General features: G+C 37.9%; 2 protein-coding genes across 2 annotated transcripts; both read right to left on the reverse strand.

Moving 5' to 3' along the window:
- Positions 1 to 14358: 14358 nt before the first annotated feature.
- On the reverse strand, positions 14359 to 177548 carry ITGA1 (integrin subunit alpha 1; the record flags this gene model as incomplete). The annotated part of the gene is made up of 29 exons (XM_079702706.1): positions 14359 to 14514; positions 19675 to 19791; positions 21926 to 22018; positions 23243 to 23347; positions 23509 to 23613; positions 25425 to 25538; positions 28612 to 28714; positions 30059 to 30148; positions 32830 to 32906; positions 37815 to 37895; positions 40274 to 40483; positions 42538 to 42648; positions 44641 to 44777; positions 46196 to 46362; positions 50307 to 50437; positions 53083 to 53340; positions 54530 to 54673; positions 59110 to 59252; positions 71553 to 71697; positions 72400 to 72473; positions 75319 to 75484; positions 83994 to 84144; positions 88117 to 88265; positions 103667 to 103794; positions 104406 to 104517; positions 104625 to 104713; positions 107288 to 107400; positions 119270 to 119387; positions 177488 to 177548. The coding sequence occupies 29 exons, from the start codon at positions 177546 to 177548 to the stop codon at positions 14470 to 14472; spliced, it is 3537 nt and encodes a 1178-aa protein (XP_079558832.1). The 3' UTR covers positions 14359 to 14469.
- PELO (pelota mRNA surveillance and ribosome rescue factor) lies at positions 166135 to 167769 on the reverse strand (the record flags this gene model as incomplete). The annotated part of the gene is made up of 2 exons (XM_079702708.1): positions 166135 to 166755; positions 167044 to 167769. 2 exons carry the CDS (start codon positions 167767 to 167769, stop codon positions 166324 to 166326), a joined length of 1158 nt encoding a protein of 385 aa, XP_079558834.1. The 3' UTR covers positions 166135 to 166323.
- Positions 177549 to 288358: the final 110810 nt, after the last annotated feature.

Consider the following 288358-nt stretch of genomic DNA (forward strand, 5'->3'; position numbering starts at 1 on the left):
AAACCCCAAGTTCTAACCACCCCTCCTGTTGGAGAAGGTCATCTAGCAGATGTGACCAGTGGTTGACCCTCAAGCTGGACAGGCAACTGGAGGCTCCTCACTTCATCCCCTGTCCTGGGAATGTGTGTTCCACCCACTTATCCCACACTAGGAGCCCCTTCAGGGATACAGCCTTGAGAGACTAATGTGCTGTTGAGACCAACTAGACTGTGTATGTGACTGAACCTCTTTAAGGCCTCTATATAAACTTTGATGATTCTGGCAGGTGAGTGTGGATTTTTACTCATCTTGCAGGGGCCCAAGACAAGCCTTGAATGGAAGTTCCCTTGCTTTTTAAATCTGCCACCTACCAATCTGAAGTGGCCTGCCTCTTTCTTTGGTCTCCCCTTGCCTTACTAAATGGCAAGGGACCAGTTTGCGAACCAACACCTTTGAATTACTATCACTGAGTTTCCCATATATATGCTCCATGCACACGTTAATAAACTTCGGCTTTTTCTCTTCTTGTTATTCTATCTTTTGACAGTCAAATTCACAGGGGCCCAGGCTGTGAACCCTAAGAGGGTAGAGGGGAAAAGCACCCTCCTCCCTGCTAACACCACCAAGCATATCCAAATGATCAATATCAAAAGCTGAAGAAGCCAACTATGACCCGGGCACCATACTATGCAGTCTGGACCATCTTCATAGTAAGAGGAGCAAAGGAAAATGAGGACAGTCTTGCTGCTGATTGATATCTGTGAGATCTACATTCTAGTGACCCACAGAAGATCAGAGGAAAGATTTAAATCTGGGGGTCCTACACATCTCTAAACAGGACGTGATTCAGAGAAATCTTATTGTAAAACTCCAATCCATTTACTGTATGGCTCTATAACTGCTCTCATGCCTGAGAACCCAAGGGTTACACACAAATGCTGGGTATATTTACTGCACTTCACAGGTTTGCGTTTTTTGCACATTGAAGGTTTGTGGCAGCCCTGTGCCAAGTGAGTCTATCAACGCTATTTTTCCAACAGCATTTGCTCACTTCATGTCTCTGTGTCACATCTTGGTAATTCCCACAATATTTCAAACTTTTCATTATTATTATGTTTGTTGTGATCTGTGATCAGTGATCTTTGATGTTACTACTATGACTTGCTGAAGGCTCAGATGATGGGTAGCATTATTTAGCAATAAAGTATTTTTTAATTAAGGTATGTACATGAGGGGTTTTGAGACAATTGCATTACACACTTCATAAACTATAGTATAGTGTAAACATGCCTTGTATATGTACTGGGAAACCAAAAAATTTGTGTGACTTGCTTTCTTGCATTATTGCTTTATCGTGGTGGTCTGGAACTGAGCCCGCAGTATCTCTGATGTACACCTGTATGCACTGTTGCATGTAAGTTGCCTTTTGTTTTTGTTTATAGTCTATTTCCACCCCCAGCCCCAAAGTAGGATTTCCTTATATACTCCTTTTACTGGCTCTCAGTAATTGCAGCAAATCAACAGAACTTCCTGCATTTCTCTTTGAGTTGTAGGCTGCGGAGATGAACATGTGGATGGAGGGGAAGGTCTGTGACAAGCATCAGTGCTGATTAGAAAAGATTAGATCAACCGGTTGCTGAATCACTTTCTACCCATTGACACACAGGTTAATTTGAACCAAAGCCAAAACTAACTGTTGCCATTTCTATATGCTTAAAATTATAGATGTATGTTCTATAAACTGTGGCAAAAAGAAAATGTGTCTATTTTTGACTAAAAAAAATTTGTTAATGTCAACTACAGTGGGAATTACATTTGAAATAGTTTTAAAAAGTTACTTGGAATCTAAAGGAAAAACAATTTTCTTGTTGTCCTAAGTTATTACAGAAATTTAAAATCTATATATCTCACTAAGAAGAGGGCAGTGAGATAATTATTTGACTGTCTACCATGTGCTGAGAATGTATGACATGCCACATGTATTATTATTTTAAGTTTATTTTCTTTTGGCTTCTCATAACAACTTTATGAGCTATTGTTATGATGTCCATTGTGTGAGTGAAGAAGCTTATTCTTAGAGGGCCAAGGTCAGGAAACAGGGCCCAAGAATGCACAGCTAGTAAACAGCAGAACGGAGATGTGGACCCAAGCCCCCCAGACTCCAAAATCCATTCTCTTTCCAGTATACTGCAGGACCAAATTACACTTTGAGATACAAAATCCCAGCTTACACTCTTCAAAACTGCATTATAGGGAAAAGAATCACATAAATGTATTGGGTCATTTTTGCAGCATTTAGGATCTGAGCATTTCAGCCTGGTCAGTACAAGTAAATATGTAAGAGAAATATCCATTCTGTTTCATCAGTTTCTAGTCAAGGAAGCCATATGGGCCTAGATTGAAAATACCTTTTAAAGATGTGATTAAATATGAATAATTAGTCTCTCTTCTTTCCTTTCCTAGACATTGTGGCATTAATATTGGCATTTAGTTTCCTTAAATTGCATCTTAAAGTCCACATCCACCACAGCTCCTTCCCCAGATGTCATTTCTGGAGCCTAGAATTTAACCCCCCACACACACCCCTGCAATCTCCTTTTCTATAGACTTTTCTTTTCTTTTATGTGTTTTAAAAAAAATATCTATTGGAGTATAATTGCTTTACAATGTTGTGTTAGTTTCTGCTGTACAACAAAGTGAATCAGCTGTATGTATACATATATCCTCATATCCCCTCCCTCTTGAGCCTCCCTCCCACCCCTCATCCTCATTTCAGAAGTAAAGACAACACAGCACCTTTGAGGATGCCAGTGGCAGGACATGCCAGGAGCAAGAACTAGAGGAAGAAAATGGCAGATGTCCCTTGATAACAAAGAAGCTGTATTCTTGAGTATGAGACAGCCTTTTGGGGAATTCCAGAAAGAGCTGGAGATGGGCTATTCGTACCTAATGTCTTCGTCTCTTGAGAACCTTATACGATTTTCTCTTCAGATCATATTTAAGGTTGTGCCTTTTTAAAACAATCTTGACTGGAACTTGGTGAGCCTCTTTCATTTGAAAATTCTAAATTTTTTTCAGTTCAGGGAAATTTCCTTCTGTTATTTCCTTGATTATTGCATCTACTTTCGTCTCTACCTTTCCATCTCTCTAAACATTATATGCATAGTGGGTCTTTTCCTTTTCAGTAGTTTTGTTGTTGTTGTTCCCAAGAACCCTATCTGCTTCTGTCACCCAGTTTCACCATCATTTGAGTTACTGACTTTCCATCAGTCTAGATATTTATAATTTCCATTTAAAAATCTTTTCTTCTTATTTTTCTTACCTTTGTTGTGATATAATGTCCTTACAATAAAATGTACTAATTTTAAGTGTGCAGTTTGAAGAGTTAGGACAAATTTATATAGTCATGTAACCATCAACACAAACACAATGGGGAACTCTTCCTTCGCTCTAAAGAATTTCTCTCATGGCCCTTTGCTGTCAATCTCCACTTAGTATTATTGATAGAATTAAAAACCATAATGTTGACAAATTCCTTAGCCCAATGCCTGGCATGTGAGATACAGGCAATAAATGTCAGTGTCCTCCCTTTTTCCCCTTTCCTCTTAGTAAATTGGGAAGCTTCACCAAGCCTCATCAGCTTCATGCAAAACTACCTGCTTCACATCCGGCAGTTCCACTCCTGGGTATACATCTGGGAAAAAAGAAAACATTAATTTGAAAAGATACATGGACCTCAATGTCCATAGCAGCACTATTTACAATAGCCAACCCAAATGCCCATCAACAGAAGAATGGATAAGGAAGATGTGATATATATATCACATCAAAAAAAAAAAAAAAGAAGAAGAAGAAGAAGAAATTCTGCCATTTGCAGCAAAGTGGATAGACGTCAAGAATATTATGCTTAGTGGAATAAGTCAGACAGAGAAAGACAAATACTGTATAATTTATATGTGAAATCTAAAAGATAATACAAATGAATGTATACGTAAAACAGAAACAGACTCACAGATATAGAAAACAAACTACTGGTTACCAATAGGGATAGGGAAGAGAGGAGGGGCAAATTAAGGGTATGGGATTTAGAGATACACACTATTATGTATAAAATAGATAAGCAACAAGGGTATATTGTATATCACAGGGAATTATAGCCATTACCTTGTAAAAACCTATAATGAACTATAATCTGTAAAAATACTGAATCACTATGCTCTACACTTGAAACTAACATAATATTGTAAATCAACAATACTTCAACAAAAAAATTACTAGGAAACAAAACAAAATAGAACTACCGATTGCATGTCCCGACTGTAAACCTCTTGCAGAATACAAATGACTCCATTTAAATATACAGTCTTCATTCATGATGATGTGGTCCATCTTAGATGGTAGAACACTGAGGTGCTGTCAAACAATACACTAATTGGAATCTTTGCACAATTACCCACCTTATAATGGTGAGGTATGCAGAATGGGCACGAGTGAAAGAAAGGTTTGAAAAGTGTGTGAAAAGGAACAACAGATGGTACTTGGGTGCAAATAGAATAGAAAAGTCTGAGAGTAAAGGAAGAAAATAGAAAATGAGAGACTCAGCATGTAAAACTAAAAAGCCCTGGGCCTTTCATCAAGGACGGTTAGAATCTTTGGCATGGCTAATTTCCAGCTCCACTAATTACCATCTAATGGTCAATTCTGGATGATATTCTTTATTTTCCAGGTTGGGGCATTTCCACGCTTGCCTTTGGAATGCCATTTGAGATTCTGATATCTAAATGAATTCATGCCACACATACTCAGTTGAAAGATACTACAAAAACAACAACAACAACAAAATTATCTGGGTGAAATGGCAGCTAAGGACCAAACCTGCAGATGTGTCAATGCTGCTTTTATTAATTCAGGCCAGTACTTGCCAGTGAAGTACTAACTAGAACTCTGGCACATGACCAAACAGCATTCATCTGTGAAGTGGCTGGCAGCCTGGGTGCTTGCCCTATTATTTCTGAAATCAGGAAGGAATTGGACCATTGTAACTAAACTCTGTGCAGGTCAGGGATGCTACAAACTTTTAAGACTCTAGTCTCAGAGAGAGATGACTCTATGATTCGGCTCTAATCCACACAGAAGTTTAATTTCAGGCACCAATGAGTCCTTGAAAACCTGCAAGACAACAAAGTCAACTCGAGTATAAATCTAGGATTTCTGTATACTTAGAGGAATTCCAGGGGTCTCCTTCTCCCTCATAAGGATAGAATCTTCCCAAGTTTGGAATTGTGCTCATCTTAAAGTTCATTTTGTTTGATATTAAGATAGCCACCTCCAGCTTTTTTATGGTTACTCTTTGCATGGTATATCTTTCCCCCATAATTTTCCTTTCAATTTATTTGTGCCTTTGAATCTTTCTCTTTTAGAGGACATGTAGATGGACCTTATTCTTTTAACAGTCTGACAATCTCTGACTTTTGATTTGAGTGTTCAGACCATTTACCTTTAATGTAATTATTGATATGTTCAGAGTTACATTTGCCATAGTACTATTTGTTTTCTGTCTGTCTCCTAGCTCATTTGTTCCTCTGTTTCCCCTTCACTGACTTCTTTTTGTTAAGCTTGTAAGATACTGATGCCAGGCCTTGTTTTTGGCAAAAATTCTTTCTTTTTCTAGGCTTGTTTAAAAAATAACCCAGTTGGTTTTGCATGACAAATGGGGTCACATCTGCTATTATTCTTAGTGAGATTACCTTTCCCATCTTTCCCTATCTACTCCTTGTTCTCTATCCTGTCCCACTGCGGCTTGAAGAAGTAGTTAAAGAAGTAATTATTTGACACTTGGACTATGGAGAATTCTAGTATGGCATGTGTATATGTGTATAATGGTTATTAACTTGAGAGAATGTGGGAGTAATTTTCCTCCCTGTTGTCAACTCCAGAATGAGGGAAAGAATTTGATGGTTATCAACCACCCTTTTAATGTGAAAGAAAAATTAAGAAATGTAATGCTAAAATTTTTTTAAGTTCAGGGAACCATATTCTCTGTGATTTCAAGTATGTCAAAATAGAAATATGGAAAAAATAAACATGTTTGCTCAGAAACAAGACAACTTAATGTTAGTAATTTCTGGTGCTGGTGTAATGACTGTTTTACAATCATTTTTCTGAATTTCAAACTTTTTACAATGTGAATATATTCCCTTTAACCCTAAATGATTTTTTTCTGACCTAAAATTTGATATTTATTTAAAAACAATTCAAATAATCTAGCTATTCTAAAGAAGAAAACAGAAATCACCTCCATCCCTTTTAATGTTCACTTGTATTTGGTGAACATTTTTACTGAAATCTGCTTATGATTATCACATTAATTTTATAATCAGACATCACAAAGGGAAAGAAAAGCAAATGTTGTGTCTATGCTCCAGACTTATAAGTAATAAATTTCTATATATGTCGTTTATTTTACAGAGAATATATCCAGATTCTTTCTAGTACCTGCACTGCATTTTCCTCCTGGGCAAATGGTGAAATGGGAGAAGAATTACTTACCTCACAGTAAGAGAGAAAAGACAGCACACTGGGGCCATGTACTGACACAAATTTGGTACAGGACCTCACAAATAACCTCTTCAAAACTCAGTCTTTGTCTTCCATAAAAATACCTCCCTCACTCACCATATTGCATAGTTTGAGGATAAAACCTTTTATAAGATGAACATGCCGGGACTTCCCTGGTGGTCCAGCGGTTAAGAATCCGCCTTCCAATGCAGGAGATGCAGGTTCGATCCCTGGTCGGGGAACTAAGATCCCACATGCTGCAGGGCAACTAAGCCCGTGTGCTGCAACTAGAGTCTGTGTGCCACAACTACAGAGCCCACACACTCTGGAGCCCACGCCACAACTAGAGTGAAGCCCACATGCCTCAACTAAGATCCGACGCAGCCAAAAACAATAAAATAAATAAATAAATAAATATTAAAAAAACCAAGATGAACGTGGTATTACTACTCAAACTTCTTCCTGCATTTTCTTCTAGCCCTTATATATGAAATAACTTTATTTCTTTAAACTATAAACTGAATAGAGAAAATACTTTTTTTTTTTACTTCTTAGTATTTTTTTGTTTTATACTATGTGTTTCAATCTATTATTATATAGCAGACAATTTATTAATAAAACATCTTATTAGAAGAAGATATATAGTAATAATGGATTCTGTGGTTTTTGTCTCAAGTTTGCAAAAGACTAATCACATTGCTATATTGTATACAGGAAACACCACAGACAGACTTAATTTGCTTTCTGTTTTTTCCCTTTAGAACATCAAAGTGAAAGCCTACCAAGGAGCTAAAAAAAAAAAAAAAGTTGGTGCATTGGAAGAAATATTAATCTTGGATAAAATTTGTGTATTTAAAATCACAGCAGTCACATTCTTCTTTTAAAGAGTCATCTTTTCAAATTTAACATATAAAACAGGATGCTCATTTACCTTGACGTAAAATACACAGCTGATGCACAAGATAAGGCAGAATTATACAAAAATACCAAACCTCTGACCTCAAATCAGTATACAGGATGCACCATACATAGGACATTCAAAACACTCTTTTACTCTCTCAGCTATTTCTAATTATATCAACTTAAATCATTGTAATCTGATAACCCATTTCTTTTTTTTTAATGGGTTGAAATTAGGCACTTAATAGATTACTAGAATCAACAAAGTTCGTGATTCTTTGTTCTTGAATGCAATCAAAATATTTTCTTCTAACGAGTTGGTCCAATAAAAGTCTTGTAGAAGGGGCTTCCCTGGTGGCGCAGTGGTTGAGAGTCCGCTTGCCGATGCAGGGGACACGGGTTTGTGTCCCGGTCCGGGAAGATTACACATGCCGCGGAACGGCTGGGCCCGTGAGCCATGGCCGCTGAGCCTGAGCGTCCGGAGCCTGTGCTCCGCAGCGGGAGAGGCAAAAGACTTGTAGAAATGCACACACCCTTAAGCTATTCATTTTAATGAGTTTTTCCTGAGGTAAATAATAATTTAAAAAAAGGCAATGAATATACTTTATGTTAGACCATGCAGAAAAGTTTATTGGAGTGAGTATGATACATGCTTCAGGGCAGTAGTTATTATATGCAGTGTTTTACTTTTTAATAAAATGGACACAATTTTTTACACTGTCTCTTAACAATTTTACAACCTAATAGTAGTAACACACAGTACACCAATCTCCTTTCAGGCTGGTGCTCCTGATAAGGAACGCACAGGGTGGCTCTTGTAACCTGAATAAAGGCAGTGGTGTCTCTCAATTAAACACTAAGTATCGGGATGTACTGTGTGAAATGCTTCTGGAACGAAGAAGATCTGAGCTGTTGTTACTTCAAATGATTGCTTTTACTTGAGCCAAAGCACGTTAAACTTCAGGAAATTAGCCCTAGTTAATAGACAGGTAAGAATATACTTTTACTCTTATTTAATCAACAATTTACTTGTGTGAAGTACATGTGTTAGTATTGTAGCCAGGTATGATGTGGGCTAAGGAAGCTTACAGTATTTTTGAGGAGTAATGGTGTGTACATAAAAGATGAATAGCTTCATCCCCTCCCTCTCCCTCTCCCCACATTTCTTTTTTCGTCTTTCAAAATGCAAGGTGCCTCGGGGGCATGGCAGGAAGACTGTCACCTGTCATTGGACCTATGATGCTAAGATCTCTCAGACAGCCACAATTAGTGTGCCGTGTGGTGACTTCCTTCTGCTTGGCAATATGTAGCAGAAAGAAACAATGACGATACTCACTTTTCCCCATCCAATCCTCTTTCCGCTTCTTGAAAAACAGGACTGGGGACAGGGACTGTCAGTAGGAGATTGTTGAATCCTGCCTTTCATTCTGTCATTTGGAAGATTTCTTTTAAAAGTTTTGTCCCCAATCGCTATGCATAGATCAAACTGAAATAAAAGGTTAAGCACTGAGTCTCAGTCTCTTGCAGGAAAGCTCCTGAAATTCCAGACTTAGTCTTTTTTCATCAAGATGTGATTTCAAATATGGTAAGATCAAACATAATCATAGTTATGAGTGTCACTGGTATCTGCCTAGTATAGTGCCATGATTTCCATGGTGTGTCAGATAATTAAAGGATTTCCAAGCCTCAACTCACCAGTAAAGGACATCTAGATCTCAAGACCCTGCAAGGAGTACCAGGCTTAGAATGGCCTTGCCAAGAAGACCCAAATTAAGACCAAACATCCCCACTGTACAGTTGAGAAGAGAAGCAGCCAACTGGAAGGCAGAAAGCTGAGAGATCCTGCAAATGGGCCCTGGGTCCTACTGCCCAGTCTTCATGGTATTGAAATTCTCTAGCCTGTAATGGGAGGAAAATGCAAGGAAGTCTTGTGTAAAGTTCTGAACTCATTAGCTATGGGAGAAAGCCTTTAATATATTTTAAAAGGAAAAAAAAAAAGCTGATCTCAAAGCAAGGAGTCCAACATTAGAAGTGAGAACGTATCCTTGTATATTTTTCAGCATGGTAAAATTTCAGCACGTGCTTATGTGTGTGTCTGATGTGGGAGGGCTGATCCTGGGATGTAGTGGATTTGGGAGCTTAGGCCATTTATAGCAGCAGAGGATCCATTCTCATCAGTTAAGAACTGGACCTCCTGGGCACCACATGCTGTAGGGGACAATGCACCTGGGGCTGAAGAGCCGGCACATGCTCCTTTACTTTTCCTCAAGGTTGATGGTTAAAGGCTGTTACTTGGAATTGCTAAATTCAAGGTTACATTTTAATATGAGGATCAAAAATACTCATTCACCAGATTACAATGTTAGATTTTAACTCTCTTTTTATTGTTCTACTTAAGATGTTGCACAACAGCGCTCCCATTGAAACGGCAGCCTTTAGCCTTTAGTAATGCACTGCAAAATTCACTTCCAGTGGTGGTTTCAGAATTTCTGGATAGGAGGTATTTAGAGACAGCAGTCTGATTGGAAGGGCTGTCTAGTTGATTCACCTGGAAGTTGTGTTTGCCTTAAAATGTCTGCTGTTTACAGTTAAATTGGAAATTTTAGTTAGAAAGTAGCATCATTTCCAGGATTTTAAAGCTCTTCTTTTCGTTTTTTAGATTATCATTTCCATGGGCGAGGATGGGGATTAGGGGTGTGCTGATGGAGACCCACCAAAGGGCTACATCCTGCCAGCTTCCCACTGGAGTAGCTGCTGATAGTGTCCCAATAACAGTTTGTAAATTTCTTCAAGCTGTTTCATCTCTTCAAGCCTTTCATTTTGTCCCTATTACATTTACCATACCAACCCTTTAGATTGCCACAGAATGGAGGACTGACATCCTGTGTAAATGATCAAATCACAGAAGGTGGTATTTGTAGCAAACAGAGCACACGTTTTAAACAGATTTTTCTCTAGTAGTCTTCTTGAAAAATCTCTCTTGGGTGAGAAGACTAATCTAACGGAGGGAGACTTGAGAAGTGTTGAAAATCAATGAAGGATACATAGGATACTATTTTTAAAAGGCTGACTTGCTAGAAGCCTCTTTATTTGAACAATGCTGTGACTGTACTGGGCACACGGACCATGCTCTGAGCCTGGGTCTTTCTTAGTTTTCTCACTGTTGTGCAAAACAAGACAGTTAATTCACACGGAGCAGATTACAACATGTCTGACAGAGAGGATATCCTGTAGGAAAGCGCAGTGCATAGACGCTGGTGGGCAGCCTTCACACAGTGCAAGCCGTGGCCCTTTGGGGGGCCGCCTGGAGAGAACATGCCAGCCCTTCTCTCAGCTTCTTCTTCCACCCAGGTTTACACAAGCACTGTACAACCACCTTTTGCTTTGGTGCAAATATTTGTTTTCTAATTGAGCCTAGATATTGGTTTTATAAGAGGTAAAATTATAAATTACTGTGGTTGAGTAAACATCAAATTTTGTAAAATATGTCCTCCCACAAGCCTCATTTCAAGCACAGTTATGACATAAAAAATATTCAGAGATTAAATTGCCCATGAATCTAGTGCTCAGAGAAAATAATTGAACAAATCGGATCACTGAAGTTCAAACTGGGTCATAGAAATTACAAATATTTACAAAGGATGACCTTTCACAGTATGGCTGCAGGGCTCTGGATTCCGAGAGAAAGTGAAACAGCTTCTTTGTGGTTGTGTAGTTCTGATTTTCATTGTGTCACCCTATATATATATATATATATATATATATATATATATATATATATATATATATATATATATATATATTGCTTTCAACTCCTTTTCCTGCAAGTTCATAGCATTTTATTAACATTAAAGGAAGACTCTAATTTTAGAAATTGAAATTGAAGAATGGGAAACTATGTAGCACTTTACTGGGTTTGAGATCAACGTTTTAAGACTAATTTGAAATATGATTGTATTGTGCATGTTTGTGTGTGTGTATATATATATATGTTACATTTCTATTTATCTATCATCTATATCTATCTATCTATCTATCATCTATATCTATCTATCCATCTATCATCTATATCTATCTATCTATCATCTGTCATCTATCTTCTATCTATCATTGTCATCTAATCTATCTCATTGGTGCACTGAAGTTAGTTCATACTGGTTCTTGAGAACTGACAAATACATTTTCAGGAATTCTGCAAGCTGGTTAGGGCTATGTTGGTAGCTTGAAAATGGCCGTGACAAAACTATTTAGACCATGAAAACTGGTAAATGGCACAAATCAGAGATTTTTTTTTCCTCCTGGAGAGCCAGTTGTTCAATAATTTACCAATAGACCATTGTAGGCTTGGTATAGAAAGGGACTTCATACATAGTTCAGTCCACAGTGGAAGAAATAATTAATTTAAAAAAATACCAAAGTTAAAAAAAGAAACTATTTTGTAATTTAATTTAATGAATAAGCTCATAAATTGTCTTAAATATCACTTTTCTTATTAAATGTTTTAAAATAAAATAATAGAGTTTAGTATATTTCTTAATCATTGTCTCTGTTTTAGGACATCTGTACAAAGCTAATTTGGGACATCTGTTGACTTATTAATTTAGTCAAAATAATAATTCTACATTTATGACTTTTAGATAGTTGCATAAATGTATGCTAAAGTTAAATATTAATGAAAGTGAAAACTGTATGCAAAGTGGATGAATCAAACTTTTCTTGTGGTGTAGCTTTTGTGTGTTTATTTCTCGTAAACTCTGTTTTTGGTGTTGAGGTATTTTTTCTCCAATTTGTGTCCATGCATGCATGCGTGCATGTGTGCATGTGTGTTTATACACACACACGCACAGATGCACAGACACATACATACATAAACCTCAACAAATCGCAATATTAAGGAAATAGGATATCTGGCTCAGTTAATATTCTACTTACAAACCAGGAATGAATTATGTTAAAAACTGTGCTGAGCTTATAAGTAGCTATTTGATTTGGCTAAACAGCTCTTCCTTTCTTTTCTAAAATGTTAAATATGCCATCTTTTCTATTTTTCCCCTTTACGTTAACAACATTTAGTTGAAATGTGCATACTCCTGGTTCAGTAAATACTTTGCCTAGGAGTCAGAGGACAAGTGTGAATTTAAAAAAATTTTATCTATTAGATTTATTTCTAAGAATGTGCTGAGCTTGGATCAGAGCTGCTGAGCAGGTTGTGCACTGGAGTTGTGCACCATGGTGACTGAATATGAGAGACCTGAGTTTTGTTGGGCAAAGAAAGGACAGGTGGAAAGAATGATTTTGGAACCTGGAGATAGATAGCAGGAATGAAGAAAATTCTAAAACTGTACACTTCTGAGCAATCACAGGCCAGGAAGAGGATACCAAATCTCTGGAAAAACTTAGTCTTTCTTCTAGCTACTGAGGACCTCAGCACTCCCCAGGTGCATGTCTTTGACCATCAGGATCTCGGATGTAGATGTAGAGAGCCATGAGGTAGGCTGCCTCTGAGTCCACAGATAATTCCCTGGAAATTAGTTTTTAAAAATTAAATGTATGGCATTTAATTTCTCCATTGATATGCTGCTTTTTGAGAAAAGTAGAGCCCAGGACTTTCCAGATGGGTACAGGTTCTGATCTTGTGATGGTCAATCGGGTGGGGAGATGGAGTTGTTGCAGAAGTATCAGAAAATTTTACAGCAGTAGTTCACAGGTACATTCATTCATTGTTTTTTCCCTAAGAAATGGAGCAACCTAGGAGCTTATGCTACAGTAGAGTCCGATGCACCACGGTGATTACTTCAAGAACAAAGAAGCTCATACAAAGGTGTGATGTCTTTCTGTTGGTGCAAGGTTTCAAACTTGAAATTCTTTAAAATACATTTCCGGAGATCTATTTAAACATTGATATGCCACACTCAAAAAGCAGTGGCTTGTTGGTAAAATGCAATACTGAAATGGAATACTGCTTTTTCGTAAAAAGAAGAACCGTGTTTGGAAAATTAAATATCTTTTAAAATATTAAAAAATAAACATACTCTCACAGCTTGAGGGTTTGAATGAACCATGTACCAAGGAGTTGAGACGATTCCTACTTTGGGTTACATCCTGGGACCCCCCTCATGTTCAAAAGATGACCAGCATTTCTGCGGCATCCATCTACATTGTCAGTTCCATTCAGAAAGCATTTTAGCATATCCCACACACAGCGTGACTTTTCATGACAAATCACTGTTATGCCACATAAAACTGCTGTGCTTTTTCAGTATAAAAGAGTTTTGAGTTTAGAGTTCAATACCAAAACTAGGCGTGTTCTGTAAAAGCTTAAATTAATCCATTCAGTGCACTTGCTTTTAAACAAGTCTATCTTGATTTTCTATCCTAGATAGAATTTCAGCTCAATTGTACTATTTTTCAAACACTTTGGAAAGAAAACTTTCCCAGTATAGAACCCAACACAAAGATGCTGAATATATTCTCTGTGATTTAATTCTATTTTCAGTCCATATTGTATATAGACTCCACCTGGGAAATTTTTCTCATTTAAATGGGGGGAAGTGATCTTTTTCAGGTAAAATTCCTTTCTTGGCATTTACAAATATTGACCATCATGCTGAATGTGGATATCCATCAGGAATCAATGGAAAAAGCTTAATTTATATTATTTTGAAAGTAAATGTTTCAATGATCATAAAAATCTTTTTATGTATTCCTTAAATACTTGGAATGGTGATTTAATATATAAACATATTTGTACAGGTTATTTTTCATCTTCAAAACACTTTGTAATTTTGCTTAAATACTCAACAAAAATGAGTAATTATTTAAAAATATTTTTCAACATTTTATAAAATAAATCTTTAATGTATTGTTTTTGGATCTTGCTTGATCTGTCATTTTCTAAGTGATTAATCCCTGATGGATTACATAGAGTTATGTGACTATGTCTTTAAATGTATTTATAAATTTCTTGTCACATATTTGAGGCAAACCTGAGGATAGATCATTGAATAATTATTTCTTCTCTTCTAAAATATTTCATTTCTCCATTTTCTTCTTTAGTGGTCTTTTGAAGAATCCAATCTGTTGAGAAAATACCAAACATAATACAATTAATTATTTGAATTTAGGTAATAAATACTAATCTCAGATAAAATTTAGTTTAGTAAAATGTTAGCAATTGTGGGCATACAAAAAATATAATCAAGAGGTATTTTTTTTCATTTATCTATTAAGTAATACTGACTCTCAAGAAATGTCATTTATCAAATTGCTATTTCATTTTTACTTTTTTTTAAAATTAAATATATAATGTCTCCTAGTAAAAACTAGTATATGTAGCAAACTAACTTAAAGGGTTTTGGAAAAATATTTTGGGAGACATACAAACTGCAGTTAGCTGGCACTATCTCTACTTTGCCATCACCTTTCTTTTTCAGGAACGTGGCAGAGAAATTTCCATCAAATAACTGATGGTCATAAATTGAGGTAATTATTGCTGATGGTGAATCTCATAGGTGCACTATGGCTAAGGGGTTGGGGAGGATTTCTGAGTTGTCTGGATTAACTTTAAATGTGTTAGCACATCTGTCTATACAGGCTTGACATAAAGAGTCTCTTGAAAACACCCTGTATCATTTGGATATGAAAATAAAGTCACTGAACATATGAAAAATTTCATGTAGTGGTGAATGTGGGTCCCTTTTCATTATGCTTTGTGATATGCGGCATCATAAAATTACAAGTGCTTTATTATTTCCAATTAAAGAGTTTAATAAAAATAAGGATAGGAGATAGAAGGTACCTTTGCAATATTCTAATCTAAAATGGATATTTTTAAAAAAGAAGTTTAAAAAAGGGTGCTAGAGAAGTGTTTTTTTTTTGTTGTTGTTGTTGTTGTTTTGGCGGTACACAGGCCTCTCACTGTTGCGGCCTCTCCCGTTGCGGAGCACAGGCTCCGGACGCGCAGGCTTAGCGGCCATGGCTCACGGGCCCAGCCGCTCCGCGGCATGTGGGATCTTCCCGGACCAGGGCACAAACCCGTGTCCCCTGCATTGGCAGGCGGACTCTCAACCACCGAGCCACCAAGGAAGCCCCGAGAAGTGTTTTTTTTAAATCTGTTTTTTTTTTTTTTTTTAATTTGAGAGTGGATTATAATAGTTCAAGCAAAGACAATGAGTTAATTCTTTGAAAGTGTGGTACTTTCATGTCATTTTAATCATGAAGTTCGGGTAAATTATGGAAGGGAATTATATATTAAAAAAATAATTATTGAACAATTGAGGGCTTCGAGGGCATAAATGGTCAAACATATGCAGTTTTAAATTAGAGAAAGTTTACTCAGGGCTTTATGTCTTTCTCCACGCCAGAATCTAGTTGGTGGTAGACGTCACAGAAAAGGTGACAACAGAACAAATGAACATGAAGAAACAATAAATGTGTCTTCCTTAGAATGCCAGTTCTCCTGAATGTATCAGGCCTTTTCCTTCGAGCCAACTATAAAAGTTCTGGATTCACAAACCATTAAGCCCTTTAACTTGTACCTGCATGTTCTGAAAATAAATCAGACAAGCCTTTTACAAAAGCAAGTGGTGAATCATGACTTTTCTCTTTCCTGCCTCGCCCAGTTCCTGATCTTTTCTTCTTCTTTCTCAAGTCTTTTTGCTTCTTTTCAACCTTCCTTTGCTTTCACATGTTAAATGCTTTATTTTAAAGCTTAACTTCTGTTATCTAAACTTTTCCACCCAACTGATTCTATTAACATTGGGTTTTCAGTGGAAGTTGGGTGATTAGAGTAGAGATTAGGAAAATACAGTTTAGAGCTTCAAACTGAACAGGGCCAATACTAGCCAACATTTGCAACAAGTTAAGTTTGTTTTGAGCACCCAGACTTTCTTGCTAGCTTTCTCTTTCCTTCTTTTTCTTTTTGTATTTACTTAATGATCTTATTTGTGTACCCCTAGTTCAAAACCCTGTGGCAAAGTCTGATTAAACAGTCCTTGGCAGAAATACACGCTCAATGACTTTAATATAGAATAAATGTTGAACGAAACATTTATATTAACATATAAAAGACTAATAGATGGCCGTGCTATTCCCCACCCACACTCCCTAAGGATATGCATATTGGATGAGGAACAAAGCTTTGGGATTAGTAAATAAATCAAGGGTGGATCAGACATCAGTATGAGATCAAGTTAAGAGAGGAACGATCTGATCTCGGGATACTCTGTGGACCGAGTCTCATTCTATCCTATTGGTTATATTGACTTGACTGGGCATCTCCCTTAGTGTGTGGTACCATATTTCAGGACATGTTTCCCAACCTATTTAAACCTGTGTCCTCTACAAGCCTTCTCCCTTCAACATCAAGTATATTAAGCACCTACTAAGATTTTGTCAAGCTTTAATCTCTGCTATGCATGCTACGAAGGTAAAGCTATAAAGACTGTGCCTTTTGAAATGGCATTCCAGCTCTAGGAGGAACCTTTAGCCTGTTCCCTGCACAAAGTCTCAGACTAAGAATTTTGATGAACTTCCAGACTGGTGGGATTTGGAAGAAGAAGGAAGAAAGGATAGTCCTGAGGTTTCTGCTCCATATCTAGTTAGTCTAAAAAGATGCCTGGGGGGCTTCCCTGGTGGCGCAGTGGTTGAGAGTCCGCCTGCCAATGCAGGGGACACGGGTTCGTGCCCTGGTCCGCGAAGATCCCACATGCCGCAGAGCGGCTGGGCCCGTGAGCCATGGCCGCTGAGCCTGCGCATCCGGAGCCTGTGCTCCGCAACGGGAGAGGCCACAACAGTGAGAGGCCCGCGTACCGCAAAAAAAAAAAAAAAAAAAAAAAAAAAAAAGATGCCTGGGGATGAGAGTAGCTCTTCTGAGCCTACCACAGACCAAATTCTTCAGGGAGGTTCGAGCAGGAGGAGGGCCAATTAATCTTTTCAGTATAATGGAGCTGCTGAAAGTCTGAATCCAACCGGGGGTTTTCACTCCAGTACCAAATATTTTTAGACATTTCAGAGAGTTTATGACCCTCTTAAACAAAACCCAATTCCTGGAGCTCCAGAGTGAAGAGCCTTGCCTCATAGCCTGCAGCGGTGGGACATATTGGATAAGGGGTGGGCTTTGCAGATAGAGCATTGCTTGAACCCAGTCCCTTATTAGCTGCTAACTCTTGGGAGAGTTATTCTCTGTTTGCTTCAGTGTCCCCAAGGGTAAAATGTAGTTAAAATACTTAGTTGAAAAGGTTGTAAGGAAAACAGAGTGACTAGAAGCAAGAGAGAACATAGAGCGGGAGGGGTGGTGGGGGGTGGTGGGGGTGGTGGTGCTAATAGTGTTGACACAAAAGTGAAATGCCCAGATTCAGATCTTTACTTTGAAACTGACAAACCATGTGGCCTTGGGAAACATATTTAACTTTTCTATGCCTCAGCTTCCTGGCTTACAAAATTAGGTCCATAATAGTGTCTTCCTTATAGGGTTGATGTTAGTATCTAAGTGGAAAAGCTTAAAACAGTTCCTGGTATATAGTAAACACTCAGTAAGTGCTAGTTCCCCTCCCTTCTATTGTGGAATCACCGTTCTCATTGCTGGAGCTCCCATTGATGTGGCTGCTGAACTAACTATACCTACTGGTCAGGACAGGCCAAAGGCTGTTAAGTGGTCTTTCTTTGGGCTTAAAAAGAAGATCTAAGAAGCAATCAGAATGTGTCAACAAAACATCTCCTGGATGGAAGAATGTGTTTGTTTTTATACTTATGCTTTTTCAGACTGATGACCAAAAAACAGGTGGCTGAAACTTATTTGTTAGTTTTAAAAAGAGGTATACAACTAGAGAGTCTATCCATATAGTCAGCTCTGGCTTTCCTCTTCTCTTGGCAGCGGTGTCCTAAAACTATACGAGCAAGTGCTGTGCTTAGAAGACCATACTGAAAGAAACCAACAGTAAAATCTTCTATTACAGGTGCATATGAACAAAGAAACCACATTCTACATTTCAAGCACAACCCTGACACCACTAAGCCGGGCCTTGGGTACCGCAGTGTGGCAAAGCCAGGTATTACAGACAGAGCACGGATACCCTGTAAAGTAGGGGGAAGAGCTGGAGGTTTGAGATGGTGGAGAATTCTGTCCTGGAGACTTTGCTGGAGAAAAGCAATGGATTCTATTGACTGAACTAAATGCTCCTGATATACATGGCTTTGTTCATCTCCTCTGAGAGTAAACCCCCAAAGAGGAAGTTAAGTCATTATAACTAATGTTAGTCAGAATGGATAGGAACAGTTGGTAATTTGGTGGGAGAGAAATTTGTTATTTAAACTATTTGATTAAAAGATAATTCCGTTGCTCAGGCATCAGAAAAACGAATATGTAACCACAATCTGTAGCTTTAACATAGTTTAGCTTTTAAACAAAACGATAAGTAAAATATAGGGTGATATATGGTAGAATAAATGCCAATTTGATATTTAACTAGAAAAATATTAAATTCAACTTTTTATGAGATTTTCTGCTCTATTAAATTTATACTAAAAGTTATCATTTCAGTTCTGCTTAATTTGAAAAAGATACAGCTAAGTGTTTGAAAAATTTTGCATATCTCAATTTAAGCAAAACATCTATGTAAATATAGAGATTGACCCAACAGAAAGTAGATGGTTACTCAGTTTTACAGGAGGATTTGAAACAGGAGTCTATGCAACTATAAGATTTCCGTTTCATCGACTAATTGAATAAATCTCTCATTTCTCACTCAGGCATGCAACTATTGCATAAAATGTGTTATTTTTACATAGTAAAGAAGCATTTACTTTTTAAGATACATAGAGATATGTGATTAGGATAGGGCTTATCTTAACCATAATTCTGTTGCTATATATTCTTAAATTGACATAGGAATTCATTATTTTTTTCTATAAAAGAGAGTTTTCATTCTTCTGTTTATAAAAGTAATGCATACTTAATTTAAAATTTCCAGTGTTATAGACAAATGAAGATCCCCTATAATCCTAACCTCTAGAGAGATCTTCCATAATTTTTGGATATGTCTATTTTTTTCTTGTACAAAAATGGGATCAAGTTGTGCACAATGTATGAGATATACATTTTTCTTTTTAATTTTGCCTTGGTTATCATTTCAATTGCTGTGTGATACTATACTTCACAGCATGGATAAATCACAATTTGTTTCACCAATATGCTGTTGACAATTGAAGTAGAAAAGTCAAAGGAACTTTGGTTCTTACCTTCCACAGTGCTAATATGAGCAGCATTAATAGCAATAATCCAGCAAAAGCACTCAACAGGATAACCCATAACGGCACTCTGCCTGGTAGCCCATCTTTGGATATTTGAATAGCAAGCTGAAAATTATTAAACAAGATTGTTAATACTTATAAACACCTATTAGAACTCCCAGTACACTGAGTTCTTTCAGGCTATAATTTTCTACCAAACAGTGTACTTAATCTCATTACTACATACAGAGAAAACAATGAGTTCATACTTTAAAATGCCCTTCATCTAGTCTAAATCTCTAACCATGTCATATTCATTATTACCAAAACAATTTTATAATTTTATCCTTCAGAAATTTATACATGAAGAGTAAACTATCTGTGAATCAGAATTCTCAATGGTAGAGGTGAATTTAACTCAGGGAGAACAAACAGTATTATATGTTTTAAAGATTGATTAGTAGCCTTCAGTGCATCATCACAATAGCATAAGTTGGTGCTGGAACGTTGTCACAGGTTATTGACATATAAACCTGAGTAGGTCTTCTAATTCTAACTGTAACTTTAATTCTAATTCTAATGTGCTTTATTTTTTGTTTGCAAATTGAGGTATAATTTTCATATAGTAAGATGCACAAATCTCAAATGTACAGAAAAATGAATTCATGCATACATCGCCCCAGTGTGTTTTTTAATTTTACCACACTGTCTATTCCAGTTGACATACTCTTAGCATCTTTAAATTAGGTCTTAACTGAAGTAAATCTTGAAGGAGACAGCTTTTAGAGTTCCAGCTACTCAAGCTCTCTCAGTGTGGCAACCAAACCTCAATGAAACTTGTCTTCCCTACATTCCATCCCTTAGGTTTCTGAGAAAAAAAACTAATTCAGGGTAGCTATCAATGACCAATAATGGCTCAAGGTTCTGCATCTCCGTTTAATGGGGAACATCCTTAACCTAGAGGGGAAGAGTAGGGGTTAAAAAAAAAGAAACTAACAGGGGAGATATTTGTATACAGTGGATATTGATCCAAACCCCTCAAATGGCTCCGGGTAGGTCACTGCTCATGCATCCAGAAGACAGAGCTGGCAGTAGTATAGATGTACAGAGAATCAGACCTTTGAAGATAGACTTTAAACACATCTAAAACATTTCCTTGAACTTAGAGGTGCAGAAAGGGAAGCCTGGATGCGATCAGTGACTTCCCCAAGATCATAGAACTACAAAATGATCATTTTTAGTGATTTTAACAATTTAAGTATAATTTGTCTTTAGGATGAAATGTAAAATAAAGAACTCCATGCGGAATTTTAAACTAACATTTAGGGGAAATAAAGCTAACTGTAATATTTTAACAATGCATATTTAGGAATCAAATATACTCTTTTCCAGTATAATATATACTCATATTTTTTGATGCTTACTGGCGAAATTTTAGCTTCTCTAAGTGCTCTTTATAAAGTAAGTAAACATTATATCCAGATATTCTATGTATATATTCTTTAAAGGTAAATATTTATCAGAGGTCACTGGAATTATTTAAAATAGGTACTAATTTGAAATAAAAAAAATAAAACATCAGTGTTAGGCAGCTTCCAAATAGAATTTTATGACTCACGATATCCACATGAAATATTTAAACTCTCACAATAAAAGGGGGAATTATGCAGAAGTGCTCACATCTATAACAGGTATTCTGGCCTTACTTTATAACAGGATGAGAAAAAAAAAATGCACACCATTTTATTTTTACCCAGGTCTCCAGCGTGAATTTGTATTGGGGAATAGTACTTCATTTTTGTTTCAAATTTCCCAATGACTAAATGAAGAAAACTTTAAAAATTTTACATGCATTCCTATACAGTATAAAGACACTTTCTGTAAAGAAATTGTTTTTTCTAGTCTGTTCTTCAGATGTCAACTACATTTTATAATATTGGTTTTTAAGGAGGAGAATTACTAATGCATCATTTGTTATCAAGGTGAGAGTAAAAACATCAATTTACTGTGATAATTATAAGTAATCAAGTTAAACACGGCATGTTAATTGTAAATATCATGGTTTTTCCCAGTTTCTTACAAAGAAGAATGAGACTGAAATCACACTTGAAGCTAATCAAGTGTAATTTGAAGCAGAAAGTGTCTGTCACTGATTTAGAGCAGTGCTAGTCACTGCTTTAGGGACTATAAGCAAATATAAAACATATGTTACAAACAGAGTGAAATGTATAATGTTTTCAAAACCTGGAGTCGCACTTACCTCTCTTTTTTGATTACCAGCACTTAAAACTAGTGATGTATTTTCACTCTGAAGTTCTGCACCTACAGTAAGATTTAAGCTGGAAAAGTGTGCCTGAAAAGCAAACAGGATTTACTACTTTCAATATATTGAGCTAATCACATTGAGAGCTAGTCATGTTTTAGTGCAATTTTTCAAACTAAAATTTTTCTGACAGACTGAAACACTGGTTTAACATCCAGATGGAACTGATAGTGTGAAATGATGACTGTGTATCCACCATTCCTCTCTGCACTCAAATTCTCACTTAGATCCTTGTTATAGAATGGGGAATTTTTCTGAATAACACAGTTTCTGTTCAGATTTATCCTTCGCAAAACAAACTCCAAACCCTGCCCTCCTTTCATGTAGCTGGATATGGAATAGCTACTCTCTGGTAATGAGGTTTACATAGGAGCTTGTTTAGGATTAAGCATGAAATTACCAATATCCAACAGTTTGTGACTTATGAAAATAGCAACTTAATATGATTAAATCTAAAAATAGAAATTTCATATAATTAACAAAATACTTCTAATAGAGAAACAAATAATATAAAATACAATGGGGCTTCCCTGGTGGCGCAGTGGTTGGGGGTCCGCCTGCCGGTGCGGGGGACACGGGTTCGTGCCCCGGTCTGGGAAGATCCCACGTGCGGCGGAGCGGCTGGGCCCGTGGTCCGTGGCCACTGAGCCTGCGCGTCCGGAGCCTGTGCTCCGCGGTGGGAGAGGCCACAGCGGTGAGAGGCTCGCGTACCGCAAAAAAAAAAAAAAAAAAAAAATACAATGGATTAAGTTTTAAAGATCTAGTTGTCAGATGGATTTGACTTTATTAGGGGTTAAAAATGTCCTCCAAAATAGATAGATAGATAGGTAGATAGATAGATAGATAGTCTGATCTAATACAATGAGTCTATATGTTAGCTCTACTCTTTGGTAACGCTGTCAAGGATTGTCTCTATAATTCTTTGTCTCTTAACTGAGTTCTAAGGTATTAAGATACGTGCATACTTTGCTATTGTATAGCAATAGCAAAGGAAAGAAGTGTAAAGGAAAGAAAAAGAGAGACTAAAAAGAAGGATATACATGAGAGGGGACCTTGGAGATAACTTAGTTACTAACAGACAAGGAAAATGACACCCAAATAGCTGGTTGAGTAGAGTTGGGCTTGGACCACATTTTTCCAGACTTCCAGTCTTGTGTTCTTTCTAGAAAAGCACTCTGCTTTGCTTTTATTAAGTGTTGAACAAATATTTGTTTATATTATTCAATTATTGCAGAGAACTATACAATCACTTACTTTTATAAAAGTTGGTTTCCATAAGATAAGTGAAACATTCACTTGGCTCATGTCAGAAGGAATCAGATTACATGTGATGGTGGCAAATTTACATGCACTGCAGTCCTGTTTAAATGCCCAGAGGTATAAATTAGTATTCTTGCCTTTTGATAAAAGATAGTATATTAAAATATTCTACAACATAGTTATTTTTAGGTTGGTATTGAATTTATTCACTTGGAAAGCATGAGGTAAAATTAGTACTTGTCTTGGTAATTTGAATTTACCAGAATGGCGCCTCGTTTGATATCTTCAGATTTGGATATTATCATTTTCTTCCCAGAGTTGATACCAAAAGGATCCTGGAGGCTACTGGGTCTGCAGTTGACATTCTAAGAAATAAAAATATGTCTTTTATCAGACAACGTCTGATGTCAGAGGGAAAAATGACTTGGTGCAATAATGTGAAGAACCTGTGAATGATAGCCATTGCCATACCTGAAAGATCCATCTTCGTAAGTGTGCAATATGGAAGAAGCTATTCTGTACCAGCCATATACATATACTACCCCCCCCGATAATAATTATTGTTACCATGCCATTTTCAATTGTAATAGATAGCAGTGAGGTTGTTATGGAAAAGGAAGGATGCTAGTACAACTTACTATTACATAAGTAATACATTCATTAATTTATTTTCATCAAACATTAGTTTGTAGAGTCCCATAAAATAGAGAGAGAAAAAAATTTAACTCTACTGAGGAAAAAAAAAAGGTTAGCATCTGTTAGTCAATACGTTGGCTCATATAATGGTTTATAAAATAAACAAACCAAAAAATCCAGAGAGGGACTTTTGTCTGTATTTATGTATTCATCCAATAATATTTTTGGAGTCCCTATACACCAGGGTAAGACACAGTGTGTGTGGGAGGGAGATGTAAGAAAGCGGCCCTATAGATGTTAAAATGCCATGTTTGTAAGTTAGCTGATTCTTGGATGGTTTTTCTAGACTTAATCTAGTAAACCTTTTGCTTCCCTAGGACTCTCTACATCCTTGATAAAAGGTGATAAGGATGAAGGTTCATAAGTAGTAGGACAAGTCTAATTTTATTCTTTCTAGGTTCCCACAAACCTGCTTTTTTGGATTAGAGGTAAATGCTAACGGTTTATGTTTTCCTTGCCTTTAGGAAAACATTTAAATATTACAAGTCAACCACCACTGTTGCTATTTCTTGATTTCTGAGAATACCTTAACTTAAAATCTCTGCAAAGAAGAGACTGTCAAATGCTGAAATAATGCATGCATTAATTCAATACTTATTGTGATTTTCTATGTTTTAGATACCTAAACCATAAAAATAAACTACTGACTATTGACTCATTCAATGCTATAGGTACAAAGGGGGCATGATATTGCTAACTCTTGGGATGAGTAAGTAGTATTGTACTGTTTTGGGTGCAGCTGTGTGTGCTTAGGAGCAGTGAAGAAGTCTTTTTATAGGGTGGTTTGATCACTTCAAGCAAATTAAAGGTGCAACAAACTCTCCAGGCATAAGTCAACAATTAGTTATCTAAAATTTGCTCCAGTGGGTTGAATAGTGAGCCCCAAAAGATATGCCCAAGTCCTAATACCTGAAACCTGTGAATATTACCTTATTGGAAAATAGGGCCCTTTGCCGATGTAACTAAATTAAGAATTTCCGGATGAGATCATTCTAAATTTAGGGCAGGCTCTATATCCACTGAAGGGTGTGCTTTAAGAGACAGAAAAGGAGAAGACACTGAAACACAGGGAAGATGGCCCTGTGAAGACAGAGATTGGAGTCATGCTGCCACAAGCCACCAGACGTTAGGAGAGAGGCATGGAACAAAGGGTCCCTCAGAGCCTCCAGAGGGAACCAACATTGTTGACACCTTAGTTTTAGACTCTGGCCTTCAGAACTGTGAGAGACTAAATTTCTGTTGTTTTCAGCCACCCTGTTTTGGGTAATTTGTTACCACAGCAGCGGTAAGGAACTAATGCCTCTACTAAATAACTAGTGGAAGTCACTATTATTATTACTAGTAGTAGTAGTAGTATAATTTTCTAAATGCCTCTCCATGTTACTTTGATAAAATCTATTTATCCCAGAGAATAAAAGGCTTTAGATACAAATTGAAGAAGATAACATAATGACATAACTCCGAGGCACACATGACTTACCTCAGAAGATGACCACCCACTTGAGTACAGTACAGGAAAACCATCTGATGTCATGTTGGGGAATGAAATTGACAGCTTAAGTTCTGGCATTGGAAAATGCCCACTTTTTCTAATCTACAGGGGAAAAAAAGAAATGTAATCCTTTCTTCCTCTTTCAACAGCAGTTTTTCTGTCTTACATAGGATTTTGGTTCTTAATTGATGAATTAAGGTATGAAATATTTTGAACGCCCCAATGAATGCAGAGGGTTTATGGCACTGTACAGAGAGAATTGGCATAATTAAACAAGCAAAAAATAAAGATGTTTCATGGTCAGTGGTCATATGCATCAGCTAAAATCATATATTGGTCCTTCATCTTCCCAAAATGAGTTAATTTTTTTGTGTCAATTTACCATGCTCATTGTACTTTTCAACACACCAGTCTTTTTGGAGGTGGAAAGGAGGGAGAACACTTACCTGATTCACTCAGAACAGGTGAGCATATTTTTGTTTGCCTCACCCCAGCTTGCTGTAATTCTCTGAGCCCACAGAGTCATTTCTCACCCCAGCTAGATGGTATCTTCCAGTACGGTACAGGCAAACCAGACAGCCATCTCCTTCCCTTCACAATCCTGTCCCCAGCTAGGGTTGTTGTGTCCCTGGCTGTTGGTAATCCAGTCCGATGAGAGTCATACTGACTCTCATTTCAATCCCCATCTCTTTTATCCATTAACCTAAAATTATCACTTCACATCACATCCTGCCACCAATGGCGATGAAGTGCATAGGGGAGGAAGTCTGGGCAGGATGAAGTTCAGCAGGAAGCTGGACTCACTGTCCAGAAGTCCTCGCCTGCTTAGGAGAGGTGCATTGAACTGGGCCAACCAGGTGCAATCCCCACCCTCTCTACTCCAGGCCCTCAGCCGTCTCCTTGGCCTTTCTGCGCTGAATTCTTAGGCGAGCAGGGTGCTCCTTAATCTACAGAGACAGATGCCAGGAAGTCCAACTGACCTCCCTACCTGAGCCTTCTAGACTGAGAGCTATTCAGATCTGGAGCTGTTTTCTGTGGTTGCTGAAGATTAAATGCAACCCTTAACCCTGGAATTCTGGAGATTCCTGACCACCTGTGCCTGGTCTCTTAACCATGCTCCCTGACTCTTATCTTCTTAATGTAATATGCCCTGGGCTTGCCTCGCATGGCTTCCCAGTGTAATTCCAATTGTTTTTTGATATTTAGTCAGAAATTGGGTATTCTGTAATGCACACTTATTCTTTCTGATTAAAAACAATGTTCCTTATAGATACATTGGAAAATACTGAAAAACAGTAAGTTTCCTAAAATTCTATATTGGTAACATTTTAGTGCACAAATTCCTTTTATATTTGCATATTATGTATCTTATAAAATTTGTATCATATAAAATATGAAATTTGGTGTCCCATTTGTAAAATTTATTATGTCATGGCATCTTCCCATAAATTTAGAGATTCTTTGAGTATATGATGTTTATTAGCTGCTTAATGACAACCACAACATCAATATTTATTGTTGACTGTTCCAGACACTGTGCTAATTTTCTCACTTGCATTATTCCCTTTAATCCTGTTAACAACCCTACGAGGTAGATTCTCTTATTATCCCTGTTTTATCTATGAGGAAATAAGGTTAGAATGAGAATAAAGACTTCCAAGGTCACTGAGCTGGTAAAGAGCAGAATTAGGTTTTTCTTTTTCAACTCCAAAAGGTGCCCTCTCAACCATTATAATAGCTGTCTCGCCATGCCCAGGTTTTAATTTTTAAACTAATATAAATAACATTGTTAAGAGTATCTCCGGGTATAAATCTGTTTGTACCACCAATAATTTCCTATGGGAAATTTCTAGCAGTAGAGTTACTGGGTCTCACCTAAAAAATGTTCTTTTTTTTTTTTTTTTTTTAAATTTCATTACTCCAATTTTAGATTTTACCCTGGCAAAATAATCAGAGATAAAAAAGATTTACGCTCAGGGATATTCTTAACAATATTATTTATATCAAAATTATTTATAATAGTTTGAGAGTACCTGTTTCAAGTCTGGACCCTAAAAAGTGACAATTCATGAGGATCTACAACATTCAAAGTCTTTCCCTCCCTTCCTTCTTTCCTTCCTGCCTTCCTTTTTTTCTTTCCTTCCTTTCTCCCTTGTTGTTTGCTGAATTCTCTAATCCAGGAAAAGCAAATGGGACTTGAAAAACTGGGTAGCCTACATTTAAAAAATTTACCCCAGTAGTAGAGTGATTGGCATTCATACTAACTTCCTGGGTATACGTTGTCATAGGCATTTCAGCAAAGGGCACAAATAAAAACAATGAAATGTTCTTGAGGGTATTCATTTATTTCCACTTTGTAAGAGAATTCCCTTTTTTCATCGTTGCCAGTTCCCAAAGAGATTGAGACCATCTTCACTTCTAATAATGTTGCATTATTTCATACTTTTGAATACAGTTTTAAATCCTCCATCATTGAATTGGATGCTCTTTTACTTGCATAATATTAACTTGAGTCTGTGTCTGTAAGTAGGCAGTACCTAAAATGACAGCCTGGCTCAGCTCCATAATTACTTATTATAATGGTTAGGAAAAGTCTGTTATGAAGAGTTCAAAAATAGAAATATCATTTCTATTTAGAAATGATAGAAATATCATTAATAGAAATATCAAAAATAGAAAATATCATTTAAGGAGGCGATAGTAGGAACACCAGTAAGTTATGGTATAATATATATGAAAGGTAGCAAGGAGCAGAATAAGATACAAATTTATTTGTTGAGTAGGGAAATTATTACCAAGACAATGTGAAATAATCAATTTCTGAAATTGTCGTGTTATTTTTTAAAAAGTGCTTTTCTCAGTTATACTAAAAAATGCAAATAAAGTCTACATGTTTATAGGTAGCGTCTACTTGGTCCCCTATTTTTTCTAGGAATTTATTATAATTAATTATGTCATAAGGAAATTAGGGACTTGAGCCTTTAAAGTAGCTTAAAAGTATAATTATCATCAATTTAAATAAAATTATTTTAAATTAGTGAAATATAAAGAAAAATATACTGAAACATAGAGATTAACTGTTGAACAAACATGTCTGTGTCTGTTAATACTTTTATTTAACTTATAAACTTACAAATAACTCTTTTACAACACTAATTTAGAGGTAATTTCTTACCAAGTAGAAGATATTAATTTCATTTCCAATGTCCTCAGTAGAATTAATAACTTCAGGGACTGTCTCGTTGGCCGCAATTGAAATATGGTATTCACTTGCAGAGCTTAAAAGAATTAATTGGAAGAAGAAAAGTAAAACACAACAAAGTTTAACTTTTACTTCACCTCACTCTTTTTCTTTCCTTATACCAGGTAATCCCACAAAAAGTACTTATAGAGATTTCAAATCAAAGGCAAATTCTTTTACCCTGAAATCTAAAGTTAAATCTTTGAGGAGAGTGAGAAAGATTATAATTTAATTCCATACTTACTGATGCTAAAATATGTCCAGTTTTTAAAGTAAAAGTTTCATTGTTACCAAGTGAAAAGTTTTCATTAATTTGCTAATATCATATACATTTAGTGAATAATCAGGCTAAAACTTGGTATTTTTAATAGTGCTCAATTTAAATAGATTTTTAAAATGTGTTACCTTTTCACAACTTAAAGTTCTATATTTACTGCTAAATTTAAAAGTTCAGTCTTTCTCATACAACTTCTCCATGTTCTTTGGATGAACTTGGTAGAATGAAATGTAATATAAACATATTTAAAAGCAGTACTTCAGTTTAGAGAAGACAAATAAGAAATATTTATTTGTTTAAATAAATGAAAAATTCTTGGGAAAAGTCAGTGTACCAAGAGAAGTGGAAGCAGAAAAATAGAAAACAGCCAATAGAATTAAAGGCTAAGAAATAGAAGCAAAATTTACATGTATATCATACAATCCTTTCATTTTTGTTATCTGTTATCAGTAAAAGGAAAGTGCCATAGAAAATAAATTAATAATATGACAAGACTCTTAGACTAAACTTGCCACAGATTCTTGTACTTTTTGTACACTGTGCACATTTATCTAGCAAAAGTCTTGAGTCCTGCTTATAGAAATTTGCCAACATGAGTGGTGTTTGGATAGATCAGAAGTTCTTAGGAAAAAGGGTGGTTTATGAATAATGGGAGAAATAAATAGCTCTTGTCAATGAGCAATAGTTTAATCTTGAATGTCCAGAATGGGCAGGCTAATCAGATCCCATACAATGAGAACAAGAGCCAAGAAATATGTTGGTGACCTCTAAGAACATCGCCTTTTGTGAAGGATTTCTGAGTCTTCACCTTGCATTTAGCAGTTAAGATGGGATTGCTAATGCAATCCGGTATCATTAGCACCTTACATTTTAGATTATTTGGGATGCTGATTCTCAATTTTTAGAGTGCACCAGAATCACCTGGAGTGTTTAACACAGATTTCTGCCCCCCCCCCAAGAATTTCTGATTCAGTAGGTCTGGGGTGGGGCAGAGAATCTGCCTAATAAGCTCCCAGGTGATTCTGATGCACTTGGCCAGGGACCACAAGCTGAGATCCACCGGGCTATAGGAAGCATCAACATGAAAGTGCGGTGTTCTCCTACCTGTAAAACTGTAGTCCAACTTCATATTTTACAGGGATAGAAACGTTTACTTCATTATCAAAAAGGGCTTCAGGTGGTTCTTCACTGTCACTAGAAAACATACAGCACAGTTGGACAAATCATTAAACCATTGACTACAGACCTTTCTAAGCATTTGAATGAGAAGCTTAGTTTGGCAACTAAATAAAGCACACACACAACATGTGTGGGATCCTTGATTTTTAAAAAAATTTCAGTGTGGAGAGGGAGATCAGAGATGTGTATTGTTAAAAGTTGTCGAGGTGATTCTGAAGTGCAGCGAGGGTTGAAAACAACACTGATTTAGTATGAGGTTTCTCAAACTTCTATGAGAATAATGATAAGTATCCTTGGGTCAATGGTTAAATACACAGATTTTGGGGCTTCTCTCCTAGAAAAATACGGATTTAGTAGGTCCGAGTTAGGACTCATAAATTTGTGTTTTTTAATACAAATCACACAGGTGATTCTTATTTATCACAGATGAGGCCCTTGTGAAGAGACATGCCTAGGATCACACAGCTGAGAGTAAATCTGAAATTTTTTGTCCTTTAATAGTCTTTCTATACCTTGTACTTGATGATTGTATTATTTGTTGAGTACTTATTCCCCTGATTTTAGCTATCATTTCAATTATATATTATGTAAATGCACACATATATTTTATACGTACATATACACACACGTATCTCATACTCTTCTGTCTTAAAAAAGAGTATGTTGAGGGCCTCCCTGGTGGCGCAGTGGTTGAGAGTCCGCCTGCCGATGCAGGGGATACGGGTTCGTGCCCCGGTCTGGGAGGATCCCATATGCCGCGGAGCGGCTGGGCCCGTGAGCCATGGCTGCTGAGCCTGCGCGTCCGGAGCCTGTGCTCCGCAACGGGAGAGGCCACAGCGGTGAGAGGCCCGCATACCACAAAAAAAAAAAAAAAAAAAAAAAAAAAAAAAAAAAAAAAAAAAAAAGAGTATGTTGAAATAATATAATAGTAACCAACACCGGCTCTGGGGCCAGAGTGCATGAAATTGCTCTTGGACATAGACCCACTTTGGGAAAGTTATTTAACCTCTCTGTGCCTTGGTTTCTTCATCTATAAAATGGGGGTTTTACCATTAAATTCTTAATAAATGGTGAGTACCAAGTGTAAAATACTTAACATTGTGCCTAGGACATAGGAAATACTCAATAAATATTAGATTTCATTATTATTATGACACATGCCTCTCTACCAAGTGACTAAGCACCTAGCATTTTGTCTCACAGAATGGGAATAGAGTACCCATTAATGGCTCTGCTTATTCCCAAGTGTATCAGCGGCTTGGTATGTGTGATGGGGCAGTGAAGGCAGCTCCCTGCCCTGGGTTATAGATGTATGTGTGATTGGGCTTTTGCTGTGAACGGTCCCGTTCCACACTGCAGCTAAGTTAATATTCCAAAGAAACAGCTCTGTATTTATGACTTCACCCCTCAAAAACTTCTCTGGCTCCTCATGGCCTGTTCAACTAAGAAAAGATGCCCCATTTTGAAATTCAATACTTACTGTAAAATGGTAAGATGTACACTCACTGTAACATGGTAAGATGTACACTCCATGTTTATCTTCCATTATTCCTTTATGTATTCTCTATATTTGCACTAAAATGGATCAGCCAACATTCCCCCAAATAGATCTAGTGGTCTGCCTTTGAGTTTTTGCTCAAGCTGTAAATTTTGCCTGAAATGTTCCATTTAACTACCGACCAACCTCTCTGAATTGTTACCCACTCTTTAAGGTCCTTCTCAATTATAACCTCCTTGATAAAGCTTTCTTGGATTCTCATTGCCAAGCAGATGTAATTTCACCCTCCATTAAGTCTCTGACACATGGCTTATATTTCTCTAATGAACGTTCCTTGTTTTATCTGGTATTATAATAATTTAAATACTAGTCTCAGTCCCCTACTGTAATATTCACGCCATGAAGAGGTTCATGCCCTTATTTAATTTTATATTCCCTAAGTGACAAATTCAATATTTTGTCCATAATAGATCTCAAATAAATATTTGTTGAACTGAATTGAGCATACAGAATTAACGCATCTATTAATTCATTTTCTCACTTATTCACTACTCACTAATTCATTCATTCTCACTCTACATTTATTTAGTGATTATTAGATTTTTTTTTTACTGGGGAATAAAATAACAAATGATAAAAGTTTACCTCAAGTTGCTTATGGTCCAGTGGATAGTTATACTTAGAAGAAAGGTAAGCGCTATTTCAATTTCCTTATTAGACTTTTGTTATTTTTAGTTTGTGTATTCTATGCCATTTCAGAAGCTTTGACTGATTTGAATAAAATTTATTAAACTACAAAAGGGTATCATAAAACTTTAAGTCCCTCTAATGATTCAGTTGACCTTGATGGGCAGTCAGTAAAAGTTTTTAAATTAGAAAAGCCTGTAAAATTTTAAACGGATTTAAATGCAATTTGGCAGATATAAGTGACATGTGATTACAACATGTTTTATAGTTCATAGAACCAATGATTTAATCCAGTTAGGTGTATTATGTCTATTAAATGAAAATTTCTTTATTTTGCTGATTATTCATAAGGATGTTTTTGTGAAGCAAAGGGGTTCACTGCCTTCTACTTCTACTGATCCCATAAAAGCTGTAAGAAGTTCTAGTCAGTCTATAAAACAAAATATTTTAAATACACGAAAGAAATTATATGCATGCACACACATACACTCATGCACACATAGGAACCAACCTTGTTGTACTTAAATGAATGATCACATTTTCCATGAGATAAGATGAGTTAAACTGAAATAATATTTTGAATGTTACCTATAAAATAAAAATATCTTTAGTAACAGATAAAGAAGTAGAATGTTTGCTTTGATTAAAACATTAAATTATATAAATGATATTTTATCATATTACCACGTCTACCAGATCACAATCATAAACAATGTTATTATGAAATGGTCATAATTAAAGCCTCTTTAAAATGGAAACTTCAAGTACCAGCAACCATCTATATCTATCCATTATAAAACAGGGGAACACATTGAATTCCATTGATTTGATAGTATAAAAAAGTTGTGGACCTTTAAGGAATAACAAAAACAATACAAAACAAAATATAAGTCTTGGCTATTTAAAGTAAACTATAAGAATCATAACTTTAAAAAGCAGTGAGTTTTGTTTATAAATTGCAGAATTAAAACAATATCCAAGAAAAGCTGGAAAATGTTTTTGTTTTACTGACACTCAAATACAGGAAGTAACTTACTTTTGAGAAACTATGCCTGAGCCATGAATTATGTAATTCATGGCTCTTTATAAATACCAACAGGCAGAACAAAAACTAGATTACTCGTTAAAGAAATATGTCATCAGCAGAATTCTAGTCCAAGAGGCCTCATAATAATGCTTACACACCCAATAATGTGCTGAGGTATTTTGGAATTTGGGCCAGCAAAATTGATAGTTCAAAACGTACAATTAATAAATGCTACCTAAAATTTTATCTTTGTGACTAGACAAGATTTGATACTTAAAGCTCTTTTATTCAATTTAGGCACCATTTATAGAAGGGGTGACTAGAATTCAGGGATCTTGAGATTTGCATGGTCGTACACTCTAATGTGTAGAATTTCCTTCTCCCACTTATTTTTTTGAGTTAGTTTTTTAAAAAATAGTTCTTCTAAGAATCTGAAGCTCTATAGTTTTCTTCTTGCTTTGAAATAGTAATCACAATTCCAGTAGAAGCTTTATTGGGTGGGTCAAATTGCCAGAGTCTCTCAGTGAGCTCCTTTTTCCCTGATTGTTCTTAGCCCTCTGACTGGCCTGGACATTTGTCCTAGCATTCCTGATGAGTCTTCAGATGGAGGGAAGAGACTAGCCGAGAAGCGGGGCTGAAGAAGCTGCCTAAGCATATTGACCTGATTCTGAAATGCTTACACATCAAATCTAAAAATATATTCTAAGTGTAAAGCCCATGCAAAAATTACTTGCACGTTATCTTTCCATCTCTCTACTGATGACAATGAAACACTTTGAGTAAAGCTTTTGCCCTAAGCACCAAAGAATTGCTAAAGAAAGGAAGAGATGGTTAAGAAATTATTAAGATTTCAATTAATGTCTCCAATGATTGGGATATAACAGAGGGTATATCATTATTCTTTAGGAAATAGAGATAATTCCAAGGTTAACTGAAGTGGTCAAAGGAAGGAGTAGATATGAGTTGACATTCCTTATTTCCATGTCAAATTAGAGGAATTAGGAGTGTTTTTTTTTTTCAGAAGTGATGTGTATCTTATAGATTTGTAGGGAAGGAATGCAAATTCACAGTATATTTCATTTGAGATAGTCAAGAAACAGAGTTTATGATGGGGTTCAAAAGTAAATTGGTACATCTAGTTAGTTCTATAAGCTAAAATGGACATAGAAAATATTTATTGAATTTAATGATAATTATTATGATTCGTGGTTGGTATCCTAAATCACTAGTAACCATGCCACATGTGTTAAGGGGAAAGGCCTTTCTGAATTCTCATTTGCAAAAAGAAGAGCTAAAAGATTTCATTATCAATAATTTGTCATTAAGGATTTCACTATAGATAGACATCTGCCATTTCCAGATGTCCAAACCAGTGTTTGTCAACTTTTTAGGATGTGTGTTAAAGATGTCAGGGATCTATTTTGAAGTCTTATAAAAATATTATAATCTAAGAAAGTTGAAATAAATATTGCGATAGTATTTCTCTTTTTTTGTTTAAGTCTATGTCAAGTAAATAAAATACCTTCTTATTTTAATCATTTTGATTAATTAAAGATTTCCCTCCTTAACTCAATAGTGAATAAGGAGCAAATATTCATACTGAAAAGCAACCTTCACTGAAAATACATGCAAATACCATGTTTATCATTAAATGAGATAATTATTCTCTGCTGTTCATGGAAACAAATATTTCTTTATTTTTTATTTTATTTTATTTTTTGATTTATTTATTTAATTAATTTATTTTTGACTGTGTTGGGTCTTCGTTGCTGTGCATGGGCTTTCTCTAGTTGCGGTGAGCGGGGGCTACTCTTCATTGCAGTGTGCAGGCTTCTCATTGTGGTGGCTTCTCTTGTTGCGGAGCACGGGCTCTAGGTGCATGGGCTTCAGTAGTTGTGGCACGTGGGTTCAGTAGCTGTGGCTCACAGGCTCTACAGCATAGGCTCAGTAGTTGTGGCACACAGGCTTAGTTGCTCCTCAGCATGTGGGATCTTCCCAGACCAGTGATGGAACCCGTGTCCCCTGCACTGGCAGGTGGATTCTCAACCACTGTGCCACCAGGGAAGCCCACAAATATTTCTTTAAAAAGAGATGAAAGAACTCTTCTCTCTTCTATTCAATTAGTATGGTTCTAGGCAGGGCAATTAGGTAAGAAAAAGGAATAGAAGGCATTGGATTGGAAAGGATGCCTCTATTTGCAGATGACATGATCTTATATATAGAATATCCTAAGGAATCCTCTAAAAAAACTATTAGAACTAATAAATAATTCCAGCAAGATTGCAGGGTAAAAGATCAGTATGAAAAAAAAAACCTGTATCTCTATGCATTAGCAATAAACAATCTGAAAATGAATTAAAAGATTTCCATTAAAACAGCATCAAAAGGAATAAAATGTTTAGAAATATATTTAACAAAGGAGATGCAAACTTGTATTCTGAAAACTACAAAACAGTTTTGAAGGTAATTAAAGGAGATCTAAATAAATGGAAAGACATCCCATGCTCATGGGTCAGAAAACTTAATATTTTTAAGATGGTAACACTCCCCAAATAGATCTACAGATTCAATGTAATACCCACTGAACTCCCAGCTGGCTTTTTATTTTTTTTGCAGAAACTGACAAGCTGATTCTAAAATACAAATGGAAATGCAAGGGACGTGGAATAGCTAAACAATTTTGAAAAAAGAAGCATAGTCAGAAGACTTACAATTCCTGATTTCAAAACTTACAACAAAGCTACGGTAATCAAAACAACATGGTACTGTCATGAAGACAGACATATAGATCAATGAAATACAACAAAGATACAAGAAATAAACCCATGTGTTTATGGTCCACTGATTTTCAACAAGAGCGCCAAGACACTTCAATGGGGGAATGAATAGTCTTTTCAATAAATGGTGTGGGAATATCCACAAAGAATGAAGTTGGACTCTCTACTTACACCACATACAAAAGTCCATCAAAATGGATCATAGATCTAAATATAAGGGCTAAAACTGTAAAGCTCTTGGAAAAAACAGGAGTAACTGTGCCTTTGTTAGGCAAAGTCTTCCTAGATATGCTACCAAAAGCATGAATGACAAAAGAATAAATAAATAAATTGGACTTCATCAAAGTAAACACTTTTGCGCTCCAAAGAACACCATCAAGAAAATGAAAAGATAACTTACAGAATGGAAGAAAATATTTGCAAATCATTTCTGATAAGAGACTTGCATGTAGAATATACAAAGATCTCTTACAACCGAATAATCAAAAAGACATCCCAATTAAAAAATAGGTAAACAATCTGAATAGACATTACTCAAACAAAAAATACACATGGCCAATAAGCACATGAAAAGATGTAACTTCATTAGCCATTAGGGAAATGCAAATCAAAACATCAATGAGGTACTACTTCACACCCACCAGGATGGCTATACTAAAAAGACAGGTAGCAACAATGCAGAGAAATTGGAATCCTCATACATTGTCAGCGGGAATGTAAAATGGTACAGTCACTTTGGAAAACAGTTTTGCAGTTCCCCAAAATGTTACATTAGTTACCATATAACTCAGCAATTCCACCCCTAGGTTTATATCCAAGAGAATTGAAAACATGTGTCCATACCAAACCTATACACAAATATCCATAGAAATATTATTTATAGCAGCAAAAAAGTGGAAACAACCCAAATGCCCATCAACTGATAAATGAATAAATAAAATTTGATATATTCATACAATGGAATATTGTTTGGAAATTTTTTAAAAATGAATTACTAATAGATGAACCTTGAAAACATTACGCTAAGTGAAAGAAGCCAGTCAGCCCGTCACAAAAGACCACATATCGTATGATTCCATTTATATGAAATGTCAGAATAGGCAAATCCATAGAGAAAGAAAGTAGATTAGTGGTTGCCTGGGATTGATGGAGGGGTTATCGAGGAAAAAAACAGCAGTAACTAGTGATGCATACAGGGTATCTTTGTTGGGTGTGAAAATATTATAGGATCCATTGTGGTGATGGTACACAATTCACAATTTGGTGAATATACTAAAACCCACTGAACTTTAAATGAGTGAATTTTGTGGTATGTGAATTATATCTCAGTGAGGTTATTATTTTTAAAAAAGAGAAATGGAAGTAGAGTTTCTATACAAAATTCTAAACCAACTGGTTTGAAAGATTCTTCTTCCTACAGTAGAAAAGCATACTACATAGGCGACACTAATACCAGAATTTCCCAGCTCCATTTATCATATAAGCTGTAGAGTAAAATTTCTTAACTTTGTCCTGGTGTTTGAGTTTGACCCATGCCACAATTGCCTTTTGATTTCAAGATCTCACAATTTTGAATTCAATCTTGTTCATCTATGTCATCCTAAACTACCACTAGAAGGATTTATATATTTGGCTTTGAGCAGATTATTTTTCATATCCAATTGCCACCTGTATTTTCTATAATCTGCTTACCATTTCTCCTCTTCTTAGGAAAGGATATCCAACTTTACATGTGATATTATGATTGGATTCACAACTGTCTTTTTGGATAGCCTAGGAAGAGAAAGTAAACAGAATTAGAGCAGACACGCAGGTGAAATACTTGACCTTGATGGTCTAGAATTTTCCCAGCTGAGCCTTAGACTGCTTTGCTAGGATTTGTTTCTCAGTATAGTTGTGAGAGTCACAGCATTCTGGGATTACTTGTCCTACAGCCCATGGAAATGTGAAAACATCACTTCGGTTAAGGATGGCTGTAGGATGAAGTGCATCACACCAGCCTGTCTAGATCTTCCACTGAAAAATGGGAGTACTAACAGCATCTACCTCACAGGGTGAATAGGTGGCTGCACAAAATAACCCACACATACTGGACTGACACATGGAAGCCCACAGTGAATGGTCGTCACTGGAGGAGTGGGTAAGAGCTTGATTTCTGACCTGGAAACACCAGGATTTAAACTCTGACTACCACTGTTAGCTTTATCCTTGTCAGGACTCCTCACTTCTCTGGGCCTGATTTTCTGTCAAGTGGGGTTAGTCGAACTCTATCTCATCAAAGTGAAAATGACCTTGAATATGAGGCTTACCAGTATTTTACATACCAATAAGAAGGAAACAATAATGCTGCCTGTTAAATTAACATAGCAATTGTAAAATGCAATTACAGAAATGTTAAATTGTGAAAAAAGGGATTTATCTTAGAATCTCTGTAGTATAATAATACCTATGTACAAAGGAATTAATGAGAGTTAAATAACTATGAATAAGTAGAACTTGTAGAACAGTTTCTGACACATAATATGACTCAAGAAAAGACTGCCATTATTATTATTACTATTGTTGTCATTAATAGGAGGAGAAGAGAGGCCTTGTTGATTTCATAGCTCTGCCTCTCTGCCAAGGCCATGAAGTCATTTGAAGAAGATACAATGATATTTAATATAGTCCTCTTTTCTGAGAAGAATTCAGTGGTAATATGTTCCCAGCATCAATTTGCACATTTGGATTTTTAATTAACATTCTTTCCTGAATCTAAAATAGGTGGTAGTATAGGATGGATAAACAAGGTCCGACTGTATAGCACAGGGTATTCAATATCCTGTGAGAAACCATAATGGAAAAGAATATGAAAAAGAATATGTATATATATGTGTATAACTGAGTCACTTTGCTGTACAGAAGAAATTAACACAATATTGTAAATCAACAATACTTCAATAGAATAAAAAAACTATAAAAAACTTAGAATAGTACATATCAGTAATAAATGTTTATTATTATAAAATAAAATAGGTGGTAGTAATATAGGACATTTTTAAAGCCTATCTTAATATCATGTCCCTAAGTGATATCCTAATAAATGGAGAGAAATGTCAGTGAAAATCTGAATTTATAGAAACTAGACAATTAAAGTGTTTAATATTGTATATAATAAGTGTATTTGCTTTTAATATGAATTATATATATTACTAACTCATATATACTGAATTTTAATTCAGGGGAATTCATTCAGAGATCAGAATTAAAAGCAAAGTTCAAATTTGGAAGTATTAATTAATCCTGATAGAGCATCTTATGCAGCTGTATGTTATTGCCAAAATAATAAAAAACTTCTGGGGAATTCCCTGGTGGTCCAGTGGTTAGGACCCAGCACTTTCACTGCCAGGGGCCTGGGTTCGATCACTGGTTAGGGAAGTAAGATCCTGCAAGCTGCGTGGCATGGCCAAAAGAAACAAAACAAAACAAAAACTAAAACAACCTTCTTCATGACAATGAGACATAATCATTTAATAAAACTCTCTTGCCAGTTTAAGGATTGTGCATAGAAAAAGTAGGGAATGGTATCGATTTTTTTGCATGTAAATTTTTTGTTATTGTTCAGCACGTGTATTACTCCTTCCTGCTCTTCTGTTAAACTGTTTTGACTTTGAGTGTTGTGTTTATTTTTTTTCTTGACTCAAGTCTCAATTTCAGTGGTGTAAGGCTTCTTACACCACTGCATAAAGCATAAAGTTTCCCGCTGCGGAGCACAGGCTCTGGACACACAGGCTCAGCGGCCATGTCTCATGGGCCCAGCCACTCCGTGGCATGTGGGATCTTCCCGGACCGGGGCACGAACCCGTGTCCCCTGCCTCGGCAGGCGGACTCTCAACCATTGTGCCACCAGGGAAGCCCATGCATAAAGTTTTGGTATATCAGAGATCCTTTCCTCATACTGAATCCAAGAAGAGTTGTAGAGCTCTAAAGAAATATATGCAAAAAAAGCTTTTAAAAAAATCTTGGTCCTTTCACCATCAGTGAGTTCTAATTTTGTACAAAATGCTTTCTATTCTAAAATCAATGTAATAAAAATTTACTTCAGTAGTATGAAAAGTAGGTTCAACATGTGAGTATTACAAGAATAAATAAATGTAAAACTAAAAGTTTACCTCAATTCCTGAAAAAATTAGATTTGGAGAATAATTTACTATGGTTCTGGTGTTATAGGCACTGTCCTCTTTATTTTTGACTGTGAGGCTAACATTGAACTTGTCATTCTGGGACCTGACAATAAGCAGGCCCTTTTCTGTGGTGGAGACATCCAGGGTGAGGTCCGAGATACATTTTTCCTTGTTTCCACAATCTTTGGCAAAGGGAATCTGAAATATTCACAGAAAAACATTTTTCAAACTTTAGCTGGGCATTATTGAAAATTACCTATGAACTTGCATAAAAGAAATGACATACAGCCGAAAGAAGAAAATCATAAAGAGAATAGATTTCACTGCAGAAATCATAAGGAATTTTTACAGTTGTTCCTATAATTGATAGGGGAAAATCATAACCTTTACTTTTGGTTATAAATTTTTCCATTCCTTTAAGGAATGCACAGTTTTCACAGATGTTTTTCAATGGCTTTCGTCTGCCAGAGTAGAACAGTTTCAAAGAAATAAGTCAAGTACTCTACGATCCAAAGTTATGAGAGAACACTGTAACACTCACCTCTGATTATGAGATTTTCTATTTAAAAGAATCAAATACCTAGGATCATAATAGCCTCTGTCAACAGGGTAGAAAGTGAGCAAGCCACATAACTGGGAGCTTCCCTTGACTCCTTTTCTTCATTAAGCCCTTCCCCTTATCTAATCCATCACCAAGAACAGTCCATTCTACCGCTGTTCTAAATATTTCCCACAGCTCTCCTTGCCTCTCCATTTCCACCACCACCTCTAGTCCAACCCATCTTATTTCCTCCCTAGACTAAAGTAACAGCTTCCTGACTGGTCTCCCACACCCACTCTTGATTCCCTCCAATCATTCACCACTGCGCAGCTGAAGTAATCCTTAAAAAAAAAAATCCAGTGCTATCAGTGAACCAATTAAAACCAACAATGGCATTCCATGGCTCCTCAAAAACATTTAAAATCTGTGCAGTGGCACAAAGTCCTGGTGATCTGGCTCCTGCCTGTGCCTCCTGCCTCATCCCACATGACCTTCCACACTTGCTCTTCAGCTTCAGCCATGCTAGTGATTTTAGTTTAGTTCCTTTTATGCCTCAGAACCTTTGCACATATCCCTCTGCTTGGACCACTGCTCTTCCACTTCCTAGGCTTCAGGTCTCAAATGCAGTGTCATAGGTTCCAGGGAGCACCCCTGAAACACTTCAGTCTAGCAAAAGTTCCCATTGAGCTCTGGAAGTTCTCCAGAGCATGTGCTTTAATTACTACCTAATACCTATTTCCTAGGTTAGACTGTAAGCTCTGATGTCTGGTACATATAAGACGCTCAATAAATATATTTGGAAGGGAGAAGGGAAAGCAGAAGATAGGTGCAGGGGAAAGCTAATTCTCCACCACCAGTGATTCCTCCATTGGTGCCACACTTGTGACCCCATCCTTTTACCCACTCACTCACTCTTTCTCAGGGGTGGGACAGTAGACTCTGTGAATTTGGAAGCAAAAACTAGGTGAACACAGCTCAGTCCCTTCCTGTCTCTTCTGCTCTTGGGGCGGTGGTGAGCTTGTGGGAAGCATACATCTACATTTCCATTCTGCAAGTTTTACAAGGTGGGCCCCCGGGAAGGCCCGAGATTGCTGGCCTGAGATTGCTGAGCACTGCTAATGACCTATTTGGTTACCTGTGGTCTATGCCTGGCTCCGTGGGAGGACACCCATTATACCCAAACCATGCCCTGCAACCCAGTGTTCATTAGTAATAAAGGGGAGTTCCAATTGGCCAACCCATGTCTTTCTTTCAATTGGTCCTAAATTTAGGAGCGATAAAAATAGGTGTCATTTACAAGTTCCCTTAAACTCCAACAGTAGAAAGTTAGAAGAATTGGGAAAAGTCTACAAGAGTCTAATTCTTTTTTTTTTTTTTTTTTTTTTGTGGTACGTGGGCCTCTCACTGTTGGGGCCTCTCCCGTTGCGGAGCACAGGCTCCGGACATGCAGGCTCAGCAGCCATGGCTCACGGGCCCAGCCGCTCTGCGGCATGTGGGATCTTCCCGGACCGGGGCACGAACCCGTGTCCCCTGCATGGGCAGGCGGACACTCAACCACTGTGCCACCAGGGAAGCCCTAATTCTTTTTTTTTATATATATATATAATATAATTGATTTAGGCTTCTGTGTATACATCTGTTTATGTGTTTCAGTTGTTTTCCCCAATATATCCACAAATAAGTATTCAGATTTAAAAAAACTCTGACTTACATATTCATGTACTGAATTTGGTAAAGAATCATCAAGAACGGGCCCATTTTCTGGATCGGTAAGATTAAAATCCAAAGTTATTCTCACAGAGTCCCGAAAGTCATGCTTGTCCTAGAGGTGAAAACATAAAATATGTTATCGGCATCATATTTATTGGATGTTCTGACCTTGTCATGGCTTCCTTCTTCTGCCCCGTGGGCCAGGCTCACTGGACATTCTTGTGTACCTGATCTGACATATGACCTGATCAGGCTTTTGCTTCACTGGAGAGAGACCGCCCTTCTGCCTTGACAAGGGACGCTGCTAGAACAAACGCAGAGGCTTCCTACTGCGACCAGTTTACTCACGTCCAGCTTCTCAGATGGGCCTGCTGGAATGACGGATAGGTCGTACTTGGTCGTGTCAGGATGTACCCCTCAAAGCTACTTACATAATAATATCCTTTCTCTTGAGACCTTGAGCTAAAAATCACTGTGTAATACTTATAGGAAAGTCTTTCAACTTCAAGAGAGCAACCCTTCTTTAAACTGAGTTGCATTTCATTAATATAATATATACCTTGAGTTGTAAGAATTTTATATGTGAAATGATATGAAAATAATAAGGATGTGATGAACATTGCTTATACTATCATCAGTGACAGCCATCACTCATGACATGTCCAGAATTATGAGCTTTATACACGTTATTGAGAATTATTTCAACAATCCTCCAAGATGCATACTAATTACAGTCTTTATTTTACAGATAGAAAACTGAGCCTCTAAGAGACTAAACCACTTTGTCAAAATTACTCAGAAAGTGAGGAAGCTGGGATACAAATTCCATCCTGGCTGACTCCAGAACAAATGTTAAAGTATCCATCAAAATCCAGGAGAATTTTCGAAATTTTGAAACTAGTTCATTCCTTTTAATCCCAGTGCCTAGATATAGCTAGATACTAAATTTTTGGAGAAACATATACTACAGTGATTTTTTTAGCAGGTTGGAGGCACTGCCAAATCTGGTTTCATGACTTTTCAAATCTTATCCAAGTTCTAACTCCTAAATGTTCAATTCTGATGAAACAAGTTTAAAAAAACCCTCCATTTTTATTTTTCTAATCATAAATTGACTTCAATGTTGACCAAATAAGCTTATTTTGACATATGTCATGGGGAATATTGACTTGAAAATCACTGAGGAAGAGTAAACATGGCACACCAGCATGCATGTCTTCTGTCACTTTCCTGCCCCTGACTACAATATTTTCAAAATATGGAAGATGAGTACATCAAGAATACAGAAATAAGTCAGAGGTGGGGCAAATAGGCCTATTTCATTTAAAATTCCAAGATCATGTTCAAGTCTGTAAGTCTCAATCTCCATTAACAAAATCAGTGTTTTCTCAGTACATCCATTCTGCTTTTCTTCTTTTTTAGTGTCATGTACATTTTAAGAAAATGTTTTAAGAAACTCCTGTCCCACATACACAGTGACCCAATAAAATACATTTAAAATGGTTCAAACTGGCTTATCAGCCATCTCTAGAGGTTAATCATTTGCTTTCCAAGGCTCCCTCATCCATCAAAACAGGGACAGGTAGCACAAAGTCTACAGATGATAGAAAATACCAGATCTTTTTCCTTTAATCTAAAGTCAAAGAGTGAAACACATAGTTCAGTGGACAAGAACAGACCCCGGAATGCATATGGCCCAATAGTTTCCCCTCAGGGCATTTAAGCACTTTTGATGGACAAGGCCCACAGAAGTTCAACGAGTTAGATTCTCACTTGTTGTTAAAGTTCAAGTTGAAAGAATGAATGAATGAATAAAATGAATAAATGAATGAAATACAAGGTCTCTATCAACTGGTGTACTGTGCCTTTTAATGTTTCATAATATATGGATATTTGATAGCATACACAGGGAAGATGAAAGATAGTTTTATGAAATGTATTTGTAAATTAGAAAATCAGACCTGTGATTTTCTGATAAAAGTGAACAAAGTTTAATTCATGATTTGCACTTTGAAATAAAAGTAAGATTGACTGACTTGAAATAAGACATCTATATTTTATTTTTGATTTGGAACAAGGCAGCTATTATATATGATTTACTTGCCAACATGTAGAAGGAATGCTTAGTGCATTCTGATTCTCGAACTGTGATGTTTCTTTGAATCTTCCTCTCTTGAGTTCCAGAGAAAAAACTCCGTGATATCTGTCTTAGAGAATCTAGTGTGATACGGTACTGCATATCTATAAAAATAAAAAAAGAATAATTGAAAGACATGTTCATTTCAGGTGATTTTCATATGATCCAGTTTATTAAATTAACATTACAGAAAAATCTCTTGGGCAATCAGTCGACAAAAGTTCTCTGTTTTTCAGCATATCCATACTACTGTAATACAGTGTATTTGCAGTCATGAAGATAACCTTGAGGAACTCTATAGAACTGCTTTCTGAGTTCACAAGGCTTTTAATGTTTAATTACACTTATTTTAAAATGTATATGTATGTTTATACACGCACACACATGTGCGCGCACACACACACCCCCCCCCCCCTACATACCACCTAATTTCTTGTCCATGCCTATGTTTACTGGGTTTTCACTTAAATTTTTTTTTTTTAGTGTAGAAATGTTGGAGTCCTGATTAGAATATTCGTTATGTTGTATTTCAATAGAGAAAAAAATACATTAGTGACATTTTAACCTATTTTATAAAAAATGTCATTTTAGACTATGTTCAAAGGATATAATAATATAAGCTTAATAAATAAGTTTAACAAAATAAGCATACCACAATGAGCAAAACAAGTTAAACCTTATACTTTCTATGAAGGCAACAATCTTTCTTATTTGATTGCTTAATTACTATACAAAAATAAGACAAATAATGTTGCATATGAAAATGTTAATCATTATTTTACATTCCTATACCTCATTTATCTTCCAGTCAGAGGTCCACTGCAGATCATAAATATGCACATGTAAAAAAAATTTAGAAAAATAGATTTTAAGGATTAGGGGGTTTTCTCATTCTACTTGTATTTGGTTTGCAGAGTAAATTACTCTTCGGCAGCCAATGGCCTTCATAGTTTTGACTCCAACATGTTTCAATATCATTAAAAACCGCTTTAGAAATTGTAGAGTGCAGGAAAAAGGGGGATACCCAGGCTGACGTGATGTGCCTGAGAACACACACGGAATCTGTCTGACACTCAAGAACCAGGGTCACCTCCTGACTGGAGCAAAGGAATCTCAGGAAGGTAGGGTGGCTGGGCAGTCAGGTCCTCTGCAGTACCAGTCTTACTGGAGAGAGCCCAGTTTCCAACTCTGCCTCTCAACTGGTGTCTCTGGCTTTCTCTCTCTCTTTAGCCCTCGACTGTTCACAGTCAATAGGAGAGCCAGAGGGGAAACATGGAATCCAGCTGTGGAAGGTCACCAAATATAAGCATGTAGTTTCTGCTGCAGAATTTACTGGGTTCCATAACCTATTCCTTCTGCAACAGAATTTTTTTCAAGGTTCAACATGTTTGCAGGGGCAAAGGTGACGTGCAGATTCCTATCATCGAGGGAAATAAAAAAAAAAACCTGACTGGATTTCATCATGTGGGAGCAAATACATTGTCCTCCTACCCCAAAGTGCTTCTGTATATACGACACTTACCAGCTTCGTAAACCCTGTCTTCTTTGGACTTCAATTTCACATCAAAACACACTGTGGCATTTATGCATACTGTTTCCTTTCCCTCCATGCGGCAGTTTTTCTTTTGAATATTCACTTTATTGGGTTCAAAATTCATGGTCACTTTAACTACAGCCACATCTCGGGACCTGCAAACACATAAGCCATGGTGATGACCCACACATTTTTACATTTAATGCATGCCATCATTTTGGGAGTGCAAAGTGAGTGCATCCAAGAGGATTCTTCTTTGTATACAGTATGGGCTCTCAGGACTCCTTTCTCTCTTGAATCTTTGATATAGAAGAAATTGTAATTGATGTTCTGAAGGCACCCAGGTCATTCTGGAACCATGTTAGGCTTTGGTTTCTGAAGGGTAGCAGAATATGCGACCCTAAAATATGGCTATCGGAGTTTAGGACAGGCCACCCCCAAACATGCTGCTTTGGTATATTGATTTTGAGCTTCAGGCACTTAAAACACAAAAAATGCAGGGAGAGGCTTTCTCTGAACTCTACTTACCTGCTTAAAGACAGATCCTCCAAAAGAAACTCAGTTGTCATAAATCTCTACCCAGGAGTTTCATCAACCAGGGAAAATTGACGCATTACAAGACAGGAGGTTGCAGTGGACACCACACCCAGACAAGCTTTGTTGCAAACCGTCGTACCTCCCATCTGTTCTCCTGAGGGCCTATTCATCTTTCCTAAAAAAAATCATTTACTCTCCCCTGAGGCCTACAGCCCCTTCCCCTTTCCCTATTAAGATGATGTTTAAGTGTGAATGCTAAGCTACCTGGGGAAGCTATTCATTTTTCCCTGGGATCTCCCATGTATACATGAGGTATATGTGTTAACAAACTTCTGGGTTGTTTTCTTTTTCTTATTTGTCTTCTTTTACTACAGTCATCTCAGCCAAGAACTCAGAAGGGTAAAGGCAAAATTATTTTTCATCCCCTACAATTTATAGGCCAAAGACCCATATTGCCCATGAGAGAAAAGAGATAAAACCAAGCAACCAGGTGCAACCTTAGAACCAAAACCATATTTTCGGCACTTTTGAGTTTGTTCCCAGTCTGGAAAGAGTCCAGAGGCCCCTGGACATCGTTTCTGCACTATAATACTTGTCTGTTCTTCTTGTAGGTTCAGCCTTGTCCCTGTTTCTGAGAAGGAGAAACAGAATAGCATCTGAAGCGCTGTGCTAGGCACACATGCTATTTATTATTCATTTAAATTTTAAATTAACTTTCATAACAAGACATGTTATTATCTCTCTTTCATATGTGAGATAACTGAGGCTCTGAGAGATCAAGTATATTTTATCCAAGGTCAAAAGCTGTTCAGAGGGCAAAACTGGGATTTTAAACCCAGTCTTTTTAATTTCAAAGCCCAGTGATTTCCAGTAATCTGAAGTGAGAGCAAGAGTAATACAAAATTAGGCAGAGTATATGGAGCTTGACGCTAATGCCTTAGAATAAAGCCAGCATAATTGTTGAACACCGTTATCTGGTTTCTGCCTTGTAACCAGACTGGCTCTTTAGAGCTAGGTATCTTGTGAATACATAGGTCCCTGCTTATGCTTTTGTGTTTTAAAAGAAAAATTATAGTTATTTTTCTTTTAAAACAATTTATGCATAGAAAATATGAAAATATAGTAAAGGGAACAAAGAAAATACAAATCAGTTGTAATTCTATCATTCAACAATAATCACCATTCATATACATATATATGTATGTCTGTATAGAGAGAGACGCATACACACGCATACATGCATAAGTACACACACACACACACACACACACACACACACTGGCCCATATACATATACAAGCATAAGTACTTTAAAAACATAATATAATAAACAACCTTCCAATATTTCTATTTTTCTGAGAACATTATTGTTAATGGCAGTATATGATTCCAACACATGTATGAACCATAATCTAGTTACTAAACCTCTCTTACTGGATATTTATCTTACCTTCTTTAAAAAAATATCTATAACCTACAGCACTGTGATTACTCTGAAGACCATACATCTTTAACTATAGACTATATCTTTAAAAAATTATTAGGAGGTAAAATTAAAAAGTATGAACATTTTAAGGCTTTTTAACACTTCAGTGACAAATGCCTGCTAATGCGTTTTAACCAGTTTACTGTTTCACCAGCAACGAATGAGTGAATGAGCCTGTCTAGTTTCCTGCTTGGAAGTTTGGATCCTCTGGGCATGAGGCTGCCTTGACCACTCCCCAACCCACATCTCCTCTCTGCCCCACGCAGATCTTTACAGCGTCTGTGGCTCAGTCTACCCACAATATGGGGTTCTCCCATCTCCTCCTGGATGTCCCTGACTGCTGGGTGGGCCTATGTTTATCACCTGTCATCCATATCCATTCTCAATCCCTCCTTCAGCACTGAAAATCTTTGTCTTCTCGCTGCAGTATACTGGATTAGTTCATTTTGCTGGGCGACGACAGGGACCCAAGTCTGTCATTCTGGCCTCTCGATGATAAAGCCTTGACTGGGGACAGGAGAGGCCAGAAACAAGTTTTCAGGGCTTTGTAAGAAGCCCTTGAGACAAAACTGGAGAATAAAAATCGTCCTTAAAACATATGTATATTTTTTGGGCTTCCCTGGTGGCGCAGTGGTTGAGAGTCCGCCTGCCGATGCAGGGGACACAGGTTCGTGCCCCGGTCCGGGAAGATCCCACATGCTGCGGAGCGGCTGGGCCCGTGAGCCATGGCCGCTGAGCCTGCGCGTCCGGAGCCTGTGCTCCGCAACGGGAGGGGCCACAGCAGTGAGAGGCCCGCGTACCGCAAAAAAAAAAAAGTATGTATATTTTTTAATATACAAGGGTGAATACAATAAATATTTCTGGGTAAAGATTTTCTTAATGAATTAATCCAGGATTAACAGTTCAAACAAAAACTAAATGTTCTCTTTGTTCCCGAAACTGGTGACTTCTGGTCTGGAGCCTTGGTTTCGAGTGGGCTCTCCCGAAAGTCACAGCCATTGCTGCCCAGCATTCTCCCCTCCTAGGCGTCACCTTTCAGTTTTCCTTTCCCTCTACTGTACAGTTAAAAATATTTTTTAAAAAACATAATGGTTACTCTGTATAGTTTAGTGTACAACTTTTATTTGACCATTAGTTCTTAAGGATTATCTTAAATTATGACAAAGTCATATTTTCCAGTCTCTATCTTCACCTCTTTCACAATTTTCTTTACTATCCTTCTACATAAAGTTTGGCAAAAGACAATCTGAATGGCACTAAACTAATGATTAATTTGAAAGAATCAACATGTGAACTTTCCATTGAGGGACATGGCATAAATTTTTTTTTATTTATTAAATCCTTCCTTTATATGTCTTAACAAAGTTTGCAACATTTTTCAAAATTATCACACGAATTTCTCGTTAAGGTTATTGACATTTTTTAGTCACTTTTTTTCAAATAGAACCCTTTTGAAATCGTGTCTTATTAACTAAAGCTAGTTATTAATGCTATTAATTAATAAATTATTTTTATTAATAAGTTAATTAATTAATAAAATGGTATTAATGAATATATCTGACGATTGATGAGGATTTTACAGTTAACTGAAATTAATTTGGGGATGCAGGCATTTTAAAGGCTGAGAAAAGATATTACTGTAGATGCTTCTATGCTTGACCAACAATGTAAACATAATCAGACAATGGTGCACAAATGTCTAGTTCTATGTGTTAGGTAAATGAATGAAGAGGTAAAAGCTTGTAAGTAACTTAAATTTAGGGAAAGTTTCTTGTTTATATACATCCTGTATGAGGCTCACTTTTCCCCTATGCTTCCCTCCAAGCAGAATACTTATCTTAGTGACAATTACATAATAGATACCCCAATTAAGAGTTGATTCTATTTGTTCCTTTAATATGGTTTCTCTATTTTTAAGATTTATCAACTTCTCAGATTCCAAAACTGCATAATTTTTATCTGAATAATGGAGCACAAAAAGAAACAGACATTTGGTATATAAATTCTAATCATACTCTGAGCTCTGGAACTGTTTGGAAAATATTCTTATTAATTGGATGTTATTCAAATACGTACCAGAAGAGGGCAGCACCACCAAGGCCCCCAATAGTGACATCAGTCAGACCGTCACCATTTAAATCCATTTCTCCGTGGATAGACTGGCCAAAAAATTTCAGTGTCTCGCCATCTCCCCCTGATGGAATACGCTGTGAAAATCCCAACAGAGAGTTTTTAATGTCAGAAGAGTATCTTCAAAAACAGTTTCAAATAAATCTGGGAACTTGGATTGGTTAACAAAAAATTAAAATTAGAGATCTTTTGGAAACCTGCCCAAGAGGCCCCTCATGTGGAGACAAGAGGAATTACTCAGATATTCCCAAAGGATATTCTTTTTATAGTGCAGACAAAATCATTTCAGGGTTATTGACACCAGAGAGAGGGGAAAATATTATATAACGTCATCTTGTCCAATCCTCAAGGAAAACATTATGAGTAATTGGCTCTACTTTCTAGTTCCTGTTCAATTCCATTACACAGAGATATTTAAAGGTGCTGTAAACACAACATACAAGCAAGAGGGGGAGTACAAAATTATCCTAGGGTCAGTTTGGGGTTCACTGAACCTTGAGGCTGGGTATAAATAATACATGCTCTCAAATACATTTTTCAATATGCAATCTTTACTGTCTGTCAAAAGTGGCTCTGAAAGTCAAGAGCATAATAGACTCAATTTCATTCATATGTATCCACAATGCTGGGAAGGCACAATGAATATGGAGTTCTCGAAGACTGATCTGTGCACATTACCATACATAATATGTTTGACATCTGTACTTCCTGACTTAGCTTGGGTTCAAGCTGATAATATTTTAATAGAACCTGATGGCAGGGAAACCCGACTGACAGACACTCCCTAAACTCGGGATCTCCTTATCCTCCTGTTTTTCCACTTAAATATCATAAAATAAGAAGCAAAATAAGGCAAACCAGATGGAAACATTTTTCATTTTTGCTTAAATGTTTGTGGCTCAGTGGAAATTATTTCCTTATTTTTTCAGCAAAAAAATCAGGAGTTATCAGCCCCACTGTTTCTGCAGGACTTGATTCAGTTTGATTCTGGATCATTCCATACACAAGCAGCACCTCTAGTTACCATGGAAATGAATGAGCACATCCTCACTTATCCTTGGGAAAGCATTTTGCCAATAATTAAACAAACTCAACTCTAATATTCTTTATTGTTTTTGTTGCTTAAAGCTTCACCTTGATTTACCACCATTTTACAAAATTAATTGCTTATGGCAATCTAGTCTACTTACTAATGATTTAAAAAGCCTTCTTTTTCTACTGCAAATGCCACTCCATTAAATGTGAGGGATTGAAACTGAATGAATAAAGGGGTAGAATACAAGAAACTCCTTCCTTCAGTTCCCGATTCCATCATGCCCCCATAGTTAATACAGCCTATTTCCAGTTACAAAATACCATGAAGATTTTTAACAGAAGCAAATCCCTTATTAAATGGATAGGAGTGTCATTACGGAAATATGCCCTTTCTTTTGTTGTTTCACTATTAAGGTGATTATGACTTTATGAAAAATTAAGCACAACTTCGCAAGACATGAATATATTTGACTACAGAACCGAAGAACAATCAACTGTAAAGAGAAATAATTGATGTTCTGATTTTCTTTTCATGTTATGTAAGCTAGAAAAGTAGTGAATTCTATTTTATTTACAAGTAGTTGTTCAATGCCTAATTAACTATGGTTACTTAAAAACAGACAACTACATTAGAAGAATTCCTTTAAACTCTTTTACTTTTATAATGCACGAAACACTTCTGTAAATGGACATTTTTTTCATGTAGGAAAAAGTTACATTTATGTATTAGAGCCATTAACTGACAATAAATTTAAAACAAGAACAAAAGAAATCCCCTGCAGGTTAAGTTTAATTATTCAGATTTTTTTTTTCCAAGAGGGATTACTTGGGAGAAAATTATAAACCTTCAGAAGCCCAAATTTATTTGATGAAAATAAACCAATTTAATTCATAAATATAAACTTAATGTGATTTTATTATAAAAACATGGGTATTGAATATAAAAACAATTTCATCTCCTTTATTGGCTAAATCATGTAATTATTGTTCTCTTACTCAGAAAGTGGTATCCTCTGTTTAGGATCAGGCACACTGTAGCTGTTAAATAGCATTGTTAAAAAGTGTTCTTTTGGGGGGCTTCCCTGGCGGTGCAGTGGTTGAGTCTGCCTGCCAATGCAGGGGACACGGGTTCGTGCCCCGGTCCGGGAAGATCCCACATGCCGCGGAGCGGCTGGGCCCGTGAGCCATGGCTGCTGAGCCTGTGCTCTGCAACGGGAGAGGCCACAACAGGGAGAGGCCTGCGTACCGCAAAAAAAAAAAAAAAATGTTCTTTTGTTTTGCTTTTTTTACCATTTCAAAAGATCAGGTCATGGAGACAAGGCAAATAACAACAGAAAAAAAAAACTAGATAAAAGAATAAAATTACAAGTAATTCTTCTATAAAGAAAACTTAGAATTAGAAATCTAGTTTCCCAAGAGCCAGAAGAAAAAAATTAAATAACTCGTGAAGCAAGACAGGTGATACCTGTTATTGAACCCACTTATCACTTAAGGCCAAGAATCACAGAATCAGAAATATATGTGTAATATAATAAACCAATGTTATCTCAATGAATAATAAAGCTAAAAAAACCCATATATTGCTACTGATCGTATGACAATACACCACTGTTGTATTGCAGTAACATCCACTCCTGCTACACTAAACTATAATTAAATAAAAGAATCTGTAGGTTTAACTTCTTACTTGTGCATACTCTTCCTTTATAGTCTTGCCACTTCCATGATAAATGTACACGGCTCCCCCATGATCATCTTCCAGGGGTGCTCCTATCACGATGTCATTAAATCCATCAAGATTTAGGTCTTTCACAGCAGAAATGGCTGTGCCAAAACGAGCCCCACATGGTTCATTTTTGTTTTCCTTTGTGCATGAATTGTGCTTCAGAGACGAACAGCAAGTCTGCTTCACGGGTTCCAGGCTCATTTGATATTCAAACCTTGTCTGGAAGAAAGATAAACAGGATACTTATGGATTTCTGTCATTACTACAGCAGAGCAAAGTGTCTAAGTACGTACTAAATCAGCGCTACTAAAAACCATTTGTACCTCAATGGTAAAGTTTGTAAAATTTCTTAAAAAGTGTGTCTATCTGAGAGCAAAGTTAGAGATTTCAAAGAACAGACTGTAGAAGTGTGGGAAAGACGATGTACTGAGGATTTTAATGGATTCTCCTTTTAATGTAATCAAGTGAGTACCTAACTCACAGCAGCTTTTTAAAGCCGAAGAGCTGAATTTTAAAATCCTCATTTCGTGTCACTATCCTTTCTTCACCCATTATTGTGCTTTTTGGAAAAGTCTCTCTCTGTGCTCCCCTATAAAGGACGGAAAGTGCTAGCAATGATGAACAGGAACACATTTTCTTGGGAAAAAAGGGAAAAACAGCACAGGACCAAAAAACGTTGACAGGAGGAATCAAAAAGATGATAGGAAAAAAGATATGTAATTTATGATTTAAAATAATTAATATGGGAAAGACTAATAATTTAACAAGCTAAATAGATACATCCCAACTTTGCTGTAAACAGCAAAAAATTCTTCTAATGAAGAAATCAAGAATTATTTCATTTAGCAAATGATGCCTAAAGTTAGGATCAGAAAGACAAAATCTCACTGTAGCAGAGTGAAGTATTCCAAAGACCATAGCAGTTTGCTCAGTCTTTGGTGTCACTGCCTTAAAATTCACTGCTTCTCCACAGTCTCTCCCCCTTCCCCCCTTGACACACACACACACACACACACACACGTGTGCGCACGCACGCACGCACACACACACACACACACACACACATAGAGCTTGAACTGTTCATGTGACCCACCTCTAGATCAGAGCTCATGAATGGTTGCCCTGTGAATTTAGCAATTTAGTGAGATTTATTTATCTTTATTCTATACACTCTTTAAAAAGTTCACATTTACAAGCAGAAAATATCTAACGGTTTGAACTACTTTGTCAGAATTCTAAATGTTCGTTTAGAGACTGAGGAGTTAGTGAGGTAGGCTGGCCCTGAAAGATTCTTTGCTCCTTTTGCCGAAGTGAGTGCAAAATTAGAACAACATTATTAATTGAAATTTTAAGAAAGAAACAGTCTCCCAGATTTCTACCAAAGTTATCAGGTTACGGTTACCATTACCTGATTCAGAGCATAGATGTACACTTTTCCTTGCTCCTCCTTCTCTGTTCCCATGAACATGGGAGCCCCGACTAGAAGAACGTCAGTATTAGAATCTTTATCAATGTCAATTGTCGTCAAAACACTTCCAAAGTAGGAACCGATCTAGGACACAAGACAAAACAGAACAAAACAGTCTGATGAACACCAGAAATTCTCAAGGAAACTAAAAACCTGCATTTCTCTTACTTATACCAATTGAGAAGAGCATTTGGGAGTCAGATGACAAAGGAAATGAAATATAGAAACCGATGCTACCTGAGAGCTCTTTACGGGCTCTTGCATGAAGCTAATGAATATTAGGTCCATCCTGGGGGATGAGCAGTTGTCATAGATTCTGTAGCTTGAGAATAAGAGAAAGGATTTCCTTTGTATTTCACCCTAACCTCTCTTCTCCAAAATTCAGAAAAGATCAGTAATAATACAACATTTTTTTTAGGAAATAAATGAAGTAAACAATAGAAGGCATTCCTGAATGGCTTCAGTGTATGTTTAAATACACCATGAGGAACTGAATTATCTCAGAACACTGGGGCAACATATTTCACCTTAGAGTCTTAGAAGACTGTCTACTCAACAAAATCGCTAAGTCTTGTCCCAGCAGCTATGAGAGATAGAGAAATATAAAAGGATTGCTGGGGGACCATCCTCTAGCAGGACTGTATTTTCTCTTTAATGATAGGGATGAATTTTAGGGAAATCCAGGATACTTGTGCTTCATTATCCAAGTGCAATAACTTTCTCAAATGTTGACCTGTGTTTGATATTTGATGTGCTGTATAATTTTCTCCTTGAAATTTCCTGTCATCTTCCATGACTTTACTTTTGCTCTTCTGATTCTGCCACTGTATCACAGACCATTCTTTCTTTCCATTTTGCTGGCTCCTTTCTCTCCTTCCATTCCGTAGATTTTGGCCTCCCCTGAGTTCAGACCTGCAACTATTCCCTTCCCTTAGATGACCAATCCTTCCCTACCAATTCCCACTATCTCAAATGGCAAATTCACTCCATCCTCCTTCTCAAGACTCCTAGTACATTTCTACACATTGCCAGACAGCTGCTAGACATTGTTTTTTTGTTTGGGTTTTTTTTTGCGGTACGCGGGCCTCTCACTGTTGTGGCCTCTCCCGCTGCGGAGCACAGGCTCCAGACACACAGGCTCAGCGGCCATGGCCCACGGGCCCAGCCACTCCATGGCACGTGGGATCCTCCTGGACCTGGGCACGAACCCGTGTCCCCTGCATCGGCAGGCGGACTCCCAACCACTGCGCCACCAGGGAAGCCCTAGACATTGATTTTTTGAATGTCCTTTTCTCACAGGCTTATGAAAGGTTTAAAAGGTCTTTGCTTTTAGGTTGAATTAATTACAAATGTTAAATAACATGTTGTAAGATCTGGCAATATTGGGTCTTCATTCCCACATGGCAATAGCCGTCTGAAGCTGAGCAGGGGCTAAGCCCGTAGATGGTTCACAAGCTGCCCAGCCCATGGCTCCCACTTCCTATTGTCTTCTGTCCAGCAGCTTTTTTATTTGCTTACCTCCCTGCCACCTGCAACCATTTGGATTTGTGCTCACTGTTACAGAAAACATGTCTAAAACCAAATACCATTTTAAAAATATCTAAACTGCTTGAGTTGCTGACATTCTTTTTTTTTTTGAATTTTATTTCATTTATTTTTTTATACAGCAGGTTCTTATTTATTTTTTTATTTTTTTTAATTTTTTATTAGTTTCTGCTTTATAACAAAGTGAATCAGTCATACATACACATCTGTTCCCACATCCCTTCCCTATTGCATCTCCCTCCCTCCCACCCTCCCTATCCCACCCCTCCAGGCGGTCACAAAGCACCGAGCTGATCTCCCTGTGCTCTGCGGCTGCTTCCCACTATCTATCTACCTTACGTTTGGTAGTTATACAGCAGGTTCTTATTAGTCATCCATTTTATACACATCAGTGTATATATGTCAATCCCAATAGCCCAATTCAGCACACCCCCACCCCCACCACCCTCCACTTTCCCCCCTTGGTGTCCATACCTTTGTTCTCTACATCCGTGTCTCAATTTCTGCCCTGCAAACTGGTTCATCTGTACCATTTTTTCTAGGTTTCACATATATGTGTTAATATACGATATTTGTTTTTCTCTTTCTGACTTACTTCACTCTGTATGACAGTCTCTAGATCCATCCATGTCTCTACAAATGACCCAATTTTGTTCCTTATTATGGCTGAGTAATATTCCATTGTATATATGTACCACATCTTCTTTATCCATTCGTCTATTGATGGGCATTTAGGTTGTTCCATGACATGCCTATTATAAATAGTGCTGCAATGAACATTGGGGTGCATGTGTCTTTTTGAATTATGGTTTTCTCTGGGTATATGCCCAGTAGTGGGATTGCTGCGCCATATGGTAATTCTATTTTTAGTTTTTTAAGGAACCTCCATACTGTTCTCCATAGTGGCTGTATCAATTTATATTCCCACCAACAGTGCAAGAGGGTTCCCTTTTCTCCACACCCTCTCCAGCATTTGTTGTTTGTAGATTTTCTGATGATGCCCATTCTAACTGGTGTGAGGTGTTACCTCATTGTAGTTTGGATTTGCATGTCTCTAATAATTAGTGATGTTGAGAAGCTTTTCCTGTGCTTCTTGGCCATCTGTATGTCTTCTTTGGAGAAATGTTTATTTAGGTCTTCTGCCCATTTTTTGATTGGGTTGTTTGTTTTTTAATGTTGAGCTGCATGCTTATATATTTTGGAGATTAATCCTTTGTCCGTTGATTTGTTTGCAAATATTTTTTCCCATTCTGAGGGTTGTCTTTTCATCTTGATTTTAGTTTCCTTTGCTTTGCAAAAGCTTTTAAGTTTCATTAGGTCCCATTTGTTTATTTTTGTTTTTATGAGTTGCTGACATTCTAATCATGGCGCCATCTTTCTCCCAGACTCCCAGGCTTGAAACTCAAATCGCTCATGATTTACATTATCTGTGATACTCTCCTCAAGCGTTCATAAGCAATTTTTTTCACAAAATTTTACACTTCCTGTCTTAGAGACAATCAATAGAGTGATAATGGGCCTAAGATGTCATCCAAATGGTTTCTTTTACAATCTTGTCAATTCTTCCTTATTTATGTCTGACACATCCCCTGCTTTTCTATTTTTATTGTTGATCCATCATTTCAGGTTCTTCTCGCCTCATCCTTCAGCTCCAACAAAAGCCTTGTTTTTTTATTGTTTATGCATTTTCTGATTATAAATGTTGTCAAAGGGCTAATAACACCCTCTCAGTTGGTAAAAGAGAATCTGACCTTTGGCTTATTCTAACTCTGTCCCCCTGGAAATATGATCATCATATTCAGCTGTAACACTTAGCAACATTGAGTGTGGTGAAAAAAACCTCTGATTGGAACACTGCATTTAGGCTGGGTGGAACAATAAACACCCGATGGAGATAATATATTTTGGGCTTCTTAGATTGCAGTGACTCTTCTAACTGTGTGCCTTTAGCAGGACCCGGGGAAGCTATGTCTATAGTGCTGTTATAAAAGATGTTGGCTCCTGTAGGGCTTTAAAGTCAGGGCAGCTCCTGTACCTGCTTTAAGCGTCTGTCTCTTGGCACCTCAGCTGTGTTGTTGTGCTAGGCTGCTTCCAGGGCTCTTACAGGGGAGGGAGGCTGGTGCTGCCCTGCCCTTCTGAGTAGTTTGTGTGAGTGTGTGTGGGGGGGGGTAGTCTAGTGAGTTGGAATGTTTAGTGAAGCCCAAGAATGCCCCCATCCTCTGAGGAATGTAGAATAAAATCTCATTCTAGAATACCTGAAAAATGCAGAAAACTATGAAGAAAGGAATAAAAATTATCCAAATTATCACCATTTAATAATAACCAACAACAGCACAGATGTTTCTTTCCGTTTAAAAAAGACTTATATATACTTATGTTTGCATATTGCATATATAATTTCTTAAACGACTTTTAATGTTCAATATTATCTAATGAGAATTCTTTGACTTTACACATTACAAATTATTTCCCATCACCTCCAGGGGAAAATCCAAATTCCTTAGTCTACCATTCAAAACCTCACACAGCTGGGCCCCCCTGGCTCTTTCACTGCGCTTTCTACCTATCTACATTCTGTCTTTCTTCTAGACCAGCCCACATTTTATCTCTTATTAAGACTTTCTGTACCATCCTAGCTTAAAAGAATCTTTCTATGTTCTGAATTTACTGTCTGTGGTCCTGGCACTTTCATGCTTATTAATGTTTTAGATTTCTTTGCTTGTGTATATGTTTGTACATCTGTATCTACATCATTATCTACACATCCTACACCTACCTCCATCCAGCTGAAATATTACTGATGCCAAAGACACAGACACTTTAGATTCCTCCGAGGAACTTAACATGGGGCCCTGTTCACACTGCATGTTGAATATGGGGGTACTGTTTTTTAAAAAGTTTAGGACAACAGACAGTGCAATTTACATAGATAGAGTGTGAATGGATTAATTTAAAACAAAGATTTTGAAGTTTACCTGTTCTCCGTGGAGTGTCTGGAGAATCCTGATGTCTCCATCCTCCATCCTGTAGATGACCACCTGGCCTGTATGATTGTACCGTGGCTGTCCGGCAATGTAGAGCACATCTCCAGAAACAGTGGCGGAGTTTACTGTGTAACCTAATGAAAGACAGACACTGGATATACTCACTGGCCCCTTGGAGTTTGCATGGAATAAATTAAGATCCATTTTAAACGGTTGGGAGAATCATTGTTATATGTTTATATGGACTTCTCTTTTTTTGAAAATAAATATATATACTTTAATGCAGGTAAGTTTGTTTAGGTAGAAGCTTTTAGTGTGCTCCCTAATTATCTACCACAACTGCTTCATTCTGAAAAGGTATTTTTCCCCAAACCTCAGTTTTTCATTGTTTAAAAGCACAAATGATGTAACATTGACAGAAAAAGAAAACACACACACACACACACACACACACACAAAACTCTCGCAGTCTCAATTTACCCCTTTGAAATAATTCAATTGTATTTCATTTGGATGCATGTGTCTGTGCTATAGAAATTGATAACTTTATACAGTTGTAATCATAGGAAATGTAAACCTTTTCTGTATTGCTGCCTAGGTTTTTAATTGTAATTTTAAACGGTTCAAGCTTCCTTCTCAGTTAAGGTATAAATGCCTTGTGTTTATACCATGGGACCATTCCCTCTTGGAATGGTGGAATTTAGGTGTTTTTTTAATTTTTTGGCATTACACTTAAGCCTGCAAAGACATCTTTGAGTATTTAATTTTTTTCTTTCTTTTGGATTTTTTTGATGACAAATTTCAAGGAATAGATTACTGGAGCAAATTTTTAATGGTTCTTATAATGTCTGACAAATTGTTTCCAGAATATTTGTACTAATTCATTCCATGAACAGCCACTGGAGAGAGTAGTTTAACTAAATTCTTACAAACATTAGGTACATTACTAGTATTTAAAATTGTGGATGTTCTAATAAATGTTAAACAATATCACCTTGCTGTGATTTAAATTTTCATTTGTTTGATTAAAAGTGAGCTTGAACAGTTTTTCACAATTATTCCTCTTTTTTTTTTTTTTTTTTTTTTTTTTTTTGCGGTACACGGGCCTCTCACTGTTGTGGCCTCTCCCGTTGCGGAGCACAGGCTCCGGATGCTCAGGCTCAGCGGCCATGGCTCACGGGCCCAGCCGCTCCGTGGCATGTGGGATCTTCACGGACCGGGGCACGAACCCGTGTCCCCTGCATCAGCAGGCGGACTCTCAACCACTGCGCCACCAGCGAAGCCCATATTCCTCTTTTTAATTGGGCCTTCATGACCTTTAAAATTTTAAACTGTGTCTTTAAAGCAGATTATTATTAATTTTTGAGTGAAGAATTAGATTTATTCTTTGTATCTCTAGAGAACAGAGCTAAATCAATAGATAAAAATTACCACGTGGAGATTTCAATTCTACAGAAGGAAGAAATGTTCTAATAACCAGAACTGTCCATCACTGGAGTAGAAGGCAGATTATTTTTCCAAATGCCACAAAATAGCATTTTTTACTGAGAAAAAGATTATATTGATAATTTACTTACCAAGTATTTTACCATAAGATAATAGTTCCACTCTCTTCCAAAAGTTTAAAAGAGGAACAGAAGTTTTGTACTGAAATATGTTTATTCTTACAAGTCCTAAAGGAACACAATTCCTCAGCCATATTCCCCTTCATGAATATTTTTCTCACATTTTCATTTCTTCACCTTAGAGCTTTTTAAAAAATTTACTATATATAATAGACTGTAAAATATTCTTTTTCTAATGTGTAATGTGTTATATTTTTATGTTACTAACCACAGTATTGCTTAAAAAACCAAAACTTTAGGGTCATGTTTATACATAAATAAAATGGAAAAGAAGACTGCAAAACAAAGGTTGTTGTATTTCATGCAGCTCTAGTAGAAATATTAAGAAGAGAGTGGGGTGAGTGGGGTGAGAGTACACAGTGATTTTTTTTTTTGCAATTTTCAGAGCTATGAATGCAAACTGATAAAAGAACCTTTAAAAAGTAAGTTGAAAATTATGTTTGAGGCTTGGAGTTGTGTGATTATCTAGTTGACTTTGATGATGCACAATTGATTACTAAACTGTTAGCTGAAATCTTCACAGGGACAATAACAACCAGTCAGGTAGTCCTGGTTGAAGCTCAGGCATCTAAAGACAATAAAGAGAAAGTGAGAACAAGGGCCCAGTAAAGTCTAGTCGTAATAGAAGGATAATCATTATAAAGATTTAAAAGCTTAATATCACTTTCTGAAAAGGAAAGGCACACGACTGAAGAGAAAGGAAAAATGATGGCATAGTTCTGTGTGTAGATTTATAAAGAGTAAATCCTGTCAGCTCTCACGATTCACTTCTTGGGAAAAGTGCTAGGATCTGGTGAGGTAATGGGAAACAGGTAGGATCTGACTTGATGTCATGCATGGGCCTCACATCTTTACTTTTCCTCGTGAATCAGTCTAGCGTGATTAGAAATCAGCAAACTGTGGGTGGGGGAGGTAGGGAACAGGATCTCGACTGTATTCTCACCAGCAAACCCACTTGCCGAGTGCATGTTGGCAAAAGGCAGTTACTGGGCTATAGAAAGACAGGTGGATGATTCCATCCTGAGGGAGGTTGCACAGCTTCAGTTCCTGCTTCTTTCTGATTATTATTGGTTACTATGGGATTTTTTTAATAAACTGTCTACCTCTCACTTTTCTTCTTCAGTAAGAATTTCCATAGTCTAACAACTTTCAATCCACATGGATTGGGAGAACACATTCAAACTCTTCTTAATGTGTAACCCATACAAGGAAACATTTTGAAAGCTTAATTTTAGATTTAGAATAATATTGGGGAGAAAAAAGCTATTTTTCTCCCCTGACCTCCTTCTGAGTGCTTTTCTATTTTGAAAGAAATCTTACATATAATAGACTTTATGTTGGCAAAATGTCTAAAGCACCAACCTGTGACTAAGATAATGAAAGGATTTCTGAAACAAACCAAAAAAACACATCATCTGAGCAGACTGTAGACAACATACCCCCAAATTTCCTTTTCTGGGCAGACAGGAGTCATGTATTATAAATACTGTGGTCAGAAATGAAGGTTCTCTTAATTTTTTTTGCTTACAGCAGTATCTTTCAGTCTTGAATTCTCTAAGTCTGCTCTAAGCAAATCATTAACCCAAGGTTTTTGAGAATAATAGATTTAGGGTTCTTTAAGTTTATTTGTTTTTAAGGAATTCAATGACAATCACTCAGAATACCAAAATTACTGTAGTGTTATTTATAAAATAACATTATTATTAATATATTATTAAATATCATGTTAAAGTGTGTGAACTTCCTTAGAGAAGTGACAATGTCACTCACACCTTTGTGGACTTCAATGTCTTTGTGGACAATGTCTTTAATGTTGTAACTATTCAATACTAATTAGTAGTAGTATTAATGTCAGCTACTCTTAGTAGGTATATAATACACCTGTATTAGTTTTCTATTGCTGTTGTAACAAATTACCATAAACTTGATGGTAACACATCACAAATATATAATCTTTTAAAGTTAGAAATCAGACCTAGGTCACCCTGGGCTAAAATCATGGTGTTGGCAGGGCTGGGTTCCTTCTGGATGCTGTAGGGCAGAATCCATTTCCTAGCCCACTGTGGCTTCTAGATACCACCCACATTCCTTGGCTGTGGCCCCCCTTCTCCATCTTAAAAGCCAATACTGCATATCTATGACCATTTTTCTATGGTTCTATCATCCCTGTCCACATCCAGGAAAGCTTCTCTGATTTTAAAAACCCATGTGATGAGATTGGGCCCAGCCAGGTATCTCAGGATAATCTCCTCATGTCAAGATCTTTAACTTAATCACATCTGCAATGTCCCTTTTGCCATATAAGATCTGGATCTGGGGATTAGGACATGGACATCTTTAGGGCATTGTTCTGCCTATCATAATACTAATAATAAGAGGAATGTTTTCTATATAATATTACATAATATACAACAATAGACAATACCTATTGAGGGTCAGCTGTCTGTTAAGCACAACACTAAGCACCTTACAGGTATTATTTAATCTCATTTTCATAACAACCCAAATTTTATATATATATTTTTAATAAATAAGCAAATTGAGGCTTTGAGGAATAAGGCAATTTGTCTAAAGTCATAACTAGGGGCAGAGTCAGAAAACAAACTCAAGATTCTATGACCTAAGAGTATCTCTGTACTGTCTGACTGTATACACAGTGCCATAACCACTTCAAGTCACTTCAAGTATGATGGGATCAGCAGCTTTATAATTTTTATATTTATGGGTGCATGATGTTCCATTAAGTGGATTTACTATTTACCATTTACTTAACTATTCCCATATTTTTGAACATTAAGGATATGCCATTTACCTCAATAAAATATTATGAAAACAATTGTTCCCTTGGTATTCTTAAATAATTGGATTTTTTCTTTAGGTTAGATCCTCAGAAATGAAATTTTGAGGTCAAGGTGGTGTAAACATTTTTATGGCTCTGGATACACATTGTCAAACGACTTTCCCAAAAAGTTATATTACTTTATATGCCACTGTTACATATGAGGACAAATGTTCTCAGATTCTTCTATCTAGGATGGAAAGAAACCGCAGGTTAAACTGGTTCTTGATTTCAAGGTATTTCACATAGAACAGTCTCATAGAATCTTAGAACATGAAGAACCTTTAGAAATTATCTAACCTGAGATTGGTTCAAGATGGAGGAGTAGAAGGATGTGCTCTAACTCCCTCTTATGAGAGCACTGGAATCACATCTAACTGCTGAACAATCATCGATAGGAAGACACTGGAATTCATCAAAAAAGATACCCCACATCCAAAGACAAAGGAGAAGCCACAGTGAGATGGTGGGAGGGGTGCAGTCACAATAAAATCAAATCCCATAACTGCTGGGTGGGTGATTCACAAACTGGAGAGCACTTATACCACAGAAGTCCACCTACTGGAGTGAAGGCTCTGAGCCCCATGTCAGGCTTCCCAACTTGGGGGTCCAGCAATGGGAAGAGGAATTCCTAGAGAATCAGACTTTGAAGGCTAGCAGGATTTGACTGCAGGACTTCGACAGGACTGGGGAAAACAGAGACTCCACACTTGGAGGGCACACACAAAGAAGTGTGTGCATAGGGACCCAGGGGAAGGAGCAGTAACACCATAGGAGACTGAATCAGACCTGCCTACTAGTGTTGGAGGGTCTCCTGCAGAGGTGGGGGGTGGCTGTGTCTCACCATGAGCACAAGGACACTGGCAGCAGAAGTTCTGGGAAGTACTCCTTGGCGTGAGCCCTTCCAGAGTCCACCATTAACCCCACCAAAGAGCCCAGGTAGGCTCAAGTGTTGGGTCACTTCAGGCCAAACAACCAACGGGGAGGGAACCCAGCCTCACCCATAAGCAGACAAGCAGATTAAAGTTTTACTGAGCTCTGCCCATGAGTGCAAAAGCCAGCTCTACCCACCACCAGTCCCTCCCATCAGGAAACCTGCACAAGCCTCTTAGATAGCCTCATCCACCAGAGGGCACACAGCAGAAGCAAGAAGAACTACAATCCTGCAGCTTGTGGGAAAAAAACCATATTCACAGAAAGATAGACAAGATGAAAAGGCAGAGGGCTATGTACCAAATGAAGGAACAAGGTAAAACCCCAGGAAAACAACTAAATGTAGTGGAGATAGGCAACCTTCCAGAAAAAGAATTCAGATTAACGATAGTGAAGATGATCCAGGACCTCAGAAAAAGAATGGAGGCAAAGATCAAGAAGATGCAAGAAATGGTTAACAAAGACCTAGAAGAATTAAAAAACAAAAAAACAGAGATGAACAATACAATAACTGAAATGAAAAATACACTAGAAGGAATCAATAGCAGAATAACTGAGGCAGAAGAACAGATAAGTAACCTGGAAGACAGAATGGTGGAATTCACTGCTGTGGAACAGAATAAAGAAAAAAGAATGAAGAGAAATGAAGACAGCCTAAGAGACTTCTGGGACAACATTAGATGCAACAACATTCGCATCATAGGGGTCTCAGAAGGAGAAGAGAGAGAGAAAGGACCTGGGAAAATATTTCAAGAGAATATAGTTGAAAACTTCCCTAACATGGGAAAGGAAATAGCCACCCAAGTCCAGGAAGTGCAGAGAGTCCCAGGAAGGATAAACCCAAGGAGAAACACGCCGAGACACATAGTAATCAAGTTGGCAAAAATTAAAGACAAAGAAAAATTATTGAAAGCAAAAAGGGAAAAACGACAATTAACATACAAGGGAACTCCCATAAGGTTAACAGCTGATTTCTCAGCAGAAACTCTACAAGCCAGAAGGGAGTGGCAGGACATATTTAAAGTGATGAAAGGGAAGAACCTACAACCAAGATTACTCTACCCGGCAAGGATATCATTCAGATTCGATGGAGAAATCAAAAGCTTTGCAGACAAGCAAAAGCTAAGAGAATTCAGCACCGCTAAACCTGCTCTACAACAAATGCTAAAGGAACTTCTCTAAGTGGGAAACACAAGAGAAGAAAAGGACCTACAAAAACAAACCCATAACAACTAAGAAAATGGTAATAGGAACATACATATCGATAATTACCTTCAATGTAAATGGGTTAAATGCTCCAACCAAAAGACACAGGCTCGCTGAATGGATACAAAATCAAGACCCATATATATGCTGTCTATAAGAGATCTATGTCAGACCTAGGGACACATATAGATTGAAAGTGAGGAGATGGAGAAAGATATTCCATTCAAATGGAAATCAAAAGAAAGCTGGAGTAGCAATACTCATATCAAATAAAATAGACTTTAAAATAAAGAATGTTACAAGAGACAAGGAAGACCACTACATAATGATCAAGGGACCAATCCAAGAAGAAGATAGAACAATTATAAATATATATGCACCCAACATAGGAGCACCTCAATACATAAGGCAACTGCTAACAGCTATAAAAGAGGAAATCGACAGTAACACAATAATAGTGGGGGACTTCAACACCTCACTTACACCAATGGACAGATCACCCAAAATGAAAATAAATAAGGAAACAGAAGCTTTAAATGACACAAAAGACCCCATAGTTTTAATTGAATTTATAGGACATTCCATCTAAAAACAGCAGATCACACTTTCTTCTCAAGTGCGCACAGAACATTCTCCAGGGTAGATCATATCTTGGGTCACAAATTAAGCCTCAGTATATTTAAGAAAATTGAAATCATATCAAGCATCTTTTCTGACCACAATGCTATGAGATTAGAAATCAATTACAGGGAAAAATACGTAAAAAATACAAACACATGGAGGCGAAACAATACATTACTAAATAACCAAGAGATCACTGAAGAAATCAAAGAGGAAATCAGAAAATACCTAGAGACAAATGACAATGAAAACACGATGATCCAAAACCTATGAGATGCAGCAAAAGCAGTTCTAAGAGGAAAGTTTATAGCAATACAAGCCTACCTCAAGAAACAAGAAAAATCTCAAATAAACAATCTAAACTTACACCTAAAGGAACTAGAGAAAGAAGTACAAACAAAACCTAAAGTTAGTAGAAGGAAAGAAATCATAAAGATCAGAGCAGAAATAAATGAAATAGAAACAAAGAAAACAATAGCAAAGATCAATAAAACTGAAAACTTATTCTTTGAGAAGATAAACAAAATTGATAAACCATTAGCCAGACTCATCAGGAAAAAGAGGGAGAGGACTCAAATCAATGAAATTAGAAATGAAAAAGAAGAAGTTACAACAGACACCACAGAAATAAAGCATCCTAAGAGACTACTACAAGCAGCTCTATGCCAATAAAATGGACAACCTGGAAGAAATGGACAAATTCTTAGAAAGGTATAACCTTCCAAGACTGAACCAGGAAGAAATAGAAAATATGAACAGACCAATCACAAGTAATGAAACTGAAACTGTGATTAAAAATCTTCCAACAGACAAAAGTCCAGGACCAGATGGCTTCACAGGTGAATTCTATGAAACATTTAGAGAAGAGCTAACAGCCATCCTTCTCAAACTCTTCCAAAAAATTGCAGAGGAAGGAACACTTCCAAACTCATTCTATGAGGCCACCATCACCCTGATAGCAAAACCAGACAAAGATACTACAAAAAAAGAAAATTACAGGCCAATATCACTGATAAATACAGATGCAAAAATCCTCAACAAGATACTAGCAAACAGAACCCAACAACACATTAAAAGGATCATACAACATGATCAAGTCGGATTCATCCCAGGAATGCAAGGATTCTTCAATATATGCAAATCAATCAATGTGACACACCATATTAACAAATTGAAGAAGGAAAACCATATGATCATCTCAATAGATGCAGAAAAAGCTTTTGACAAAATTCAACACCGATTTATGATAAAAAACTCTCCAGAAAGTAGGCATAGAGGGAACCTACCTCAACATAATAAAGGCCATATATGACTAACCTACAGCAAACATCATTCTCAATGGTGAAAAACTGAAAGCATTTCCTCTAATATCAGGAACAAGACAAGGATGTCCACTCTCACCACTATTATTCAACATAGTTTTGGAAGTCCTAGCCACAGCAATCAGAGAAGAAAAAGAAATAAAAGGAATACAAACTGGAAAAGAAGAAGTAAAACAGTCACTATTTGCAGATGACATGATACTATACATAGAGAATGCTAAAGATGCCACCAGAAAACTCTGAGAACTAATCAATGAATGTGGTACAGCTGCAGAATACAAAATGCACAGAATTGTCTTGCATTCCTATACACTAATGATGAAAAATCTGGAAGAGAAATTAAGGAACTACTACCATTTACCACTGCAACAAAAAGAATAAAGTACCTAGGAATAAACCTACCTAGGGAGGCAAAAGACATGTATGCAGAAAACTATAAGACACTGATGAAAGAAATTAAAGATAATACAAACAGATGGAGAGATGTACCATGTTCTTGGATTGGAAGAATCAATATTGTGAAAATGACTCTACTACCCAAAGCAATCTACAGATTCAATGCAATCCCTATTAAAATACCAACAGCATTTTTTACAGAACTAGAACAAAAACCCTTAAAATTTGTATGGAGATACAAAAGACCCCGAATAGCCCAAGCAATCTTGAGGGCAAAAAACTGAGCTGGAGGAATCAGACTCCTGGACTTCAGACTATACTACAAAGCTACAGTAATCAAGACAATATGGTACTGGCACAAAAACAGAAATATATATCAATGGAACAGGATACGAAGCCCAGAGATAAGCCCACGCACCTTTGTCAACTAATCTATGACAAAGGAGGCAAGGATATACAATGGAGAAAAGACAGTGTCTTCAATAAGTGGTGCTGGGAAAACTGGACAGCTACATGTAAAAGAATGAAATTAGAACACTCGCTAACACCACACACAAAAATAAACTCAAAATGGATTAGAGGCCTAAATGTAAGACTGGACACTATAAAACTCTTAGAGGAAAACATAGGAAGAACACTGTTTGACATAAATCACAGCAAGATTTGTTTTGATCCACCTCTTAGAGTAATGGAAATAAAAACAAAAAACAACAAAAAAAAATGGGACCTAATGAAAGTTAAAAGCTTTTGCACAGCAAAGGAAACTACAATCAAGATGAAAAGACAACCCTCAGAATGGGAGAAAATATTTGCAAATGAATCAATGGACTAAGGATTAATCTCCAAAATATATAAACAGCTCATGCAGCTCAATATTAAAAAAACAAACAACACAATCCAAAAATGGGCAGAAGACCTAAATAGACATTTCTCCAAAGAAGACATACAGATGGCCAAGAAGCACAGGAAAAGCTGCTCAACATCACTAATTATTAGAGACATGCAAATCAAAACTACAATGAGGTATCACCTCATACCAGTTAGAATGAGCATCATCAGAAAATCTACAAACAACAAATGCTGGAGAGGGTGTGGAGAAAAGGGAACCCTCTTGCACTGTTGGTGGGAATATAAATTGATACAGCCACTATGGAGAACAGTATGGATGTTCCTTAAAAAACTAAAAATAGAATTACCATATGACCCAGCAAATCCCACTACTGGGCATATACCCAGAGAAAACCATAATTCAAAAAGACACATGCACCCCAATGTTCATTGCAGCACTATTTACAATAGCCATGTCATGGAAGCAACCTAAATGCCCATCGACAGACAAATGGATAAAGAAGATGTGGTACATATATACAATGGAATATTACTCAGCTATAAAAAGGAACGAAATTGGGTCATTTGTAGAGATATGGATGGATCTAGAGACAGTCATATAGAGTGAAGTAAGGCAGAAAGAGAAAAACAAATATTGTATATTAACGCATATATGTGGAACCTAGAAAAATGGTACAGATGAACTGGTTTGCAGGGCAGAAATGGAGACAGAGATGTAGAGAACAAATGTATGGACACCAATGGGGGAAAGTGGCTGGCGGGGGAGGGAGGTGGTGTGATGAATTGGGATATTGGGACTGACATATATACACTAATATGTATAAAATGGATAACTAATAAGAACCTGCTGTATATATATATAAAAAATTATCTAACCTAACCTCCTGTCCTCTTTTTTAGGTATCCTATGTCACAGCTCATATCATACTGACAGGATTTGGTTGGTTCTGTTATCATCTCTTATCCAGAAAGGTAAGCTTCATCAATGCAGGGATAAATATCCCTTATTTATCTTGTTATCCTCAATTTATAACTGAATGTTTGGCACACTGCAGGTACTCATTATTTATAAGTGCTTTCTTGATCAACCCAGAATCAGGCATTTTAGTATGGCGAAATGAACACTGGAATAAGAATCAAAAAACCTAGATTTTACTTTCAGATTTGCCACAGTTAGCTGTGACATAATATTTCTACTCCTCAATTTCTTAATTTGGCAAATTAGATGTGTACCATTCACTTTCTAAGATGTCTTTTAATTGTAAAACTCAATATGAATTTTAATGCCAACCCCTTTATTTTATATCACAATCCTCCAAATATTTAAAAGACATGCAGTGTATACTTTGTTTTCTAACCACCAGTTTTTTCAGGTTTGGTGGGGAGAGGGATGGGTAGATGGGGATTGTTTTTAGATCTGTGTCCTTCAGATAGTTTTTTACTGGCAATTCTAGTTTGGCATTTTCTTTTGTAATGTGTGATGCTTAGGACAATGCTTAGAATACTTTAGCTGCTCTCAGACTAGGGCAGAATAAATAGGACTTTTCTGAGAAATAGACTAGACTTCCATTAGGGCCGTTTAACATGTCTTATGGGGGTTTAGCACTCCCATTATACCTGCTGCTTACCACTATATTTTTAATTATCGAAACTGCTTAGACTCTTTATTTTTCTTAAATCCTGTTGCCTCTACAGCTTTAATACGTGCCCTTGAATAAGATGTATGGCTGTGCCAGTAAAGACCTGCCACCTTCCTATAAAATAGAAAGAAACTGGGATAGAGAGAGAAAAAACTTCCAGGACATAAAGATCCCAGACAGGACTGCTAACATGCTAAAATATGAACACAGCACGTATTTGTTTTCTTTACCACTGTATCCCCAGCACCGAGAACAATGCCTGGGGCAAGAAAGGTGCTCCCAAAATATTTGTTGAGTGAAGAGAGAGAGCTGAGAAACCATACCCTGAGGGTCCCTTCCATTCTAGTCCCTCCCAAGTGTTTACTGAGCTCAACCAGTGACAGAAGAGTCCCCAGCTATCCCCCAGGCAACTCCCAGCCTGACACAGATTCAGAATAAAGTGACACCAGACACACACCTCCTCATTCTAGGCAAGTCTTTGGAAAATCGTTACATTACTGGGTTTCACTTCAATATGTATCTGATTGTGAACAGAGGTATTAAAGAAGTCATATGACAAAACAAGTTAAAAGTTTACTTTCCAAAATTAGGACCCATAGAGAGAAACTATTGATAGAGGATATTTAAGAGAATATGGGAGTCTGATCTTCAGAATAGGCCGAGTCAAGTTTTCTTTTTCTACCTTTGTTTCCTGTCCACTGGGTCTGAAGCACTTCTTGACATTAATACGAATACCAGACACAGAGAGACGTCAAAAAATGTGCGTTTCAGCCCAAATCACTTCCCGTGTAGGTAGACCTTCTGAGAAAGGATCCTCCACGTTCTGTTATTTTTGCTAAGGCTACTCAGAGGCCATCATGGGTCTCTAACATCTAAAATATCTAACTCTTAGATGTGATCTCTCTTACAAAATACGCCTATATAAATATAAGCAAATAATACTAAAAATAAAAAAAAATTTTTTTAAAACCAAAACTTTTTCTCAATTACATACAAACTTTACCTAAATAAGAAGCAAGAGGTTCATTCTTTTTGGTAGACTCAACATTAAAGGTCGTGTTTTGGGGAATTAGGATTTGATTAGCCTTCCGCATGACGACTGTTCCATTCCAATCATAGGCTCCTACTGCTCCAAGCATGACCCAGTCCTTATATCCAAATAGAGAAAACAATGATATTTAACAAAAATGGTAAGAGCAAACACTTACATAGCATTAACCATATGTTAAGTACTGTTCAAAGTGCTTTACATATATTAAATCATAAAATCGTCACAATAATCCATTGGGCTAGATGCCATTATTACCACATCTTTTACAGAAGAAACTGAGGCAGAATAAGAAAATTTCCCTAGGTCATACAGTACAATTACACACTGAAATGTCAATATTCTTGTGCAGGGACCATGGTACCATTTCTTCCATCAACTACAAAGGATATATTTTCTAATCTTGCCTTTCTGCTTTATGGCTGCTAAGAAGTCTGGGTCTTGAACATGGAATTCTAGCAAGACCCTTGAATACCTTGACACCAAGAAAAAGATACATTCCATATCTTTAGTAAATATGTTAAATATTTTATTTAGCTAGATGTATAATTATAGAAGGCAGACCTCCAACCATCTGATTCACAATTATTAGTACAATGTAGTGAGCTGTGTATGATAACATGCTTTCTTAATAAGAAGCCTGTGAAATGCTGTTTCCTATTTGGATTAGAAACAACATGGTCTGAATAACTGCTCATGCCATGAGCTGCAAGTTGCACCTGTAATGCTGATGTCTGGGTGTTGGCTTTGGGAAAGGAAACCTCAAAAAAAAAAAAAGTTTTCTACCAAGTGGTCAATGTACCTGTGAATAATGAGCACTGAAGCCGGTCTGAGACATTTCCATCTCAAAAGAAGCTGCTGACTGGTCAGCTGTAGCTGTAACAGAGGAGAATTGCCTTTAGCACACTGCTGATTTGCAGAAGACAGAGACCTAGTACAGTCTGTGGTCTTGACCAACCAGAACGTCTAGCATCTTTAGGGCATTTTCAGCCTCACATTTCTCAAACTCAAAATTCCTAGGTAGGGCTGGGTGGAGGATGGAGAGGGTTAGCAGAAGGTCTGTGTCTCACATTCCTGACTGTTAGTTTCCCCACCCTGGCTGGAGGAGTTGAATTCATCCTTCTGTTCTTATACTCTAGCACTCTTACAGATCCTATGGAGCTTTGGATCAACGTGGCTGAAAGCTCTGTGTCTTACCCTCATGCCCTGGGAATCCTCCTGGGATTAGGCTAAACTTACCTGATATGTCACAGGGATAATAACATTTGATCCACATATTTAAAGAGGTTTCTTGATTCTACCAGCCTCACCTGCATTTCCTGCCCTATATCATCTCAGAATTTCATTGTGTGATAAAGGGGTTAGGGATTCTGGGTTGGTATTTGCTCTAATTTCTGGCTGTGGGTGTCACTCACAGATCAGGAGGGGACTTTCTGACAGGGCTCCAGGCCACATGCCTGTTCAATCACACTTTTTTTTTTTTTTTAAAGATCCTGTGCCCATTTTGAAGCTCTTTACTGAAACACAGAAATAATCCAGAGCATTCTATGGGAGTGTGCTGCTCTCAGAATATTCACCAAGCCAAAGCCACAGCCTCCTAAGGGGATTAAGGGAATGTTGATTAATTTGCTTTCAGGAGGGAGTTACTGATTTATTTGGCTTTGCTGATAAGTTAAAAATAGCACATACTTTTTAAAAAGTCAAACTACTCTTTCACTGAGGCATGAGAACAATCAAATTTGTGAAACCGAACTTATTTACTAGTTATTTACCTGCATAAATTTGTTAACAAATACATCAGTAATTGCCTTTTTATAGGACTAGATTAAATGGGGAAATCAATCAAGAATTCAACTATATCATTTTAATCTCAGTACAAATTGCCCTCTAATTTAAATGACTGAGATGCACTTTAACTTTAATCTGAACCTTTATTTTAGGCCCACAATGGTGTAAGGTGCTTTCTCATTTATCTCTGCAAGATCAATTATAAGAATGCAGTAGTGGAGACCTACATAGTTCCAGCACCTTCCCCTGCCGCTGTTCTGAGAACAGAGAGAACAACTGCGAACAGAGAGAACAACTGCGAACAGAGAGAAGGAAGCTCTGTGAAATTCTACCTGCTGAATTGGCATCCTGGCAAAGCACACCGTACATGCCGGCACTTCTTAATGTCAGCTCCTCCCTGGACTTGTTCATGGGTGTTGCGATATCTAATCTGACCACTGGGCAGCTTCTGGTTAGGAATTTCAGCATTTTCCCCAGTGCTTGATGGGAACAGGAGACAGTAGTTTCCTGATTTTATGGGCAAATAGCTGGTCCGCTCACCTCACTAGGTGGCGCTGTCCTTCGGCAAGCCTGGTTTTCACAATTGCTGCTAGTTGTCATATAAAGATAAATGTTGATAGGAAATGGAGATTTCCAAAGTAAAAAGGAAATGAAGCCCTTTTGGATCTCATTGTGAAAAAAGTCAAAAATAGGCTAGTAAAAACACTGCTTTTGGTTAGCCCTGAAAGTGCAGCAATGAAAATATGGGAGACATTTTTAATCTGTGGAGTTCCTCATAAAATGATTTTGCTTTTAAATATGGAGACACTTCTTGGGTATGTAGGCACTTCAATGTATAACCTTTAACGCATGGTGTAGTTAGGTTAGAAAGAATCTGAAAATGTCATTTAAGGCAAATTGATCTCTCCTCCACCTGATAGCTGTTACAGGATTCATTTCTACAAGTCTTAGGTTATATTTACTTGCTTACTTAAGATGAGATTTAGAAATGAAATAGAGACACAGATGTAAGCAACAAATGTATGGACACCAAGAGGAGACTGAGAAGGTGCTTGTAAATTTCTATGTTTAAGACGAAAAACAACAGTCCTCAGTGTGTCCTGTCCTCACAAGGACAGAGTCAATAGGATTCAGACAGAGCAGAACTGTCTGGTGGTTTCTCATCCTAGGTTGAGAAAAAAAGCCATGTTCTCTGAGTCTCCAGATTATCAGAGAATGTGAAGGAAGAGGCTTTTTCAGTTTGCCTGGCATAACAATTCTGAAGACTTCTTTTTTTGTCAGGGAAGATCTAGTTCCAAAGTACATTGTTCCTTGACATTGTCTACCTAAGGCAGAGGAGGGAATGCCATGACTCATTATCCCCAATGGCCAGCTGCCGTTGAAAAATCAAAGAAAACATTTACAAAGAAGTAACATGACTCAGACAAATATAGTGAACCAATGTTTCACTGCCATGGGTCTTGAGGCAGAGTTCCATGAAGATCTTTAAAATGGACAAGGAGCAAAATAGGAGAAAATAAATGAACAAAGAAGTTATTATACAAGAACTGTCCCACAGAAACCCAAAATGAAAAAACAAGACAAAAACAAAAACAAAACTTGAGTTAGTGTCTCCATCTTCTAAACCTGTGTCACAGAAAAGGAATAAAACACATGGGCACATTTTTGTTCTTGCGTGTCTACATTGACCATTGTCTTCATCTGGCCCTCACATCAGTACTGCCGGGTCCTTACAAAGAGAGCTGCCAGCAGACACAGTGCTATGTGAAATAGCCATCTCAATGGACAGATTTATATAAAAGGACATTGTTCCATGGTGGCTATTGTACACAGTAAAAATGCATTAGCCACATGGTAGAAATAAATATCAAAACCAATTACGTTGAGTTTGAATTGTAGAGAGAATATTCAGGCTTATGAGAACTAGTCATACCTTCCAGGGCAAAGATTCTTTCTCCCAGAGCTTCAACAATAGTGACTAGTGCCAATTCGTCAGAGACATTGAAGAAATGCTTTTCAGTGGGTTCACTTGCAATTGATTTTATTTCCTCCACAAATTTGTCAGTACTTAAATTTCCTCGATTATAGCTGCCAAGAATCTAAGATGACAAAAACAGCAAGAATATCTTTTAAATTCTATATGTTAAACAAGAATCTCAAGCATTTTGTCAATAAGCAAGAGAGTGTATAGTACTGTGGCATAATGAAATTTTTATGTACTTCCATATTCTTAGAAGGGTAATTTTCAGAATCTGTAGATTCTCTAATATTAACTGTTATATTCTATAATTGCTGTAGGAAAATATAAAGGGCATCTTGTATGTTTGCAAAAGTTTCTTCTCTGGCATTCCTGTGTCCCTGTTTATCAACAGCTGTATCTTTAAAGTCTGATAGTTCAAAAGTAATGTTACAGTTTCTGAGTGTTTCTGAAATTATTCCAGTCAGTGACATCACCATTTGCTGGCAAAAGCAATTAGCCAGTGAATTGCTTGATCTCAAATAGGCAGTACTTCCTGAAACTCTTACCAAGGGGAAGTCAGACACGTATATTTTTTAAACAGATGTTGGACTAAGTAGTAATCTAACTTGGCAATTTAGAAAATAAACAATTGGGACATTCCTGTCTGAAACAAAATGCTCAAGACAGGGGCATTCTTTTAAATGGAGAAGAGAGAGAGGCAGGAATTATCTACTATAGTTAACCACAATTATTTAGATTTTCTAGCGGGTTTTCTCAAACATTTAGTTTTAAATTTTTTAAAGTAAGGTTTATTGAGATATAATTTATATACAATAAAATTCACCCTCTTTAGATGTACAATTCTATGAATTTTGACAAACCTACACAGTTGTGTTACTAACACATCGAGATTAGACTATTTCCATGACCCCAAAGAGTTCCCTCTTGCCCCTTTGTAGTCAGTCTTCTCTTCCCTCTAACTCCTTGCAAACACTGATCTACTTTCTGTCCTTATAGCTTTGCTTTTTCTAGAACGTTAAATTTAAGGAATTAAATAGTATGTCGTCTTTTGTGTCTGGCTTCTTTCACTTTGCATAATGCTTTCAAGAGTTATCCGTGCTGTCACATGTATCAGTAATTCAGTCTTTTTTATTGTTGAGTAGGACTCTACTATATAGAAGCACAATTCATTTGTTGAGGACATTTGGGTTGTTTTCAGTTTCAAGTGATTATGAATAAAGCTGCTGTAAGTTTTTGCACTTAGGTTTATGTTTTATTTTTTCTTGAGTAAAGACCTAGGAATGAGAGTGCTGGGTTCTATAGTAAGTGTATGTTTAACTAAATAAGAAACTGCCAAAATGTTTATCAGAATAACTGTTCCATTTTGCCATTTTACCTTTCCAACCAGTGATGTGTGAGAGACCCAGCTGCTTTACATCCTTGACAGCACTTGGTATTATCAGTTTTTTTCTTTTTAGCAATTTTTTTTTAGTTTTAGCAATTCTGTTGGTGTGTAGTGGTATCTCATTTAATTTACATTTCCCTAATGACTAATGGTATTGAGACCTGCTTATTTGCCATAGTATTTCCTTTTTTGGTGTGGTGTCTGTTCAGATCTTTTGCCAATTTTTAAGAAAATGGATTGTTTGTTTTCCTGTTATTTAGTTGTGAGATTTTTTATATATTGGGGTGGCCATAAAGTTTGTTCAGTTTTAATTAAAAATAAAAGACAAATTTTTAATTTCCACCAAAAATTTTATTGAACAATGTATTCACTAACTGAATGAACTTTTTGGCCAACCCAATATTCTGGATTCATATCCTTTATGTGTTTTGTAAATATTTTCTCCCAGTCTATATATTGGCTTTTCCTTTTGTTACAAGATCATTTGAAGAGTAGAAGCTTTTAATTTTGATGAAGTCTAACTAATTTTTTTATGTTGCATTTTTTCTTCTGAAAAATTTAGTTGTTAATGTAAATATTTCTTAATATTTAGAAATGTATATAAATATGAAAATGTTAAAGTTAAAGTAAATGAAAAAATCTTTTAAAAATAATATGTAGGGCTTCCCTGGTGGCACAGTGGTTAAGAATCCGCCTGCCAATTCAGGGGACACGGGTTCGAGCCCCGGTCTGGGAAGATCTCAAATGCCGCAGAGAAACTAAGGCTGAGTGCCACATCTACTGAGCCTGCGCTCTAGAGCCCGCAAGCCACAATTACTGAAGCCTGTGTGCCTAGAGCCCATGCTCCACAACAAGAGAAGCCAGTGCAATGAGAAGCCTGCGCACTGCAATGAAGAGTAGCCCCTGCTCGCCGCAATTAATGAAAGCCCACGCGCAGCAATGAAGACGCAACACAGCCAAAAAGAAGTTAAATAAATAAATAAATAATAAAAATAATATGTAAATTAAAAATGCAAAAAATTAAAAAAACCCAACCCGATGTGTAGATAGGACATTTCTATTGTTTGGTTTTTTTTGCAGTACGTGGGCCTCTCACTGTTGTGGCCTCTCCAGATGCGGAGCACAGGCTCCAGACGCGTAGGCTCAGCGGCCATGGCTCACGGACCTAGCCGCTCTGCGGCATGTGGGATCTTCCCGGACCGAGGCATAAACCTTCATCCCCTACATCAGCAGGCGGACTCTCAACCACTGTGCCACCAGGGAAGCCCCTACATTTTTTTAAATCGGCACTTATAGCGCCATTATTTATAACAACCCAAACTGGAAACAACTCAAATGTCCATAATTAGTATAGAACAAATTGTGGTATATTCATACAATAGATAATAATGATAATAAGAGAATGAATCACCAATACAGAAAATATCATGTATAATCATGGTGAGTGACAAGCTAAACACAAAAGAGTACATACTGGATGATTTCACTTATATAAAATAGAATAGGCAACTTAAGCTATGATGGTATAAGTTACATCAGTGGTTGCTATGGAAGGTGAATATTAAAAGTGAAAGAAAGTACAAGGGAAATTTCTGTGTTTTATGGAAATGTTCTATATCTTAATTATGGTGTCAGTTATGTGGATGTATACAAGTGTCAAAACTCATCAGAATGTTCACTTTGTGCACAGTGTTCACACCGAAATTTTGCAGTTTGTGTTTCATCAATTTTGAAAAATTGAATAAACTATAATGCTACGCAACAATATGGATGAATCTTTACAATATAATATTAAGTTTTAAAAGTTTTGAAATATTGTATACAGCATGAAACCCTTTTTATAAAGTTAAAAACAAGTAAACCTTTTAAAATTAATTTTTTCAGATATGTACAGCTACCAAAGGACTATTTAGAAAAAGAGAGCAAGCCATGATGAATATAGGATTTGGGCTGATGGTTACCAGGTGGAGGAAGGCAGGTGGTGAATGTGGTCGGATGTAAGTTGTCAGAGGACCAAGCTAGCTCTCATTTTGGGTAGTACATCCATGGATGCTTATAATGCTATTACAATAAGTATGCAGGTACAATTATAAACACAGAAAACAAACAAAAGTGGGCCATGCTTCAACAATGATAAGAAACTCTCCTGAACCAAGGATCATGATTAATTCAATTCTGTGCTCCTGGAATCCAAAAAGCAAAGGTAAGACCGTGAACTCTGTGCTATTGCTTGATTTTTTAGAAAATCTGACTTCTTGGGGAGAAGAATCATGACCTCCAATGACCACAAAGATACTAGACTTTTCTAGCTCTACTTTCCATTTTTAAATAATAGTCATAGATTTGTCTGGCATCATTAACAACAGAGACCTCTATGGTGCTTTCAAAGTCCTGTTGGCAAAGAAGAACTGAAAGAGTCCCCAACCACAGTTCTGCATGGAGGACTGGCTGGATCTTGGACACGTGGGCAGGTGGGCGCAGGCAGAGGCGTCAGTGCTGGTCCTCTGGGTCTTCTGGCCGGCCAGCCCTGTCCCCCCTCCTCTGAGCACATGGGTCCCCACACCTCCCCTCGGCCACCTGCTCTCAACTTCTACAAGCTTTTTTTTTGTTGTTGTTGTTTTTGAGGTACGCGGGCCTCTCTCTGTTGTAGCCTCTCCCGTTGCGGAGCACAGGCTCCGGACGCGCAGGTTCAGTGGCCATGGCTCACGGGCCCAGCCGCTCTGCGGCATGTGGGATCTTCCCGGACGGGGGCATGAACCCGTGTCCCCTGCATCGGCAGGCGGACTCTCAACCACTGCGCCACCAGGGAAGCCCTACACATATTTTTTAATGTTAGATTTAGAATGGTAGATTTAAAAACTGACATTTTTATTAAGATGGGTACAGATTTTCACTTGCAGAAAGACAATATCTAAAATTATTGTTTTCAGTGTTGTTGTTTATGACCTACAACATACTTGTTTATTTGTATCATAAAACGCATAATGGTTTAAGGTCAACAACTGAATCACTGTAATGTACGCTAAATGTTAATGTGACAAAAGGAGCTGGGCACCAAGTAGTCAAGCAGCAAGTGCATTGGTTCTCAAATTTTCCTTCCTAGTGAGAAGGGGGTGGGGGATTTATTCCTGGCTCCTTCCCCTTGCTGGAGGAGCCCAGAGGAAGTACTGCAGCATCTTAACCCCCTCCTAAGCTCCAGGACCACAGCGGAGTCACTCCAGTGCCCTTGTCAGTTTCATAGCTCCTACATCTGTAAAATGTTCTTAGAGGCAAAATGCCTCACTGTATGTGACTAACTTTGAGCTGCTTTGAAGAAAGCGCACTATTTAGGAAAACTAGAGGCGGCTCTAAGACAATTGGCACACTGTTTGGGGAGCTTTTTTGATTTTTGAAATTACTCTCAACTACTACGTCCAGATTTATGTAGGAAGATCTATACCAGCAGCTTACAAATCGAACCAGAATACAAAAACTTAGCTCTTGTTTATCTGGCTGAAAAGCAAATGCCAAACATCATTGAACAGAGGCCACTAGTTCTTTTCCCACTTTAGCTGCTTGAGGGGTAAGAGAATTAATGGAATGGTAGTAGAGAATTGTCCAAATAGAGAGGGAAAACCCAAGGGCCACTTGCTCTTATTACATTGAACAAATCCTCTCTCATTTAAAAACAATTAAGATGCTCTTCCTATGGTTGGGTATCTCACCATAGCTGGGTGTATTACATGTCCTAGACTAAGGATGGAAAAGGCAGTCTCTGAGCTCTGGAGTCTCCATTCCATCCATGGTGTGGGTTTCAGGATCACTGGGGCCTTGCTCAACACCTCACTCTCTGCTTGGTCTTCTCCTCTGGACACACTGGCAGACTCCTCTTTTGTCAGCAGTTTTGCTATGCATGTATTTCTTTTAGATTTATACAAATTCTGTATGGTATGAAGCCTTCTGAGTCCCCAGTAATTTACCTAATTTATTCTGTAAGTTATATATATGACATCCTCGGCTGAAAAGTCACTATTTTTCCTCCTTGGTTCCTATTTACCATATTCTAGATTCACTATTGAATTGACATGTTAACTTCCATTTCACTTACAAGTTGATGTTGTTGAAAATACACAAAAATTGTAAAGACTCCTGGACTATGCGTAATTTAGGTTCTTAACTGTGATGTAAACGTTGTCAGATATTTAGTGCTCTATGTCACAGGACAGAGACAAATGGGTAAAGTTCAATGGGGAAGATGCCCAACTGACACACTTAATAAAAGTAAAATGTATAAATGTAATATGGGAGCATATATTTAGAAGAAACTATAAGAGAAAAGAATTCCCTGGAATTACTATGACTTGCATCCAGTTTGAACTATTTTGCATCATAGAATGAAAATGAAAACAGGGAGAAATGTATCTTGATCCTTCACCCAAGGGTCTGGTAGCTGGTAAAAACATTATTTTCCATGAATCAAAAGAGATACAAAATAATACTTAAAAATTACTTCTATTTCGCTTAATACAAATACGTCAAGCCCAGGCATTTGGTGTTCTGCTAATATTTACCTGGAACAGACATTCAGAATTGAAACTCCCTTGAGGCAAATATGTCAAATGTAAACTGTAAGGCTCATTTACATGTAGCACAGTGCCTTTTGTGTGCAAATGAATGCAATTCTAAGATACTTTCTAAGTTGCTTATTTTCATTTGAATGTTGTAGGTGATACACTTTCACAGCCATTATAATCCCCCGCCATTATCATCTAAGATTAGAATCTGAATATAAAACAGTCTCCTGGGCTTCCCTGGTAGCGCAGTAGTTAAGAATCTGCCTGCCAATGCAGGGGACAAGGGTTTGATCCCTGGTCCAGGAATCCCACATCCCACGGAGCAACTAAGCCTGTGCGCCACAACTACTGAGCCTGCGCCCTAGAGCCCGCGAGCCACAACTACTGAAGCCCGCACGCCTAGAGCCCGTGATCTGCAACAAGAGAAGCCACCACAATGAGAAACCCGCGTGCAGCAATGAAGACCCAACGCAGCCAAAAATAAATAAATAAATTTGTAAAAAGGAAAAAAAAAAGAAAACTTAAAAAACAAAACAAAACAAACAAACAAAAAAACCCCAGTCTCCTGCTAGCAATGTCTAATATCCTCAAGAGACAGAATAGAGACCATGTAACAGGGTCCTCAACCAGCTTAGCATCCTCACCAAATTTGGATGTTTCACAGGAAATGTGTGCAGTTTTATTACAGAGTGCTTATACTTTCGGTAATCAACTTTTTTGAGTGTTGTCTCCCCCCAAAACATATGTCTCTGGTGTTCAGGATCAAATGGTGGAGGGAAAAAAAGATGGAGGGGCTTTTCTGGTGGTGCAGTGGTTGAGAGTCCGCCTGCCGATGCAGGGGACACGGGTTCGTGCCCTGGTCCGGGAAGATCCCACATGCTGTGGAGCGGCTGGGCCTGTGAGCCATGGCCGCTGAGCCTGCGCATCCGGAGCCTGTGCTCCGCAGCGGGAGAGGCCACAATAGTGAGAGGCCCACGTACAGCAAAAAGAAAAAAAAAAAGATGATGGAGTAGGAGGAACAGTCCAGGAAATAATAGGGCCACAGACCCCCATGAACATTTGATCTCATGCATCATGAATAGACGTGAAGAAATGTCTGAAACCTTTCTGTGTGAATAAACAAAGAGAGAAAGTAAAATAAATGTCTTATTTCCTAGTTTGGCACAAACTAAAAAAAATATAAGGTTCACTGAGGAAAAAAGATGAATTAGGAAAATAAATAATTATTGATAAAGTGACAGTTTCCTATACTTTGTTTATACCATTTCAAAGATCAAGTTGACGCTAATTCACTGATTAAAATGGGAAAGGAACTCATGAGTTTATGGTTCTCCAGGAAGATTAATGCAATCATGAGACCTCTTTTTGACCAGATAAGAGGCAAAGTATGAGTGATCAACCAGGGATACAACAAAGGGAAACAGAGATTTAAGGGCAAGAAATACTGATTATGTAGCCAGATACAATGCAAAAGTGATATAAGATTCACTTAAAATTAAGAAGCAATCCATTGATAGATACTTTCTTTCCACTGAAGTTTCCTGAACGTTGTTAATGCTGCTGATGGTTAATTCAGCTCATGGCCTGCATCTATGGGACCTGGAATGCTAGACTATATCCTCTGGGAAGAAGGTGAACACATGACGGCACCTCTGGTACCTGGTTGTGTGGGACAAACTGGGCATGCGCTGGCTTTGCATACTAAAGAGACCGAGCATAGACTCTAATTGTGGACAGTATCTCTGAGTGAAGGCTGAGCCATATGGAATTATTCTCAACCACCGAAAAGATCAAAATAGCTATAGTAACAGGAGAGGTAATAATCGATTGAATAACAGTTGGCAAAAGATAACTTACCGAAGTAACAACAAAGGGAAAGAGAAATAATGAGATGTTTTAATTTTTTTTTTTTTTACATCTTGTACCCCAAATGAGAAAGAAAATGTTGCAACTGTTTACAACCTAGTTATCTTCGTTATAAAATAAGAAGTACAGTCACCTTGCCCCAGGGAAGAAGTGAATCAATTGTGTGTTCTGGGACTTCATCAGGGATGAATCTCTTTTTCTTCCCTACCTACTATTGGGTGGAGTGTCTTTCACTGATCACACTTTTGAAAGGGAAAAGGGAAATATCACTCATTAAATGCTGAAAAACAATTGTGGGTAATATCTGTTGTTACTATAAATAAAAGGGATTTTGTTGAAAAGCAATTTTGGTTGAACTTTTAGAGTTCTGAAATCTTTTGTTCTCTGACTTATTTTTAAAAATCACCTTAAGAAACTCCCCTCCCCCTAGGCTGAAGGCATATGCTTTCCTCCCTCCCTCCCTCCATCTTTTCTCCCTTCCCCTTCCTCTTTTCCCCTCCCTATTTCTGTCCCTTTCTCTCTCTCACCCTTCCTTCCTTCTTCTAATGTATTTTCTCCCTTCTTCCTCCTTTTATCTTTCCTTATTTTCTTCCTTCCTTTCTTGTAGTGATTGTTTGCTGAGTCTCCATTTGCCTGGCACTGTGTCGGGTGCCGAAGACACAAAAGGGGCAAGGCCCAATCCTGTCCCCATAGAGTTTACTTCCAAATGGAGAAGTTTCTGTTTTTCAACCTTGTTTGTGTAACTCTCATAAAATAACCATGATATGCACACAGCTTTTCATTTCACACCACAGCTTGAAAGTCATCTCTAGCCCTGTACTTACAGCTATGGAAAACCGCTGAATGCTTTCATCATCACAGTCCTGGATGACCTTATTCAGTTGGTGGTTGTCATGGGACTCTCCATCAGTCACAATTACCATGACTTTCTTAACCCCTCTTCGGGCACCCCGGGCTTCAGTGAAAGCCTCTTTCCTGAAATAATCACAGACAAAAGAGCAGCAAATAAAACACCAGCCCAAGGTTAGGCAGTGATAAACAAAATGAAAACACTGTCAACTCCAGGTAGCCCAGTGCTTTCCCTCCAAGATCAACATTGTTGCCCATTGTTCAAGCTGGGAGGCAGGATGCTCATCATTTGTAATAGTTTAAGATTTATTCCAGATGATGGAGAGGTTACTATTTTGCCAATCACCATAGATTCCATTAACAAAAGGCAGCAGTCTTTCATTCTTTGGAAACTTCAAGGGGAGAGTGTGACAAGCATACAGCAGATTTAGAGAAGGTCAGATTTTAAATACTTTCCCAGTCACTCCTTTTTCTGTAAACACTCCTTCTCTTGCTTGACAGGCCTCTTTCCTTCTGCTTTTGGCAGAGCTTTTGCTTTAGTCCTCACTTCCCCCACCTACTCTGACATTCACAGAACAGCTTGGACAGCCTGTAAGCTATGGAGGAGGCATGGGAGAAAACAGAGTATTTGTATGGCTGTGAGTGCTTCAGAGTGCGCTTGGATGTGGGGTGAAAATTCAGACATAGGAATTAAAGACTTCAGATGGCAGTGGTCTGAGTTAGTGACAGAGTAGGGTTCTGGGGGGCAAGGAGGGTTTGGCAAAGCTATGAAAGTCTGAACTAGGTTTTAGGACACAAGCTGCTGGGGGTGAGGTGGGACGAGGTGGCATGGAGAGAAAGGAAAACTGCTATAACCTAACTTCAAAGAAAGGAATTTTGATTTAATTCAACAAGCATTTATGGATAGAGATGGAAGATACAGGAAACTGACAATTTTTGTTTGTTTTGTACCTTCTACACACACACACACACACACACACACACTCAGGCACACTTTCCCTCCATTATTTTCTTTTACTCAACTACTTTCCCCTCTGGAGCCTTGGAAAAGAAGAGTACTTTTTACTTAGGACTGAAACAATGAATGGATTTCATATAATATTTTTTAGATTTTGGTGTAAAATGCAGCAATCATTGTGCTGAATAGTCATTGTAAATATTTTACTTTGGTCATAAGGACAAACAGCTGCAGTTGAGATATACCAAAGAAACCCCTGTCTTTCACCTTCCAACAGTTTGCCACAGTACACATTAGCTCTACTGTAGATATATAGTAAATGCACAGTAGTGGGTATTTTGTGAGCAGGGAGAGAGGATCCTTGTGATGTGAGCAAAGTGATTTTATCTGTGTTTATTTTTCCTTTAAAAGGACTAACAGCAAATATGACAAGATGTTAACAACTGTTGATTCTGTTTGATGTGTACATAGGATTTTGTTGTACTGTTTTTTACATTTTCAAATTTTCCTAAAATTTTCAAAAGAGAAAAAGAAGCTGTTTAAAAAAATATATTGATCACTGGCAAACTGTGTGTCTCTGCCCTCTACACTACACAAACAGATTCTCTGAGTTCTTTCTATGCACAGACAAAGGTGAAAAATAGATGTTAAAGGTTAGTCTTTAAATGAAGTTTGGACATCGATATGATAAGATTTAATCCTTTTTACAGTTTTAATTCCTTAGAGGATCACCAAAACTTCCTAATTCTCTTGAAGATCAAGGTCATAACTAAATGAACATCAGCTGAAGGAGATGATTAAATGACCTTCCTTAAAGAAAATCTGTTAGCTCTGAAACCAGGGCTGGCTTTCTATGGCAGAGCTCTTGAGTATACCCTTTCTGTTTCAAGTATCTTCAGCAAATTGCCCTTGACCCCCAATTACCAGCATCCAATATTCTTTCTTTAAAATAAGCATTGACTTCCCTGCATGTTTTTAAACATTAACATATCCCAGGAGAATCCCTTTCTTTGGGACAGGAGAATCCAGGCCTTATGATTAAACACTGTGAAGCAATGAAAAGAAAAAAAATTTGGGATAGGGATAAGGGGACACAAAAATATTTTGAACTGGGAGACACTGAAAATGGAGGTAAAGGATTCTAAAAATTTAGAAATATTATTTGCAACTGGTCCTGCCTGAAAGGAATAAAGAGCAATTAAAAATAAACTTAAACATGAAAAAATGATATAAGAAGAGTACTCAGGGCTTCCCTGGTGGCACAGTGGTTGGGAGTCCGCCTGCCGAGGCAGGGGACGCGGGTTCGTGCCCCAGTCCGGGAGGGTCCCACGTGCCACGGAGCAGCTGGGCCCGTGAGCCATGGCCGCTGAGCCTGCGCGTCCGGAGCCTGTGCTCCGCAGCAGGGGAGGCCGCGGCAGTGAGAGGCCCGCGTACCGCAAAAAAAAAAAAAAAAAAAAGAAGAGTACTTAGTAATATCATTATGGAGTCTTATTTATGTACAAAACTCAATAAACTCTGTGTCCTACAGCTAGCCCCTCTGTGAAACACATAGGCAAAAACCATATAGGGACATGGTATTTAGAGTGGTATTTACGCAGGAGCAAAAGCAGCCAGAATATTTCTTCAGTTAGTTTTCAAAAATGAATATTCATCTTAAGTGGTTGCCTTTGGAAAACAAAGTTCCCTACAGGCTCAGAGCTTTCAAAGAACACTCTGATTTACTTTGTGCGGTCACATTTAGTCAATTATTTAAGAGTGCACACTCAGCACACCTAAATGTGTGCACTTTTGTGCATGCAAATTGGTGATCTACGGGCAGGTAAATGTAAAATTACCCCATCTGTTTGTGGTTATTTTTCTCATGGGCCCCATATAACTAGAACCACATGCTTTTCTAACATTTATGAGTCTAAAGCTGCACATGAAATTTTAAATTTTTGAAAATCCAACCCATTCTTTGGAGTATCCATGTTAACTGTTTCAGACCCCTTAAAACGCTGATCTTAGCAGGCAGGTGAAGTGAGGTCATGGGTAATCAACGCTTCAGAATCAATTGAGTGTCCAGGAGTTGAAGGCACTTAAGAGAAGGATCCTTAACATTAGTCAAACTGACCATTAGATTTCCTGTGATTTTGGTATTGTTTAGTATTTGTTCAGAAGCTTTCATGATGATTAAGGGGAGAAACAGCAAAAGATAAGAGCTGAGTGAGATCAGAAAAAATACAGAGAAGAGGAGCTGAACATTGTAAGAAAAGGACAGTTCTATAAGTTCTTATAGAATGAAATTCTACCACAGGGTGGGTTATGTGTGCTCCATGAAGGAAACTGCAGAAGGGAGGGATGTGAATTAGAGGGAATTTGGAGAAAGTAAGGAAGAAAGAGAGAGAGCACAAATCATGAAATCCTTTCCACTTCTTTTCTTTTTTTTTTTTAAGATTTTTTTTGATGTGGACCATTTATAAAGTCTTCATTGAACCTGCTACAATACTGCTTCTGTTTTATGCTTTGGTTCTTTTTTGGCCGTGAGGCATGTGGGAACCCGCATCCCCTGCATTGGAAGACAAAGTCCCAACCGTTGGACCACCAGGGAAGCCCCTCCACTTCTTTTCAATCTTTTCACTGAAAATGATTTCAAATAAGACAACATTTAATTTGCCCTCTTAAAACTCTTATTTGAGAGCTTCAATAACCCTAAATCTGTAAAATTTAAATATGTAAAATGCTATAAAATTATAGACATATTAGGGTATAGATATATATTGAGTAGAAGCGGACTGATATTAATCCATCTTTTTAGATTGAAATTCCTAGAAGCTGAAAACAAAGAATAAAAGGAAAAGATATTATCTAATACTATGTCTTAGTACCCGTGCATGTGATGCCGTAGACTACAGCGATTTTTTGGACTGATTCTCCATCAATCAAAGCCTTGGAATAAGAGGAAAGATAAGAAGAGTGATGAGATTGTAATATAGAAAAATTTGATCCTACAACTATTAGTTAATCAGTTGAATCTCTTTTCAACAAGATGGCTTTAAATATTGCTAAGGCAACTGTTCAGTTAATACTCCAAAGGGCTAGATCATAAGCAGTTATTTTTGCACAGTCTTTTACTTTGGCTTATTTTTTTATCCATATACCTTGCTGTGTCTATTCCAAGGGCTGTCATCGTCTGGCGGCCACCTCTCTGGACTATTTTATTTGCTGCAACAAGCACCTCTTCCGTTGATGAGTACTTATTGAGGTTGAACTCATGGGTTACATTTTCTCCATACTGTACAATTCCAACCTGAAATACCAAGCCACTGTGAGTTATCCATCTAGCAGACCTCCCTGTTTCAATTTTTTTGCATTTAAACATATGCATCAGATGTAATAATACATTTTAGTCCTTAAGATGAGTTTAAAACTCTATCAGTACACAAATCTTTCTACTTTGACGGTAATGATCACTGCCATTTGTGGATGCCAAAGAACACAAATGAAAGTGTTGTTATTAAACCTCTCAAAGGACTGGCTTCTCTCTTCAACAGTGTTTACTGAATGACTCTGGTAAGCTTGGGGAGGGGGTAGAACATGAAACTGACATGGCCTCTGCGTTCATGGAGCCTCTAAACTAGAGGGAGAGAGAGATTAAACACAAGAATCATTTAAATACAGGTTCAATCGCAAACTGTGAAAAGGGCTGTAACAGAAAAGCTATTATTGGAAGTATAACCTAGGAGCCTAATTTAAAGTGAAGACTCAGGGAAGGCCTTTCAGAAGTGATATTTGAGACTTAAAAGACATGTGCTAGAAGGGTGGAGACCTGTTCAGATGATGGCTGAGAGGGAGGATGGGGTCCACACAAAGGGAACTGTGTAAGTGAAGAAGCTGAGCTGGGAAAGTGGTAGGTGCTCTAAGAACAGAAAGTCAGTGAGTCTGGACCAAGCTAGGAGGGGAGAGTGGGGCAAGATGAAGTTGGAAGAATAAGCAGGGGATGTATCTGGCAAAGACACACATGTGCTTCCTGCTTTATGTAGCTCAGCTGTAGCGTCACATCTCCTAAATCAGCCCTTCCCTCTCTTTTCTTGTTCTCTGTCTTCCCTCTCTTACTGCCATTCTCCTTTCATTCATTCTTTCCTGCAGGTTGGATAATGCAGGCAGCTAACTGCAGAGCCATCATGAAGTACAATGACTTAGAAGGTTAAGTGCCACTGCTTCGACTTCCCTTGCTCCAGACCCTCTCCCACCCCTTGCCCATTTTCCTTATCCTTTTTCTACACCCTCCTTCGAAGGTTTATGTGAACCAATAAACTAATCTATATCAAGAATTGTGCCTGAAGTTACTTTTTGTTTAACCTTCCTACCCCAAAATTACGGACTCAGAGAATTCTTTACCCAAAGGAATGTCTTTTTTTTTTTTTTTAAAGATGTTTGAACACTAAGACCTTGAGTTCTTTTAAATTTTATTTATTTATTTATTTATTTATGGCTGTGTTGGGTCTTCATTTCTGTGCGAGGGCTTCCTCTAGTTGTGGCAAGTGGGGGCCACTCCTCATCGCGGTGCGCGGGCCTCTCACTATCGCGGCCTCTCTTGTTGTGGCCTCTCTTGTTGCGGAGCACAGGCTCCAGACGCGCAGGCTCAGCAATTGTGGCCCACGGGGCCAGGTGCTCCGCGGCACGTGGGACCCTCCCAGACCAGGGCTCGAACCCGTGTGTCCTGCACTGGCAGGCGGACTCTCAACCACTGCGCCACCAGGGAAGCCCCGGAATGTCTTTTTAATGTAGGAGTTCTGGGCACTTCGTTTCTTAGGTAGGGGAAGTAATTTGAGAAAGTGCTGCTTTCTTTCCAGGCAGTTGTCTAGTTTGCCCATTGTTCAGCCAGTCCTATATCCAAGTCTGATCCTATTTCCAAATGGCATAAATGATCAGCATCTACCTTGTACCTCCCTTGATGTCACTGTTGTCAGAAATCTTTAGGCTTCGTTATTTGTCTGATTTATAGATGCATTTCTACAGCTTGGTCCTTTTGGAAACCAAAAGCATACCCTGGCACTTGCAGAAACAAATAAGAGAACTCCCAATTAAACATAATCTTTATCGTCTCTGTGCTACCTTCTGGAGTATACTAGACAACCTGGAGCAATTATGCCACCATGCCTGAATACTATCCTATTTTTTTTTTTTTTTTTTTTTTTTGGTACATGGGCCTCTCACTGTTGTGGCCTCTCCTGTTGCGGAGCACAGGCTCCAGACGTGCAGGCTCAGCGGCCATGGCTCACGGGCCCAGCCGCACCGCGGCATGTGGGATCCTCCTGGACCGGGGCACGAACCCATGTCCCCTGCATCGGCAGGCAGACTCTTAACCACTGCACCACCAGGGAAGCCCCTATCCTATATTTTTACTGCTTTTTTTTAGCTTTCTTTCCTAACTTATTCAAATTATAGTAACAGAAATTAGTACCACATTTTATAAATGAAGAAGCTGAGTTTAAAAAACCTCACTTTCCATAATGAAAAGGCAGAAGGAGGTCTAGTCTAGGATGTGTCTCCTTCACCTCTATTTTGTCTCAGTAAAAACTCACCTCGCCCAAATCCCCTCATTTTCTTTTTTTTTTTTCTAGTCATATTTTGTTTTTTAGGTGCTTGTGTTAAATCTTTATAGGTGTAAACTCACTTGTTACAGCACATAGAATTATGTTACCACTTAAGTCTCCTCTTTTATTTTTAAATTAAAAATTTTTTCTTTTTTAAAAAATTGACAGATAGCTGACTTCCCCCCATTTTCTAATCACCTCACCTTTTGCTAAATGCTGCTGCCACTTCATGGCCACTCAGTGAGTTCAGGTAGTTAGCTAGCCAACTGAGATACATTAGTAAATACGATAAAACAGACAAACAAGATACATTAGAAAATATGATAAAACAGACAAACAAGTAAATAGATCATATTTTTTAAAAAAGAAATAGAATATACGAATCCTTCCTTAGAATTGCTGAATCAGATATCAGATAAATAAGAAATAATTAGAGAACATATGCGAGTATAAGAAAAGGTACACCGTAAGCTGAATAAACACAAAATCTGCTCAGTCTGTGTCCAGGTTAGGTTTGCTCTTTGACTGTATCTTTCACCTAATATCTGTCACCATCTGTTCCAAGACTATGTGCTGTTATAATTGGAAAAAGACAACTATTAGTTTCCCATGACTCCAATTCAGGTTATTTCCTTGACAGTTAAATGTTATGTACAGTTATCTGTTACTCTCTGAATAGACTTAAAATTCTTTTCCCAATGACCCTAACAGCTTTTAATTAGTAATCCAGGGAGACACTGAATAATTATTAAGGGAAACCATGTAGGTTTGACATTGTCTTTGTATATATAAATGCTCAGGGTAAATAAAAGTAAAATGATTTTGTTACTTTGATAATCATTATACCTAATTTATGGTACCAAGGTGAATAAATGCTGCTGTGGAAGTTAATTGCTCATCTATTCAGGGTGTCTTACAGAGTTGGTTTTGTTTTACTTCTCTTTGTTTAGATTTGATTAAGCAGGAGACTAAAGAACTTTGAAAACTGTCACTTCTGTCATTATTCTTGGACATTTTACTACCTTGATTAATCTATTGAACACCCTAGTCTCTCATTTCTTTGACTTCCTTGGCTTTAGTAATATTTTCCTCTAGTTTGCCTATGTCATCCACTTCCAAGGTCTTAGCCTTCACCTTGTCATCTGGAAAAATTGCAGCACCTCAATCTCAATGTCAAGTGTTCTTCTCTCTGATCATTAACTTTGGCTCATTTACCTAGTATATCCAATTCATCAATTCCTTGACCACATTAAGATGTCTAATTAATTCACAGATCTTATCTTTTTTTTTTTTGTACCCAGCCTAGATTCCATGATCCATCACCATAATCATTTACTTGCAAACATTTAACTACTTTAACCTTTTTTTCCCTCCATTAACTAACTTGGCTAACTTCCAACTCTGGTTAAGTTCAAATATCTCTTTCTCTGTGTGTGATCCTATGACACTGAATTTTGTTAGACAAAAGTCACATACCTTGTAGACTGGTCTCACTTTAAAGTTTTGCACATGAATCCCAAATGCGGTTGCACATAGCACTGCCCAACAATCCTACTACTTTTTACTAATGAGTGTACTGTTCTCTTCGATCAAATTCTAGTGATAAGCTATTAACTCCTCAAGAAAAAAATAGCATCTCATTTATACATGGGGAGGAGCTCACATGAGAAGAGATGGAAGTCATGCCAACTAAATAAGGCTGCTTTGTGATGTAACATTTTACATTTACAACGCACCTTCCATATCTCATAGAACATACTATGAACTGATTACTATGAATTGGATTATCTGGAAAAATTATCTTCACACCAGGAACAGCAGAAAATGTAACACCTTGGTATGTCAGAGATCAGTGCTTTATATCTTCTATCTATCTCTCTATCTTCTATCTCTCTTATTACTTAACATATATCTCACTTTCATAAGCTTATTTTTTGTGAATGTTAGGATATAAGAGAACTTATAACTGCCTGTTCCCTTACCCTTTCTGTACACTTTGCTTCTAACAGCTCCACCTGAGACTTTCCCCAGATGACTGTCCTTGGACTGCTAGAGCTGCTTTGCCCCAAAGGTTCAAAGAGTCAGAAGTGCCTGGGAGTTTTCTCCCTCTTCACCCCTTGCCCTGATCCATAGGTAATGCCTGAGTGCAGGAAAATGCAAGACCAGCCCCTTGACTTAACTTGGAGCCCCTTCCAGATCAGGCTGAGGCCTTGACTTCACCTGGACTCACATGTTTTCTTGTCCTCTGTGGCTGCTCTGTTTTGTTCCCCCAAATCCCTTCCTATTTTCTTTTGGAAGCACTCCCTTCATGAATTGCTATCACTTGACTCCTCCTCTCAGAGTTTGTTTCTGGGGAACTGGATCTAAGGCAGCTGTTATCTATGTTTCTGCACTCCTTCTACAGCCCAGGCCAGACATCATTGTCTTGAACCTGGACCACAGCAGTCACGGGTCTTTCCACTGCTGATCTCCCTCCCTCCATTTCCACTTCCTCAAATTCTTCTACATATTTTTTTTTTTTTTTTTTTTTTTTTTGCGGTTCACGGGCCTCTCACTGTTGTGGCCTCTCCCGTTGCGGAGCACAGGCTCCGGACGCGCAAGCCCAGTGGCCACGGCTCATGGGCCCAGCCACTCCGCGGCATGTGGGATCTTCCCGGACCGGGGCACGAACCCGTGTCCCTGCATCAGCAGGCTGACTCTCAACCACTGCGCCACCAGGGAAGCCCCCTTCTACATATTAATAGTAGATTAACTGTCTTTAAATTCTGCTTTTATCATGTGTCTTCTTTGTTCAAAAACTCTAATAACTCTTCATTGCCTACATCAAGGACTTTGAAATATACTTTAAAAGAGAATTGTACTTTAATTCAAATAGAAAGTAGATAAAGCTTCAAGCTGATTCTTGAATACTAGGCCTATAGGTTAAAATTCAGTTTTTTCCTCCTGACTTTCAGCCACTCAACAGTCTGGCCCTACCTTCTTTATTCATCCTCATCTTCAGGACTCCTCAGGATGAACTCTATCCAGACCAAATGCGCTTCCTTTTCCCTCCAACTAAGCTAAGTCTACCCATTCGGTAAGATTCAATTCAAGTTTCACTTTCTCTGCAGCTTTGTCCACCTAGTTGCCGGGAGTCCATACTGATCTTCCCCTTCTTAAAACTGTGAAGCAAACTTGTCTGTGCTGTTCCTGTGAGCCCTGTGTTCTTCTCAACTTTTGCATGCGTGCTTTATCTCCCAACTCCATTATAAGTTAGGAAGGGGCAAGCAGGGGTAAAGAGCATGGACTACATCATAGCTTTTGGTATTCTCTTATCCTGTACCACTGTTTTGCTTTGCTCACAGTTGACCCTCATACATTCTTACTAGATGACTATAACATTTCACATAGGCAAGTAGAAAACTGAGATAGTAGGGAAATAATGATAAACAGAAAAAGAGAGATATAAAGAAGTGTGGGAAATTAGAAGAGTGGGCAGTGGGAACTCACATCTCAGAAAAATGACATTCAGTGTAGGTCTCCGGGTGACACAGGGGTTCTTATTTCCTTAGGAACTAGATAGAAGAATAAGGTCAGCTATGTTTTCCCCAGAAAAGGGTGCCATTTATTAATTGTCATCACAGGAGAATGCTCAAATCACAAAACATATATAATGCTTTGCTGAGTACTGGTGAGACCCACTTTAGTGGAAATAGTTTCAGTCCCAGCTTAGTTTATAATTTAAGGCAGGTGAAACAGATTTGTACTAGCATAATGGGTATACATGCATCTACAACCGAGTCAAATAAGTATGAGAATTAAATAATGAGATAAAAAGTGATGAACACACATGGTGAGGAAACAGGGGGAGAGAGAATCACAAGGCCCTCATGGAGGAAGGAGGATCCAGATTTCTGAATGAGCTACCCAGGTAAAGAACAGACAGCAGAGTATGATAGTAGAATGGGAGGAAGCAAAGCAGGCTTGAGCCTGGAAAATCTGTCAAGGATGATCATTAAAGACATTTAAATCATTCCAGAATTTGTGGAAAGATAAACAATCAATATTCACCATATTTGACTTGAAGTGGCCAATTGCATTGGAATGGTACAAGACCCAGAGGGTGGAGTTAAGTAGAGAGCTGGTGAGGAATAGTAAAGATGGAAAGATTCTAGGCATTTTTGCTAAATGCAAAAAAGTAGGCAGAGATGGCGGCTAAAAGGAGGAACTGAGTTAAATGAGGGCTTTCTTTAAGGGAGAATGGATAGAGCAGCTTTTGGATTCAGTAAAAGAGTAGATGAAAATAGTAACAGTAGATTCTTACAAAGGGGGGATAAACCACAGTAGAAAGAAAAGTTACTTTTCAGAGACAACTGTAAGGGACACATTTAGCTCCTGGGGAGATGCAGTTTGAACTTCTTGATTAAGCAGTTGTAATTACAATATAAGTCCAAAGAGAAGTAAGAGCTGATTCACATTATAGCATAAACCAGGCACACAACTGGCTGAGGATTCTGTTGCATAAACAAGAGGTTTGTAACACTTAGAACTTTCCATTTAAACAAAAAATTTGCAATCATGTTTCAGATAAGCCCCAAACTAATATTCCCTTATCCTTTTCCAGGGAATACTAACTTTCTCAGTTGCTAGGTATGAGTTTTTAAAAAGAGTCCATGATCAAATTAATCTTGGAAAGCAATTGTTAATACAAAGTATAACAGTTTCTCTGTCTCTGTCTGTCTGCCTCCCTCTGCTATTTATATTAAGTTAAAAAATGCCACAAATTTCAAATGGAGCAAAAGAGCAAGGCTTTCTCTCACTCCTGCATTGCTCTACTCTGACTCATAAGTGGATTCTTTTGAGAGTGCTCCCAGAATCTTTAATATGAAAACATGCATTGTGAATCACGAATTGGAAGACCTGATGTATTTTATTTTTATTTAAGAGAATATTTTTTTGTAAGGAACATATTCAACACCTCAAACAACATAGCTTGGAAAATATTGCTTTATTCTAATATTGAGTTATCTACTCGTAAAGATCAATTAATTGTTCTGCTTTATTCATCCTTGTTATATTTATGGCACACTGTCATGCATTGCAATTATCCAAATACAAGACTTTACTTCATTTCTAAGTTGGAAGATTTTCAGGATTAGGGACAAAGTATTAGAATCTGTTATTTATATTGCTATCACATCTAGCATAATACTTGACCAATAAGATACTTCATAAATATCTGCTAAATTAAAATGAATTAATTATCCAAATGGCTTTTTCTCTTTTGAGGGTAGAAACGAACAAGGAGGAAAGTGAGTGTGAGGAATATGGAAGGAATGACGCTCTTAGAAATCACAAAAATCACTAATTTTTTCTCATAAAACTTAAAGTCACAACAGAATGACAAGGGAGTTTTTTTAAAAAGAGAAGTGTTTAAAATAGCTATTAAGTATACTGAGTCAAAGAATCATGAAGGAATGGAATTATTTCCTCATTTAGAATTATACGATTACCTTATATTCTTAAGTTAGAGTGATAACACCAGCACCTAAATTTTAATGTCCAAAATGAGCTAAGTTTCTGGGTTTTCATTCAACAGGTAACATTATCCAATCAATAGCTTCTTTAGGGGTGTAATGACAGGGGAGCACAGTAAAGCTTTCTGTGTTTCTGTAGGATGCACAATTGCTTAATCTGATAAGAGCTCAGACTTAGATCTGGTCATTTTATGTTTCCCTTTACCAAAGTAAGGTGCAAAAGCCCTGCCCTACAACATGCTTCTACTGCAATTAAGTGAGAGTATGAATGTGGTGGTAATACAGGCTGCAATCCAAATTAACTGTCAACACAAACCATTCAAGGCTGTGTTAGCTGAAACCTGGCTGAACCTTTGTCACTATGGAGAGGGATGAACAGGACTGGTTCACAGGTAGATGAAATGATTCCTCAGAAACACAAATAAAGTCGGTAAATTAAAGATGTAGGTCCTGGGCTTCCCTGGTGGCGCAGTGGTTAAGAATCCACCTGCCAATGCTGGGGACATGGGTTTGAGCCCTGGTCCAGGAAGATCCCACATGGCGCAGAGCAACTAAGCCCGTGCGCCACAACTACTGAAGCCCGCGCGCATAGAGCCCGTGCTCCACAACGAGAAGCCACCGCAATGAGAAGCCCACACACCACAATGAAGAGTAGCCCCCGCTCACCACAACTAGAGAAAGCCCCTGCACAGCAACGGAGGCCCAATGCAACCAAAAATAAATAAATAAAATAAATAAATTTATTTGAAAAAAAAAAGATGTAGGTCCTAAGAAAAGGATGTCTTTAGCTGGTCTCTTGCTTGATGGAAGATGCTGCAATAAAATTGACCCATGCTCAAAAATGTAAGGCTAGAAGATGTTAAAATGGGGAAGACTATGGGAGAAATCAGGACCAGAGGTGAATGGGGCTAGATGTGTTGAACACCTGCAAAGAAAAGCCTGAAACACAATGTAAAGGGGAATCTGGGGTGTCCCCCACAAACAAGTCTCTTCTAGCTGAGTGAGAGATGGTGGTCAGTACAATAATGATTTTTAACACAAGGAGAATTTAAAAATTCCAGAAACTACATTTTTCCAACATAAATGACTTGCCTCCTACGTGCTAGGCAATGCAGGAAACTCTGAGCTGTATTCCATAAATAAAAGGATTAAGGCACAATGCTGTCATTGTGGAATTCACATTCCACCAGGAGAGACGCACTCACGAAACAAAAAGCGATGCCACTGAGAGATGAGAGCAGTGGACGAAGGGTGTGTAAATGCTGTGGGAATACAGAGGGGAAGGGATTTTTCTTGGGAAGGGTGGGGGGAATAACCACAGAAAAGGACAGAGAAAGTGACCCTTGAACTGAGTCTCAGAAGTTTACCTCGCACATGGGGCCTGGGGTGGAGAAGGGCTTTCCGGGCAGAGAGAATCACGAGAGCATAGAGCAACGTGTTCAGGGAAGGCCAGGGTAAGAGTGGCTACAGGGCAACAGGGGAAGGAGGCAGGAGACAGTCGAATGACAGCCACTAGGTGACGAACGTCTTATAAGTCACTGGAGAGCTTGGGTATTATTCCACAGGCAAGGATAGGAGATTTTTATTCAGGGAAATTCCATGATCTGGACTCTACATGGGAAAAATAACTCAGATGAGTGATGAATGGAGGTAGAGGACAACGGAGACCAGAACGCTAGTGCACAGGAAGATTCACCACATTCACAACATCACTTTCAGAAACGACAGCCTGACTGACAAGGATATGGCTGCCCAGCTCAGACAGGTTTCTTCTCAGACCTCCAAACAGTGAATCAGCCCTCATAGTTTACGCTCCTAGGGAAATGGCCATAAAATATGTCGTAAAAAGAAAGATAAATAATATTCCTAAAATTTAATGAATTTCCCTCTTTCATTTTGCCTGGTTTAATATTATGCTATACTCTTGATAGGAACAGTCTAGACATTGTTCCATTAGTATATTTCACTTTTATATCAAGCCTCACAATTTACTGCTTTTATTTAGGGTAATGCACTTGTATATGGCATATTTATATCATTCTCATTTACTATTAAAAGCAATGTTATGTTTAGGTATTGAGGATCAATAAGACCTCCATAACGTTTATACCATCATATCTTTTATGGCAAGCTCAGAGTGTTTCAGGTTTGTTTTTATAGGTGGTTTTTTACAAAACAATTTTATAGCCTTTTCTCTGTCTTGGGTAAAAAACTGGTTTGCAAAAGTTCCTTGACTATGTTTGCAAAAAGTGTTAATGGGACCGCACAGAAACATGGGAGAAACTTTGAGTAACTATTTAGGGTGAATGTTTTTGTCACTTGCATTGCATTTTCCTAATGTATACTAATTGTCATATGGAAACTTGAATGAAAGTTTTAAAATTTATTTTCCTTCCTTCCTTCCTTCCTTCCTTCCCCCTTCCTTTCTTCCTCCCTTCCTCCCTTTTTTTTTTTTTTCTGTTGAGGTGAAAATTACTTCCAGAAACATTCCATATCTTTGAGACTCCTTTCCAATAATTGCAATTACTAAATGAAAAATCTGTGACTGCAGAGAGTAGGCCATAATATTTGATCTTTACCTTTGTATCAAGTGAATAATTGTAATTAATATCGATATAACAAACAAGAACTCATGAGGTATAATTAGAATGTAAATTTTTTTTTTTTGGCCCATGATCCCTTTAAAACTTATTTAGGGTGAAATTCTTCTACTCTCACTGGATGGAAAGATAAATGTCTTATGACTTTTATTATTTTTAGTTTTAAAATGTCTGCTTAAAAAAAGCTCTATATTTTAATTTAGGTTGAACCACATGAAAGTGCTGTATTTGTAGGTCAAAAAAGGATCAAACAGCAACAATTTCATATGGTTCAACCTAAACTAAAACAAAATCAATAAGACAAAATATCAAAGTTGATTTATAGTTAAATTGTCTCTCCTCCCCCTACTAAAGCTTATGGGAGGTGAGAAGCCTGTAGTTGAGGAAGGGGCATGACTAGCTGTTTGTTTCTCTTCTCCTCTTCTCTCAGATTGCTGACTATAATATCTGACATCTCCACCGATGGAGGGAGGGAAGATAAATACAGGGTACAGAAATTCGTACTTGACAGGTGCTGTCCTAAGATGGAGTAAGTGCTAACAGGTGTTATCTTTCTGGTGGGCTTTTTGGAGATCTCCCTTCACCTGCATCCTTGCCTGAGTGAATGCATGTCACTACTGTGGTCCCTAGGAATCAGGGATAGCTTCGGCTGTTCTGTGCAGAGGCCTCCACTTACTTCCAGGAGAGTCTATGGACAGGAGCTAACAGGATTCCATAATGATCCATGGGAAACACATTCTTTGTACGGACAACTCTGGGTGTGAGGCCAATCCCACTGCCTTAACTCGCCCATCAGCAGCCAGACAGCTATCTTGCCCTTTAGATATTTCAGGCAGGAGTCAGACACTCATCAACTGCATGTCCCAACTTTCATAGACACACACCAATCTCACTGTATGATCTCACTGAAGCCTTTCTCACTAGGCTCTTTCTACAGAGAAATCCACTTCACAAATCTGTCAACTTCATTCTTAATGCCTTTATATCCTTGATATGGGTGAGGAGTTTAAAGAGTCCTGTCCCTAGCTCGTAACTTTCCATCTTTGCGTCTTCTTCTGGGCAGTATCTCTTGAAATTCATTTTTATATTTAAGTAGGGGAAGTTAATTCTGCCAATCTTAGGGCAGGATTGGGTGCTTCAATGGAAAACAAACAAAAACAAAAGACAAAAAAACCCCTTATTTAAACTATGTTATCAATAAATCAGGAAAAAAAATGATTGTTAAAATAAATTGTCTATGTTTTTCGAGAGAATTACTGTAAGACCACATGAAAGAAAAGCGTACATTTTAGTACACATTTCTTTGAAGTGAAAGTATCTTTCCAAATTTCTATGAATGAATTTCTTGTCTGACTCCACTGAAGGAAGGTCAGATTTAAAGGGTATTTAAATGTGTTGTACTTAAAACACTATTAAATACAGTTTGGCAAAAGTGATGGCTTAGTAAATGTCCTTCTCAATCCCTTTTGTTTAGAGAGTTACTTATAAAACTAGTCATTAAAGCAGAAACTAATAAAAAAAAAAGAAAAAAAAACTAGTCATTAATACAACTTAAACCAACACAGAAAAAGATTAGAAATGACTAAAGTATAAACACTAAAGCCTAACATATAAATAATATACTTAAAAGAATACTAAAATGCCAGTTATAGAAAAAGTCTCATTAAATGTTCACCTAACAGAGAAAAATACAAAAATACATTCATTATGATACACACATTTATTCAACAGGTGCTCATTAAAGGGCTACTATGTCACAGCAAAGCACTGGGCTGGCCACTGACAAGGATAAAAAGAGATATAAAGGCTTCAGTCTTGAGGTCCCTGTAATCTGGAGGGTGCAGCAAAGCAGACACACACACCACACACATCAATTTAATAATGCATTTAATCCACTGTTTCTCAAATTTAACCTATTTAAGAATCATGTGGGTTGCTTACTTAAAATGCAGGCTCTGTAGCCCCACCCTCAGAGATTCTGATTCTTAAAGTCTGGGGTACAGTCCAAGTACCTCTGGGATTCAGAAGCAGGAATTCCACAAGCCACATCTGGAGAAACACTGCTTTTTACAGAGGCTCCATGAAGGCAGTGGCCACATCTGTCTATTCTCCACAATTATCCAAGCCCTCACACAGAGCCTGGTACATAGTAAATCCTCAGGAAAAACAAGTGAATAAATGAATGAATGAGTCTGGCTAAGCTCCAAAATGAATGATACAAGCAAAATGTGACATAAAAACTCAGCAATTTAAGCAGCTCCTCTGCAGATGCTACAAATGACTCAGTGCACAGGGTTGCATTCTGAAATCTTCCTCTGAGGAATGGGGTCATGGAACCAAGGAAATGTGACCTGACTCTTCTCAGGGTAAGTTTGTGTCCCTCCCATTCACTGGCAGCATCTAGACCCCAGGGATCGTCCCCATTCCTCTGAATAGAGCCACTGTTTCCTCCCAGAAAGACATAAAACTCCACGAAGCCCACTCTGGAAGGCTGGAATTCCACTGGTGCTGGACAGAATAGCTCCTCTATTGGGACTCTCACTACTGACATGTAAAATTAATTATAGTTCTCATAGATGGAAACATCAAATCTGCAGCAGAATGGGTTGAGTATATAAGCAATTGATTGTTAGCTATTTCTTTACAAAACTGAGCCACGGGCATAGATCTCCACTGAAGCAGTGATTATTCCTCTAAAACAGCCTTGTAGGTTTGCTTCCTGAAGCTGTGGAGAAACTTCAAACATGTCATAGCTGCACTAATTTCCACAAATAGCTACAAAAACATTAATTTTTATAGTGTAATAGATAAATTTAAAAGTAAAATCAAATATTCAGATGACTAAAAATGAATACAAATTTTAAAATATTCCAAGGCTGTCATTAGCTTTGGAAAGAAAGGATTGGATAAGAAGGTAAAATGGGGTGGATAAAACAGGTGGAAGGGAGGAAAACTCATTGTGGGGAATGTGTTGAGAGAGGGGAGACCTGTGATCAGCAGTTTGAATTTAGGTATGTCGGTGCAGGCAACGGAGCACCAAGAGTCCTGGCCTGCTTCCAACCAGGGGGCTGGCCGAGGAGGCACAGGGACAAAGGACTAGAGACCACTGTTTAGGGCCATCAGATGGCACCTGCTCTGAAACTTCTCTAGAAGTAGAGGTCTCAGAAAGGAAAGACAGTTGCACTGCAGTTGGAGAGCTGTGTGTTCAAATCTGCCATCAACAAGCAAGAGACCCTGCACAAGTCACTTAGCTTCTGAGGTCCCCTCCATCAATTGAGATTTGGGGCTAAATGACCTCTAAGACCCCTTCCAGCTATAATTTTATGGCTCTATGAAATCTTATTGACCAAGGAGAGAAAGGATAAGGGAGGAGAGGAAAGGAAGAAGGGAGAGAAGTTCTCAGAAGGGAAAGAAAGGGGTCCACGTGGAACACGTATTGTACGAAAAGGAGGAGCAGGTCACCATTCTGAGTGGTCTTCTAAAGGATGCAGGCCACCTGATGCCCTGTAGCAAGAAGAAGGCTAATATCCTCTCCAAACTTCCAGCAATCCACTTGGGAAGATGACTGCAGATAAGAAGCTTGCATCAAGGAAAACTTACATTTTGTGATATGATTATAAGAAAAGTACAATTTCCTATAATAATTTTACTCTGATTTCAAGAAGTTCCCTATTGTCCACTGGGATATACACAACATTACCCCTCACCTAGCTCTCTAAAGAGATCCATTCAACCTTGGAATACAGCCATATGACATTTCACTTTGAAGTTTGAGTTCTAATTTGCAATTTTCAACTACCATCCTTTTGGGAAAATGTATGATATATATATATTATAAAATATATAATATATGTTTTAGATATGTGTTATATAAATATATATTATAAAATAAAATTATGTTATATATTTAAAATAAACATAAAAGTATAAAAATATATATACACACAGATACAAAAATATAAAATACATATACACAGATACATGTATGTATATATACATATGCATGAGTGTACATATATGTATGTGTATACATAGGTATACATACACATATATGTGTATATAGATGTGTGTGTCTATTTATATCCCAATTTTAATGCAGGTGTGACAAATATTAATGAGGTCATACAACTTTTTCAGTGCCGCAGAAATTTTTCCAAGAGTAGAGCTCTCAGAGAAAAAGAAAAGAACACTGGATTGCGTGTGCAGCCCAGTCATCTCCTGTGCTCTCCTGAGGTCCCCAGACTCTGCAACAGCCATTTTTTGACTCTGATTCTAGTGTTAATTCCTACCCTCAAGGCACTGTCCTCACTTTGACATTTAATTTTCCTATTATCCATTGCATCTTATCCATATTTTAAGCCATGTGGCCATATAATATTAATGAACATTAGACTGATTAAACCCAAACTCACTGTCTAAAGTGGAAGAGCCATGTGAGAAGTTCCACCTTATATAGTGGCAATAAAGGGGGATGTGTTTACAAACAGAGACTCATGGGGAGAAAAACACCCAATTATTCAACTTACTGCAGCTAAAGCCTGGAGCATTTGCTTTTTACTTAAGAAAAGAAATTATTAAATATAGGGGAAAATAGACTTACAGCAGTATCCTGTGGCCAATTCCTAATTTATCTGTACAGCAGGAGAAAAGACACTATGATGGCATATCAGAATAGTTTCTACAAATTCTGAAACCCTGCTCTGATATTACCAAAGGTGGCTATGCTTATTTTATAATTAAGAATTAAATTATGATTTTATAGATATCTATAGGGAATATTTTTTCAGAGCATTGAAAATGCAGCTTTCATAATACTTTCTGCTTAGAAAATAAACAGCCTGCCAGTAATGTGCAGGAATAAGAACAGGGCTATGGAATACAAAGCTCATCCTAAATTTTAGCTTTATTGATTAATTTATTTTCAGAATAATTTGTCATTAAAACTCCATGCATTTGTATCTTTAGGACAACAGAAATCAAAACATGAAGTCATACCTGTGTCTGTTTAGGACCAATATCCATTCTTTCAAGAAGGTCATTTAAAAAAGCTGTAACACTTTCCCAGGGGTAAATACTGTTGGAACCATCCAGCACTATGACTATGTCCAGCTGAGTGCTGCATTCTGCAAGAAAAAGATTCAATCGTGCAGATTTGGTGTCTATCTTTAGAGGTATATGAAATGTTTTCACAGCTAAAAGGAACTCATTTTAAAAGATGAACTGATATCCTACAAAGTGGACACATTACTTTTAAAATCAGAAAAAAGAGTTTTTTAAATCAGAAAAAGAGTGATAAGAAATACTCTTTGCATTCAGTAACAATTGGTTTGGGATTCACATCAAGTAAAACCCATACCTACTTAATTGTAATTAACACTGTCTGAGTTATCTTTGGAAATGTTCTCAATATGAATTCTCTATACAGTTCTCATTCTGTGTATATTTCAAATGAGGTTACTTTTCTCAAAGAAATTCACCCTTTAAATAAAAACAATGTGACAGCTTTAGCTCTGATGTTTAGACGTGACTCTGTAAAGGTTATTTACACTAATATCAGTTCCAAAATAGCAGTGAAGTTTTGTTATATATTGGCAAAGCAAACATTTACCTAAATTGGTAATGCTGGTAGCCGAGAAAATACTTCAAGCTTTTTGGTATGCTCCCGTGTATATATATGTCTCACTCATTGCTTACTCTTTTCAAACACTGCACAAACATTGCATAAAATCTGTACCTTGTACAGGGGCAAAGGAGTTCACGACTTGAAATGTGGGGCTGACATCAGAACAGATTCCCGTTGTGTAATGCAAATGTCCACATCTATAGGCATATAAGGGCCCGCATGCCTTTTAAAAAATTAAAGTCATAAGATTAAAAATTATATAACAGATTTTATAAAGATTTATAATATAATTCTTGGTTCATTAACTATCTTTACTCTTCCTTTTCTTACCAGAAACCCTCCATTTGGGTTGGTGACTAAAGTTGATCCAAATGTCATATTCTCCTTTACTTCTGTGACATTGGGAATTGATGTATTAACTAAAAATAGAAGAAACTTTTATGATGGTGGAAAACAAAGTAAAATTAAGTGTCTTCTCATTAAAACATTTTGGTTTTTGTCTCAGAAACTTTGTCTGGATCACTGTCTCACATACTTTTGCTGAACTGTAAAAGAATGCATAACTATCAGGGCAATGAGAACATGGGACAGCTTTTCACATATTTTTGCTAATTAAAATAAATAAAATATTTAGTCTCATGATATTGTAGATGCAAAGGAAACATACAATCATCCAACATGTTACATCCACATGTTATATATGATGAAACATGATTTCTGGCAAGAAGAAGGAAAATGGGTCGAAGGCCAGAAAAGAAAACTCAAACACAAGATTCTGACCATTAGTTTCACCATCACAGGGACATCAGGAGGGTTACAAAGAAAACTGGAGCAAGATTAGAGCAGTGGTCAGGAAGTTTGGGTAAAGACACAATGAAGGGACTACATTTGACAGAACAAATAAGAATGGTGAGCCCTAAAGCATGCCAGCCTGGCAAAAAGCAGTTCCACTCACTCACAATAAAAAAGGAGAAGAAGAAAAAAAAGATTGGACAGGAAAGGCAAAAGCTTCTAAACCCTGCTTAGCAGAGTGCTAAAATAATTGAAAGTGGCAAAACTCAAGTTCAAGAAAGATTTGTCTCACTGTTCATGCCTAGAATTTTTTCTTACCTTAAGATTACATGTAGATTTAATGGAATGGAAGCAGAGATTCCTGAAAGGTCACAATCACCTCCTAATCTGAGCATTGGTCTTTGTCCCAGAATCCAGTCTGGTTTGCTTTGAAAGCATCTGGAACTGGCCTTGAATAATCTAGATTAGAATTTTTATACTACCGTTGACCCAGGATGAGCATTCCTGGGACATTAGGGACTACAGCAGAAACTTCCGTACTGTTCTTGGTGTAGCCAACATCTTCACACTAATGTTAAAACTCGGGCTTCCCTGGTGGTGCAGTGGTTGAGAGCCCGCCTGCCGATGCAGGGGACATGGGTTCGGGCCCCTGTCCGGGAGAATCCCACGTGTCGCGGAGCGGCTGGGCCCGTGAGCCGTGGCCGCTGAGCCTGAGCATCCAGAGCCTGTGCTCCGCAACGGGAGAGGCCACAACAGTGAGAGGTCCGCGTACCGCAAACAAACAAACAAACAAACAAAAAACTCTATTCCAGTTTCCAGTAATGGAGGAGTTGCTCTTATCAGAACAACTCTTCTGCAAATAACAACTATAAACTCTAGGAAAAGGGAAAAAAATGTATGAAACAACAGTCTGAAGGCACTGGAAAGCAACCAAGAGCAGGCAGAAACTGGAAGGGAGTCTATACTTGTAAGAAGAGATTAGCACTGGATGAGTTTCCTGTTTTTGTGTTTGTTTGTTTTCCCCTAAGGGAAGGCCTGAGTCAGTGGCTAAACCTCAGATAGACCTCACAGTCTTCCTGTCTAGAAGAAACAGAGGACAGAGAATGGGGCAATGACAGCAGTGCCAAGTGAAGGGGGGGTATCTTGGAAAGTAGAGCCACAAAAGGAGAGTTTGAATATATACAGATATTCTTTCCAAACATCTGAATGACCTGAACTGTACATGTGCGGGGTAAACTTCACATAGCCCAGCTAAAAAATTAGAAGAATTGAATAGAGATTTTAACTGCTTCCCACTGTTGTTTGGAAACTGAGTTCAGCCAAGTAAATTGCCTGCTAAAACTAAAAGTTAAGACTTTTCAAAGGCACATAACAGATCTAGAATCTCCACACTTAAAACTCAAAAGTTTAATCCAGGATACAATAAAAAATTACTAAACATAAGAAGAAACAGGAAAATGTGACCTAACCTCAAGAGGAAGGTAATAAATGGAAAGCGATGTTGAGATATTCCAGATGTTGGAATTATCAGGCAAGACATATTAAAGTAGCTATGCTCTTGAATGTAAAGAAGAAAATGTTCATAATAAACAAGTAGGAAATTGAAAAAAAGGAGAACTGAAAAATACAATATCTTAAATAAACCTGAAGAGGATGAGTCATTTCCATGGTACTTAATATTGCACAGAACACTGACAGGTTTCCAATTCCTGGATAGTTCTAGTAGGAATTTTCTAGTCATGTTCTAACTACGCTGATACTTCTATCAAATACATACATTTCAATATAAATTTACCTTTTGCAATTCTCTTTTTAAAATTTAAATTTTTATTTCTCGTGTTATTTTCTTTAAAAAAAACAAACACTAAGTTAAATTTTGTGGAGGAAGTGTGATGGATAGGTTTATTTAGAAGAGTTCTTTTTATGTTACCACTGGTTTTACAAAGGATTCTGAACAATGGAGGTGGTTACAAGTTACAAAACTAGTAAGACCTTCTATATCTATAGATATTCTATGATGAATTTCTAAAGCAAATGAAGGGTAAAAGGCATCAAAATGCCATTTTATGTAAATCTGAATAATAAAAATGGAAGAATGTTTATAGATTCCTTGTAGTTTTCCTGAGTTGGTTGAAATTCACTTTCAGTGAGAATGCTGGGCATAATTTAGGATCAGACTTTAACATTTTGACTTTACATACCTGGAAGATCCAACTTTATGCAAGGTAATGATTCACCTCTCCCAACTGGACACTTATAGACATCTCCAGTTCTGTTCTTGGGTTGTCCAACTAAAGGAGAACCAATAAGCACCCTGGAAATTAAATAACTCAATTAACATTTCTGAATAATGAGAAACATTTTATTTTTGTTACTGTATGACTAGTTCTAAGACGATTGACAGTAGTTCCCACAGACATAATTAGATAGCCATCCTCAGTTAGTAACTTAATGTTATCTAAAATAAGCAGAGTGTCTTCTTCAAATTGCAGATTGATTTAAATTTAAAAACAGTAAAATACATAGGAGAGAGACTTGAGAATATTTTATTTTCTTGTATTACATGTTACTTTAACACATTTTTTTTTATTTGGGGGCTGAAATCATAATTATTGGTTAAGCCTGCTGCTGTGTTAATTCACAAAACACACATGGAAGTACAAATGACTTTTTCCCACGAGGAACTGATAATGTCATAGAGAGGTCAGGAAATATAAACATTATATCATAAGATTTAATATTAGTATATGCTAGTTTGTAGGCACTTAAAATAAGGATAGTTATGAGACTCAGGTTTAAAATCACTTGTTTTTTTAGACAGAAGTATGAAATCACTCTAATAATAATTAATGGAAAAAATATAATCATGATTTATTTTAGTCCTAGCAAGCCATTTAACAAGGTTTCCTATGATATCTTCAGGAATAGGATGGGTGAATGTGGTTGAATGTTAAGGTACTTGTTGGGATCCACAGCTGCTGATTCACTGCTGGCTAAACAGCTATATCCAAACACACTGATTACTAATATGTATAAAATGGATAACTAATAAGAACCTGCTGTATAAAAAAATAAATAAAATAAAATTTAAAAAAAACAAAGAAAAAAAACAAAGACACTGATTACTAGCAACAAAAGGACTCTAATTATATACCATAAGACTGCACTTGGGATTGACTTAGCCTATATCTTTGTTAATGACTTAAGTGAAGACACAGAAAGCATAAAGGTAGTCATTAAGTAAATCAAAATACCAATTTGGGCATTCAGAAGTGTCAACATTCTGGAACAAGAAACTTGAACTAGTAAAGTTTAATAAGAACCTATGTAAATAACTTCACTTAACTGTGTACTATTATCTACATCAGTACAGAATGTGGGAAACCTGACTTAATAGAAGTTCATGTGAAAAAGTCATGGAGGATTTAGTTGATAGCAAGAAAACATGAGCCAACAGTGTACTTTAGTGCCAAAAATGGTAATGTGACCTTAGGCATCATTGCTAGAAATAGATGCCCTGGTCAAGGAAAGTGATAGCCCCTCTGTGCTCTGCACTGTCAGGCCATGTCTGGAATCTCCAAAATTAAGAGGGACATAGGCACAGTGGAATGTATTTAGGAGACTATGACTCAGATAGTTAAGATTCTGGTAATTTTGTCAGACCAGAGATGCTTGAGGGGAAGTTGAGGACGTTTAGCATGGAGAAGAAAATGTCTGAAGGAGAGTTGAAATGTTGTGAAGGAGTGCAGGTGGATTGGGCATTCCTTTTTAAATTTTTCAAAATTTGAAAGTTTGTCATATTGAAAAGGGATGGGATTTATTCTGTGTAAGTCCTTTGGACAAAGCTAGTATTATGGAAATAAGTTTTACAACAATTGCAAATACTGAATTGTTGAACAGACTCCCTAAAACATAGTTGTGATATAATGCCTTTGCAAAGCCATTTCTGATATACATAAATAACCATAAAAATGTTCAAACCCCTTAACGTATAATTCTTACTTCTGGGAATCTATCCTAAAAAAAATGACCTAAATTAAAGGAAACAAGCTTAATGCATAAAGATATAATGCTTATAGTGGTATATATAATCATGAAAGTTTAAAAGAAGTCTGATCAACAGCAAGACTAATTAATTATTGTAGGTTCATTCCATAGAATATTGTGCAGTCATAAAAAAATAGTTAATAAGACTGCATGGTAGGATAAAAAATTAGTTATGACCTAATTTAAAGTAAAAACCTACCTAATTTATTGAAAAACTATGACAATTTGAAGTGAAAGATACCAAATTATATTCAATGTACTTATTTGAATAGCAATGATAAAAACAGCCAGCATTTATTGAATTTATACCATGCGCAGAACACTCTTTTAAGTGTTTTCCATGTCCTAAGTAATTTAATCCTCTCCATAAAATATAGCATGAACTTTGGTGTCAGACTTCATGAGTTCAAATCCTGGTTTTACCCTTTACTTAGTTGTATGGTTTAGGACAAGCCAGTTATCCTCTGTGCTTTAGTTCCTTCATCTGTAAAATGGAAATAATAAGAGTAGCTACCTGACACGATCATCATGAACATTAAATGAGCTAATGTATATAGAATGCTTAGTACAGTATTTGGCTTATAACATGTGCTATCTAAGTGTTGGTTCTTTTTATTATTAGATACATATTTTCAGATGATGGACAACTCTATCTATGTAGAACATAGATTAAAAGGGAGTACACCAAAAAAAAAATTCTATTAAGGAAATTATGGTTAGGCTTTAAGTTTTTTTCCCCCAATTTTTCAAAACCTTTTGTAATGTGATTGATTAAACTAGCTTTATAGTTAAAACAGTTTGGAGAAAAGTAGTGGATATGTTATGAAAGTATTTAAGTTGAGATTAGACAGATTGATTAATGTTTATTAAGAAAATCCTACATGCTCAGCATTAATGGCAGGCCCTGGGAATATAAAATGGATAAAACACAATTTTTAAGGTGGCTTAAAACTTAGGGGAGAAGCAAAAATATAAATGTACTATTACTATATTGAATAGGTCTGAACTTGGTGCAGTTTCAGCAAAGTCTTAGAAGCAAGAAGGGATGCACATGGCTCTTTCAGTAAGTTCAAGTAACTCAGTGTAGCTGGAGTGGAACTTGAGTCTGGCAAGGTAAATAGGGTCCAGATCACATGTCCTTACAGTGCACTTTAAGAACTTTGGATTTATTGTATGGAGGGGAGAGTTGGGAACTACTGAAGCTTTTAAAGAGGGATGTGGGACTTCCTGGTGGTCCAGTGGTAAAGAATCCACCTTCCAATGCAGGGGACACAGGTTCAATCCCTGGTTGGGGAACTAAGATCCTACATGCCGCGGGGCAACTAAGCCCGCGCACTGCAACTACTGAGCTTGTGCACCTAACTGGAGCCCACATGCCGCAAACTACAGAGCCCACATGCCCTGGAGCCTGCGTGCCACAACTAGAGAAGAGGAAACCCACACGCCACAACTAGAGAGGCGCCCACGCACCACAACGGAGAGCCCGTGGGCCGCAATGAAAAATCCCGCATGCCTCAAAGAACATGCCGTGTGACACAACAAAGACCCGACACAGCCAAAAATAAAATAAATAAATAATAAATAAATCTTAAACAAAAATAAAGAGGGATGTGACATGATCAGCCCTGATTTATAAAGAGTTTTTACTTGTAGTGTCATGAATAAATTGCAAAAAGGGGCAAATTAGACTCAGAGACTGAAGGCAAGAGTTCCTAAAGTAATCCAGATAGGAAAGGAAGACCTGAATTAAGGAAGTAGAGAGGAAGGGGATAACCAATTCTAGAAATATTTATAATATAAGCTGTATTAGTTTGGGTTCCCCCAAAAGCAGACTGCTATATATAGATTTTGAGGCGGCAATTCCAAGTAGGCACAAATGTGGAGGTGGGGGAAATGATAGAGGGAAGGAAGAAGGGCCAATAAAGCGTGCACTGATAAGTGTTACTTCTGTAGGCGTCTAGGCTCAGTCTTGCTGGGGAACATCTCAGAAACCACATGGAACATATAGGAGCATGCCATGAGCATGGTTGAGGCCCTAAGAGTAAATGCTACCAACTCGAGAGAAGACAGAGCAAGAAGACATCTGAAGGTTGACATCTAGGGGAAAATAACACAAGATTTTAATGAGTGGAGGAAGAAAACTGGTAGGAGTAATCAGAAAGGGAAAGAGAGAATCAGAAAACAGTGATGTCACAGAAGCCAGAGAAGGAAAGAATATCAAGAATGGGAGCCGTGAGTGTCAAGCAGACTTCATTTTAAGTAACCTGGCTAAAAATGAGGAAGATGGGCCATATTAATAAACTTGGGCTTCTTTTTTTCAAGCAAACCATTCAGGGTTTGAGGCAAGTTTACATTTATGATGGAGGAAACCTGGATATGGTAAAATAATGGTATCCAGAGGTTTGTAAGTGTGGTGTATGGTTTGGAGGTTTATGCACCTTTGTGATGTGACATTGTCCCTCTTTGTCCTTCACTGAGGCAGAATCTATTTTTCCTCCTGTCGAAATTGAGATTCGCTTGATAAATAGAATGCAGCAGATATGACACTGTGACTTCGGATGCTAGGCCTTAAAAAGCATTGCAGGTTACATTTGACCTTCTTTTGGAAATCTGAGACCACCATGCTGTGAAGAGGCGCAGTCTCGCCTAATGGAGGATGAGAGGTCACACGGAGGAGAAGCAATGTTTGAGGAGGTAGCAGAACTTCAGACAGGGGAGTTAAACCATCATGGACCCTCCAGCCCTAACTGAGGTACCTGATGACTACACCTGCATAAATGAGCATTCATGAGTACCCCAGGCAGCAGGGGAACACCTATTCAATCCTTAAAATCCTGAGAAATAATCAATTATTGTTGTTTTAATCCAATAAGTTTTGGGGTGATTTGTTACAAAGCAACAGGTAGCTCAAACAGGAAGGGAGGGTAAAGTTTTGATCTAGTAGCCCCTCCCTCCCTCCCTCCCTCCCTCCATTCCTCCTTTGGAAAACAGTAGCTATAGTCATCTAGTGAGATTTAGGGGTAGAGGTAGTAGGGTGGTGGGCTTGTGGAGAGTAATAAAAATGTAAATGGACAAGGCATACATAGGCCAGTCATGCAACCCATCAGGTTAAGATGAAGTAGGTAACAGCTCATCAGGGATGTTTTGGAAGGTGTTTCTTCTATAGATATAAGACAGGCCTCCAAAGACCGTTCCAATTCTAAAATTCCATCATCTGAATAGAACAAATTATAAGTCTATGGAGGAGTACTAATTAGCTGGAAAACATGAACCAATAACTGGGGAAAATCTAGAACAATCTATAAAAAAGTGAGTTCTGAACAGTATGTTAATATAAAGTTATTACGTTATAAGGCAGGAGAGAAGAGAGATCACAGATAGCCCAGGCAAAAATGTGGAAACAGGAGCATGAGGGCTGAAAATGGAAGGTAATGAAGTATGGGTGACTGGAACACAGCATAAAGCTTCTGTATAACCTGGGGCAGGAAGGTTGAGACTGGCAAGCAGTAGACTTTGAAGGAAACGTTCTGGAATTTATATTTGAACTCTAGGGCAATAGAAACCTCTAGAGTATGATGATAATTGGAAATAACCTGATATAGCAACTGGAGCCATGGCCTATTGTATATTCTGGATAAGTAAAGCCTGGGGTGTGAGAACTCAGAAAACGGTAGAGTGTAGTAGGCTAGGGCTGAGACAGGGAGCTTGAGAGTTGGGATCAGTGATAAAGAATGGGTAAGCAGGACACAGGATGTAGGATATAAAACAAATTTGTGTATTTCTGACATCGAACATGCAACTCTGGAATATATCCCACCTCTTAATCCTAAGAAAGTCTCACTTTTCCCAAGCTGCATAAAAATGACAAGATCCTAGAAAAATATCAGCATAGAGTTTATGGAATTTTAGGAATCTTCAGTATACTCAAGCCCCACTATCTTGCTCTATTTTTTCTCACAGCACTTATTACATTCTGACATATAACCTACCTGTTTATTAAGTTTATTATTTGGTTTTTGTTTGTCCATCCCAATAGAATATAAACGCCACAACAGCAGGAATTTTCACCTATTCATTCACTCATATATCCTGAGTGACTATAACAGAGCCAGATATAAAAATCAGCATTCGATAAATATTTATTGAATGAATAAATTATGACTGCATCAGATGCTCTAAGAATCCGAATAAGGAATACCTGGTCATTCAGGTGACCAGCTAAGAGGTTCTAACTGTGAAGTCTTTTGTTTTTTTCACTTTAGAGGCTGGATATTTTGCTTAAGCAGAATGCCATATATGCCTTTGGGTGACACAGCAGGCATTTCCACAGGTCAAGGTTGTAGAGAATCCTTGCTGTTGTAGGAGCAAACTGGCTGAAGGCATAAGGCTGGGGTTCCACATCCTGGCCCTGTCACACGCGCTGTGTTAAACCTTTGGCAATTCATTCTCTGAGTCCCAGTTTCCTGTCTAGAAAATGAGGATAACAGTCATATTCACTCAAACACACAGGGTCAAGGTGAAGACCCAAAGCACATTGTTTCATGAGCGATGGATAATGTTACTTTAAACTTTAATGCAAGTTTGCTTTAACTCGTTAAATTTTATTTATATTAAATTTCTGCTTTTTATATGATATTATTGCAATGATTTGTATGTAGATTGCAGATTAAAGAATGTTCTGGGTCTCATTATTGATCACTAGAGAAACACCTAATGAACTCAAAGATCATCAAAGTGAGAGAAACACTTCTTCTCCATGAAAATGCTCCAAATATAATAAAATTTAATAAACTGAGAAATGCTTCCTATTCATAATAGTTATTTTTGTCAGTAGGACTGCTATTATATTTATTTGAAGGGTAGCTGGCCTCTGACTGCTCTGTTTCATATTTATATTTTTTTCTTCTGTAAAAGATAAGTTTCCTGGAGATTGTTGTCTCATATTTACATTATTTCTTTTCACCTAACTCTTTCCTGATCTCCAAGCCAAAGTCTGTATCAGAGTGCCAAGTATCTCCTGCCAGGCATTAAAAAACAAAAACCAAAAACCAACAGAGTAAGTGTTTAGTCATCTTAGAGAATGAAGTTATACAGTGGCCCCATGAGCTGTTGTGTTTTTCAGTCATGAAAGGTAGAGGAGTAGAAATGAGATGAACCAAAGAACTGATGTTTGGCAAAGAGGAAATTTCAACTTCAAAAGATATTATAAGCAATTTAAAATAAACTTTATATTAAAATCTGTGAGAGAAAATTTGATAAAACTTTTAAAAAGTCTTTTCACCCCAAGCTTGAATAGGCTTTATTTAAAACACACATACATTGGAAACAGGGCATCAGTCACTTGAGCCCACTAGTAAACCTTACCTGGCACAAAGCAGGGTCCTCTAGGGTAAAGGCAGGAAGCCAGTACATTTTGATATATATTGGGTTGGGGATTGGCTAGGGAAGTATTTGCATCATGAGAATCTATTTTGAAAAGACAGCCCACTGAAGTCACCGAAGCCCCTAAGCATGGATGCTTAGATAGCACTCAGAGGGGTGGGTGCACATGCTGGAAGGAAGGAAGCAAAGAACAACAAAGAGTGGAAAGCCCCACACCAGCATCTCATTTTTTTCCCATCTGGCAGAGCCCTGCTATACTGGTGATTACCGGTAACTCTGGAAGGCTGCGCAATGCTGAGCACATTTGAGTTTCTTCTCTTCAAAGCAAAATTATTAAACCAATTGTATTCTTTGTAATTCTTCTGAACCACATTGCAGTTACTTGGATGCTCCAGCTCATGCTAATCGTAATGAACAACAGCTGAATTTAATCAGAGGTATAATGTGTTCTGCTACTGAAAAAACATGTGGCTTCTGAGCCAAAGATATAAAGTAGGTTATACTCCACAGGAAACTTCTGAAACATAAAGGGGGCATAGGCCGCCTTTTCTGTTAACTGTTTATTCTTTCCAAAGATTTAAACTAATGCTTTTCAAATACACAGACTGCACTTGTTATGGGTCAAAAAAGTACTCCTTTATGCATACTTCAGCAAGATGTAAGATGGGTCAGGATGATTTTTTAAAAATGTGAGGTTGCTGAGCTTACAAACATGACCTGTAAATATGATTTACGCAGATGCCCACCTCTGGAGAAAATTAAATAACAAAATTCATGTTCTCCCAAATATGTCAATTATTTCATAGTCCATTTCTTAAAGTAGGTCTGCATCCTGATTTTATCAACACTTACAGAATATCCAAACATATTACTAAAATTTATTTTGCATGACCTGTGCCTGGATCTCTTTAGAATGGTATGTTGCTACCATGCCATTCTTAAAGATTTGGACATTTAGATTTTTGTAGTTTACTTACTTTTAAATTCAATTGGCCACAATGTTTTTGTTTCCCTGATTTTTCACACCTTTTCCATAAAATCATTGTAAATATGGAATGTCAGAATGGAATCAAAGTATCTGACATCCACATATACATTCAAATGCTCATAAACTCTCACACACATATTAAAATGTAAAGTAATATACATCAGATACAGTTATTATCAACATTTACTTTTTAATATAGTTCTAATAAGGACAACAGTCCTAGACTGGGAGTGGAGAGACTTGAGTCCTATTTTCTGCTCTGGCCCCAAGTAGTTATATTTCCCTAGGGGAGTCACTTTAAAAAAAAAACAAAACACTTTATTGAAGTATGAAAGACATACACAAAGCTGTACCAGTTTAATGTACACAACTTGATGAGTTTGGAGATAAGTATACATCCTTAAAACCATCACCACAATCTATGCCATAAACATATCCATCACCTCCAAAAGTTTCCTCCTGCTTTCTTTAGTAGTGGTTGTTGTTATTTATTGTTATTATCATTGTTTTGTGATAAGAACACAACTTAAGATCTACCTTCTTAACAAATTTTAAGTGTACAACACAGTATTGCTAACTATAGGCACTGTGCTGTATAGTAAATCTCTAGGATTTATTCATCTTGTTTAACTGAAACTTTGTACCCTTTGACTAATGTTTCCTTGTTTTCCCCTCCTCTGAACCCCTGGTAACCACCATTCTATGCTCTGCTTTTACGAGTCTGACTAATTTAGGTTCCTCATATAAGTGGAGTCATGTGGTATTTGTCCTGCATCAGGCTTATCTCACTTAGCAAGACGTCCCCCAGGTCCATCCATGTTGTCTCAAGTGGAAAAATGTTCCTCTTTTTCTAAGGCAGAATAATATTCTACTGTATGTATATAACATATTTTTAAAATCTATTTATCTGACAATGGACATTTAGATTGCTTTCAAGTCTTGGTTATTGTGAATAATGCTGCAATGAACACGTGAATAATGCAGATACCTGTTTGAGATCTTGATTTCAATTCCTTTGGATATTTACCCAGAACTGGGTAGCTCTATTTTCAATTTTTTTGAGGAACCTCTATATTGTTTTCCATAGTGGCTGCACCAATTTACTGTCCCACTAACGTGTACAAACGTTCCCTTTTCTCCACATTCTTGCCAACACTTTGTTTTGATACTAGTTATGAGAGAGTCACTTTTAACCTTACTTTATATGTGTTTTGTTTTTTCATCAATGAGAACAGGAAGTTAAACTAGATTCAGTTGTTCAGCCAACTGAGTTGAGTGCATATTATGCTTAAGGTCCTGGGCCAGATGCTGGGCAATGCACAGGGTTACAAGCGGGAACCAAAACCAGTTCTTGCTTTCTAAACATTTTCCCTAATACATTAACTTCTCCCTCTTTCTGTTTTCCATTTTGAAGTTTCCAAGCACCTAGACATTACCTTGAACTCAAGCTGCTTAAAACCATACTCATCAACTTCCTGATAAAACTGATTTTCCTTTCCTGTACATTTGTCTCTGAATGACTACCCACTTCCCGGTAATCCAGTGTAGACATTTTGGAATATGTTTGACACCTCCTACACCTTCATTTGCCATTCCCAGACTTCCACTAAGACAATTATTCACCTACATTTATCTTGGGTACACTATTCTTTCATTGCAGTTCGCCCTCCTTGTCCAGGCTTCATTGTTTAAGCAGATTGCTGTTCTTGCTTGCCTATGGATTTCCCCGATTTCAGGCACTCCTTTCTCCAATCCAATCTATACATAATTTCCTAAACTAAGTTTCATAAAACAACCTATAATGGCTTCTCAGTACCCTCTACTTAGGTACAAGCTCCTTTGTCTGGCTTTTAAGGTCCTTCCCCTCTATCATCCCAACGTCAGACCTGTTTGCTTACCAACACTCTCACTTATCCTCAGGTCTATGCCCTTGTTTATGTAGCTTCCCAGCTTGGAGTGACATCTCTTCTGTTATTGAAAGGTAAGTCATCTTTCAAGATTCAGCTTAAGAATCAAGCATCATTTCCTCCTTCTTGAACTGAAGAGATTGTATGGGTGCACTAAAGTTCCAAGAGGAAATATGAATGCCTTCTTACTCTACTAAGATTCATTCAGATAATTCAGGGCTTCTGATAGCAGACTGCCCTAAAATCAGAGAGACAGGACTGGATGAGGGACGAAGCTTACAGGCTTTCCTCATTATCAGAGAATGAAGACCAGACTTTCATAAAATCTGCTAACAATACAGTCATCCCTCGGCATCCATGGGGGATTGGTTCCAGGACCCCAGTGGCTACAAAACTTCGCATGTGCTCAAGTCCCTTATATAAAACGGCCTGGTACAGTCCACCCACCGCAACTCTGGTACCATAGTTGGTTTAATTAGCGAATGCGAAACCTGTGAATGGGAAGGGCTGACTGTTATTTGACTATTCTTTAAAAAGACAGTTCATTTTAAGTAGGTGGTTTAAGACTTTAAGGTTTGCTATTCCTCTTTAAAATTTATGTAACTATTAGTAATAAGTGAAAATTCACTATAATATGTGTTTTATGTAAAAGTTAAGCTTTTTAAGAAAAACATGCACTGAGTGACAGTTTATTCTAGCTTATGCACAAAGAGAAGCTTGACCAGTTGGCCCACTCACATTATTCTCCCAGAGGTAGAACTCCCTGATTGCAGACATAATGCCTAAAAGAATAAAATTGGTGTCTAAAGGGATAACTTTATCCGTTTAACCTTAAAAAAGGAGGTGGGTGGTAAAGTGAGAGCATAGGATTGAAGGACAGAGGATATAAAAACTCATACTCTATTATTAGATGTCTTATCTGAGATATTTATAGGGAGAGAAGAAGAGTGAAGCACCTCCACAAATTTTAGTTTATACCCAGGATACAATATCTGTACTTGAAAAATGTGAGAACTCAAATTCTTACTTTGATACTATTTAGAGGATTATTGTCAAATTAAGCAAGTCTAGAAGGTAAAGTGAAATATCGAAAAGTCACATCTTTTCATCTGTGAAATATAGTAGAGAGATAGCTCACTGTTTTCCAAATAGATATAGATCCATTTTTGTTTGTATTGCTGTAGTTACTAGAAAAATGGGCTTGTTTAGTTTAAGTTACTAAACTGAAGCAAAGTTTAACTCCTGTTCTCTTTTTCTACAAGGTCCAATTAAAAAAAAAGAGACTCACTGAAAATTATGTTAAATATAAAGCAAAAGAACTCTAATAATTTTGTATAATTTTCAAAAGTTAAATATGCTTTAAAAAAACCATACTAAAGTGAACTTAACCAATATTAAAGGGTTTTTAAAGTGTATAAAAGAAATTCATAAGGTTCATTATAAGTAATAGACCAAATCCAGTAGGTTAGTAAAGCACCAAAAATATAAGCCCAATATTATATTGGAAGTGATCTCATCTGCCTCCCAATACCTCCTGCTGAATTTCAGCCATGCTAAAATGAGAACAATGAAAGAACTCTTGCCAGAATAACATAATTACAAAACAATGACTATTTTGGATAAGGATCTTCCTTGAGGTCAATCCAGGTTTCAACAGAATCACTAACCATGTCTTTTAATATTGCCAAGGAATTTTTCCTTTTTCACTTTTTCAGTTTCCATTACCAAATGATTAGACTGCATTTCCTACCATAAATGATTCATTCTAAGTCTCATTCATAAAATGAACTGTAACCAAATAATATTTTCCATTACCTTGTAAGAAAACTAAACAACAACAACAAAACCCATTAACTTACCATTTTCCTTCTTCATTTTCATATTGTTGAACAGTATATCCAAACATGTCCTCCACTGGGCCGCTGAAAGTCAGTGAGTTTTTCACATCAACATTGAATGATATGCAGAAGCCTAGAACTTTAAGAGGGAAAACAAAGTCCAGTTACATAGAGTTAACTAAGATTCCACTATGTTTTGAATTATGAAGGCACTCTTGAGGTTACCATTCAAAGCTGAGCGCTTATTAAAAAGGGCAATGATGCTCAAAGAATGGGAACAAGAAAGGTCTGCAATGTTAACTGTATTACTGACTGGAAATCAACATAATGACTTTAAAGAACATAGGTATTAACATTCAAACAAAATCCCATAGTAATTCAGTATCTGTACCCTTCCCAGAACTAAAGATTTCAGAATGTGTGGGAAGGAGCTGGCAGAAACTCATGCTCACACAAGACTAATGCAGTCACAGATAATTTTCCAGTAGTGATCCCTACAGCAAACCATGGCCACTATGAAATGTAAGCAGCTTCATTTTCCTGTTTTGACAACAGAGGATACAAGCATCACCATTTAAGCCTCGAGAGGTAGCTTCCTCCTTGCTGCTACGAAAGGGAAGGCAAGCTGACTGTTTCCACCCAGAGCTGGCTTATGCAGGCTCGAGATTTGCTCTGCTTCCCTTTCTGAATCAAGCAGTGGATGGAAGCTTATACTTAACACTGACGTCTCCTTCTAGTGTTGTTGGTGGTGATAGCCTCACAGGTTGAGAGGCTAATCTGTTGAGATTAAATTCGATAATACATCTAAAGAGTTTACTCAACGTCTGGCACACACTACATATTCATTGAGGGTTAAATCTCTTCAATTTCTTTGTAGTTCAGGTAATGGAAATCTTTTATAGGTGAGTCTCTCTCCTGAAAGTGTTCTGGATGGTGCCAAATTCTCTCAAATGGATGGTGCCAAATTCCATCTCTGGTACTGGTTTTTAAAGCATACTTGTGAAGTTCCAAAGTATTCCCCTCCTAGGTGTAACTAAAAATTCTTCCCAAAGAGTACGTCCTTATAAAATCACACAGCATCATAAGGTATATTCAGAGGTGATTAAATTCACTCTCCTCTGTTAAAACCATGATATACAGCTACATGTAAACAGAAAAAATTTCCTTCCTTATTCACTGTAAACTCTGCCATAAGTACAGTCTAAATTCAGACTCCAATTCATTCCATGCTCTAATTAATAACCTTCTAAATTTTGGTAACAATATTAAATGCTTATTTGACGCACAAAATTGTACATAACTTAGAGAAAATTATTCTTCATAAAAAGATACTTCTGTATACCTACTTATAAAGTCTTCCTTTGATCTCCCCACCTGGAAATAATTTTTTAACTACTAAGCCCTCTTCTTTTATTTTTTTAAAAAATCCCTCAGAGAAATAATTATTAAATACTATCTATGTTGTAGTTACCTGTGTGAGATTTTTTTTCCCCTAGATTGGAAAATTCTTAAAGGCAGGGACTCTCTTACTCATCTTCCTTATCCTTCCTCAAAATGTAGCACAGCTCCTTGTACATAGATGGGCAATAACATATTCATAGAATGAAAGATAACACATTGAAGGAGAAAGTGGGCCAGTGGTAGATAGAAGCGAACTGGAAACTATTTAATCTTAGTTAAGGAAGACTTTATGGAGCTGGAAATTTTAAGTTAGATTTTTAAGGAGAGGGAGAGATACAACTTGGCAGTGAGAGGAAAATATGTCCTAAGGATTTGGGAGAGTTTCTGCAAGTAATAAGATACAGAACGGGACAAATATGGTTGCAAGATCATAGAGAGATTTGCCTGGCTGGCGTGGAAGATGCAGAAAAGAATGGATGGGTAGCACAAGTCCGTTTATGTACATTTCCTGTTCATTCTTCAAGGATGATGGAGAACAGCTGGTTACCATCTTCTGCATAATGGCCTTTCATATATTCGAAGACAGTTTTAAACACTGTTCACTCTCTACTCCAAACTAAATAGTACACGTTCCTACTCTTTCCTCACAGTTTTTTTTGAACACTTTCAACAGATTATTTTTGATACGAGAGATACACAAAACAGTACTTCTGCAGCAGGATTTCTCAACTTTGGCACTATTGACATTTTGGGTCAGGAAATTCTTTGTTACGAGGGGCTACCCTATGCATTATAGGGTGTTTGACAACATCTGTGGCCCTAGCCATGTGATGTTAGCAGCCCCCCTGAGTTGTGAAGATCAAAAATGTCTCCAGACTCTGCCAATTTACCCTAGGGCTAAAATCACCCAGAGTTGAAAACCAAGGTATTATAGATAAAGAGCAGGAAACCACCACCAATGATTTTGTTGAAGAAGGTGCCTGAAAACAAACTGTGGCCTGCAGACCAGCAGCAGCTGCATCACCTGGGAGCTTGTGAGGGATCCAGAATCTCAGGCCCTCCCAGATTTCCTGAATCAGTATCTGCATCGCAACAAGTTCCCCAGAAAACCAGACTCCTGTTAAGGTCTGAGAAGTACAGGTCTGTAATATGGTACTCCTCTCATAATGTTGATGCAGGTAACAGAATTTACCTAAATTAAAACTACTCACCATACTTTAGACATAAGGGGGAAAGGATTTTCTTTAATCAGGGTCAACTTCACCCCTCTTGAAGGGTTTTCCCAGAACTTCATCATCTTTAATATATGCTTTCCCAAAGGGCATTCATGGTGCTCCTCAACATAAGACCAAGAGCTTTTGGTTTCCTTTTTGGGGCTTGTTTGTTTATTCTACATGTTGTATGGAATGTCCGGGGGTGTGTGCTGCACTTTTTTTCATTTCCTGTCCTCAGAATTCCACAGGCAATTTGCCCAAAGTGATTGTAAATCAGCCTCTTTCATGTTTTCTAAGGCACCAAGGAGCCTGAAGCACAGGAGATGACATAAAAAAAAAATGGTTTACATCTTGTACTTTTGATTTAAAGGAGTACATAAACAGTAAAAGCAGCTTCTCATAACTTTTAGTTCAATGTTCATGCTGTTATATTAATTTGTCTTGGAACTTTATGTGCTGGAAGTAAAGCAAAATCATACTTATTCTTTTTTATGTCATACTTAATTCTTAATCAAAGCTAAAAAAAAGAGCAAACAGACCGAGGTGGCTTTAGGGGGCAACATAGGGTGAAAATGATGGGAAACATAGACAATAATCAGATGTCAAAAGTAAATCCTGATTTCACATGTACCAGCTAAAGAGAGAGTCTTTCCTCTAATAATATTAACAGCTATATAGTATACTTACTATGTGTTACACCTCACATGCTCCATCTCATTTAATTTGCTAACAAGCCTACAATCAAATACCATTATTATTACCATTGGACAGAATAAGAGAAGGAGGCTTAAGATGATCGAGAAATTTGCCTGCATTTCTTCAGGACTCCCAAATCATTTACATTAATCCAATTTTTATATCTTAGCACTAAAACTGGGAAGAGTTAGTAGAAGGTGACATGGGGATGAGTTTAGAAGAGAGGCTACTATGAATCCATGTAATTCCATCTTCTGAGAAGTAATTTGGGGAGGAGGCTCTTCCACAGTGGCCATGGCTGGGAGGATGCTGGGAGTGCGGGAAAGGTTGTCATAAGGAGATAAGTCATGGCTACCTAGCTAGATAAAGCTGTACTGGGACTTCAGCTAAAACACATATGTTTAGGTAGAAAAGAAGTGGAAAGGCTTGCTCCCCTTCAAATATGGTTATATGAGTTATATATCTAAGGGCTAAAAGCTGAAGAGGATGATGAGGTTGTTGGTATTGAAGGATAGCTCTTGTGAAAGAGATCATTTTGTGCAATTTCTTTACTCTAGGATGGAATATGATATGTAAGACAACTAAATGAGAGAAAGAGAGAAAGAGGCGGAGAATTAACCTACTGTTGTGCAATGTTTTCTGCTTACAAATATTTTTATATAAACAAAGGTATTGAGTGAGTCAGTAAACTGCAGAGGCTAGGAAGATAGCAGTCATTACTCTCTTTTTGTGTGCTGGAAACTGTAGCTCAGAGGGGTTAAGTGATTTGTCCAAGGTCAGGCTGTGCTAGTGGCAGAGATAAGACATCAACATTGGTCTTCTGAGGTCAAGTCATAGACTCGCTATGACCAGAGTGCTATTAAGTTAGTAAGATTAATAAAAATAAAAAAATAACAACCCAGCTCAATAAAACCCTCAAATGGCCCATGAGAGCTCTGAATCATCTTGTAGCTTTGAAGCATTTGAGTGTAAGATTGGCAGGAAAAGCTGAATGAAGAGGGAAAAGTCTGGGCATCTTTAGTGGGCATTGACTTTCTTGTGGAAGGAAGATCCCCCTCCTTCACACATCCTCTGAGTTCCAAAAAAAGTCACTGAAGCCTGTTTGATTGTTTGCTTCTTAATGAAAAAAGTCTGTCTTTCATAGGGTGGTCCAGAAATTTTGACCTGGTAATATCCAGACTGGAGTATTTAATAGCCAGTGGAATTCTGAATATTTTAATCTCCAAGCCCAAGGCAAGAGGGTATCAAATAATTGGTGACTAGGAATGTATGTTAAAATGCTATTGTTTTCTTCCAACAACTTCCTACACATGTTTATCCAATCTAGACATAATAGAAATCAGGCAATTAACATTATTTTATTATTTTTAATATAAAGAGTGAAATGATGATACACTAATGAGATAGGAAATCATAGTAATTGTGTTATCATAGTTAATTAATGGTTTTAGAACAAATTCCTTGACAGTATAGAAAGATGGTGATCTTTAGAGATATATGAGCCTGGGCTTAAACCTAACACTTTCACTTATTTATTCAATTATTAATATTTATTAAACTACTCCACAAATTTTAATCAAGTCTTTATTTTGGGTTGGATATATGTTAGGCCCTGGAGATACAGACATAAAAAGATGGTGCTCCTGTTTTCACAGATCTTATAGCCTAGCTGAGATAAAAATGGTAAGTGAAACCCAGTTTATCATATTTAAAAGAAGTTTATAAATATCTTCCAGGTATTGGCTGCTGTGAGATATACAAATTATTCATGTAGCAATAAAGAATTCTCAATAAGTGAGTTAACTGCTTTCATAGGTAGAATCCAAAGAGTCAGTTTACCATCTGGCATTTGAGTTTTCTTTTAGAAGTGGATTTCCCTCCATTCTGATGACCAATTTGTATATTGAAAAGTGATACAGATGTGTTATAGTATTGGGGGTAGGACAGTGGGTTCATTGACTCATTCAGTAGCAAATTTCCTGTTTCTAAACCTAGCTGCAATGACATTTGTAAAGAAAATCTAAGATGAGGGTGTCAGGCCTTCCAAGTGGAAGGGCTAGCTGAGGAGGAGGGCAAGTGATCCTGTCCTCTCAGTTAGATCCCTTGGATTCTCATCTCAGTCCCCCAAGTGGTGATGCATATTGCTGATGTCACCCAGGCTCTGAGCCAACAGCAAGTTGAGGCTTCTTTCACTCCAATGACAATCTACTTCCCTCTAACTGACTTCAAACATTTTAAGTCTATTCTAAGAACAGGATGAGCCTGCAGTGACTCTTCTAATACATTTAGGCCACACTGAGTCACCGTCTTCAGCCACCTGAGAATGAGAGAGCACACCTAGGAATGCAAGCTTTGTGTTGCAGAGCGGCAGACTTCTCTGTACTCCCCAAACCTGAGAGCTGGTATATCCTTATCTCTTGTTGTACCAAAGCCTTCAGATGAAAAGAGTTCATCCACCCCTGCTCGAGTGGATATAAACTCCCCAAATCATATATACTCACTATAACTAATTCTGTGATACATTAGGCATTTTACATTACTCCAAATTTAATTTTTTTACTCCTTAAATTCAAATAAAATATATTCAACTTTGAGGCACTCCAGGAGTTGGAAGAAAAACATTTTAATGATAAAAGTTGGTGAAAGATGGAAGGCCCTTCCTCACCTTGAAATATATAACAAAACATCTTTAAAGTATTCGTACTGTGGATCTGAAATCTTAATTAGTTTAAGTGAGTTGGAACTCAATTTTGTGTACATGTTGCCTTAACAGATAAAATTTGATCAAGAGTATAAGTGAATCTGTTCACAAAAGTGATAGCACTATACAATTCTAGTTGAAATCTGAGATGATTACTTTTATAGCATTGCAATCTTGAGAGCCAAAGAACTCCAGTGGTGAAGACACAGGAAGTAAAAATAGAATGAAAATAAGACAATATTAAAGCCTTGAGCACAGAGTATAGAATCAACACAAGTGTTTGGAAATGACGTCATAATCTCAAATACAGAAAATCTATATTTTCTGGAAAAAACACCATACCTAACTCACTGTCTCCTTCAAACAAGTGGAGCTTCCCTATACAGTTATGCAAGAAGAAAATCTGGCTCAATCAATCTCACCATTCAAAGTCCTTTCAACAGAAATGATGTAATATGTCAGCAAGATATCAACCTCCATCAGCAAGCCCAGAAAAGCCAATCCAAATAAATACCTCGATGATCAAGCATTTTCCAAGTTTCATCCTGGGAAGCTGCTTTTTAACTTCGGCTTGCTGTAGTGAGGGAATTGTTTTGACTTTCAGTACTAACGTCCTGTGGGCCTCCAGTTACTACAAATGGTATTTGAACTTCAAAGTGAGTGTGTGTATATGTGCATATCTGTATATGACTGGTAGGAAAGAGGCAAGGAGGTCTAATTCTTGGCACACAGTAGGTGTTTAATACAAGTTTGTTAAATGGAACAGGATGGAATAAACAGAGAAATGAAGTTTTTAGTATAAAGGTCATTCTGGCTGTAAGAACGTGTCTCCTTCCATAAGTGCTGCCCAGAATATTAAAATCCAATGGAGTGTTTCCCAAACATCCTTTGTTAAAAATCCCTATAAATTTTTGTAGTATCTACAGACATCTGTTTTTCCCCCATATCTTCCCACCACAAATAATTGCCTACTTTGCCAGCTCCTCTCAGACTGTGCCTTCTCCTGAAATTCTTAAACAGTCTCAGAACCCAACGCCTCCACCCTATAAGCATCGTCTTCTGGCTCTGTGTTTTACAGGATAAAAAAGCTGCAGAACCTTAGGGGTCCCTGGATCCCACTGTGGGAAACACAGCTTGTATGTTTGTGCAAGCAACATGAGCACAGAACTCTGTTCTCCAGCTGCCCTGGTGTCCTGAGAGCTGAACTCATTGCTTTCTGTGACTACACAGCATGGAAAGGCGTATTGCAATTCAAAACAGAGTAGGGTTGCACCCTATTTAAGTGTTTACCCAGATATATGACATATGAAGTCTTTAGATGTGTAAGAATCTGAGGGAATGTTGTGTTTTTGTTAATGAAAACTTTTCAATGAACTTTATTAATTAATAAATAATTTCTTCTCAGTGAGACAGTAAGACATTGCCAGTTTTAAGGTTATTTTTGTTAGTAGGCACAACAAGTACTTTTCAGTGCCAGAAGAGCAAAGAATTAGTATATAATATAAAATAAATTATTTTCAATTTACCTAGTAGCTTTAACTGTCAATATCCAATTCCAGGCACTAAGAGATTCCATATTGATTCTCCTATATCATTTAATGGGACAATTTTTCTGGATGGCTTCAGTGTTGGCTATTGAAGGCCATATACAAGTCCAAGTGTGTGAAGCATGGTTACTATCAGATACTTCCACTGCTCCTCTGGGGACAATGAGTTTATGCCACTTCTTTTTTAACTTATTTGATTGTTTATATGTTTAATAACTCCAATGAAAATTAGGAAATTGAAAATCATTCATATAACTGCCTATACTACTTCTTTGATTTCCTGACCCATGAAACTATCTGTTGTACATACTAGCAAAAACAACCTTAGGACTAGCAATGTGTTACTGGCTCATAAATTTCACTGAGAAGAAATTATATGTGAGTTAATAAAATTCACTGAAAAGAATCTGTTAATAAAAGTACAACTTTTTATTCAGGCTCCTTCTTCTAAGGCATCGATGGACAGAATGCATACGGTAACTGGCTAAGACTGGACCCTGAGATTGAACCAATGACATCTCAAAAATGTGAAAAAAGGATTGTCCAGTTATTTAATGTACAAGTAATACAAAAGAGTGAAAAACCATTCTCTTTTTCTTAATTGTACAATTGGAGTTTGGAACTAAAATTTTTAAATTGAAAACACACTTGTGTGTAACAAAAAATAAATTAGAAATAAACGTAAAAGAATAATCATAAAATCTTCAAATATATCTTACTTGAAACATTTATTTAGATTGTTGAAATTTAAAGATTGAAAGTTTAGTGCTTTTTTAAAAATATGATTGTTTATACTGCATTATGGTATCACCTATAAAATCTAACAGACATTCTTTGCTTAGTGAAATTCCAACATGTGAAAAAAAATCAATTTAATTAGGTTGTGATTATTTAGATTGGAAAGTAATTATTGGCATGGTGAGTCAGCTATAATGTTCTTTCAAAGACTGAGCATGCCTAGACTTTTAAAAATGTGATTTTTATGCAAGGCTTAAGAACACAACACATAAAATGAAGTCTACCTATATTTTATTTTGCTGTGGGTCACAAAGGGCTATTAGACTTAGCTGGCCTTAATGTCTCATTTTTTAAAAACTTTGTTATATTGCTCAGGAGCAGGAGGCAAAGTATATATATATGTATATATATGTGTATATATATATACACACATATATATACATATATATAAGAATATTTGTAATATTCTTTTTTTGGAATACAGTTATCTAAATACTTTCTGGTTTGACACACAAGTGGTCAATTATTAATATTAATAAATTAAGGGCTTCATGAAGGTAACCAACAAAATGAAATACTGTGCAAACTCCAACAGTATACTGCAACTAAACCCCAAATCTGTAAGAAAATAATTGCTCATCCTAGAGTTACCTAGTAGCTTTAACTGGCAATTTCAAATTCCAGATACTAAGAGATGCCATTATTGATTCTCCTATTCCATTTAATAGGCTAATTTTTCTGGACAGCTCAGCTCTGCCCCTAGTAATATACCACCACTTAAACTAAAATTATTCTGTATATTTTTTTCCCTTCTTAGCTACTTATTATAGCAATTTTCCATTATATCATTCACTACCAAATATTCTTTTCATTCAGAAGCTTTTTGGTACCTCTGTTCAATTTAAAAGTTGTCTAGTTTGTCAAGAGGAAATAATGTAAGCTAAACAAATATAACTTGTTATTCACCCAGAAAAATTTGGAAAATAAATCAAAAATATTTTAAAGGACACTGGGGCTTGTTTATAAGAGTTGAAGAAAAATCTCAGGAGCCTGGAATGTTGAAGTATTGTAGAAGGTAAGGGTCAGCAGAATGCTTGTTTTCTTTTCAGGGGAAAGAGATAACTTTTTGATGCTTTCTTTTCTGTTTTGGGATAGCTCTACACTTTGTTTTCTTAGCTATATTGTTGCTAAGACCACGATGATCTTTCAGCACTTAGAACGTTAGTTGAGTAGTAACATCCTTGGATCCAAACTCTATTCCTATCTAGTAGCATCATCTTTTACATTCTTTCCATGAGACTACTAGGGTATCTTGAAATGGAAGTAAATATAGATGTTATAGTCAATATTCCTAAGAACTGGCAGCCAATATTTTCCTTAAATGGAAGCAGACTAAAATTCTTGTGACTAAGTACTTGTTATACATAAGAATCTTAAAATTCAGGTAGAGGTTACTTCTGGACTGGAGGAAAGGAAGGAAGAGAATAGGATCCAAAAGGGGATAAAAATGTGGCTTTAACTTTATGTTTTAGAGGAAAATGCTTACTTCCTATTCCTGATGTTTCCTTCTATGTGGAGGGAGCTTCACAAGCTGTAATATTTTTTGTCTATTTCTGTACCTGCCCCACATTTCACACGTAACTGATTGGTGAGTTTGGAAGGAGAAACCGTCTGGGTTTCCCTTAGAAGTTAGCCTGCCTACAGAAGAACAAAAAACAAAACGAAACGTAACAAAAAACCAAAAGATACTCTGTTCTACTCCTCCAGTGTCAGGCTCTGAGCTGGTGCTGATAAGTCAGCTTCATCTAGGGGTCAATAGAGGGGATTTCATTTATGAGCTGTGTTCCATTCTGATTCTTTCTCATTTCCCAATTGGTTCTGACCTCAAGTGATAAAGAGATTTGCTCATTATTGAGCTTTCTCAAAAAACCCAATGGTGTTTTATTTCTTATGAAAAATAAACAATACTGGGAAAAATGTTTAGATTTCACAATGCTGGGTATTGGGTACATTTGTATTTGTTATGTTATTCCTTTAATTTTCTTGTTTGTTTGCACTATTTCGTAATTTTAAAAAGCTTATGAATTTTCTCTGTATAATTATCATTATATGTTTGAAGATGTTTTGACAGATACAACTGCTCTAATTCTTTTAAATTTCATTAATTTTTTCTATTTTCATAATTTTAAATAAAGATATTAGAACAAACACAAAGCCATTCTTGTTTCTTGGAGCTACAAGGAGGCACAAAACAAAAGAACTTGAATGGATGGGTTTAATTATCTTTACTCATTTCCTGCTTTCTACATTCTCATGACTTACATTCAGAGTAGGGGTGAGGGTAAGCAGAAGAAGATATAGGAGGCATGCTTAGGATAAGGGGGAAATAAGATAACTTCAGAGGCAGGCAAGGTGAACAACAGTGTGGTGGAGATATGGCCAAAGGTTTGCTATGGGAGCTGCCATTTCATACTTGCACTCTGGTGAACATCACTGAGGGTCAACTTGCAAGGGCAAAAAAGTCAAAGGTCTGGGAAATGGAATTAACACTATGATTAACCAACATTCACTGCTTAAACAAATATATTAGCCTGAAAAGGTACTAACTGCTAGAATTTTCACTAGTTTCTTTCCATAGTTTTCTCAGTAGTTGTTCACAGTCTAGTTTCTTATTTCCTATCCTAGGGCTGTGCTATGTATATGGATGGATTATTGCCTCTTCAGAGAACTGCAGATAATTCTCACCACGGAACTGAGAGTTACATTAAGAAAGAGACACATCTACTGCTCCAGAACCCATAATTCCTTACTCTCTCTGGGAGAAGTTTAACTAAGAAATATGGAAGTAAGTCAAATAACACTTACTGACTTTCCACTGGCCATCTATATTTCACAAACACTAGGCAATCAGGGAAGATGTAAAAGAAACAGGTTATCACTCAATTTAGAACTGTCTGGCATGCTAGAGGTGGACTGAATATCTACTTATGAAAATATAAACATATAAAGATGGAAGGGAAAAGTGCCAAGGAGATTTCCAATTATCAGCAAATATAAACAGGATATAACAAGGTTAATGGCACATGAATGTGAATGCGTATATGATAGTTTTCCTCAAGTACTACAACTTTAAAAAGCTTGCTGACCTCATCATTTCTCACCACTCCATGTATTCTTGCCACTTTCTGATCTTAAGTTATTACTTGGATCTTTAAAGAGGCAGAAGTTCAACTGAATCAATAATGACAACAAAGACTGTGTCCTGTGACATCAATGGAATCTAACACCACATTTCCTTGGAAGGGTTTCTTGTAATAAAACACACATGTACACATGCCTGTCTAAAAATTCATCAACTTATCTCCCTTTCTGTTGCCAGAAGTGTATTCTTAAAAACACATATCTGGTTATAATACTGTCTAATTCTTGGTTGGCTCTCCAGAGCCCAATAAATGCTGTCCCACTTCCTACATAGCATTTTAGACCCATTAAAATGAGGCTTCATTCCACCTTTCCAATCTCATTACCACTTCCATCTAAGAACTTCAAGTTATGGCTACACTTTACTATTTGCAGTTCCCTGAAACATCTTGTATTCTCGTCTGAATCACTTCTTAGCCTGATGAACTTCCATCCATCTTTCAAAGTCTATTTTAAGGTCACCACCCCTGCCGATACTCATTCTTTCTCTACATTCCCATAGAAGATTTACACATTTATCCCAAAGGACATATTACTTTATATTTCAGGTAACTAGTTTACATGCTCTATTTCCCTGTTGAACCATAAACTACTTGAAGTTAGGAACTCATATTCTCATCCTCAATGCCTAGCATGATTTCTAGACATGACAAAGATGGCTTGTTGAATTCTAATATCCATTTCTTCCTTTTCCTTAGTAATAAAATCTTTACTTTACTCAGGGTAGCAGTCCACATGGCTAAAAGACAACTTGTAGCTGTGTGTAGTTCTGTGACTAAATACTGACCAATGAACAGTAAGTGGAAGTGTTGCAGGAGACATCCAGGGGGCTCCTTAAGTAGAACTGACTCATCTACAAGATTTGCCCTTTTTCACCCTTCCGTTTTCTCCTTCTTTTGTCCTTCTCCTATCTCCTTTCCTCAATTATAAATTCCTACATAACAGGTAGAGCTCTGTTATGGACTGAATTGTGCACCTCCCAATTCATCTGTTGAAGCCCTAACCCCAGTGTGACTCTATTTGGAGATAGGGACTTTAAGGAGGTGATTAAGGTTAAATGAGGTCATAAGGGTGAGGCCCCGACCCAATAGGACTGATGTCCTGATAAGAAGAGGAAGAGACACCAGAAGTTCTCTCTCCACACACGCACTGAGGAAAGGCCATGTGAGGACACAGCGAGAAGGCAGCTATCTACAAGCCAGGAAGAGAGGCATCACCAGAAACCAACCCTGAGGGCACCCTGATCTTGGAATTCTAGTCTCCAGAGCTATGAGAAAATAAATTTCTGTTGTTTAAGCCACCCAATCTGTGGTATTCTGTCATGGCAACCTGAGCAGACTAATACAAGCTCCAAATGTCATGTGAGACTATGACGTGAACTTGAAGGGAAATGATGTGATAGAAGAACTAGATTATAATGATAGTAGAGCCACCCACACTAGCACTGAACTACCCTCATATGGACTTTTTTATGTTATATGTTATTCTGCATTGTTCTATATTACTTAAATTACTTAAAGTCACAGTTCTGCTAGTTACAGGGAAACCTAATAACGAATTCATTGGTACCTAATAAGTGTTCCATAAACTTGTTGGCTGAATGAATATATAATATAAATAATATCCTTTACAAAATGTTTCTTGTTGAGTCTAATTATCATCTCATGTAAATGTGCAATTTTGTGCTACCTTACCTAGCCATTGTTGTTTTTTCCTTTTTTTCTTTTTTTTGGTCTTCATTGGTACAATTTGGCTAAACTAAGTCAATGGCCAAATAACAGATTAAAGTTATATTTTAATTTATATATACATTTATCATAACAACTTCAACTTACTTTAAAAATATTACTCTTAAAATAAATTTTTGCAACAGAATAACCTTATTCTAAACCATAACTTCATGATCACATAAAAAAGAAACTTCAATACCTACAACAATAGCCCAAAAAAAGAAGTATTAGTGTGTATTGAATAAGCTTTCAGAAAACTCTTAACTCTGGCCAAGATAAGAGTAGTAAAGTCAGATGAAATAATTTAAGAGAAAGGTAAAATGTCTGGGATATGCACATTTACTAGGAAACATTTTTCCAGAAAATATATTGCCATATTATGGAGCCCATAATTATTCTATAATGTTATAAAGAGTTTTTTTTAAAGACTTATAGAGTTATAGAAAGAGTGCATCTTATAAAAATGTATGGATAATCAAGTGGTATTAGACTGGATGTACCCTTTTATGAGGTAACAGTCAGGTTCCTGAGGGTGCTATGTAGTAGTTTATCCTAGTGAAAGGTCATTTGACTGTCTTTTCAAAGTCTTCCTTTTCTGTCTAGTGATACTACACAAACACTCTAATTTTAAAACTTTTGACAACTTACCAAAACTAAATAAAAATTTTTAAGAAAAAACAACCAAATAAGACTAAACTCTCTTAAGCAATGGCATCAGAAAAAAAATGTGTGTGTATATATTTATATATACACACACACACAGAGATATTTCTGTTAGAATAAAAAGAGTCTTCTCAATACCTAAAATATTTATCAGGATTTAATCTGCTTCCAGATTTCTAGTGATAATTTTTATTCTCTATTTTAACATAGTGTAGGTAATATGTGGTTATATATTGTAATTCCTGCAAGAGAAATCCATTTGACTGATCCTAGGTCAAACTATTGAATTTAGGAGAACCTTCATGGAATTAATTATACCTTCCTAATATTTGACTGCTATAGTGATAAACCATAGAACTTTGTGATTGGAAGGTATGAGATGCTTAGCTATTGTCTAATTTGGTCTTTCCATTTCATCAGAGGCCAGCAACAACCTACTTTTGGGACCTATCTTACTCCAACCAGGGCTTCCAGAAGGTGCTGCCATGTTTATAAGTGATTCCACCTCCCAGGCCACAACTGACTGGTCCAAGAATGAGCATCAGATTGAAAAGAGCCATCTAGTGAGTGTCCCACCCTCCTGGCCACTGCTGATCAATTCCAAGGGGGCCAATCACAGTACTCAGCTCTCTGATCTCAGGTTGGCACCTTATATAGGCTCCAATTCTGTTGGAGAAGATCATGGGACAGGGGGCTCAGGAACAGCCATGAACTTGATTTCTGCCAGGAAGCAGGTTCATAGTGTGAGGGAGTGAAGTCGAGATGAGGGAGGGAGAGAGTTATAAAATATGGAAGGGAGCTGAGAGATCGTCTAGTTCAATAAGTGGTTCCCCTGTCAGCTTTATTGTTGCTCTGTGACTTGGGGAGGGATGGGGAAGAAGAAGGAGGCTGGGTAGCTAAAGAAAGGCTATAATGACTTGATTCAATCAATATTTCCTTTACTTCCCTAGCCCCCTCCTAAAGCTATTAAAATTTTTAAAAAAGACTGAGAGTAAGAGAGAAAAGTTATTGAGCCTGCTCTATATGTAGATCACAAATATGTAAATAAATCTATATATATGACTACATTATGAATATGTGATATTCATTCAGCAAACATTAATAAAGGTCCACCATGTTCAAGGTAATGGGGAAGAGCTATGAGTGATTAAAGGGAAAATAAACATTAAAAAAAAGTTAAAAAAAAGTTAAAGTTAAAAAAAGAGTTAAAAAAAAAGAAGAGAAAAACTCAAGGGCCATAAGTGATTACTGTAATTGTGACTACTGTAATTTTAATGCCAATTTTATAAATCCTAACAATCTTAGTTATTTTTCTTTCTCAACTAATCATTAAAAAGGCCTGTGCTATCTAAAAGAGAGCTGGTAATAGATATATACTGGGATTTAATTGGGGTGATCGTCTACATATTATGAAAAAGTATAACACCTCTTTTAGACAGGTGATTAAATATAAAAATTTACTGAGAGGACTCTACATTTCAAGTTGGAAATTGCTTTCAGGATGTTATGTCTATGTTAGAAGCATTGCCAGAGGTGAAAATAAAGAAGGATGAAAACATGACATAGAGCTCAAGCTGACTTTCATTGCTAGGTCAGATTTAAAGTTGAAATCTTCCATTATGCAGCATAAGAACAATTTATTTAAATACAAACGAAAGGGCAGTATGGTGGTGATGTCACCACCGAATAATTGCAGCTTTGTGTCAGGCTGGTCTTAGTAGGAGGGCAGAGATGAATGATCCACAAACTGACACCCCTGCCTGGCATCTAGAGTGAAAAACTACAGGGGTGAGTGATTCTGTTGTATGTCGGTTATTTCACAGCCAAACCCTGAAGCATATTTTTCCTTCATCTCTTGAGTGCAACTACTGTTCCATATTATGATGAAAGATCAGTAATTTGTGTTGACACCTTCTATAAAATACTTGCCTTTTAATACTCTAAAAGTATAAGAAGAGCTTTGTGAAAAAGAAATCCAATTTTTAAAATTTAAGTTTTAACCTTTTACCAGCAAGTAGTGATTTTCTGGATGAACTCCAATCAACTTGAAAATGACTGTTAGATTAGTTAAAAAAATACGAGTCAAACAAAGTAAAGACAAGTTTTGTTTTTGTTTTGTTTTATGATATATTCTTTGGTGAAATAAATAGGACTTATTCAAAACCTTCATACAATTCTACATATGAAAGTTTCCAAAATTTCTCTTTGAAGACATATTTTATAGACAATTGTCTATTGTTTATAGACAATTTGCAAATGTGGTGAATCAAAGCCTTGTCATTTATTTCTTAACAGATAGCACTACCCAATAAAAAAAAAAAACTGCAAATATGCACTGGGGTCCAGAAAATGGTCTTCTAAGCTTTCAGTCTTCTGAATAAGGCCATTGTCTGAATTCTTAAATTTGTATGTATGTTCTCATACTAAAATAGCCTTTCACAGAACTACTATACTCTATCAGCTTTTTATATTTAGGAACTCAAATATATTGGATCAAATGTCATTCTTGAGAAGAAAGGATTACTTCATTTACATATTTATTTAACTGGCCATGAAATGAGACCCTGATAAAGCTGGTTATGTCCAACTACATGTCATACTAAAATACAACGGTGCTGGGGTTAAGTGGCAGGTATAATATTCCTTTTATAATCTGAATCTTATCCAATTGTAAACCAGACCAAAGTTGAGGATCACAATGGTCAAAAGGCCCAAATCTCAACATTATTGATGGTTAAAGGATAAAAGAAAAAAAAAGAGTGCATTATGGGTAACAGTGTGAACACAGAAATATTCTTTCTGGACATTTTAATAGAGTACTGCATTTGACAATATAAAAACCCCCAAACTCTTTAGTATCTTAAAAGATATTCTCTCTATATGTGCATATGTTACTGTTCTCATGAGCTTCTCTTAAAAAAAAGAAAAAAAACCCCACATCAACGTCCTTTGAAAACTTTAGTTGAAAATGTTATTTTCGGCATCATATTTAGTAAAAACATTTTCAAAATTGATTAAGAAGTTTTCCCTTATAGGGTGGCAAGTTTGTATGAATTTCCTTGTTTCACTAAACCTACAGATCTGTTGACTCAGAAACTCAGACTACCACATTTTTCTAAAATTGTTTACCATATTTTTTCTTAAAATCCTGTTTTTAAAAAGTTGAAGCATGACATATATTCAGTGTAGTGGGTTGAATTGTGCCTCCCCCCAAATGTGTCCAAGTCCCAACCCTTGGTATCTGTGAATGTGACTTTATTTGGAAATGGGACCTCTGCAGATGTAATTCAGGATCTTCAGATTAGTTCATCCCATATTTAGAGTGGGCCCAAAATTTAATGACTGTTATCCTTATAAGAGAAAGGAGAGGGAGATGTGAGACACTTAGAACCAGAAACAAAGAGAAGACCATGTGAAGACAGAGGTAAAGACTGGAGAGATGTGCCTATAAGCCATGGAATGCCAAGGAACTCCAGGAGCCACCAGAAACTAGAAAACACAAGGAAGAATTCTCCCCTAGAGTCTTCAGAGGGAGAATTGCTCTGCCACCATCTTGATTTTGGACTTTGAGCCTCCAGAACTATGACAGAATACATTCTGTTGTTTAGAGAATTTGTTACAGCAGCCCTAGGAAGCTAATACATTCAGAAAATGGCACATATCCTGATTTTTGACAAATGTACACAAGGGCTTAAATGATTACAAAGTGAATTCATCCATGTAACTTCCACCCAAGTCTAGTAAAAGAACATTTCCAGCACAACTGAAATCTCCAGTTCCTTTTAAAATAAGAAGCATCTCAATAACAAAGAGGCAAACAGCCCAGTTAGAGAATCGGCAAAGAACTTTAAAAGACATTTGTCCAAATAAGCTACACAAATTGCCAATACGCACATGAAAAAATGCTCAACGTCATTAATTAGTAGGGAAAAGTAAATCAAAACCACAATGAGATACCACTTCTCACCCAATAGTATGATCATTAAAACAAACCAGAAAATAAGTTTTGGCAAGCATTTGGAGTAATTGGAACCCTCATACATTGCTGAAGGGAATGTAAAATGGTATAACCGATAAGGAAAACAATTTGGTGGTTCTAAAAAGTTAAATGTAGAGCTACTATATGACCTAATAATTCCAACCCCAGGTTTAATACCCAAAGAATTGAAAACATATGTTCACACAAAGCTTGTACACAACTGTTCAGAGCAACACCATTCATGACAGCCAAAAGGTGGAAACAACCCAAATATTACATCAACTGATGAGCTGTTAAACAAAAAATAATATATCCATACAATGGAATATTATTCAGCTATAAAAAGGAAAAAATGATACATGCTACATCATGAATAAACCTTGGAAACATGCAAAATGAAAGAAGTCTGATACAAAAGGCCACATACTGTATGATTCCATTTATACAAAATATAAAGAATTGGCATAGTCATAGAAACAGCAGATTTGCGGCTTTCAGGGCCCGAAGGGAGGGAGGTATGGGAGTGATTGCATCATGAGTATGAAGTTTCTCTCTGGGGTGGTAGGAAAGTTCTGGGACTAGACAGTGGTTATGGTTGCACAACATCATAAATGTACTTAATGCCATTGAATTGTAACTTTAAAATGGTTAAATGGTAAATTCTATTTTATGTATAGTTTACCACAAATAAAAAAAATCAAAGCAGCTCAATTAGCCACTGTCGACTGAAACAAAATACACGACCTAAAAGTTGAGAATTATATTTTATTTGGCAGACTTCCTGAGGACTTCAGCCCAGGACACAGCCTCTCGGATAGCTCTGAGTGAGGGACTCCTCTGAAGAGGTGAGGGAGGAGCCAGGATATAGTTTTTGCAGCGAAAACCAGGTAGTCTGAACATCAAAAGATTACTGTTCATTAAAGAAAACTAGACACCTCAAGTTAATGAATTTAGTGCTTTTCTTTGTATGGGAAGATGCAAGAGTCTGGGCACATTGAAATCTTTCCTTTGATATGCACTTTAACTATCTAGGGCCAGCATCCTGTTTTGTTTCCATCCTGGATCCCCTCAGGGTGCACAGTCGGGGGCAGCTACAGTTGCTGATGGCCTGATGGCCGCAACATCCTTTGTTTACAGATATGGCAGGCAATATCTTTTGTCCACACCAATATAATCATACAACAATATGTCTTTTTAATTGTTTTGGCTGCGCCTTGCAGCTTGCGGGATCTTAGCTCCTTGTTCAGGGATCGAACCTGTGCCCCCTTGCAGTGGAAGTGCAGAGTCCTAACCACTGGACCACTGGGGCATTCCCAAGGATATGTCTTTTTTAAATTAAATTTTATATTTTGAGGTAATCGTAGATTCACATGCCTTTGTGCCAAATAATACAAAGAGTTCTCATGTACCCTTTACGCAGTTTGCTTTTTAAAGACTCGTAGGTCCTTGTTTTTCCTATTTAAAAAATAAAAATAAAATTAAAAAAATAACTCTTCTCTTTGGTGGCTATATAGGATTGTGTAATTGGGAATTCTGCAAATTGGGATTCCTGCCATGAGCACTGGGTAAAAGTACAATATGCTTTACTCAGTTACTTATGAGCCCATTAAGAGAAAACAACCTTCCAAGTTATTTTATCTTTAATGGGAGACAAAAAGAAACACAAATAAGGATAGATATTAAAATATGGATGATCCATGTACATATTCAAATGTATTTCCATATTTAATTCCTTTGATAAGTGATCTATAATTGTGCATATATATTTTTCTTTTTTCTTAAAAAACCCATAGAACAAAGCATGGTCAGGGCTGAAAGAAATTAGGTCACAGATCATTAAGTATGAGAATATAAAACAAATATAGCACTCTTAAGGTAGGGTACATTTACTTCAAGCTATAACTTTTCAAACATCTGACATACCATCTATCTGGGGAGTGTAGAACAAGTTAAACAGATTTTGTATACTTGTGAAATAAATTGGCAAGTGCTGATGATATGTTTAATTTATTTGTAAGACTACCACAAGCATACAAAAACCTATTCTATTTTTGAAGCACGTGGGAAAAATTTAAAAGATATGGTAAAAGCACCATTCAATTCTTTCTCCTTGTTTTCTTTCAGTTTCCAATTATTTCTCTTCCTTTGCCTGTATTTCACCATTCTCTGCTCTGCTTTCTCAGTCTCCATTGGGATATTTAAATGTCCAACCACAGGCTAAGCACTGACAAAGTAAATAAACATTTAACATGTTGTGGGTTCTGCCTAAGTAGGATCATGGAATCAAAACTACAATTAGAAGAGATCTCAGGAATTAGGTGACCTCCATTTTCCTAAAGCAGAAAAAGATTGGGGTGTCAGAGAGAATAAGACAGCCTTAAATGTCACTCACTCTAAGTACATACATTTAAATGCTCATTTAGGATTTAAATATCTGTAATCAAGTAATGAACTTGATAGTAATATGAATATTGTAGAGTCTTTCTCATTAATTTTGAAAATGATTATCTTCTCCAATATTTTGTTAAAAACCATTTGAATTTCCCTCAAACATATTTATCTTCTTCATTAATGTCTCTGTATCTTAAACAGCTCTGTACTTTCTATAATGGTTTTTTTAAATGTTTTAAAAAAATACATGATCATTTAAAATGCTTAAATACTCCATACACATAAGGGGCCGCCATTGTGATCGTTCAGTTTGTAACTAGCTCTGAGGCTTCTCTAAGATACAGAACGATCTCAGGAAAGTCAGGGCACCATCAAGACCTCACTCTCCATAAAGCTCTGTGGACCTGGCTCCTTGGAGCCCTCCTCTGAGCACACACTGAGTAAACCCGATTGTGCTCTTGAGGAATCTCAGAAGGCAACATCTGGGAAAGGCCTTATTTAGACTATCTAATTAGAGAGTGTCTTTAAATCATGAGGACACTGAGGCCCAAGCAGTTGAAATACCTTGCTTAAGATACCACGGCTAGTTTACTGAAGCGACCAGGAGGACAAAACAATTTCCTTGCTCTTATTTGAGTTCCCTGTCTACTGTCCCAGACGAGGAAGCACATGAAGCAATGATGAGTCATCTTCACTATGCATCCATGGATGAAATTACAGCTCATACAAAGCAGAAAGATTAGAGGCAATAGGACTTCTGCAGTCTTGCAGCTGTGTTTCCACTGGGTAAATCAAAGTCATGGGTAGAGGCTAGAATAGGGACTGGTGAGGGAGCAGAGTCACGTGACAGACTTCCAGTTGGCAACAGGCTGAGGCCCCTCGGCCAGGAGCCACCCAAGTGTCCCACAGCCTTGCACAAAGCAGCCAGGGTACTCAGTTGCCAGCTCTTCTAAGAAACTAATAATGCTGTTGCCTCTCTGGGATTGAGTCAATTCTCTGGGGCCCACCCAGTCCAAGGTGAAGAGTCCCCACATCAGTGGAAGAAGTGGGCTGGAGGAGAGCTGGGTTTCATCTTATTTATCTCTGTATCTCCAGTGCCTTGCATAAAATAGACACTCAAAATATGGTTATTTGACAAAATTAATGCACAGAAATCTCTTGCATTCCTATACACTAACAACAAAAGGCCAGAAAGAGAACTTAAGGAAACAATCCCATTCACCACTGCAACAAAAAGAATAAAATACCTAGGAATAAACCTACCTAAGGAGGTAAAAGACCTGTACTCAGAAAACTGTAAGACACTGATGAAAGAAATCAAAGATGGCAGAAACGGACAGATATACCATGTTCTTGGATTGGAAGAATCAATATTGCGAAAATGACTATTCTATCCAAAGCAATCTACAGATTCAATGCAATCCCTAACCAATTACCAATGGCATTTTTTACGGAACTAGAACAAAAAAATATTAAAATTTGTATGGAGACACAAAAGACCCCGAATAGCCAAAGCAATCTTGAGGGAAAAAAATGGAGCTGGAGGAGTTAGACTCCCTGACTTCAGACTATACTACAAAGCTACAGTAATCAAGACAATATGGTACTGGCACAAAAACAGAAATATAGATCAATGGAATAGGAGAGAAAGCCCAGAGATAAACCCACGCACTTACGGTCAACTAATCTATGACAAAGGAGGCAAGGATATACAATGGAGAAAAGATAGTCTCTTCAATAAGTAGTGCTGGGAAAACTGGACAGCTACATGTAAAAGAATGAAATTAGAACACTCCCTAACAGCATATACAAAAATAAACTCAAAATGGATTAAAGACCTAAATGTAAGGCTAGACACTATAAAAGTCTTAGAGGAAAACACAGGCAGAACACTCTTTGACATTAATCCCAGCAAGATCTTTTTTGATCTACCTCCTAGAATAATGGAAATAAAAACAAAAATAAACAAATGGGACCTAATGAAACTTAAAAGCTTTTGCACAGAAAAGGAAACTATAAGCAAGATGAAAAGACAACCCTCCAAATGGTAGAAAATATTTGCAAACGAATCAATGGACAAAGGATTAATCTCCAAAATATTTAAATAGCTCATGCAGTTCAATATTAAAAAAACAAACAACACAATCCAAAATGGGCAGAAGACCTAAACAGACATTTCTCCAAAGAAGACATACAGATGGCCAAGAAGCACATGAAAGCTGCTCAACATCACTAGTTATTAGAGACATGAAAATCAAAACTACAATGAGGTATCACTTCACACCAGTTAGAATAGGTATCATCAGAAAATCTACAAACAACAAATGCTGGAGAGGGTGTGGAGAAAAGGGAACCCTCTTGCACTGTCGGTGGGAATGTAAATTAATACAGCCACTATGGAGAACAGTATGGAGGTTCCTTAAAAAACTAAAAATAGAATTCTCATGCGACCCAGCAATCCCACTACTGGGCATATACCCTGAGAAAACCATAATTCAAAATGACACATGCACCCCAATGTTCATTGCAGCAATATTTACAATAGCCATGTCATGGAAGCAACCTAAATGCCCATCAACAGACGAATGGATAAAGAAGATGTGGTACATATATACAGTGGAATATTACTCAGCCATAAAAAGGAATGAAATTGGGTCATTTGCAGAGACATGGATGGACGTAGAGACTGTCATACAGAGTGAAGTAAGTCAGAAAGAGAAAAACAAATATCGTATATTAACGCATATATGTGGAACCTAGAAAAATGGTTCAGATGAACCTGTTTGCAGGGCACAAATAGAGACAAACGGGGAAAGTGGCAGGGGCTGGGGGTGGTGGGATGAACTGGGAGGTTGGGACTGACATGTATACACTAATATGTATAAAATAGATAAGTAATAAAAACCTGCTGTACAAAAAATAAATAGAATAAAATTTAAAAAAATAGTTATTTGAGTAGAATATCTGATTACAACCAGAACTTTGTCACCAATCTACCTTAGGTGGACTATTTCTCTCCTCTGAGCCTCAATTTCCAAGACTTCAAGTATTAATCTTCATAGTGATTCTGTGGTATTGTTCTGAGATTGAAGTAAGATTCTGCATGTGAACACCACTTGGGAATTCTAAAGCACTATAACACATAAAGGATAAAAGGTCAGAAAACTGTCTCCACATGGTGACGTCTCAAATGGGCGCAGTGCCAGTTTTGTTACTGACATTCTTTATTCCATAAAATATATGCAATTGAAGTTGTAAGAATATAGGCCTGTCTACTATAATGTAACACAGTTATTCCTACAAGCGACCTCATGTCTTGTACAAAGTCAAATGTGAAAATAATAGAGCTTACAGTAAAAATAGTTTTGGGGCAGCCTGCTCAAAACCTACACAATTTTTTTGGCCAAAGCACAAACAACACCAATAACAACACACACAAAAAAAACTAAAAACACTAAAGGCATGTTAAATTCCTAACAAATAAATGCTACACAAAATATGGGTCTTTCATGGAGGGGAGCAAGAAAATGTTGAGGCTGCAAAGTTATGGCAACAAGGGGAAAATGAACTGGGTTGGGGCCAACCAGGTAATAAATTCTTCCAAGAAATCACGTACATGAAATAACTAAGCCAAGAGGAAGAATGTGAGGGAGAATGGGCACTGTGTACATACTGTGTTAGTCCATGTGTGCTGTGTCCAGCTCTTAATGTAATTGGCATTCAGGTGCTGGTACTTGGTGGCATAAACATTAAGGTGTTGGGGAAAACTGCATTAGAGTGTTAGAGTGACATCATTGCCCCATTTACCAATTATGTATGAGGTAATGTGTTTACAGCAACATGCACCCGAATAGAATACTCTAGTTTTTTCTATGGATTTCAAAAGGACCACTTTCACTCAGAATAGGGGAAAAAGCAGCCTAAAAACATATATTTTTTTTTTTACTAGTGTAGGTTCCTGGACTCCACAACAGACTTCCCAGTTTAGTTCATTGGACATACTTTGAGAAACTAAAATTCCTAAGCAGTCTAGAAATGCAAACTAAAGTCAGTCACCCTTAATCTTCATGCTGTTGGTGGTACCAGAGTTTACCGAATATAAGTTTCCATATTCCCTGGTGTATATAAAATTATCTTTATCTATTAATCAACCAACATTTATTGAGTACACATTGATAGTCTTCCTGTAGTGATTATAAATGGAGAAATAAGATACATACACATACACACACACACACACACTTAGAAAGTAGGCTATCATTACAAAGAAATATATGACAAGTATCAATTTAATGACACAGATATTAAGGATTACATAATTAGACAAGAGCTTTATCTGTCCACTAAGTTAAGGGGTAGAGAATTGTAAACACAGCAGACTATTTTAAAATAGGAAAATAATCAGAGAATGCAACAAACATCCTATCAGCTTGCATCTTTGTCAAAACCAACTAAATAAAAACTGAGATAATAAGTTTCTTATTAGTCCTTATCTGATTGCTTTTTCGACTCAGCACAAGAACCAAGCGCTTTAAATGTTGTTCTGTTGCAGGCCTCACCAATTATGACCAAACATCCATGTGCTTCTCCATATTTCCCAGTGCCCCTTGCAGTGAGGTGGGAGCCATATGGGCTGGTTCCGGTCAATAAATCATAAGCAGAAGTGATAATGTGTCACCTCCAGCCAAGGCAGTTAAGAGCAGGTATGCCGTTTCCTACCAACACCTTTCTCTTCCCTTCTGCTGTCATCTTAGAGGGATGTGTTCCCAACGGCAGAGTACAAGATGGAGCGGGGTCACCCCACCCACACTGGACTGAGAAATGTGAAAGAAATAAAGTCAGTGTTAAGACACTGATATCTTGGGGTCTTCTGACAGCTTTTATTTACCTTGTTATTATTCTTGCATAAAACTTCCGATTCCTAGATACTCTCAAAATACAATAGAATTACAATTTATAAAATTAGAATTAGACTCTAAATGGTGAGAGACTGGCTGCCTTTCTGATGTGCATGTTAATGTTGGATGATTTATTAAGGCACTGAGAATTGAGATGGCTTCTCATTATTATGGCCAAAAGGGGATGCTCTAGACTTCAAAGTTCTCTGATGGTCTAGGTATTTCATTACTTTCAATCTCTTCCTGGAGAAAGGAATCACAGAAAAACATTCTTAAAAGGCACTGTTAAAGGTGAATGTGGGAAATAGTTATAAAAAACTGAGGTCTAAGCTAACCAGTTTAATCCCTGCAGGAAATTCCTTACAACACAATGGCTCAGTTACTCTCAGGTAGGCTATCCTTGAATGTACTTCTCAGGAAATTCACAAAATATTCTTGTGCAACAGAAGGAAATCCTGTTCTGGACATTTGTGTAATGTGTTTGAGTCCAATTTTGAAATTTGTCTACCACAGGGAAACGGTAAAGCCTATTGTGCAAGTACACATGTCTCCAGGTCAGCACTTCAAAAAGTACTGGTGAAAGAGCACATGAAAAGGATCATACACCATGATCAAGTGGGGTTTATCCCAGGAATTCAAGGATTCTTCAATATATGCAAATCAAACAATGTGATACACTATATTAACAAATTGAAGGATAAAAACCATATGATAATCTCAATAGATGCAGAAAACGCTTTTGACAAAATTCAACACCAATTTACGATAAAAAACTCTCCAGAAAGTAGGCATAGAGGGAACTTACCTCAACATAATAAAAGCCATATATGACAAACCCACAGCCAACATCATTTTCAATGGTGAAAAACTGAAACCATTTCCACTAAGATCAGGATAAAGGCAAGGTTGCTCACTCTCACCACTATTATTCAACATAGTTTTGGAAGTTTTAGCCACAGCAATCAGAGAAGAAAAAGGAAGAAAAGGAATCCAAATGAGAAAAGAAGAAGTAAAACTGTCACTGTCTGCAGATGACGTGATAGTATACATAGAGAATCCTAAAGATGCTACCAGAAAACTATTAGAGTTAATCAATGAATTTGGTACAGTAGCAGGATACAAAATTAATGCACAGAAATCTCTTGCATTCCTATACACTAATGATGAAAACTCTGAAAGAGAAATTAAGTAAACACTCCCATTTACCACTGCAACAAAAAGAATCAAATACCTAGGAATAAACCTATCTAAGGAGACAAAAGACCTGTATGCAGAAAACTATAAGACACTGACTGATGAAAGAAAGTAAAGATGACACAAACAGGTGGAGAGATATACCATGTTCTTGGACTGGAAGAATCAACACTGTGAACATGACTATACTACCCAAAGCAATCTACAGATTCAGTGCAATCTCTTTCAAACTACCAATGGCATTTTTCACAGAACTAGAACAAAAAAAATTCACAATTTGTATGGAAAAACAAAAGACCCCAAATAGCCAAAGCAATCTTGAGAAAGAAAAATGGAGCTGGAGGAATCAGGCTCCCTGACTTCAGACTATGCTACAAAGCTACAGTAATAAAGACAGTATGGCACTGGCACAAAAACAGAAATATAGATCAATGGAACAGCATAGAAAGCCCAGAGATAAACCCACGCACATATGGTCACCTTATCTTTGAGAAAGGAGGCAAGAATATACAATGGAGAAAAGGCAGCCTCTTCAATGAATGGTGCTGGGAAAACTGGACAGCTACATGTAAAAGAATGAAGTTAGAACACTCCCTAACAGCATACACAAAAATAAACTCAAAATGGATTAAAGACCTAAATGTAAAGCCAGACACTATAAAACTCTTAGACGAAAACATAGGCAGAAACACTCTATCACATAAATCACAGCAAGATCCTTTTTGATCACTTCCTAGAGAAATGGAAATAAAAACAAAAATAAACAAATGGGACCTAATGAAACAAAAGCTTTTGCACAGCAAAGGAAACCATAAACAAGACCAAAAGACAACCCTCAGAATGGGAGAAAACATTTGCAAATGAAGTAACTGACAAAGGATTAATCTCCAAAATATACAAGCAGCTCATGCAGTTCAATATCAAAAAAACAAACAACCCAATCCAAAAATGGGCAGAAGACCTAAATAGACATTTCTCCAAAGAAGATATACAGATTGCCAACAAACACATGAAAGGATGCTCAACATCACTAATCATTAGAGAAATGCACATCAAAACTACAATGAGGTATCACCTCACACCAGTCAGAATGGCCATCATCAAAAAATCTACAAACAATAAATGCTGGAGAGGGTGTGGAGAAAAGGGACCCCTCTTGCACTGTTGGTGGGAAAGTAAATTGTTAGAGCCACTATGGAGAACAGTATGGAGGTTCATTAAAAATCTAAAAATAGAACTACCATATGACCCAGCAACCCCACTACTGGGCATATACCCTGAGAAAACAGTAATTCAAAAAGAGTCATGTAGCACAATGTTCACTGCAGTACTATTTACAATAGCCAGGTCATGGAAGCAACCTAAGTGTCCATCAACAGATGAATAAAGAAGATGTGGCACGTATATACAGTGGAATATTACTCAGCCATAAAAAGAAATGAAATTGAGTTATTTGTAGTGAGGTGGATGGACCTAGAGTCTGTCATAGAGAGTGAAGGAAGTCAGAAAGAGAAAAACAAATACTGTATGCTAACACATATATATGGAATCTAAAAAAAAAAAAAGGTTCTGAGGAACCTAGGGGCAGGGTAAAGACGCAGAGGCAGAGAATGTACTTGAGGACACGGGGAGGGGGAAAGGTAAGCTGGGACGAAGTGAGAGAGTGGCATGGACATATATACACTACCATATGTAAAATAGATAGCTAGTGGGAAGCAGCCGCATAGCACAGGGAGATCAGCTCGGTGCTCTGTGACCCCCTAGAGGGGTGGGAGAGGGAGGGTGGGAGGGAGACGCAAGAGGGAGGGGATATGGGGATATATGTATATGTATAGCTGATTCACTTTGTTATACAGCAGAAACTAACACAACATTGTAAAACAATTATACTCCAATAAAGATGTTAAAATAAAAATGTACTGGTGAAATGCTGATTCCAACGTGATTTACATACCAGCATCTCAACTGAATATATTAGATAACCACACTATTTTTTTAAACTCAGCAAGCCATGATGCTAAAGAAATAAATGTATATAATAAGGTTAATTTTTATATAACTGCTAAATTAATAACTTATGAATATACATACACATTTTCTCCTTGGATAAATTATCTTACTTATGCCTAATTTGTAAATAGACTATATATCATGCTCTAGGCCAAAGGTCAGCAAACTGTCCTATGGGCCAAATGTCACCCAACGCCAGTTTTTGTAAATAAAGTTTTATTGGAACACAGCCATGTCCTTTAGTTTACTATTGTCTATGGCCGCTTTTGCACTACAATGGCAGAGTTAAGTAATCACTAAGGAGACTGTGGGAGTTAAGTAATCACTAAGGAGTCTTTGAGGCCTGCAAAGACTAAAAAATATACATCATCTCACAGAAAAAAGGTTGCTGACCTCTGCTACAAATAAAGTTGGAACAACCTTTTAAAATATGTATATTATAAAATGCATATGCAAAGATACATATTTACAAATAGTTTAGATCTTCCAAAGTCTGTACCATCCTAATGTCCTATAATTAAACAAGTCGAAGGTAAGAAATAGGGTAAGATTCTGGCAGATGAAACAAATGTTATTCTGACTTTGCCTTGTTTTTAATCTTTGATGCATTAAAGCACAATTGTCCATTTCTGCATTTCTATTATTACCCTAGAATGATGTCTGTCTTCTCAAACTATTTTAGTTTCTTCGAGAAGATCATAATCTCTATTTGATCAGGACACAAAAGCTTTAAAATTAACGTTCATTTCACACTTAATTAAAGAAGAAGCTCTAACGATGCTTGTGACAAGATCCCCCTATGGCCACAGATTTAAATTTATTGAGCACCTACTATGTGAGCTGAGTGCTTACATAAAGCTTCCATAATTTAGTGTTCCCCACATTTCCAGGTGGCATTATCCCCACTATATAGATGAGGCTCACAATGGCTTAGTGATACCCAAGGTCATAAAATCACTTAGTTATGGAATCCAGGTTTGGACCTAGTTCTCCTGAAACCAAGCCAGGGTACTTTCTACTCCACCCCTTGTATTCAGCACTTCTAGTATATTAAACTCTTACTTTTTAGAAAAAGTAAGAAAGCCAAATAAGGGAAAACAAGTTTTGAAAAGATTAGTATCTTATTATGTCTGAACCAGACTAAATGTTTAACGGAAAAAATTCCTCAGATATGATTTCTTAGTGGATAGCATTTAAAGCTTTAGAAGGCATTGAATTTGAGAGGCTTTAAACTGTTACAGTCCGATTCCAAACTGACACAAGTTTATCACCCCAAGTGCTTCTATCTCTTTTTTGCTTTTAGGGAGCCAATTCTATCCAGGCAAAGGAACCCAGCTGCTAGGTGACACTCCTTGAAAACTTCGAAGAAAATCCCCATCTGCTGTAACCAGTCATAATACAGACAGATTTTACTATTATGATTTTTCCTGTGATTCAGAATAAAAGTGGAAAGGCCTGGGAGGGAATAAACATACCAATTTCCAAAAATGCAGAGTATTGGAAAAAGAGCTTTGCCATCTCTCTGGGAGGGTTAATATGCAAGACTAGGTTCTGAGGACTGCTCCTCCTGGATGTGGCCTCAGGGTCCTTTCTCTGTAACCAGGACCCTGGTCTCTGAGCTGGCCTCGGCAGCTGATGGGTCAAGTCTCTTTCAGTCTGTGAGCTAGCCCTTTCTTAATTGACTATCTAATTCACAAAACAGTCCCTTCAAATACCCCCCAGCTTCCCTATCCCTGCCTAAGAATGATAGTTTCTAGTGTGTTTATGGTGGCGGGGGGCGGAGAACATGAAAAGTTTATGCCATGACTCAGGAAAAATTATTTTAGATTAATAGAAATAAACACTAACTTGATAGTATAAGCTCCTGACCATGAGTAGCTATGTTCAACTGTCTGTAAGGCGTCATTAACGTTCATCTTTCCCATAAAGAACTTGTCTTTATTTGAAAACAAGGATATCTGTTTCTATTTCTGCTGGCACATTGGTTTCCTTTCAGAACTGAAAATGTGCCAGTGTTCATGGATATTTTTTGAGTCCCAAGGAGCAAATTTTTCAATATACCATCTAAAGCAGGTAAAATGTGTTGAACATTTACTCTGGACCAATCATTATAAAAGACATAAAAAACCTCACTTAATGTTCAAAAAAACCCTATTAGGTTGGCACTTAGTTTACCAGTGAGGACACTGAAGTCAGTCACTGAAATAGTCCTTACTAGAGATACTGAATTCAGGAGGTCTAACTCCAGAGCCTTTCTGTTCAGTACCACCTACTAAGTGTCTCCCTGTTGTATGTTGTTCCTACCTTTATGGAGTTATTGTGACTTAATTTATGTTTGGCGATACATTTAAAATTAATCTTCCTTAATTTATCAAGAGTATAAGCTACCTGTAATTACCAATTTAATTTTGTAAGATAACCTCACATTATCAAATTGCATCATTAACATTAACTACTACTACTGTAAAGACATCTTGCAATTAGGCACCTCTCTGGAGTAACAGTCTCAGATGACTGGACTGAGAAAGGCAATAACCTTTTTATTTTAGGATATTAGGATCATCTGGAAAAGGTGACTGCTAAGTAGACATATATTTACATCCATTGCTACTGTTGAAAGGCTCAGGTCAGTGTTTTTCAAACACATAAGAGATCAGCCCTTCTCCATTCTTCCAACAAAGGCTCTAAAACTAGAGCCAAGACCAATCTTGGGCAGCAATACACTCACTAGTCCTCCTCCCAACTTCCACCCAAGCAAAGATCTCTCCAACCAAAGCCAATCATGGCCAATAGTGCCAGAGGCATGAACATGGGGGTGTAGCGTTGCTAGACAGCCAGTTAAATTTGAATTTCAGGTAAGCAATGAATAATCATTTAGAATAAGTCTGTCGTGTTCACTATTCCCCCCAGCCCCTAAATCTGACAACCTTAGGAAGGTGGAAGAGAAGCACTTACTATATGTTTTATATTTTTAACTTTGGCTCACCTCTAAATTGAGGCTTAACTGTAGGAGAGTAAAAATGCTGGTGGGTTTTGTTCTTTAAAATTTTTGTGGCCAACCCTGCTTAGCATTTGGTGTCCAAGAGGAAATCTGGATATGTTTGCTAGTTCCTCCTCTTCCATGCGTGAAGTCTGATAGCTGGATTGGAAAACAATGCTGAGGCTAAGGACAAGTGTGTGTTGGAGTGGGGAGGTACAATACCATCTTCCTCTTTCCTGGCTTCCATTTCCCTCCAGAGCCAAATGTCAGCTGGGGAAAAGCAGTGATAAGAAATGTAAGTGGCCTGAGGTGACCTCAAGACTTGTGACTGGAAGCCAGGTGCTCCCTGAGTCTCCTGAACTTCCATTGTGCTTCAGGACTAATACTGAATCTCCTGCTGAGAACTGCCCAGTCTAAAAATTTAGTGATCCGCTGACTGACTTTGACTATTTAAATAAGCCACCATTTAAAATCTAGCAGTAGGACTGGTTTTTAAGTTCTTGCTGGTGAATAAGACATCCATCAGAATATCAGGAGCCCAAGAGCAAGACTGAAGTCAAGATTTAAGGGAAGTAGTCACATAAAAGAAAAAAATGTGCCAATTATTCAACTATTTTATATGGTTAGGTAATTTTTTTTTTTCCAAGCAGATATGAAGCCTGAAAGGGATTCAGGGTAAGGTTTTCCTAGCTAATTCGCATCTCTGCTCTGATGAAGAATGTAAGAGTTAAAACCTACTGAAATGGATGAACTAGTGATGGGACACCAGGCCCTAGAGTCAGACGGACATGGGTTCCAGGCTCAGCATCACCCTTGCTTCTTCCAGCAGATGGCTGAGCCGGGGTCTGAACGCCAATCTGGCTGCAGGCCTGTGCCTCTAACATGGTATAGAGTGTGCCTTGTATGGGATTTGGTAAATGTTAGTTCTCTTACTCCTACTGTTCTACAATAGTTAGTAGATACTTTCTTTTCTTTTAGCTCTCCAGCATCCACACTCTTCTTAGCTGGGGAAAGGGGTGGAATTTCAGGATACAGATGAGTGAAGGAGTATAGAACAGTCCTTCATCCTGCCTCCTGGTCCAGGGAAGGTGAACATGTGACCTCTGGATGGCCAACCTGATGTTCCTGCACATTAAAGATTACTCTCAGAATCTCTGGTTGAGTTTTAAGTCCAGTGGATTGGTGGTGGTTGTCTGGGGGTGGTGATTCCATCGGCTGCATTGTCCTACACAGATATTTCTGCAGCAAAGATTTGACTATGCCTTCCTCTTTCTCTTCCTATCTGAGGCCTCCTCAACTTCTCCTAAAATATTTTTTTTTGCTTCCATTACCAGAGTTGCTTTGTGTTGTTTGCAACTGACTTAGAAGTCGTAGGAGAATTGTGATTTTTTTTTTTTTTTTTTTTTTTTTTTTTTTTTTGCGGTAGGCGGGCCTCTCACTGTTGTGGCCTCTCCCCTTGCGGAGCACAGGCTCCGGAGCACAGGCTCAGTGGCCATGGCTCACGGGCCCAGCCGCTCCGCGGCATGTGGGATCTTCCCAGACCGGGGCACGAACCCGTGTCCCCTGCATCGGCAGGCGGACTCTCAACCACTGCGCCACCAGGGAAGCCCGAGAATTGTGATTTTTTTATGACTTACATATGGCTGAAACACCCAGACAAGGAAAGCTGAGCAGTGGAAGAATGATATTCAAATAATCATTAACAGGTACCACAGGAATTAAGGTGACTAAATGGAAGAAAAGACAGCACCTATTGTTCAACCTAAGAATTAATATTAATTTTGTTTGATTGGAAGTTTAATGGTGGGTTATGGCTGATATAAATCCAACCTCAGCACCATGGGGCCATATGAGCTTCTGCGGTTCAGTACACAGAGCCAGGACCTCCTCGGTGGGTAGTTATTGTTCTCTGTGTGCAAACAGTGGTGTTCTTGAAGGGGTTACTGTTCCTGGAATGAAGTGAAATGTGCTTTTCTTTTTTTAAAATTAATTATTTATTTATTTATTTTTAAATAAAGATGCAGAGGTAGAGAATGAAATGTGCTTTTCTATGTTCCTCTTCCTTACTGGCTTGTTATCACTTACAAAAGTACAGTTTTCACCTCCATCCTCTGGGCAATGAGGTGAGACGTGCATTATGTATCCTAATATAAGGAAATAAAAATATTATAAAGACTGAGAACGATCGGCTAGCCCGTCTCTTGCTGAGGGTAACTGGACGGATGGGTCTACTTTTTCTGGTTATAACACCATCCTTGGCAGATGGGAGGGATTTATGACAGGAAGAAACTTGAGGCACTTCTTCTGCCTCACACCTCCATGGCTGATCTGCTGCCCAAGTGGTATGTGTGGCAAATAGATGCAACAGGAAGGAGGAATAAGAGTCAGTTAACTAGAGCTCTTATTAATTCCCAGGTATTTTGCTTAAATCATATTATTTATTCTTTTCAACTCTATGAGGAAAGTTTTATCATTTTTTTTCCATTTTACAGATTAAACCTCATAAATCTAAATTTGAGGATCAAAAAGGTAACAACATGTCTTGCCCAAGGTCACAGAGCCCATCTGTAGTAGAGCTAAGATTTTCCAGCTAAGAGCCAATGTTCTTACCACTGCTGCCTGCTGATTGAGTGAAAGAAGACATTCAGAAGGTGACCCAGACTCAAATACCACCTTCTTAGGTGATTCCACCCAATTGTGTTATCTTCCTGTTGCCAACAATATTAGCTTTCACTCTCTGTAAAATATTCGTCTTGTTCCATCTTACATAATTCTTGCATACCAAGATTTACAAGCCCCATCCTTCAAGGAGCTACTTTTTTGTAACCCCCTTCACTATACTGAGCAATATATGTACATCAATAAATATTCACTATCAATCCTAATTGTGAATTTATTATAGCAAGACAAAATACATAAGGTATAGTCAAACCTTGCAACGAGGCATTAAAGCCAAAGAAATACACTCCCCTCATCAACTTTTTTTTTTTTTTTTTTTTTTGCAGCACGCGGGCCTCTCACTGTTGTGGCCTCTCCCGTTGCAGAGCACAGGCTCCGGACGCGCAGGCTCAGCGGCCATGGCTCACGGGCCCAGCCGCTCCACGGCATGTGGGATCTTCCCAGACCGGGGCACGTGTCCCCTGCACCTGCAGGCGGACTCTCAACCACTGCGCCACCAGGGAAGTCCTCATCAACTTTTTAAAGTTGCCTTTTCAGTAGTGGGGATAATTAATCTATAATTTCACAAGTTTTTCTATGCTCCATCTCTTTTTCTTAGCCAGACCCTGATTGGTTTTGTGGCCACCAAACACTTTAGGGCCAACTGGCCTAGTAGGTGATGAAGGGCCAACGTTTAACCTGGTTGCAGATAAGAAACACCTGGGGAGTGTTAACAGAAATAAACAAATAGGACCTAATGAAACTTAAAAGCTTTTGCACAGCAAAGGAAACCATAAACAAGATGAAAAGACAACCCTCAGAATGGGAGAAAATATTTGCAAATGAAGCAACTGACAAAGGATTAATCTCCAAAATTTACAAGCAGCTCATGCAGTTCAATATCAAAAAAATAAACAACCTAATCCAAAAATGGGCAGAAGACCTAAATAGACATTTCTCCAAAGAAGATATACAGATTGCCAACAAACATATGAAAGGATGCTCAACATCACTAATCATTAGAGAAATGCACATCAAAACTACAATGAGGTATCACCTCACACCCGTCAGAATGGTCATCATCAAAAAATTTACAAACAATAAATGCTGGAGAGGGTGTGGAGAAAAGGGACCCCTCTTGCACTGTTGGTGGGAATGTAAATTGATACAGCCACTATGGAGAACAGTATGGAGGTTCCTTAAAAAACTAAAAATAGAACTACCATATAACCCAGCAATCCCACTACTGGGCATATACCCTGAGAAAACCATAATTCAAAAAGAAGCATGTACCACAATGTTCATTGCAGCTCTATTTACAATAGCCAGGTCATGGAAGCAACCTAAGTGTCCATCAACAGATGAATGGATAAAGAAGATGTGGTGCATATATACAATGGAATATTATTCAGCCATAAAAAGAAACGAAATTGAGTTATTTGTAGTGAGGTGGATGGACCTAGAGTCTGTCCTACAGAGTGAAATAAGTCAGAAAGAGAAAAACAAATACCGTTTGCTAACACATATATATGGAATCTAAAAAAAAAAAAGGTTCTGAAGAACCTTGGGGCAGGATAGGAATAAAGACGCAGACGTAGAGAATGGACTTGAGGACACGAGGAGGGGGAAGGGTAAGCTGGGACGAAGTGAGAGAGTGGCATGGACATATATACACTACCAAATGTAAAATAGATAGCTAGTGGGAAGCAGCAGCATAGCACCGGCAGATCAGCTTGGTGCTTTGTGACCCCCTAGAGGGGTGGGATAGGGAGGGTGGGAGGGAGACACAAGAGGGAGGAGATATCGGGATATATGTATATGTATAGCTGATTTACTTTGTTATAAAGCAGAAACTAACACACCATTGTAAAGCAATTATACTCCAATAAAGATGTTTAAAAAAATAAAAAATAAAAAGTTAAAAAAAAAGAAAGAAAAACCTGGGGAGCTTTTTTTAAATGTACAGATGCTTGGATTCCTTTCCCCAAATATTCTGACTTAATTGTCTGGGGTGGGGCCAGTCATCATGTGATTTTAAAAGTCCCTAGCTGCCTGGTTTGAGAACCACTGGCCAAACTGAAGGAACATTCCGGTAAAAATAAAGACCTGTGTTTTCTCATTACCTAGTTCTTTGGGACAGCAAGCAAAGTTGATAGGGGAGGAAAAATAACAAGGAGGAAAGTGGCAGGACTGTGCAACTTGGCATGTCACTGGAATGTGGCAAACTATTCAAATATATTTGTACAGTTGAAAATTTTTGTGTACCTATTGGCAAAATGTTTTAAACAACTGTTTCCCTCCTGATGCTCAAGTTTAAAGGCCCCTAACAACTTTGAAAATATGGGAGTATTGGCAAAGCATTGTAAAAAATGACCCTCAGCTCTGGAATTTGCTCCCTCTAGCAGGCTGCTCTCTTTAGCAGTCAGCCAAACCCCAAATTTGGCAGCTTTTGGAATATGGTGCGAAATAGATTCTTTTTAAACCTGAGAGTCACTGAAGATTTATTTTGCTGGAAAGATACCACTTTTAAAAGTAACAAACAATTATTGCTACTGCACCAAGTAGAATCAGGGATCTGCAAGGGTGCCTAGGAAATCAAGTGCCACCCATCTTTCCTCAATCTACTGATGAAGAAATGGAGGTTCAAAAGGATGAAATGATTTCAAGTCACACAACCAACTAGTAGGGCCTGGGCACATCCTGATCTGATTCACAGGCCAGTTCTCATGTCTGTCCTACCACAGCCAGAGTCCTCTGAGAATGGCATAGATGACTTCTTCTGTGATTCAGTTATTCAGAAAGGCGATGCTTTTGCAAATGCTTATATACGGTCTTTTTTGTAACTATAGCAAATGGCATGTAAATTACATTGTAATTTTTGGTGTGCAACATCCTTTTTATAGTCTCAAGTATAAAATCTGGCTGTATTACTTTCTTTTTTTTTTCCCCGCAGTACGCGGGCCTCTCACTGTTGTGGCCTCTCCCATCGCGGAGCACAGGCTCCGGACGCGCAGGCTCAGCGGCCATGGCTCACGGGCCCAGCCGCTCCGCAGCATGTGGGATCCTCCCGGACCGGGGCATGAACCCGTATCCCCTGCATCGGCAGGCGGACTCTCAACCACTGCGCCACCAGGGAAGCCCTGTATTACTTTCTTGACTCTGACAATTAAAGTTCCTAATTTACTTAGAAGGACATATGTGAACCCATGCATCAAACACAAATCTAAGAGCTTTAAAATCTACAGCAAACCATTATAAAAAGGCCGGATCTTTCTCCACATTTTCTGTCTACTCACACCATTTCCCACTATATTTTACTGTGACCCAGAGAGAGTATAAGAGCTAGAGATAAGGGTGAAAATGATTCCCAGAAAGGCAGGAAAAATTCTAACACTTATTAAGCTCTAGGCATTAAGTTCTAGGCAAGGAGTTAGGCCCAAATTTACTACAGTGATAACAGACTCATTTTCTTAAAAATATATTACTACATTTAATGAGGCAGAGAACTAATTGTGTCTCGGCTCTTCCCACTTCCCCACATTCCACACATTCTTCCACTTCCTTTCACCCAGGCTGAGAATACCGTTGAGACACACAGGGTCAGAGCACTATTCCCAGAGTTCACTCCTCCTCATAAAATAGACTCTGTTCTTTTCTCCCTTCTGCAGAAAATTCCCCTTCCTTCCACCACATCCAATCCATGTTGGCCATTTAGTAAAATGCACTACTTAGGAGAGAAGTTGTTATTGTTTATGAAGGTTATTTTCCTGAATTTTATACGAAGGATAAAATGGTGAAGAAAGAGATAGGAAAGACCCCAGGTCTTCCTGCCGGCCAGCCTCTGGGCTTTCCCCAGGCCCAAGTCAGCTCTCTGGCACTTCCCGCTTGACAGCAGGCCCAGAAGCCTGTTTCCCTTTCCCCGAGGAGGCCACCATGACCCATTCTACCCTGGACATCCTCTTTTCCAAGAATGGCTGTGGAGAGGACACGATGTCCTGTTCCCCGGCTTACTGAGCACCAAGCTCTCTTTTCTGGTTTAACTGTTTTGCTGTTAAGTCATGAGAGAGAAACGGGAGATAACAAAAATATGGAAAATACAATGGTTCTAGCATCTTTCTCTTCTTTTCAGTCATGGTCTCCTGTTTGTATTTCTGATTCCACTGATGCCTTTTTCACTTCTTTCTGAGAGTAGGAAGCAACATAACCTCCTTTCTCCATGATGTCTCTTCTCAGGTTTGTTGACTCTTCACTGCAGAGCTTAGAGAGAGCTTAGGGATTACAGGGACCAATACTTAGAAGACAAAAATTTTACCAAGTAAATTGGAGAGGAATGCTTTCAGTTTCCTTTGCCTCATTTCTCTAGAAACTAATGCAAGATCAGTGTGAGCTTCTGGAATTTAGCAGTTTAAGCTCTGATAGCACCTCCTCAGTGAAGCCAGGCTGAGTTAAGAGCACCCTTTAAGCTCTAAGATTCCCACACAGTTCTTATTCCTGTACCTATTGCAGTGCTATGATTGCTTGTTTTCTCTCTGTTTTTCCCTATCCTAGACTGGGTTTCCCTTGAAGGAAGGGACTGCGATCTTCTCTATTCACCTCATATCTCTGGGGGCCGGCAGAGTGCCTGGCACATAGTTGGTATTTAGTAAGTGGCTGTCAGAAGAACGAAATGATTCTCAGAAGAAGAAAGGCAGGAGGCAGAGTCTTTCTCTAGCAGAAGATAAATAGTTGTTCGAAGAATGGACAAATGGACTTCAAAGCTGGGTTTGAGTCTCAGTGATGCTTCTGAGAAACTGTCTTGCCCCAAGATGAAGAATTATTTGATAAAGGAGGGTTTAGGGCATTTTTACAATCCCATATTGGTCTTTGTTCACTTACCCCAACTGCCTCCCAATGTGCACTGGTGACAAGAAAATACATAAGAAATTGGAATAGGATGGACCAAACTGGAATGTGGACTCTATGAAAAACTCTCGCTTGAGCGACTTTGAGCAAGTTACCAACACTCTCTGGGCCTCAGTTGACATCCGTATCATGAAGTGAGTAGGTCAGATGACATAAAAGTTTCCATACAGCATTAACCTTTTATGATTCTAAATGATTCAGAGCCATGTACTACAATGCATTTTCAATCTGTCTCTCCCCCACCTCATCAAAAAAAAAAAAAAAGTGACTTCTACCATTGTCAACAATATACTTGGAGAGGAAGAAAAAACTCTAAATTATGGTCACAGGATCAATGAGCTGAAACACAAGATTAAAATGTTTTATATCCACAGAGCAATTTTTCACATTGGTGTCAAACAAAAATTTCTAGTTGATGTTTACACTAGGACTTGACGAAAAATTCCAGACATAAAACTTCTGGAACTTAGACTTGAACTCAGAGGACCTCCTACCTCTGAATAAATTTTACAGCTAAAATCTATTGGGATGTTTTTCTTTAACAAGTATTCGACTTTCAACAATTATATAAGTTTTCTTATTAAGACTATTAAGGTATGGTAAAACTCTGGCTATCTGGAACTGTCTTTCTAGGTATGGCAGATAGCTAAAGATCTCTTTAAGTTCGACTATCTTTTAATGATTTTTGGAGAAAAGTAATTTTGAAAGACAATACATTTCCTTGACTTCTGAATGTAATGCACCGAATGTAATTCAATCCTTTCCTCAGTATGAACACCAGCTATTATAACACAGTAATGTCCTCAGGCCCCAGTGAAAGCCTCTAAGCCTTAGACTTTTTTCTTTCGATGGTGATTCAGGATCCACCTGAGCTGTCATTTCTCACTGCAGTCACCTCCTTGTCAGCTTGGCCATTTGTGGTCATCTCTCCTTGATATCTAATTTGCTGATTAAAGCCACGGACACATATCTTAATTCATCTTTGCATACCGAAGTAGCATAGTTTCTGTTACTTAAGGTGCTACTATGTTAGAATAATGCATGAATTAAGATAGTAGGCTTAAAACATTTTTTAAAAACAAGCTTGCTAAAACTAAGTGTGAAATAGTAACAGATGCTGAGTAAAGGCTTGAGGGGCTTGGTTTAATATATAGACTTACGACAGTTTCTGTACACTTTCTAATCCTCAACTATATTTCAGACTAGAATGCCATATGACTGAGCTCCTGATTTTTCATGAAAGATGAAAAACAACAGTGGTAGGTAAATAAAAAAACATATAAAATGATTGCAACAAACTTTGGCCGATTACATAAAATTTAGTGTTACCAAATCATTTTTCTATTTCTAGGTACATCTGACCTACTCCAAACAGAAAATTGAAGAATGGAGTGGCATTCTTATATTTTTAGGGAGTTGCTTGATTGGGCACCTTATCACAGCCACCAGCTATGTGATTTTGGACAAATTATTTAACCTCTTTTGTTTTCTCACCTGAAAATAGTACTGACGAAACCTTTCTCATAGGACTCTTCAAAGAATTAAATATTTCCTTTTAAAGCACTTCCCACAGGTCTGGTCTTTAATAAGCACGTGGTTACTTTTATTTTAACATGTTGTCCATTCCTGGAGTTGGGACAGTGGTGCCAACCCTGTGCATGGCCAGGCAGTGTGGCTGCAAAGACACTGTTCTCTGGTATTTGCTGTCTGGCAGATACTGCCCTGCCTCAGTATTGGGTGTTCTGGAACCAAATGTGGCAGCCTAAGTTGAAATAAGCTCTAAGTCCTCTAGGTCTCCTACATTATAGAAAAACAGGCATTTTAAAGAATGTGGGCAATGTTGAGGGATGAAGGAAAGGGAACTTAAAAGAAGACTGGTAACCCAAATCCCTACAATTTATCATAAATGTCACAATCTTTAGCAACTGGCATCTAGAAATATAAGACCTTCCCATATTGATGTCAACTGTTATAGAATGAAAATATTCACTGCCAAAAGCAAAAATGATAGTGTCAGCAGACTTGCATACAACTAAAGTGCTGCACACAAAAGTGGATTTTCCTTGAGAAAACACATTAGCTTCTCCTAAATTTAAACGAATACATTCACAATATTCCAGTTTCCTTCCCGGTGTTCTTTACCACAACAGAATACACTAACATGTTTCTTAAGATAGAGAAATTAAATACTGAAAAATAAATGGGCTATCTTTCAATTAGTATACTTGGAAATCTACAAAGAACACTCTAAAATATGGATGATAATAGAGATAGTGATGCTGTATCAAACACTTCCTAAAAAGGAAGAATTCTTGCCATGTAAAGAAACATGATGAATGAGATTTTATCATCTCCACTTCAGCTTAACAAATATCTTTTGCCAATGCCTTTTCACAGTCTTTCTAATTTAACTATCTCCTTCCTGAACTTAGCCAATTTCTTTTTTATTTCTAGTGAAGTTTACCTGCTACTTGATGATGTTAAGTAACTCCTCAAGTTGTTCTAGGCCATTACTAGAGGCTTTATTCTTCAACATCTTAATTAGCTGCATTGCTGACTTTGAATCTTTTCTAAGTAAGGCATCCTTGATACACAGAAGTATTATACTTGCATCTCAACTCCGTTAGAAACCATTTTGGCTTTTCTGTAATACTTTTGCACTAAACTTCTAAATTGAGAATTCATCAGCAATACACACAATGCATTACGAAAATCTTGAATAGCACTTTTCTAAACTACTAAATCTTTTAAAATACGTAAACTGAATCACAGCACAAAGTTTAAATACGCTAACATCAATATGGAGGAAACTTTTATTTAGGGCTTTAAAAACTTTATCTGAAATTGTTTATTCTTTTTATAATTGCTTTTACATCCCCATTTTAGTTGTTCTTCACTAACTGAGAACTCATTTGCTGAAAAATGTGTATCAACAAAATTATGGGCTGGTCAAAATCAATTTTTAGAACAGGTATAACTTTGCAAAGTTTATGTCACAACTCTGACACTTGTGGTCCCACAGGGAGTAAAAGAGGAAGTGGTGAGGGAATCAAAGATGCACATTAGGGTAGGAGACATGAGGGCTAAGGGCCGTATAGCAGTAACCCTTCGACCTGAATGAAACAGAGCTTGCTAATAATCCCTGTACTATGGGGATCCTGAGAAAAATCTTTTAATAAATTAAATCATCACCCCCTAATATATTTTTTTAAAACTAACTTTTCATACACTAAATTAGTAAATGTACATGTATGTTAAGAGCCACTTAAAAAACATAAACACAAGTAATTTGGTTTTTGCCCCTCGACTTAGAAATTTTTATCTTAAGAACTTTTAAAAATTCAGCTTTTTATGAAATCAATACGTTAGCTATTCTACATGTATATCTCTAGTACACTATAGAGATATGTAGGGGAAAAATAATTATCTGACTATATTAAGTGTTGAAATCTATAAACACCTGTGCTTTGTTATAATACAGAGAATGAAGTAGCATTTAAAGAGATTAAATATTGCTGTTTCCCTATGCTTTGATGCCTGGCCCTCTTTTATTTCTAGTTTTCCTAATACTTCCTAGGTCATTTTTTTTCCTCCATGATTTCAGGTCTGCTTATATGCTGAACATTTCTTGTATTATTATCCCCCGCCAAATGCTTTTTCCTGAACTTCAGAACTGTATGCACAACTGCCTAAGGGACCTTCTTCTGGAGATTGATTCATTCGGTCATTCATTTAGTCATCATTTTTTTTTTTTTTTTTTTTGGGAGCATCTACTCTGTGCCAGGGTTTGTTCTTAGCACTGGGGATATAGCAATGACCTAATAGACAATACTCTCTGCCTTCCTGGAGCTTACATTCTAGATAGATGATAAGCAAAACAACTAAGTGAAATTAAGTGTTACAGAGAAAAATAAGACAAGGAATGATAAGGGAATCTTGGAGAAGGTACATTTTTTAAAAAGGCTGGTTTAGGAAGACTTCATGGAGAAGGTGATATTTTGAGCAAAAACCTGAAGGGAGTAAGTAAGCATATAACAGTCTGGTGGAAAAGCATTACAGATGTCCCACAGGCACTTCAAACCAGATTCCAAACTGAACTTAGTTTTTCCTTGCAAGTCAGCTTCTCTTCCTATTTTTCCTGTGTCTGAATTATGCCCTTGTATCTCCCACCAGTCAAGAAAAAAACCTGGAGATTTACCCCTAGACTCTACTCCTTCCATAACTCTGAACAAACCTCACGTCCCTCTGAGCCTATCTCCTAATACCTCCTCTTGGCTTTTCATTCTTACTGCCTTTGTTTAGACCATCATTTTCCTCTTAAATTTTCTAAGTGTTCTCTTAATCCGTCTCCTTGCCTCCAATCTTGCCTCCTCCAATGCATCCTTGATGCTGCCAAACAGTGATGTTTGCGAAATGCAAAGTTTATCATGCCATTCTCCTGTTTAAACTTTTCAGTGGTTTCTCCTAATGGTCGAACCTACTCTTTATTGTGGCATGCAGGGTCTGATGTGATTAGCACACTTGCCCTGCCCTCCTCCTCTTCCTGATAACCTCTCCAGGTTTATCATTTTAAGTACATTTACTGGCTCTTGCTCTATAAAGTTCCTTCTAAAAGCGACCCCTTGAAACATTGTGCCCTCTCATACTTTCTACAAGTTACTTTTTTTTTTTTTTTTTTTTTTTTGCGGTACGCGGGCCTCTCACTGTTGTGGCCTCCCCCGCTGCGGAGCACAGGCTCCGGACATGCAGGCTCAGCGGCCATGGCTCACGGGCCCAGCCGCTCCACGGCATGTGGGATCCTCCCAGACCGGGGCACGAACCCGTGTCCCCTGCATCGGCAAGCGGACTCTCAACCACTGCGCCACCAGGGGAAGCCCTACAAGTTACTTTTATCCAGTGATTTGTTTACATGTTTCTTCCCTAAACCCAGCTCAGTACTGGGTTCAAACAGGTACTAAAAAAATGAACGGATAAAATTAAATGTACTGCCCTTGATGACTGGTGTAATATAAATATGGATGCCCCATATCTAAGCTCTGGCCACAGGCGAAAGAATTTCTCTCTACTCAAACTCTAAGAAACACCCTAGAAACCCCTTTTCAACATGTAATTCAACATATCCCGATACTGAATACAAACTGCCAGTTTTATTTACTTGGAAAACCATCTGATTTAAAAGCAAAGTAGTACCTTCCCAACAAACAGCTTCTACTTTGGGGAATTCACATATACACCATTTCATCCATGTACTTTTTTTTAGCAACACAGAGAATTTCAGTTCCAGAATATATGAACTGCAGAAATTATGAGTCACTTCTGTTAAAGATACTGTGAGTTTGATATCTGGTTACAGGGATTAAAAAAGGGAACTAAAGTTAATGACTGAAAGTAATTAGAGATAAAAGAAAATTAGCTTGACAAACCTATTCTAGTGGCACCTGGGGGTGGGGGGAATCCAACTTGTATATAAGGGAGTAATGAAAGTGAAATCCAGTATCAACAGTCCAGACGTAAAATTAGCAAAATATTTAACATATAATAGACCAAGAATAGCAAAACGTAATTTTATATGTATCATATCTGGAACAAAATGAAACAAATTGCAAACTTCTCATTTATTGAGCCTAGGGAGGGCAGCAATCTTTGTTTACAGCAGGCACCTTATGGTAAATGGAAACTTACAGTACAACATTGCATTAATTTGAGAGCTATGTTTTTGACAGTGTTTCCATTTGTTACCATAGTCATTCCTTAGTAATGAACAGCAATTGGAATTAAACTACTGCATATCATTTCCAGAGACCTATGGTTCATTTTGTTTTCTATGGAATAGTAAAAACTAATTATTTGAATTAATTTTGTATTTTATATGCTCCTATCGCTATTTTGATATTTACACCTGTGCATCTAGGAAGATTTATACTCTTGATTATGGTATTGGTATAATATGTAACTTTTTAAAAATACAAATTCTTAAAGATATTTTAAATGTTATAGACATATAAACAGCCTTTCATTTAGAGTTTTATAGATAATTTAATTGAACATTGGCAGTTTAGCTCTCTTAAAAGATCTTAAAACTCAAATCTTTTTCTCTATGGCTGGCAACCCTAGGCAGAGATTAACTAGCACAGGGAGAATAAGCTATGGCTTATGTTTATCAGCTTTGATTATACACAGCAATCAACTGGGGATGTTAAGATACAGATTGCAATTCAATAGGTTTAGTGTACAGCCCTGGATTCCAGTTTCTAACAAGCTCTCAGGGGATGCTGCTGGTCCATGGACCACACTTTTGAATAGCAAGGCCTGAATCAAGGGTCTCAGCCTTGATGCCTATTGGAATCACCTGGGAGCTTTAATAATAATTTTTAAAAAACACACAAGCATTTCTAGGGGTGCAAGGTTATTTAGTCTGGGGTCCAGTCTGGGTATAGAGTTTTTAAAGCTCCCAAGGTGAAGCTAAGAGGCAGCTAAATTTGAAAACTTATGTCCTAAAATGTATTGGTTAGACTTACCATAAGCTTTTATTTCCCCTGGTTTTTATTACTAAGGATAACAGCTAGGAATAACCAGTTCTGCATAGATTATGAGCACGAGGCCCCAAATCTCCAAATTCTTCCTGAGAATATGATGCATCATCAATCAGGTTCTAACATTAAGAATCTTAGTGACTTCATATCTACACTCCTACCAAATTATTAATAACATACTTTTAATGATATCTTAAATATTCATGAACTATAACAAAATGACAAATCTGAATTATTTTGATTAGGAAGTACAATAGACATATAAAAATGTGGTTTTAAAGTATATGGAGGTGTCTACCCCTAACTACAGATAAAAAGGTTCAGATTAGTTAGGAAGTTTATAAAAAATAATCCCCAAACCTGGCACTTACACAAGGAGAAAGGCTCAGACACAGACAGGACAAGCAAAAGTTTACTTAGTGTCCTTATTTGAAGCAGACACCACTGATCCTGGAGTTACAGACTGAATTATCACTCTTTCTTCATAAGGCCTTTCCTAATTATTTTGCTAAGCTGAGATGTGTAAAAGGTCAAGATGCAATTACATTTCAAGGCCCCCTCCCTAACTCTTGGAAAAATAATGAAAATATTTTAAACTCTCAGCTGTTGGCCGAAATTCCCTAAGTATGGTAAAGAGCTGGAGTACAAATCAACTGCCACATACTAATGATGTGACTTAAACTTTCTGAACAGGCTTTCTCACCCCTAAAATAGGGCATAGACAAAGTCCATTAAGAATGTAAAAGCAAATACAAATTCAAGGTAGCATTAAACATTTAACTATGATAAGCCAAAAAATAAATACATAAATAGTGTAGCAGTGCAAAGAACTCAAGTCCAGACTGGGGACTACTTCTAGGTTTGCCACTAATAGCCCATAAGCAAATCACATACCTTAGCCTCGTTTTAAAAATAAAGGCACCTTAAATAGATTATCCTGAGAATCCTTAGCAGACCAAAGCTCAATGACCTAAAAATAACTAATTAACTGCTCCTCTGAAGCAATTATGATTAGGTCTAAAGCAAAAAACCCCCCACCTTGTTACTTTTTACATGATTGGTTTAACAAATCTCTTAAGAAAAACACATTTTAAAGTTGTCCTCAAGAAAAGTCTTCTAATTATTTAGCTATCATTTAAAATAGCAAATAAATTTAAAAATAAAAAAAAATGGAATGTGGGGGGAAATGGGGAGAAAAGGATCATTAAGAAAACCAGTGTAAGAACACCATGCCGAATTAAAATAAACAATGTAAACTGAAGATGAGATATTAAAAAGCTTTTCCTAAGGAAAACTACTTCAAAGCATGCAATATGGGATTTTACAGTCTATTCCAAAGAATATACAGGCATTCGTTTTAAAAATACAAAATGTTTCTAAGTACTGCAAATAACTCATAATTCTGAAATTAAATTATCCCAATTAATAAAGAGGGTAATACATGGAGATTATTTCCTTTTATTGTTCAGTTTGAATACATATCCTGCCAACCACAAATCACCTAGTGTGACCAAATACATGAGGAACCCCTGTAAGAAGCACAAAGTGCCACTTTTGCAGCTTTCTGTCACAAGGATGCTGAGAAAATGTAACAGTGAAGGAGTGAGACACAGGTTGTCTCGATTATTAGTTCCAATCATTAATCTTCTTCAGAACTGGAATCCTCCTCTTGGTCAGAGAGTTCAGGGACAGGGAAGCGGAGGATGGCAGCTATCCCAGTCAACTGGCTGAGCTGTTCCCCAGACACATGAAGACTGGAGAAGATCCTAACAGAGCCTGCGTTCTCCTTCACACTGTCCACCAGCCGCACGTACCGGCTCCGTGTGGCCACATCCTGGTGCCTGAAGAGCTCATCGCTGATGAGCAATGTGTCAACTGCCATGGCCTCATTGGCCTTCTCCACCTGCTTGAGTCCATAAAAAGCTCGGTCAGGTTCATGCTGTAACATTTTATAGAAGTCATCCAAGGCTTTTACTTCCCCAGCAGCTTTAGTGTCTGAAAGGCGGCTAGCTACTGTAGGGTCACAAAGGGCCTCTTTCAGGGAGTACTTGTGTCCAGAGGAGGCATGTACCTAGAATCACAATTACAGAAGTTAGACAAAAGAACCTCTTAGAGTACCCATTAAACAGCCCACAATGACCTCAAGCCAAAAGCACTGGTAAGGCTTTATATGTTTACGAATTTAAGCCAAGTTTACTATATCAATTTGCTAGTCTCTTTTCATTTCATGATCTCACTTACAATCCCAGTCAAGTTAAACCTTCCTCCTCTTGTACTTTTCCTAGTTCTAAAACTTTAGGAGTCGTTTACATAAACCCCTCTGCCCATTCTTAATTATCCCTGGGTAAGACGGTTTTACCTGAAGGAATTTGGACCGGTTTTCCAGGAGCACTTTGTTGTCCGTCTTCACGGCTTGTTGAAACATGTAGTCGCAGAACTGCTCCCTCACAAATCCTGGGCTGGCCACCAGGACGCACTTTACGACATCAAAGTGTATGTGGCGCTGGATGGCCTGGACCACCTGTTCATAGAACCGCTCCAAGGCCCGGTCGTGCTGGGAGCAGTTGCCTTTCCGTTTCCTAGGTATGTTCACTTCCACCTTGGCCCGAGTGAGGGTCATGCTGGGAGTGACTAAGCAGATATGGGCGAGGCCTTCCTGCATCACCACAGCCGCTACATCGGCGCTCCAGGCTGGGTCACAGGCTTGCTCGATGCGCTCCAGAACCACGCTGTCCCACTGTTTCTTGGCCAGGGTGAATTGGCGGTTGGGCTCTAGCTCGATGGTGTGGTAAGCCCCCATCTTGACATACTCATTCTCCTGGATGTTGGTCCCCTTGACCCGCAGCTGGCAGGCTTGAGAGTCGAAGTCGATGGCCTCCACGCAGAGAGTGAGGGTAGTGCGGACCCGGTTGCTCCCTACGCTGCCCGTGGAGGACTCCGTCTGTACCTTGCGGATGGTGGAGGCGCGCAAGCTGTCGCCCACCTGCACTAGATTGTAGGTGTGCCACATGTCCTCAGGTTCCTCGGGAACCAGGGTTACCTGGCCCGCATTGTCTTTCTCAATGTCCTTCCTCACGAGCTTCATGATCTTGGCAGGGGCTCACTGCCAGAACAAGAGGAACCGAGGGGATCCCCACAAGGAAAGGAGTAGGGAGGGGAAAGTTTAGGCCGGGAAGGGGGCGGGGTCCGGTTCCTACAGGCACTTGCCTGGCGGGAAGGAAACACTTTCTATATGACTCTAGCGGCTGGGGGGAACACTTACTCTAGCCCTTCCTTTGCGTGGTTTCGGGGCGCGCCGCGTAGAACCGGCGCGAGAGACACCGGCGAACACCTCCTCCGCGGTTCCAGCCGCCGTACAGACCGAGAGGACGACGCAGTGAGGGCGCATGCGCAGCCCACGTCCTGCCTCCCGGCGCACGTTTTACGTCCCCAACGGGGAGGCGGGGCCGCAGCTTGCGCGTGCGCAGGCGCACTAAGCCGGGAGGCGTTTCTCGGAGAGTAAACCACCCAAGGAAAGTGTACGGAATCTTTGGTGGCGAGTCCTTCGTATTAATGCTGAACTTGGACGTCCTAAGTTTTCTCTTCCACCCCTGTTTGTGAAGAATCTGGGGAGTTTGTGAGTGCAAATATATATATATATATATATATATATATTTCAGCTGTGTGCGGTTGCCACGCTACACCTTCTCCCTCCGGGTAAATGGAATTTCAAAACTTACGGAAAAGTAAAAGGAACTCAGAAAAGTGCAGACTTGGCCCCAAGGTCCAAACTACGGCCCGCTTTGCTCCTGCCTTATCCGCACTCAGACGCCACACGCTTTTTGGAGCTGGTCTGTCCAGAAGCTGTTTCTTAAGAACGACTGGTCATAGTGCGTGTGGGCCTTGAGTAACATGCCCAGCTGTTTTCTGCGCTTAATTAACCAAATCTGCATGATCTGATTAACCCAGACGTTAGAACATTGATCCCAGAGAAGGAAGAAACCATCTGTGGAATTTATCCCTGGATGGACCTCTCAGTTGCTTGATCTGATATCCTGAGAATCCCAGAATCCAAGGTTGGCAGACTCAGCTTTCCGCAGCTCAGTAGCCTGTGAAATGTTTACGGGGAGCAATTGGGTCTCAGTAGTTTAGGACGGGACCGTCACTGTCAAAGCTGAGCTGAAAGCTGAGAATTGGGGAAGTGGGGAAGGACTGTTCTACTATGACCGACCTTGATTGAATAGCTACAGAATTCATTGGTAAGAAAAACCTTACGTCACTTAACATTTGGGGGGGGGGGGAAGGAGAGGCGAGGGAGTTTGGGAAGTGGGGATTGCCTCTTAAAAGGACCAGTGAATAGAAAAAGCCTACCAAAGTTTTCTTGAGAGTTAAGATGGGTTGGAGAGAAGAGGGCACAAATCTTCCCCATTCGCCTTCCTATCTTATTGCGTATGGCATTTAAAGGGAAGCTTACCATCCTGAACTGGTGAGACAGGGATGAAAGGGAGCAATCTGATGTTGGCACAAGTCTTGATACTCAAATCTCAATTAACTTCCTCAGAGATTGTCAGGGGATACATAGGTCCCCTCCAAAGCTCTAGTACAAATTAGAACCAATATTTTGTGGCCTCTCTTCTCCCTCCTTCTCTTTCTGTACCCCCTTCCTTCCCCACCTTCCTATCATACTGAGTGTCCTTCCAAAGTTCCTAACTCAGACTGCCTTCTACTTCCAGGAGAACCCAGCAGCTTTTCACTGAGCAAGGAACGGATCACACTAAAGTGTGAGTATGGCTTGTGTCTCCAAAGGACATGTATCTTTTTAAAAGGTGCTTGTTAAGCTAGAAGAATTCTTAACTGGTAGAGTGAATGTGTGTGTGTGTGTGTGTGTGTGTGTGTGTGTGTGTGTGTGTGTGTGAGTGAGAGACAGAGAGAGAGAGAGAGAGACAGAGAGACAGAGAGAGAGGGAGAGAGGGAAAGGAGGAGATGCTTTGAGATACTCCTTGATCACCTTTCTAAGTATAATCATCCCCCTCTTGAAAAATCTGCCAAGGATCGAAAACCACAGAATCACAGTGATAGGCACACAGGGACCTTAATAAATGTTAGGTTTTTACTGAAGAGCTATCACTTACTGAATATTCAACAGGTACTTTCCTATGCTTTTTCTAGTCGTTGCCTGTAAGGTAAATATTTGTTATCCTCATACATAGGTGAAGAAAATGAATTACAGAGAAGTTAAGAAATGTATTCAAGATCACATAACCAGCATTCAAATCCAGGCCTGCTTAATTCCACACTCTCTCTTTCCACTGACACAATTCTACATTTATGGATGCTTGAAATCATCTCTGCAACCCCAAAGATTATGTGCTATTACCCACTGCCACTTCTCCTTAACTCTCACCTTTGCCAGTTAAACAAAGACTCACAGCTTAGGAACCAACCTAGGACATTTGAAAGGAAGGTCCCTTCCTTGCTCTTTTATTACTTTAAAACAGTCCTTATATTCTTTTCAACGTAATATTCCTTTTGCTCAGCCTAGGTCACCGTTGTAATTCTTGAGAAAGATCTAATATTCTACTTTAGAAAAATACACACGTATTTCGACATTGAGAATCTATGGGAAACCCCCATAGACTGTTGATTCTGTGGTTCTTTTGTTTGTTTGTTTGTTTTAATTATGAGGCACACTGCTTTGGGCTGTCTTTTTAAATATAAATGTGCTTCAGTGATTGAACATACTACAAAACTTTTCACAGAATTATTATTTAATCTGAAACGTCTGTAACAGAATTTTCTTTTTAGTAACTTCAGCTTGTTGTCGAATGATCAGGTGTTTTTCTCCTAGATTTTGTGTTATAACTTAGTCTTTCTAGATCAGTCGTTACACTTTCGAGTTATTTAGGGTTCTCATTCCCTATTAATTAAAATCCAAATTCCCTGGCATTCAAGGCTTCCAAGACATGGCTTACGAGCTTTATTTCTCCTTTAATTCAGAGTTTTTGATTTGTCTATCACTGATACCTTAAAATTAAGAAGTCACATTCTGTTTTATAATGTTACTAACAATTTAAAAAGAAGATTACTCTTAAAGTAAGTTTCTGTAAACCTATTTCAGTTTTTTGAGATAATCCATGCATAGATAAGAAAATGATTAATTTTTAAACACATCTTAATGAGGAAAAGGTCTTAAAATGTTCAAAAATAATGTATGATGACAATTAGTTTTATTATACTTGGTTTGGAAAATGATCTTTACAAAATAAATAGCCAGCACTCTGATTATAAATATCTAGTAATAATAGCAATAGTTTATTTAGAGAATGTGCTAACCTTAGATTGTACAAAGATGCCTATGTGACCTCCACAGGCAAAGTTAGGGGTCAACAGGGAGGGTTATTCAGCTAATTCAGGCAAAATGGTGAAAGGGAAAAGGGAAAGTTTTTTTTTTTTTTTTAAAGGACTTGCTGTACTCACTTACTATCTAAATTCCTGTGATTAAAAATACTTACTTGCAGTTGTCACAGAACAATACAAAGCTCCTACAAAATAAATAATTTTATCAACAAAAGTGTGTGTGTGTGGGTGTTCCTGTTTGTATGAATCTCTGTACAGTACAGGATCATTTTATTAAAAATATTACAATAAAATATGTAATTTTAGAAACTGCTCAATACCCATGCATTTTCAAACTGTAGTACTTGGCAAACTAAAACTATATAGTTAATAAGAAAATTTTGAAAGTACATTGTAATTTGTATTAATAGTATACGATTTATAATAAAACATGCAGACCATTCATCTTAATCATTTGAGGTTCTAATGTGATTGATTTAAGTGTCCTACTTAAATTTAAGAATTTACATTTATTTCAGCAGATCTCAGATAGTTCATAGAAATAGCATGTCTTCACTCCTTTTAATATTTGAATTATAATGATTTTTCAAATCAGATTTCTCACTTAATTTGTTTATAGAGCTCTACATTTGGATAAAACAATATTATTGCTTTTGCACATAAAATGAATTCTTAATACTAACCAGTACATATATTGTAATCTTCTTTTAAGATTTACTTGACTTTTTCACCTTCCTTTTAAGTTACAGAAGACATTAGATAAAAATTAGGTCCCTTCAAATATACATGGCCCTAGCTCTAACCACCAATATGATGGAATATTAGAGATGTTAGAGCTTGCCAAAACTAGCGTTATTGATCCTGTGACCTGGAACATTTTTTTATTACTTTATTGTCACCTTTCTCCTCCTGAAGCTTCCTTTTTAAAGGGAGAGTATTCAGAGGAAGGTCTGCTCTTGGGATCTGGTGAGGTTGCTGGTGCCAGAGGAGCAATTATCCCCTGAATTAGATACAGATTTGGCTCTGGAAGAGAACTGAGAAGGGGGACAATGTTCATATCTTTGTACCTAGAAGGAGTGTGCCTGAAATCTTATGATGCATGTTTTAAAAGTACAAAGAAATGTGATAGAAAATTGCATGTAGATATACTGCATGTTATTTATTATAATTTTCAGATGTGTGTTTTCCCACATTTCAACATCTCTTGAAACTTGGAGGCATCTAACCATTTAGCAATTATAATTGGATTGGCAGTACTTTTCTTTCTTAATAGTACATAAAATAACGGTGCATCATTCAATTGATGGTGTCTTCCATTCAGTTAGATATAAATATGGGTAGATGGAAATATTCCAGGTGGGGATATAATTAAAAGAGACAACCTGACCCCTTAAGTATTTTATGAGTTTGTCTGTAGTCTAGTCTTTTGTGACTCGTTCAATAACAAATTTTCAAGTGACTATTATTCTAAGATGGTAGAGATAATGCACAAAGACCCTATCCTCACACAGCATACAGCGAGCTGGGAAAACAATTAGATGTTTAATTTTAATATGTGGTATATTATAGAAGCAAAAGTGCTAAGGGCATACAAATCTTTGGGGGAGGGGGTTCAATCTATTCCAGTGGGTTCTTGGAAATCACATTCATATGGGGACTTGAGGATCGGTAACAGTGTATCTGCTTATGCAAAAGCCTGGAGACTTCAGAGGAGCTGGCACAATAGAGGAGCTGAAGGAAGCTTAATAATCATGAGGATGAGAATATATTCAGCTCATTTACATCTGTTGATACTCTACTGTACTTGCTTTGAGAGCGAATACAATTCTCCAGTCACAGACCACTCTGAATAGGCAACGTATTCTGACTTTAGCATTGTGACAACAGTTCCAAATATCTTTCATCTCAATTTCCTAACATGAATTCAGATACACTATTTTGTATTTCATACCACAGAAGAGTAGTGTAGGAAAAGAATAGCATTTTGATGCCTAATTTTCTGAATATATTTAAAACATGAGCTCCTTTATGAAATACTTAAGGGGCATATTAAAATTCAGCAAGTTCTACATCTAGTGGAAAGTTTGTTGGGTTTAGGTGTTGGAACACAGGTAGAGGAACATCCATCTAAGGAAGTAAGATCCACAGTTATAAGTTGTGGTCCAAGAGCTCATGCATCAAAATAGCATCATGACAGCAGGGAAGAAAAATAGGCAAACTAGTTTGGCATATATATTTTATTGCTACTGTCACTGCCTATTTATTAAACAAACAAACAAAAGTCCTATGAATTTATCGCTGCCTTTACAGACATCATAATGACTTAAATATTTTCACTGTCTTCCATTGTGTGTCATTGGAGGTCATTTCTTTGTTATGGGTAAGTGGCTGACTTCTTTCCATATCCAGCCATTAGCTCACTTCTTCTAGAATAGGAAATCTTGCCTGTGAAAAAAGTCACAAAAGAAGACTCCTGCTTTCAAGCTAACTAAAATGTTTCTAGGGAGGAAAGATATATAACTCAATTAGGGATAATTCTATATTTGTATTCTTAATAACCAGAGATAGTAGTCTTATTTGTTACAATTAATGTAGGGAGGGACATCATCTAATTTCACTATATACCTAAAAGTCATGGAAATAACAGACTCACTTCACCATTAATTAGATCTTTATCAAAGTCTTTTAGACAATTATGCTTGGATTTAACATTTAGAGGGCTGAGCAAGAGAGAAATGGACTTACATTTAGACAGCCTGGTATATTATTTCAGAGCATGAGAGATCTGAACAGGCTTTGCGGTTTATTAATTGGGTGACTTTGGTCAAATTAGCCTCTTAGTATTTTGGTTTGTTCATCTCTAAAATATGGATAATAGTTCCAGAATTTTCCCTTTTTCGAGATTAAAATGTAATATGTGCAAAGTTCTTGGCAGAGGGTCTCTTACCTAATACATTCTCAGAAAATATGTGCCTTTCAGCAATAAGTTGTGCTAGTTTTTCTCTGTTATCGTTGTCTCGACCCTTGTCCCCTGGGAGTTTGAATTCTGCCATTTGGACATGGCCAATGGGATGGCCGGGCAAGGCATTAGAGGGTAGAAGGAAAAGCAGGGGTATTCATTTCCCCTGCTTTCTCCCTGCTCTGCTTCAACTTTGGCAGTAGCTGCATTCTTCTTCTTATGGCCACAGCTCCTGTCCCGTGGTCCCCTCTCCCATAGCCAGGGTTCACAGTCAGGCTGACACTGCTGCCTTCTCAGGCCTAGGAACGGCAATGGCTTTTCTTCTCATGTTGCTTCAGGTACTTTCTTTCTACTATTGCTCATTCTACGTGCTCCAGCCATCTTTTGTCAGTTCCTTTATATGATTCTGACAGCAGTCCCTTGATTTAATTTTTTTCAGTTAAATCCTTTATATACGCCACTAGTTTTTTTTGCTGGGACTTTGACATATATAATATAACAATAAAGGGCTTCCCTGGCGGTGCAGTGGTTAATAATCCACCTGCCAGTGCAGGGGACACGGGTTCAAGCCCTGGTCCGGGAAGATCCCACATGCTGTGGAGCAACTAAGCCCGTGCACCACAACTACTGAGCCTGCGCTCTAGAGCCTGCGAGCCACAACTACTGAAGCCCACACACCTAAAGCCTGTGCTCCGCGACAAGAGAAGCCACTGCAATGAGAAGCCTGTGCACCACAGCGAAGAGCAGCCCCTGCTCACCGCAACTAGAGAAAGCCCGCACACAGCAACAAAGACCCAACACAACCAAAAATAAATAATTTTTTTTAAAAAGCTTAAAAAAAATAACAATAAAGACTTTGGACTTAGAGAAGGGCATCTTTCTTGATGAATCATTTTTAAATGTTGGGAAAAGCTAATACAAGGCAGTTCTAAATATAATGGGAGGTTTACTGGGATGGTTTGTTGGGTAGGTGGTTGTTGGGATGTAAACCCAGCTTTGAAGACTGGGGAGAGTTTGTTTAGATGGCAGGGGGTGGTAAGAAAGAAGGGTGGAGTGCTCTTCTAGATGCAGAAAACAAGATTACGTGCACAGTAGTAAGATGAGCATGAAGATTAGGGGGAAATAAGGAAATGGGACTGGCTATCATGGGCAGTTTATGTTCAGAGGTTTTGGTAGGCAGAACAATGGTCTCTCAAATATCTTCATTTTCTAATCCCTGGACCTTCAAATATATTACCTTATATGGTAAAAGGGATTTGGCAGATATGATTATATTAAGAATCTTGATATGGGGAGATTATCCTGGATTATTCAGGTGAGCCCAAAGTAATTAGGATTTTAATAGGAGGAAGGAAATAAGGTCAGAGTCAGAGAAGGAGATGTGATGATGAAGCAGAGTCACAGGAAAAGATTTGAAGATGCTACTTTGCTGGCTTTGAAGATGAAAGGTGGAGCTGCAAGCCAAGGAATGCAGGTTGCCTCTAGAATCTGGAAAAGGCATGGAAATGGATTCTCCCCTAGAGCCTCCAGAAGAAATGCAGCCCTGCTTGCATCTTGATTTTAGCCTAGTGAGGCTTCTGACCCACATAACTGTAAGAAAGTAAATTTGTATTGTTTTAAGCCAGTAAATCTGTGGCAATTTGTTACAACAGCAATAGGAAACTGATAGAGGCATAGTAGGAGAGAGAGGGTGCTGGATTAGGGCAGACCCTGAAAGGTTAGTTGAGAATTTTCGATTTTATCTGAAAGATAACAAAGAACCACCAAAGATTTTTGACTAAAGACTAAGGTATAATGAAAATTATGTATTAGGAAGATGAATTAGAGGTTAAGTTCAGAATGAAGACAAGGTGATGAGTTCTGCGGTACTGTGCAAGGGTGGGTATGGTGATAAGACCCCAGATTAGTTGTGGACTCTATGAATTGATGAGAAGTTTGTTAGGAAGCTGACAACATGATGACTGACAGGGTAACCAACAAAGGAAAGGAAGATGTCAAATTTCAGGTCCTTATTGTGTTGTGAAATGGGCATAAATATAGCACATATAAGGAACCTGTTGATTCTGAGATAATAACTTTAAACTCTAAATTTCAATATGATTGAATAATATATGTGTATAGATATAGATATAATACATATATACACACACAAAAGAGAATTAAATGTAATTTAGAAACGTGTATGCATTATTTTCCTTTAAGTTCCTTCTTGGATTTAGCAAGGTTTATTACCCCCAACAATTGCAGAAAACCCACAGTATACAACTTGTGGCTGTTTTAGGCATGGGGAAATAAAGTAGTTGAATTTAAAATATATACATATATGTATAAGAAATTATAATTTGTTTCTGTTTTTTCAAGTTTCATTCTTTTTAGAGGATATGCAGACCTCGTTTGATCATTTCTGCATTAGTGACTGCTTATTTAGTAAAATGAAAAAGGTACAACTTGAGTAGTTAGTAAACCATTCATATTTTGCACAACAAGAAGACAAAAATGCAAACAACCTCCAAAAAATTTGAGCTGGAGAAAAGTCATAGGTCAAACACATGTAAAGGGTAGTGACAGTGGCTGATAAGGTCAACCATTCACTGGCTGTAAAGTGGTTCAGAAGTTGCCACTGTTTGGATTATTGGCCCTTTTCACACAAAGCTTCACCCTATCTGCCTTCTCTTTCTTTCACCCTTGCAACTTTTCCCTCTCAGTCAGTAACTGGTAAAAAAGATCTGACCACGGGTTAATCATTTGGAAAATCTTAGAAAATGCTACGATTCAACCTTTTTTCTAAATTGAACGTAACTTTGCATCTCCACTGTGTTTAAGTCTCTCCTGAAAGATAGCTATTTATGCACAAGTAACAATACTATATTTTGCATTTAAAAAATTTAGTCGGCTGTGTGATATTTACAAAGTAAATGTTCACTATTCCTTCCTCACTTTCAATAGGTTCCTTCTCCTGGGTGTTAACACAGAAACATCATTTCGAGACAGGAGGCAGCTTTACCTTGCATTCTTCCCTTTCCTCATTTTGTAGCGGAAAATATCTTGAGTACTTGACAGCAAGAAAATGAATAATACCCACTCCTGAGCAACCTGAGGGTAGGAACTTTGCATATAAATCAGGGGCCCGATAGTTACCTCCCTCAAAAAAAAAAAAAAAAAAAGGAAGGTCGAAGCTATCAGCAAAGTCCTAAAATACCACGTATATTGTCAAAACAACTTTAATTTGAAAAGTCAGTTCCACCTTGTAAAGTTTTTAGCACCGCTCCCGCCTAACATTGGGGTGGAAGGTTTTGAAACGACGTCAAAAGTAATTCATAACAAAACCCAAACGCAGCAACTGCTTTCTGTACTCCAACCTGCCCAGAGTACCTGGAGCGCCGGGAAGTGGATCCGCGCTCCGTTCTCCCCTATGGGCCGAAGCTCTGCATGCCTCCCTCCCCACTTTAAGCCCCTAGTCTCGAGTCTCGAGCGCAGGAGATGCCCAGAGAAAAGCAGGGTCACTCACCGGTGAGGAGCCAGCAGCAGGCGACAGCGACCCCTGGGCTGGCGCGGCGCCGGGGGGCCATAGCTGGAGCGGCCGCAGCGCCCGGGGGACGCGCTGGATCGGAGGGAAGGACTCGGCGAAACCACGCGCTGGAGCCTTGTTGCTCTGGGCCACTCCGCCCGCTGCCGTGGGTCTCAGTCGCTGGCCCCGCTGGCCCCGGCGCCTGGGAGCAGCACAGCGATTTCCTGTGTTTTCGACCAGCCCCTCTAAGTTCGCTTCACGCTTCTCGCATCCCAGAGGGATTGCCACATCTCCCCGCCGTTCGCACTCTCGGGCTCTGAAATCCCACTGGCAGCCTCCCAGGCTCTTTCCGAGACATGGACAAATAAAGCCAGCTTCGCGGGTCCTTGTTTAGGCTAAAGTCCACGAGCTGCGAAGCAAACCTTAAAGGGACATCTGCCTTTCATTGAGAGGGTGATTCCGCTCCCCACGCCAACTCCCCAAGGTAGTAGGAACGCAGCCGAGGGCCGGACCTTCGGAGGGTGTCTCCAGCCCAGTGGCCCCGCCTTCGCACCCCTCACTTCTCCCCGGGTCTGGGCACTGAGGGCACTTTCAAAGTGCCGGGCTCCTAGACCCTTAAAGGGAGGCTGCTTTCCTGGGGTCCGATTGCGCAGAAGGGATCGGCCCGTTTATGCAAGTGAGCAGATCTGGTAACCCCCGTGCCTCTCCTGTGGACACTTGAACTTCGCTGTCCAGCCTTCTCGCACTAATAGTGGGTGGGGGCGTCCACCCCGACACGCCCCGCTGAGGGCTTGGCTTTCACTTATGGAGGGTTTCCTTCCTTTATGGCGATTCGTGGTCACAGGGAGGCTTTTCTTTGGGGAGACTGTGATAAGCTGGGGGAAAGGAGAACCAAGACTGGGGGAAAACAAGAAAGAAAGAAATGCAAGAGGGAAGCGGGAGGGGAAGGAAGGGAGGAAAACAGTCTCGTTAGAAATGGAATGTGTGTGGGCAATTTTGTTTAATCTGAATTAGGATGTTTGTACACTGGAAGTTGAATCTAATAAAGAATTTAGGGCACTGTTTTATTTCTTGTTGCTACAGACTTTTATAAGTAAGAGTGCTTTAAGTCGGTTGCATGTTACTCCCTCCTTCCTCGCTCCCACTACTCTAAGGAACTGAGAATTGGGAAGGTAAGTTGGCCCGTCAAAATGCTGGGGCTTGGACCGCCCTCCCTAGGAGACCCAGGCCACTTAGGAGTTTGAAATGCTTCCCCTGTCTGGTGAGTTGTACATCCTTTGAGTCAAGAGCCACATCTACATGTTAGCTTCACCGAATACTTGCTGTTTTTAAATCAGCTGTGTTTTAGTGGTTTTGAGAATTTCAAAGAAGGGGAAGGAGTGGATGAGTGGATTTGTGTTTACAGGTGGTGGAGGGACTCAATTCTATGCAACTCCATTCGATTCAGTTCAATTCAATTCAACTAATTACTAACTGAAAGTTTCTGTCTAGCAGGTCTAGGGCTAGGCAGGACAAGAGTGCCACCCAAAGGAGGACTCATTGCCTGGAACACAGTACAGGTGACACAGTACAGAGAATCCAAGGGAAGGGCAGAGAGGAAAACCACAAGGATGATTGAATAGATTGCCAAATAGAAGACTGCAGGGACTAAAAGTTGGAGAAGACAAAATTTTAAAAGTTTAATGAAGATCAGAAGTAGGGTGGGCAGAGGTGAAAGGTTGAAGGCCATCAAATCTCAGGAAAGGACCTATCCATCTGCCAAAGAATTGTTCTTCTAATTTATGAATTTGAAATGATTCACTACTTAGTATATTAAAAACCCTGTTTCCCCCTGTTTCCAGCTCTCGTATTTTCATTTCTTAGTCCTATCTTCAAAATTGCAGAAATAAGTCTCTAGAAAAATTGCCTTGTGTCGGGCCACTGTTCAATCCCACTTGGCTTTACTCGGGCTCCTTTGCCTGCATTCAGTGCTCTCAGTACCCCAGTTTGGCTTTCCAGTCTCTCCCATCTTCATTAACTTGATATCATCAACGTGCTTCCTGCTGCTCCCCTTTCTGGGAAAGCTCTGCCACAGAATGCCTTTCCTGTGTATATTCTCACCTCTCTGTCTGTAGTTTCACTTATGTCTTATGCTTCTCAGTATGACCCAAAGGGCTTTGCACAATAATCAGTAAATTCTGATTAATTGACTTATGCTTAGACATTAAAAAATCATAATATTTTCCTAAAAATATTTCTCCAAATTGCTCAGAGTTTTCAAAAACAGATAATAGTGTATATATATATATATATATATATGTGTGTGTGTATGTGTGTGTGTCTATGTGTGCATATACATATATGTACACATATATACACATGCATGTATGTATATGGAATTATAGAAAATTGCAGTATATTGAATTATAAAAAATGAAAAGAGAAATTGTAAAATTATATCTTATTGAAATAAAGTAGGATTAAAACATACTTACAATCAAGGCTGTAGTTACTGGGAACTTTACCTTTCTTTGGGAGCATTAATAAATACTTTGAACTTAAATATTTTTAAAATCTCCTCTAAGATTTACAAACTAATGGTGATAACCATTAATGGTGATAACCAGTGCTATGGTTGAAGTTAATTTTCATATGTGTTATGAATCTTATGGCTATATTTATTGATCTTCTTCATGTCAAATCAATGCAGATGTAGAAAAGTATTGCTGGAGAAGTAAATTTAGAATAAGTGTTCATTTTCTGAATTTCAGTAAATCTAAACACAAATCAGTGTCAGGAAACCTATTTTCTTAACCAGTTTTATCCTAACAGAAAGACATGCCATTGAGTGAACTGAGACTTAGAGAAGATAAAAGCTGTGGTCACAAACTAGTAATGAAATGAGGTCACTTGATGGCTGATGCTAAGCTCTAGACTTTATACTGTATACTTTTCGATTTTAAGTGAGACCTAATCTGATCAGATCTCTTTTAGAGTTTGGAAATATGGGTGAAAATTAAAAGTACACTGAGAGGTTAGAGGCTGAACTGATTAAGAATTTGGAAAGTAGAGTCTATGAAATGAGGCAAAAGTAATTGGGGTTACCGACCAATAATCTCAAAAAGAGAAACAGATACTTCATTCCAAAGTATTCTCCTTGGAGCTAATCTAATATCATGAGAAAGATTATGGTAGGTTCTGGAGTTAGACTGCATGGATTCAAGTCCTGGAACCACCGTGTGGTAGCTGTGTGATTTGGGAAGAATTATCTAGTGTCTCTAAGCCTCAGTTTTCTCAGAAGGAAAATGAGGATGAAAATATTGCCTTTTTCGGAAGATTGTTGTGAAGATTAAATGAGAGAAGCCTACAAAGCATTTAGCACAATGCCTAGATTACAGTACAGTAAATGCTTAGTAGAAATGAATCATTCTTCCCAGTAGTAGGAGAATTAGTATTAGATTGACAGTGGAAACATAGGGTGGGGCCTCTGTGTGGTAGGCTCTATAGGAAGTGATGTAATTGGATGGGCATCAGAAAGGCAACTTTAATGGTTGGCTAAAAACATTTCCATCAATTCCTATTATTGTTTCTAGAATCCTCACCTTCAGAATATTTACTTTGGATTAGGAAATTATCTTGAAGGTACCCCTATAAAATGGATATACCTTAAGACATCAGAACCTTTTATGACATTAGCAAGGATTTGCTTTTCAAATTAGCTGGCTGTCAAAAGATTATTCTTATTATTTTTTTAACAAGAGAAGAAAAAATTCATTAAGGGGATGGGAATAAAAGAGAGTCTAGAGTTCTGCTTCTGGTGTAAGCCAGGGTTCTTTGGTAGTACAATCATGGATTCCCAAGGCCACAACATAAATAATGTATCCCCATCTGGGTAGGAAGGTGGTGTCACTTTTACTCAATAATAAATAATTTTTAAACTACTGTATGTTAAAATAACATATTTTAATAAGAAAAATACAAAATGATGTGTTTTGAAAAGTTAAATGTGAGGTCTCAAATACATTTTAAGGTATCCTCAAAGTGTGCTTTCATTCTCCCTCTTTGACTCTGAGGATTCTGGGGTAGGTGGTATTGTCTAGAGCTGCTTCTGTTTTTACAAAGATTTCATGATGATTCAGATTTTAAAATTTACTATGTATGTATTCAGGGTAATGCACTCCAAGACAATGATACTAACTCACGGTGCTAACCCATATGGGCAGCTTAATCTAGTTCAATAATTTTTGAGTTCCTGCTATGTATCAGACTCCAGGGCTATGTTCTGCAGAGGCAAAAATGGGTAGAACAGTTGTTTTTCTACTGAAAATCTGCTGTCCATTAATTTCTTTCACTTGTAGGTAGGAACAGAAAATAAGCAGTTTTGTTCTCAGTTCTAACGTTGATGTGTTTCATTTTAAGCCTGTTAAATTAAGCAGTCTTGTGAAATTACCACATTAGTTGTTGCTGCTTCAACTTAAGAACCCATGGTTGCTTCTTCTCTGGCCAAAATAAAGTCGTATGTATGATGACAATGATGTGGGGCTTGAACTTCATCACCAACCAATCTTTTTTGTTGTTGTGCAATGTTCTTGTGTGAATGTTTTTTCACTTAAAATATAAAATAGGTGTTCCTCCCGCTCTATTTCCTGGACAAGTCTGTGCCAGAAACCTGGTCCAAAGACATTTGGGCAATGGGTACTTATGAAAAAAGTCTGACTTCAGAATCCTGGTGAGGGACAGATCTTAACACTGTAGGAAACTTCTCTAAAACTTCTTGGCAGACTTCAACATGAGTGAGACAGTAAGACTACAGTGGGAGAGGGAGTGCCAGGGTGGTGCCCTGGCAAGAATATTCACTTTGTGGCACTCTCTGACTCAGAATAACCAGTACTCAGGAGCAGTAACATTTTAGCTGTGTTGCTGGATCCCTTAATTTGAAATGTGAGTTAATTATATTTTAAGATATTAGGCAATTCTAGAATTAGTTGAGCAACTTGATTTAAATATTTTTCTTTAGCCAATTTCTAAACAGTTAAATCAGAGGTGGACCCTAAAATCCCAGGATTATAGCAAGTAAATCATTAGTAATCAAACCAGGAAGATAGGTATTTCTTATAATAGGACTGGGTCACTAGATATGTATGTATAAAAATAAATACATCAAGAGAAAGAGTGTCTATTATTTGGCTCTGAAATAATATAAATTATTTTACAAATTATGTGGCTATTTTTCATCTGCTTTACTAGACTATAATCTATATCAAGACAGTCAATTAGTCATTTTTATTGCCTGCAAACATCTGCCCTCATGTAATTCATTCATTCCAACATTTATGGAATTATTTCTGTGCAGCAGGAAGTCTTCTGGGTCCTGCAGATTCAGAGATGTTGAAGTGTGTGGCCCTACCCTCAAGAAAATTCACAAGCTACCTAAATATATGCATAGAAAGATATTTCTAATTGCATCTGATGAGCCCTAGAATAGAGGGTAAAGTCAACAGGAAGAAAAAAACAGAGTTTCAAAGAGATGGTGGCACTGGAATTTAGCCTTGCAGGAAGTGGGCAAAGGTTTCATAGATGGAAGAAGGGTAATGGGCATTCTAGACACAGGCAGCATGAAATGGATGAATAGAATGGAATAGAAGTTAGGGAAGGCAAGTGAAGTTGTGATCAGATGTGAAAGAATCTTGGAAGGATGCCAAGGAATTTGGAATTCTTATAAGCATAGAATATTTTCATAGTTCTGAGTGACATATTCAAACATGTTTTTTACTCTATTTTTATTTTCTTCTCTTATTTGTTTCCTGAAGTGGCTTCATTTTATCTAATTTTGAAATATATTAGAGGAGATGAAATACATTAAAGCCATGAAGCACACTGTGAAACTTTTATCCCCTAAATTTTTATGCAGTGCCTTCCTTAAGGAAATTTATTGTTATTTATTCTCAATAAATACAATTACATGCACTATTAGGATAAAGGTGGACATTTGTCTGACAAAACAACACGGATAGCCTAGAAGAGTAATATTTGGTGGTTCTTTTAAAGTTTAAAGGAGATGAAAATGAAGCCACTTATCATGATGCCTAAAAGAAATTTTAAATACTCCAGTTGGACACCATATAATAGGTATTTAAATATTAGTAAAGATATACTACCAATATTGGCCATTTTAATCTTTTTGGTCCCAAACTAGATCAATGGAATGAAGGCAGCCATGAACTCCTAATCATCCACGTCTTTGTTATGTGGGGTGAGGACTGCTTTTAAAGGCCCTGCCCTGAAAGAGGAGGTGTGGGGCTTTTCAAGAAAGATAGCCATGACTAGTTGATCCCCCTCCAGGAAAGGAAACTGTGGGCAGCCAAGAGGATGGAACCAGAGATTTTGAGTTAAAAGCTACTAAAGTTGCCAGGGTAAAACAAGAAGGAACAGCCAAGTGTGAGTAGGCAATGAAGACAGAAGCATTGTGGAGCAAGATTGGAACCAGAAGGCTTAGAAAATTCAAAACTAAGGCCATAAATACCAGGATCTGCCCTGATTTTTCTTTCATTTTGGTCCAAATGTGCTATAAAGGCACAAGAGAAGAGTTTAAAGTACCTACTATGGACTTATGGCTAAATGTATCTGAGCCATAAAATGTAATAGGACAAGTAATTGTAATATTAAGTGTATTAGTAAGGCTAAGAAAGAAATGATAAGGTTAATTAAACAATTATATGTGTATATTGCAGGGAAGAATTCCATAGTCACTGAAATGAGGAAACTATTTTTATGAGACTAAATTTCTCTCTCAAGCCCCTAATATACAGAGAAGTAATTCAGTGTTTTCTTCTCTTTTATTTTTTCCTGGGAATGACTTTTTAAATTTTTTAAATTTAATGCTTGCTGAGGGGGAAAAAAAAAAGGGAAGAATATATGACCAAAAGAATGAGTTTTCCTTTTCATAAGATCTACAGAAAGTTGTTGAACTCCATGGATGAAAAAAGAGTTGTAAAGGATATAAGAATGCAGAGAAATTGGTGGATCCTGAGGTGGCGGAACAGGGCCTAGAATGACTACAAAGAATGTTAATCTCTTACGATCTTATAACTCATTTTTACAATAACCACCCTGCCAAAAACATACAAATACAAGTAGAATAAGATCTTTTGATATAAATTCAATCTACCTAGAGTAACAATATTTAGATTTTCCTTATCATCTCCATAACACTTAGTTTTGAGATTGTTGTATTTTATAACACTAGAAGTTACGGAAAGTGAATCAGAATTTTCTACTTTGTGGTGATCAAAGTTAACTCTTCTGAGTAAAAATGGTATTTTTATTCCATGAAAATGTCTTAATGAAAAACTCGTTCTGTGTGAACTATAGTAATAGGCATGTTTGTGCAATATTAAAACAAACAAGAAGGGAGAAGTATTTCTGGAATTATAGAGTAAGTATCTCAAAAATTCTGCTCCTTCATAAAGGCCATGAGAACTTTGGCAAAAATTGTCAAAATCAACTTATTCCGCACTCTGGAATTAAACAAAGAGTTGCAATTTTTTTTTTAATTAAGAAAAACAACTGAACCTTAAAAAAACAGCAAACTCTGTGGCATGTTAATTTTCCCTGTTTCCATCCCCTTCTTCCCAGCTCTGTGGTATCCTGAAAGCAAATGGCCTCACAACTAGAGTAACTGAAAATTGGCAGTCTAGCAGCCACTGTATGTGGCAGAACAGGTTTGGACCTCCCCAAAATCCCTAACCCAAGAGAATCATTACTATTTGCCCTGAATGGCAATTTCAAGTTCCATTCTCAAGTTTTGTCTTTATTTGCCTTGATTCAGAGCTAGCTCTGTGAAAGTAAACCTATTCCAAAGGCATTTGTTAAAAAAAAAAAAATCATTGGCCATTGTTTCACACAACGGTGGCTTGAAGCAGCAATACCAGTCAGAGTTAACAAGAGGCTGATGAAAATGCAAAAGAAAAAACTAGAGAATACGATGTTCATAGAGAACTTTGAAAAAGTTCTACGTATTTCTGAGAATATAGGACATGTGCTTGTGTAGGTCTATTTGTATGCTCCAGAAACACCTGAGAAGACTCTAACCTCTCACCTCTGGCTGACCTTGAATCTGTGCAGTCAGGAAGTAAAGGCTAAGGCAGAATTGTAAACTGACCAGTGGAGCGTTGAAGATGCACCCTAACATGCAGAGAGAGCCCTTCAGCAAAGACTGGGAGACTTGATGTTTCAAGGTATTAAACAGAAATATGTATTTAATTATTAAGTGACTATTAAGCTAACCAACCAGAGACTTCAGTAGCCATAAAAAACAAAGACTTTACAGAATTAGTCTAGGAAAGTCACTCAGCAAATACACACAGCAGCAGTAGCAGCAACAGCAGCAGCAGCAACAATAACAACAGACCCTAAAAAGTGACATAGTTTGCAGAACCGCCATATTATAATATTTTAAATGTCCAGTTTCAACCAAAAATGACACATAAACACAGGAAAAAAGCAACAATAGAAACCATCCCTTAGGAATCCTAAATGTTGGACTTACTAGAACAAACCTTTAAATCAGCTATAAAATGTATTCAAAGAATCAAAGAAACCATGTCTAAAGAATTAAATGAAAGTATGAGAATGATGTCTCATTAAATATAGAGGATCAATAAAGGATAGATATTATTAAAAATTAGGAATTATGAAATTGAAAAATATAATAGCTGAAATAAAACATTCACTAAAAGGGCTCAATAGCAGATTTGAACTGGCAGAAGAAAGAATCAGTGAACTTAAAGAGATTATCCAGTCTGAGGAACAGAACAATAACAACAAATATAAAGAAAAATAAATAGAGCCTCAGAGACCTGTGGGACACCATCAAGTGTGCCAACATACTCATAATGGACGTCCCAGAAGGAGGAGAGCAAGAAGAGAGGCCAGAGAGCATATCTGAAGAAATAATGCCTGAAAACTTTCAACATTTGGTGAAAAATATTAATATTCATATTCAAAAAGCTTGATGAGTCGAACTAGGAAAAAATCCAGAGATCTACACCTTGATTCATCATAGTCAAACTGTTCAATGCCAAAGAAAAAGAGAGAATAAAGAAAGCAGCAAGATAAAAGTACAGTAAGTCCCCTACATACGAACGAGTTCCATTCTGAGAGTGTGTTCATAAGTCCAACAAAGTTAGCCAAGGTACCCAACTAACACAATTGGCTACATAGTACTGTACTGTAATAGGTTTATAATACTTTTCAAACATAATATATAATAAACAAACACAAAAAATAAAGAAAACACTTTTAATCTTACAGTACAGTACCTTGAAAAGTACAGTAGTACAGTACAACAGCTGGCATAAGGGACTGGCATCAACTGAACAGACAAGAAGAGTTCCTGACTGGAGGAGGGAGAGGAGGTGGGAGATGGTAGAGCTGAAGGATCATTAGCAATAGGAGATGGAGGGCAAGCTGCAATTTCACTCATGTCTGACGTTGATGGGACAGGTTCTGGTTCCTTGCTGGAATCAATTCTATCTACCCTCTTGAAAAAACAATCCAGTGATGTCTGCGTAGTAGCTCTTTTTTTCTTGTCATAGATGACACAGTAGCATTGGATTACATTCTGAATGGCTGCTGCAACCTTCATGTACTGTTCTATGTTCAGGTCCTGTGCATCAAAAGCTAACAGTGCCTCCTCAAAGAAAATCCCCTTGCCATTTCCTGTGTTGTGAATCTCTTTGGTTCTTTAGTTACTTCTTCTTCCTCTTTTCTCTCTTTGTCCTTTCTCTGGGCTTCCAATTCCATCAGGTCTTCATTAATAAGCTCCTTGTGTTGTGCAGCAAGGAGTTCAATGAAGTCATCCTTTTGCAGATCTAGCTCCAGCTTCTCACTGAGGGTCACTAAGTTGCTGAAGGCCTCTTTGGACTCCTCATCCACCTTCTCAGATCCACAAAAATCATGAACAAACTGCAGGCAAAGGTTCTTCCAAACCCCATCAATGGTGACGGCCGTAACCTCACGCCAAGCAAAGTCAATGTTTTTTATGTCCTTGTAGGTGTAATAGTCCTTTCAAAATTGTCACAAGATTCCTGATTCATCACTCGCCTTTACTGCCTGACAAAATGTGACGTAAATAACATTTCTTAAAAGTCCCTATAACTCCCTGGTATATAGGTTGGATGAGTGACATAGTATTCAGTGGCAGATGCACTGCTATGACATTGGGATGAAAGTCGTCCATGAATGGGGGGTGGCCCAGAGCATTGTCGAGCAGCAGAAGAATGTTGAATGGGACGTCCTTTTCCAAGCAATATTTCTCTATCTCCTGGATAAAGTGGTGGAAAAACCAGTCCTGGAAAATGGCCCATGTAACCCAGGCTTTGGGGTTAATCTTCCGCACAACAGGAAGAGAGCCCTTGGCTGTGTTTTTAAGGGCTCTTGGGTTCTCTGAATGATAAACTAAGAGAGGCTTCAGCTTCATATTGCTGGAAGCATTGCCACCAAACAACAGAGTTAGCCTATCCTTTGCTGCTTTATAGCCTGGCATCAACTTTTGCTCCTTACTGATGTAACTTCAGTCTGGCATCCTCTTCTAGTACAGTCCTGTCTCATCCACATTAAAAACCTGCTCGGGTAAATACACGCCTTCATCAATAATTTCTCAAAGTGTTTCAGGAAATTCACAGGCTGATACTGTATCTGCACTCGCTGCCTCACCACTTACCTTTTCATTGTGAAGGTTCAAGGTTCTGGCCTTGAACCGGTAAAACCAGCCATGGCTGGCATTAAAAGATGAGTCCTCTGATTCTTTGCCGTGTTTCTTCTTCACAGCTTCATAAAGGCTTTTAGCTTTCTCTTGAATCAGCGTTAAGCTGAGCGGGACTCAACACTGATGCTGATTCTGCATCCACACAGTGAGAAGTTTCTCCATCTCCTCCATCACTTTTCCATGCTTCTTTGATGTTATTGTCAACATCACCAGCATAGCAGGCTTCACATGTTCCATGATCTTGTCCTTGTTCTTTAGACTCGTGCCAATGGTTGCACGATTCATGTTATAAGGATGAGCGATGTCTAGCATCTTTTTGCCTCGCTCCACTCTGAATTATTTTCACTTTTGTTTCCATCATTATTGCTTGGTGCTTCTTAAGTAGTATCAGCTACATCACCACTGCTTTTATGCTTGCTTCTGGACATCCTGGGCTTGAAGTAAAGATACTGTACTACTGTACTCCATACAGTACTGTACAGTAAAGTACACAACCACTTGTAGAGGATGCACTCACATGACAGTGTACGCCAGACACCTGAACTAACTTATGTGATTGGACATGCAAATGCACGTTTACATCTTTGAAAGTTCACAACTTGAAGGTTCCTATGTAGGGGACTTACTGTATTCATCATATACAAGGGATTCTTAATAAGATTACTTACTTCTTTTCAGAAATCATGAAGGCCAGAATAGAGTAGGATGACATTTTCAAATTTCTGAAAGAAAAAGGCTGTTAACCATGTCCAGCAAAACTATCCTTCAAAAAAGATAGAGAAATTTAGATATTCCCTAACACAGAAATACTGAGACGAGTTATTGCTAGCAGACCTGCCCTACAAGAAATACTAAAGGAGTCCTTCATTTTACATGAAGACACTAGACAGTAACTCAAATTCATCTGAAGAAATAAAGAACACTAGTAAAGGTAATTACATTTGTAACTGTGAAAGAGAATACAAATGCATTTTGTTTCTTTTCTTTTATCATATTTAAAAGTAGCTCTGTAGAACAATGATTATAAAAACTGTTGATAAGCTTACAATCAATAAGATGTATTTTGTATAACAATTGTAGTACAAAAGAAGAGAGGGAATGGAGCTATATTGGAGCAAAGTTTTTGTATACTATTGAAATTAATCCCAACTAGATTGTTTTAAGATGTTGATTGTAATCCCTGGATAACATGAAGAAAATAACTAAAAAATATGTAAGAGAAATAACAAGGGAATTACCATGGTATATTATAAAAATATCTATTTAACGAAACAGGAGACAGTCGTGGGGGCATGAAGGAAGTTTCCTTACACCATACACAAAAATTAACTCAAAATGTTCAGAAACCTAAATGTAAGAGCTAAAACTATAAAACACTTCTTAGAAATATAGTAGCAAATCTTCATGACCTTGAATTAGGCAAAGGTTTCTTAGATACAACACAAATAGCGTAAGTAATAAAAGAAAAAATAGATAAGTTGGACTTTATTAAAACATAAAACGTTAGTGCTTCAAATGACACCATCAAGAATGTAAAAAGACAACCTACATGATGGGAGAAAATATTTGAAAATCATAAATCTGATAAGAGTCTAGTACCCAGAATACGTAAAGAATTCTTACAACTCAACAATTAAAAAAACCCCACAAATAACCCAATTTAAAAATGGACAAAGGCTATAAATACACATTTGTATAAAGAAGAGATAAACATAACCAATAAGCACATGAAAAGATGCTAAGCATCATTAGTTATTGGGAAATTCAAATCAAAACCACAGTGAGATAGTACTTCACACCCACTAAGATGGCTATGACAATAACCAGTGTTGGCAAGAATGTGGAAAAATTAACTCTCTCAATAGATTGCAAAATGGTGCAGCCAGTTTAAGAATACCCAAGAGAATTGAAAAGATATATCCACACAAAAACTTATACACAAATGTTCATAGTAGCATTTTTCAGAATAACCAAACAGTGGTAACAACCCAAATGTCCATGTGTTAATTAATGGATAAATAAAATGGGGATAAATATTATGAGTAAAGTACTAATATATGCTTCAACATGGGTGAACCTTGAAAACATGCTAAGTGAAAGAAGCCAGACACAAAATGCCACATATTCTATGATTCCATTTATACGAAATGTCCAGAATAGATAAATCCGTAAAGAAAGAAAGTGGTTTCCAGGGGCTGGAGGGAGAAAGGAATCAGGAATGACTGCTAATAAGTAAGGGAATTCTTTTTATAGGTTAACAAAAATGTTCTAAAATTAGATAGTGGGGGTGGTTGCACAACTCTGTGAATATACTAGAAACCACTGGAATTGTATGCTTTAAATGGGTTAATTTTATGTTATCTCAATAAAGCTATTAAAAAATAATACCCTGCTAATAAACCACAGTGAGTGAGGAGATACCAAGAGGCCTAGTCTACGTGCACAGTAGTAGGATTAATGAAAAATGGATTCTTTTTACCTTTTGATAAAACTGATTAGGCCAGGTATCTACAGTGGCATATCAGGAATAATCAGTGATTCACAGTTGCTGCCTATTATGCTTTTTGGTAATGTGTAGAGATTTTACAGCAGAAAAGCTTGATTATAAATTGTAGTCCAAAATATTCTGTAGCAATTTGGCTGCTATACATATAGATGCAAGAACAAGTGAAAAATACTATGTTCTTTTTCAGTACTCAACCTGATGCATGTAAGAGTTTTAGAGAACAACGTGAAGTACTATACTGGCAATGATTACAAAACAGAAAAAAGAAACCACCAGACTTCTTCAAAATAGATACTGTTTGTTCATTTAAATGATAATGATTAGTTTCCTATTTGGTTGAGGCACTGATTCAACAGTGTCTACTCATTAGAACAAAGTGGTAGGCAATATAAAATTCACCCAGAATATTTCTGTTGATCACAAAATTTTAAGGTACTTGCATGAAGTAAGAAAACAAAAGGTATAGAGCATATTCAGTGAGAAAATGCTCTAGATATCAACATGAAACCATGGGCAAAGCGGGCATTACAGGGAAATGCTGTCCATTTGCTCTCAGCCCTGTCATTGAATCTGTGCTTATAACTATCTTAATGAAGTCAGATGTCCTAAAATTGAAAACAGGAAGAAATACTGGAAATAATAAGCAACTGTAGTCTGTACTTAACTCCACTTGCTTATTTTAATAATTTTTTCAACCCTTATTTATAAAGCAATTAAATGGTATTCAAAGTTGACAAAATAAAAGAGACTCAAAATTACTATATCTAGGGGAATCTCAAGATTTTCTAACAATTTATAAAAAAAGGAAGACAACTGTTCTCTAGTCAAAAACTAATAATGAGTAAATTAAGTGAGAATGATTGTGTCCTAACATATAAAACACATGATAACCATAAGCATGTGTGCAATCACACATGCACGCACATGCAAACACACACATCCTAGCACATCATCCAAATATGACACTGGTCTCTGCAGAAACACACGCTGAGGTTAAGAATGCTTACCTACTTAGTTATATATGTGGCTCTTTGCAGTATTTTATACTTTTGCTCCTTTATTGCCTTTACATTTCAGCTTCACAGACTTCTAAGTGATAACTGTCTTTCATCATTGTTTGCGAAGATTTAGTTTCTTTTGAAATTTAAGAGGAGTTATGACACTTCATAAACATTCACAGAAGGAAATCTTAATAATTATTATTTGTATGGTTTTATAATTATTGAGAATTGTCCATTTATTATTATATTTTTTCCCATTTAGTCTTTTACTTCAATTTCACAATTTTCCCGTTAGGAAGGCTGACTAGATATCTCTAATTTACTTTAGTTTTCAGAAATTTGGAGCCACATAATAAATGGACGTGACAAGACTGAAAACTAACTCTTTTTTTTTTTTTAATTCTGTGTACTCACAGTCTGGGAACATTTTAAAGAGAATTTTTAAAGAAAATTTACTTTAAGTTGGTATTTTAATTTTTGTCTGTTTGTAGTAAATACACACAAAATTTAGAGTAAATCTCTAGGACACATCTGTTTCCTGTTCATTGTGCACATCAGATTATAAGCTTTTGGAATGAAAAGTGGCATTTGAAAACCTCAAGAAATGACAATAGCAGCAGTGATGAGATTTTTCAGTTCTCACTGGTAATGTGGGAACTGATTATTTTTCTTGAAAGCTTTTATAAAATAAATCAAACCTTAGAATATATTCAGATAGGAAATAAACCTTGACATTATATGGTTTCCAATAGCAATAAATAAGAGTTTCAACAAAGAACTCAGTGATTTTTAAAAATATTAACATTTCTTAAATACTTGCCCAGGTTGTTTTTTAAATTTTATGTGCTGTGAAAAATTGATGCCTGTATGTGTGCAATACATATTATTCTACCTTTTGGGTAACACAGGTGATTGAAGCACCAGAACACATGTTCTACCTAAATAGATGCACAGCTTTTAAATAATCTTATATTTGGGGCATGTTACAAACTTTTGACTTGGAAGAAAATTTATTGAGGTTTGCCCTTTGATATTAATTTGCTACATTAAGTAATTTAGTTTAGATCTTAATCTAAATGAAGGATTTGAGAATTAGAATTCCTTTGATGAGAAAATGTCTACCTTATTTGAAGTGGAATCTGTTTATTATTTAAACACACATCAAACATCAAGAACTAAAAAAAAGTGTACAAAGACAAAGAAGAAATTGCCTCTATCTCCTTTTCTATCCCTTCCTTCCCTGTCTCACCTCCTTCAAGGGAATTTTTCTGCAATTTTTGGTTCTTTCTATAGAAATCAAAGATCCCTCATGAGGAATGAGGTCTTTCTGGTCACACGCATAAATGTACGTGTGTGTGTATGTATGTTTGTATGTACATATGAATGTATTTATCTCTGTCAGCCATCACCCAGCAGATAATAGAAGCTACAACTAGCTAGGAGTTCAAATAGAAATCAATAAAGGGGCAGTTTGCAGAGATGTGTGGTTAGGGCTGAGGAAACCAGCAAGACATGTCTGATCACAAATTATTCCCACCCCTAGGCCTCCAGGTACAAATGAAGGAGATGGCATTACCAGTGAGAGCTGGAGTCTTGGAAAGGGGTGGGTGTCCAATAGAAGGAGGCAGCCAGTGGGGTGGGGTGGAGATGGAGATGGAGATAGAACCTAGGGTGAGAAGGAACCAGGGAGGGCACCAGGAAACATCTGCCTTCTTCCTTCTTCTGCTCTGAGTATCCTGCCAAAGGCTCCTGTTGGCCTAACTCTCAGAGGGCAAGGGGACCTGGGTGATGCCATCTATAGGGGTTAGTCTCCCTGGAACACAGGGCAGAGTGGAAAAGGGCAGAAAATGTATCTGGGGAACAGGGGGAGCAAATGGAAAATAACCAACCTCCATCTCCAGTGCTTCATTTCCTTAGTCTGGCTTACTAACTTGCCAGGTGAATTGACCTCTCACTGCTTTGACTGTATACTTACATAAGTGAGCATTCCTTCCCAAAAGGTGAGGATGCTGCATTACCAGTGGGACCACCTGACTTAAGCAGACAAGACCTCTCTCTGTCCCTGCTCTCAACCCCTAGACTCCACATTATTGGTGATGATGATTGGGGGTTGTGAGTGTTTTCTAACAAGTCCGTCTGATTTTAGGCTTTCCATATCCTGAATTAATTATGAAGATGAATCAAAGTTGGGCCATAATCTTGGAGGAGAATCCTGGGGGTTCTTGTACAGAGCTTGGTATTGATGTGCTCTGGGAGGCTACAGCCCTCTCAGCTGACTTCAGTTAGATCAGGACTTTGATTATCATATTGGCCCAAACCTTGAGGCTGATAGTAGCTTCTCAGAGGTGCCCAGGGACTCTGGTTGTGCTCAAAGGGCTGGCAGGCATATTCCAGTCAGACAAATAATTTACCAGCCTAGAAGGGCCCTTGTCCAAAATTCTGAAACTTTATGTTTCTATAAAGTGAAAATATTTTGAACCCAAATTTAGTATTCAACCTTAATTAGCACTGGAGGTTCAGACCATATACACTCCTCAGTATGGTGAAAAAATATCTTTGAATTAAGTGTCCTATGTTACATTTGCGTGCAGCTCTGGTTCTTATTTTCCGAAAGAAAACTTGCCAAAAGGCACTGAAATTGCCCTTAAAATGCATCTGTTTGGTATCATATAAACATGGACTAATATGAAGATAATTAAATGGTACTGAACATTATTAATAAATCTTATTTTCTCATGTTTTGAAGATTGCTTAAATTCACCTCTCTAGGATGTCAGGGAGAAAACTGTAGCCAATGCATGGGAATTAACTGCTACATTCTACTGAATGACACCATTAATTCAATGAGATCCAGTTCTTCTAGGAATTAAATACTTTCAAAATGTGGAGAAAATTATGACCAGCACTATGATTGCTATTACTGCAGAATGTCCTTCCATAGTTTTCCTCTTATGTCAAAAAAATACAGTGTTAAAGTTGAAGAAAATACAATAAGAGAATGTTTAAAAAGAAAATTTGAAACTTACAAACAGAGGAGATAAGGATATTAGATTATTCTGCTGTTTAATGAGCTGCCCTTGAGATTTTGGTGTACTTGATGTCTCAGTGTACCCAAAATTATCTTGTCTGTCAAGATTTATATAGGGGAGGATCACAAAATATCTGAAACACTCTTGTCTTTAAATTCAAATTGTTTTGGTTCATTTATCAACAGATACTATGAGGCCCTCTTTTAAGTGCTGGAGTAGGAATAGGGACAGGGACATATAGAGTAAGGGGGGGCATGTTAAGGGGAGGTCTGGTTGTTTAACAGACAAATCAAGGAAGTAGATGGAGATCAGTGCTGCCTAGATGTCCCACAACCTGCTGTGAGAACACAAGTAAGGAACAATGAGTATATTTTCTAAGTATCTGAACAAGAAGGGTTATGAAATATTCACATTCAGGAGTAGGAATCTGGAGCTTTTATTTCAATTGTGAAAAATCTAGAGGGCAATGAGAAGACAAATTAGTGCTTTCATTTCATTTGGATGAAGTTGATAAAGAGCTGAACTACCAGGGGAGGAACACAGAACAGGTCAGCGGGTCACAGAGCAGCTGAGAGCAGAAGGACTTCTTTGTTTAAATGTATATATATATATATCCTTTAACTATGGTTATCAGTAGGATCTGCCACTTCTGTTAAAAAGATATTTGTTATTCAAGAACCTACAAGAAGTCTTCAGAACTTAAACAGCAGAGAGTATATGGGAAGCTTGTGCTTTACTTTCTGATTCAGTGGTTTAATAAACACCCAACGGAATGCCTACTATATGCCAAGTATTATAAGCCGCTATAAAAATATTTATCACTTAGTATCAATTTTTTCTCTAGTTCAGAACCTTTAATTGAATAAGAATCTTTCATGCTGGGATGTGTGTGTGTGTACGTGTGTGTGTGTGCGCATGTGTGTGTGTGTGTGTGTGTTTAGGTATTTTGTTATATACAAAAGGAAAGAATTATCAATGTGTTTTATAAAGATAACTTCCCTAGAAAAAAGCCATGACCTGCTGAAAAAGTTTCGGACAGCCAACACAAAAAATCAGCCTTGTAAACAAGGACTTCTGGAAGTTTGATATACAAGGTTCTCCACCCATTTTCCTGTCACACAGGATGTAATGGCTTTTGTTGAAATGCAGTGTGACACTAAACTGGCAGTCACTGAGTGCGTTGCTTATTAGTTGGATTACTCTATAGAGATGCATTTACAGGAAATCAAATGACCTTAACTAGATAGAATGTATTGATGTCAAATAAAAAACAATTTAAGGTTTTGTTATGAAACTATTCAAACATAGAGATTAATATTTCATACATGCCAAGGATAGTTTTATGCTTAAAAATCTGCATTCATAATTTAGATGCATATTTAATCACTTTCTGTGATTTGGAATTAAGACCATGATCCTGCCTCACTTAATCATTACCTCCTAACATAATTTTTGCTAGAATGAGCTGCCATTTAACAGAGGAACTTCTTTAGGATGTTGATGACAGTGGGAGTGCAATAATAGATTTTAACCTAATAGCTTCCTCAAGTCACATTGTATTGTTATTTTATTGAATTTTATTTTCAGAACCAAGATTTTATATGCTGTTCATGATTTTATCTACTGCTATGTTGCAATGGAGTTTTGCTTTTTGGATCATAAGTTAATACGAGTGATTAATCATACCTATTTTCTTGTTGTCCTTGACTGAGTCCATAATTGTGGGGCAAGATTGGGTACAGATTTAAGATTACTTACCTTTATGTGCTATATTCATTGAGGACTATTCTGCTAGTTAAGTCACTGCTGCTCTCAGGTAGGAGGGTTTGTACACATCTTCATTCATTCATTCAGTCTTCAGAACTCACTGAGCACCTACTAGATCCCAAGACATTCTCAAGTAGAAGATAGTGGTCCCTGCCCTCATGAAGCATATCATTTGTTGGGCAGAGATAAACAATAAACAGTAAATGAATAAATGAGCAAATATGTCAGATAGGAATAAATATTACACAGATAATTATAATAGAGTGGCTGGTGACTACTTTCATTTGGGTAGTCAGAAAGGACCTGTCTGAGGAAATGAAATTTGATGTGTCTTTTGAAGGACAAGAAGCCAGCCTTGTGAAGGTCACACAGTGAAAACCTGAGTTTATATGAAAAGACAAAAGTAAACTTTAACTTAAATGTGTACATCTTTGGCCAAGAAAACTGATGACTGTGTGTAGATATGAAACAAAAGTGACATTGGAAAAATAAATCCAGGAGTTAAGTTGCATTGCAGATGAGTTATTGCAGAGGTGAATGTAAAGTAAGAGTGAACCATGGCATGAATACATTGAAGATGTAGGAAGAAGAACATGAGACAAGAAAATTAAACAGCAATTCCCTTTTATTTCTCATCTCTCTACTCACTGGGTATGTGGATGCAAAGGATTAACAAGAGGATAGTTTGGCCAAGTAGCAAGGGCTATTTGTAGGCATAGGAGGGAACTGCTAAAAAATTCAAGTTACTTTCATCCACAGTTAGTAGCATCATTTTATTCAGAATTTGGCACTATATTCTACATTATAGAAAGTAACTTTAAAAGATCATAATAGGTATATGTATCTAAGAGTTAAATATTCTTTAAACCACAAGAATGGGTAATGATCTAGTTGTATACATCCTGAGTCTTTTCCTTTACAACTGATTTTTTGGGGAGAATGTTAGTGTACTGGTATGAAAATACCAGTTTCTCGTCCAAATTGTGGCTTCTTTATCCTTTGGATAAATCTCAATGTGGATCCCCAAGGCTTGTCAGGATACACTTTCCATCTCAGAGTTGTGTCTAAGTGGCTCCTTAAAATTGGAGAAAATAAAATCGCATAAGCAAATTTGGTCATTAAACGGAATGCCTAAGACTCAAGTAAGAAAATCTATGAGCCAACGATTTCTAATTTCTTGTTTGTGGTACATAAACTGAAGTTACAGAAAAATCAGTCAAGTGAAGTTGAGTTTAGCACCTCCAGACAGAATCCAGAACACTAATGTGAAGTGTCCAGAAAAAAAATATCTGGCTTTCAGAAATGGAGTGCAGAGTTCATTAATAATTTGAGCACTTGTGGGTTCAATTTAAAATGTCTATTTATGAGGATTACCTTTAACCTAGCCTACTCCAGAAGAAAGGGGGAAGGGAAAGACATTTCATTATCTTAAGCATAAAAAAATAAATCTTGTAATAATCCATTTTAGAACTCTGTGCTACATCTAGAGTGATGGATAGTAAAGCATCTTTGTGTGCTGTTGTTGAATAAATCATGTTTTGTTTTTTAAATCACCAATTATTTGCTCAGGAAATGTTTACTTTAATAATCCTTATTGTTCCCCTCATGAAAAAGAAATCTATACAAATACAAATTAGATAATAAATAAAAATAAAATAATACATAGTCTTGCTATCAAGTGACAACTTGTTACTAACATTTAGAGGCTTTAAAACTTTTTTGATACATATATGAATACATAGATATTTATTAAAGTGTCATCATACTATGCATACTATGTTCTTGTAATCTATCTTTTCATTATCTAATTTCACCATGTAATCTGTTTTTTATTATGAACATATTTTTATGCCATTGATTATACACTGACATCATCTTTTTTTTAAAATAAATTTGTTTATTTATTTATATTTATTTTTGGCTGTGTTGGGTCTTCGTTTCTGTGCGAGGGCTTTCTCCAGTTGCGGCGAGCGGGGGCCACTCTTCATCATGGTGTGCGGGCCTCTCACTGTCCCGGCCTCTCCCGTTGCGGAGCACAGGCTCCAGACGCGCAGGCTCAGTAGTTGTGGCTCACAGGCTTAGTTGCTCCGCGACATGTGGGATCTTCCCAGACCAGGGCTCGAACCCGTGTCCCCTGCATTGGCAGGCAGATTCTTAGCCACTGCGCCACCAGGGAAGCCCAACATCATCATTTTTAATTATTACATTTTACATAGATTTACCATGTCCTCTTCTGTTGGTCACCTAAGTAATTTCCAATTTTTGTTATTAAAAACAATATTTTAATGGACATAATCAGGGGTAAACAGTGCAATAAAAGCACATGTAATGGACACTTACCCAGTCCAGGTCAGTGAAAGTTTCTCAGAAGCTTAAACCTCTAAGCTGACACATAAAAGCTGAGACCTAAGAAGCCCATCTGTAAATGATGAAGAAAGATACGACCTAAGTTTAACATCCTTTTTCTTTATTCTTAATCTTTAATCATTAATTTAGTAGAACATTCTTTAAATGCTTTCTTGTTCTCACTGACCCTCAGAATTCAGAAATAAACCCTCTTACTCTTTTCTTTCTTTCGCTCCCTCTTTTTTTCCATATTAATAACAATGTAGCAATAACAATGTAACAATTTGTATACGTATAATAATTGTCCTTCTTTTTTCATGATATAATTGAACAAATATTATACAACCAAATTGCTTGTATTTTCTGGAGTGCATAGTCTCATTTAATCACGTACAATAAGTCCATCATTAATGAATAAGGATTGTACTTGATATGTAGAACCAATGCCTACAAAGCCCTACCAGGAAACTGGTCAGATATCTGTTCTATGGTTTACAAGGTAAACCTTATGGGTGATAAATAAGGTCATTTCCTGACAGCCCAGGAACCCTGCAGATTTGGGGGATCTTGAAAACAGAAAAGTCAACCTGCATTCACTCCATCTTTGCTCATTAGAATCTTAACCATCCTTAAGGTCCATTTCCAATGTCATCTTCTCCATAGAGTCTCTAGAAGTAACCGTGGATTATAGAAATTAAAAACTATGCCCCTTGAGTTGAGTCCGGTGGTTAGGAGAACCCAAGAATAGTAAAGACCAGAAGATAAAGAAACTCAAGAAATGAGAATTAAACATTATTATTTAAGTTAGAGACAGGAAAAAAAAAGTAGAGTTTAAGTAAGGATCCAACATAGGAGATAAATTTCCACATTATAATACAGTGTGGGTAGGACCCATGTCCTATCCATGACCCAGAGAAAATACCAATAAAGAGCTTAGAACTCCTAGATCACACAGAGCAACATATCAGCTGAGCTGATTTTAAAATAGTGTTTCTGCCAACTGTCACTTCATTCGTGAGTCAAATAGAGATTGTGGGCAAAGTTGTATTAATGTTTATTTTATGTTGCCTAGAATTATAGGAACTGGTGTGTGTAGGTTATAGGAAATTATTTGCATATGAAGTATCAGTTTTGTCTGTTGCTTCTATTTTGGGTGAGGTAGGTGGGTGACATTATATTGTGGCACATAAGAACGGCAGCCTGCAAGAAACTGTTCCACAAAAGCTTGGGAGAAATAATAGGTTGGAAAGAAATATTCTCAGGCAGATCAACTGTGGCCACCTGACTCCCAGTGCAGACTGTCTTGAAATTTTTAGCAATCTTTTAAGAATAGGATAATGAAATAAATATTTGCCAGAAAAAAGCTGAGAGGTTTGATCAAACTTTGGAAAATTGTTTTTACTTCCTTTGGATGGAGCACTATGATGAAAAGGACCAGGAAAGCTTTCAACAATTTATTCATGTTCCAAAAGAATGTTAGTGTACCTAGTGTCCAAATTCATCAGGCAAGTATTGCTGTGAGCTTACCAAGTTGGGTTCATTTCATGACATGACAAAGAAAATTATCAACATTATAAATTGTTTTTATACTCATGACCATACCTTACCAGTGTATGCAGAAATTACAAGCAAAATATGGACAATTTGCTTATTTTTGTGCTGCCATCTGGATAGGAGGTGAAAGGATGTTGGAGAGAATTTGAACTACAAGTTGCTATCAAGGAATGTGTGGAGTTAGGGAGATCTGTAAGAACCAACTTGTCAGACCCCTCAGGGATCATGGTATGGTGTTTCCTTACAGATATTAGGAGATAGCACCACAGATTGAGCTTAACCATAAGGAAAAGTCAAACTAGATAAGGATAGCTCTTCTTTCTTTAAAGAAGTGAAATATTCAGATTCAAACCAGACTTGTGAGTTGAGTAATTGGAGATTCATTTCCTTTTTCTGATCTGCCCTGAGCTTGGAAAGAGTCATAGATTGCCCATATTTACAAATATGTTGGTGTAAATGAAGGTCCAATTTCAGAGGAAATTCTCAAGTTACAAGAAATATGAAACACACTTTAAGCTTTGGCAGAAATCCTTGGAAGATAAACTTCAAGATCTTTCTAGATAATCACAAATCTGGTATACCTGCATGCCTTAATATCCAAAGAAACTAATGAAGCTGTAAGTAAACTTTTATCAGCAAGTTATCATATGAACCCTAGTGTTCTGGAGATGTGTACATAAATCTTAAAACTAATGCAATATTCAGCTCTGTGACCAAACTGGGCAAACACCTAGCAGAACCTACCAAAATATATCTGAAAGTCACAATTGATGTTGTTAACCTAGATTAAAAATTAGGATGAGCCCTGAAAAAAGTTCTTTAGGCTTTCTTTATATGCTGACACTGCATTCTCTTTACTTGATCAAAATTGATCAGTTAGTAGCAGTTGGTCAATTAAATATATATATATATATATATTTAATAAATTGGTGAAACTATGTTTGGATTACTTTGGCATGTTTGCCCATTTATTGGGTTATATTTTACCAATGTTATCAATAAAAGAGTCATGCAGCCCACTCTTGGGGATTTCTGGTCACATGACTTACAATAGAAAAACATACGGAATAAGGGGCCACCGATCCAGGTAGGAGCCGTTCAGCATAAGACAGTTACTGAGATGTCCCTAAGATGTAAAAAAAGTAAATAAGACTCTTTTGATTATAACAACATAGTCTAATAATTCTGAAAGGGAACAATCACTTGGCCACAGAGGCAGCTTTAAGGATCACTAATCCCTTTTCTTATGGCCCACGTGGTCTCATCTTACTTCTCTGCTTCTCTCTAGGCTGTCTCTTCTGTCCTCATTATTATCTGGCCAATCTCATAAAATTGAAAATTAAAATTTTACAAATATAAAAATGAAAATCTTATAAAACCAAAAATTCAAAAGGGAGCAAGTCTGGTTGCCTTAGTGAAAACATAGGCCATGTTATGGCTCACAGGATAATCTAAGTTGCATTGACGTTCAGTTAAGTGCCCAGGAATGTCACAAAGAATGACTACTCTTCTGCAATGGACAGCTTAGAGCTATTTCACTGAGCATGTAGTTTATGGGTGTTTGTGCGTGTTTGTGTGTGTTTGTCAGGTGATGAACAAGGAAGTTTCCGAGACAGGCACGACACACATGTCTACTGTGGAGTGGCAGTCTTAGTAATAAATATTCTTCAGAAGACAAAGCAAACAGGAAGCTAGAGGCTTTCAGTTACTATCTATGAAGTGAGTTAGTAATCATGACTGAAAGAAATCACAAACTCAAAAAAGGCCATGCCATGGAGTATGAAAAAATCCATCTTCAGTTGTTTTCATAGAGATACACATCATATGCATATTAAAATAGACAGGAGTGTTCTTCATTTCCACAAAATAAATGTGATGCTTATTGTTTTCTTAGATTCATTACCATCTCAGGTTTTTTCCCCCAAGTTTGATGGTGACATGGGGACAGAGAAATATTTTACTATAATAAAATAAAAATGCAGGTCAAATTAGATAATAAATGGAACTGACACTTGTTGGTTAAAAAGGTGGAGAGAATTGGGGTGAACAGGAAGCTCTAGGCCTTGTATAAAGCGATTAGCAGCTACATAGATCCTGATGATTGTTACCACTCAAGAATATGGGCTTCATGTAGTGGTATCTTCCAGTGCTTTAAAAGAAGTCAGAAATTTAGAAAGTTTAAAAATTTGAAGTCATCTAACTTTTTTTTTTTTTTTTTTGCGGTACGCGGGCCTCTCACTGTTGTGGCCTCTCCCGTTGCGGAGCACAGGCTCCGGACGCGCAGGCTCAGCGGCCATGGCTCACGGGCCTAGCCACTCTGCGGCATGTGGGATCTTCCCAGACCGGGGCACGAACCCGTGTCCCCTGCATCGGCAGGCGGACTCTCAACCACTGCGCCACCAGGGAAGCCCCATCTAACTTTTATATGTTGACTTTTTCCTCTTCTCTTCCAATTCTTCAGTGGAAATTCTTCCAGGAATACCTATTTGGGGACTGCAAACAGTCCAAAGGTCTCTAGTTTGTGACTATGTCTGGCAGAAGATAAGTTAAAATTTTCCCTTTGTTTTTATATTTTTGAGTAGTTTTGTAACTTTCTATCTTTTAAAAAAATTTTCTTGCTTACGTAATGATTAAAAAATGGGATTGTTTGGAGGATGGAAAGGGAGTTAGATGCAAGGAAACCTCCACCCTACTCAATAGACAGATTTTTGAGTAAATATTTCCCACATAATAAAGTAAGTGTTGAGAACTTTTTTTTTTCTCGGCTGCATTGGGTCTTCGTTGCTGCGCTCGGGCTTTCTCTAGCTGAGGCAAGCGGGGTCTACTCTTTGTTGCAGTGCGTGGGCTTCTCATTGCGGTGGCTTCTCTTGTTGGGGAGCACAGGCTCTAGGCATGCGGGCTTCAGTAGTTGCAGCACACGGGCTCAGCAGTTGCAGCCCGCAGGCCCTAGAATGCATGGGCTTCAGTAGTTGTGGTGCGTGGACTCTAGGGCATGTAGGCTTCAGCAGTTGCAGCATGTGAGCTCAGTAGTTGCAGACCACGGGCCCTAGAGCACGGGCTCAGTAGTTGTGGTGCATGGGCTTAGTTGCTCCACAGCGTGTGGGATCTTCCCAGACCAGGGACTGAAACTGTGTCTCCTGCATTGGCAGGCGGATTCTTAACCACTGCACCACCAGGGAAGTCCGAGAACTTTTAAAGAGTGGATTGAAACCTTGAGAGTTGAAATAAGGGAAAAAGAGGTAAACAGAAAGTATTTGTCAAGTATATATATTTTTCACTAACTATGTGACTTTGGACAAGTCATTTCTCTTGGGTGTAAGTTGCTGAATCTGTGGAAACAAGGGGCTGAGGAAGGTCAGAAATTCTGAAACTTGTTTGACATTAGAACCTGCAGTTGGAATTCTGTTTCCAGATATACATTTTTAGTTGAGTACCATGTATATGTGATCTTTAATTTTCAGACGAACTAGGAGAAATTGTACTAGTAGAAAATATGGTTCAATAGAGGCAAAATATAATCAACCATTTCCATGTATACATGATAAATCAACTTGTTGCAATAAATATTTCTGGGTTTTTCTATTTTCATCTGTTTGCTTCTAGCTTATTGATTTTTGATGTCTGTTCGTACTTGTTAGTTGTTAAGTGATTGCAGCGCCAACATCTTAAGAGAAATTTATGAAAGAAAAAATTTAATTGAGAAAAAATTTTCTATTAATTTTCTGTTTCTGCAAATTAGAAAAAATACTGCATTATTCAATTTTATAGTGGGAAATCTTGGCTTAGCCATTGTGGGAACATAGTTTAGGACCACTGGAGTAGGTTCCCTAAGGCCCCTTCCAGCTGTAACATTCCATGCATCTCTATTTTTCAAGTGTGGTCAAGCAAGATCCATGAACTTGTAGTTGCGGAGAAATTCTCTTAAAAAAAATATGTAGCTGTGGGTCACTTTCTGTTAATTGAAATTGAAAAAAACATGTATTTGAGGACAAGTAAAACAGTTTAAATGAATGAACATTTTTTTCCCAGCAATAAACTTTAAGCGTTTATCAAACTTCTGTTTAATCATATCTCCATCCAGAAAGCTTCATTAATTCATTATATTCATTTATTTCAGTGGCTACTCTTGGTTAGGAAATCTCTATGTGCTGGGGATACAGCAATGAACAAAAAGGAAGAAAGTTCCCATCATAATGAAGCTATATTAATGGAGAGAAATATAAAATAAATAAAATACAAAAAATAGTATGTTAGATTGTGATAAGTTTTATGGATAAAAATAAAGCAGGAATAGAGGGGGAAGTGTGTGATAGGGGTTGTGGGTGGTGAATTTAAGATAGGGTAATCAGACAAGGCTTCACTGCGAAGATGCCTTTTGAGCAAAGATGGGAAGAAGGTCTATGTTGGAATCCAAGGTAAGAGAATTATAATAGAAGGGCCCTGAGGAAGGAGCATCCCTAGGATGTTCAGGAAACCAGTCTGTTTGCAGTAGATTGACCGAGGCTGAAATTGGTAGAAGATGGGATCAAGTCATGTAGGGACTTGCAGGTTATTTAGAGGATTTGGCTTTTATACAGAGATGGAAGCCAATGGAGGATTTTGGATAGAGGGTGGCATTATCTGACTATTTTAAAGAATCACTCTTTATGCTTTTCTGAGATAGACTGTCATGGAGAGTGGAAACAAAATGAGTAGTGAGAAGGCAATTGCAATAATCCTTTATTGTGAGATGATAGTGGCTCATACAAACATGAAGGTGATGGGAGGTGGTTAGAGTCTGGATGTATTTTAAAGATAAGCCAGTGGCATTTGCTGAAGAGATCAGATGTGTGGTGTGAGAGAAAGAGAGGAGTCAGATAGGACTCCAAAGTCACTGCATCACCAAAGGCAAGCACTTCCTCACTTGGAAATATTCCTGTACCAATCCCAACAGCTTGCTGAGCCTGTGTTTATAATATACTCCTTGGAGTTCATTGTCAATTGCTCATTTTCTTCCCTCCCTTTTAGCGGACACAAAGATCATTAGAGCAAGGGCTGAGAGCCACATCAAGATGACCTACAGCCTGTTATCTCATAAGGAGTCTACTGACTGGAATGAGCCCACCATCCCCATTTGGTCCATAAAATTATCTCTGCTTTGTACTATCCTTGAATGGGATTCCCCATCTGGTCTACTGAGCTCATTCACTAGTATTTCTACCAACTGGTGTGCTCTATGCTCCTGAGTCAAATGCTTAGTATAGTTATCACCTGAGTCATTGCTTCTAGCTATTAGGATAGGATCTTATCAAGAGTAAGTCTGCAAACACCCAGGGCATGGGTGATGGTGGGAAACTGGCTCTGTGAGGAATAAACAGGTAAAACCCTAGGTGTTTCACAAATGTTAGGTATTTATTGTTTTTATTACTAATTGCTATTATTATTATAGAGATTGATTCAAAGAGTAGTATATTCCTGTTCTGTAGAGCTTCATTGTCCATTATAATAGCCACTAGCAACATAAGTTATGTAAATTTAAATTAAAGTTAATTAAAATTAAAGAAAATAAAAATTCAGTTCCTCAGACTCAGCTATGTTTTAATTACTCAATAGCCACGTGTGGCTAGTGGCTACTGTACTGAACACCACAGAATGGGGGAATATATACATTATTGCAGACAGTTCTATTGGAGAGTACAGCTCTAGAGAATGTCTCCTATCTTATTACTAATTACAGAGGAAAGGAAGTGAGAAGTTAGAGGTCATTATACCATTCAGATGACCTAGTTTTCACCCTAGGTGAATTGTCCTTCTTAACCGACTTGGAAATATATGGGGATTTCTTGTACTAATGACCATACCCTAGGTCTCTAAGGGCTTTCCAATTACCTTCATTCCTTAATGCATCTTTTAAAGACAATGAGTACGATTACAATATTGTGTGCACTAGAAATCAAGACCCTCTCACCACAGTCCCATCAGGTTCACATGTCTTTGGCTTGGTACAACTCTTAGAATTTTTCAAATGGCCTTTGCCTGAACTTAAAAAAAAAAAAAATGTACATTTTAAAGAAAACAAATCCCACATGTTTTGGTTTATTTATGCTTGTTCATCCAGCTCTTGATTTGAAGAAGTCTTGCGGTGTCTGAAAAATCTTGGGGGATTTTCAAATGAGGGTTTATATTAATTACCCCCTCCAAAATAGGAAGTTAGGTTTGGTTGTGGGTAAATGATAACAAAATACCGCATGTTTTAGTTAACCTTCAAACCTCAGATTTGTCGGTTTGGAGAGGGTGTCAAACTTGGCAAGGGGTATTCTTTCATTCATGGGACTTAGTCCATTAATTAATTCTTTTCAAAAGAGAAAGGACAGTGTCAAAAGATTTACAGTAAAACATTTAATTGTGAATTATTATGCTAACTAGGGACCACATATACTGTTGAGACTCTTTACAAAGGAATAGCTGTAGTTGGCCAAGCCTGCCACCAGTTGTCCTTTTGAAGATGCTGCAGTGAACTGGCAAAACTACAAGCTCATGCCAGCTCACTTTAGGATAACATCTGAAGCCTTTCAGAACTTTGTGGAGTGGTACAGCTAGATAGTCATGGCTAGTGTAGTGTATCCCAGGACCCTACTATTCTGGTCACCATTGATAGGCCTACACTGGCCCAAAAGTTGGCCAATAATCCAGGCATATACGTTCACCCCTTGTATTAGATGTTATTTGGCCAAGAATACCAGATCCAAAAAATGATAATAAAAATATGATACCATACATTGTGATCTTGCCTTATACCAAGTACTGTGCAAAAATTTAACAAAGTTATGCCTAATGTGTATAACAACCCTTCATGGTAGATAGTAATATACTCTCATTTTTTAGTTGAAGCTCGGTTTATCAGAAATAATACACAGAAGCAGGATCACATGGAATTTTCTGATTTTGATGCCAGATCTCTTTTTTAATAGATTATAATGTTCCCCAATTTTTCCTTGATTTTGAGTTTAAAACCCATACAAAATGTTATTTGGATTATTGTAAAGGAGACTTAGAAACGGGCAAGGTGTATTTGAGTCATCATAATGGAAGAGCAAATAGAACCTGCTGCAAAAGTGGACAAGCTGACAGGGTACCTGGAAGAGTTATAGCAATCCCTGAGGCCTGATGATAAATAAGTAGCTGTGTCCTTGATATGTCTTCCAATGTCTGGCCATAGGCTGTGGAAAGTACTTGCTGTTATTTATCCTCATATCCCTTTCGATAAATCCATTCACTGGCAAACAGTGCTGCTGTGCCTTTAATACTGAAATCTCCTACCTGTTTAATGAACATTCTTCATTATGCCATTGTGAGTGCTAACTTAAATGCTGAAAGTATAATTGTCTAATGTACTATCTGATCTATAATAAGCTCTCAACAGACTTTAGGATAATGTTGGTTCTCTTTTATTCCCTTCTTTGTGTTTTTTATATTTAAAAATAAGTTGGAATTTCCAGACTTCCATTCTAGTCCAGTACACTGTGTTAGTTTCTTCCTTTAATTATAAATTCCATTTTATAACAATTGCAAATTCCAAAGAGTGCATTTCAGGGAAGTAATTACAGTTCATTCGAGGATAAAACCATTGGCATTTTCCCTCATGTCACCATTTGTAGCATGGTACAGCTTCTCAAAATACACTGCCTTGGGCTTCCCTGGTGGCTCAGTGGTTGAGAGTCCGCCTGCTGATGCAGGGGACATGGGTTCATGCCCCCGTCCGGGAAGATCCCACATGCCGCGGAGCGGCTGGGCCCATGAGCCATGGCCGCTGTGCCTGCGCGTCCGGAGCCTGTGCTCCGCAATGGGAGAGGCCACAGCAGTGAGAGGCCCGCGTATCGCAAAAAAAAAAAAAAAAAAATACATTGCCTTGTCAAGCCTTCTTACTTAATTAAATCTTCCTGTAAATTTCTTGAAACCAAGTAGCAGCTATTGAGGTGGTAATGATTATTTTATATTCCGTAGAGTCTTGGACATGAATACTGAAATAATCAACATCCTTTGATAATGCAAAATAAGGACAATGAGTTTAATGGAGAAGTGTCCTCTTTCTTTTTTCATAACGAGCCCTCAGCTTTGTTTATCATCTCCTATCTTCTGGGGCTCAAGGAGGAACCAGATCTACTGCTGTCCTGTCCAACCTGAGGCCTGAGCCTTAGAGGCATTTAACCCAACCAGAATCCGGAACTTGGACCAAATTCATTCCTAAATTTTATTCTTGTAGCAGGGTCCTTGTTGCATACCTTAGACCTGGGAAAGCAGGGGCCCTGTGCCTTAGGGAGCCCATGCATTTGTCAAAATGTTCTAGGTCTCCTGACAGTGCCTGGGACCAGCTGGATCCAGCCGTGCCATCAGGGAGGGGTGCCCTGAGCCTGGCTAAGGGACCTGCTGTGCCCTTCTCTCCTCTGTAGCACTCTGAATGACCCTCTACCACAGCATGGGCAGGGAGAGAATGTCACTCTGGAATCATGGGGTAGACTCCAGTAAGGGAAATAAAGGGACAGTGGATGTGAGGGTCTGGGGATAGGAAAGCTGGAGAAAGACCCATTTTAGCCTGACTCGACTGAGAAAATGGACTTTCAGGTGAATGGTAGGGAACAATTTTTCTTAGTGCAGTGGCAGATGTTGGTCCTGTCCTGACCCAGTGTTCTGAGGCTGTCAGGGGCACTGATAGAGGGCTTTAAAAGAAAAGCCAAGAGCTCATCCCAAGGAGCTGTGAACTTTGGGCCTGGAGGGGAATTCCTATCTCCTGAAAAACCTCTATAAAAGATTCCACTCTAGCACTTATAGTACAGTCTTTGCAAAGAATCCAGTATCAATCACAGCACTCCAGGGCCAAGTTCCAGGGATATATTCACTGGTGAAGACAGAAATCCACTCCCTTGAAGGTTGTTATCTTCTGACAAAAACATTTACTCATCACCCTGCTGGTAACCCAGTGTTTTGTTGAGGACCATCCAACCACCCCTTTGCCCTTAGGAAACCTCACGCCTACCTTGAGAAATTTTGCTGATGGGTGATAATGGTCCATCTCAGCTAAATCTCTTCTGGGTCATGATTGAATTTCTATTTTTTTCTTTTAGTAATTATACTTAACAATTCAAGGATGCTTATTTAAATATAAAACTATCTAAAAACTTTATTGCTATGCAATATTTCTCTCCTCTCTCAATCATGATAAGATCTCTCACAGGTTTTAATTACTCATTAAATAGCCCTCCACCCCTGTCACCTCATTATATTTGTTTTGAATTTTATGCTTTTTAGAAAACATTTAAAATGTTTTTCATAGTCAATAGTGAATTAATTTGATTAACATATTTTTATCAGATTTTCATATTTTTTTGCCCTTCCTCCAGATTCATTTGTCTGCCAGCTAAAACACATCTTGAATAAGAACTGTGGGTATTATGTGTAAGTGTTAGTACAAGTGTGTTTGCGAGTGGGAGTGAGCGTATATGAGCATGGCTGTGTGAGTGGGTTTTGTGCGTGTAAGCGTGTACATGTGTGGGTGTGTGGGTAGACTTTGTATATGTGAAAATATCTTTATTTTGCTCTTAGTCTTGCATGACTTTTAGGCTGGGCATAAAATTATGGGTTGGCACTTATTTTCCCTTGCCTACTTAAAGGTTTTACCTTGTTTCCTCTGGCCTCTATAATGCTGATAAATAATCTACTCTTAGATTTACTGTCATTACCTGTAAGTAATCACTCTTTTTCTCTGCTGGCTTTTAAGATTATCTCTCTCTCTCTGTCAATTATTATAATGTTTTCAAGTGTAGATTTATTTTTATTTAATCCTCTTGATTCTTGGAATCCCTTAAACCTGAGAACCTAGTCCTTCTGTATGTCTGGAAACTTCTCATTAATTATTTCTTTAAATACTGCATCTCCACTAGTCACTTTTCTTCTTAAGAACTCCTATTTTGTAAATGTTGGAGCCTTTCAGTCTAGATTCTTAACTATGTTTTTCTATTTATCTTTGTTTCTTCATGCTGGAATTTGTCAGTTTTATGTTTTAGCTCATTAATTCATTCTTGGGTTGGTTTGTCTAGAGATTATCCCATCTATTGCATTTTCAAATTCATTACTGTATTTTACATTTCCAAGATTTATAATTGGCATATCTATCTATCTATCTATCTATCTATCTCTGGTCTAGATGTGTTAGTGTTTGTTTTTGCTCAACAATTTTTCTATTCTATTTAAATGAAAATTGTCTTCAGTTATATCTTTCACATCCTTGATGTTTTAAGAAAGTCTTTATCAGACTGTTTTATAAAATAAATATCATATGGAAAAGCTCCACTAACCGATTACTGATTTTATTTTTTAGTATTAGATCATGTTTTTATTATTGATCATGTTTTTTAGTATTAGATTTTCTTCATATGTTTTGGAATTTTTGATGCTACTTTATTTCTCTCTCTGTCTCTGTCTCTCTCTACTTCTCTGTCTTTCAGTCTCTCTGATTCTCTCTCTGTCTCACACACACACACACACTCACACACAGACACACACACACACGTCTTATACACATACATGCATTCCTTCCCCCTGCCCCTGTATACACACACTGCTCATCCCTCTTGGTCTAGGTTTTGTAGTTGCCTCTGTACCTTTTGAATCTCCAATACAGGGCTAGATTTTAAAATCACAGTTTGAAGTTACTGCCTCTGTGGACTGGTTGGAAATGTGACAAATCTAGGTTGAAGCTTGAAGGCAGCTTGACTCAGTTTTAGAGAATGAAAATGTTTTTTTCCCTCAATGCCTTCTTGAATCCACAATTTCTATATGTTCTTAGCTCTAATCAGCAAGCTGATAGATCTTAGAGTTCCCCTACTTCTTTTTGCAAGTGGGGGAGTTTCACCAAATCCATGATTCTAAGCAGAAAGTGAAACTCAAGTCCTCCCCCATGATGAAAGGACTACATTTTGTTGTTGTTGTTGTTGTTGTTGTTTTAACATCTTTATTGGAGTATAATTGCTTTATAATGGTATGTTAGTTTCTGCTTTATAACAAAGTGAATCAGCTATACGCATACATATATCCCCATATCTCCTCCCTCTTGTGTCTCCCTCCCACCCTCCCTATCCCATCCCTCTAGGTGGTCACAAAGCACCGAGCTGATCTCCCTGTGCTGTGTGGCTGCTTCCCACTAGCTATCTGTTTTACATCTGGGTAGTGTATATATGTCAGTGCCACTTTCTCACTTCGTCCCGGATTACCCTTCCCCCTCCCCATGTCCTCAAGTCCATTCTCTATGTTTGCATCTTTATTCCTGTCCTGCCCCTAGGTTCTTCAGAGCCATTTTTTTTTTTTTTTTAGATTCCATATGTATGTGTTAGCATACGGTATTTGTTTTTCTCTTTCTGACTTACTTCACTCTGTAGGACAGACTCTAGGTCCATCCACCTCACTACAAATAACTCAATTTCATTTCTTTTTATGGCTGAGTAATATTCCATTGTATATATGTGCCACATCTTCTTTATGCATCCATCTGTCGATGGGCACTAGGTTGCTTCCATGTCCTGGCTATTGTAAACAGAGCTGCAATGAACATTGTGGTACATGACTCTTTTTGAATTATGGTTTTCTCAGGGTATATGCCCAGTAGTGGGATTGCTGGGTTGTATGGTAGTTCTATTTTTAGTTTTTTAAGGAACATCCATACTGTTCTCCTTAGTGGCTCTAACAATTTACTTTCCCACCAACAGTGCAAGAGGGTTCCCTTTTCTCCACACCCTCTCCAGCATTTATTGTTTGTAGATTTTTTGATGATGGCCATTCTGACTGGTGTGAGATGATACCTCATTGTAGTTTTGATTTGCATTTCTCTAATGATTAGTGATGTTGAGCATCCTTTCATGTGTTTGTTGGCAATCTGTATATCTTCTTTGGAGAAATGTCTATTTAGGTCTTCTGCCCATTTTTGGATTGGGTTGTTTGTTTTTTTGTTATTGAGCTGCATGTAAATTTTGGAGATTAATCCTTTGTCAATTGCTTTGTTTGCAAATATTTTCTCCCAGTCTGAGGGTTGTCTTTTCATCTTGTTTATGGTTTCCTTTGCTGTGCAAAAACTTTGAAGTTTCATTAGGTCCCATTTGTTTATTTTTGTTTTTATTTCCATTTCTCTAGGAGGTGGGTCAGAAAGGATCTTGCTGTGATATGTGTCAAAGAGTATTCTGCTTATGTTTTCCTCTAAGAGTTTGATAGTGTCTGGCCTTACATTTAGGTCTTTAATCCATTTTGAGTTTATTTTTGTATATGGTGTTAGGGAGTGTTCTAATTTCATTCTTTTACATGTAGATGTCCAGTTTTCACAGCACCACTTATTGAAGAGGCTATCTTTTCTCCACTGTATCTTCTTGCCTCGAAAGGACTACTTTTAATGAGCTCTGGCCCAGCATTGCTATATTATTTGTCACAACTACAAAACTCAGAAAATTGTGACTTCAGCCTCTACTTGCCACTCTTTGTTTCTGTTCTATTTCTCATCCATATAGATATCTATCTTATATTTGAGTCCAGTTGTGTTTGTGTGTGTGTGTGTGTGTGTGTGTTTAACAGTTTATCCATTATTGCTATGTGTTGGAAAGATTTTTGAAGCATAAATTCTCAGCATCATGTTAGCCTGAAAGCCTCCTTCTTCTTTCAAGCTTCTTGAAAAAGCAGTCCATTTTCAGCATCTCTATTTCTTCCTCACCAATTAAGTCCTTCACTTGTAATCAGGTATCTGCTCGCACAACATCAATGAAATTGCTCTTGCCAAAGTCACAGAAGACACCCAGTATTTCTCCATATTATCTGTTTGATTATTGTCAGAAATTTCCCTTGCTTTCCTCCTTATTCTTATAATAAACTCTCCTATATAACCCAAGGGAACTTCTGTTCTTTGCCACCTAAAAATCCTAATGAACATAGAACTGTAAAAATTGGTCTTCCAAAGATTTAAAAGAAAGTCCAGTCATGTTTCTCACTTGCCTAAAATGCTTTAGTGACCCCTGTCTCATACATCTGAGATAAAAGCTAAAATTGCTCAGCACGACCTGTCTCATGTTCTGCACACTCCTTCTTCTTTTGCCCTCTATCACATGTTCCTCTAAACCCCATCTCAGATTTTATACCCCAGCATCAGGCACACGTGCCTTCATCTCTTTGCACACAGTGCTGTACCCCTTGCCTGCAATGTCCTTCTCTTTTTGCCTAGTTCTCCTGGCAAACTCCTAATCTAATTCCAACAGCCAGGTAAAGAATCCTAATGTATTCCTTTATGAATACTTTCCCTACATATATTCAACAATATTTAAGAGATACTAATTTATAGTATCAACACATTATCTATGTGTTGAGAATTTAAAGTGGGCAGGAACAGACATGCTCCATGCCCAAATATTTAAAACAACATATTAATGGAGGAGAGAGGGATTAATCAGATGCTCACTGGATAGATGGAAAATTGCATTCATGATAGAACTTCTATTAAAGATAAAGTTGTGGTACTATCTGAGCCTGTAATTAGGAAATTTGACGTTGAGGAGGAGATTTCCTTGACATTTCTACAGAATTAAACACTCCTTTCTCTGATATTGTGTTCATGATTCTGTTGTTAAAATTATCAAAATGATTTTAACTTTATTTGTTTATATGTCTGTCTTCACCCCTAAACTGTGAGGTGCTTACTCATTTCTGTATCTCTGTCTTAATCAGATTATCTGGCAGATAGTAGGAATATATTAAATATGAAAAATGAGGAACTATTTTCTGATTGAGTTAAAGTGTAACTTTAGTCATGGCTTATAGGGAAATTTATAGAGAAATCATTTTTTATTCCTAGTATTTACTTTCTCAAGAACAAGACATTCAGTGTTTAGTTGCTTTGCAGAAAACAGTACCATTCTCTAATAATTATAAGCTTTTTAGCATTTTTTCTTAGAGGTCACAGACTATTCTAGCAGTTACTTGCTAGCTTTGAGGTTGGAAAATGAGGGAAAAGCATTCACTAGTCTAATTATGAATTATTTCAAAGGTCAGAGCATAAGAGCACAAACTACACTAGTGCCTTTCAGAGAATGGAAAGGAATGAACATCTATTTGATGAAATAAATATTGTAATGAGGAGAGCAAAAATAGCCGAACAACTATATCTAACATTTCTGGAACAAACAAGAATGATAAGGAAGTGTTAAATAAGTCTTCTATGATTTTCTGATCCTGTATATTTTAAGATATTGTAACACATAAAACTGATCAGAGAATGGATTCTACATTGATATTAATTCACTTCTTCACACTGAAATTAAGTACACTGAGCACAGTTCATACAGAGACAAGACTGTTTCCATACAGTCTAACTCCCCCACCACCACTTTCAGAAAACTAGGTTAAAGATAGAAGTTGTACTCTGAGTTTTTTTTTTTTTTTTTTTTTTTTTGCGGTGTGTGGGCCTCTCACTGTTGTGGCCTCTCCCATTGCAGAGCACAGGCTCCGGACGCACAGGCTCAGCGGCCATGGCTCACGGGCCCAGCTGCTCCGCGGCATGTGGGATCTTCCCAGACCAGGGCACGAACCCGTGTCCCCTGCCTCGGCAGGTGGACTCTCAACCACTGTGCCACCAGGGAAGCCCAACTCTGAGATTTGATTCATGCTCCCTTCCTAGTGATCTTCTATTGAATGCTTCTTTAGGCAGCTGCTTCACTGGCTGTAAAATCCAGTGCTGGGACCTGTGGCAACCACAGACAGGTTAACAGTTGGCATGGTCTACATTTACATGTCTGGGTATGTCTGGCCTCAAGATGTCCCAAGAGTTTTCTCTGATGCTTTATTATTCTCTGACTTTGTTTTTACCTGGACACCTTAAGATCTTGATAAACTCCCAAAGAGGTTAATTATTGTTATTTTCTGTTTTGGTTATAGCCATCCTAGTGGGTGTAAAGTAGTATCTCATTGCAGTTTTGATTAGCAAGTTCCTAATGACCAATGATGGTGAACATATTGTGCTTATTGGTCACTTGTATATCTTCTTGGGAGAAATGTCTGTTTAAATCTTCTGCCCATTTTTGTATTGGGTTATTTGTCATTTTACTGTTGAGCTGTGAGAATTCTTTATATATTCTGGATATTAGACCCTTATCATATATATTATTTTCAATTATTTTCTCCCATTCTGTGAGTTGTCTTTTCACTTTCTTGATAGTGTCTTTTGAAGCACAAAAATTTGTAATTTTGATGAAGACTGATTTATCTATTTTCAGTTGGTTGCTGGGTTTTTGGTGTCATGTCTAAGAAACTGCTAATCCAAGGTCACGTATTGGACCTTGCCTTTACACATTAATTTTAGGATCAGCTTGCTCGTTTCTGCAAGAAAAGCAGTTGGAATTTTGTTAATAGATTTATTGAATTTATAGATCAATTTGGGAAGTACTGCCATCTTAGAAATATAAAGTCTTCAACACTGGCTGTCTTTCCAGTTTTTAGATCTTCTTCCATTACTTTCAACAATGTTTTATAGTTTCTCTTTCTATAATTCCTCTTTACCTTTGTCCATATGGCCAACTTTGGAACCTGCTGCTGCTTGTTTGGGGAACGTAATAATTATTCATTCATTGGAGTAATCAGTCTTCGAGTCTAGAAGTAGTGTTGGAAAAAGTGCAGGCGTTGAGGGGCTGAGGAGAGAAATGGTGAAAGGAAAAGGAAATTTCAGATAAAAACCAAGAGATAGGAAAAGGAATTCTACTTATGATTGAAATGACTGAAGTAGTTAATGAATAAATAATTCATGACAACATCAACTAATTGAAATTAACTTTTTCTTGAACCACCAACTATGTCTTTTACAAAATCACTCTTGAGAATTAAATTCAATGATAATACTGCTATTGCTCAGATAATTTATTGAACCTCTTGTTTCAGAATTGCATTCAAGGAATGCTCTCGTGGTGGTGGTATTTTCTGAAGATCATTACTACTTTATTAAAAGAAGTGAATGTAATTATAATATAATAATGTTACTTTCTTAATGGAAGTTGAAAATTATAGTGATAATCTATTGAGATATTAACTTGTGCTTAATTCTGGGGATATTGTTTCCTCCCCAATTCCCAGGGAGTAGGTAGGCTTTTTTGCTCTTTCATCCTAGGGGAGCTTTCATCAAGAAGAGACATTTGTTCTATTAGTTTTGGTTCTCAAGTATGCATACCATCTTCTGGGCTGGCTTCGGCCTAACAGTCACAATCAGATACATCTGTTTATCCAGCCATCCACGCTTCTGTGCAGCTGCCTCTTTGCAAGGTAGATTTGGGGAGGTATAATGAAATGTACAAAGGCTATACTTAGAATCAAAGTAGTAGGGAGAAAAAAAAAGATTATTATTCTAGAAAACCTAGACTAGAAAAAACTATAGATTGAATCGTGTCCCCCAAAATTCATATGTTGGAGTCCTAACCCCAGTACCTCAGAATGTGACCTTATTTGGAAATAGGGCTGTTGCAGATATAATTAATATCAGGTCATACTGGAGTATAGTGGGCCCCTAATTTAATATGACTGGTGTCCTTATAAAAAGGGTAGATTTGGACACAGACACTCACATAGTAAGTATAGAAAGAATGCCATGTGAATATGAAGGCAGAGATTAGGGTGATGCATCTACAAACCAAGGAACCACCAGAAGCCAGGAGAGAGGCCTGGAAGAGTCTTTCTCACTGTCCTCAGAAAGAAGCAGCCCTGCCAAGACCTTGATATCAGACTTCAAGCCTCCAAAACTGGGACAAAAAATTTCTGTTGTTTAAGCCACCAGTTTGTGACAGTTTGTTATGGCAACCCTAGCAAACTAATACATGATCTTAAACATAAAATTTGTTTTTCTACTTAGACGACCTCTCTTCTTTTTCAAAATTATATTTTGAACTTGATTGGTTGTGTCGTGTATGACATAGACTTTTACACATTTTCTTAACCATCCAAGTTGAATGATGCATACTATTTTTCCGTATTTTAAAATATCAACCTGAATGGCATATATGGGATATGGAATTACCCTCTCAGTTCATAAGCTCCACCCCCTTCATACACAAAGTGCTTACCAAGCAAATGAAATTCACAAATATACCACCTTGAACTTATTTTACTCATCTCCCTTTATTAGTGGTTTGACCTTGACTTCACCCTGGTTTTGATTCCTTAAAAATGGGAGACAATTTGGTGTGGCTCCCAATTATATTTGGCCTTTTGCAAGTTGTCTTCCTTAGAACTTCCTTCCTCTCTTCCCTCCCACCCACTCCAGTTAATTCAACAGTGGTTTATTAACTACCATTGCTGCAATCTCTCTACATTTTTTTCAACAACTACTTCTAAGGGATCCATGTTAAGCAGGCACTGTGCTAGGCACCGGAAATATAGCAGTTCACAAGACACAAAATGGTCCTTGGAAGGAACCCTCGGGCACTGTGTTGAGGTTTACAAAAGAATCACAGTATAACATTTTGTGGCCTAAATTTTTGTGCTATCTTCTTTTTACTGTAAATAATTATAGTGGCTTTAATGATGCACCAATTCAGACATGATTATGTGTCTCCTATATACATACCAAGGAGATCACAACATCCTGGGTATGTAAAATTATGGAACCAAGGTTTCTTCCAGGCTAATCATCATAATATCCCGGCAACCCAAAGGACCTTCTCTTATTAAAAAAAATTTTTATCCAAGTAATACATGCAGAGAATATAAGAAATCATAGAAAACTAAGTTTTCTTGTTGAAAAACTGTCCCTTCTACTACCCTACTCTAGCCCATGCTCCAGAGGCAACAACTTGCAACTCTTAGAACTTTCTTCCGCCTGCTGCTTCTTCCATATTTATAAATAATATTCCTGATATTTCTTTGTTTTTTTTTTTTTTTTTGTGGTACACGTGCCCCTCACTGTTGTGGCCTCTCCCTTTGCAGAGCACAGGCTCCGGATGCGCAGGCTCAGCGGCCGTGGCTCAGGGGCCCAGCCGCTCCGTGGCATGTGGGATCCTCCCGGACCGGGGCACGAACCCGTGTTTCCCGCATTGGCAGGCGGACTCTCAACCACTGCGCCACCAGGGAAGCCCCCTGATATTTCTTGATATATCCATTTTAGATATAATTTATTGAGTTCCTGTTGTCATAGTTAAAAATTTCATCCTTCCCAGCACCCCGTTGTTATCACCGCATTCCAACATCCCTTCTCATCAGCCTGCCCTTAGAGCTCTACAGCACATTTTGTTCAAACAGGCATGTCAACATTGTTATGGTTGTGTAAATAATAACCATTGCTATTCTAAGTTTCTTACTCAGACAACTTTTGGCTTCTCCTATGATTAATAATTGCCTGTTTGAAAGATACCGCTGTTTAATGTGTAGACTTTGAATAATCCCCCTGTTTTCAACCTGGTGTCTCCCCCAAAGCCTTGCCTGCCCTGATGCTCGGTGGCCCTACCTCAGAGCCCCTCAAGGTTTCTGCTGAGTGAAATGACTCACTTGGGGGGGGGGGCTTCTCCCATGCAGATACTTAAGTTGTCACTTCCTCTGCTTTACTCAGTCAGTAACCAGACTTATATCTACTTAATAGCATCAGTACTTTTTTCTTACATTGGAATTTTAAAAAGATTTGGGAAAGAAAAGAAATTTAATATGCATATTCAGAAGTCCAAAATTCCTCTCTTAATAAATCATTGATTTCTCTCTAGTGGACTCAAGACCAAGAGGCATCTCTGTCCAAGCCACCCCCAGTGTAGGCTCATTCATTCTCATCTCAAGCATGTGAATAATAATTTAAAATTTTCTTTCTTCAGCTTCTTTCTCTCCCTCTCTTCCAACCTTTTCCATTTTACAAGTGGTTCTTAGATTGAGGGAAAAATGTAAAATGGTATAATCTTCTCAGTGGGTGAAGATTCTTACATATATGAATTGCACTTAGCTGTAAAAGAAAATTAAAGAGTCAATAATCTAAATTCTAATAACTTCCCTCACCTCAGTACATCTATGACAAATGAAATAGTTTCTGAATTGATAAAGCAGCACAAATTATACTAGGGAGAGAAAGGGCTTTCAAAGTCCAGAATGCTGAGGGATTAATTTATTATCTGAGTTCATTCTCACTGATGGCCTGAATTTACATATCAATATATTTGAGTAATTAAATGAGATGCCTACTTTAGTCTGGGTGCTAAAAGACTAGAGAGATGGAGTCTAAATTGGGAATCTTCAGCAAAATTTAAACTTTCTGGGTGGAAGTGGCAGCCTTCTATAGTTGATATTCCCAGACTGCTTTATTTGTAATTTTATTGATTGCTTGGCATGTCACATACCAGGAGTTCTGTAAATAAATTAGCTCTCATACAGCAAAGTAACTTTGTGATGGGTTAGTGCTAGCTAATAATTTCATTATTAATCAAGATGACCAGGATTCTTGCTCAGAGTATTTTGAGACATGTTGGCTTTAGGAGGACAAAGACAGCATCTTTCTTGTTTCTAGAATAGGGCTTGCCACACAGTGTTCCAAAGATCCTCCAAAGTATTCCACCATTGGCACTTCCTGATTTAGCCCAGGCAGGAGGCAGTCTCTAATGGCTACCCTCTGGATCACTCTGATTCCATTTTCTAGGAGAGCAAGATTCCATCATCTAGAAGTTGTCCTGCCTCATATATATGCAGGGAATAAAAAGTTCCATGATATTCCTACAGGCAACCTATATCAGAAATACATCTTACCTGAGAGGAAAAGGATCTGCTTCATGTTAGGTTGTAACACTGGGTGAGGCAGACATAGGATCTTATTCATCTAGTGGACCACACTATCTCCAATGTCTAGCAGAGAGTGGACACTCAACAAATATTTGCTAGCTGGCAGCACGTCTTTTCCGTCATAGAATTTACAGTCCAGCTGGCAAAGAAACCACGTAATAAGAAATTATAATGAACTACGATAAGTACAGAGGAAAGTGGGGAGTCAGTGAAGAGCTCCTGGAGAAAGTGATGTTGGAGTGAAGGATGAGTGGGACTCAGCCAACCAGCAGTGGCTGGGTGGGTAATAGAGAGACTGTGGGAGGAGGGGACCATTGCAGCAGGGAATGTTCCAGCAAGAGGGAGTAGCATGAGCCAAGGCTTGGAGAAGGGACAGAATTGAGAAAGAAATTGACTATAACTGGACAATAGAATGAGTGAATGTCTAAAAATAAAGAGGAGGCAATAAGGGAGAGTCATAAAATCTGCATTTAAGAGTTTGGGTTTTATTCTACATGCCATGGGTAACTACTGAAGGGTTTTAAGCCAGGGAGTGACAGAACCCTGCATGACAGCTGGCATGCTGTTCTCACAGGGATTTGGATTCTTGAACTTCAGTGGAAAGGCTGAAGGGGGCAAACATCATCTCTTTCCTTGGCCATATTCCAGGGTATATTTTTGAATATTGGCAAACTAAAATTCATAACTCCTACTGAAGCTAAAATAACTCCTTGGATCTGATCCTGCCTAGTCTTAATTACTTCCCAGAGTCCGTGTAAAATGGACACCTGGTATTTATTAAGGTGGAATCTACTTCTCGAGGCTCCTGGAAGTCAGGCCATATCAAAGAACTTGCTCAAGCCCCAAATATTTCTCTCCAGCTGTCCCTAACTCCTTAAAGATAACATTTCCTAATTTGTGGGGTTTGAGAATTTGTTACAGAAACCCAAGCTGGACTAGATTTAATACTCAAATCAGGATATATCATTTCCCTAAGGCAATATCCCAAGTTGATAGTTATTCTTTTCCAGGATCACCAGAACTTTGTGGCAGGCTGTTTTGTCCCACCCATCAGGTTGATGGAGGAGGCCACTGAAGTCTACTCTGGTAAAATTGAGCCTGGTGATTCTCGTGAGAGTCTTTGTTGCAATGTCTCCCCACTCTTTCCCATCAAGCGCATGTTTATTAGTGCTGGAACAGCACTGCCTGTTGTTCTCCTGACAGTGAAAACCAGCTGTGCATCAGTGCCAGACTGGCTTCTACAGTGTTTCCTCCTAGAGCAGTGCTTGTGACTACTCTGACTTTTCTTTGGCTCTCTGTCTCCCCTCTATTTCCCCTGGGCCCTGGTAATAGAGTTCCAGTGATGGAAGAAGCACAGAAAATGCTTGGTAATCAGATGGACCTGGGTTTCAATCTTGATTTTATTATCTACTCAGTAAAATATCTAGGGCATAAGATTTATTTTCTCAGCTTCATTGTCCTCAGTTGTAAGACAGGGTAACGCTATCCAGTATACAAGACTGTTGTAAGGATGAAATGAGGGGATATGAATGAAGTGCCTAGCACAATGCCCGGCACATTTAATGCTCAATAAGTGGCAGATGCTGCTACATTTCGTGAGAAAAATGTTAACGTTTGGCATCTTATCATTAGAAAACCAAATCTGAACTTGAAAATTAGCCAGCACTCCAGGCTAGAGGAGCATATGCAAATCACATGCAGATGTGGCCTTCACCCTGGGGAAAATCCCAAAAGACAGCTACTTCCTGTCATCAAGAAGAAAATGTCACAGAGATTGAGGAAGCAACTGTCTGTGTGAGAGATTTGAGATATTGTGTGTTTTTCTTTAACTGAGGTATAGTTGATGTGATATTTTTTCCTCTTACTGATTCTTAGTTTCCTCATCTGTAAAATTAATATTTTAGATTAAGTGACTTCCAAATAGTTTTAATTCCATGTTTCTAAAGTACCAGGGAAGTGTTTTAACCACATTACAATTTTACTAAGGGCTAAGGCCTAGAGGGGTGGGATAGGGAGGGTAGGAGGGAGACACAAGAGGGAGGGGATATGGGGATATATGGATACGTATAGCTGACTCACTTTGTTATACAGCAGCAATTAACACAACAATGTAAAGCAATTATACTCCAATAAAGATGTTTAAAAAATATGTACAGCTAAGAACACAGTTGTATAGTCTTGTGTGTGTATATGTGGTACCAACAGAGCACATAAAAAGATCCATATTCGAGAATATTTATTTTTGGTTTTTATGTTGTTCAAAAATTTTAGTCATGATCACCACAGGGATTTTAAGAAGAGCTTACTCCTAACTCCACCCATATTTATGATGGCTTGACTTTGCCTCTCTCCTCAGCAGTCTCGCAGTCTTGAGAAAACCTGCCATACATTTTTATGTGAATAAGTAATTCAAGTGGTTGGTGTAATTGGTGTGTGTGTGTGCACTAGAGACAGACCCTTTGACTTCAAAGGTTGGCCCAGATTTTATGAAGAATATTAAAGGCCCTGCCTGTTACAAATGTATGTCCTACTAATCCAACATGGATTCTTCTTTTAATGTCCCATATTGTGTGTCTCTTTAAATATTATCAAACCTCATGACTTCAACTACCACCTTAATATTGTAACTCCCCACCCCCCAAATAGTTCTAGCTCTTCAGAGAAAGCTCGAGTCCAAAAACATGTATTTCAAATGAAACCAGTGTATTCAGCAGACTGCTAATAAGGCAAGGTGATTGATTCCTTTTCATTTGTTCTGAGTGCAATTTGCTTCCTCATTGTTATGAGTGGTTTATCTCATTGGTAATGAGTCTTACTTCAATAGTCACTTTTTGTTTTGACAGATAGCTTGTAGAAAACTGTGGTGGTATGTGAAGTAATGGGGGTTGGCATTAGTATTTTTAGCATGAATTGCAGGTCAGGCTAGACACTGTTAGGGAATGAAACAGTAGTAAAATAAGCAGGATATGCACATAGGAATGCATTTATAGTTAGAAAAGTTGGAAAGTACCTGTATTATTACTGCTGGCTGATAATTTTGCCTAACATTTGATAGTTTAAAAAACACCCTTGGGGGGCTTCCCTGGTGGCGTAGTGGTTGAGAGTCCTCCTGCCGTTGCAGGGGACATGGGTTCGTGCCCCGGTCCGGGAAGATCCCACATGCCACGGAGCGGCTAGGCCCGTGAGCCATGGCCGCTGAGCCTGCGCGTCCGGAGCCTGTGCTCCGCAACGGGAGAGGCCGCGACAGTGAGAGGCCAGCGTACCGCAAAAAAAAAAAAAAAAACAAAAAAAAACACCCTTGGGGCTTCCCTGGTGGCGGTTGAGAGTCTGCCTGCCGATGCAGGGGACATGGGTTCGTGCTCCGGTCCAGGAAGATCCCACATGCTGCGGAGCAACTAAGCCCGTGTGCCGCAACTATTGGGCCTGCGCTCTAGAGCCTACGAGCCACAACTACTGAGCCCGCATGCCACAACTACTGGAGCCCACAAGCCTAGAGCCCGTGATCCGTAACAAGAGAAGCCACTGCAATTAGAAGCCCACGCACCACAACAAAGAGCTCACCGCAGTTAGAGAAAGCTCACACGCCGCACCGAAGACCCAATGCAGCCAAAAATAAATAAATAAAGGTATATAAAAAAAAATAGAGAAACAATTATTTAAAAAACCCCAAAATGCCCTTATATTAGACTCTTGGTTATTCTATCTATGTATTTTTGAGACTGGGCTATATGTACAAACAAGTTTGCCTGTTCTGATCGAATTGCCTGTAAAACATTGGTTTAAAAACCCCTCAAGTCAGTAAATAATTAATTTTACTGTTGTTGTTTTTTTTTTACTAACTTGGTATTTCTTTTTACTAAAGAATAAATCAGGGCTTCCCTGGTGGCGCAGTGGTTGAGAGTCCGCCTGCCGATGCAGGGGACACGGGTTCGTGCCCCGGTCCGGGAGGATCCCACATGCCGTGGAGCGGCTGGGCCCGTGAGCCATGGCCGCTGGGCCTGCGTGTCCGGAGCCTGTGCTCCGCAGCGGGAGAGGCCACAGCAGTGAGAGGCCTGCGTACCGCAAAAAAAAAAAAAAAAAAAAAAAAAAGAAAAGAATAAATCAAAATAATTAAACTGGTTTGTGTATGAAAAACTCTATGTGTGTAGCCTTCATTTTTTTGGAAGTTGAACTCTAACTTCTCTCAAAGTTCAGTGTCAGTATTCCTCCCAGGTTTACATGTGTTCCTCCTGGGACCCTTGTTCCTTACTGGACCTCTGCTTCTGTTACTAGTAGCTTCAATGGTCAGAAATTTATCAGGGAAATACTGGGAAAGTGGCAGGGAAGAGGAGACTAAAGTTTAGAACAGGAGCTATGAGGAAGGGAATAGATATTGTCGAGCTGGAAAGAGAGGGCATGAGAAGGCCTGGGAGGAGAATTTGAAAGCAGATGGTAGAGTTAGGCTGAGTCACAGATAAGGATGCTATAGTTGGTATTTAAGACTAAAAGCCTGGACCAGAAGAGCCAGAGTACTGGGGATAGATGAAACCGATGATCAAAAACAGGAGATTGTCACTGAGTAAGAAGGATCAGTGAATAAGTGAAAACTAGAGGTCAAGATGAGGTTGCAGTTAGAAAAATTACCAGGAGAGCAGCGGCAGACACAGGTCCAAGAAATAAGAGAGCTTTAAAACTAAATTCAGTCAACCCCACAAGTCTATTTCCTGCTGAAGCAGGACCCAAAGCATCCAAAGGCCTTGAGGGTTAAGATCAATGCCATCCTCAACAAGTCACCATCCTAACAGATATCAAGAGTAGGAGAGGGGGAAGTGGTGCAGAGGGTCCTTCTGAGATGCTCAAATTAAGTCAGTCATTTTAAAGGCATGTGTTGACTTTGTAATTATATTTTCCAAAGAAAAATTTGTCATGTGTGGCTTGATATTATGATATAGAGTCTGACAATAGGAGAAAAATATTTAATATTAGGACTGTCTCAGAATATCCAGGCCAAACAGTTGCTGCGGTTACTCTGGAGTGGAAAAAAAGACAAGAAGAGTGATTTTGTGTAGCGTTAAGAATTAACTTACAAATAGAAGCCTCAGTCCGCCACAAAAGGGACTAATGTGACTTCATGGCTCCAACGACCACATAAAAAAAGAGTAACACATTTTCTATTAGACTAAAACTGAAATGCTTGGATAGGCCACTGTGATCATAAAAAGCAAAGACTTTAATCTGCTAATGCTTTATATTTTATTTTATAGAAAATATCTATCATTGAGTTCTCAAAGGATCATAGAGTACTGAAAAATTATGTATTGATAAAATACAGCATAAGGAATATGGTCAGTAATACTGTAATATCCATAAATTTGTATGAAGACAGTTATTAGAATTACTGGGGTGATCATTTCCTAATGTATTTAAATGTTGAATCACTACGTTGTACACCTGAAACTAACATAATATTGTTCATCAACTATACTTCAACAAAAACAAAAAAACCCTGTAAGATTCCACAATTGAAAAAACATAGAAGAGTGATAGTAAAGTCATTTTTGAGCCTTAAAAAGGGAGATTAGTATGAGGCAAAATAAAACAACCTAACTCTGCTGGAGGAGCAAAGTAACTCCTGAGGCCCCTTTTGAAAAGGAACATTCTATTCGAAGCTCCTTTGAAGTCAGTAAAGCAAGATGACTTTCTGGGGGTTTGATTTGCAGTCAATAATGTACTGAGAGTCTCTCTAATGTAAATACTTGTAGGCAACCCACTGTGATGCAGGGGTGTTTTACTAGCCAAGTCTGGGGTCATTGAGCAGTAAGAAACTTTAGAAAAGTGAGCATTATAAGAAATGAAATACAGGACTGTCCATTTTTTTTTTCTTTGTGATCTTAATTATTTGGAGATAACTTCTAAAATCCTATTTGTAAAAATCTCCATTCAAATTAAGTCAGTAAGTGTACTTAAAACCCCATCTAGTGACCTGGACAAGTAGCATATATTTCTCCTCTAAAATGTACTTTAATATATACTTAGGTTGTTTTTATAGAATCTTAAGAAATAATCTGAAAATGGCTTACAAACATAGTCTGCCTTTGTATCTATGAAGACAGTAGTTTGATAAATTTAGCAAAATTTTTGGGTTTAATAGAAGGCCTGCTCGTAATTGTACAGGTTGCTGGAAAATATCTTGAATTTCATCTCATACCCAAATATGAGAGCAACTAGACTTGTGCTAGTCCCTTTTTATGAGGGAGCCGACAAGATGTCCTATGTTTCACCAACACAACCTACATAGACAGCATATGGGCAGAGGGATTCCTATAGCAATGTCTAATGCAGTGCTTCTCAAGATGCTAGTTAAAAGTGTGGATCCCTGGGCCTCATTCTCAGATAACGATCCCTGGTGAGAAATTATGGGAATCAGAATTCCTAACCAGTTCCCTAAGTGATTCCATTCTAATGCACTGTAAATCAGAGAGCTCCTGTTACTGGCTCTTTTGCTCATTCTTTGGACAAATACAAAGGTATTTTATTGCTTACCTTGATTATCAGGATCATGGGGGCCAAGGAGCAACCTTTTTTTTTTTTTTTTTTTTTTTGCCGTACGCGGGCCTCTCACTGCTGTGGCCCCTCCCGTTGTGGAGCATAGGCTCCGGACGCGCAGGCTCAGCGGCGATGGCTCACGGGCCCCGCCGCTCCGCGGCATGCAGGATCCTCCCGGACCGGGGCACGAACCCGTGTCCCCTGCATCGGCAGGCAGACTCTCAACCACTGCGCCACCAGGGAAGCCCAAGAAGCAACCTCTTCCTGCGAATTCTTCTGACAATATGAGCCTGGAACAATTGCAGGCAACCAGCGAAGGCCTCCTTCTTGTGTAACCTGAGACGCTCTCTCTCATGGAGTTTTGCAATTTCAAGTGGAAGATTGTTTTGTTGTTTTAAGACTTTACAGTTTTCCACTTTATAGCTTTTCCCATCCGACTGTGAGGAAAAGGCTTAATGTGATTTTTGTTTTAATTTTTTTTATTTCTGTGTTTTCTTTCCCCTTTTATTCAGGACCTCTTTGTAATTTCACTATACATTTGTTCAACTGAGAAATAAGCATACTTAATTTTTACTTTTTTGCTTATGATGATTGCTTTTGATGTTTTAGTACCCTCTTTTCTCTCCCTTGTTTTCTTTGATACTTTTGAGACTTTTTTTTTTTTTAATGTTAAGTAACCTTTCTCTCAGTGCAATATCTTTTAAAAAATCTTCCTTCAGGGTAATTGTGTCTTTTCTCCTTTACATCTGGTTTTCTGGGTACTGATTAGGGAGGGACCCTGGCCTTGTTTCTGCTTCCTTTCAGACTGAAAGATAAGTTAATGAGGAGGGACATCACTGTCCCAGATGGGCCCTGGCTCTGGCTTCTGATTTTGTAAATGCTGGATTTTCTCACCCTTTCTTTTCTCACACAAGACCTCACAAAAGCAGAACTTCCGTGGTCCTTGTGGCCCTTTCCAGGAAGGAAAAAAATATCTTTTCTTTCCTAGTTTTCTGTTTCTCCTCTTACTTTTTCTTCTTTTAGTTTTAAACTTATTTTAATTGTTGATATGCTCAAAAAGAAAATAATAAATTTTATTGTATTTTTCCAGAATTTTTGATGACTTAAGGAGTTCAGAGAAAAGTAGGAATAGAGGTTAGAAAGGAGTTCTGGGCCACTGGTTTTCAAAACACTTGGTAACACATACCCATAAAAGTAGTTAATAATTTTACAATCTGAACTCTATTCACTACTATGAAAGGCATTTCTTTAGTTTTACACTCTGAACATAATGCTTACATTTACCCTTATTGGGTTTGACAACTACCTTATCAGGGATAAAAGGGGGTAAATATAGATTTAATAAATTAAAATTAACAAAGAATTCTCAAACTTCATTCGATCCAATATTTTCAAGTTTCTCTCTACTGTGTTTTTTTTTTTCACAAGTACAGTTTATAAGTAGATCTGATTTACATCTTTTTTCCCCCTTGATAATTTAATTCCCTCTAAATTTCCAGAACATGAGTGCTTAAGTCTATAGGGTGATAATATTGTTTTTAGAAAGAGATAACCATGAAGAGTTATGTGGTGTGCCAATAAGATCTGTTTTCTAGAAAATAGATTCAGGTTTGCTTCCCTATGACTGAATGATAAGGAAGGATACAATTTTTGGTAATTCTGGGTTAGGTGATCCAATCTCGTTGTTTTTCTGTTTCCTTTTTATTTAGTACCTTTTCATAGTAGTGATAAATTTGCTACTTACCAGTTCAATTGAAGAATCAATATATTTAATTTTTATATTTTTTGCCTACAATGTTTGTTCTTTTAGTTTAGTACCCCCTCTGGTACACACACACACACACACACACACACACACACACACACCATTCTGGAATTTGGATTACATTAAGGTTCAGATATTCATTTCTTTCATCCAATTCTATAATTTTTTTGGACACCTCCAAGTAACAATGGGCAAGTCAAATATTTAAAAAATGCAGCCATTAAAGTAAGACAAAGAAAACTTTTACTTGTTTTTTCCTGACTTTGGATTTCCTAATGAATATAACAGACAGTAGGAATGCTTTAGGGGAATACATGCTAAACGTTATAATATCCCTATCATATTATTTCTGTTCCCTTGGTATTTGGCAGGCATTACCATGCCCTCGACTCCTCTTAGCTTTTGCCTTTTTGGCAGGAAATTTTTTTGGTTTATTCTTTTTTTTATATATAAATTAATGTATTTATTTGTGTGTTTTATTTTTGGCTGTGTTGGGTCTTCGTTCCTGCGCGCGGGCTTTCTCTAGTTGTGGTGAGCAGGGGCTACTCTTTGTTGTGGTGCGCGGGCTTCTCATTGTCGTGGCTTCTCACTGTCATGGCTTCTCTTGTTGCAGAGCATGGGCTCTAGAGCGCAGGCTCAGTAGTTGTGGCACCTGGGCTCTAGAGTGCAAGCTCAGTAGTTGTGGCGCGTGGGCTTTGTTGCTCCATGGTATGTGGGATCTTCCCGGGCCAGAGATCGAACATGTGTCCCTTGCATTGGCAGGAGGATTCTAAACCACTGCACCACCAGGGAAGCCCCTGGTTTAGTCTTTTAATCTTAATTCTACCTGACTGGACCTCAACCCATCTTAACGGAAACATTCTTTGGAGAAGAAAAAAGGCAGCTTAGCTAGAGGCTAGTTGAGGTTTCATTGAAACACCGCTTGTTAAATCTTTATGGTTAAGAAGAGGCCAGAGTGGTCTTAGTACACACAGAACTACCATATATCGTCATTTTGTTTTTCTCACAAATCCAAGAAAATTGCCATTGCCATTAGTAGAGAGTTGGCAAGACTAAATTAGGCAACATATTCCGTAGCATATTTCAGAAACATTGTCACAATAGTTAAACTGCATCAAGTTAACTCATAAAAGTGTATTCTATAATATTTGTTTCAGCAATCTTTTTAAAATGTTTCATGTCAAAAGCCTTCTACAAGTAAGTATCCACAGACTTAAAAATTCACAGTGCACAATGCTTGAATAGTGGATACTGGATGTTATAGGTTACCTGGAATGCTGAATAAATGCTAAACACAATGTTTTATGATCAAATACAGAAGTCACAGAATGGAATAGCTATACTACATTTTAACCAACCTGAAGTTTATACTTGGCACACATTTTAAAAAGCTTAGTTTCTGATTGAACAGTTTTCTTGTTTGAACAATTATTCCAGAAGTCTGCCTTATTTATATTAAATCCAGTCTTAACTTATTTAGTAGCTACCTTATTAAGGAAGCATTTGGAATTATATAAGTGCTGATAAATTTCAAATTATGTAATTTAAGGAGAAACTACAACTGAATTGTACTTTAAACAGAAATGGGCTCTTCTTGCATTCATGGGCAATTTACAAGAAGCAGGAAATACTACACAATTATCTGCTTGCCTGGCTTTCATCATGTGGTAAATGCAAGGTGAGTAACAGCTGTCACAGATAAACACGATTAGTACTAAAAGATTAGCACCAGGTATCAAAGGGCACATGCACAGAGTCACTACCAGGTGAGTCAGGGAAATTGTAAATTAAGTATTAGCTTGATGCACATGAAATTGCCATTTTGGGGTCAGAAGCAGTGGAGTATTGGCTGTTTCATGTGATCAGCCTTAGACCTTTCAGAACGAAAAAGGACCTTGGATATACTTTAATCCAAGTTTTCTTAACCTGGGGTTAATATGGACTGACCTCAAGGAGACCAGTAGCCCTAATCCATTTATTAATTCAACTGATAGCATGAGGAGGCTTATGATGTGCCAAGTACTATGATGGTAACTGGGGATATGCATGTGAGAAAGACTAAGTCCCTTGCCCTCCTGGATATTACATTTCAGTGGGAAAGCCTAGCAACTAGTACATAATACATGATGTCACTACTGAATTGAATGCAGACTTGTATGTCCTATGTTCATGTATGCAATTTTCTGGAGGGAGAGTTCCTTGAATTCATGAGAGTAGTTTATGATCACCAAGGGATTGAGAATCAGAAACCTATTACACCCTCCTCATTTGATAGATGGAAAACCCAGAGCACAGGCGCAGAGTGATTTGCTCATTGCCATGTGGCTCATTAACGGCTGACTTAGAATCAGCACCCAGGTGTCCTGGTTCACTAGAATCAGCACCCAGGTGTCCTGGTTCACTGTCCGTCACTATTGCACACTGTAGGGGAGGTGATCTATGATTTTTCATCCTTTTTCTGTATTTATTTTCATTTTCACAGTATCTGCATACCATTTTGACTCAACAAATTCATGCCAAGAGTTGAGAATCTGGTCACAGAGACCTCAACCCTGACTTGAGCATTGTAATGTTTTAGCTTTGTGACTTCAGGAAATTGCAGAAACCCTCATGGCCCCACTTGCCACATTTGTAGAGTGGTGTAAGTCATAACTGACAAATTATTGTGAGGTTTAAATGAGATCATTTACATACACACACACACACACACACATATATATATATATATATACACACACACAGGTGTGCCCCCACATTACTTGGTATAATGCCTTTCACCTGATAAGCACATCAGTTATTGTTATTATTACTCTGTTTAAAATTTTATTAAGCCTGTTCTTTGGTCCCATGTCCCCAGGCTCTAAAAATTCACTCCTCCTGTCTTCACCAGACTCTGATTCGAATGGCATGATTGGACTTGTACTAAATTCAGTAAAATGCAGAGGCAATAGTGACCAACTACTGCTACAGACTACAGAGTATGTACTCTGGGGCTTGGCTGCCTGAGTTCAAATCCTGGCTCCACCACTTACTATGTATGTAGCCTTGGACCAGTTACACAGATTTTTCTGGGCCTTGGTTTCCTCATACATAGAATGGCGATGATAAACTAGCTACCTCACAGAGTTGTTATGAGGATTAAATGAGCTAATACATGTTACAGCAGCCCTGTGAGGTGGACATTATTAGGTTTGTTTTAAATAATCAGACACTTTAACAGATTTGTCTAAAGTCACACTGCTATGTGTGGCAGTCATTATCTGAACTCAGAGTCAGTACTTCAGTGTTTCTCAGTGTCATTAAAATAAAATAGGTAGATGGGGGAGGGCCTGGTGTGCCCTCTCTCCGCAACATGGTGTTTACAAGTCTTTGTCCTCCGGAGCTGCCCAGAGTGCCCTCTCTTCATTGGCGTTTGGCCAACCCTCTGTGACAGGACAGATGCCCTGAGGGCTTAAATATGGAAATCTAGTGGTCTCTTTTGTCATCCTGTTTGAGACTGCTTCAAATACCAGGGTTCCACCAGATTATAAACTGCTCAAGAGCATTTTATGTGTCTTCATTACTCCTAGCACTGCTGTACACAATGCTGGGCACATAGTAGATTCTCAAGAAATTTTATGCCTGTTTCAGATGAGTTTTCTCATTCTTTCTTCCTTGTGCTTTTATGTGTTGTCTGAGCTTTATATGATAAATGTGGTATTGTTTTAGTAAAAAAAATTAAGCTATTTTCCCTGTAAAAAAGCAACATGTGGATTGATTGGTTGATGACTTGCCATATCTGTCCCTTTGAAATCTATCTGTTCTCTTAAGTAGGCCAGGGGATGTGGCTGTCCCTGTCCAAAGGGATCCTGATTGATCTTCTCTGGTGGCAACAGGGCTCTGCCCTCTCCTTCCTGCGGGATAAAGGAGAGGCTTGGAAGAGTGGTTGCATTGGAAGGCCCTGGGGGCCAGCTCTTTTTCCCACAGTCCTTGCCTCAGTCTCTGACTCAGAGTGAATCTGGCTCTGTTTTCTGGTCTCCTCTTTCCTCTCCATACCTCGGGTGCTAGAGTTGTTTTCCAAACAAAGAACAGGTCACGTAAAGTCTGTGACCCAAGCTTTATTGATATGGAAGACAGATGAGTGAAAAGGAAACCAGACCTCTTCCAGCATTCTGTGAACAAAACATATTTTAGAGGAAGCTAGTTCTTTTATGATGAAAGGTAGACAGTGAGGGAGGGGCTAAATTCCTAGTGTGATGTCTGTCTTCTTACTCCCGTCCGTTCAGAAACTATCTCTACCTCAGGATTATTTTTGTTTGTTCTAAGAATTATTTTGTGTGCGGAAGTGTGTGTGTGTGTGTTTGTGTGAGCAAGAGATATATCATTTTCTTTTTTATTGTTACAACTAGAGAAAGGTTTGAAATTTTTGCCTATTTCATTTTCACAAAATTAAACCTGAAGTAAAACATATGTTTTATAAATAGTGTTCATTGATGTTGCAGATAGTGCCAGGCAAAACTTGGGTAGCATTTTCCATAAAATAAGGATGATTGATTTGGCAAAGATGGAAAATATCGGATGAGAAACATTTAGCCTCTTTCCAGGATCAGGGTGCCCTGTAAGGCTCTGAGGTGGTGCATTGGGGAAGATATCAAAGGGTGAGAAACAGCACAAGTGAGTAGGCAGCAAAAAGGTTGGTGGCAAAGAAATCTCCAAGGACTGCAACATATACACTCAAACATAAGCTTGAATGTAATTTATCTATATAGTTGAAAAAAATGGATATGTATATTTTCTATTACATAGGTCTTTTTGTATTTCAAAGAAGAGACACTTTCATATCTTCTTAGGACTATTCACCTGAAGTGTCCATTGAAGTATCCCTAAATGGCAGAGGAGTAAGATGGATATCTTCAATCTGTAGGGAAGTTGGGTTTGGGAGCATATTCTCAAGCAGTGTATAGGAAATTTTAAAATTATTTTGTGTCTCCTGTTTTATTTTTTAAAATCATATAAACTTAAAAAAAATCTTAAAAGAGATGTTCTAGGAGATGTATCAAACTTACTATTTGGCTTGAACCACCTTTGTCAATGTGTACCTATATGCATTTCTGTTTATTTCTGTTTAAGAAACATGGCCTTAGATGAGGGAGAGCTTTTTTTTTTTTTTTTTTTAAGGATAAACAGGGGCAAAAGAATAACAAGAAATTATTTGTGGTTTCCAGATTCACCCCGGGTGTCTAGGTTTGTAGGCCTAAGTCATTTGACATGGAAATCTTTTGAAGAAGAAATATGTTTTAGTCACTCTGTTCAGGAGGAGCCATGTGCATTATACATATTTTATGGAGATTTTATGTACTGAATATCTAAGTACAAGTATTTAACAAATAATATTTGCATAATGTTGTACAATATCTGACAAATAATTAGAACTTACAAAAATACTAAACATGCTTGAGTTAATCTGAATTATCATAAGCTGAACTGCTATGTCAAAGAATGAAATAAGAGTGGTAGGTTTTGTCATTTGAAGGGACCAGTATTGCCATAAGAGCAGACTCAAAGACCAGGGAAAGAGAAACCAGAAAGTATCTCATCACCTTAGTATCTTTATCACATCAAGGAGGCATGAAGAAGGCCTGGAAAGACGTAAAAGGCACATTCTGGAGAAAACCCACACCAATTTAAGGGGCCAAGTTTTATGTGCCCATGTTTGACTTAAAGACATATATTAAAAATACAATCCATACCAGGAAAGTCATGGAATTATCCATTAGAGACCTAGAATGGACTTCAAGCAACCACGATGTTCCATCAACATTCACATCATCTCCATATTACAGTTGGACAACTGAGGTGAAGACCGTTGCCCAAGTTCATGTGGTTCACAGTGGTAAAACAGAGATCATCACCCAGGTTTCCTGTGGCTAGTGCAGAATTCTTTCAGCTTATACTCTTTTGCTTTCCCATGAGTCAAACAGTGTGGTCGGTGTTTTCTGGGTGGTGATTCAAGCAGTTTGTTTTTACAAAATATACAACTTTAAAAGTAAGTAATGTAAGCGCTTTAGGTGATGGAGATAGCATGGTTACAGCCAGCATGCTTAGGAACACTTTTTTAAGTATCTCAGGCTTCAATATGGAGAGGCCAGTATCTTCAGTGAATGAATCATTCAAGTCCTAATTTAGTGAAAATACTACAGTCCTAGGGAATATTTTTATATGGAATTCCCTTTAGCAGTCTAATTTTAAACAGCTGGGACTCATTTGTTAAGCTGTAGTCTATTCTACTTTTTGAAAAGACTGGTATGTTTTTTGTCCCGTACAGAATTGGAACTTTCCAGAAAGTCTGAACACATTGCCCTACTTGAACTGATATGATAACAGCTGCCTGGGGACCCTGCTGGGCAGCTTGGGCCTTTTGTCCTCCACCTGTGTCCAGCTATTAGAGTTATGCTGTGATAAGTACTGATTCAAGGCTGAGGGACTGGCTGCCTTCCAGGATCCCATTGTTTATGCCCTTTCTTGTATTGAATGTTCTGTTTCTGTACTTACTGATGTTGCTGAATCTGATCCAGAACCCAGGTGTCCCACCTCTTGCAGATCCATGTCATCTTGAAGGTTCAGGAATCCATAGTCTACTTGGAAAAGAGGAGTAAAGGAAGAAGGAAGGAAATATTAATTGCCTTGACTCAAAAATATGGTGAGAGAACTTTGCAACATACAGAAGGTTAAAAGATTGCAGCAGCTTCTTGACAGTTTGATTGTGGTTTGTTTTACATAATGCTGTTTGCTGTATGAAGACAGATCCTTATCTAGCAGAGATGAGAAGCAGAACAAGGGCCCACCCTGACTTCCCACCTTGCTCTTATCAAGCTGCATCTGACAAATGAATCAACAGGAAATTTTGCTGGAAGAAGCTGATGGTTGGGGGTTACACAGCAAGCAGCGAGTGGTTTATAAATATCATGAGACCTTCAAGCACTGACCTTGCCCCCACTGCAGTGTGTTGGGGTTCATGTTAAAAATAAGATGAGTATATGTCAAAAGCAAACCACTGTGGCTTCAATGGTGGCGCAGTGGTTGGGAATCCGCCTGCCGATGCAGGGGACGCGGGTTCGTGCCCCGGTCCGGGAAGATCCCACATGCCGCGGAGCGGCTGGGCCCGTGAGCCATGGCCGCTGAGCCTGTGTGTCTGGAGCCTGTGAAAAAAAAAAAAAGCAAATCACTGGCTTTGGGGAAGTGTTTTGTTCTCTGGGAAGCATACCTTGTCTGGTATGGTACACGATGTTCCAGCTCATACTGTCCAGATGTACAGCTGAACCTTTCTACAGAGAGAGGGAATGATGGAGTACAATGTAGCTACAATGTAGTTTAATACAAGCAAGTTATCACTAATAAGTTTCTAGGCTCAGTTAAAGTACAACTGAATCCTTGTCAGGTGCTCTCTGCTGTTCTAGTTTACTTTAGAACCCTGACTTTCAGGGCTTAGATTTATCTGGATAGATCCACCAGTACTGAATCATTCATTCCTCAGTTCAACAAATCTCCATTGAATGCTGTGCACTGTGCTGGGCACTCAGGACCCTGAGAATCTGATAGTTGTAACTCCTGACGACATGGATCTTGTAGAGAGAATCTATTGCTTTTAACCTTAATCTACTTTCTAAAGCGGCCTTTGTCAAGCAGTTCCATAAGAGAATTAAGCTGTACAGAAAATGATTTGAGTGACTATTTTCTCAAGTCTTCTAAGGATGGAAGTAATTGGTACCATTCCAGATGCATTGGAGATAAATTAATTCATCACCTACAATGCATGCCTTAAGCCATTATGGCTAAATGGACCCTGGTTGATGAGTGTTTCTCAAAAGGAATAGGTCCTAGCTTCTTAAAGCCCCCGCTACAACCTTGGTCAAAACTAGTAACGAGGAGACATTAATAGGGATTAGGCGATTCGTAACACCCTCCCTCCCCCATACACAACTGGCCTTGAGGAGAGAAAGGACAAATAAAACTCAGTAGATTCTCTTAAGAAAAATAACCCCTCATGTTGAACAAGTTGGGTGAATATTTTATGGGTGAAGATGCTGTTCAGAGATGATTGTAAGATACATTGACTTTGGGAAGGATGTGAAGCAGCTGAGAGTCTCTGGGGACTAAAGAAAGGTGAGGACCAGACATTTAACAGAAACTGCTGTGAATGTACAGTGCACTAGCATCTCTTTAAATGTTTTTGAGAGATAAAAATAAAGATTGGAATTCCCATTTTCCTCATGCATTTTAAAGAAAACAACTCTCGGGCTTCCCTGGTGGCTCAGTGGTTGAGAGTCCGCCTACCGATGCAGGGGACGCGGGTTTGTGCCCCGGTCCGGGAGGATCCCACATGCCGCGGAGTGGCTGGGCCTGTGAGCCATGGCTGCTGGGCCTGCGCGTCCGGAGCCTGTGCTCCGCAATGGGAGAGGCCACAGCAGTGAGAGGCCCGCGTACCGCAAAAAAAAAAAAAAAAAAAAAAGAAAACAACTCTCTTGGCCTGGACCACATGGATTTTGGTTTGAATAGGGTTATACTCCTGTGAGCTTAGGTGCACCAGCTCATCAGTTTGCTGAGGAGCCTGTGATGTGATTCTTGGGTACTAGCTTTTATTCTAACAGGTTCCCTATCTCTTGTATTTCAGACCCTCTATCCCGGATCACCTGTTTATCTCTCCTTCTTGTCCCCTCATGTGTGTCAGGATTCTCCAGAAAAACAGAACCAATAGGAGACATATATACACACATTGGGTATATATATATACATATATATATATATATATGTATATATATATAATTTACATATACATATACAACTACAATATGCATGTATATATATTTATACAAGCAGTTCTATTTGTATATATGGATATATGGATACAGATGCAGATGTACAGACTTGTTGTAAGGAATTGGTGGTTACACCATTAGGGAGGTGTGACCCAGGAGAGCCAATGGTATTGTTCCAGTCCCAGGCCTGAGAGGCAGAAGCGCTGATGGTGTAATTTCCAGTCCAAGTCTGAGTCCGAGGGCAGGAGAAGACTGATGTCTCAGCTGAAAGACAGTGAGGTAGAGAGAGAGTGAATTCCTCCTTACTCCTCTTTTGTTGTATTTAGGTCCACAAAGGATAAGATGGGGCCCACCCCCCTCGGGGAGGACAACCTCTTTACTCAGTCTACCAGTTCAGATGCTAATCTCATCCAGAAACACCTTCACCTAGAATAACGTTTAACCAAATATTTGGGCACAGTGTGGACAGGTGGACAAATAAAATTAACCGTCACACCCAGCCAGTTCTTTAAATGGCTGTTGCCTATGCTTGTACTTTTTTCTTTAGCCTTTGCATTCCGTTTCCTTCTGCTAAGCTACCCCTCTGCCCCAAACATATGTGTACATAAGACAGACACTTTGCTTACACTTCTACCCTGAATAAACACTAACTTTAAAACTTTCTACTTATCCTTTTGCAGTATTTGAGTACTCATATTATGCAGGCTGATGATAAGCTCCACTGACTTACATTAAAGTTTAAAAGTGTTCCAGGCTGTATATTTATATCGTTACAGAGACTCCACCTTTATTCTATTCCTTTTCTTCTCATGCCTACATATTATATTACCAGCCTCTTTCCTCCTAGTTTAATGCTTCGATTGACAGTGATTTTACTTAGGGACAAGAGACTTCCCCACACAGAAGAAACATGTGTCTGTAAGGACCGATATTGAATAGTATTGAAATGCTTGGCATTTTCAGTCAGCTACATCTTGTCTCCATCAGTGTGCTGTTGTGTCTGGGACCCTCAGAATCCTGACTCATTCCATGAATGAAAGAGAAAACATTTCAATTCTGTGTTTTACTTTTCTATCTTAAGTGAAAAAGGAGTAATAGTTTAATTAATAGTTTAATGTTCTTTACATTTATCTCTGGATTTCAACCAGTTCATCTCCCAAAACTTAATGGATCTGTTTGCAAGAGAAGATGTTGGAAAGGAAGAAACATTGATCATTTCTAAATATGTACTCAAATACCAATTAATCGTCCAGTGGGTCCAGGGCCTTGTCATTGAGAGCAAAAAATGTTAGTTGGAGGAGTGGAGAGTTGCTGTTGAGTATCCAGAAGGGTTAAGGTTACTATTCTTTATGAAAAAACATCTCGCTTTGTTCTTATATCTCATGAAGAGAAATAAAACAAGGTCAACAATTTATTGGAAGTAGTCACCATATTATTATCAAAAGAGCCCTGTTCAACTAAGCATCAAATGTTACATGCTTCCACATATTAGCCACAGGACTTTTTTTTTTTTTAATTAGTTTCTGCTTTATAACAAAGTGAATCAGTTATACATATACATCTGTTCCCATATCCCTTCCCTCTTGCGTCTCCCTCCCTCCCACCCTCGCTATCCCACCCCTCCAGGCGGTCACAAAGCACCGAGCTGATCTCTCTGTGCTATGCGGCTGCTTCCCACTATCTATCTACCTTACGTTTGGTAGTGTATGTATGTCCATGCCTCTCTTGCTTTGTGAGATGCTTTGTGGTGTGAGATGATATCTCATTGTAGTTTTGATTTGTATTTCTCTAATGATTAATGATGTTGAGCATTCTTTCATGTGTTTGTTGGCAATCTGTATATCTTCTTTGGAGAAATGTCTATTTAGGTCTTCTGCCCATTTTTGGATTGGGTTGTTTGTGTTTTTGCTATTGAGCTGCATGAGCTGCTTATAAATTTTGGAGATTAATCCTTTGTCAGTTGCTTCATTTGCAAATATTTTCTCCCATTCTGAGGGTTGTCTTTTGGTCTTGTTTATGGTTTCCTTTGTAGCCACAGGACTTTTATCAGAGGAAATGCTTTAAAAAGATGAATCTAACATTTCAGATACTTTGATTCCTGTGTTAGATTAAGACACATTTTTGTCCAGAATAAGTGAAAGTAATACTACCAATGTATACTCAAGACTTTTTGGTGTGTGTGTATTTTAATTGAACATCAGAATAAACATATTCATTAGGAAATTAAGCACTTTACCTGAAGATTTTTAGATCGACTTATTTGTGAGTAGATCCTTTAACTTTGTCAATTTCAATCAAATTTCCATCATTTAAAACGGGATGATTTAGGGTTATTTGCTCTATGCAGATGTCCTCATCTGCTTGCTGCTTCTCTCCCGATAACACCTCATCACCGATACATAGGCTCCTCCACTGCACTTTTTCTCAACTAGGAGCCATCAGCAGTATGTTGAACATACATCTGTCTGACCACTGATAAAGTTGTCCCATGAGGAGCCTCCTGTTGTATGAACGGTCACAAAATTCCAGATTTCAGATTCAATTTAGAGAAATCATAAAACGAAAAGGGCTCTGTATTGACTTGCCTGGGTATCAGAAAAACTGCATTTAGTACTTTTGTTATGCTAACCAGAATGACTGTTGAAAGGCAGTTTCCTCTGAACAGAAGTGTAGTGGGGAGTGGAGTCAGGATCAGTAGTGGGGACCAGAAACATGAGGTTTTCAAAGGAACTTAATATGTTACTTAAAAACTCAACCCAGGATGAGCATAAAATCAAGACACACAAAATTTACCCTCTCGTAGAGCAACAGTTGTTAAAGTAATAAATTGCAAATACTACTCGATTGTGATGCACTCTTCCCTAGTAGAAAAGCCACCCACCCTTGACTTAAAACAATGTGACATCTATTCTCATAGTTTTCAGCACCATGTACCATGTACACAGTGAAACAAAGCTGATTATTTTTACATACTCTTTTGGTGTGAATTCCTTTGATTTTTTGAAGTACAGATTTTACTTTGAAGTTGACAGTGTTCAAAGCATGAGTTACAAAGCACAGAGAAGGCTATTGCATAACATCCATGAGAAGACATTATTTCCTAACTGTATCAGTTGCCACGTTTTTAACTTTATCTGCAGTCAATTTAGCAATGCCTGAGAGCCTTCTCAATAAGAGATGTGAATATACTAATATAAAATAGAACAATATATGTTTTCAGATGTAAGACAAGTATGTATTGAATATACATACTCATTTACATATATACATACACATATTTTTTTCCTGTATTTAGTAACACTTTCTCGCAATTACACGTGGCAGTGGAGGGAGCTTGGGCTGGGATTTGAAGGATCTTGATTATAGTTCGGACTCTATTACCTATTAGCTATGTGACCTTGGGTAATTTTCTTAACACCTCCAGGGCTCAAATGCACCCTTTCTAAAATAAGGGGGTTGACAGAAGTTCTTAATCTCTCTTTTGGTTATGAGCTCCTATATAAGACTGATAAAATCTATAGATATTCTCCCTAGAAAAATTCATGATTGCATATTGGCACTAAATTTTGTACGCCTTTGAGGAAGGTCATTGACTTCCTGAAGTACATACATGGATTTAAGGATAAGAATAGCTAGACAGAACAAGTTTTGAACTTCATATTTCTGTGTGATAGGATTCCTCAAATCACCTTTTGATCATGAGTACTTATTAATAATTAGAACATATTAATGAGTTCTTTGTCTGTTCCTGACGCCAAACCTGTGGCTTGGGCTTCTTAAGAAGGATGTTGCAGCTGGAGCTTAGTGCACAGCCTGCTAAGAGAAAATCAGATGTGTGAGTCCACACACCTCTGGAGCATCTGAAGAAAACAGAGCACTGACCCGCATTTACAAAGAAGCCAGAAAATCTGACCTGATAGCAACTCACACAGAACAGACTTGGGGATTTTACTTGACCACAACCTCACTTTGAGCCAACAGTGTGACATAGTGTCCAAAATTGTCTGTACCTGTAGCCTTTAAAGAACTTGAATTTTCAAATCCTGGACGGTCAAATGCCAGGGCCCAGGACATGATATATGTACAATTTAGAGGCATGTCATGGGGATCATAATTCAATGGGTCATTGTTGGAGTGAAAAAAAAATTTAAAGGAGGGGGGCAGGATGAAGAAGGATCTGGAAACTTTGCCATATGAGGAATGGTCATGAAGACGAGGAGTATTTCATCACTGTGTCATCAGGGAAGAGAAACCTAGGTTTCTGGACGTGGAAAGTGGAGCCATCTTACTCTGGGTAACTCTGGAGATTGGAACTAAGCCAGTGGCTAGATTTAATTCAGCATGAGGAAGGGCTTTCTAACAACAGTGTGCAAATATGGATGCACTTTTTTGTAAAGCAGTAGAAGGCAAGAGATGAAGAAGAGGCTGCATGACCACCTTGCCAGGGAGATTTTGGAAGGGATCCAGTTTGGGGGTGGGAGTGAGAGCAGTGGTTGGTGAGAGAGAGGACTTGATGAAATCTAAAGGAAGTTTCTTTTGTCCCTGAGACTCTATAACTCTAGATTTTTGGTGTGGGAGAAGTGGCTTAGGAGAAGTGGTTACTAGAAAGAGAGTATAGTCTTTTCTTAAGTTATAAAGACAACATGAAAGAGGCCTCCTGCTTGGTCACTAATCCCAGAATGTAAGTGTCAGTCTGGCAGTTGTCACTCACTGTGAAAACTGACAGATTCCCTAGTAAAATATTTGCCCTACAGAATGAAAGGAGCTATCGTAAATATAGCCTGGCCAGACACCGAGACGGCGTTAAGTGGAAATAAGCAGAAATAAGTAGCAATATTGTCATACACACAATGCATATTTCATTTAATCTTCACTACAACCCTACAGCAGAGGCACTGATGACATCATCATCCTCATTTCACAGAAGGAAAATACATGTATGGATAAGGTAATATGGCAAGTAGTAGTAGAGCTGGAACTTGAACTCAATAGTCTGAGTCTATAGGCCATGCAGTTAATTACACTAGGCCACTATCTCCAACAAATTTGTTCTTGAAAGAGGTCCACAGTGTTATTTAGTCTTTTCCAGGTTCATGGGCCATATGTTATATGTCCACAATGATGTTCAGTAAAGATTACTTATAAGTCATTGAGCAATACTGATAGAGCACTCTTAATAGGCCAGGCATTAGTCTAGGGTTGGGGATATAGCAATGAGCAAAATAGACACAGAAGTGCCACTTACATGCCAGTGGAGAGAAACAGTGAATATACAAGAAGGACATTTTATAGTCCGTTGGAAAGCAGTAAATACTATAAACATAGTAGGAAAGGGGGTAGGAAATGCTGGGGAAGCAGCTTGAAATTGGGAGGTAGGAGAAGTCCCATTGAAAGGCAATATTTGAGACGTGTGTGGGGGGGTTCCTCCTTTGATCCAGATGAAGTTGAATTTTCCATCAGCTCTGCATGGAGATGCCTGGGAAACTTGGAGACACACCAAAGAGCAGTACAAGTTGCTACTTTAACCCCATAGCCCCCATAGCTTAAATGGGCATGGAAGTAATGGGTTAACTAGAATGTGAAAATAAAAATAAGTGCAGCATGCAGTCCTGTAATTGTTCATCCATCCTAAAGGCCAAAGCCCTTGGTTGCTGCGTGCTTCCAGCTGGACTAAGTGTGGGAAGAATAGGCCACCTGCTTCTGGCCAGTGTGGCAGGAGGAAGTGGACATTTCAGGCCAGTCAGTGGCTCCTGAGGAAACGCCAGGCATCTCTCCAACAAATAGCATATGCATTCTTGTGAGGCGTGTAGTGAACCTTGCCAGCAAGGAAGATCTGACAGGATATCCGGTGTTTTGCTAACTACCTCCATCAGTTATTTTCTGCTGAGAGGTTTCCCCCACAAAACTCTAAAGCTTTGAAGAGGCCAGTGCTTTTTTCTTCCCTTTCTTCACATATATGTGACTTTAGGCCAGAAAATTTCCCACCCTTAGCTTTACTTTCCCTCCTTGCTGCTGAAGAAAAGGCATAGGAACCATGGGACAGTAAGATCTATTGCCTAGATCAACGAACTCTGAGCAATGTGAGGGCAAAAATTATGGCTTATTCATATTTTTATCCAATCCAGAAGCTATCCCCATAACCACGACTTGAATCTTGTAGGTGGGCAATAAATATCTGTTACAAGTTGAATACATGTGATTCTTCCACATGGCTATTTTAGGAATAATGGACACACAAAGATAATCAAGCCTCTTAGCCCAAACAAACATAAAGTTCAACAGCTACAACTTTTATTTTAAAATAAGCAAGCAAATCTAAATGCTAGATTATCTTTCATTTAATTCGAGAGTAGAATAAAAATAACCAAATAGCAAGAATTAAAGTTCACTTCTTGGTGTCTTTGATTCTTAGTATTTGTTTTATCTTCTGAACAAAAATTTTCTTTACAGAATATGCAAGAAGGGTAGTAGAAAATGATGGTTAGGGAGGAAATTAACAGAGTTAACCAAAACCACAGAACATACTATGGGCTTTTTTAATAAGTGATTTTGCTCAGCTATCTTAGTAAGCCAATTGCCTTCATATTTTGTAGTTTTTCTTTTCTTAATGTGAAAAAGCAGATAAATGTTGGGAAGAAAAAGTCTCCCTTAGGTCTTGCTTTTTAAAATGGGAATATGAGAATTGAAAGTAAAATTAAAGAGCAGAGAATCGTCATTTTGTCTGCCCTGTTTCCTCTGAAACTTCCCATTTTTGTTTTTCCATGCACTGAATGAAGACGTAAGTCTGACACTTCAGAGAAGAATGTTACTTTCATTAGAGTGACCCGGAAATGTTCAGCTAACAATTCTCTGGGCGAATTTGGCATTTTAAGAAGAGACTGGCAGTAGTTCATCTATGTCTGTGTCAAAAATGTCCATGTTTTGAGAAAAAGTGACTTTTCTTAAATGTCATGTTTCTTTTTGCCTTTGAAAGACTAAATATCTTCACCATTACTACTAATAAAATTAGTTTGTGACATTTCCCCCCTTTCTTATATAAATAGCTATTCTCATCCACTCTTGACCAGTCCTGAGTGCCTTTTCCATGTCTGATATATTTCCAGCTTCAGGCTTAATGTACGAATATAGTAGATAAAGATAACTTTACTTGATTCACTGCAAAATAAGTTGCTGATGGAAAAAGCTAAAAAAAAGAAGCCCACACTGTTAGTTACCATTCAGTACTGCCTCTTCCATTGTTTTCCATGGGAAATTTATCAGTCAGGAAAACAGAAGCCACTCTATGTTTTTCAGACATTAAAGAACCCGAGACAGAAGTTAGGTGCTTGTAAGACTTTTAGAAAGGCAGTAGGAAAGCTTACCACTAGATCTCAGGTTTGCTGCTTTGGGGAAGTCAGGAAATTGAGTGGCTGACAAATGATCACATCTGCTTCCAGCACTAAGAAAGGTGCTTTTCAGGGAAATATGCAGAGGCTGCTATAACTTCATGTCTACTGAAGTCTGGGAGTCTTCTACCTTAGCCATCAGAGGACCAAAAATAAGGCTTTTGCCTTTTTTTTTTCCCTTTCTAAATTTCACCTGAGTGACTCATGTCTAGAGTGGAAACTGCTGGCAGGGATTCTGGGAAATAGTTCCCAGGTTTTCCAGCCTTCTGATTCAGTTGAGGGCACCCGGGAGAGAAAATGATGCTGAGTTACTAGCAGATAATCTGCCAGTGGGAAAAACAGAGGTTGCTGGAAGTTAGGGAATAACTAGATAGTTCAAGACAAAATTCTAGACAGGACCAATAAACCAATGGTCTGCACACACTCTAAAAACAAAATGTTAATTATCATTGTAAGGTCGGATCTTAACAAACGGCATCGCGAAACAGAGGAAAGCTTCAAGTGAGCTTTATTAGGGGGCGCTCCCGGGTGAGGTTCACTGGTCCGAGAGAAAGGGGCCAGAGAAGTCGCACCCGGGCGAGGGTTGGGCAAGATTTTATAGGGGAAGAAGGGAAAGGGGTGTGGTGAATCTGGGAGGGCGCAGGGTATTCCTTATTTGGTGGTCTCTTCGGGTGTCGTGGCAATATCTGGTGCCGGTTACATCAGTCTTGGGACCGCTAGTCCCGCCCCTCGAAAGGCGGGAAGGCTGGGCCAGGTGAAAGGTCCCCAGGTCAGTTCCTGGAACTGGGTGGTCCGGAGAGTTTCGGTCTGACGCAACCTGTGAATCTGATTGCGTTCCCCTGTCTCGGGCCAGTTGGCCGCCTTACAATCATAAGCCCCATAGTTTCAGAAACAACCGAGTCATGCCTTTACTTGATAGGGCACTAGGACAGGCAAAGATGAGGAAAGCATTGCCACTGTATCTCTTGATTTGGAGGAAGGATTTTAAAAATACATAATGCTATCCTTGTGCACAAGTGTGAACTGCTTGGTATTATTGTTAGGGAATTCATAACTGGTTAAACACCCCCCCCCCTTATAAAAAAAGTCATTTGTGGGTTAATGCCAACCCATCCAGAGAAAGTTCTCTAGTAATGAGCCACAAGTCTCAGAATTTAACTTTTTCTTGGGAGAAATGTCCAGAAACATAATTCTCAGAACTTTCTAAAATTATATGGGCTGAAATGGCACTCCATAACCAGCCACTGGAATGCTGTATAATATGCTGCCTACAATTAAATATCATGTTCAGGGCTTCCCTGGTGGCGCAGTGGTTGAGAGTCCACCTGCCGATGCAGGGGACACGGGTTCGTGCCCCGGTCCGGGAAGATCCCACATGCCGCAGAGCCACTGGGCCCGTGAGCCGTGACCACTGAGCCTGCGCGTCCGGTGCCTGTGCTCTGCAGCCGGAGAGGCCACAACAGTGAGAGGCCCGTGTACTGCAAAAAAAAAAAAAAAAAATCACGTTCACATATTAAAAAAACATTTCTTTAAATAAATTTTCTCGCTGTTAACAAAAGGGCTTCTGTTAGAGCAGATGCTTTTTTTAGCCAGTGCATAACTCCCTCTTCTCCTGGTTCTGTGTAGCTAAACCCTCCTCCTGAATGAGGCATGAAAGATGGTGAGAGAAAAACGGAATATGATGCATTGTAGTTATGTATGTTAGCTCATTCTCTTTTTCCACTTCTTATTTATTCCAAATAGTTCGAGTCAAATGCTAATGGAGAGGGATCAGTCTGGACTTAGGCTGAGGGCAGAGAGGAGCAGGGGGAAGCCCATATTTAACCTCCTATCAAAGGAGACTGTCTCACGATGACTTCAAAATGTGTCCAAAATTATACTCATTATCTGTGCCTCCTTCTACTCAACTTGCCTAAGCCAGGAAATGACATCATCCTTGAATTCTGGCCCCACTCACTATATCAAAGTCAGTGATCAATTCACATCCATTTTACCTCCAAAGTATCTCCCAAATTTCCTATTTATCTCCAATCCCCCTCTTTCACCAGCTTACTCTAAGTCACACTCTTTGTTCAGTAGCTTTCATGCAACTGCCTCCTATTTGGGTATACAAAGTTTCTCTTCATCTGCCAGCGTCCATGTTAATTTTTTTTCCTATCTTTTAAAGAATAATCTTGCCAAAGTGCACACCAGATCATGTCTCTCTCTTTAATACCTGTCAGTTGTCCCAATTGTCCTTAGGATAATGTCCAAACATCAAATATGTGATATCCACCTCATTATGATCTATCTGGCTGTGCTTATCTGTCAGCTTTATCTCTTTCTACTTCAACCACATTGAAATGCTTACAATTTCCTGAAACCCTCCCACCATGCCTCATTCTCCCCTCTTCTTGTCTGGCCAATGTGCATGCCTTCTTCAGATCTTCCTTAGATGTCACACCCTCTGGGCAACCTCCCCCAACTCCGCAAGACCGGGATTCATTTCTTGTGCCACTAAAGCATCCTGTAACACATATCACATCCTATCAAAGTTACTAATAAACTCTACAGAGAATGAATCTTCTTCTACATTTTACCTAGCAGCATTTACTCTAGTACCTAGGATATGGTGAGGCCAAAACAAAGACACATTGAGTAAAGAATGGAACTAGAAGTGTAAACATAACTCTGTTCACTGAGTTTATATATTAGGTGCTCTTGAAACCAAGTGAGCCTTGTAGCCTGAATGTGTTAGGCAGTGCTTCCCCTCTGAACATGAATGGCAGTGGTCCACCCCATGGGCAAACTAAGAATATCATATGAGAGGAGTTGCCTTAAATCTTTTAAATTTGCATTCTGGTCACAAAATAATGTATTCTCCAACATAGTGCACCATGTCATCTGTCAACCTGTTTTGGAGAGGTTTGACATGATTGTTTACTTGTCTTTCAACATTCAGTAGTTGTCTAACTATCTACCAATCAACCACCTGAATTAGAACAGAGAACAGAACAAACATTATGATAACTCCGGCGGGGCTACAACGATGTGAAATTCTTACATAATTCAGTGTGATTCTGTCATCGGTAATGTATGTGACAAAAATATTTGTCTCCTTTTTTTTGACAAAGGCCTTTTTGTCAAGAGAGATTTTTGTGTTGAACATTTGTCAGCCTTGTAAATCGTTTATGAAATTCAACGTGCCTGAAAAAGTGGTATTTGCTCCACAAAATTCACGTAGTCTCAACTATCCTATACAAACAAGTGCTATTCTGTTCCTTTACTCTCTTCTTTCTATTGCTTCCTACCTCAGAAGAATGAGAATACAGATCCTACCAGTAGGAAAAATACGTTTAGAGTTCCTGATCTCCCAATGAACATAAAATGGAAGACTTAAATGAGAGCAATATTTAAATCCAGCACCTGCTGATTGTTCTAGGCTTTGGGCCTTGTGAACTATGACAGTAGTCAGGGCTGTGTATTCAAAGCAGAGCATGCTTTATGGTTGTGCATTTGGGTATGAAGGCTGTATCAGAGGAGGAGGTGGGGGCAATTCTTCAGCCTGTATTCCACCCCCCATGTCATGGGCCCTGGGTTGCAAATGCCTTTTCTAGTAGGAAAGGCATCCTCTTTCCAATGTGTCTTTTCTGGTGGAGGTGCCTGCTCAGTTACATCTCTCCAGAGGGGGAGATAGACGCTAGCAGTGGTCTTGGTTAGAATTACTGAAACTTATTATCCATTTGTTGAGTTGTTGTTGTGCCTTTATGATTTCTGGTGGTGAAACCTGGTTCCACTCTTCCATAGGCTCCTTTCAGTGGAAACTTTATGACTTAGTGTTTTTAATGGAATCAAAGAAACTTGCTATTAGTCAAATAGCAATAGGGATAAGTATATTGTATGCTCTGTATTCAACTGGGTCCTTGGGCTTATTCATAGATATGGGATATATACATATGAACCTCTTGCTTTTTATGGAATCTAGTTTACAGGTCAGGAAATAGCTGTCTGGGAAACATTTCTCCTAGCTCTTACAAAAATTTGAGAATACAACTATGAGGACGTTTTGGACTTGCTTTGGAAAAAGTTTCAGGTTCATTTGCTTTTGAGAAGGCCCTCTGAACTATGCAGACCTTTAAAAACATGAAACATGTTGCTGAAAATAACGCAAGGGAGGGAATCCTCATGAGGTTTGTGATACTTCCTGCCCTGGTCAGACCATAAATAACATAAAAGAGTAATGCCTTTGGTATTTGAACGCTTCCATGTTCAGTCTTAAAGACAAATAGAAGTACAGAGGTGTGAGAAAAATGTAGGATTTCCGTAATGAGCCTTAACTGAAGGTATGATTTGAGATTTGTGTAAACTTTGGGCTTTGCCATTAATACTCAAATTTTCATGTAGATCCACTGAGAGCTTCTCCTCTAGACTTTAGTGTTAATTTATTGGAAACTAGTAAATTCATGTACACAGAGACTTAAAGTTTCTCTAGGGCTTGTCTATCTCAAAATATATGGCAGTACTGATGATTTTTATAAGAATATTGAACAAGTCGTGTTATGGCAAAAGGATGCTATTGGTAGTTTCCTCAAGAAATATTTAGCTAGCTGCACCTACACATACCTAAGGAAGCAAAACCAAATCTCATTGCTGTGGCAGGTCTAAGAAAATTACAAGGAAAGAACTGTTCAAATGTATTGGTTGGTTTGTTTAATGCATGAGTTGAAGGTTGACTGATTTTTGTCTGTGATAAAATTTTAACATTAGTCCCAGTTCCTGAGACTGGAAAAGATGAATAGTTCTTTGTGCCCTAATATTGATAATATCCTGCCTAGAGCTGAATTCTAATGAGCGTCTATAATTAGATGTTGAAGTGAATGGTCTTAGTGATGAGGAACTACCTGTTGAATTAATGTAAAAAATATTTGTGTGTGTGTGTGTGTGTGTGTGTGTGTAGTTTTATTTCTGAACTTATACAAAAGATATTGATACTTTTGCAAAGTAAATGATACAGTAAATCTCTTTCACCCCTAGGCCCCCAATCCTTTTCCTTACAAGGGACTCTTTCCTTCCTCCTGAACTTCTATTGTAAGTTGAAAGTCCTACTCAAGGGTACATATTATAATTCTTCCCAAAGCATCTGCAGATAAAGCTTTATATCACTAATATTAGGGACACTTGACTCTAGAAAGCCTTTTCCTGGAAAGCTAAGTGGTGAGCTTGCTGGGTTTTTTTTTTGCGGTACGCAGGCCTCTCACTGTTGCGGCCCCTCCCGTTGCGGAGCATAGGCTCCGGACGTGCAGGCCCAGCGGCCATGGCCTACGGGCCCAGCTGCTCCGTGGCATATGGGATCCTCCCGGACCGGGGCCCGAACCCGTGTCCCCCGCATCAGGAGGCGGATTCCCAACCTCTGCGCCACCAGGGAAGCCCGAGCTTGCTGTTTTGAACCAAACAATGAAGAGTTCAGAGGACTGCCTTGGTGCCTGTTAATCAGATTATGCAGGACATCTCCAGTTGGGCCCTATCCCTGAGAACTCTTTTTAAGTCAGAGTTAAATATTTGCATGCCTTCCAGAATTGCTTCTGTGTATTTTAAGATACATTCCTTAATATTTTACAAAAGAAAATCAGCCAAAATATTCTTAAAAACAGCTGGGCTCTTTGCCTATGTAAGTTATAATTGGTGATGTGTATGTGGGGGAGAGAGACTCTTTATCCCTAATCCACAGCTATAAAGACAGACAGGAACTAATTTACAGTCTCTGGATGAAAGCAAACACCCATTCAGGAGAGACAATCAGAAAGAAGTCATATCTGATGGCATCTATTTCCCTCAGTTCTGATATGCCTTTTCATTTTAAAAAATTTATTTATTTATTTATTATTTTCAAGTGAAGGAAATGATTAATTTAATGATAGCTTACTGCAGAATAGGTCCTAGAAGTTTTTTGTTTATTTGTTTGTTTTTTCCTCAACTCACTTAATTTCCCTCAGCACCTTATTATCACTCAAACCATATTCCGGTCCACCGTCTATCATCATTAGCCCTGCTCTTCCAGGACTACACTGTCTGTGCTACATGACGAATCATGTACATCTGTGAATGCCTCGAATGGTAGTTGTTGAGGCCTTTTGAAATAGAGCATTAACCTATAATTACATAAGATCAAATAGTTTAGATGGGAACAGGCCTCCTAAGATGTTCGGAGCATTGATGCAATCTTTTGATGATCAGTAGTTTAAAAAAATAGCTCAAACCCCCAGCCCATTCCAAATGTTAAGTAATAAGTACGGGAGAATACAAGCACCTGGATTCCAGGCGCAAAGGGAGAAACAGTGTTGCTGATACAGTTAGAAAGGGCCATTCAGTGTTTCGGCTATCGACCCTCGGGTATGTAATCACACTGTATGCTCAAGTTCTGAAGCGATTGCAGCTTCCCTGACATCCATCCAGATGAAGAAATAACAAGTAAAAATGAAAAAGAGAATATGAATTACATTCACTTCTAAGGGTATATTTTTGTATGTGACTAAATTCACAGAGAGCTTTTTTTTTTTTTTTTTTAAAACTCCCTTCCCCAGTATGTTTGTCTAAACTTACCTGGAAAATGGAAACTAAGTAATAATTTTAGAAGTTTGCCCACTTTAAACCCTTACTTCACAGTGTCTCAGGCAGGTTGTGGACCTAATCCTGGACACACCCTTTCTTCACACATCCATCCTCACTTTCTCCTTGAGGGACTTTGTAATAGTTGGGCAGAGGCCATATAGGAGGTTCCTCCTACCTTTAATTGTTTGACCCATTGATCAGCTTTGGTGCCATAAATCCCTGTCGTCATGTAATCAGGGACATAATAGAATGATAATTTTAGACTAAAGTAAATGACTTCCATTTGAGTTACTTCTTTAGGTTAAGTCTATAAGAAGTCATTCTTAAAATACACACATCTTACCCGGGATACATAAACCATTGACAGATTTTTAACTCATTATGGAGATGGTTTAGTCGGTTTGTTGATTATTATCATGAAAAGCAGAAAGGAGAAACTAGAGAATCTTGAAAACAATTCAGTCTATTTTGACAAAAGATGGGAAGAAGGAGGGAGAAGGGCAAAACCACATCATAGAGTGAGGTTCTTGTGGTTTGTCTCAGAGCAGTCTGGGGGCCCTGGACATCCAGTGGATAGCACTGAGGAGTGGGGAGAGGAGTGAAATGCTGATGTCAGCTAACTATGGGGATTTTTGCAGAGCTATCAGAGCCTAGAAGACAGGAAATTGTCTCTGTGCAGTTAGTTAACTCTAGCAGGAAAGCAAGGGAAATTTCTGACAACAGTCAAACAGACAATATGGAGAGATACTGGGTGTCTTCTGTGACTTTGGCAAGAGCAATTTCATTGATGTTGTGCGAGCAGATACCTGATTACAAGTGAAGGACTTAATTGGTGAGGAAGAAATAGAGATGCTGAAAATGGACTGCTTTTTCAAGAAGCTTGAAAGAAGAAGGAGGCTTTCAGGCTAACATGATGCTGAGAATTTATGCTGCAAAAAATCTTTCCAACACATAGCAATGATGGGTAAAATGTTAAACACACACACACAAGCACACAAACACCACAACTGGATTCAGATATAAGATAGATATCTATGTGGATGAGAAATAGAACAGAAATAAAGAGTGGCAAGTAGAGGCTGAAGTCACAATTTTCTGAGTTTTGTAGTTGTGACAAATAATATAGCAATGCTGGGCCAGAGCTCATTAAAAGTAGTCCTTTCGAGGCAAGAAGATACAGTGGAGAAAAGATAGCCTCTTCAATAAGTGGTGCTGTGAAAACTGGACATCTACATGTAAAAGAATGAAATTAGAACACTCCCTAACACCATATACAAAAATAAACTCAAAATGGATTAAAGACCTAAATGTAAGGCCAGACACTATCAAACTCTTAGAGGAAAACATAAGCAGAATACTCTTTGACACATATCACAGCAAGATCCTTTCTGACCCACCTCCTAGAGAAATGGAAATAAAAACAAAAATAAACAAATGGGACCTAATGAAACTTCAAAGCTTTTGCACACAAAAGGAAACCATAAACAAGATGAAAGGACAACCCACAGACTGGGAGAAAATATTTGCAAATGAAGCAATTGACAAAGGATTAATCTCCAAAATTTACAAGCAGCTCATGCAACTCAGTATCAAAAAAACAAACAACCCAATCCAAAAATGGGCAGAAGACCTAAATAGACATTTCTCTAAAGAAGATATACAGATTGCCAACAAACACATGAAAGGATGCTCAACATCACTAATCATTAGAGAAATGCAAATCAAAACTACAATGAGGTATCATCTCACACCAGTCAGAATGGCCATCATCAAAAAATCTACAAACAATAAATGCTGGAGAGGGTGTGGAGAAAAGGGAACCCTCTTGCACTGTTGGTGGGAAAGTAACTTGTTAGAGCCACTATGGAGAACAGTATGGATGTTCCTTAAAAAACTAAAAATAGAACTACCATATGACCCAGCAATCCCACTACTGGGCATATACCCTGAGAAAACCATAATTCAAAAAGAGTCATGTACCACAATGTTCATTGCAGCTCTGTTTACAATAGCCAGGACATGGAAGCAACCTAGTGTCCATCGACAGATTAATGGATAAAGAAGAAGTGACACATATATAAAATGGAATATTACTCAGCCATAAAAAGAAACGAAATTGAGTTATTTGTAGTGAATTGGATGGACCTAGAATCTGTCATACAGAGTGAAGTTAAGTCAGAAAGAGAAAAACAAATACTGTATGCTAACACATACATATGGAATCTAAAAAAAAAAAAAGTGTTCTGAAGAACCTAGGGGCAAGACAGGAATAAAGTCTCAGCTGTAGAGAATGGACTTGAGGACACGGGGAGGGGGAAGAATAAGCTGGGACGAAGTGAGAGAGTGGCATGGACTAATAGATACTACCAAATGTAAAATAAATAGTGGGAAGCAGCTGCATAGCACAGGGAGATCAGGTCGGTGCTTTGTGACCACCTAGGGGGGTGGGAGGGAGATGCAGGAGGGAGGAGATATGGGGATATATGTATATGTATAGCTGATTCACTTTGTTTTAAAGCAGAAACTAACACACCATTGTAAAGCAATTATACTCCAATAAAGATGTTTAAAAATAAATAAATAAGTAATAGGTCCCCCAAGAGAAAAATACTAAGTCAAAGTATATGAATACTTTAGTTTCTTGATACATATTCCCAAATTCCTTTGCAACAAAACATCCAAGTTTAAATTTTCTACTGTACCGCATTGTTTTTGCCAGTGATTGTGACAATGAAGGACTTTTAAAAGAACTGCTTTATTATTTAAATCACTGTCCATGAAGTTTATGTAACAGCTTACTTTGTGATTTTCTTGGAATGCTTAGGTTGGCAGAGAAAAAACCAAGGTCAAATTCTATTCAACAAGAGTAACATTTAATGAAGCACTAGTGTAATCTTAAGAAAAAAAGAAATCAGAAGTTTTAGTCAAATCTCTACATAGAATATTTGCAAATCCTCTCTTTAAAAAAAAACAACAGGGGCTTCTCTGGTGGCGCAGTGGTTGAGAGTCCGCCTGCCGATGCAGGGGACACGGGTTCGTGCCCCGGTGTGGGAAGATCCCACATGCCGCGGAGCGGCTGGGCCTGTGAGCCATGGCCGCTGAGCCTGCGCGTCCGGAGCCTGTGCTCCGCAACGGGGGAGGCCACAACAGTGGGAGGCCCGCGTACCGCAAAAAACAAAAACAAAACCAAAAAAACCAGATTCTTATCTAGAACTGATCTCTTCATTAATATTAATAACCAATAGCTTTTATTTCTCCCTGGAATTGTACATATTGAATTTTGAAAGAGAACAAATATGTTCTAAAACACCAAAATGTGCAGGGACATGCTATATGTTTAATATATACTTGAATGTTACTTAAAGAAATGAAATTGTATATACAAAATAAAATTTAGGGCTTAGTTTCACTAATAGTAATAAAAATCTATCAAAATAAGTACAAACATTGTTAGCAAAATTATGATTCAGCTCAGTAGAATTGAAATAAAGATTGAAAGTATATAAAATGGTATTATTGTAATGAGAAAGCTGAGTTAAATTCTTGTGACTATACAAAAACATTTGTTTTTATTTAGTTTAAATTATTTAAATATGGAGAGTCTATGAGAAAAGGAAGTATATACATTAAAAATAGTACTTAGTCTACTCCCAATGGAGCTGAAAAGTATTTACATGATTATATTTCAGTAAGTCATCATGCCAGTATAATATTTCCCATTCATTTCTTTAATGCTAAATTAATCCAACTTTATACTTATAAATACATTTAGTGAAAAGCCTGAATTATAGGGTATTTAAATTAAATGCAACTTGATTTCTTTCAAATAATGAGTCTTTACATATCACTGGATTTTTAATAACTTTGATTCTTAAGATAAACTAAAACACACACACACACACAAATAAATAAGGAACAGGTAGCAACAAACAGAAAAGTTACAGAGTTCATATTCTTTTCCTAGGGATGAAATTTCAGGCCCTTAGGCTACCTCCTGTTAATTCAAAATTAAATGTAAAAGGAAGATTTGCAATTTAATATTATCGGTTTACCCAATAAATAGCAGTGTAGAACAGCCTAATAGCAGGTCTTTACCTGAGATATTTGGGGTTGTGATTTTTCTGGCTTTGTTTTTTTTTTGAGTATGGAGATGTTAAATCTGGGGTCTCTTATAGTAGAAGGAAACATTTTTGCACATCTTGTATTGTTCACTGTTAGAGTATAAAACTTGATCTTCTAAATGATGACCTTGCATTTTCAAGAAAATATTTTTGAATTGTCTTTAAAATATGCTGTCTATAAGAGGGAGACTTGTGAACATGCTGCAGATGATTCCATGAAATTGTTATAATATTAAGGAATCATTACTTATAATGGTAATTTTTACTTTTTTTTTTTTCTCTTGACAATGGCACTTAATGATTTTGCCAAAGGTGGTGTAATGGGAATTTTTACTTATCTGAAAAATTCATATGTACTAAATATTTATATGTACTAAATATTTTATTCCCACATGATGTTTGAAAAATGGTTTTCCCTCTACACTAATAGATACAATATGGATTTCAATATAATTATGTAATACAGAAAACATTTTATAATATATGCTGTAAATATCAAAGGCCCATGTTATGGTATGTATTCCAAGTTTTATATTAAATGAGAATTATGCATACTATAAGCTGAATTTTGTCTTCCCCAAATTTATATGTTGAGGCCATAACAATGTGGCTGTATTTGGAGATAGGACCTTTATGGAAGGAATTAAGGTTAAATGAGGTCATAAGGGTGGGGCCCTTATCTGATAGGATTAGCATCCTTTTAAGAAGAGACACCAGAGAGTTGTTTTCTCCCTCTCTCTCTCTCCCTCTCTCTGCCACGTAAGGACACAGCAAAAAGGCAGTGTCTACAGAGTCAGGAAGAAACCTTTCACCTGAACCCAACCATGCTGGCATACTGATGTTGGATTTCCAGCCTCCAGAACTGTGAGAAAACACATTTCTGTTGTTTAAACCACCCACCCAGTCTATGGTATTTTATTATGGCTCAAGTTGACTGAGAAAATGCATATTGATTATAAATATCATAGGTTCTGAATTCAGTGGGCCTCATTAATTAGATTATTTTTAATCATTATGAATAAAGAATATACAGAAGTTTTCATAGCCTTTTATAAACATGATTTGTCCCATTAATGTTTCCCTGAGGCTTTGTGATAACATCTCACTCCCAAGACAAATCCAGTTTGTAGAAATTTGTTTGTTCATTGGCTGATTTATGTCACTGGCTGAGTAATAACTATAGGGCAGTGATCAGTATGGAAGATATCTGAAAATATTTCTTACTCTAACTCATTAAAACTTGCCTAAATTTAAACACAGCTGAATGGTACCATAACAAATATTTATATAATTCTATCTTTGTTGTCATAGCTGTAGTCACAGGTTCCCATATACCATGTGAAACCTCAGAATTCTCAGTTATAAGCTGCTGTGCACCCATTTGTTAATGATAAGTTCAAAAACATAAATGCAAGAGTACAGAAAGCACAGGACATATGTATAGACACAGTGATGGGCCTTGTGTGCTTGTTTTCTTCAAATGTGCACTTCACAATTTTGAGCAGAATCTCAAGATGTTCCACCGTTACAACTTTTTTGGTCATAGTATGATTTTCAAAATGGACTTCTTTGAGGAGGAGACATCATGACATACCACAGAGCCCTCTAGACCAGAAATTGGGAGACTTCAGTTCTTGTTTATGCTGTATTGCTAATGAGGTCTATGATCTTGGATAAGATATTTGGGCTGTCTAAGCCTTAGTGTCCTCACTTATAGATAAACATATTAAACTAGATCAGATATCTTCATACAAGTCTTCATGGGATGGGGAGGATGAGATAAGCCTAGACAGTGGGACTCCACCCATTTTTCAAGCCAGAAACTCTGTTTTTATCTCCTAAGATTTTTTTAGGAGAAAGGGCTCTCTTGTTTTGTTTACTTAAGTTTTTCAATGACTGAGCTTGATGACTTCAAATGTCATTTTTTAAAAAAGTATTATTTGTAAGTAATCCTATGATTCTATATTTATATTAATATCACAACTTAACTGATTAGATGATAAGTATTCATTTAGGCTAAAATATTATTGTCTAAATTTGACAAGTTACTACATATTTTTGAAGATTCTATTGTGTATCTAGCTCTGTGCTTGATAACATAGTATTTAGGATAAATTAAGAAGGTGGCATTTTTTTTCTACATTCAATTATTTGATGCTATGATTTCCCAACTGGAATTTTTTTCCTTGAATACATTGGGATTTCTTGTTCAGAGACCTTTTATTGTTCCTCTCTGTAGCACATAATTTTGGTGTCACATAGATATAGAGAATATATTTAGTCTTAGGTATATAAGGAGCAGTGCAATTTATAAAATTCTTTGAGAGAACAAGTAACCTTGGGTAAATTAATCTCTGGATTTTAGAGATAGTATTTTGTCAATATTATTGCAACTGTTTCAAAAATAATTCAAATTTTGTACTAGGAAGATTCACAGTCTTTAAAAGCTTAAAGGACATCGACAGACTGGTACCTATTTGAAAGACTCACAGTTATCAATGAGCAATAGGCATTACCTTGAAGAAAGTCTGTTTTTAGGTCATATTTATACATATTTCAGTCCTCCAAAAAAAAGAGAAAAAGGCCAAAAAGCATACAGCAAAATTCAGAAGATATTGAATTATTAAGTGATAGTATGGATAAGACAGAAAGATTCTTTAAAAATAATCATCTACAAAATAAAGCCCTTCTAATCTTTATTTATGACAAATGGAATTGAAGATGTTACCTCACAGCCTTGATGAAAAGCTAATTTAGCAGAACAACAGTGGATAAAAGGCACAGATATAAGTGGTCAGAGGAAGGTGATAAACTACATTTAAAGGTTCAGAAGGTAGGAAAAAATTGTTAAATTAGAAATGAGAAGATTGATAAAACAACTAGCATTAGGCAGGCTGATGATGTACCTTTCTTTAAAATAGTGAATATGAGCTCATTGCTGCCTGTCACTCATGGCACCTCACAAATCCATGTTTGTCATCTTTAGTCAGTGGGTGGGTTGGTGGAAAGAGGAAGGCACCAAGATTAAGTCAATCTTCCACAGAAGACTCTGCTCTATGTATTGAAAGGAGGCATAGAACAGAGCCATCTATCATTAGGCTAGACTTGTGGAAAAGATGAGAAATGAGAAGAAAGCAGATCTGGAGCATAAAATGGGGCCAGTGTTGTGATATTCAGGGATGTCTAAGAGGGACATAGTGGATCATTGCTTTCAGTCTGTTTCACAATTGGTAAAAGTGAAAGCAAAGTACTTAGCATAGGGAATAAAAAGTACTCATGGATTTAAAAAGGAAGCTGGTAGGGGTTAATTGCAAAGGGTGATGCTAAACAGAGAAAACTGAGAAAAGAGATTAAAGAAGGTGAGATCAAAAGGGAACTTGGAAATTTTCTTTTAGAACATTCAACTCATCAAACAGTCATAAATTTGGGTCTCTTAATATGTACTGTCTGGTGATCTTTATTGAGTTTATTTTATTACAGCTTTTTTGCTGGTTATTACATCTACCTCAGCAAATGAAGGCTGAGAAGTGTTCCACATGAAATATTCATTGGGTTTATAACTTTAATCTTAAAAGTAAAATCTGAAGTAAAAAGCTGGAATAAAAAGAGTTTTAGTGTCTATTTTATATATCTAAAATCATGGGGAGGGGATAAAATGGGATTCATCACAGGGAGGAGAAAGCTAACAGGAAGGAACTATACAGAAAGATCTTGAGAGCAAAGACCACTTTTAAAGCGGAAGTCTGAGGATATGGGAAAAAAATGAAAGAGACAAAAGAATCTGAAGAATCAAAAACTGTTAAGGCGAAGCCAAGATGTGACTTTAGCAGTACAGCGTGGGAAATTGCTGCTAAAGGAAATGGACAGTTTCAAAGACATTTGTCTGAATGGGGGAGAGTAGCCCCTTGACTTCATCACACAGCATGGAAGTTGAAAGAATCTAGCAGAGAAGCCATCTAAAAGGGACAGAGTTCATTTTAATTAGCAAGATAATTATAGCAGAGAAGATGCTGTTCATTGAGCATATACTCTGTACCGGTCACTTTACATTTGTTATTTGGTTTAGTTCTCACAAACAAACATTATTATCACTATTTTACAAAAAAGGGAAACTAAGAGTTAAGCAACTCACCCAAGGTCATAACACGGAATAGAAAAACTGAGATGTGAGCCAAGATCTTTAGAGCTCAGACCTTTTCACAACATTATATTGCTTCCCATCTAACTGCCCATAGAATCTTCCATAGTCCAAAATGGAAAGCAAATAGCAGTGGCTACCCCTACCCTACACCACACCTCCTGATGCCACTGTTGAATTAGAAGCAAATGAATGCTCCAGATAAAGGCACTCTAAATGGGTTAAATAAAATGCAATAAGGAAACTACAGCCTATTACCTATCTGTTCAGGAAGAAAAAAAAAAAGAAAATGCAAGGACAAGAGAGATCCTTTTTCTATCTTTAGTTTTGTAAGGAACCTCCATACTGTTTTCCATAGTGGTTGCTAAGGACAAATAGGCTCTGACACAAAGGATACCCTGAAGTGGTGGTTCTCAATATTGTCAACCTCGGCTTCATGATGGAATAACTGAGGAGCTTTAAAAAGATCTTCATGTCTTTGCCCACCCTAGAGATTCTGAATTTATTGGTCTGGGGTCTTTGGAATTTTTCTCATGGGATTTTTAATTGGAACTCCCCAGGTGGTTTTAATATGTAGCAAAGTTCAAGAACATTTGCTCTACAAGTGGAGTTTAATAACAAGAATCATTCATTCCAGACTCCAAACAAACAGAACTCATCTTTGCATTGCCCTGTTAGTCTACGGTCTTATGAATAATAGATGCTTAATAAATGTTTGGAGAATTAACTTGATGAGCAGCAGAAAAATGATATATGTGCATCTCTGGTCCTCTATACTCTGGGTACCCTGTAATGCCTCTAAATCTATATTTTTCCCAGAAGTGTTTTATGTTTCTTTCAAACAAGCCTCAGAAGAACTGCATCAGGAAATTTCTGAGTCAAGGCATATTTGTTCTCTCTCATCTGTTGCCAGCGTTCTTTTGTGTAGAAGCCCCATGCTATAAACACGATGGGAATCCCCAGACTCTTCTGTGCTTCTCTTGGCAAAGCATCGCACCTCAGTCAATCTTGATTCCTTCAGGGAAGCTGACCTCTGGCGGCCAGAGAGGCAGAGTACCATCAAAGTTAAGAGCGTGGAATCAAGACTTCCTGAGTTCAAACCCATGGCCTGCTTGCTGTTTACTGCCTCTGAAACCTCAGGAAAGTTACTTAGCCTGTGTGTCTCTCAGCTTCCTCATCTATACCGTAATATGAGGATGTAATCATACCTACCACACAGGGATCTTGTGAGGCTTAGATGAGTTTGTGTATGTGAGATATTAGAACAGTGCCATGTTACATGGAAAGTGCCATATAATTGTGTACTGTTTTTATGGAGAGAATATTTTATTAAAATGAGTTTATAATGTTGTCTATAAGCTTTCATCAGTACTTTAGAAGAGGAAGACTTTTAACAAATGTTAATCTAACAGAATTTACAGGAATATGCTAAAGAGGATTTTCAGGTGTTGCTGAGAAAAGGTGCGAGATGGGCAATGGACATGGTTTGATTTTACCATTTGGTCTTTACCTTATCTATTTTACACTGAGGCCAACCTCACTGGACGCAGTATACAGCCAAGATCCATGTGGATAAAATGCACAATCAGTTACTCTGAAGCCAGTATTAATACAAAAGGCTGGACATATCCATCCTTTGGTCCCTCATTTTTGTTTTGTTTTGTTTTGCTGTCCTTTTGCTTCCAAATAGAAATAAAGCAGCAAGGGCAGTAGATGCAGCTCGTGGAGAGAAGTTGGTTGATTGTGCAGTAATTTTGAAGAATCCTACATCCCATCCCCACTTCATCAGGTAAGAGGATGAGAGTTGGGATGGAACCTTTCAAAGTAGGAAGGATGGGGACTGACATGTACGTAAAGACGTGTAAGGGAGTGAAATCTGTGATTCAGGAAAGCATCCAGGTTCGACTTCATAAAGGCTTATCTGACTTGGTGAAGAAGATGATAAAAGTCAGGTTGCTGAAAGAGAGTGTAAAAGGATAGGGATTATTTATATTAAATAGTTGTAAGTGGTATTAAACTTTAAAGGTGTACATAAACCTTAATCCAAGTAGCAAGTTACCTCTAATTGGGATCCCCTAATAGAAATCAGGATGAAACTCCTTATAAAGTTAATATCCCTACTTTAGCTGGACTCCCAAAGAGGTAACAGATCAAATGTCAGAATCTTAGAGTTGAAGATGGTTATTTCGGGTTTCCAGCTGTGATTTTTCTGGATTTCAGAATGACTGCCTTGATATTTATTTTTTCTCTTGGGAAAGAAGGGAAAAAATCCTTTACTGTATTCCCACTGTCTAAGATATTAGCTGTTACAATTCCTATTGGCTGACCTCATGAAAGAGGACATTGCATTTGACCAGCTCAGCTTTTCTTCCCCCTTTCTCTCACTGTAGATGTTACTGCACAACACACACTGCATATTGGCTTAGTTTTGGAGAAGCATTGTAACATGACCAGCAGAAAGAGACAAGTAACTGTATACTATTTCCTTCCAAGTTCCAATTGGCACAGATAAAATTCCCATGGATTACAAAATTACAGTTATAGTCTGTGACTTTCTGGAAAATTCCTCATTGGGGTTTGGCTTAAAAAATTAATCTGATCTTTTACCAAAAAAAGTAGAAATAACTTAACATTCCACTTTTCATGCAGTTAATCTATCGATTAGTTTATAAAACCCAAACAAATCTAAGAAAATTAGCCATTGTAGTTTGTATTCATCAGTGATAAACTCATGCTTGGAATTGCTTAGAACATGATTAAGCATTTACGAAAGGAAACCAAATGTTTTTCTTTGATAAAAGGAAAAAAGAAACTTCTCTCCACTTCTAACTAATTTAAAATCAGCAATAGTTTTCCTATGTTTGTTTTTGTAGACCACATGTGTGATTCAGCTGAATTCTTCTGGATGTAAAAAAAGCTCTGACAAAAACAGACAACATGTTAATACTTTGGGTTGTTTCTGTGTGTCTCAATTTCCTAAATCAGGAATACAGAGGGGCTACATAGGTTTGAGATGGTTTGAAATATATTGACCAGGGCACTAATGTGAAATTAGTAAGTCTCAAAAAAAAAAAAAAACTGAGAAATAGATCTACAAAATAGCATAGAATCCTAGACTGATAAGCAACTTAGAAAATTTATTTAGTGCTTACTATTCGCAAGCATCATCTATATGTAACTGGAGTGGAAATTGCAAGGTCGACAGCATTTAACTTCATGACCCAAGCCCCTGTAGATGACCTCGGTATTTATTCATGGCTCACTGAAAATAGCAGAATAAAGAAATTCTAAGCAGTAGGAGAGGTGCAAACCCCAAGTTGAAAGAAATTACTCACTTACACAAAGGCAAGAGGCTTCGAAAATCCTTCCAGCCCATTGCTAGGGAAGGAAGGGTTTAGTCACAGGTGGAAAGGCTATTGCATTGGGGAGAGCCCTCAGTTCTGAGGATTCTGGCTTTACACAAATGTCTGTCGCCACACTTTGTAGTTTAGAAAGTCTGTGTTTTAGCAGACGTTTTGAAAGACTGCACAGAAGAATACCACAGAGTCCTTCCTCTGAAGGTTTTTTGCACCCATAGGTTATAGATGGCCTCTTCAGATGGCCTTCAGTCCTGGGCCATGGCATTAGCTCTGGCTCCGCAGAAGTTTAGGCCCTCAGCACCTTTTTGTCTGAATCCTGAGCCTTTTTTTTTTTTTTTTTTTTTGCGGTACGCCGGCCTCTCAGTGTTGCGGCCTCTCCCGTTGTGGAGCACAGGCTCCGGACGCGCAGGCTCAGCAGCCATAGCTCACGGGTCCAGCCGCTCCGCGGCATGTGGGATCCTCCCGGACTGGGGCACGAACCCTTGTGCCCTGCATCGGCAGGCGGACTCTCAACCACTGCGCCACCAGGGAAGCCCCCCTGAGCCTTTTAATTATTTTCTTCTGTCCTAACACTGTCCAGGCAGCTCCAGCTGAGCAGACTGATAAGGACTTAAACATAGTCTGTGTAAGGAAGTTTGTAGTAGCAGACCAGGCCAGTAAGAGCCCAGAGAATCTCATTCCTACCTCTTCCAGAAGAAATCTAAAAAGATTTCTAAGTCTAGACTCTCTATTTATAAATAGGAAACTCACTTTGGGAATTCCCTGGAGACAAACCAGGGATGCATTTGTTGGGCCAAAATAGAGGCACTTGGTGATTGCTTTGAAACACCTTGAAAACAGTCAAAGTTAATCCCAAGGAAAAGAGCACTTGCTAGTCTTGTAAAGTCCTTTCTAGCCCACATAGGTGTCCCTCGTATGATCAAGAAACTCTGTGGATGTGGTCATTTCCCCAGAGAAAACAGCTTCGTCACTGAAACTGAACATTACAACTCAGGCTCTTGGGAATAGCAGTTCTCGTAAAGTCAAGTTGAAAAATTCAAGTCTTCTCAATAGAAATTTCACAGTGTGCTCCTCTTCCCTGGGAAGAATTTTTGAAAAAGGAAAGGACATTTTTGGTTGTTATAGTGATAGGAGGTGTGGTACATTAAAGATAGACACAGATTCTTTGCTACTCTGTCCATTGAAAGGTGAGGTCTGTTTCCTCCCTCTGGAATCTGGGTGGGCTTTGTTTTTTTTGTTGTTGTTTTTAAAAAATTTTTGGCTGCAGTCCACAGTATGTGGGATCTTAATTCCCCAGCCAGGGATCGAAGCACCCCCCCCGCCACTGCATTGGAAGGCGGAGTCTTAACCACTGGACCGCCAGGGACGTCCCTGGGTGGGCTTTGTAAGTGTTTGCCAGAAGAGCAGGTGTGCCTGTCTTTGGGGCCTGGACTTAGGAGACTAGTGGCTTTCCCTTTTTCTCTCTCAGAGTATTTACTTGTGGAGCCCTCCTCCAGCATACAAGAAGTCTGCCTAAACTTCATGAGAAACCAGGTGAGAAGACTCAGAATGTATGGAGAAGAGGTGCCCACATAAGCTCAGCATTCTAGCTGTCCTGGCTAAGGCTATATGCAAGATTTGGGGGTGGTGACTGTCTCAATCACATGCCTCTAGGGTGAGGCAGTGAGTAGAAGCTGTACGGGCCTCAAGGAGGCTATTAGTTAAAGTTGGAAGGGCCTTTAGGAGACTGTTGATGAGGCTTAAAGGAAATGAAAAAAATGTTACCAGAGGCTAGAGAAATAGTCTGTTGTTATGTAGTGGCAGGAAGTTTAGTGAAGCTGTTGCCTGCATTCATGTGGAAAATAGAAAATGTATCAAATAAACTGGTGTATCAGATAAAGTTTTTAAGTGGAATCTCAAAAACATCAACTTGTGTATTTTAGCTGCATGTGATAAAATAGGAAAAAGAGAAAGATAAGCTAAGCTAAACAGAACTGGTCACATTTTGAGCAAAATTTAGAGAAAATATAAAGAATTAAGGATTTGCTGAGTTAAAACAAGCATGTTTTAATGGGATGTTTTTAATCCAAGTTTCTCTAAGCAAAATCAAAGAAATTCCTTTAAGGCAAGGATCAAATTAAGATGTAAGTGGCTATAAGACCATTTGTTAAGGTCTCAGAAAGATATAAGGCAGGACCTCATACACCTTCTACTTATTTTAAAGGCATACCTTTTAGACATTCTCAACTATACGATAGTATGTTTAAGAATATTAAGTGCATTATCCCACAGTGATTTCTTAGGAATAGGTATAAAAAGACTTGTCTTGGAAAGAAATGTGGGTGTGACTTTTGTTGAATGGAGTTGATTATAAACTGATATATAAAAAACCCACAATGTTTTAAAAGAAATAGCATCAGCTTGGACTGAAGGAACAGAACAATGCAAAATAGAAAGAGCTCTTTAGACCTCAAACCTAGCTGGAGACATGGGTTACCTGGCTGCAAACATAAGTTAATTTTTTTATGGAAAAGGAAGGATGACTGAAATAAAGAACTCAAAAAGTAGAGCAAGAGCTGCAGACAGTCTTTACCTGCAGGCAGGGCTGGGCACTAATCATGGAACAGTGTCTTACTTTCCTTGGGCTACCGTAACAGAATATCATAAACCGGGTGGCTTAAACAACAAAGATTTCTCACAGTTCTAGAGCCTGGCAAGTCGAAGATTAAGGTACAGGCAGATTGATTTCCTGGTGAGAGGCCTCTTCCTGGCTGGCAGATGGCTGTCTTCTTGCTGTAACTTCACATGACACAGAGAGAGAGAGAGAGAGAAAATTCTATCATATCTAATCCCATGATGAGGGCTCCCTCCTCATGGCCTAAATATCTCCAAGGGCCCCATCTCCAAATTTCATTGCTTTGGCGGTTAGGGCTTCAACACATGAATTTGGGGGCGGGGGACACAATTCAATCTTTAGTAAACTGGCAGCATATGACCAATTGATTTCAGAATTTCTGTGGGCCAAAATCTGCTGTGGGTCTCCCATTCTCTTCTGTTTGAATGGTAGTATCTGCTGAAGTTATCTTATCGCTGTCCCAACATTGTATGGTGGATGTGTGAGGGGCAGATAGAGAAGAATGGCATTTGAGGAACTGTACCTGGAATATGGTATCTGAGGAGCCTTTTCTGCACCTGGAACTGGTGGAGGTGACAAGATCTTAGGCCTTGAGCAATGTCTTTGACTCCACGAATAATAGAATACAATGGAAGTGCCAGTTTCTGGCTCAGGATGTAAAAGATTGATAGCTTCCATATTCCTACTCTTAGAATGCTTGTGCTTGGAACTCTGAACTACCATGCAAGAAGGTGAACTACCTTGGCATTTAGTGCATGGGTACCAGGGATGCTATACCTCCTGCAACAATGGGGCAGTCACGCCTAACTAAAAATGGTTACACATGTCTTTCAAATGTTCTATAAGGCATTCATATATGTAAAAAGAACATTAAAATTTTTTTAAATTGTAGTTCTTAAAGTTCAGCCTCCAGACCAACAGCACCATCATCATCTGAGAAATTGTTTTAAATGCAGATTTTGGGGCTCCTCTCCAGACCTACTGAATCAAAAACTCATGGGTGAGACCAAGAAATCCATGATTTAGTGAGCCTTCTGTTGCACGTTAATGCTGAGAACCACTGATCTAAGCTTAGAGCTGAAAGTTTATAGTATACACCTAGTTTCCTGAGGATGCCAATGCTGTATAAGTTGAGGGAAGATTGTCCAATACCTTGCTGAGGTCTTTATCAAGAGATGCTAATCATTTTAGAAAATCCCAATGTTTATGGTGTTAGGCTGTATTATGTAGCACACATATATTGGTCTCCTTTTGTATCCACCTATTTGATAGCTTGATAGGCTTAAGTAACTGAATATTTTATTATAATTTCAAATATAATAGTGCCTGAACATTTACATATTTAAATATATATTGTTTTATTTTAAATTACTTTTATTTCTTCAGTTTATAGTTAGGTATACATTGATTTTTTCTCTTATACATTTATTTATTTTATTTTATTTATTTTTGGGTGCGTTGGGTCTTAGCTGCTGCAAGCGGGCTTTCTCTAGTTATGGCGAGCAGGGGCTACTGTTCATTGCAGTGCATGAGCTTCTGACTGCGGTGGCTTCTCTTATTGTGGAGCACAGGCTGTAGCTGCGCAGGCTTCAGTAGTTGTGGCACATGGGCTTAGTTGCTCCGTGGCGTGTGGGATCTTCCCAGACCAGGGCTCGAACCCACGTCCCCTGCATTGGCAGATGGGTTCTTAACCACTGCGCCACCAGGGAAGCCCTGCATTGATTTTTAAAAACTGCATGAAGTCGTGCTATGTTATTTAATGATTTTATTTTAGGATAGTATATTATACAATTATTTGTTTAGAAGATGGTAGAGTATTACGTATAGTGGGATTGAGAATTGCTGTTGTAGGAGATTCATGAAAACCCATAAAGTTAGTGTAGGGAATGTTGGAGATACCCTAGATCACCAAATTGACTTCAGAATATATCTGGATCCCAGATTTCTGATGATATCCCTTGTACCAGAAGAGCTGATAGAGAAGCATTTGAATCTAGGAAAGGACATTAATACCTTACAAACTGAGCCACCACCCATAACTTAAAAGGAAAAAAAAAGGATTGTCATATTTCTTCAGATTTTTAAAAGAAAAGAAACAGAACCTACAAATTAGTGGAAGCTCTTTTTTTCTCTGAAATCCTCTTTTCCTCTTTCTTGCTTTCTTTCTCCAGAGGAAAGTATTATCATAAATTAGGTGTGTGGTCAACCCAAGTGGTTATACTTTTATTATATATATATATATATATATATATATATATATATATATATGCATTCATAAACAATAGTTTCATGTGATTTTCATATTTACTTAAATAATACCATGCTCTAGATAACATTCTGCAATTTGCTCTTTCCATTCTATTATGTTTTGAAGATCTACTCATATTTACCTATTTGCTCCATTTATTCAAACATCTGTGCATTATTTCATTCTACCAATCTACCACAGTTTTTCAAATCTTCACCTTTTAAAGGATAAATATCCTTAATACACATACACACAGACACAGGCACAGACACACAGACACACACACACACACACCCCTTAGTAAATATGTAAAAGATGCATTTGTGTGTATATATGTGGGTGTGTCTGTGTGTTCCATTTCTGGAGTAGTCTTTTACATGTTTTTGTACTTTATTAGTCTTTTCAAAGACCAGCTATTGTTTCATAATCATTATTTTTCTTTTTGTTTGGCTGCTTTTTTATATTATTAATTTCTACTCTCATCTTTATTATTATCTTTCTCCTCATTTTATTTGTTCTGTTTTCTTTTTCTATCCTTTTTATTTATTTAAAGTTTTACTTTTTCAAAAAGGCATTCAAGGAAATAACATTCTAGTTACTACATTAGTTCCATCACACAAGTTTCAAAATGTTATTTCTATTGTCATTCAGTTTAAATATTTCATAATTTTTATTGTGGTTTTCTCTCCAATCCATTTTTTAGGAGTATGGATTGCATACTGGGCAGAGAATATTGATATAATACTGATTCTTCAGGACTTGTTGAATAGAGAGTCAACCATGAATAGATTATAGGTATGTCAATGAGTTGATTTCTTCAGCTCTTGGCACAGGTGGGGCTTGGAATGGACAGAGCTAGTTAGTGCAGCCAAAAGCAGTCTCAAGGTAGCCCCAGAATCGAGGAGCACAGACTTTATGGTCTAGTACATGGGTAATTTCTATAACTGTTTCATAGTCACTTGATAACAACGTGTATTTTCTGTAGAAACCAAGATTAAGTTTGTTGTACAAATTCTTTTTATATTTACTATTTTTTCTAATTTATCAATTAGTTTCTCAGAGAACTGTATTAAAAGATCCCACCATTATTATGAGCCTGTCCGTCTTGCTTGTACTTATGTCATTTTTTGCTTTACATATTTTAGGAGGATGTAGAAGGCTTACAGGTTAATGATTGTTTAATCTCCTTGGTGGATTGTTCCTTTTAGTTTTATGAGATGCCCCTCTGTCATTATTAATGACTTTTATCTTAAATTCCTTTTTATTTGTTATTGATATTTCTATACCAACATTCTTTTCGTAAATATTTGTTCAGTCTATACTTTCACCCATTTGTTTTCAATTTACTTGTATATTGTTGCTTTTAATGTGTCATTGATTATCCAAGCCAGAACTTTGAGAGTAAAAGGGATGCTATTAATAATTAAGCTAGGACAATAGGTGAATCCAGCATGGTCCTGAGCAAACTGGAACATGTGAACTTACATATAAACAGAATATAACTGGATTTTATTTATAGTCAAATCTGATATTCTATCTTTGAGGGTAGATTTAATTCATTCACATTCTTTGTAATTACTGCCATATTTGGATAGTTATTACAACTTAATTTGTATTTTCAATATAACTTATTTAACTGTATAATTATTTTTCCTCGCTTCCTGTCTTTTTCTGATTTTACTCCTTTCTTGCTTTTTAATTTTGACAGAATTTCTCTCTTTTCTCTTGTTTTCTGGTTCAGAGGGTATACATTTCACCTGACTTTTAAAATAATGATTTATCTTAAATTTTAACTTGTATATTAACAGAAAGATGTTTAGTGTTGTTCGGCATCTTTATGCCCCCTTCCTACAGAATACCTATATAATGCAAGGATCTTAGAAAAATTAACTCTGATTTACCCCATGTTACTGTTGTCTGGTATTTTAATTCCAACTTATTTTAACATTGCCCCTCAATTTCATCATTAACATATTTTATAGCCAATACTTATTTTTATACTTACCAACAAGCTTAAGAATGTCTTTATTTCCTGTGTTCTTTTTTGTGGTTTCAATTTCTTTCTTGTTGAATCACCTCTTTTATATAGATATAAAATATTTTTATATATAAAATCTTTTATATATATAAAATCTGTATATCTTTTACAAAGGCTTACCAAATCATAAACTCCTTATCTATGTAGATTTGAAAATGTCTGGACTTTATTTTCTAAAGTAAACATTATAATTTTTAATCTTCATTTCATAAATGAACTGAGTCACTGCCTGGATAAATACATTTCTCAGACTGGAAAATTCTTAAGAGCTACCAACAGTGAATGCCAGAGGTAATGGAACAATATACATTGAGGGGAAAATAACTGCTTCTCTAAAATTCTATCCTTAGCTGACATCCAGTGACGCAAAATATATTGTCTAATTATCTAGTTTTCTTTGATAATGAATCTGTTCTTTTTGGTAAGTTTAAAGATTTTAATTTGATATTCTGCAGATACATTTTGATGGGTCTGTATTTGTTTTTCTTATCCTGCTGCTAACTTGGTGGGCTCCTTTAAATTGAGATCACATTCTTCTACATGTCTGTGAACAATGAGATCCCTTCTCTAATTCTATTTTCTCCTTCAGTAACTCCTCCTACTGGGCCACTGGACCTTCCCATTCCATCCTTCATGTCTCTATATTTATCCTTGTCAATTTGTATTGAATTCTAAGAGATGTCCTTGGATCAGTCTTTCAACTTATATTCATTTATGTTTTCCTTCTGTCTGTTATTGTGTACTACTCACTCACTGATTGTTTTCCTTTTAATTTTATAAATATGTACAGGCAAGGGTTAACTCTTCAGGTGTGAGTTGCTCAAACCTTCCACATTCCCAAGAAAGGCCTGTTTTCAGAACTAGCTCTTGGACAGCTCCTGGAAGTTGAGCTCTTTGAGTCCTTGGAATTTTTTTTTTTTTTTTTTTTTTAGGTAAGAAGTGGATTTATTTAGAGAGGCACACAATCCACAGACAGAGTGGACTGCCTCAGAAAGTGAGAAAGGCCAGAATATTCTTTCGGATAAGAGCATTTTTGTGTGCCCGAGGCCAACACAGTACCAATTTAATCAGATAGTTTATGCTAATGAATGTGATTTATGGTAAACCTCTGTTTTTGCTCTGTGGGGCTGGAGTCTGAGAAGCTAAGTCCTATAGCATGCTTACCATAGTGCTGCATGCCTACGTGATTGACTGCCAATAAAAACCCTGAGCACAAGGCTCAGGTGAGCTTCCCTGGGTGAGAACAGTTCACGTGTGTCATCACACATCATTGTTGGTATAATTAAGTATATCTGTGTGACTCTGCTGGGAGAGGACACATGGAGGCTTGAGTCTAGTTTCTCCTGGACTTCACCCCCAGTGCCTTTTCCTTTAATTTGTATCCTTTTACTGTAACAAACTGTAACTATGAATATAAAAGCTTTCTGAGTCCTGTGAATCTTCCAAGTGAAACATGGAGCCTGAGAGTGGTCTTGGGGAGTCCTGACACACAAAATATACAGTTGACACTTGAACAACATGGGACTGGGGGACTGACCCTCTGAGCAGTTGAAAATCCACATATAACTTATAATCAACCCTCTCTATCCCTAGTTCCTCTGTATCCAGGGTTCTGCATATGTGGTGCACTCACACAACTGCAGATACCATTGAAAAAAATCCTCATCTAAGCAGATCGCACAGTTCAAATCCATCTTCTTCAAGAGTCAACTGTATTTCTCTTTCCAAATATTCCATTTTAGTAATTTTCAAATAGTCTCTTTTTTCACATTCTTCTATTAGTATGGAGGAACCTTATTGTTTTTATTCCTTTATTTTCCAGAATATTTAAAACTTACTTATTTGAAGCTTCTTTCTGATTTTTAAAAGTACTTTTTGTCTTTTGGGTGCAAAATTTCCCTCTTGTTCAGGTGCTTTGTGTCCACCTAGAGGGGTGGCATAGGGAGGGTGGGTGGGAGGGAGATGCAAGAGGGAGGAGATACGGGGATATATGTATATGTATAGCTGATTCACGCTGTTATACAGCAGAAACTAACACACCGTTGTGAAACAATTATACTCCAATAAAGATGTTAAAAAATAAATAATTAAATCCTTAAAAAAAAATTTGCTTCTTCTTGAGCCCACTGATGCTCCCCCATGTTTGCCTAGAATGCAGGCATTTAGCAGTTAGCTACATCTTCAGCTCCAGTTGATTCCATGGGTACTGGTACCCAGGTCTGTAGAAATATTTCTAAGGGGTAGATTTAAACTTATCTACATTAGACCCCCATGAGTTTCTCTGATTGTGGGCCAGTTTTTATAATAAATTTTCTGCTTGCTGTGAATTAGATTTTAAACTTACATAGAGAATAAGACTGGGGTTCTGATATCTTTTTGTTAAAATCTTTTCCCCTCTTTACTGCTCTGGGTTTCAGCAGGCATTCTCACTGCTTTTCCAGGCTAGTGTATAACATTTAAAGTTTTAATTAATCTTTGTTTCGTGGGTTTAATGAAAGTTGGGAAAAGGTGTATACAATTTTGTCACTTCCTTCTATGTTTAATCATACTGTTTTAGTGTTTGATGTACTGAAATAACTCTGCTGTAAGCCACTTTATCCTATGTTCAGCTGTCTTGAGAATCATAATTCTGTCTTCAGAATCATAAGAACATTTACTTGTCTGATATCTTTTTTGAAATGAATGTTTATGATTCATTTTGAATTTTCCTATTAATTGAATGGCATCTTGTTTTAGTGCCAGCTTTCCTCCGGTTTTCTTTTGTGCTGAAAGCTGTTATACATACATAGGTTTTATATATATATATGTGTGTGTGTGTGTATTGTTATGCATACATAGGTGCAATCTGTTGGTGTATAGAGTCAGGAGAGCCAAAGTTATCAAGAGGACACAAATATACTGTTTTTTGTTGGGACCACTCCTGGAATGTCATTTTGTCTATCTTAGTTTCTTCTGAATCCAGTCCCCAATCTTATTTTCATAAGAATTCTTTATTCATAGCTCAGTTAGAAATATAAAGAGAGCACTGTTTACTAGCTTCCAAAGAATCTGTATGCCTAATCCCTCAAGAATGTGAATAGTTAATTATAAATATGGTTGGAGATCAGAAGTATGTATGTGATAGAGCTGTTTAAAAAGGGAAAGAATATTAGTTAAAGAAAAGAATGAAGAAATTGATGAAATGTTAATAAATTCTTTACATCAGTTACCATGGAGGATGGTGGGTCGGCAGAAATCCAGTAGATTTCCTGGGAAAGGATATCAGAAGTTCTTACACAGCAAGTGAGCAAGATTAAAAAGGAAGTCATGTCTGAACATTGCAAAAACTCTAAGGAATTGCATGGTTTCAGAGCTTTAATTGAAGTGATTAACAATATAGGCAAATATTTAGAGATAAATCTGTAATTTCATGAAAAAGAAAAATATAGCTCAAAAGGATAAATGTTTATTTTGCTTAGATTTCAAGAGACATCACTACTATTTAGTTTCAAATTTAGTATGGGGAACAGGTATGTTTTAGAGTGTTTTTCTATAAACACACCACTCTTCCAGTTCTTGTAGCCTTTTTATGGGTGATAGCAGTTGTCTTATTACCTCTCAAGCATGTGAAAATAAAGGAAAGAGATGTTAATAAGACTTGTCAACTTTAGGACATTGACCTGATGTGTTTATTTTCTACCTGAAAGAGTAGATGTCATTCCAAGTTTGTAGATGTGTGTATGTGAAAGAAAACTTAAAAAAAACCCGTAGCTCATATCTCGCATAGTTTATAAAATGCTATTCTTAACATTTTAATCTGCCCAGTGGTTTTCCTAAACAGGTAATGAATGTGGTATGAAATTAGTAAGGACTATTAGAGACAAGGAAGATGATAACCTTGAAAAACAGAAATAAAAATTTACACATGTATATTACAGAAACAAAATGCATAGCCTTCTTTCACTGGATATTTTCCCATGTTGACCAACATCTGGATTTTGTTCCTATCTGTCCTACCTTTTTCATGTAAGCAGATTTCCAGTGCTTACCCTCTCGTATTCTGCCACTTACCTGATTCCTTCAAGTGTCCCTTACTAATTTATTAGGTAACTCCAGGAAGATCTCATCTTCTTCTTGTTTGTATCTTTCTCAACTTACACTTTGTCTTTTATATGTACTCACATACCCAGATTCTGTAGTAGCCTCTCTGATTTCAGTCATTTCCCTTCTTCTTAAGCCCGCTTCCTCTACTCTCTGGCAGAAATTCCTTGAAATAAAATTGAATTAGAAAACCATAATTCGTAAGGCCAGACATTATAAAACTCTTAGAAGAAAACATAGGCAGAACACTCTATGACATAAATCACAGCAAGATCCTTCTTGACCCACCTCCTAGAGAAATGGAAATAAAAACAAAAATAAACAAATGGGACCTAATGAAACTTAAAAGCTTTTGCACAGCAAAGGAAACCATAAACAAGATGAAAAGACTACCCTCAGAATGGGAGAAAATATTTACAAATGAAGCAATTGACAAAGGATTAATCTTCAAAATATACAAGCAGCTCATTTAGTTCAATATCAAAAAAACAAACAACCCAATCCAAAAATGGGCAGAAGACCTAAACAGACATTTCTCCAAAGAAGATATACAGATTGCCAACAAACACATGAAAGGATGCTCAACATCACTAATCGTTAGAGAAATGCAAATCAAAACTACCATGAGGTATCACCTCACACTGATCAGAATGGCCATCATCAAAATATCTACAAACAATAAATGCTGGAGAGGGTGTGGAGAAAAGGGAACCCTCTTGCACTGTTGGTAGGAATGTAAATTGATACAGCCACTATGGAGAGCAGTGTGGAGGTTCGTTAAAAAACTAAAAATAGAACTACCATATGACCCAGCAATCCCACTACTTGGCATATACCCTGAGAAAACCATAATTCAAAAAGAGTCATGTACCACAATTTTCACTGCAGCTCTATTTAAAATAGCCAGGTCATGGAAGCAACCTGTGTCCATTGACAGATGAATGGATAAAGAAGATGTGGCACATATATACAATGGAATATTACTCAGCCATAAAAAAATTGGGTCATTTGTAGAGATGTGGATGGACCTAGAGTCTATCATACAGAGTGAAGTTAAGTCAGAAAAAAAAATCCCAAATATCTTATATTAGTGCATTATGTGGAATCTAGTAAAATGGTACAGATGAACCTATTTGCAGGGCAGGAATAGAAAGGCAGATGTAGAGAATGGACATGGACATGGTGGGGGGGGGAAGGGGAGGGTGGGATGAATTGGGAAATTAGGTTTGACATAAATACACTACCATGTGTAGAATAGATAGCTAGTGGGAACCTGTTGTAAAGGAGCTCAGCTCGGTGCTCTGTGATGGCCTAGTTGGGTGGGACGGGGAGAAACGGAGGTCCAAGAGGGAGGGGATATGTGTATGCATATGGCTGATTCACTTTGCTGTGAGGCAGAAACTAACACAACGTTGTAAAGCAATTATACTCCAATAAATTAAAAAAATAATAATAAGAGACATCCAAGTGGGTCACATGAATTACATATGTGATCAAATTGCATACAACTAAATACACATATATGTGCAAATCAGTCAGTATTTTATAAGTGCATATTATATAAGTGCATATATTTATAAGGTTGATGCACTGTATCATTGTAACTTTCCTGGTTGTGTTATTGTGCTACAATTATACAAGATGTTACCATTGGGGGATACTAGGTAAAGGTCCAGAGAATCTCTCTGTATTTTTTCTCACAACTGCATGTGAGTCTACAATTATTTTAAAATGAAAAGTTTTTTCTTTTTTTTTTGCTGTACGCGGGCCTCTCACTGTTGTGGCCTCTCCCATTGCGGAGCACAGGCTCCGGACGCGCAGGCTCAGCGGCCATGGCTCACGGGCCCAGCCGCTCTGCGGCATGTGGGATCTTCCCAGACCGGGGCACGAACCCGTGTCCCCTGCATCGGCAGGCGGACTCTCAACCACTGCGCCACCAGGGAAGCCCATGAAAAGTTTTTTTTTAAAAAGACATTTAAGTAGAAACATCATTGACTATTTTGAGTTTCACTTTGTATCTTCTACTAAGTAATCTTGGGCAAAACCACAAATAATCATCAGCACCTGCATAGCCCCCCAGTTTTTGAGTACAGCAAATTAAATGTTATATCCATTAGGATCCTTCAACTAAATCCATTTATAATTCCTAAATTATTTTTCACTCATTCATTCATTCACTTTGCCAGTCAATAAATCTTTATCAAACACCTATTATGAATCAGGCACCCTTGTAGGCACTGGAGTTACAGGCAATGAAATTTTTCCCGGCTTTAATGAAGTTTATTTTCCTGAGTGAAAAGTATTTGTGGTTTACTAAGAGCTGCTGAGTTTACAGTTTCTGTTGGCTCATATCTGTAGGCTGCTTCATTGGTATCTTCTTATTTTTGCCATGATGCATCTAAATGGACTCCAATTCTTTCAAAAAAGTCATTGTTTTCAGGTAAAGAAATCTCAAGGTTAAAAATAAATACCAGGGCTCCCCTGGTGGCGCAGTTGTTGAGAGTCCGCCTGCCAATGCAGGGGACACAGGTTCGTGCCCTGGTCCGGGAGGATCCCACATGCTGCGGGGCGGCTGGGCCCGTGAGCCGTGGCCGCTGAGCCTGCGCGTCCGGAGCCTGTGCTCCGCAACGGGAGAGGTCACAACAGTGAGAGGCCCGCGTACCACAAACAAAACAAAACAAACAAACAAACAAACAAAAAATACCAAAGGGAATTCCCTGGCAGTCCAGTGGTTAGGACTCAGCGTTTCCCCTGCAGGGGGCCCAGGTTCAATCCCTGGTTGGGGAATTAAGATCCCACAAGCGGTGCAGAGCAGCACCCCCCAAAATATATATGTGTGTGTGTGTGTATATATATATATACACACACACACACACATATATATATATATATGTATTGAAACCCACAAAGATTTCAGAAGGTGAAGGAATATGGTGAGCTATCTTGTGATAGAACCAGAGTATTGACGAACCAGGAAACATGTTCCATTTAAAAAGGCCCGTGATAAACCAAGTGACTCACCTTATCAAACGGACTGGAGATCTTCAAGCAAAACTTCTTGGCTAAACCACAACTGATAAGAGATGGAATTTCACTAAACTCTTAAGAGATCGCTGACTCTATCTCTAGCCTTAAACACTCTCACTATTTCATCCCTGGATATATCCAACTATATGTTAAACTTAAACTGGATCATGGAAGATAGGTTTAATTCTATTTTTATTTCAGTAGTGTGCTTGGGGGAATAAAAAGGAAGGACAATGTCAAAATAGCTTTTCTCTAACTGAACAACTTTACTTGTATTTCCATGTTTGTGGGCATGTATCACTGAATGAGAAACTGAAACTTCAGAAGTTATAGTGTAGTTCCAGTTGTGACAATGACTCTTTGCTCTTTGATATTCAGATTTTCTCAATTTAACATAGGAAAAGAGCTGGGATTTGTTTTGCAGTTTTTTCAGCCTCTGTTCTGTAGAGCATTTTTCCTGTGATGAGGAAAACCGACCTGTAGAGATAGAATGATTACTAACTTTGCAAACATTGGTCCATTGAAAACGTGGGATTTTGCATATGCTAGAAAAGGCAAGAAATGACATTTGATGGAACCTCTATGGGCCTCATTCATTAGAATTTTCTTCCTTAATTACTATTAAGGACTGTTAAGTGTGAGATCTGAGATGTCTTCTCAGCTCTCATATTCTCCATCTCTCCCTTTCTGCCACAGAAACTGTAGACTAGTTCATGCTGAATATGTCTCATGGCAAGAGACTCTGAGTTGACCTGCTCTAACTTGCACAGCCATGACTTTGACCTCGAGACTCTTATCCCTCCACTCTGTCATTTTATTCCAATTTACAAACCTCCTAATGGGCCTGCTTCCTTTTTTTTTTCTATACTGGATTGCATGTTCAGTTTGAATTTTTTTTTAACCAATTTCATCAAAATCCTTTTCCCTTTGTCTTTCAAGGAAACTCTCCCTGTAGATCCAAAATACTGCATAATTATTTAATCTGGTGGAGAGAAAAATACAAACAGTTGGATCAGTGGCACTAGGAATTCACAGTTTTTGGTTTCAGTGGTTTCCTCAACACCAAACTCTTTCATTTCACTTGTCTACTATTTGCAAATTTGGAATTCTCTTCCAACCTCCCTAATGTGATTTGACCAGTATTACAGCTCTCAGGACTATGTTTATTTGATGAACGGATATGGCATATCCCCACATTTTGTGAAAATGTATCTTGGAAGCTGCTTTGGAAAGCAAATATGGTAAGAAATAATTTTGTTTTGTTTTCAAAAAAGCCAGTCTGTAACCCGTGGTTCTCCTCTTTCATCCCCAAACTCTTGACTGCATTTTCAACTGAGCTTTGAAGAACCAGCTGCTGAAAGTGATAAATCAGCAGCTGAAAATGATGAATGAGAGACTCATTGTAGCTCAAAGTGAAATATAGGTGCTTTTCAACAAGGTTAGATTGGTTACTGGACATGGCAAAGAGTGGTGGCTGCTGGTCCAATGTATGAATATATATATTATAGTAGCAGTTATACTTACTTATTTGAATTCTATTTGAAGTCTTCTTATTACTATAACATTCAGGTATTTTATTTTGAGGAGCACTACTAACAATAAATCAGAACCAGTATTTATGGAGTGTCAATTAAGTGCCAAGCCCGGTGCTAGGCTGCAGAGCATTAGCTATGAAATGCTTAGTTGTGATCTCCAAGCACCACTTAACGGCAAATTATGATCTGCTTTCTAAATTATTGCACTACCTTTAGATATAACAGTCGTTCTGTATTTTAAAACCTATTTGTACTGTTTCTAGTGAGGTTTATACTTACTCAAATGGAATATTTTTCAGCTTGTTCCTTTCCAAGTGCTACTTACACACGGTCATTCATGGCTCTTTCCACTCTGATTTTGATTTATTCAATTTGCCAATGTTCCCTGGTTACTAGTCCATGTAATGGTCTGTTCATTTGTACATAAACATTTGTACAAGATGGAAAAGTTGAAGTAATTTAAATTTAGTCCATTATTTTTTTTCCCAGTGTGCATTGTGTGTCACTACACTATTTCAATGAAAGGTTATTCATTGGTTCACATTCTACTTTTTTTTATAGCTTCCAGGCATGTTTAATATCTGTGATTAACTGAATTTTTCAGGTTAACATCTGCATTTAATCACAAGTTATTACCCATTTCCTAGACTGGTCAGCGTAACATTTCAATCACTCCTTCCTTCTTTCTCCACCCGTGTAGTAAAAGATTCAGTCATTTATACTTTCTCTCTTTCACAGCCATAGAGCTGCACTTAAATAATATTTAAGAAAGTTATATTTCTTTCGAAGTGGTCACAGGAAGCATATGCTTAGTGTATATAAACAGAGAGAGAGTTGAGACACTGATTTGGAGGGCTTGGTTGATTTACAGAGCTCTTGTATCTACATAGAAACGTTTTACCTCAGAGAGAAATGAAAGGCTCTTTGGGGCCCCAATAGCCACAGAGCTCCTGTATGATGGCACTGAGACTCAAGGAGCAAGCCCTCTTTCAGTTTCACGTTGCCCTATATTTTTGGTATGGCTCAACACACTTCTGAGAGGTCTCTGTTTTAGCTTAAACACTCCTTGTCTCACTTCCCCGATTCTTTAATTTTTCAAAGTCATTTTGATCATGGAGAATAAAACCTTAAGGATTAGCCATACTTCAGGTAAAGGGGAAAAAGGCTTCATTACAGTTGTTCCTCACCCCGTCACACTGAACACGATCCTTCAAAGTGATTCTTCCATTTTTCTCTGATTTCTCCGTAAACCTGTCATAAATGATTCAATTTAACAAAGAAAAATATATTAAAGCAAAACAACTAAACATGTGGTAATGTCTGGCTACTATATTTCTGGCAAAACTTGACCTAATCCGGGAATTTGCCTCTCTCCCCAAATTAGGTTTTTTTGTTGGGGGAGGGTGAGAAGGGGTAGGATATAAGCAGCCTTGCTGGGATTTTAATTGATTGAAAACTAGGGTGTGAGCAATATTCTTTTTTTTTTCAAGTATGGATGGTATTGGACTATGATTAAAAATTATGAAGGGAGGGCTTCCCTGGTGGCGCAGTGGTTGAGAGTCCGCCTGCCGATGCAGGGGACACGGGTTCGTGCCCCGGTCCGGGAGGATCCCACATGCCGTGGAGCGGCTGGGCCCGTGAGCCATGGCCGCTGGGCCTGCGCATCTGGAGCCTGTGCTCCGCAGCAGGAGAGGCTACAACGGTGAGAGGCCCAAGTACCGCAAAAACCAAAAACAAACAAACAAACAAAAAATTATGAAGGGAATCTGAAAAATTCGTTCATTTATCTAATCAAATACATCTCTAAGTTATTCTGATCCATTTAATGATGAGCATATTCGCTGTTGTTCTAGGAAACTTTTAGGCCCAATATATATAAAAGAGCACATAATGATGGAAATTAATGTCCCTTACAAATAGTCAAATAGAAACCTCATTATCTTTCTCAACTCACTTAAAAACAACAGAAGTAATTGTGTGCCTACTATGCACAAGCTCTTAATTGCCTTGAAGCCAGGAGTGACATCCTGTTCATTATTTTATCACCAGTGTCAGATACACTGACTCATGATTGGTCGATACGCAAAGTTCAGACAAAAATGAATAACGTTTGGAGCCTGTTACAAAGAATCTTTAAACTACTTCCGTTTTAGGTTCACAATTTGTGTCATCATGTTTAGTGATGCATTTCCTCCTAACAGTTCAGCACTCATCACCTTCAATCCTTCATGGAAACAAAACAAAACAAAAAAGGACCTAGGTTAAGTTCTCAGTATCACCCTTTTTGTCTGTCTCAGTATCACCCAGGCTTCCTCTTTTATGACCTGTGTCCTTCACTAGTTCAAGTAACTGCTCTCTGCCTTTCAAGGTTCAAGTGGCTGTGAATGGTATGCGGAAAGAATGTCAGCATTCACCAGGCGTGGGGGCCAGTTGTGCTTCAGGGGATCTTGGAGAGCAAGTGGGGATGAATTTTGGGTTGAGGTCCTCTGGGAGTCTTGGAACACAGGAAGGGTGGGGAACGAGGAAGGACCTGGAGAATTTATCCTGTGTTTGGTGAAGGAAAGAATAGGACATGGCTTTTTTTTTTTTTTTTAATTTTTTAAAATGTATTTATTTATTTATTTATGGCTGTGTTGGGTCTTCGTTTCTGTGCATGGACTTTCTCTAGTTGTGGCAAGCAGGAGGCCACTCTTCATTGCGGTGCGCAGGCCTCTCACTATCGCGGCCTCTGTTGTTGCAGAGCACAGGCTCCAGACGCACAGGCTCAGTAATTGTGGCTTACGGGCCCAGTTGCTCTGCGGCATGTGGGATCTTCCCAGACCAAGGCTCGAACCCTTGTCCCCTGCATTGGCATGCAGATTCTCAACCACTGCGCCACCAGGGAAGCCCGGACATGGCTTTTTGTTTACATGGATGTGGACCCTAGAGCACAGTTCTCCAGGGGCAGAATCTAAGCCCTTCTAGTCCATGTGTCCCAGAAGCAGGAGACCTTCTGGGGAAGAAAAGCCCAGGGTGGTTCTTTATGACTGTGACCATTTAATCACCTGAAACCATGTGAAGCAGGGTCAAGTGCGGAGTTGACTTCTGTGTCCCCGTAGAAGGGCTCTTCGTTCGTGCTCTCTTTCCCAATGAATTCAAATACAGCCTCAGAATCTTTTTTCAACCTAGGACTCGAGGCAGTAACTATCAAAGAAGTCAGACTTGGATTTTAGAAATAAAACCAATCCCTGACCTAATAATAGGTCATTTTAGTGACAATGGGAGACACCTCTTGCTCCTATTTTGATTTGCTCTTATACTTCCCCAATAAAATTCCCCTATCTAATCTCTGCACAGATATGTGATATTATCATTGACAGGAAACACAATCATTTTCTCAACCATTAGAAAGTATACATTGATACTTACATATCCTTCCAGCTTTGTTCCTATCTGTTCTCTCTTCAAGTATTCTGTCATCCCCTTATGCTCATGCATGCTCTAGGGCACGTACTTTAAATCTCTCCAAACTATTACTTGCATCATCTGCCCTCCTATTTTTATGTCTCCTGAAGCTCTGATCCAGACCTGCTGCATCCACATATTGATCACCTATTTTCTTAATTATCAGCAGTCTGACTTCCATCCCTCTGCACTGTACTGCTGATGCAGCTGCTATTTCTCCTTTATTTAGGACTAACAGTGGTCAAGGAATTGTGGTAAAATATCATATGTCACCATTTAATCACTTAGAAAAGAACTCTAGGGGTAAGCGCTAAAAACTGGGTATAAAGAGATTAATTTATGGAAGGACACACCAAGTGGAATAAGGAGGAATTAACTCTGATCTAATTGTAATACCAATGTCTTTGAATGCCTTGAAAGACCACTCTTATTTACTCACTTTTCTTCCGCTCTTTATATCCCTCAATCCAACACCATCTAAAAGAACTTTCTGTCATGATGGATTAATTCTATATCTGCACTATTTTTTATGGAAGCCACTTGCCACGTGTGGTGTTAAGCACTTGAAACGTGACTAATGCAACTAAGGAACTACATTTTAAATTTTATTTATTTAAATTTAAATAGGCACATGTAGCTGGTGGCCACCCTCTTGGACAGCACAACTTCAATACTTTAAGTCATTAGATCTGGTCAATAACTTCTTCATATTTATGCTTTGCTTTTCCTCAGTTTCAGTGATTGTGATCTCATGATTGTTTTGTTGTTTTCTACTCTCTTTTTGGGTTCTTTTCTTCCTCCAGTTTCCTGTATGTAAGTTGTTCCCAAGTTTCTTTCTCAAGCCTCTTCTTTTCCTGTATTTTTATCCCTTGTCATTAACACTCATTCTTGTATCTTTAAATACCTTCTTTAGATGAAAGATCAAAATCTTTACTTTCAGTCACAGTCCTTCTCAGATTTTTTAGACAACTTTCCAGTTTTGTACTAAATATCCCTACTTGGATGTGTCACTGTCTCCGAGTATGTGACAAAAACAGAAGTAATCTTCCTTTTCAGAGTTGTTCTTAATATATTCCCTGTTTCTGTTAATGGTACCACCATCCTGTCAAATCCTTCAGATTTAAAACTTCTAATTCTTCCTGGGTATCTTTTTTATTTGGCCCTGAAATCATTTGCTAAGTTTCATTGATCCTTTCTTGCAAACATCCCAAGTTTATTCCCACCTCTTTACTTTCCCAGCCACAGTTTCATTTCTGAGATTCAAGTCTAAAGTCTCTCAGAATGGTTTCCCTGGAATATTATAATAATTCTCTAAATGGCCTCTCTGAATCTAGCCTTCATTGATTCAATTTATCTTCTATACTGCTATCAAATTAATCATTTTGAAGTCTTGCTCTGAACATTCGTTTTCATGCTTGCAAAACTTTGAGGGCTTCTTATTTATTCCAGTTAAATCTCATGCACTTCAGTCTGAATTTTAGTTTCATGACTCTTAAGTCTCACATCCATTTTCTCTTCCCCATGAAAACTTTCTAGTCCTTTTGGCTCAAAAAAAAAAATCTCTTCTTTTTAAATTTCTCACAGCAATATCGCTTTCTATCTTGCTATATTTGTATTTACATGCACATCTTGCGACTTCCATTAGCTCCTTAAGTATAAAACATTGTTTTATTTGTAGTTGTAACCCACACAATACCTAGACTGATGACTTCCAAATCATAGAACTTAATTTTAATTCAGTTCTTAGCTATTTTTTAATTTAATTTTTATTACTTCTTTCATACCAAACACTCTTTAAGGCTTTGTGAACACAAGGTAAGAAAGGACATGCTTCTCTCTTATAAGGATTTCAAAGTCTAGTAGAAAAGACATTCTGAAAGTTATTTTAAAATAAAGTGTTACGCGTATAGTATTAGAATTATGTTCTTATGTTCTAGGTACAGTCCGGCACAAAAGAAGGAGTGATCAAATGAGTGGGTGACTTAAGGAAATTTTAGCAGGCCAAGATATCATGAGAGATCTGGATGTTAAAGTACTTGAAGGAAGAGTTTACCCAAAAGTGTGAAGATGTTAGAGTACCCAAGGAGCATGGAGAGTTTGAGCAGTGGCTGAGAAGTGTGAAATGGAATGACATTTATTGGAAACTTACAAGCATTTCTGAGTGTCTACGACACAAGGTGATTAATACATAAAGATGTGAGGGGAGTAGAAAGGGAAGATGTAGACATGAAGCCTTAACTTCAAGCATACAAGGAGGACCTTGTATGTCATCCTGAGAAGTTTCAGCTTTCTACTGGAGGGGAGCCATTAAGAGTTTTGATTGGGGGTGGAGGGTAACATTTTTAGATTTGCTTTTCAGCTATTTCTCTTTAGTAGGACAATGGAAGGATTCAGTATTGGAGGCAGCAGGTGGTTCAAAAATTTGTTGCAATATTTCAGGCAAGAGAGATGAAGTCCTAAATTAAGGCAGTGGCAGAGAGGATGAGGATAAAGAATCCAATAAATGATTGGTGGATGGATGGTAATGGAATTAATGAAGAAAAGGTGTTCTAAAGAGGAAATCCTGGGCTTCCCTGGTGGCGCAGTGGTCGAGAGTCCGCCTGCTGATGCAGGGGACATGGGTTCGTGCCCCGGTCCGGGAAGATCCCACATGCCGCTGAGCGGCTGGGCCTGTGAGCCATGGCCGCTGAGCCCGCGCGTCCGGAGCCTGTGCTCCGCAACGGGAGAGACCACAACAGTGAGAGGCCCGCGTACCGAAAAAAAAAAAAAAGGAAATCCTTTGGCAAGAAACGGTATGAACTCATTCATTCCTTAAAGTTTTGGACTTGCTGAATTTATGGGATTTCTAGACCATCCAGGCTGACGTGTCCATAAGGCAGCTGAACACAGAAATATGGGTGTCAGGAGAGCCGTCTGAGATGGAGATATAATTTGAAGTTCATCAGCTTTTAGGTGAAAACAAACATTTTTCCAGACTCTTCTTTGGGACAGAATGCAAGGACAAACAGGCCTAACAGGTCTTTTCAGTGCTTTGTCATTTTTCTTCTATGTTGTGAAGAAAAAAATTCATGCTTAAAGAAACTAATTTCATCTCTCCTGCTCTAGGCTAAATAGGAAAGGAAGGGAGAGTTTTGAAGGAAGACAGTTATTGCAATATTTATTAGAGTAAGCATAATAAATGCTAATCTTTTCTAATTATGATTTGAAAACTGAAAACAATCTGTGTCAGTGTATATCTGGGGATTAATGTATTAAAAATAGTGATAATTTTGGGACATTTTTAATGGAAACAGAATAAGATCTTTTGGCATCTTATTCTTGACTGTAATTCTGTTGTGTAGATGTTGTATAGCCACAAACTTTTCTTGTTTTATTTTTAGGAAATCAAGTCTTTTCAGAGGCAGAAATTAAGATGGGTACAGTCTTTCCAGCAGTGATTTTCTGAGTTCCTACTTTGTTTCAATTTAGGTGTTGAGATTTACCTATCCTCACAAGTACTTTTCAAAAATCCTTAGACTGAGAAAATATTTTGCATCATTTCCCATGAGTTGTATATTTTTTATACTTACGCCCTCAATGTGGTACTAACTATTCATTCTTACAAGCATACTTAAAGTTTAGTACTTTCTCTCTGAAGGCTAAGTTGCTTGATTTATACTTATTTTACTTCATTCCATAATTACAGCATATAGCACCACTGTATCTTATGAAGTATTTGACTGCTTCTGCTAACAAATGTATCCTGTAAGTGGTTTGCTTACTCTCCAATATCTGTTTATCTTTTCCTTTTCTTCTTTTATACTGAATCTGGTGTGACGTCTAGTAATTTGTTGAGAGGCAACATATCCAATGATGAATTACAGTCTCACTTTGAATTCTGGGGAGAAGGAAGGGGAATGTTTTTTGAGAAGGGCCCTTGGCCCTGAAACTCTTCCCCTTGACCATTCCCAGAGGCTGAGACTGCTGACCTCAGGGCCACAGAGGAATACCCATCTGTTTTCTCAGGCTCTGCCCTTGGGGAGAGATGTGAAGGAAGCTCTGTGAAATCTCTGGAGACTGGCGAGGATTTTTGAGACATGTTTATAGTTTAGCTCTGTGAAGAATCATCCATGACTATTAAGATGAGACATTTTAGTCTATTTAAATATTCTTAGAGAATATTTTATTACTGTAGTAGTTTAAAAAAAGCTAATACAAAATTCTTTTCCTTTTTATGTTCTTTCTGTAATTAATCTATGAATTTTATGGATACACATTCAAAATAATAAGGGCTGAGAATCATTTAGAAACACAGATTTATATATATTCATATGTATCATTTTAATCTGTAATGACTTGAAAGTGGGTTCTAAAATAAATGGCCATCATTATATTAATAAGTACTAGGTTTGTTGTGCAACTTATAAACTTCTCTATAATATTCCTTTATGATTGATTATTAAATATATATTTATACATTAAATTCTTAAAATTATTAAAAATTTTTACATTTATTTAACTTAATTTTATGTTGTCCTGTACCACATCATAATCATATTTCTCATGTTTCCTGAGTTGCTCTTATCAGTTTTGGAATCCATTACCTCACCGGATGGAGCTCAAATTAAGTTATTCTGCTATCTTGTGGTTGCAACTTGAAACAGCAAAAGCTACATTCAAGAGTTAGACTTCAAGTTTAGCTATTGAGATAGGAAAAAAAAAAAATCAGATGGCTGAGAGAGGGCTAAGTCCCCTGAGAGAACATTTGATCTTAATCAAAATTTCAATAGTTATCAAATCACTTTCCCTCAGTGCCCAGGCGGACTCCGGGCAGAAGTCAGTCACATTGCAAAGCTGCTAGAAATGGATTCAGGGCCAGAGAGTGGCTTAGCAGTCATGGTTTAAATTATCCCTTAGTGGTGCTAAAGAATTATATCTCCTACTAATTTTCTCCCAGAAACTCAGGCTCTGAGGACTCAAAATAAATGCTTTTCTAATAGAGAAATTAACTTGCTGGAGGTCTACCAAATCTCCTTTTCCTTTTCACACTGAAGGCAGGGCTAGAGGCAGACTCTCTAGGTGCAGGTGTCCAAGGATAAAAGAACTCCAACCTTGTGGATATTTGCAAGTGCAGCTTCCATAATTTTGGGTCCAGTAAGAGAGAGGCGGTAATAGAAAAAATACAGTTTTCAGTGTTTCCAGAGGTCTGTAGTTCTGCTGGTTCCTGTACCCCCATCCCTAAGCACTGTGAGTCCATTCCTGGGGTCGCTCCCATGTTTGGGCTTAGAAAATGCAAGGACTTGTTTGCAAGCTGCTGCCTTCATCCCCAGTGATAGTGGGCCTTGCCAAAGTGCCATAGGCCACTTCAGGTCACTACGATTGATCCTTAAGGCAACTTACTTCTCATCTGGTGAAGAGAGGATTGGCTTCTGTTTATAGTCTTCATTCCCTCCTTAATCCAAAAATCTGAAAGCTATCTCTAAGAAGTCTCATTTTAAGGAAATTCTGAAGGATGTCCCAATAGTTAAGAAACAACTTTTAATTACACAGTGTTAACTGCAAAGTCGGTACTGGAACCAAGTCTTTCTGAGTTGAATTGAATCTCCTCACTTCCTTAGATAAATTGTTTTGATCTATGTTGTTTATGCCTCAGCTTTACTTATTAAATCTTTATTCAGTAAATCCCACTATAGTGTAATCAACGAATAGACACACATCTGCTCAGTCCTAACACCACCTTTTAAAAACATCTTGTCCTTTATAAAGCCCTCTATTTCCTCTGGCAGATGCTGAAAGTATTAATGGTGTCTAAGAGGCTTCTGTCTCTTAACGAGTAGCAGGTGTGGTCAGACTGCCTTATTATTTATCACTTCCTCACCCAGGATATTGTTTTATGCTTGTTTTGTTCTATGCTATTGTTCTGTGTAAGACATTTATGCAGTTCTCTATCAATGGCCTCTTTATTTCATAGGGAGTATCTCTGTGACTGAAATGAATGTTACACTTTACACTAAACCTTAACATTTGCTACCACAGAGACTACCTTCATCTACTGCAGACAGTGGTGGGAATCAGCTGGAGCAACTCTACTAATGTTGCCCAGATTTGGGGATTATTTGAAGTCATGGGGTGAGGTAGCGGGTGGAAGGGAGCGGGGGGGGAGGGAGGCTTCCTTCCTCTTGTGAGATGACTATATTTTTTGATAAAGCTTTCATTTCTGATTTTCACTGTATGATTGGAAACCTTTCCCACAGTCTGATTGCTGCAGATGGATTGGAGCTGGTCCATTTTAGATTGCTGTGTTTGATGTTCTGTTATGAGATTAATGAGAAAAACACCTTTTTGGATGCATGGTAGTTTTTCATCTTGAGGCTGAATCCAAATGACTGTAGGTTCTAGAATTCATTACATTGATGTAGGATGAATTCTTTGGTTGAGAATAGAGAGATTTTAGATTTTGCTATTGACCTTCCTGGAATTAATTTCTCT

Source organism: Hyperoodon ampullatus, assembly GCF_949752795.1.
Source record: "Hyperoodon ampullatus genome assembly, chromosome: 4".
Classification (NCBI taxonomy): Eukaryota; Metazoa; Chordata; class Mammalia; order Artiodactyla; family Ziphiidae; genus Hyperoodon; species Hyperoodon ampullatus.